Genomic DNA, 288,358 nt, shown 5'->3' on the forward strand with positions numbered 1-288,358 from the left:
ATAGAGGTACCTGTCAAAGGGTCTCCAGTTTCCTGTAGGTGTCTCAGGAAGGAAGCCGCCCTTCCAATGATGATTACCACGCCTGCAGGTGTAATTCAGAATGCCTGCACCAGATTCCAAAGAAGCCCCAGCGAGGGTGCACTGAGTCAGCACAGAGGCAGGCGCAGTGTCCCTCAGCTGTAGGGGGCAGGCAGGCAGGGTCAGCTACCAACCTCCAACCTCGGTATGGGGGGCAGGCTCAGCGATGGCGTAGGACCTCGGTCTGAATTCAATTTTTTAAATTTGTTGAGACTTATTTAGTGGCCTAACATATGTTCTATCCTTGAGAAAGTTTCATGTGTTGATGAAACAATGGGTATTTGCAACTTGGATAAAATGTTCTGTTAAATTTCCGTTGGGTGCGTTTTGTCTATATACTTTAACTCCAATGTTTCTTTGTTTCTTTTTGCCTGTGTAATCTATCTATTGACGACAGTGAAGTGTTAAAGTTCCCAAATATTATTGTAATACAAAAGTTTGTTTCTCCTTTCAGATCTAATAATGCTTATTTTAAATAATTGTGTGCTCCATCATAGGATGCGTATATATTGACAGTTTTTTCTTTGTTGGATTATTTTATCATTATATATTGACTCCTTGTCTCTTTTTACAGCTTGAGACTTCAAGTCTATTTTATCTGATACAAATATAGCTACTCTTGCTCCCTTCTGGTTTCTGTTGCATGGTATAACTTTTTCTGTCCCTTCACTTTCAGTTTCTATGTGTCTTTTCTGGTAAAGTTACTTTCTTATAGATAGCATATCATTGGGTCTTCTTTTATCCACCAAACTAGTCTGTATCTTTTAACTGGATAATTTAATCCCTTTGTATTCAATGTGGCTATGGATAAGTAAAGACATACTCTTGGAGCCAGCGCACGGCGAACTCTGGCCTGCTCACAGGTTGCTTCAGAGACCGGGACAGGGCAGCCAGGGACTTCCCCAAGCAGCCCGGCTCCCTCTGGCGGGAAGTGCCTTTCTAGGCTAGCTTCTCAGAGCAGACCACTCAGTGAGAGCCTTTCTACACAGAGCCAGCCACAAGTCCCCAAGCCAGCAGAGAATTCCGACCTGCAAGCAGCCTCTGGGACCAGGGCAGGGCAGCCAGAGACCTCTCCAGGTGGTCCTGCCCCCCTCCGGCTGCAGGCTTTTTCCACGGGGCCATCCAAGATGGCGAACTAGAGGGTGACTGCATTTCCAGTTGCTCCAGAACCCAGGATTCAAGAAGGGGAGGCATTGAGAGACTCGGACTAAAATAGAACCACGGGGTGAGTCTCTGCCACCTGGTGAAGGTCGGCCCGGGCATCCGGCCCGGATTCAGGCGGCTTATTAGAGTAGGCAGGGCAGATAGAGTCTCCCTCAGGCAGCCCTGAGCACTCCGGGAGTGAGCTCATCCCACACGGCCAGCTTCTCAGAGCAGGCCCCCCAGTGAGAGCCTTTCCACACAGAGCCTGCTCCAAGCCCTGGAACCAGTAGTGGACTAGGGACAGATTTCTTCGGAAGCACTGCATTATCAAGTTCCTCCAAGACTTCAGGCTACTGAAGGCTGGGAGGTGATACACTGGAAATCTAATGGGTTCTAAGTCGAGTTCTACAAGATCTTTAAAGAAGAGCTCATTCAATTAGGGCGATCCAAGATGGTGGACTAGAGGGTGACTGAATCTCCAGTCACTCCAGAACCCAAGATTCAAGAAGGGGAGGCATTGAGAGACTCAGACTAAAATAGAGCCACAGGGTGAGTCTCCCCCACCGGTTGAAACTCGGCATGGGCGACAGGCCTGGATTGGGGCGGCTTATCAGAGTAGGGCAGGGCAGCTAGAGTCGCCCCCAGATAGCCCTGTTCACTCCGGCGGTGCGCTCCTCCCACATGGCCAGCTTCTCGGAGCAGACCACCCAGTGAGAGCCTTTCTGCAAAGAACCAGCTCCAAGCCCTGGAACCAGTAGGGAGCTAGGGGCAGCTTTCTTCGGAAGCACTGCATTATCAAGTTCCTCCAAGACATCAGGCTACTGAAAGCTGGGAGGTGATATACTGGAAATCTACAGGGACACAATAAGCCAATAGAGGAAATCTGCAATATCTCAGAGTCCCACTGACATCTGACCAATATGAGAAAACAAGGGAAGAAAATGTCCCAAACAAACCTAGATACTATATCAATAAAATCCAATGACAGCACAGCAGAAAAAATGACAGAAAGGGAGTTCAGAATGTACATAATTAAAACAATCAGGGAAGGAAATGAGGAGATGAAAGAGCAAATGCAGGCATTGAAGGAGGAGATGAAAGAGCAAATGCAGGCATTAAATGATCGCACCAATCAACAGTTGAAAGAGCAAATATGGGAAGCAAGAGATCACTTCAATAAAGAGTAAGAGATACTGAAAAAAAAAAAACAAACAGAAATCCTTGAAATGAAGGAAACAATAAACCAAGTTAAAAACTCCATAGAAATCTCACAAAAGAGGTGAAAGACCTCTACAATGTGAACTATACAACACTAAAGAAAGAAATTAAAGAACACCTTAGAAGATGGAAAGATCTTCCATGTTCTTGGATAGGAAGAATTAATATTGTCAAAATGGCCATACTACCTAAAGTGCTATACAAATTCAATGCAATTCCAATTAAAATCCCAATGACGTACCTTACAGAAATAGAGCAAGCAATTATGAAATTCATCTGGAAGAATAAGAAACCCAGAATAGCTAAAGCAATCCTTAGCAGGAAGAGTGAAACAGGGGGTATTGCAATACCAGATTTTCAACTCTACTACAAAGCAATAGTAACAAAAATGGCATGGTATTGCTACCAAAATAGAAAGGTAGACCAATGGTACAGAATAGAGGACACGGACACAAACCCAAATAAATACAATTTTCTCATACTAGACAAAGGGGCCAAAAATATGCAATGGAGAAAAGATAGCCTCTTCAACACATGGTGCTGGGAGAATTGGAAATCCATATGCAACAGAATGAAACTAAACCCATATCTCTCACCATGCACGAAACTAAACTCAAAATGGATTAAGGACCTCGGAATCAGACCAGAGACCCTGCATCTTATAGAAGAAAAAGTAGGTCCAAATCTTCACCTTATTGATCTAGGATTGGACTTCCTTAACAGGACTTCCATAGCACAAGAAATAAAAGCTAGAATCAACCACTGGGATAGATTCAAACTAAAAAGCTTTCTCTCAGCAAAGGAAACTATCAGCAATGCAAAGAAATAGCCTACAGAGTGGGAGAATATCTTTGCCAATCATACTTCAGATAGAGCACTAATCTCCAGAATCTATAAAGAACTCAAAAAACTCTACTCCAAGAATTCAAATAATCCAGTCAACAAATGGGCTAAGGAAATGAATAGACACTTCACAGAAGAAGATCTACAAGCAATCAACAAACATATGGAAAAATGTTCAACATCTCTAGTAATAAGAGAAATGCAAATCAAAACCACCCTAAGATTCCATCTCACCCCAATGAGAATGGCAATTATCAAGAATACGAGCAACAACAGGTGTTGGCGAGGATGTGGGGAGAAAGGTACACTAATACATTGCAGGTAGGGCTGCAAATTAGTGCAGCCACTCTGGAAAGCAGTGTGGAGATTCCTTAGAAAACTTGGAATGGACCCTCCATTTGACCCAGCTATCCCACTCCTTGGCCTATACCCAAAGGACTTAAAATCAGCATACTACAGAGATACAGCCACATCAATGTTCATAGCTGCTCAATTCACAATAGCCAGACTGTGGAACCAACCTAGATGCCCTTCAATTGATGAGTGGGTAAAGAAACTGTGGTATATATATACAGTGGAATATTACTCAGCCATAAAGAATGATAAAATTATGGCATTTGCAGGCAAATGGATGAAATTGGAGAATATCATGCTAAGTGAGATAAGCCAATCTCAAAAAGCCAAAGGACGAATGATATCGCTAATAAGTGGAGGATGACACATAATGGGGGGGAGGGAAGGGTTAGTGTTAGGGTTAGAGTTAGGGTTAGGGAGGGGGGCAAGTATGGAGAAAGGAAGTACTGTATAGAAGGAAAAGAGGGGTGGGAGGGGTGGGGGAAAGGGAAAAAATAACAGAATGAATCAAACAACATTACTCTATGTAAATTTATGATTACACAAATGGTATGCCTCTACGCCATGTACAAACAGAGAAACAGCATGTATCCCATTTGTTTACAATAAAAAAAAAAGGTGAAAAAAAAAAACTCCATAGAAAGCATAACCAATAGGATAGAACACCTGGAAGACAGAACCTCAGACATTGAAGAAAAAATATTTAATCTTGAAAACAAAGTTGACCAAACAGAGAAGATGGTAAGAAATCATGAACAGAATCTACAAGAATTATGGGATATCATGAAAAGGCCAAATTTAAGAATTATTGGGATTGAGGAAGGTTTAGAGAAACAAACCAAAGGAATGAACAATTTATTCAATGAAATAATGTCAGAAAATTTCCCACATCTGAAGAATGAAATGGAAAACCAAGTACAAGAGGCTTATAGGACTCCAAATACACAAAATTACAACAGACCCACACCAAGGCACATTATTATGAAAATACCTAACATACAAAATAAAGACAGAATTTTAATGGCCGTGAGAGAAAAGAATCAAATTACATTCAGGGGGAAACCAATAAGAATATCAGTAGATTTTTCAATCCAGACCCTAAAAGCTAGAAGGGCCCGGAACAACATTTACCAAGCCCTGAAAGAAAACGGATGCCAACTAAGAATCTTATACCCAGCAAAACTTACTTTCAGATTTGACGATGAAATAAGATCCTTTCATGATAAACAAAAGCTAAAGGAATTTACAAAAAGAAAGTTGGCATTACAGAACATTCTGAGCAGAATATTCCATGAGGAAGAGATGAAAAACAACGATGCAAATCAGCAACGGGAGGAAATAGTCAAAAGGAATAGCTAAATAAAGGAGAAACCAAATCATGTCAAAAAACAAAAATGAGTCAAATGACTGGGAATACAAATCATATCACAATAATAACCCTGAATGTTAATGGCCTGAACTCATCAATCAAAAGACATAGACTGGCAGATTGGATTAAAAAGAATAATCCAACAATATGCTGCCTGCAAGAGATTCATCTCATAGAAAGAGATACCCATAGACTAAAGGTGAAAGGATGGGAAAATACATACCATGCACACGGACACAGCAAAAAAGCTGGAGTATCCATCCTCATTTCAGATAACGTGGACTTCAAGCCAAAACTAGTCAGAAGGGATAAAGAAGGACATTACATACTGCTTAAGGGAAGCATAAATCAGCAAGACATAACAATCATAAATATCTATGCCCTGAACATTGGCTCATCCATGTACATCAAACAAATCCTTCTCAATTCCAGAAATCAAATAGACCACAACACAATAATACTAGGCGATTTTAACACACCTCTCTCACTGCTAGATAGATCGTCCTAACAAAAATTGAATAAAGAAACCATAGGTCTCAATAACACAATCAACAATTTAGACTTAACCAACTTACATAGAATATACCATCCAACAAAGAACGAATACACTTTCTTCTCAGCAGCCCATGGATCCTTCTCTAAAATAGACCATGTTTTATGCCACAAAGCTACTGTTAGCAAATACAAGAAGATAGAGATACTACCTTGTACTCTATGAGATCATAATGGATTGAAATTAGAAATAAATGACAAAATAAAAAACAGAAGCTTCTCCAATACTTGGAGATTAAATAATACACTATTATATGATGAATGGATAACAGAAGACATCAGGAGGGAAATTTAAAAACTCTTAGAAGTAAACGAGAACAAAGACACATCATATCAAAACCTCTGGGACACTATGAAAGCAGTACTTAGAGGAAGATTTATTTCATGGGGCGCATTCAACAAAAGTAGAAATCAACAAATAAACGACTTAACACTAAAGCTCAAAGCCCTAGAAAAAGAAGAGCAGACCAACACCAAAAGTAGTAGAAGACAGAAAATAGTTAAAATCAGAGCCGAAATCAACGAAATTGAAACAAAAGAATTAATCAGAAAATTAACAAAATAAATAGTTGGTTCTTTGAAAAAATAAACAAAATTGATAAACCCTTAGCCACTCTAACAAAGAGAAAGAGGGAGAAAACTCAAATTACTAAAATTCGGAATGAACAAGGAAATATCACAACAGACACGAGTGAAATACAAAACATAATTAGAAGCTACTTTGAAAATCTATACTCCAACAAAACAGAAAACCTCGAAGACATCAACAAGTTCTAGAGACATATGAATTACCTAAACTGAACGAGGAGGACATACACAACTTAAATAAATCAATTTCAAGCAATGAAATAGAAGAGGTCATCAAAAGCCTACCAACAAAGAGAAGTCCGGGACCAGATGGGTTCTCAGCCAAGTTCTACAAAACCTTTAAAGAAGAACTCATTCCAATACTCCTCAAAGTATTCCATGAAATAGAAGAGGAGGGAACCCTCCCAAACTCATTCTATGAAGCCAAAATCACCCTGATACCTAAACCAGACAGAGACACATCAAGGAAAGAAAATTTCAGACCAATATCCTTAATGAACATTGACGCAAAAATTCTCAACAAAATTTTAGCAAATCCCATACAAAAATATATTAAAAAGATAGTGCACCACAATCAAGTGGGTTTTATCCCAGGGATGCAAGCTTGGTTCAACATCTGGAAATTAATAAATGTCATTCACCATATCAACAGACTAAAAGTTAAGAACCACATGATTATTTCAATAGATGCAGAAAAAACATTAGATAAAATGCAGCATCCCTTCATGCTCACAACATTAGAGAAAATTGGGGTAGTGGGAACATTCCTTAACATTGTAAAGGCCATCTACACTAAGCCCATGGCCAATATCATTCTAAATAGTGAAAATCTGAAAGCATTCCCCCTAAAAACTGGAACAAAGCAGGGATGCCCTCTTTCACCACTTCTATTCAACATCGTCCTTGAAACTCTAGCCAGAGCAATTAGACAAACCAAAGAAATTAAAAGGATACGAATTGGAAAAGAAGAACTCAAACTATCCCTGTTCGCTGATGACATGATTATATATTTAGAGGAACCTGGAAATTCCACCAGAAAACTTTTAGAACTCATAAGTGAATTCAGTAAAGTAGCAGGTTACAAGATCAATGCTCATAAATGCAACGCATTTTTATACATAAGTGATGAATCTTCAGAAAGAGAAATTATGAAAACTACCCCATTCACAACAGCATCAAAAAAAATAAAATACTTGAGAATCAATCTCACAAAAGAGGTGAAAGACCTCTACAATGAGAACTACAGAACACTAAAGAAAGAAATTAAAGAAAACCTTAGAAGATGGAAGGATCTCCCATGTTCTTGGATAGGCAGAATTAATATTGTCAAAATGGCCATACTACCTAAAGTGCTATACAAATTCAATGCAATTCCAATTAAAATTCCAGTGATGTACCTTACAGAAATAGAGCAAGCAATTATGAAATTCATCTGGAAGAATAAGAAACCCAGAATAGCTAAAGCAATCCTTAGCAGGAAGAGTGAAACAGGGGGTATCGCAATACCAGATCTTCAACTCTACTACAAAGCAATAGTAACAAAAACGGCATGGTATTGGTACCAAAATAGAAAGGTAGATCAATGGTACAGAATAGAGGACATGGACACAAACCCAAATAAATACAATTTTCTCATACTAGACAAAGGGGCCAAAAATATGCAATGGAGAAAAGACGCCTCTTCAACAAATGGTGGTGGGAAAACTGGAAAACCATATGCAACAGAATGAAATTAAACCCCTATCTCTCACCCTGCACAAAACTCAACTCAAAATGGATCAAGGACCTCGGAATCAGATCAGAGACCCTGCATCTTATAGAAGAAAAAGTAGGTCCAAATCTTCACCTTGTTGATCTAGGATCGGACTTCCTTAACAGGACTCCCATAGCACAAGAAATAAAAGCAAGAATCAACCACTGGGATAGATTCAAACTAAAAAGCTTTCTCTCAGCAAAGGAAACTATCAGTAATGTGAAGAGAGAGCCTACAGAGTGGGAGAATATCTTTGCCACTCATACTTCAGATAGAGCGCTAATTTCCAGAATCTATAAAGAACTCAAAAAACTCTACACCAAAAATACAAATAATCCAATCAACAAATGGGCTAAGGAAATGAACAGACACTTCACAGAAGAAGATGTACAAGCAATCAACAGATATATGAAAAAATGTTCAACATCTCTAGTAATAAGAGAAATGCAAATCAAAACTACCCTAAGATTTCATTTCATCCCAATTAGAATGGCAATTATGAAGAACACAAGCAACAATAGGTGTTGGCGAGGATGTGGGGAAAAAGGTACACTCATACATTGCTGGTGGGTTTGCAAATTAGTGCAGCCACTCTGGAAAGCAGTATGGAGATTCCTCAGAAAGCTTGGAATGGAAGCACCATTTGACCAGCTATCCCACTCCTTGACCTATACCCAAAGGACTTAAAATCAGCATACTACAGAGATACAGCCACATCAATGTTCATAGTTGCTCAATTCACCATAGCCAGATTATGGAACCAACCTAGATGCCCTTCAGTTGATGAATGGATAAGAAACTGTGGCATAGATATATACAATGGAATATTATTCTGCCATGAAGAATGATAAAATTATGGCCTTTGCAGGCAAATGGATGAAATTGGAGGATATCATGCTAAGTGAGATAAGCCAATCTCAAAAAACTAAAGGACGAATGATCTCACTGATAAGCCAATGAGGACATATAATGGGGGGTAGGAGGGGTTAGCGTTAGGGTTTGGGTTAGGTTTAGGGTTAGGGATAAGGAGGGTGGTAAGAATGGAGGAAGGACGGACTGTATAGACAGAAAAGAGGGGTGGGAGGGGTGGAGGGAAGGGAAAAAAATAACAGAATAAATCAAACAACATTGCCCTATGTAAATTTATGATTTTTAATAAAAAAAAGAAAAAAAAGACATACTCTTGTCATTTTGTCAATTTTTTTCTGACTGTTTTATATAAATTTATCCCTTCCTTTCTCTCTTGCTCATCTTTGTGAGTTTGGTGGCTTTCAGTATTGTTAGGGTTTAACTATCTTCTCTTTCCTTTTGTACCCATAGTTTGTTTTGCACTTTCACATGTTCTTACTATGACATGCTTCTAGTGCAGAACTTCTATTATTATTGTGCTTCTAGTGCAGACTTCCTTGAACCTCTCTTGCAAGGCCAGTCTGATGTTGATGAATTCTCTCAGTTTTTCTTATCTTGGAAGATTTTATTTCATATTCATTTCTGACGAATTATTTTGCTGCATATAATTTTTTAAATTATGAGCACTGTTTTACACTTTACTTTATTTATTTTTCTTATGTGGCACTGAGGATCAAACCCAGCATCTCACACTTACTAGACAAGCACTCTACCACTGAGCTACAACTCCAGCCTTTACTGGGTATAATTCTTTTTTTTTTTTTTTTGGGGGGGGGGGGAGTGCTGGGGATCGAACCCTGGGCCTTATGCTTGTATACAAGGCAAGCACTCTACCGACTGAGCTATCTCCTCAGTCCCTGGGAATATTTCTTAATTGGAATTTTTTTATTCTAGACTTCAAATACATCATCACATTTTATCCTGGCCTGTAAGGTTTCTGCTGAGAAATCTTCTGTTAGTCTAATGGGAATTCCCTTATAATATGTGACTTGACACATATATCTTGCTGTTTTTAAAATTCTCTCTGTCTTGCTTCTGCAAGTTTGGCTATATGCATCAGAGAAGATATCTTTTGATCAAATCTATTGAGAATTCTTTGAGTTTCCTACATCTTATTGTCATATCTTTCCCAATATTTGAAAAGTTTTTAACAATTATTTCACTGAATATGTTTTCTGTGCATTTCCCCTCATCTTCTGCTTCCAAAGCAATATAATACAAACACTTGTTTTCTTATTGATGACCCATAACTATCAAAGCCTTTCTTTGTTTGCATTTATTTATTTAGTTAGTTAGTTAGTTAGTTATGGCATGACTAGATTATTTCAAAAGGCCTATGTTCAAGAACAGAAATTCTGGCAGAGGATCAAAGATGGAAAAGCAGAGAAAGATTTCAATTTCCAGTTGCTCCATTGATCAGAAAGGAAACAGCAAGAACGTTGCTTCTCAGTGAGGTGGGGTGACTGAGGGAATTCACTGAAATTCAAGGTTGGGCAGTAAGAAATTCAGAGAAGCCCCTTAATTCAGGCGTTTTGAACAGAAGATAAGAAAGAGTTTATTGGAGGTAGGCCAGTGGTAGCAGAGGCACCATGTCACAGCAGAGGGGAGAGATAATACAAACAGAAAGAGAGACAAATACAGTGGACAAACCTGGCACAGGAATACCAGTGTAACAGAAAAAGAGTCTGAACTTCGATAGGTAAAGGGCTACATAGCAATTTGGTTTGAAAAGTGTTTCGTGTTTCTAAATTTTAAGTGGAGAGCTAAAGCAGAGAGTCATTTTGAGGAAGTCACGATGGAACTTGCTGCTATGGGAACCTGTAAGATAACAAAAAATATTGCAACCCCCCCTCCCGAAGCCTGCACCTGTTGTGCAGTCTAAGGTACACATGATAGAACATGGCTCAAAAAGGCACAGAGAAGATTATACTCAAGGGGGTTCAGGGCAAAAATAGATGGCAGTACTACTTACTTTCCCTTCAAGTCTGATGAATCCTGTGAATAGTTGAAGAGGGTCAGGAAACCAAGCAGGGAGTTATGATTACATTCAAGGACTGGACATTAGAAAGCCATATTTGTGAGAAGTGGAGGACGACCTGCCATGCCACCTGCACTCAGCAGCTAGTTATCCCACCATAGGAATAAAATTCCTGGGATGTCCCAGAAATCCAGCTGTCTAGCAGACATAAGGATCTGCCAAGCCCCAAGGGTGTGTTGATCTAATTTCTAAAGTAGATACTACTTAATAAAGTTTCAAAGTTTTGATCAGAGCTAGACCTCAGCTGCCAGAACTTCTAATTCAGAACTTGGCATCAGCCCTACCCTGAGAATGCACAGATCTAGTATCTGAGCAAAACACAAATAGATGATATATCACATTCCATTCTGCTTTCTAATGGTGATCAGAGAAGCTGAAAGTCATTTCAATCAACTTTGGTTCTAGGTGATTCCAACCAGCAGCTTGGTGAGCAACACAAAAGGGGGAAGAATTTAATAGCTACCTATCCTTGTGTGCGCTCTCTCTCTCTCTCTCTCTCTCTCTCTCTCTCTCTCAGGAGTACACAGTTTAAGAAAATATGGAAAGAAGGGCAACATGGCATAGACAGTGAATATACATCCTTGTCCACAGTTCCAACCATCTGGGTGGAGACAATTCTTTCATTTAGAAATTTTTTGTTTGGTTTTCTTATTGTATTTGGGGACTGGTTCATTTATATACATACATATACATATTTGTTTTTTCTTTATCCTTTTGTTATTATGCTTTGTTTTGTTTTTTGAGGGTTAGTGGATTTTTGTCCTGTTCTATTTCTCTTGTTATTCTTTATCTCCTTTCTTTCTCTTTTAACCTTTAATATTCTAAACATTCTTTTGTTTTCCTACTCCACTTTCTTTGTTTCTATTTAATGAACTGTATTTCTATCATCTTTTAGAAGTATAGTTTATATAATTTCTGCCCCACCTTTCATGTTATTGAGATTATTTGTACTGAAGATGATGTATATGTCACCTTGTGTTTAATGCTATATCTAGTTCATGGTTGTTTGTTGTTGCTGTTGTTAATTGATGACCACAGTTTTCCTGGTTACTTGTAATTAGTGTTGTAGATGTCACAATAGACACCTGGCATTTACTTTAATGCTGCATATCATTTGCTGCTATTGTTGCTGTTGTTTATCTCCCTCTTTACTGTGAGGTTCTGGGATCCCAGTGTAACACTATAAGTTCACAGGGTAGATAACCTTCTACTGAATTATACACCCAACCCCACTAGGAGACAGTGCACTTTGCTCCACACACCAATGAGCCCCATTTGATCTTCCGCCACATATTAACAACAAGAATAATGGAAGCAAAATCTCAAACCAACAATGAGATTCCAATAGAAAAGACAAGTGGGGACCTAGGATTCTGCTCAGGGCCATCTCTTATAGCAACAACAAATAACACAAAGACTGTAGACACCACACCTATAAAGGTTCTCAACCTAGATAGTTTCTATATCTTTACAGAACATACAGAGTTTCAAGTCTAGAAGATCAATCACAGAGTGTATTTCATATACCTTGTTATATACAACACAAATGTCTGACCTGTTAGAATGAACTCACTCTTGTGAGATCTACGGAGAAAGTGGGATCCTCAGTCTTCAACGAAATACACAGTTGAGCAGTATACCCTAAACATTACCAAAAAATTACCAGGAAAACTATTCTCCAAAACCCAATTGGAAATATAGTCAACAATTCAGAATAACCTGATATCCTGGAAATCTTTACCAAGAGAATGCTGCACCCTAAAAGAACCCTCGCATAAAAGTGGAGAGAAATTTATCCCCAAAGATACACAAATCTCAACAAAAGAATATAAGAAATACGATAAAACAAGGTAACATTATACCCCCAATGTACACAATTCATCAACTGATTCCAAAAAAATCAAAGTGGGTGAACTACCAGATAAAGGTTTCAAAAGAATGATCATAGAAAAGATTTATGAATTCCAATAGAACATAGAAAAATAATAGAATGAATTAAGGAAGGTGGTAAAGGCTATGAATGATAAATTCAATGAAGTAATAGAGATATTGAAAAAGAACCAAACAGATTTTTTTTTCTTTTTTTTTTTTCTTTTTTTTTTAATAGTGTTAGGGATCAACCCCAGCATCTCACACTCTACCACTGACCTACATTCCCAGCCACAAACAAATTTTGGGAATGAAAGACACAATAAATCAAATGAAAAATTTAGTTGAAATTCTCTCCAACAAAGTAGATCAAGCAAAGACCAAAATCCAGCATTGGAAGACCAAGCTTCTGGCCATGAATATTCAGATAGTGTTAAAGAAAAGAAAACAAGTAACCATGAATTATCTGATTATACAAGAATTTGGGGTCATTAAGAGAACAAAATTAAGATTCCTTGGAATTGAAGAGGGATCTGAGATGGAAGCTAATGGTATGGATAAACTTCTCATGGAAATAATTACAGAAATATTTTCAAACCTTGAGAAAGAGATAGACATCTAGATATAAAAAGTATTCAGAAACCCAAATAAAAGAGATTTTATAAGAGGCTCCCCATGAGGGCTCGAGATGTGACTCAGTGTTGGAGTTCTTGCCTGGCATGTTTGAGGCCCTGGGTTCAGTCCCCAGCACTGCAAAAAAGAAAAAGAAAATAAAGAAAGATGCTCCATGATACATTTTGGTTAAAATGCCTAACATACTGAACAGTGATAGAATTCTAAAAGTCTTAAGAGAAAAACAGCACATTACATTTAGAGGTAATCTCATCAGAATTACTTAAGATTCCATAGCACAAACTCTAACACAGAGCTTAATAACTGCTGACCAAGATGGCTATATCCAGCAAAGTTATCCTTTAGAATCTAAGAGAAAACAAAAAACCTTACAAGATAAGCTGAAAATTCCTGCCTACTAAGCTGGCACTACAGAAAATACTTGAAATAACATACAGAGGAACTCATAAACAAACTCCATGCCTCCTGAATGGAAAGTAGCTAAGCAAATCAGAAATAGGACCATATAGAACATTAGAAATAAAGCAAAATAATGGGAATTAATAAACATCTTTCTACAATAACACTGAATGTAAATGGTCTTTCTTCTCCAATTAAAACATTACTAGCAGTAGAGATTTTGAAAAGAAGATCCACCTATATGTTGTTTTGAAAGACTCATTATACCGGCAAAGACAGCCATAGGCCTAAAACAGAAGGATGAGAACTTATATTCCATGGTGTATTAGTTAGGATTCACCACTATGTTCAAAATGCCTGAAGAGAATAACTTAGAGAAGGAAAAATTTATTTTGAGCTCCTGGTTTCAGAGGTTTAGCCCCTAGTCAGCCAACACCATCACTTTGGGCCCAAGGTGAGACAAAACATCATAGCAAAAGGGCATAGTGAAGGAAAGTTGCTCACCTTATGGTAGTCAGAAAGCAAAGAGAGAAACAGAGAGAGAGAGAGAGAGGAGCCAGGGGGATAAGAAATAATCTTCAAAGGCATACCCCAAGTAACCTGCCTCCTCCAGGCACACCCTACCTTTCTATAGATACCCCAGTACAGTAGTCCTTTCAAATTACTAATCTATCAAATAGACTAATCAACCAATTAGGTCTCTTAATCTAATAATTTCTCATCCTGCATTAACACAGGATATTTTGTGGGATGTCTTATATCCAAATCATATCACATGTAAATGGAGCCCCAAAACTAACAGGAGTAGCTATTCTCATATTCAATAAAGCAGATGTGAAGTTAAAATTTATCAGAAGAGTAAATGACATTCATTTCATATTTATAAAGGGAGCAATTCAACAAGAACACCTAACAAGAGTAAATATTTATGCCCCAAACACTGCTGCACCTCATCACATAAAACAAACACTACACAACTTAAAAACTCAGATAGACCCCAGTACAAGAAAACTAGGTGATTTCAATATCCCTCTCTTACCAATAGATCCAAACACATCCAAACACAAGGAAGACTCTTGAGATCTAAAACAAATTAGAAATCAAATGAATAGCAGATGTCTATGGACTATTTTATCCAACAACAACTGGATATGCTTTCTTCACAGCTGCTCCTGGAATCTTCTTCAAAATAGAAGATGTCTTAGGTCACAAAACAAGTCTAAACAAATTTTAAAAAATTGATGTAACTCCTTATACTTTATCAGATCATAATAGAGTGAAATTAGATATAAATAACTAGAAAAACCACAGAAACAATATAAACACATGGAGCTAGAATAATACACTTGCAAACAATAAATGGGTCATAGAAAAAAATCAGAGAAGAAATATAAAAATTCTTAGAGTCAAATGAGAATAGAGTTACAGCATCTCAATCTGTGATACCATTAAGATGATTATAAGAGAAAACTTTACAGCTATCAATGCTTTCATTAAAAAACCAGAAAGATCCCAAATAAATAATCTACTGATGTATCTCAAAGCTCTAGAGAAACAAAAATAAACCAATTCCAAAATCAGTAGAAGGAAAGAAATAATATTGGAGCCAAAATTAATGACAGAATTAAAAAATACAAAGTATCAATGCAATGAAGAGTTAATTTTTTGAAAAGATAATTAAGGTTGATGAATCCTTTAGCCAAACTAACCAAGAGAAAGAAAGAAAACTCAAATTAAGAAAATTAGACATGACAAAGGAGATATCACCACAAACCACAGAAATTCAAAAGTTCATTAGCAAATATTTTGAAAATTTATTCTCCAGTACATTGGAAAATCTGGAAGAAATGGATACATTCCTAAACACACATGACACGGCAAAACTGAACCAACATGATAAAGGAAACATAAACAGGCCAATAACAAACAAGATCCTGTTTCAAAATAAAAAATAAAAAGGACCAACTATGTCCTAATAATAGAAGGGAAACCAGCAAAGTAGAGCAAGTGAATCATGGCAGAAAGGTGAGAAGGAAAAGTGACAAGCACTGGGGAATGAGATTGATCCCATTATATTATGTTCATGTAAAAATATGACATAATGAATCCTCCTATGTATAATTATAATGCATCAATTTAAAACTATAAAAAGAAAGCTGGCTGGGGATGAAGCTTAGTGGTAAAATGCTCCTGGAACCAATCCCTGTTATCATCAAAACAAAACAAAAAGAAATCCTTGAGAAAATATTACCAAATCATAATTCAAAAACACATTCAAATTTCATGCATCATAACCAAGTTGGGTTCATTCCAGAGATGCAAGAGTGGTTCCACATAATCAAATCAATAAATGTAATTTGCCCCATAAACAGAATTAAGGACAAGAATTAATAAGCATCTCAATAGACACAGAGAAAGACTTAGACAAAATTCAGCACCCATTCATATAAAACACTGAAACTTATCTCAACAATTTAAAGGTTCTGTATGACAAACTCACAGTTATCATCATAGTGAATGGGGAAAACAATGAAAGCATTTCCTAAAAGAATGTCTGCTCTCACCAATCCTATTACTTGAAATTTTATTGGGAGCAATTAAGCAAGGCAAGGAAATAAAAGGGATACAAATAGAAAATGAAGAAATTCAATTATCACTATTTGCTGATGATATGATCCTATGCTTAGAAGATACCAAAAACTCCACAAGACTTCTAGAACTAATGAATTAATTCAGTAAAGTAACAGGATAACAAAATCAACATAAAAATCCTCAGCTTACCTATACACCAATAATTACTCTGCTAAAAAAGAAAAAGAAACCAGTGAAACAATTCCATACACACTCACACACACACACACACACACACACACACACACACACACACACACAGCTTAGAAATAAATCTAACTAAGGAGGTAAAAGAACTCTACAATGAAAATTAGAGAACACTGTCAAAATAAACTGAAGAAGACACTAGTAGGTGTCTCTTGTTCATGAATAGGCAGAATTAATATTGTTAAAATGGTCATACTACCAAAAGTGATCTACAGATTCAGTGCAATCCCCATCAAAACACCAATGATATTATTCACACAATTAGAAAAAAACAGCCCTAAAAATTCACATGGATGAGTAAAAGATCCAGAATAACCAAAGCAACTCAGAACAGTAAGAGCAATGCTGCAGGTATCATAGCACCCAATTTTAAATTATAATATACACAGTAACGAATACAGCATGGTACTTGCAAAATAAATAAATAAATAAATAAATAAATAAATAAATACCAGACACAAAGATCAATGGAATAGAATAGAAGAGACAAACCCACAATCATCTGCTTCTTAACAAAGTATCAAAAACATGTTAGAGAAAAAATAGACTTTTTAACAAATGGTGCTAGGAAAACTGGGTATCCATATGTAGAAGAATGAGATGAGACTGGATTTCTATCACCTTGCATATAAGTCAACTCAAAGTGGATCAAATATCAAATACATAGAAATTAAATCAGAAACTTTGCAAGTGCTAGACTTCAAGTCAGCAATCCAACACACAGGTGCAGACAATGGCTTCCTCAAAAGGACCCCTAAAGCTCAGGAAATAATACCAAGAATTAATAAATGAGATGGCATCAAATTAAAAATCCTCTCTACAGCCAAGGAAATGACTTAGAGCATGAAGTAAGAGCCTACAGATTGGGGGAAAAAATCTGTCAGCTACTCTTTTGACAGATGATTAATATCCAGAATATATAAAGACCTCAAGTAACTTACCACCAAAAACCAAATAGCCCCATCAATAAATGGACAAATGAACTAAAGGACTTTTCAAAAAAGAAATACAAATGGCCAAAAATATTCAACAGCTTTTAGAAATCAGGGAAATGCAAATCAAACCACACTGAGATTTTATCTCATTTTGGTTAGAATAGCAGTCATCAAGAATATTTATACACTGTTAGTAGGATTGTAAATTAGTACGACCATGATGGAAATCAATATGGAAGTTCCTCAAAAAAAAAAAAAAAACAGAAATGGAAGCACCATGTGACCCAGGTATATCATTCCTTGCTATTTATCCAAAAGAATTAAAATCAGCACAATAGAGCAATATATGCATACCCATTTTTATAGCAGTACAATTCACAAAAGCCAAATTGTGGAACCAGCCTAGGTGCCCAGGAACAGATGAATAGATAAAGAAGTTGTGGGTATATATATACAATGGATTTTTATTTGGCCATAAAGAAGAATGAAATTATGTCTACATGCAGGAAAGGGATGGAATTGAATAGAATTATGTCAAGCAAAATAAGCCAGTCTCAGAAATATCAAGGGTCATATTTTCTCTCACATGTGGAAGCTATGGGAAGAAAAGGTGAGGGTATCTCATAAAATTAGAAAGGACATCAATAAAATAGAGGTAGTGGACCACCAGGAATGAGAAGAGTAAAAAAGGAAGTACAGGGGAATGAAATTGACCAAATTGTGTTATATGCATGTATGAATATGTCACAATGAATCCCACTAATGTGTATAATTATAATGCACAATAACAATTAATTTAAAAAACAAAGACATGGTCCCTAGTGGGTCATCCTTTCCCACCATGATCCGACCTTCACTTGTCAGAGGCATCACAGCAGATCAGTAAATCATACCAGGGCCTTCAGACGAGCAGTAAGGCGACTGTCACATAAGGTTTAGGAAGGCTTTTTAACACCTGGTGGTGAGGTCTTACAACAGTGACTACTAATTAAACTCCTGAAGACTATTTTTTTCAGACCATTCTAGACCAGATAACCCAAAAAGAAAAAAAGTCCTCAAATATCTTTATTATGTGAAACCTCTGAAGAACACTTCATTCTGGTTTTGTTTTGTTTTGCAATTGTAAGTAACTGATCTATTGTAAAGAACATTGTGTATCACTTCTTTACTGTTAGAACACTTGGAGACCAATTTTTGATCTATCCTTATAGCTAGGGTTTAGCTTTATACAAATACACATTTTAACCTCGTTATTCTTATAATCTTATTTTTGATTTTTCTTCTTCTGTTTTCCATATCTATTTTGTTCCTTCCTTTGTTGAATTTAATGCTTTATATATAACAATAAAGGAAAAGAGTGGAAGGAAGGAGGAAGGAAATTAGGGAGAGATACAAAGAGGAAAGGAAGGAAGGAAGGATAGAAAAAGAAAAGGAAAGAGGGAGGAAAATAAGGAAAGGGGAAACAGAAGAGGTGGATAGAGGGAGGGAGGGGTTGGGGGAAGGAAGTAGGAAGACCTGGTAAGTTCAAACACATACATTTCAAGATGGCAAAAGAAGTCATTTCAGCTGCTATCAGGTGAAAGATTCCTTGAAAGAGAAAAGTTGTGACATAATAGAAAAAGTCCTAGACCTTGTGTCAGAAGGCCTAAGTTCTTTCCTAGTCTTGCTGTTATATTAGTTGGAGTTCTCTAGAGAAAGAGAATAATCCTGTTATATTAGTTGGAGTTCTCCAGAGAAAGAGAATCCATGCGATATACGAAGAGATCCATTTTAAGGTATTGGCTCCTGTGATTAATGAAGTGGAGTCCCACAGTCTGCAAGCTTCCAGGAAAAGGTAAGTAGTATAATTTGAAGGATGAGAGCTGAAGGTGAAGATTCCAGTCTGTGTCTGAAGTCTTGAGAAACAGGAGTACCAAGAGTAGGAGAAAATCACTTTCTCAACATTTTTGTTCTATTCAGCACCTCAGTGGATTGGACTCTCCCACAAAAGGGAGGACCACCTGCTTTAAGCAGTTCACCAACTCAAATGCTAATCTCTTCCAGAAATACTCTCACAGATTCACCTTAAATACATTTAACAATTTACTGGACATTCCATAACCCAGCTGATTCATAAACTTAACCATCACACTTGAACTAATTCCTTCATCTTTCTGGGCTTCAATTTCCTCATAGGGAAATAAGGATATTGGACAAGGTGGTCAGTAAGGTCTCCTCCAGTTTGAATGTTACATGGTTCTTAGCAGATAAAGGAGGAAGGGGGAAGAGGAACTTGGCAAACCAGCTACCCTCAAATGCTGTGGCACCCTTGATCTCATTATTCCACTTCATGCGCTCTGAACATGGTGTCCCACAGGAGCAAGATTTCTCCCTGCCAACTCAACTTCCTCAGACTATGTGGAGAACTTTTGTACTTATCTTCAGAGCTTTGGAGAAGGGAACTGCTGTTGAGTCTAACAATGTATGAGGTATCATGCACGTGAGGGTACTTACCAACTGAGTTTTCAAATTAGAGTTTGAATCAGGATATGGAGGAAGAAAACCTGGATTACTGAAGATAAAAGAGTAGGCTAGAGATTAGATGAATATGACAGATGCCATGCAATTTAAAGAGAGACTTAAAGTGACACTGAAAGAAAAGGTTTCCAAAGCATTTGAGGAGATAAGTAAATCAATGACATAAAGGATTTAGTTTGCAGTATTACTCGGAAAAAAAATGAAAAAACATGACCTTTATTCATTTTTCACTATATCAAAATGGACATTTAGGAGATTTGCTTCCCCTTTCCTAGTAACTGTTTCCCACTGATCGCTTTAGAGAAATTTGGGGAATTCCTTTATTGTCTGTGGACCCTGTCAATCACAGAGCAGCCTTCTCTCTCTCTCTCTCTCTCCCCTGCTCCCCAACCATCAGGATGAAGTGGGTGTTTGACCCAAACTGGGGCAATTTTAGTACCCCAATCCCTGGGTGAGTTATTGTTTTATGGATGGACATACAACACAAGAGAGATAATTTTCCATTTTTTTAAACCAGATTCGTTGGATTTTCCATTTTCAAGACTTTTCTTTAGAGAAGCACAAGATGACCTGACCTTTCTGATCTGTACATGATGGACAGTTCCTTTTAGTTCAGACAGACAGCCATTTACTTGGTATTGATTTCTAAATCACCTGTGTAGGTCTCTGAAGTATTACAATCTAAATTAATGATTCCTCCATTTTCAAGTCAGGATAAAGGCATTCCAACATGTCTCTCAGGAATCACTCAGCGTTTCCTAGACTTGGTAAAATTTTGGCAACAGGAGAGAGGTAAGGTGTAATTCTTTTCTAGAGAAAAAAATGAAGGTCAAAGAATTTTCTGTGAGACACAGGAGAAGAGTAGTGTTGTAAAAGCAGATGAACTTCTTTATAATACTGATCAAACTAGGCATAGACCCAGTTGCTCAAAAGGTTGAGGAAGGAGGATCCTTTGAGCCCAAGAGTTTGAGGCCAGCCTGGACAACACAGCAAGTATGAAATGACAAATGTAATTATATTACATAAATTTCCCTAGAATTATTATTTTTTTTTAAATGTTTAGTCTGAGGAGAAAATGTGACCTCATTTCTTAAATGAAACTTCACCATCTGTATTTATAGTTTTCCATAGCTGCTAAGTTTAGGAGCTTCATGGTTCTCCTTTGGATAATCGCCCCTTCACAAACTGCAAAGGTTCAGAAGGCAGAATGCATGAAGATCAAAAGTCTTTTTATGCTATTAGAAAACTGGTCTTAAACTGAATGAACAGATGATTCTTCATTATTTTTCCCATTAATGCTACCACTTCATTCCTTTATTCATACCCAATTCATGCATACATTTATATCAGACTCAAGTAAAGTACTAAAGACTATCTTGAAGACCCATAATCCAGTGGGACAAATGAACACTGTCTTGGTTTTATGCTGCTGTAACCGAATACCACAGACTGGGTAATTTATAAAGAACAGATTTATTTCTTACATTTCTGGAGGCTGGCAAGTTCAACTTAAGTGGGGAGAAGAGAAAGAAGCCAAACTCATCCTCTTACAGGAACATCCCTCCATATTCAACCCACCCCTCCATAATGGCATTACTCCATGCATGCAGGCAGAGCCCGCATGACCTAATGACCTCTTAAAGTTTCTGCTTCTCAATATTGTTACATTAGGGATAAAGTTTTCAACACATAAAATTGAGGGACACATTCAAAACATAGCAGTTAATCCAGTTATTAAAATAGTGAGGCAAGGGCTTTGAAAGGTGGAATCTGGAGGTAACTGGAGGGTTGAGAAGGGGTGCACAACAGACTTGAATTTTTGGTAAGGCAAGTTGCAGAGTTGAGATTTGATGGACCATTGGGGCCTCTAATGCTGATATCCCTTGACAGGAGGTACATGGAAAAAAATGAGATTTTTGGCTTCAGACTTTATTCTGGTAGCTCCCCTTTCCGATAGCATTTTTAAAGATATTTACGAAAACACTAGCTTACTATTTTTCAGAGTTATATTTAGTGCTTTATACTCACTGTCTTTTTAAATCTTCAAAATAGCTCTGTGGTCTAGGTTCTGTTAGCATTCCCAGTTTACGTATAAGGAGCAGGAAGAGGATTCGATACTTCCCCATGCTTACAGATTTAGTAAAGGGAGGATTTGAGTCAGGGAACACAGTCTGCTTCAAGAAATGATGCTCTTAAGCAATGTGCAGTTCTGTTTCCTTCTCTGAAAATGAGTATTAAGTGGAATCCAGGCTAAATGATTAGCATAGGACCTGGGCACATGGTTAATATGACCTTTCTCTCAGTTCTGTAGAATGGAAAAAGGCATACAGCATAATCCAGGCCAGACACCTCTGTCTAGAAATGAGGAATTACTGAGGCCTGAAGAGGTTAAGTGGCTTTTGTGAGGGGATTTGTTCCAGGAGTTTGATCATTTAGAAAGATGCAAAGTCTTACACTGGAGATTGCTGATGCTGGTGACTCAGAGACATTTCAACCTAAAATTTTCAGCAAGAGAACAATAAGGCAAGCTTTGGCTTTTGCTCTGGAGAGCAACTGCTACCATGTCAATCTCCATGACCTTGTAGGCTATTTGGGGTAATCAGACCCATTAGCTCCACAAATATGATGTTCCTGAAAAAACAAATAAAGCATAAATCCCACTGTTTTGTTGTCAAGCTGTATAACATTATTAAAGAAAATATTTTCAAGAAAACAAAAAGAGATGGGAAAGGATACTTCTCATAAAGTCATTGGGCATCTTCCACTGATCAGCTGGTAATTCAGATGAAACTCTTCTTTCTCTGGGCCTCAATGTTCTGATCTATAAAAATAATAACAGCACTTACCTCATAGTGTGGTAATAGCAATTAAATAAGCTATTATTTATGAATTGCTTAGATTATCACCAGAAACACACTAAGCTTAAGTTGGGTATTTTTTTTTTTTTCCTAATACCAATTCTGATGTAGAGTAGGTAACAGTTGAACTGAGACTTAAAGGAATTCTATCTGAAGGACAGGTGGGAAAGTGAACTTCTAATTAGCAAAAAAACGGCACCTGTAAAGACAAGAAAGCATACTAAGAGCAATAACAGTCTTCTATTGAATAAAGACAATGTGCCAGACCCCTTACCATGTGCTCCATAATGATGTTTCCATGTAAACAATGGTGGTCCCATAAGGTTACAATGGAGCTTATGTTAGTCAGTTTTCCATCACTATAACAAATAACTGAGATAATCAATTTATGCTGAGAGATGGTTTATTTTGGCTCATGGGTTTCTTTTGAAGGTTATAGCTCATGATTGATCAGCCCCATTGCTTTGGGCCTGTAGTAAGGCAACTGGAGCACCAGGTAGAGTAAAAGTTGTTCACCTCATCACAGGAAAGTAAGACAGAGTCAGGAAGGGGACAGCATTCCAAATTCCCCTATAAGGGTAGTGCCCCAATGACTTGAAGACCTTCCACTAGGTGCTACCTCTTAAGGGTTCCACCACCTCCCAATATTACCTCTCTTGGAACCAAACTTTCTTTGGGTATAATCAAGATGTAAACTATAGCATAACTGCAAAATTTATATCACTTAGTGACATTCTAATCATTCTAACATTATAACAATGCATTACTCACGTGTTTGTGTTAATACTGGTGTAAACAAACCAACTACACTGCCCATCATTTAAAAGTAGAGCACACACAATTAAGTACAGTACATGATACTTGATAATGAGAGTAGACAATGATGTTACTGGTTTATGTATTTACTATATTTTTATTGCTACTTGAGCGAATGCTACTTCTATTTATAATGAAAGTGTACTGTCTATCAGTATGCAATGTTAGGCCTACAGCAGCCTCAAACACCTTCCCTTCATTATGTATCTCAATTGCATAATTCTCTTTTGGGCTTGATTTAGTCTCATGTTGTTTTGTTCATCATGGCCTTAGGAGCAATAACCTGTATCTGTTACAGTTTGGGTATGAGGTGCTGTAATCAGTATCTTGCTTTTGGCTTTTACAGCAGCTTATGGATAAGAGTCTGCCTTGAGTCTCAGAAGAGGCGTCGGACTTGAGCAATGCTAGAACTGTTAAGAATATGGGATTCTTACAGATGAACTAAATATATTTTGCATTGTGAGATGGACATGAGCTTTTGGAGGCCAGGGATAGAACATTATGATTGGATATGAGGGTCCCCCCAAATCTGTTAATGCAAGAATATTCAGAGGCGAAATGATTAGATTGTGAGAGCCATAATCTAATCAATCCATCCTAGTTTGAATGGACTGATTGGATGGTAATTGTGGGCAGACGGGGCATTGCTGTCACTGGGGAGCATGCGCTGGAAGAGTTCTTCCCTTCAGCCTCTCCCCCACCTTCTGCTTCTTGACCCCACTATGAGCTGAGCAGTTTCCCTTTGCTGGGTCCTTTCTCTATGATGTGCTGCCTCATCTTGGGCCCAAAACAATGGAGTTAGCACTATATAAACTGAGACCTCTGAAACTATGATCCCCAAATAAACTTTTCCTCTAAGTTGTTCTTGACAGGTTTTTGGTCCCAGCAATGAAAGAGCTAAACATAAAACATATAAAACATACATAGTCTAGGTGCATAGTAGACTATGGTTTTTATAAGTACTACTTTATGAGAGTCGCATTTCCTTTTCACTTGCCTACATCTACTATCAGCATGGTTGCACCAAAAAGATACATGAAGAAAGTATGACTTAGATCACTGCATTTTTCACAGAGTAAATACAGGTCTTCTGAATTATTACGCAAGGAAAAGTGGATTCACTGACTTAAATATTGTTTTTTGGTTTAGAAATCTCAAAAACTTTGGAAATAAGAGTTATGCAACCCTTTGGGGATTGTGGCAGTTCAGGTCAGAGCTTCCAGGTGGAAACTAAGTAGGTGTCTGAATTCTAGTCTCATAAAAATGAGGGATGAAGTGTTCTTTGTGTACCTGGATCAGTAGTGCGGTACATACTCTTGGTACTTAAGGCTGACTCTGTATTAGTTATATTGGCCAAGGACTGTTAAATTGAGATCAGGATTTTCCAAACTGATTCATGGACCTAAGGATTCTGAGCTTGTTGCAGAAGGTCCCTAAATCTATGTGCTTGTCAAATACTGAAAGAGTAACATGCATCAGAAATATATGCAATGGTATTTTCTACATGTAAGAAAGTGGTGCTATAATAATGAAACTATGAAAGTGCCACCTATTACTAAATTCACAGTGGCTGTTTAACCATATGGTGTTATGAGGTGGAAATCAGCTTTTGGAGTCAACAGATTAGGATTAAAAATATACACTGTTGAGTTAGTAAACTGGAAAACATCCCTAAAATTTTCAACCTCCTTTCCTCTAAAATAGAAATAATAGGGCTTATCTTGTGGAGGTGTTATAAGAACAAAATGAAACAATGCATGTAAAGTCTTAACATAATACTTGACCTATAGCAGATTCTTAATAAATGATACCTATTATTATTTCTGTCAACATGTGTTTTCTTTACCAACAGCTAGTATCATGTCAGAATCTATCTGGAACATTTTCTCATTCATCTTTGGGATGAAGTTCTTATTAGCAGATGCTTTCCATTTACTTAAGATATCAGTACTCTGTCATGTATGTTGTAAATATCTTATTCTATAGAAAATTTTTGTAGCCTCTAATAAGCCCACTTCATAACTGTTTCAGAGTTAGAATCAGATGAAGAAATTACTTTAGGGTAAAAGAGACACACTCTCTATCCCCATGTAAGTTAATAAAGAAAAGCTCATTAAAAAGATCCCCTTAGTCAATGTTCCCTGGGAGGAAAAGGAGAGGAAGAAGAAAAAAGGTGGACAATGTTAATTGGTTTAATCCTGTTCAACGGTCTGAAGTTAAGAAAATGGTCTCTTTTGATCATTATGTTAAGCAAAATAAGTCAAACTCAGGTTAAAGGGTCCTATATTCTCTCTTATGAGGAAGCTGTTGAGGAAAAGGGAAAAGAAAGATTGGGGCAGATCTCATGAAAAGCAAAGGGAGATCAGTAGAAGAAAGAGTTCAAGGGGAGAGAGATGGGGAGGGAGGGGGCAAGTGCTGGGGAACAGTATTAGCCAAATTATATTGTTATATTGTATGCATGTATGAATATGTAACAACTCCCATCAATGTGTACAACTATAATGCACCAGTAAAAACTGTGGAGATGAGAAAAGAAAGAAAAGGGTCTCTTTGGGGCTTAAAATGGACACTTACTTTCTTGATTGAAGAGAGGAGGAGGAAAGTCAACTATGGTAGTTAAGAAAAAAAGTCCAAAGTATCTGGGTTAAAATTCTAACTTTCCAATTAGAGAGTTGAGAGTTTGGGGGGCAGGCTGCTTAATATTGGTGGGCTTCAGCTTTTTGCCTACAATTTGAAATGATAATAGACTATAATGTGAGCAGGTGTCATACATGAGGAAGGCTGCTGGGGAACCATGATTAGTGAAGTGGGGTGAATAGTGGTCCCAGCCCCCAAGGAAAATCATATCCACCTGGAACTTCAGAATGTGACCTTATTTGTAATAAGGGTCTTTGCAAATATTACTAAAGTAAGTATTGAGGTGAGACAATTAGGGCAGGCCTATATCCAGTGAGAATGAAATTATACGAGATAGGGAAAGGGACACAAATAAGGTAGTATGAAGATAGAGACAGACTGAAATGACCTGTCTATAAGCCAAGGAATGTCAGGGTTGACAGAAATCAAAGAAGCCAGGAGAAAGGAATGGCAAGATTTTTTTGTGTGTTTTTTTTCTTTCTCAGAGCCTCCAGAAAGAACCAACCCTGCTGGCACCTTGATCTGAGAATTCTAGCTTCCAGAATGATAAGATAATAAAATTTTAATCATTTTTGACTGCCAAGTTTTTGTGTGAAAGTTGTTAGAATCAAAATGGAGTCACTTGTGTCAAATCCTAACAAGAATAAATAAGTAAAGCAGTGAAGTCACAAAGGAAGGGATCTCATGTCTGATTACAAGAAGTAGCACAGATTTGCTGGACCAATCTTGCCCCAAGAACACAGCAACCTTACACAAAAAATAAGTCTGTGAGAACATCTGCCCAGCAACAGCCTGCCCAACCTTGGACTAACGCCACCCTAATTATTGATCCTTGTAACCAAAGGTAGTGGTTTCAAAACACTTTATGCAATCCTCCTCACTTTACTCCTAAAAACCTTTGTCTTTAAAAACCTTTGCCTTCTGAATACACCCATAGTTTACTATGGCATGCATAGCATGCCTGCCCTACTCATTCTGGAACGAACTATTATTTTTAGAGAAGCTCTCTCTGTTATTATTTAGGGTGATGGTGGTAATTTGTCATGGCAGTTCTGAGAAACGAATAAATCAGTGGCCATTACCTCTGTGCTTAAGGAAATTTATAATCTCCTATAGGGGAGAAGATGAGCTAGGTTGAGACCCTTAAGGACTGAGCTAAGGTCTATCAGAGTCATGAAAACAAAAACTTCAAGTGTGTAGGAGGAAACAGAAAAGGCCTCAAATGTGGGGTAGTATAGAAGTTCTCCAAAAGTGGACTGAATTTAACAGGCAGAAATGGAAGTTAGGTTGGGAGGGAAGAGTACTCCAAGCAAAGGGTACTACTGAAGGAAAGCACTCAATGGGGCAAAGCTGAACATGTTCAGAGATGTCAAGTGGTTCACCCTGGTTGGAGTTTGACTGTGAAAAGATGTCTAGAAAAGCAAGTTAGAGTAGGAAGGCCCCAGAAACAATGTGTGTATATTTCAACATATTTACATGCTAGAGATATCCTGAGCTGGTATCAAGATCATCTGGTCAAATATTGCTATTTTATATGTAGAAAAGGAAATTAAATCTACTTTCCCTAAGGCCTCATAGCTAGATCTGTAATAGGGTCAGGACTAAAATTTGGATCATTTGTTTAGCAGTCATCTCTGCAGTAAATCTTTCTGTTTTATAAAATGCTCCTTCTCCTCTGGCCTACGTTTAAATTGTTTTAAAACTAAATATAAATTAACTGTTACTTTTCGGGCTCCAGTTATTTATATTCAATATTAGCTACCTATCTGGTTATGACTTACAAACACACACAATAAATCTTTTCATAAAAATTCTTAGTGGTGTTGCTGGGCTCTCTCCCAACATTCCCTTCTATCTCTCCTAATCTTAGAGTATGTCTTGTAATTTAAAATCAGCCTAGAAAAATTACCATTTTAAAGTACTTTATAATATTACATTTCATGTTATTCTTTTCACTATAAAAAAATTAAATAGAAAAATAACCCACTATCTTATTGCTAAGGTAATTCCTGTTGACTTTTTAAAAATAAAATAAAGTTCATGGTAAGAAAATTCAAATATTGCAGAAATGCAAATGGTGTGAACGGTTAGTTAGAAATTCCCCTTAATTTGCTCTTTCCTCAAATATATATGTCACCAAAAGACCCTTTTGTCTTTTCAGGAAAAAAAAAAAATACGTATGATGTAGAGTTTTTCTTAATGTAGCACCACATGCAATGCCTTGCACCTTGCTTTTTAATTTTCCTTAAACGTATTTCAGGAAGCCCTTTCAATGTTGCAACTTAAAGCGTCATTTTTTAAAATGATTTCATAATATGCCACGATCAAGGTCTACCACCATTTCTTTAGCCAGTTCTCTATTATTTCCAGTGTTTTGATATTACAAACAGTGCAATGTTTTGTGTCTATTACTGTATCTAGAATGTTCTGTGACTATATCTGTAAATTTTTAGCAGTGAAATTACTGAAAATTATCATACTGTTCCTCATTTTAACACCCTTTAATCTGACACCCCCCACCCCACCCCACACAGCACCCATTGCAATTAGAATAAAATCCAAATACTTATCTCGGTTTACTTGGGGCTAAGTCCTGATCCCTGCCAACTTGCCAACCTAATTTTCCACCAATTACTCCTTGATAATCACCCTAACCTTTGTCCTCAATGCTGCAAACTCATTCTTTACCTCAGGCCTTTGTATTTGTTTTTTCTTTGTAATGCACTTCACGAGGTAGCTGGCTCTGTGTCAATGAGGTCTCAACTCAAAGTCACTGTCTCATAAGGCCTGGTTGATATGAACATTCTTAGAGCTTCATGGTATACTAATTTCAATGTTAGCATTTTACTCTTTAAGAATTGTTCTTTCTTCCCTTCTGGAATGTGAGCCTCAGGTCAGCAAGAGCCCTATCTGTCTTATTCTTCACTACGTTGCAAGAGTTCAGATAAGTATATCCTCGAGTAATATCTCGTAAATTAATGGTGTGGATTAAAATTGTCATATAGCTGTCAAACTGCTTTGCAGATAAAGCACCAGTTTTCACCATCACTGACCATGCCTGTTGTGAAAAATCTCTTAGTTCTATCAAGCATTTATCATTTTTTACAATTGTCCTTTGAAAGGTCAAGAAAGGGACTTACCTCCCATTTTGGAGGAATTTTTCTTTTTTACATAGGTAAGACCAATGTAGATAATTTAAACATATTCCTAAGTCCATCTTTGGAAAATAAGTAGGCAATAAGAGACATTATTTGAATAAGGACCATAGTAAACAAATGTGAATTTCTCAAATTACATTGAAATTTGTATGACAACTAGTAAGAATAATGAATTTAAAAACTGAATCCTTCTTACAGACAAAAGGATGACTCTCCCTGCAACATACAATAAGACCTTTTCTAGTCTTGATTCCTTTTTCATTTCCTTACTTTCTTTCATTTATTTAATTAATCATCGATTCACTTCACAAATATTTATTGACTGCTTGAAGGCCCAGGCACTATACTAAATATCTTTCATCTGAACACACCCACCTTTGAGCCCAATTTTGCCAAGTGTCTGGTATGGTTCTTAACTTCCAAGTCACTCTGGCTTATACTGCAAAGTCTCTAGAAGGACAACCCCAACCAGAGATAAAGTCTGTACATGGAATCTTTAGGTGTGTCAACATACATATTAATTCGCTAATCATCAAGTCCAGCTCTTTTATTTGTGTAACATTATATCGAATTTTTTTAAGCCTTTCTTTTTCTTTAATTTCTTCTACGTTCCTCTTATAGAGATATTTATCTCAGTCCCCACTTTTCAGAGATTAGGAGCACCTAAGTTTGAATGAAATACCCACTCTTCAGACTACTTAGTAGGTGGGGTAAATGGACACTAGAGAAAAGAAATTGTGTTCCTGGTCCTAATGTGTACCTAATGTTAAATGCATGGGTTGCTGATTATTACTAATTTTTGTTTACTATTACATCCAAATATTAGATTATTAGACACTTTTGTGTCTCATATTTCATTTTCCCCAACATTTGTAGGGAAATGAGTGAAGGGCCCAATGAAGCAGAAAATATTACTCCCTCTAGGAAAAAAAGGGGGTGTGTATGTGGAAGTTGAGGTTACAATGAGGTTGCTGTGATGCTGGGGATTCAGCAGTGGTCAACATTACATTCGCCCCTCTCCTCAAGCATTATTCTTCTGTTCTACGTACATGTACAATAAATAAAGCAAAATTAGTCATGCATACAAATAAAGTTTTTGCATTGGACCAGTTGGTCCAGTTCTGTATGCTAAGTTCCTTTCCTTCTTTGCCTCCTTTCGTTAATTATCCCTCTCCCGGTACCCAAACCGTCCACCTATTCCCCTCTGCTCTTCCTTCTACTTCCGGCTCCTGGTCTCCCTTGACTTTCCACGGTCCTCATCCTCAGCATCCCCTGTCTGCACGCGACTGAAGAGCTCTGCGGGCCAGCCGGCCCCTGGAAAACGTGAGTCAAAGCCAGAGCTCCCGGGTGGGGGTCGGGGTGGTTCTGGAGGATCCTGCGGGGTTGAGGAGGTGGACCTGTGTTCCCTTCACGTGCGATTTGAGAGCAGCCTGCAGTTCTCTTTCAGGAAAGAGCTGGCAGTTTTTACTATTTCCCAATTGTTTACTCGCCAAGCTCGTGGGTCCACGCGCCTCGGGGCTGAGCTCCGCACGCCGAAACTTCATTTAGAGGGAGGGCAAAAAGGCCCACGAGGTTGGGACGGGGTGTGTGGATAACCTCCAGGGCACTTCCTCCCTTTCCGCGCCCTTCCCCCACTCCTCCAACCACCTTCGCGTAAACAAAACTGTCCCCTGGGCGGGGAGAGGTCTCGCTCTTTCGCGCCCTCCCTTGCAAGGGGTTAATTTTCCGATCGCATGAGGGGGAGGAGATTTCCCCGTAGACGAGTAAAAAGCGTGATGGACAAACGTGCGGGCACTAAGACCGCAAGGCATTCATTTCCTCCTACGGTGGATGCGGACGCCGGGAGGAGGAGAGCCCCAGAGCGAGGACCCGGGAGCCGTGGCACAGGCAATGCTCAACCCTGGATGTAGCTGTGAGAGGCTGGGAGAGAGATCGACTGCCGGAGACTGAGCTGCCGGGGAAGACCTAGGGGGGTGGGTGGGGGAAGCAGACAGGAGAGCACTCGAAATCAAGCGCTTTACAGATTATTTTATTTTGTGTAGAGAACACGTAGCGACTCCGAAGATCAGCCCCAATGAACATGTCAGTGTTGACTTTACAAGAATATGAATTCGAAAAGCAGTTCAACGAGAATGAAGCGATCCAATGGATGCAGGAAAACTGGTAGGTGATGCTTTCGCGTGATACTGTTCCCGGGAGCCCTGTGCGTCTCCCTGGAGTATATTAATGTCGGTATTTCCCTGTCTGGGCGTGAATGGAGCGGAGAATCGCGGGTAGCAGCTAGCCGAACGCGGAGTTCCCAGGTCTAGGAGACACTGGGGCTGCATGAAGCGCCGGGTCGGTGGGTGCCCTGTGTGAGCCGCTACTAAACAGGCATCTTTATATAGATTATATAACATAGAACATATATGTGTGCCAGGAGTGATGTCTGCGCGACAAGGAAGGCGAGAGAGATGCCACAGTCCGGATTCCCCACCTGTGCTACCTCCTGGTTTTTATCGAGATTTGGGGATTTTTTTTTTTTTTTTTTTGGCTGGGCCTTTCGCAACCGAAGTGTGCAGGGCAATGGAGGGAGGACCCTGTCGCTGGCTCTCTTTAACCCTCTCCCGCCTGCCGCCCTCGGCTCTGGTCCTTGCTTTCTCCCCATCCCTCGTGTCCTTCCTTTCTCCTTGCAGCTTTCCTACTTCACTGCCCTCCTCTGTCTGCTGCTCTTCAGCCGGATGCCTCCTTTCTAGGACCCCTTTCCCCACGCGGATCTCTTTCCGGTTTCATAAAGAGACCGGGGGTGGAGGGGCGGAGAGGAGGGGACAATGAAAACTGTAATAAAAATGAATGAACCCGAACGAGTGGAGCCACGCCATTATTAAGTTTCTGTTTTACGGAAACGCCTTTTGGACACACTCACTTCTAATTCAGCGCGAAGCTGCTGGTTGGAGTTCTGGCACACAGATTAGAAACCACTCGGTCTGAAGGGTCCTTGGGAGCTCTTACCCAGAAAAACTTCTAATCGGAGAAAACATCTTCCCTGTTTACTGTGTTCCCTCCCCGAGTCCTTTTGAAAAGCCCCGTGTAGGAGGCGATCCTGTGTCACCTTGCAATATTTAACAGTGGAGGTTGTACTCAGCAGCTCGCTTCTCCTCTTATTCTGAGCTGTGGCAGACTTTCCCCTCCTTCCCCTAATCCCGGGTCTGGCTATCTGTAAAGCAAGCAAAATGTTTCCCATAGCTGGGCAGTGGCCAGCCGCCACTGGAGCCTAATAGCGGAGGGTCGTAGCCTAGGGGCTCCCGGGCGCAGGGAGATTCCGCCGCCGCGAGCGCGCGTGCTCAGCGCCCTCGCGACTTGCCTTCTCTCCGCTCATCAATGAGAAACTGGAGACGCTGGCGCGCTCCGGGCAGGGGCGGGCTGGTGCAGTAGGAGGGGGTGCCGCGGGCGGGTGCCTGGGGCAAGGGGTTTAACTTATTTTTCCCAGCTCCCTGGAGTCGCGAATATGCGTCTGGAGGCACGGCTGCCCGTCTCGTCTCTCATCGCCGGGCAGGCTTGCACCCTTAGCTTCCAGCCGGTCGGCCCAGAGTCCCCAGGCCATTTGCGGCCGCATCCGGGCGGAGCCTTCCTCCTGCCGGCGCGCGCCTGCAGGGCCGGTCCTGCCCGGGGGCGGGCGCCGCGCGCTCACTCCAGCTGCAGCGGGCTGCGGCGTGGCTGGTGGGTGCCCTGGGCCGAAGGCCCGAGGGCTGCGTCCGGCCAGACCCATATTTTACTAAGGGAGCGCGAGCTGCTGAGAAGGACGGGAAGTGCAGCAGGCACGGGGTGCTGGGCTAGGTGCCTTCCCGGGTCGCGAAGGCAGAGATACCCAGGGCTGGGTCCCAAGGTGGTTGTATACCGCGAGTCCGGATGTCGTGGGGAATTAGACGTTAGGGGACCTAGGCATTTCGGGAAGACAAGCCCCCTCGGGCCCCGCCACCTGGGTGCTTCCCTAGATGCACTTCCTCCTCCCGCGTAGAGGGTGGCGCTGAAGGCTGGGAGGGGGCGGTGACCCATGCCGGCGGACGCCTGGAGCACGCTACTGGCCTGCTTAGGGCTTAGGTCTTCTCTGCAGCCGTTTGTCATATCTTCTCTTGCTGCACTACTTGTGCCTATCTTCCTCCTCCAGTAGCCCCGTGTGCTCTGCTTTTTCAAATGTTTGCTGTGTCCATGACTTGCTGCCTGCGGGTTGGACCTTCCTTTCTGTAGTTTGCTTCCCCTTACTTTACCGGTTGATTCCATTCATTGACTGTTGGTCCTTCCTTACACCACCGCGGTCGATACTGCCTCGTATTTGTTTGTTGCATTTTCTCTAAGGCCGCTTCTTATTCCTGTTCCAGGGCCATTTCCCGCCTCTTCTCTCCATTCGCTCAAATAAGTACTCACAGGACTGAAAATGGCAAAAATGCGCCAATCTCTTCGCCTGTTAAGCTCTAACCACTGTTTCATCCTAGCACTTTATCTGTCTTCTGGCAGTATTTTTTCCTGACATTTATATACCTGGATATTTACGTACACGCCTGGGCCCTCTACCAGGCTATCAGCTCTTAAGGTCACAATCCTTGCTTATTCTATTCTTGATTCTTCAAAGCACCTAACAGATGCTTGGGAAGACACTTATCCGGTGATTTAAATTAAAATATACCCAAGATTTAACATGCTTGGCCTCCCCTTGCATTTTCAATTCATGTTATAGTAAGTTTGTGATTTTTCCCTTCCTGCAGCCTTGTTCTTTGTTAACTTTATGTTCTGGGATTGCCTATTACAGTTACACCTTCCTTGTAAGTCTTCTTGACACTAATTGTCTTGCTTTTTTCTTTTACCCCAGTGCATTTCTTCCAGTATCCTGGTGATCCAATTTTAGAACCATCCCTACCCTCCAAAACCTAAACAGCCAAAAAGTCTTCAAACAGGTGTAAAAGAAAAATAAGATTTTTTAAAAAAAATTTCCTTTGTTAATAGAAGGGCTTAGATCCTCTTGGGTAGGAGGGAATTTTAGGAAACTACAGTCTTACCTTTTCAGACCCATTCCCTTAAAATGGTTTAAAATAACTTCTGCAAGAAAGACACTATGAAGAGAAGCTTCTACCCTGTCTTTTGAGAATTTATTTGTAATTGTCTTTAAAAATCTCTTAGACATAGCCTCAAACAAAACTTGCTAATTTAGGAAATGATATTGTTTCTCTCATAAATGAGCGACACAAGCTTTTGAAGAATTGTGAGAAGGGCCAGGAATGGTGCTTTGCCAGTAGGCTGGCTGGGTTAACTAGCATCATTTAAGAGGATCTAGAGTAAGAATTTGTTAAACACACCCTGTAATTCGTACCTGCTAACTTAGCAAACATTCAGGGAATGGGGCCCCTTTTTTGGAGTGATGTTTGTATATACTCTTTAAGGGTTGAACTGAGGCAAGTTTATCAGATTTGTTACTGCTTTAATGTTTAAAGTGATACTCATGACCTAGACAGGAAATAAATACTGTAGGTTTTTAAAAATTTTGTATCAGATAGTTTCATATATACTAGATATAGCAAAAAATGGGAAGTAATAAGTATATTCCCTGGAGAATCATCCTGAGCCACATCCTAAAACTACATGTCCTGTTAAAAATATCTTGAGTAATATTATCTGGTGAGAGTTTCTTACATGAGGTAGAGGAAATTGCCTGCTTTTAGCTCCAAGTAGTGTTTTTGAGTTCCAGTTTTACACTGAAAAGCCCTTGTGATTTTACAGCATTGAAAATAGAGGCATGTTGTTCTTTTATGAGATGTCTGGCCTTTACCTGTTATTCTCACTAATAGCTGACTTAATTTGTAAGTGCTGCTAGCAAGGGAAAAGATTGGTAAGGCGACATAAAATTCATTGAGTGAGAAGGAAAACCGGGCTCTGGTTTCTCCTCTTTCAGCAGCCTGCCAGGTTTGTGCTAACAACAGTGGATGCTAGTTGCTCCGGTTGTAATTGTCTAGCCAATGATGATTATCTTCTGATGTCGGCTGACACAGCGTTCACCAATAGGAAAGCAGGAGGCCTGTGCTGACTGCTGTAACATTATGTATGTGAGGTGACGTCATCAAAGGGCTTGCCTAGAACCTCATGAAACCCTCCCCCCTCTCCTGGCATCCTTCACACATCCAGCCTTTCAGTGCTTTGTACTTTTTTCTGACTTTCTCTCCTCTCTCTAACCGCGGTGATGGTCATAAGGAATTTATTGTTTTTATATTCTGTTATAAAGTTATGAGATAGAAATTTCTAGAATTAAATTTTGTCCAGCAGAGGAAACCTTTTTATTCGCAAATTTGATTTTACTCAAGGAAAAAAATGGAAAGAACTCAGAAGGAGTTGTTCATCTGTATATTCTTTCTTATATATGAGGTTTAGAAAGTAACAGAATGTACAATTTCAGGATTCAAGAACTATAAACAGCATAATAAACCTATATTAGTATTTTACCCAGAAGAGAGCAACATAAGGTTGTTGGAACTTTTCAAATGAAGTACTAGGTCGTTATTTTTCCTGTAATGAGAATTGCTTTGAATTGCTCCATGAAATTTACTTGTGATGTGCTGCATGCATCTTCCAGAAAGATGGCTGGAAAATAGTGCAGTCTGTTGCCACAGAACAGAGTAGATCAGAGTTTCATTTAGTCGTTATTAGCATTAAAGCAAACTTGGCTTGGGTCAACTGTCTAGGAAAATACTGTGTGCATGTTATGCTTGTTATATTGTTGCCACTTATTTTGGAGACGCACAGCTCATAATGTTTAAAATTGAAAAGTCCTAAGTGTGAGGAACTCTGTGTCATCCAGTAAACTTTAGAAATCTCTAGGATATAGGTGTCATATGTGCTAGGTTAAGAGCAAGAAGCCAGAAAATATATAGAAAGGAAAACGTGATCTATGTTAAGAGCCTCAAAAATAATAAAAAGTTATGTGGGAACTTTGATCTGAGCTTTCATGTATCTTTCAAGAAATGATGTAGCTGGCCTGGTGGCACATGCCTGTAATCCCAGCGGCTCAGGAGGCTGAGGTAGGAGGATTGAAAATTTGACCAACCTCAACAACTTAGCAAGGCCTTGTCTCAAAATTTAAAAAATTAAAAAACGGGCTGGGGATGTGGCTCAGTGGTTTAGCGCCCCTGGGTTCAAGCCTCAGTATAGAAAAAAAGAAAAGAAAAGATCCATATTCATGCAATCCTTGGTTCTGATTTCCAAGGATAGAAGCCACCTTAACTTAGATTGTTTTTGTAATTATATTATCCATCTATGTGCTTGCATTAGTTACTATATGGTGATAAAAATTTTTACTAAAGACCTCTTGTTAAATTGGCAATTTTATGTCTCTGGAAGATTGCTTTATTTTGATGCTTCCAAAACAGTTAAACTACATTAGGATCTAATTCTAAAATTGGGCACTGTATATCCAAGGGTTGCTTTGCATACCTTCTTGAAAAGGAGAGTCTTTCAACTCAGACAGTGGAAAAGCTATGAACAAGGTGGAGACTTAGCAATACTTAGGAAGGCATAGAATAGCCATCTAAGTTGCTAGCCAAGAAAGTAAAATTGAGTATAGCACTATAATGGTAATTCAAAAGAATTCATCTTTGCATCAGTGATCTGGAATATTTTAGGTCCAGGTCTTTTCTGAAATTAATTATCCAAAAATTTGCTTGATGATTTGCTTTATTTTTCTCATATAAGTACAGGTGAGCTGTGCTGCCTTTAATTAACAGGAACCAAACATCAGTCCACAAAATTTGCCTCGGCTTTATCTTTATTAGTCCCTACTTCAAATTCACCTGCTCCTAGTTGCTTTTAATTTATCTTTGTTAGGTGAGCTCAGGCATTTACTTGTAAAAGTTACCTATACCACATACATCATTCCTGTTGTTAACCCTGAGAAATCTGAATGAAAACATAGCTTGGCTTTATTGTAATGTTAAGGCTCACAATTTAATTTCTTTTCTATATCTTTGTATACAGGCAGGCACAAAAGTGTAATATTGAAGTAGGTATTCAGAGAACTTTTTTGGGGGGAAGAGGGTACTGGGGATTGAACCCAGGGGTACTTAACCACTGAGCCACATCCCCATCCCACTGTCATGATTCATTTCTTATTGATCATTCATGATTTTTAGTTTTACACTTCTTTATTCCTGGTATATTGAAATAATAGGGACTTTTAGAAAAATCTTTTATTTAGTCATTTACTCATTTTTGTACTTTATGAAATTTAACTTTCAGCCTATACTTTGCACAAAAAAGTGCACAAGTGGAAGAGGCTTACACTTATCTCTGCTGAGATAAACTAGAAAAAATACTACCAATGTGCTCACTTTAACAGCACATAGACTGAAATTGGAACGCTACAGAGAAGATCAGCATGGTCCCAAGGATGACACACAGATTTGTGAAGCATTCCATATTTTTAAAAAAGATGCTAAGAAATTAGATATGTGGATTGGAGGAAGTTTTTACTGGATAATCATTCATGGTTTTCTAATACAAAAGTGTAAAAGAATAAAAATTCTGTTACCTTCAGGGTTTCATATTTTAGTTTTTTTTCTTTCTAAAACTTTTCTTGAAGCATTTGTAATTGTGATATCATAGGGAGAATATTGATACAATGTATTTTGTATATGAGGTTTGTGATTACTTATTTTAAGCGAAACAAAATTCCATTTTCATAAAGATAAATTTCAGATATTTTAGCTAAATCTTTACTTTTATTAATACCTATCCTTGTAGCAATTTTTTCAGAAATAATCTTTTGAATTTTGAAGCTGACTTTCTGAATTGGCTACTTGTTTATTCTTATGGAGCATATAGAGGATCATTCTTTGAAGATTGACAAGATTGGTAAAATACGTATTTATTATTGTTCTCTGTTAGGAGAGTCCAGACACTCACCTAGATGATGAACATATATACACAGATGTGCAGAAGCATATATTATAGTGACTTGAAAATAATGAAAGAAGCGCCTATGCAAGATCATTTCTTCTCCACTTCTTGCTTCCATAAAACATCTTGCTGAGCTGAACATGCTTTTCTAAAATTTGTTGCAAAATATGTTCTGTTGTGTCATTTAAAAAAAAACTAGTTAAATAATTTATTTTAATTGGTTTTCAAGCTACAGAAATTGAATGTTTAGCACTTTAGGTTCACATCAATTATTGTTGAATGAAAAGAACTTCAGTATGATTAATAATTGCTGAAAGCCTCAAGTTTTCCTGTCTTTGGGCTCAGTTGCTTAGCTCCGTCCATACACACAGTCACGTTAAATAAAATGTAAAAGGTTTCAGCCTGCTAAGCCTACCCTAACTGGGGTAATTCACTTTTACAGGTGAAGTGAGTTCAGTGAAATTGAACGCTTCAAAGCTAAGAATTTCATGATTCTGTTTTTGGAGGCGTAATGCAATAAATAAATAAATAAGTCTGATGAAAAGATTTGCTCCTGAAACTTTAAGTATTTGAGATTTCTATCAAAGTCTTTGGGTGCCCTTAGCATTTAAGGACTGGACTAGCAATGTTCATCATTAAAAGAAGGTAAAAGGTATTTTACAAGAAAAACATGCCCTAAATATCATCATCTGCAGTTTCCTTTTAACTTTATGACTTTTTAGTGTAGACTTTAAAGATCTTTGAACTTAAGGTAGATTTTCTTCATTCTGAAGCATTAGTACTAGTAGTTGATACATACTTCGTGATTGCAAGCATTCTTTTAAAAAGGTCTCAGTATGTTAAGTCCCCACAGCCACCCTTCTATGTATTATCTTTTACATCGCAGACAATTGTCTGGGCTCTGTCTGGGATATGCCTGGAGGGAAAGAAAAGGAGAAATGGGTTCCAGGCCTAAGGCTTGGATGGGGGCGGGAATCACACAGGCCCAAATCATTCCCTCATTTGAATACTAATAAATATTCAATCAGTAAAACAATGCACTTGAAAACTTGGCAGCATGGAAGCATTCCTGTGGTTTAAGTCCAGACAAGTATATCTTGTCTTATAATTTTCAGTAAGTGGATCCTGAATACTTAAGGCCTGGAATAGCTGAAGAAAGCCTGTATTAGCTTTACTGGGTATCACAAGTAGTAAACTGTGTAAATACTTTAATCATTAAGAATTACTGCTTTCTGAATATCACTTGTTTAGTATCTGTCAACACTTTTATAATTACAGAAAGTCATGACACCTTTAATGATGTTCCTACCCCAAAACATTCAGTGTGATTGAAAACAAACCAGGGCACACAGATTTGGAATATTTCTCACAAAGCTTTAGCCTGTGGAATGCTATCTGCCTGCTTCTCTGTGATATTCACCTCACATACTCAGCATGGTTCTAGACTCTGGGAGTCTGTGTATCCATCTGGCACTGCCAGTAGCCAGGCTTACCTCGGGGCAGGCTTTAGTAGTTTCTGTTAACAGCCACCCCCTGTTGACAGAAAAAATATGTGTAGGCTGGGAATCTCCCTCTTCTTGCAGGTCAGCTCTTACAATGTGAAGACTGAAAGTTTTTTTTTGTTTTTTGTTTTTTTAAAGTGCTAGGGATGGAACTCAGCTACATGCCAGCCCTCTTTTCCTGATTCTAAAGTGAAGAATCATTACTACAAGAAAAAAAAAATAAGGGTGTTCAAAAATATAAAGATGTAGGAAAGAAAATTCTTTGCATTCTTACCCAGAGCAAGCACTGCTATTTTGCCATGTCTCCTTCTTTTCAGGGTTTTTATATATTTAGATCATTTGCTATATAACAACATACGTGCTGGAGATGGCTGTGGGCACTTGACATTACCTCCTATCTCATTATACTTTTCTATGTTGCTTTTTTTCTCTTTTCACAGTAAATATTTTTGTATCATTAAAACCATAAACCTCAATGGCTACTTAATGTTTTATTATTTGGACTTCCCCAACCTCAATGCTGAACATGTTAAGTTTCTCCTATTTTTTTTTTATTAGATACAATCCCCTGAAGAACATCTTGTATATTAGTATTTCCATCTTTTTGAAAAATACGAATGATAACATCTGGGAGAATACTCTTTTAAAACATATCTATAGCTAGGTTGACATCTAATTGAAGCAATTCCTTGCTCTGTCAAGGAAGGACAGTATTCATACCCTTCTGCACGTTGAAGAAGAACATATTTTTAAAATCTTTGGTAAGTTGGTAAGAAAAATGTGAATTTCATTGTTTTAATTTTTTTTTTTATTTCTAGGAAGATTCAGAAATTCTCTTTGTCTTTCATGTGCTTTTATAACTTATTGTACTGGTCCTTTCCTACTTGGATATTTGCTTACACTTGTAATATATTAAGGATGCTAGCCTTTTGTCTAGCATGTCTGGTGGAAATCCCTTGTTCTCCAAGATGATTTCTGTGGTCTTTATTGTGCCTACTTTCCATAGTTGAGGGCAGATCTAGCAACTTGTTTAGTGTATGGCACAGAAATGTATTTTTCATCAAATTAATAGAAAGAGCTGTTCCCTGTGTGTGTGTGTGTGTGTCTCTCTCTTTTTAAATAACCTATAGGTTAATAGCCTCAGGAGGAAGTGAGGGAGAAGCAACATCCTCTGTCCATTGGCTTCATCCTACACAGTGTGGCTACAGGGAGATTATCACTTTTCTAGTTTTGGACTAATTTTTTTTATCAGTTGCTTTAGTTTTTCAGGTTTTTATGGGTGTGGCAATGGGTATTCCTTGTGGGACGGTAGTGAAGTGGTTAAGCTCATGGACTGTGGAGCCAGAGTGGCTGGATCACATCTTTGTTGTGCCATGTAGGAGCTGAGTGATCTTTGGCAGCTTAATTAGACTCTCTGCTTTAGGTCTCCTCTCTAAATTGGAACTGATTATAGTACTGCTATTAGGGATGATGAAGGTAATGATAATGAAGTCAGCCAGTCTGCCTTAGCAAGTTGTGAGGATTAAATAAAATACTGTATGTTAACCCTTTAGAACAGTGCCCTGCACATATTTTTATTTCACCATTATCATCTGCACCAGATACTATAGGATCAAGACAGAAGTGGGAGATTAGATGGAATCATAAGTAAATTCCTGAGGTGATCCAAAATGGCTGTGCATCAATCTGCAAATACATGATAAAGAGCACCTCATGGAAAGCCACTATCAAAGTGGGCCCCAAGAGAAAAAAAGAAGTGTGACACCAACTCTGCCTTGAAGAAATCTACAAACTACTTTGAAAGTTCTCTGCAAGAGAAAACATTGTTAAAATAAATGTGGCTTAAGAAAAAGTGTAGGACTGGTTTTATTAAATACATTTGAAACCTTTTCAGACGCTATGCTTTCTCTCAAAGCCACATAACAAACAGTATGAAGTACAGGCAGTTCTAGTGACAGACATGGACTAATTTATTTTCTGTATAACACACAAGATCGTCTCAACTAATAATTTATTAAATAAAAGTGTGCCATCTTTGTATGTGTTACATACTGAAGATAAAAATCACTGTCAGTTGGTAAATGATAGTGGCTAAATTTTTGGGACTATGAGTTTGCAAGTTTATGCTTCAAGTGAGTCCTTGGTCATTGTTTAATAATTCTTAGGTTTCAGTGACAAAGGTCTGGCTGTGTGTTTCTCAGAAAAGTAAAATAAGAGATCATCACACTTTAGTTTTCTCAGAGACAGAGATGGGGGAGGAGGAAGCTTTTTCCATCTGTGCATTCATTTCCCTGCTAACCGTTGGTCCATGCCTGGAGTTGGCATTATAGTGGACAGCTTGCACTCTTTGTTTTGGGAACACTTACTATTAGAGTTTTTTTAGATTGTTTTTTTTTTTTTTTTTCCCTTTTTGGTACTGGGGATTGAATCCAGGGATGGTTAAGCACTGAGCCACATTCCCAGCCCTTTTAATTTTTTTATTTTGAGACAGGGCCTTGCTAAGTTGCTGAGGGACTTGGTAAGTTGCTGAGGCTGGCTTTCAACTTTCAAACCTCCTTCTTCAGCCTGCTGAACTGCTAGGATTACAGATGTGCACCACCACACCTGGCCACATCTGGAGTTTTATAATCAGTCTCCGGGCTAGTAATTCTTAGGTCATAAGTGGGCTGAACCACTGGGCCCCTGTCAACTGCAGTGACTCCTGTTTCGGATGTCCTGTTGCACACACTTAGGATTTGTAATTTCAACACCCAGTGAAGCAATGCTCAAATTCTGATTTGGTCTTCCAGGTTCAAAGGACTTCTTTGAGAATCCCCTTGCAGCCCATTCTACTTGGGGTGCCTCTGATTGCTTGAAGATTCTTTTCCCCACTGACCTGAAGGTCATATCTCTCCATTAAGGATTCTTTTCCATATTGACTGGAAGGTTATCCGTCCTCCCTGAACCCTAGTTCTGAATCTAACTGCATTTTCTTCCCACTTTCCCATTTATATACAAGAAAATGTCCCTTATGGGCTCTCTAGGCCTTCTTTTTAAAGCCATTCCCCAAATGTCAGTTGTGGTCCACTGGTAATCCACATTGATACTTCTAGAAAATAAAAAAAATTAGGCTTTTTTGGTTCAAATGATGAAGTGTTATGTAGTAGGAAACCATTAAGAGATTTATTAAAGCTTACTAAAATTTGTCATTTGTGCATTCAAAGGAACAGGTCTGTTAGAGATTTGCTCAGGGATGGGGTGGGGTTCTAATTGAGTATACTCCCACACAGCGCTCTGGAACATTCCAAAACTCCTATATATGACAATATGAAAATTTTAAGGATACTGTTACCAGTATTCCACCAGAGTTGTCTTGAGTTGTGCTTTGTTTTCAGTTTACTGTTCTTGCATTCATACTTAAAAAAAAAAGTCTTTGAACCTGTATTTTGGGACTGCTGATACTACGTCTGATTGTAGGACTTTGGTACCTGGTTCTTTTCTAGTTTCCTGTAATTATTGAAATTCTTTTTCTACTGATAAGGGAAATGAAGGGTAAAAAAAAAGTGTGAGAAAAATGCTGTTTGTGATCCGTAAGCAGGCATTTGGGCCAGATTCTCTGCAGTTTGTTTCCCCAGAATATGCATGTCCAGGCAGCATCCCAGAGATTCAGATTTAGCAGGTCTGTGGAGGGGCCAAGACAGGTGGAGAAGCCCTGCTCTACTCTGGTTCTGTCCCACATTCTTTGGGGCTGTCTCTCAAAACCACTGGTCTCTGTTTCCTCAGCTGCCCTGCTCTGTTATGTCCTACGCAGAGAGAGGACATAATTCATCTCCCAAGCTCCCTCCTCTCCCTTCTCAAATCCGCCGCCACCCAGTCCCCTGTGGTCTGTTACTCGGTTACATTTCCGTCTGTTCATTCTGCCAGCCGTGGGCCACCTTCTGGCCCCCACAGCTCCCTTGTGCCTCCTCTCTCACTGCCCTGACTCCTCCCCTTCTTCCGTTTGCTGCATTATCTAAGTCAGTCACAGATCTCGTCCTGTCACTCCAGCGGTGGAAAACCTTCAGTGGTTTACCATTATCTGTAGGACAAATCCAAGCTATTTCAAAGGTTTGAGAGGCCATTCAATATCTGGCTCCAGATTACCTTTCTAGTGTTACCTGTTGAAGCAGTCTCTATCCTACACCTATTTATTCAGATTTGAATTCCAAAGCCTTTTTCCTTCCCACCCATTTGAAATCCTTCCTTGTGGTTTGCTGTGCTTGGTTCATAAACAGATTACTGTTTTCTCTTCTAGTGTTGAAATCAGTACCTACCACAGAATTCAGCATACAGTTGCAGTCAGTGTGTGTTGAGTAAGTGAATACACCTACTGGCTTTTCATTCACTTTCAAGTGTATCTGATTGTATGATCCTGTACATATTTATATTTTCTTAAGTGAATCATGGGAGACTGTCCAGTGCTTTAAAAATACTTATTTTATTCTCTTCATGTAGACTTACCTTTTAGAGGACAAGGTATCAGTTTAGTGTGACTGATTCTTAGTGAACTCTTGCTAATACTGGAATCGAGTAGTACTTTTTTACTTACTCAAGTCATCTACTCCATCAGAAAGAAGTGACATTAAAAAATAGAGATTTCTTTGAAGTGGGGTAAAGGAGGATGGAATTGCATGCATAGGAAAAAAGAAACTGGAAGAAAATAATGCCAAAATGGCAAAAAATAGTTGTGCAAAGGTGGCAAAATGCTGGTTATTTTTTTCTCCTTCTGTTGCTCCTGTGTTCTGTGATCTATTTATGTTACATTCTGGGACTGTGCGAGTGGGGTGTGATGTGGGTGTTGTCCTATTTTCATTAGCTGTTTTGTGCTTATGCTTATTATAATCTAAGAGGTTTCAGTTTACAATTATCTAGTGTCAGGTAACAAAATGTATTGTAAAAACAAATGCATTTTTGAATTACCATTAAAATGAGCAGTACAGTTCAATGTAAAGGCAGCCTTTGAGAACACTGAACTGTACATTCTTACTCCAACTGAATACACTTTCTCAGATTAACATAGAAATGAGCCATTCTGTTGATGTTACATTAAACTTCTTTCTCCAAATAATAAATTATACTATGTGATTTTTTTTTTTTTTTTTTTTTTTTTTTTTTTAAGTAGGAAAGGGCATATTCTTTAAGGGAGAGTGATAAAAAACATTAACATTGCTATTTTTATATATGGGCTCAGGAATGTGTCTAATGGGGCAAAGGTTCTCTAGGGACAATAGTCATCTCATCTAATAGAGATAAAAGATTAAACATAAACCTGTCCCTAGAGAGATAAAATGAATCGGATAATTGGCTCAGGGACCTGATGGCACCTGGAAACAGACACTGAACACATACCTGGAATATATCATCAGCAGATCTATCTAGCACTGCAGAATGCAGTGTCAGATTTGGGGGACCTAGTAGGATCTCCTTACATTCTGAAATGCAGGATGTAAGGGGCCAGTCTGCCCTCTCCAAAGGCCAGTCTCTGTGGATTGAGAGAGCCTGGTGTGTCTGGTCTGGTCAGAAGTCCCAGGAGTCTAGATGGGTACAATGGCAGGGCTTTTCACAGGATTCCTTTGAGGAGCAGATCTGGTCAGTCCTGGGCCTGGACTCTTCCAGACTTTTCTCAGAGAAATGAGAGAGATGGAAGACTGTCAGTGAGTATACAGAAAATAGGGTTATGGTTTTGTTTTACATTTTATGACGCTGTAGTTGACCAAGGTAGCCAGACCCTCAGAAGTTAGACTGCATCTCCAATTTGCCCTTCCATACTAGTCTCTTCCTGTCCACTGTCCATGTCAGAAAGCAGGGCACGGGTGAAGGGGAAGGGAGGTTAAAGGAGAAAGTTCCAAATCCTATGAGATACAATATTTACAAAAATCTCTAAATGATTCAATGATGACCTTTTTGTTCAGTTTCTGTCTCAATTTAGACAAAATTCCATTGTTCAATTATAGACATCTTAATGATTTCTGGATGCAAGAACACAAACTATATTAGAGAATAATAAAATGCTATTTTATTATAGATTTATTTTTTATTTAGAGAAAATTAATGCTACAGAAAATTAGTCAGTGTAAATAATATTCTAATAAGTTCCATGCTAGTTGAATTAGTATAATTAATGTTTTAGGTATATTAGACTTGATGTTTCTTGAAGAGCACTAAAATACTATTTCCTTATAAGATAATTTTTCTTAAAGTAAATTTAATCATTTAATGTACTAAATATTTATGACTTCCTTCTATACTTTGAGAAAAAAATGCACATTTCTCTTTTCACAGGTTTTTTTTTTTTAAGGGAAATATTTTCTTATTATAGAAATTTATTTTTAAAAGTTTCTGAATTCAACTACCCCAAAATAAAGCATAATGTATTTATACATAGTTTCATAGTTTATGGCCACTTGTCTATATCTGACATGGAAATTACAATTTACTAAACTAACTGTTGTGATTAGAGCAATTACTGTGAATATATAAATGCAGTTCCTTCTAATAGAAAGAAGAAGAAAGGTTATATGGACTTATTCTTTTAAAATATGGCAAATGTTCATCCTAACCTTTAGTTTTGCTGTTACAGTAAAAAGAGATCAATGCATTGGCCTTAGATTTGATGTAATTTCATACGGAGAATTCAGGCAAGCCCAAGAATTATTATTTTCTTTTTTAATTTGTATCACCTGGATGAAATAACACACAAACTGTGGAAAACTATACCAATCAAACTAAAAGAAAAGACTCTACCATGTTTTTGAGAATTATTTACTGTGTGTTATGGTTTGGATATGACATGTCCCCTGAAGAGCTCATGTATTAGTTAATACAAGAATGTCAGAGGTGAGATGATTAGATTAGGAGAGCTGTAACCTCATCAGTGGATTAATCGATCTGATGGATGAATAGTTTTGAAAGGACTGTTCAGTAGTAACTGCAGGCAGGTGGGGAGTGGCTGGAGCAAGTAGGTCATTGGGGGCATGTCCTCGGGGGTTATTTTTGGTCTCTCGTTTGGTGCTCTTTCTGTCTCTGCCTCTTGGCTGTCACAAGCCGGGCAGCTTTTCTCCACCACAAGCTTCAGCCATGATGTTCTTCCTCACCTCAGGAAGTAGAATATACTGACCATTGACTGAACCTGTAAAATTGAGCCCCCAATAGACTTTTTCTCCTCCAAGTTGTTCTTGTTAGGCATTTTGGTCACAGTAATGAAAAGCAGACACACCATGGATAAAGAATAAAAACTCAGCCTCAGAGGTCTATGAGTTCATCATCTGACTTCACGTTTCATTGGGAATATTTCTTTCCCAGAAGGCATTTGTTGTCTGCAGGCTTCCCTTAGCCCCACCCGACCTCCAGTAGTGCTAGAGTGACGAGGACAAAGATTCTGAAGCTGGGGAAGTTTGTCCTACCTACTAATAAAACATGGGTGCAACTTGATACCTCCTAAAGGATTGAATTTTACTCAGTGGGAAGAATATAGGTTTTGTTATGCTTATGGTTTATTATATCTGAGCTTGCTGTAATAGGTCTGAACTGTTTTCCTTAGGTAGTTACAACATAACAGCTCCATATGTCTCGTTGATATGCAATATCTAGGCATGTGGAATGTTAGTAGTTCTCTAAAGTATCCTATAAAATATGTTTTCATTGATTTTAGGTCAGACTGTCAATAGTTTGCCAGTTGTCTTCAATTGTTAGCTTAAATTGACGGTGTTTTGTTTTGTTATTCATTTGAAAATGAAAAGTATTACTCCTGTTTTCTTGTGAGTCCAGCTGAGTTTAGTGATTTAATATTTTTTACCTGATTTTCTGGAAAAATATTTACATATTGTTTTGGTTCATTAATTAGATTATGTGCATCTGGAGTACTGGAATTATGGAGATAAACAATCTTTTTTAAAAAAAGATTTTACTTAATGTAGAGTAGCAGGATTCATTTTGATAAAGCAATATGTCTACTGTCTCAGAAATGTTTTTTAAAAGGAATAAATTTCTATCAGTTATAGTTTTCGCTTTCTATGAATAGGCATGGAACAAGAACTTTAATATACTGTAGAAAATTTAGGAGAAAAAAATTAAGCAAAAAGAAGAAAATAAATATTACTCCCGGAGATAACATGTTGGTACAAATCTTTTTGTTTTGTTTGTTTCAGTACTAGGTATTGAGCCCGGGGTACTTAACCACTGCGCCACATTTGCAGCCCTTTTTATATTTTATTTTGAGACAGTTTCTTGATAAGTTGTAGGCCTCGATAAATTGCTGAGGTTGGTCTCAAAGTTGCAATCCTCCTGCCTCAGCCTCCCATGTAGCTGGGATTATAGGCATGTGTCATCAAGCCTGTTTTTTTTTTTTTTTTTTTTCTTTTTTTGGTACTGGGGATTGAACTCAGGGGCACTTGACCACTGAGCCACATCTCCAGCCCTATTTTGTATTTTATTTAGAGACAGGATCTCACTGAGTTGCTTAGTGCCTTGCTTTTGGTGCAAATTGTTTTTAAAACCTTTTTTTTAAGTGGATTTTTTTATAATAACTTTATTTTATTAAATTTTATATGTGGTGCTGAAGGTCGAATCCAGTGCCTTATACCTGCTAGGCAAGTACTGCACCACTGAGCCACAACTCCAGCTCCTTAAAACCTTTCTACTTACTTTTATGTTTCTGTGTTTTTCACAGATACTATCAGTGTTCACACTATGCTTTTCTGTAGACTTTTTTTCTTAAAATAGAGAGTTTCTTTTTCCATGTTAAATACTTTGTGTACCAAATGGTAAACAGTGGAATTACATAAATTTAATGCTCTAGCTGACACATGAAAAGCTTGAGGAATGTTTATTATTCTTGTATATCAGCATATTATTATCTAACATTCTTTGATAATGTTATCATCTAACATTCTTAGAATAATTTTTCTTAAGACAAAAGAAAATTAGTAGCTTTAAAAAATACAAGAACACATTAAAGTGGTTTTAATTTTGACCAGTGGACTACGAAGATGAAATAAATTTCAGATTATTCCTTTTATGGATTATGTCCTATTTTGGTAATAGTCATCAGTTTGCTGTGTAGAATCTACTTGCTAATCAAGGGACTCTGTCGAGACACTTTGACTTGCAAGTAATGGAACTTACTTAACTGAGGCTTAAACATAAAGACATATAATTATTTTACATCAGTCTGGTTGGAAGCTCTGTGGTTATTCAGTGGTTTCACAATGTTGTCAAAGATCTCGGTTCTTTCGTAGTTTCTGTTCTGCTGTCCTTAGTCCTTTTTCCTTCATGGTCACACGATGGCTGTCATACCATCAACCCTCCTGCACCAGTTTCCCAAATAGTCAGAAGGAGCAGTGTCAAAGGAAAGTTTTTTTAGTTCATTTGCTTATCAAGGAGGAGCCTCCAGCCCAACTTGTACTTAGTAAATTTATGTAAGGAGTTGCCCTTATTGTTGGCATAACTTAATCTCTGGCCAGGCCTCACTTTAGCCCATTCAGTGGCAAAGATGATTGGGATTTCTTTGTGCACCCTTAGGCTGTACACTGACAGAGACTGAGTGCCTTGAGATGATTACACCAGTCTTGCTTTGGCCTTCAGGGCAGACACATGGCCTTCCGTGCAGTATTGGGTAAAGTCTTTCTGTTGGTGGAGGAAGGGAACCAGCTGGCTGTGAAGTGCACCTCCACCATGCTAGCATAGAAACTTATAGACTTGAGAAGAAAGGTTTAAGACTGATGTAGTCAAATTCATCTTGGTCAGATAATAAAGTAGATTTATTAATGATGATTTATTCCTGGTTATGTTAAGTGTAAATTATTTTTAAAATTACTTTTTAATCTCTAAAGATAGAGCTCTGTGTGCTACCTTACTAATAATGGAAGTGGAAGAATAATGCCCAAGCAACATACAAATAAGTGATTAAGAAAGAATTGTCTTACATATGTCATGGCACGAGATCCTTAAAACTTGACCCAACACTGACAAAGCATCTGGACCACTGATACCAGAATGTCTTTCCACCGTACTTATATCAGAAAGTCTCTCTTCACCCTTAGTTATTCTGTTTCTTAGGACAGATCTTACATAGCCTTCCAAAGCAGGGTGCTGTTAGAGTATTTGCTCCTAATGTCTGTGCTGATTCATGTAATGCAGGACATTGACATCACACAGAGGGCCATGGATTATAGACTGTGTGTGACCCCAGGAGCAGGCTTCTTGGCTTGTAATCTTTGTTTATCCATTTACTAGGTCTGTGATGTCAGGGAGGTTACATGTCTTCTCTGAACCTTAGTTTCCTCATCTATAAAATGAGAATATAATTGACTCAATAGAGTCATTGCATTGACTAAATGAATTAATATATGTACAGCATTCACTTACTGTAATAAGGTTTAGTTATATCATCAACATTGACATTAAAGGGGTCAATATGTAAAGTTTTACACAATATCTTCATGCTGTCTCATGGTTTTTTACTGCAGTGCATTGAAGTAGAAATTTTAATCCTAAATTATGGGTGAACACATGACACTTTAATATACTTTTATATCCTGACTGTGAATGAGCCTGAGGTTCAGTTTGTCTTTTTCTAAATTTCATTTTATTTATCTTTTTGGGGCTGAGGATGGAACCCAGGGCCTTGCACACTCTGGGCAAGTGCTCTACTGCTGAGTTATATCCTCAGCCCCTCTGTTTGCCTTTTTAATTTCTAATTATGAATTTTATTTACAGTGTAAATGACAATTTAATACTTGTGATATTTATACATTCTTAGATTATATGGTCCATTAAATCACACTGAAGAAGAAATGATTGGTTAACATATGACAAGTCTCCTAGGAGTTCATTGTACCTAAGGAGAATAATTGTTGATTGGCTGCATTAAATTCTTGGGTTGGATTTAGATGCATAGATATTCCAGCTTGAGGTAAGAGTAAAACCATAGGTGAGGATCATGGTATCATTTGTGACAGTTTCCTGGGCTTTAAATTTATCCCATATCTGTGCATTTTACATCTTTCCTCTTGCACTTAAGACCTGAAGGTCTGATGGGTGTAGTGTAGGAAAAGCAGACTCATTTTGGTGAATGTGCGTTGATGCTCTGGGAGTGTTAAACTCAGTGCATCAGGAAGAAACTAAGGCCAACAGAAAACTTCGTAAGTATAATCTGATTTATTAGGGCCACAGGCAAAAAGAGATACCATCTACATTGTTTTTTCTTTTAATTCATGTTCAAAAGTAATACTTTTTTTTAATGAAAATACATATATATGCACACACACACACACACACAGACTAAACGGCTTTACATCCTGATATTTTAAATCTTTGAAAATTTACATTGAAGGCAATGCTGTTTTACATGATTTTTTCCCAAAGTCTCTAGCAAAAGGATTAACCAGTTAATCAAAACTTTTTTTTTTTTTTTTTTTAATAGTTCAGGAAGTTCTTTTGGCAAAGTACAGATAGGGTTGAGTGACATGGACTATTTAATAACAGGGCAAATTATATTACTGATGACCTCCTGTGTGGATCTAGAAATCAGATGAAGAATCCAATGTCATCAGATCTAATAAAGTTTTATATGAGTGTCTAGAGTCTTTTGAAATGTATTAGCTATGGATTTTCTAGGATAAGAAAAACGGATGTTTGTGGGTGTCATTAGGGGCATCAAGAGGACTTGGAAGAGTTATTGCTGTCCTGGAACAATCTGACCTGCTGGGACCATGTTGGTCGGCTTCCTGTAACTGCCTATTCCTGTGCTGTGCCAGCGGAGTGCCCATGTCTGTGTTGATTCTCACGCTTCACTAAGTCACACCCAGCAATCTGCTCTACCTAGGTGGAGAAGCAGGTCAAAGGTGCTATTTGAATATAAAGATATGCAGATAAAGTCAGTGGGTGAAATAGCATACCATTACGGTGATAAGCAGTATGTAAGACCTTTCTTGCACAAACCTATATCACTCAACGTTGGGTGTGTTGGAAAGTGTCACTTGACACACACACATGTGAGAAGTCACTGTGGCTTTAAATCTTACTTTTCCTTTTGTACTTAGAATTTGAAGAAAAAGCAGGTTTGAGAGACTTGGGGAATGTTGTTGGTTTTATTTTCCCCAAACTATACAGCATAAGACTCAGATGAAAACTCCCTATATTCCAGGAGACTTAAGTCTCTTGCCTCCCTAGAACAAAACAAACAAACAAAACCTGCATACATTTTAAGTACTTGAGGCTAATACAAGTATTTATTTTTGCCAGCATTTATTTTTAACTAAGCATGCTCTGATGACATTTCTCAAGAGGAAAGGTAGCCTCTCCACTAGCAACCAGTATCCAGTATGGATTCTGTTCCAGAATGCTCCTCCTTGCCAGGGTCCAATTCATGTGTCTGGAATGGATTAGCACTTCTCACCCACGTATGCACCTCGCCAGATACAGGTGATTCTCATTACTGCAGTCGTGATGTTCTGTAAGTTGCTGGGAACACTAAATTAGCACATACTGAACCATTGCTCCCAAGGGATACTCAGGGTTGGTTTCCTGACGTTTCTGGTCTCATTATGGACAATGGGTCGTTATACAGTCTTATTGTATGTGTTCTGTGAAAGAGGTCTTATTTAATGTTTATTATTGATTGATTAACATTGAACTCCTAGTCTACAGGGTTGTAACTCATTCACAAGTGAAGCTGATTTAACACGTGCATGTCTCTGTAAGGTGTATCACGGTTTTCTTGAGTTTAGCACACGGCACAACTTTTTAGCACTAGAAGCCATTTTAAATAGCAGAAATACCAACAGAAAATAGAGAAATGCAAAACTCTTGGGACTAAGGAGACGATAAAAAAGGACACTTGTTTATAGTGTGAGATCCAAAACAAGGCAAAGCATCGTCTTGTTTGACCCCAGCTGGGAATGTGCAGTCATGGATAACCCAAATTTGTAATGGCAGCGTTCCCCTGAAATCTTTCCCACAGGACACTGAGAAGGCAGCTTTCTTGTCATACTGAGAACTTGTCTTTTCAAATTTAAATCACAAAGCATGGCTTTAAAATTGGAGATTAAAAATTTTATTCAAAGAATTAGGTTAAAGTGTTATTGTTTCTGCACACACACACACACACACATGCACACACAGCACATCCTTTGCCATCGTTTTGTAAATGTGGAAGGAGATTGGAGTATGTTTGCTGGAAATTATGAGTAATGTTTACCTAGAGGCTTCTATTGGACATTGACTAAGGTTGTTAACTAATTATGAAGAATTTACCATGTGCCTACTAAGGGCCTTATGAACATTAATTCAATCCCCCATTTTAGGAAGTTGGCTTTGTGATTGGGCATGTCCTGCAGATTAGAAATCTCAGGCACAGAGAGGTAAAGTAACATGTAAAATGTCATACAACTGGTAATCAGCAGGCAGGCCAGGTCCACACATTTTGCTGTGCTCCCTTTCCTGCTTTGACCTGTGACCTTGTCATCTGTTGGGAAATTACAGGGAACCATTTTCCAAAACAATATTCTGAAAGAGTAGAGTGGGATGCTGGCACAGGGTTCAGTTTGTTAAAGAAGGCTCAGGTCAATGAGAATGTGACTAGTGGGTTTTTTTGTTTGTTTGTTTTTTTAGTTGTAAAAATACCACAATACCTTCATTTTATTTATTTTTATGTGAAGCTCAGGATCGAACCCAGTGCCTCACGCATGCTAGGCAAACGCTTTACCACACAGCCCCTGTCACAGCCCCTACCTGGAGGTTTTGGGGAAAGTTCTGATTGTATCTATTGAATTAGAGTCTTATTCTATTAATTTAGCAAGATAACACACATACAAACTAAAAAATACAATTAGGAAATGCTGATTCACTCTTGAAGAGTTTTAATTTTTTTTTGAATAGTCTCTTTTATATTCACTTAAATCCTGTTTCTATTCATAAAGTGATATGAAGGCAAAATTCTGCTTAAACTGTAATCTTAACTAATAAACACTCCCTAAGCAGACCTCCCAACTGCAATTAAGCACTAAATCTGAAATTTCATACTAATAATAAAAGAATGAACTTCTTTAAATGGCAGGAATACTTGTCTACCCCTAAAGTCCTCAGAAAGTTTTATAGTCATTAGAACAGTCTTAAACACGGAGGTAGGCATTCAGTTCTTTTCTCTCTGAAAAAAATAAGAGAACTCTACATATTTTTAAAATGACATATGTGAGCTATTTGTCTGCTCTTGACAAAGATCAATTGTAGTCAGGAATATGCTGATGGAAATTTCCCCTTTCTGCTCCCCCCTGCCAAAAAACAAAAAAATCCTTTAGTAGACCCTTATGTAACCATTGTGGTTTTATTATAGAAGAATTTTTTTGACAGAAAACGAACACCATATAATACTAGGGGAAAAAATCTACCTGCCAAACAGCAAGTATTCTACGAGATCAGTTTGTAAAACATACAAATACATGTGCATGTGAATGCAAACAAGTTTTTTTTTTTTTAAGTAATTTTATCCTGTGCACTGAAATTCTAATTGTGTAACCTTTGAAGATAGAATTAATTTTTTACTCCAGGGAACTAAAGCATGTCTTGAAACACCTAATACTCTTTCTCTTGGAGAGGATTCAGGTACTTTGGACTTCAGCAGCAGTATGTGTTCAGGCCGTGCCATCTGTTCTTAGGTCAGGTCAGCAGGTGACCACTGAGTGATCAGAGTGAACCTGCCATCAGGTGGGAGACAAGCGAGAAGACAGAAGTAGAAGGCAATGTCCTTCCATGGGCAGTCAGACCCTCTGTAAATATTTTAACTTATTTGAATTACAATCCATTCAGAAAGGCAAATGTATAAAATACAGTGCGTTAACTTTTTATCATGGTGACAAAATATCTGAAAAAAACAATGTAAAGGAAGAAAGATTTTGGCTCATGGTTTTAGAGGTTTCAGTCTGTGGTCATCTGGCTCCATTGTTCTGGGCCTGAGGTGAGGCAGAATAACATGGCCAGAGGGCATGGTGGAGGACAGCTGCTCAGGTCATGGACTAGGAAGCAGAAAGAGAGAGGAGAGACAAAAGGGAGAAGGGCCTGAGGGCAAGATATACTCTTGCGGGGGTGGGGGATGGTTCTGAGGGATTCCTAGACAGGGGTCCTCAACTCAGGGCAAGTAGAATCCTTGGCAAATGTGGCAGGAAAGATTTTCAGCATGTGCCAGATCCTTAACCTCAGTGGTCTACATTGTATGATCAGTAGATAATACTAGAAAGTCCCCTAAGTTATAGGTTTCTTAAAATGTATCTCTCTTGCCTAATCTATTTATTAACAGACTTATTAACTGTGCATAAAACAATTATCGTAGTGAGTGAATTTTTAGTAACTCCAAGAATTAGAGATTTGCCAGAAATTTGGAGGTGACCAGACCTGAGAGAGACGGGTTTGGGGAGTGACAGGTCTGGAAGTGTATGTGGAACCTTATAAGCTTTTTTCTATCGTCTTCCTTTTTGTTTCCTTTCTATTTTATTTCTCCTATTCTGCCTCATACCTCTCCAGGGAATGCCCCCAGTGACAGGTTTCCTTCAGCTAAGTTGGACAGGTAGTGACATTTTCTGCTATCTTCCAATAATGCCATCAAATTATGAATCCATCAGATTAATCCAATGATGAAATAATAGCCATTATGATCCAGTAGATTTTCCAGAGCCTCACCTCTGAACATGACTGTTTTGGGGGACCTTGTCTTCCAATATGTAAGCCTTTAGGGGACATTCCAGATCTAAACCATAATAAGTAGGAGTATTTACAATACTGTAAACACTCGATTGCTGGAATACAGGAGTCATAGTATCTCAGAAAGGAAAACCACTGTGTGTTGAGCTTTTTAGAAAGTCTATCAACTGGCAGAGACCTTGAGCTTAGAGTTGGATTACCAAAAAGGGATTGGGGAGATGACTCTCAAGGCAGCACCAATAGATGACTGCTATGTCCTCCGGTATACTCATATCCATGAGGGCTAACCACACTGAGATGAAGAGGCAGCATCGTTCAGTTGCTCTCTGGCAGCCAATGCAAAAGTAGAAACAAGAACTTAAGAGTTCTTGTTATCTGAAAGGAAAAGCAATGCCCAATTATTGTTCAAGAGAGTCAGACGCTGCTTCTGGTAGTAAATTAAGGACAAACCAAGGTCCTACACCAAAAACTTCCAGCAGCCTTTGGGGAAAGTCAGACATATAATTAATGTCAAAAAACACTACAGTCCAGGGTCTTAAATTGATGTGGCCTGAGCAAACTTCCAGTGATCTCACTTGATAGCAAGCTCGGACTTACAGTGCCTGGGAAGATAGATAATGCTGACAGTATGTTCCCTGAAGATGAGCTCTCAGCTGGGCTTGTGTCGATAAGCTGTCACAGGAGTGCTGGAGTTCTGTCACCAACAGAGGAGGAGGCCAGGTGTGCTGAAAACAGGATCATGAGTAAATGATTTATTAGGAATGATTTACTAGTAAATGATTTATTCATAAATGATTTATTAGGAAGTGTTAACTGGTGGTCTTGCTTGAGAAGACTAACTATCCCTCCTTCCCAACTTCCAAGAACCTTCCCCAGTGGGCCAAAGGGTGCAGGCAAAGGGTATAGGATTGTCCTTGGGACTTATTCTTCTGGACCCTCTTCAGGATATGGGCAAACATTTGGTCATTCAAAGCAGGTGTTAACCTGATGATTTCCACATAATGTTCTTTCATAAATCCTCCTGATAATCCCAACAGGAATGCATTGTCATTGTTATCATTTTGCTGAGGAGACTAAGCTTCAAAGCAGTGATTAGTTTACTCCTGCCTCCCAGGAAGTGTGTGATTGGTTTGACATTGGGCTGGAGACCAGATGCCAGGCTTCGCGCTGGCCACAACAGAACCACATGTGTCATGGAGAACACAGCTAAAGTGCAGCCTGTTCTCACCTCTGTGAACTGGGCAGGCCTTCTCATTCCTGCCCACTCTGTTTCTTACAGCACCAGCAAAATGCAGGATATTTGATGATAAACATTAGTAGCCAAGAGGAGAATCAGCCAGATCGACTTTTATATGGGGTGCCGGTGGGGAATCAAGTTGGGTGCGTGAGCTCAGGAGCCAGTCTGAGGAATTGGAATGGGTCTGGTAAACAGGAAGGAACCTTGTGGACATGGTGGTGGAAATGACTTCCTCTTCCATCAGCCCAAATAATATTTAGGATGACCCATACAAAATTGTCATTGTATACTTAACAATCACAATAATTAATAATTAATGACTTAACATTGGCCTATGAAATGGCGTTATGGTATTGTTTCACTAGAATGGGCTCCCTGGTACTGTTTTCATCATATTCCACCTCTGCTTTTATGTGAAGGATAATGGAGAGGACTGCCTTCCTGAGTTGACTACTGCTTGTGGACGTCAAACAATCTGTTTTGCTTGTCCAGCTAATCAGAAGCAATTCTCTTTTTGCAGAATAAAGGTCAAACAACCAGCCTTGCAAGCTTATGTGTTTGCCACAATTTGGGTGACCATTATAAAAATTAAACACACAAAAAGGCCACAAAAGCATTGCATTTAAGAAACTCTTCCATCAGAAAGGAGCTGCTTACTGTCTGCCTGCCTGCCTGCTTGCCATTCATTCTGCTGGCTTTCCTTCTGCAAACCTTCATGGTTTCTGATGGCAGATTTGTGGAGTTTGAGTTATGTGATAGTGGTCACTTGGTTCCTTGTTCATAATTCTCTTGCTATGCATGTTCTTTTCTGTTTCTGAAATGACCATGGCCCCCTCTTCCTTTACCCTGATCTTTTTTTTTTTTTTTGGGGGTGGGGCGGGTATTTGGGATTGAACCCAAGAGTGATTAACCACTAAGCCACATCCCCAGTCCTTTTTATTTTTTGAGATAAAGTCTCACTAAGTTGCTTATAGCTTCACTAAATTACTGAGGCTGGCTTTGAATTTGTGATCCTCTTGCCTCAGCCTCCTGAGCTGCTGGGATTAAGGTGTATGCCTCCACTCCTGGCTTCCTTACCCTGATCTTGTCATCAGAGAAACAGAGGATTAAATTAGAGTCTGGGACCTTTGGCTTCAGACTCACAGTTCTACCTTTGCACCTAATAGCTTGGTGAACTTGAGCATGTTCATTAACCTCCCTGGCTCTCCGTTTCTAAGGGTGAAATTGGAGTTAAGATGTGTCATTGACTTACAAAGTGTCTAGCACTTTATAAGCCCTTCATAAATGGTAGCTTTTCCTAGTATGAATGTTGGCAACCAATTTAGTATTGCCTTGCTTTCAGCATAGCAATAATTCTAACTCAACAATAATTCTTTTTAATCTTATTAAGAATTCGGAAGTACCACGTCACAACTGTGCCTAAAAAGTTTTCATTGCTGCTGAATTGCCTATCATAGTGACTCGTATTTCCCAGCTTGATATGGAAGATTCTCAGTGGTATAACCTTAACTCACCATTCTGATCTTAAATAATTAGTTCTTCCTTTTCTCTGTGGACAGCTTATGACTCTGGCAGGTTGAACTACTAGATTGTTACCTGGAATATCTGTCCCTTTTCCCTATCTTTGAAATTTACTCATGAGCCCAACTCAATGCTACCACCTTCATGAAACCTTTTGAGACTTTCTACGTGGCTTTGATCTTTCCCTTTGACCTCTTCAATTTATTCTTTATGTTTGACCCTGGTAAATTTTTTTTTTTCATAATAAAGGCAATTGTGACTAGCATTTTAGCATTTTATAGATCATGACTTTTTGTATTGATAAGACTTGGCTGTCTTCCAACCTGGCTGCAGTATGTAGTTAGTATTTGCAGAATTTACTTTACTCAATTTGACAAATGTTTACTGAGGTCTCAGTATTTACCAAACACTATGCTAGGCACAAGACCCTCTTCTCATAGACCAAATATACCACTGGGATAGAGACATTAAACAAGGAAACAAGTACATAAACAAAATAATGTTAGCTATTGCTCTGCTATATAATGAAAATAAATTAGCAAGGGGGTTAGAAAAGGTCTGTAAAGGATTGGACTCTGAGATGATAGCGGATAGGAAGACAAGACCAACCCACCCTAGGAACATCTGGGAGAAAAAGGATCCAGAGAAGACACATCAAATGCAAAACCCTCATTAAGTGAAATACAGCTCTGTACCAGAGTAGTAGACTTCTGCTTTTTTTTTTTGTTTCTGAACACCTTTCAGATATTGATTGAACGTTTGAGTCATATCTGATGGCCTGGCATTCATATATTCTCATTGTGGTTCTATGCTATTTTCACCTGGATGATTTGTTTGTGTTCATTCACAGGGAGCCAGTTTTTTCTTGTATGTCTTGAATACAGGACATTTAGTTTGAATTCCAGTTCCTTTGCTTATTGGTGATTGTAAGTAGGTTTCTCATCCTGAATGATAATCCCAGTAACTGCTTTGTGATATTATAAGAAACAAAGTATATCAAGTGCCCGCTGGGCATGTAGCAGAGGTTCAGTAAACTGTAGAATTTATTATACTGTGCCCTGTATTTGGGTTCCTGTTGTAGTTTTGATTTTAAGTGTCCCTCGGAGGTCCACGTGGTAAAGGGTTGGTCCCCAGCTTTGTGCTATTGAGAAGCAGTGGAAACATGAAGAGAAGGTCTCCATATCATTGGGGGAGTACCCTTGGAGGGGATTGTAGGATGCTGCTCCCTTCTTCTTTCCCTTTGTTTTCCATCAAGGAAGTGAGCAGTTTTTTCCTACCACATGCTCCCACCTTGATGTGCTACCAAAACAATAGTGCCAATCAATCTTGGACTGAAATCTCTAAAACTGTGACCCCAAAATGTTGTACTTTGGATATGAGGTGTCCTCTGAAAAGCTCATGTGTTAGACAATGAAGAAACGTTCACAGGTGAAACGATTAGATTATGAGAGCTGTTAATGTTTTCACTGGATTAATTCATTTGACAGATTTTTTTTTTCTTTTGGGTGGGTGGTACTGGAGATTGACATTCCCATCCCCAGGCTTTTTGATTTTTTTTTTTTTTGGAATGGAGTCTTGCTGAAGCTGGCCTTGAATTTGTGATTCTCCTGCCTCAGCCTTCATCTTGCCCTGCTCAGGGGATGAGTAATTTGAATGGATTATTGGGTGGAGACTGTAGGCAGGTGGGGCTTGCCTGGAGGAAGTAGGTCACTGGGAGCCTGCCCTTAGGAAATTATATCTTGTCTCACTCACTTTCTCTCACTCTCTCCTTCTCTGCTGCCATGAGGTGATCAGCTCTCCACCAGCCCTTCCACCTATATATTCTGCCTCAACTTGGGCCAGAGCAGTGGAGCCAGATGACCATAGACTGAACCTCTGAAGCCATGAGCCCAAAATAAACTTCTCCTTTAAGTTGTTCTTGGGAGGTATTTTGATCACAGCGATGGGAAGCTGACTAATACACAAAAGTAACCATTTCTCTTTAGAAGTTGATTATCTTAATTACTTGTTATAGTGTCAGAAAGCTAATACCCTAAAATATGTTGGTAATGATGTATTACAAATCTAGCTTCTCAGATTGGATTTCTATTTGATTGCACTATCTTCTCTTTGTTTATTTAATCTTAACAAAGTTGGGGAGTTTTCATCTTAACAAAGCAGATTCTCCCCAGGTAGAAAGTGGCAAGTCTTCAATGAAGGAGCTGGCCGCTCCCCATCCTCTCTCCAGAATCCCAATCTCAGCCCTCTCCAGGGTGCTGCTTTGATGAGGCAAGTATACTGATAGAAATTATAATGTGTTAAACGAACTGGAGAAACTGCCAGTAGATGTTTTCTTACCTAAACTATAACTCAATTGGTCTTCAGTACAGACAGAGGCCTTTCAGGATCTCCTGTTATATTTGCAACAGGAAAATGGCAACTTCAGTTTCTAGGAGAAAAAAATATCTACATTCATCCCAAATGTATATATTTGGCAAAATGGTTCGGAGCACTTCCTTGAAATAGTCACATGAAAGTTTTTCTGAGTGCGATTAAAATTAAGAGAGAATTTTGGTATTTGGTTGTCTATTGCCTCTACGATTCTTTTGTGAACAGTCTCTCAAAAACCATTTGTTTGGTATTCTATCATAAGCATCCTTTTAGTTCATTATTGATTGATTGATTATTTATTTATTTTTGTGGTACTGGGGATTGGACCCAGGGCCACTCCACCGCTGAGCTCCATTGCAGCCCTTTTTATTTTTTGTTTTGAGAGAGGGTCTTGTTAAGTTGCCAGGGATGGCTTTAAACTTGGTGATCCTTCTGCCTCAGTTTCCCGAGTAACTGGAATTATAGGCATGCCACCATACCTGGCTCATTTTTTTCATTTCTTAAAATGGTGTAAAATTTTTAAATGTATGCAAAAGCATGCATTGACAAGTATGTTGAATGGTCTCCCGAACCATACTGTTCCTTTCCTCGTGGATAACAGGTATACCTTTCCAGAGATAATACAATTATAAACACTGTCAACTCCTTATTCCTGATAGTTGTTTGACAAAGTCACCAACACTGAATTCTCAAATACAAAAACTTTGCACTTAGGGGTCATTGAGAGGTTTCTGAGAACCTCTGGTCATACCATTTTTGACATTTGATGAATATATAATTTTTTTTAATGTGTGTTTCTGTTTAAAGACACCTTACTTAATGTAAGGTGTCTTATTAACATTGAACTCACAGCCAACAGCACCATAACTCATGCCTGTGAGGCATGTCATAACCTTCTCGTGCTTAGGAATGCAGATGGCACTTCAGGGCTAAGCTTCAGGCCATTCTTTGGCCAACAAAAAGCACAAAAAATGGGAAAGACCTGGCATTAAGTAAGACCATGTAAAGGACACTGGTTTACAGTGAGAACAAGTGTTGTTTACAGTATTGCAACAAGAGGCAGAGTGTCGCCTTGTTCTGCCTCAGCTGGGAACACGTTCGTCGGGTGACTCCAGTATTTTTGAGACTTTATACATGATTAAGAATGACCATGAGTATTGAATTGAGGGTAACAGATTTTAGTGAGTAGGAGAATTTGCAAATACAGACTCAGTAAATAATAGTGAGGATCCGTTGTGTGTAGTATATTTTTCCTTGTTTAAGAACAAATGGATCTAGGTGCTGTAGCACACGTCTGTAATTCCTACACCTCCGGAGGCTGAGGCAGGAGGATTGTGAGTTCAAAGCCGGCCTCAGAAACTTAGCAAGTTTCCAAGCAACTCAGCAAGACACTGTGTCTAAGTAAAATCAAAAAGGGTTAGGGCTGTGGCTCTGTGGTTAAGCACCCATGGGTTCAGTTCCTGGTACCAAAAAAAAAAAATTTATATATATATATATATAATATATATCTGTATATATATGTGTATATATATAGTAGAAGGTGATGCATAATATTTTGTTTTGATATCTTTAATACATCTTAAGAGATATACAGACTCATAAACTTATTCATTTCAGTAAAGAAGAAGCTTCTGATTTACATTTTGTTCTTTAAAAAACTGCATATTCCGGGCTGGGGTTGTGGCTCAGTGGTAGAGTGCTTGCCTAGCATGCGTGAGGCACTGGGTTCAATTCCAAGCACCACATACAAATAAATTTCAAAAATAAAATAAAGGTCCACCAACAACTAAAAAAATAAAAAAAAAACCCTGCATATTCCATTAGATGGACATTTACCTTGTTTCCAGTCTTGTGTTATTGCAGATAATATATATGTGTATATCTATCTGCATGTAGATGACATTGCATTGGAAATGTTAATAGATGCTGCCCTCCATAATGGCTATATTTATACGTTCTCTACCACCATTACAAGAAGGGATAACATTCTTTCCCAATCTACCACCATTACAAGAAGGGATAGCATTCTTTCCCATAGCAACCATTTCTAGTTGTACTGGATAGGAACTTGAATTCTCTGTTCATTGATATTGATCTACCCTGTTGAAAGAACCAATAAGCACAAGAAGTCACTGAACAGAAAAGCAGCAGTTAAAACCTCAAAGGAGTTTGTGAGATATTGGGTGTCCTTCCCTCTCTTAACCTGTTTCCTAACCCTTATCTTCACAGTTGAACGTGCTTCACATGAAGGTTTTGTCATTTCACTTTCTAATTAAGCTTTCTAGAAAATGGGATGCTTCAAAAATCAGTGTACATTGTAACAACATATGGGCAACAGGCATGTTTTTGGTATTTAAGTGTTGAAGTAGCCTAGAGAGAATAACTTGAAAAATTTCAGGTATCTCGGAGCTTTATTTCTGTGAAGTTTATGTTAGTAGAAGCTTATAAAGTGGCACAGCTATACAAATTGTTTGATGTCATTTTTAATCCTGGACTTTATGAAACTTACATTTTAGTAGCAAGAGGTTGACCATCAACAGGCAAAACATATAGCCTATATATTTGTAGTTTACCGTTTGTCTAATGGTGATTTATACTAAAGAGAAGTAAGACCCAGAAAGGTGGGGAGGGCAATTGAAAGGTATGGTTTTGCAGGACTGTTAGGGAAGATAATATATTTGAATAAAAAGTATAAGACAGTAATGGTCAGATATGTCGGTTTTGAAATTGGAGGCTGAGGAAAGGGCCAGTGAGAACCCCCATCTGGAAGAAGCATATTTGACAAGGGGAGCAGGTATCAGGAGTGAGAGGACAAGTAGAAGAATGGCAAAGATAAAGTGTTGAGCTAGTTCATTTAGCACATGGAAATATTTTTAAATTTGGTCAATGTCAGTGTATTGAGGGGATGGGACAATGGGCAGTCATGCATTGTTGGTGGGACTGTCAATGGCTGCAGTCTTCTTGGGAAACTTAACAGCAATATCTGTTAAACTGCTTCCCTCTTTACATATTTGTACAGAAGGATGTGGATGTAAGAATGTTCTTTGCAGTATAGTTTGCAATAGTAAATAGTCAAAGGCAATTTAAATGCCTCCCTGGAGACAACTGGTATAATAAACTGTGTCACATTCAAACCACGGAATACTATGTAACTATTTTTAAAAAGGAGATCAAGTTCTAGGTGCTCTTATGGAAGGATCCCGGAGATACATTGTTAAAGTGAGATAAGTCAAGGTGCTTTGTGTGTGTATGTGTGAGTGATACACCCTATATATTGACTTTTTGAGTGGTGCATTATAATTATACATAATAATGGGATGCATTATGTCATACTTGTACTTACATACATAATTTGATCAGTCTCATTCCCCAGTACTTTCCCTTTCCCTCCCTGCTTCCTTCCTTGGATCTGCTTACTGCTCTACTGATCTCTCTTTTATTGTTATTATAATTAGTTTGTTATAATAATATGTATGTACACGGATTGATGGTATATTCCTACATGGACATAGCATAAGTTGGTAGACTCATTCCCCAGCATTTCCCCATGTCTTCCCTTCCTCCCAAACCAAAACTTATTCCATTATTTGGCAATCATGAATTACATTGCTGTAAACATTGGTATCACTATGGTATGCTGATTTTAGAACCTTTGGATAAATATCAAGGAGCACGATAACTGGATCATGTGGTAGTTCTGTTACTAGTCTTTTGAGGAATCTCCAAACTGCTTTTCAAAGGGGATTGTACTAATTTTCAATCCATCAACAATGTATAAATATACCTTTTTCCACTATATTCTTGCCAGCAATTATTATTTGTATTCTTTTTTTTTTTTTTTTTTTTTTTTTTTGCAGTGCTGGGGATTGAACCCAGGGCCTTGTGCTTGCAAGGCAGGCAGTCTACCTACTGAGCTATATCCCCAGCCCTATTATTTGTATTCTTGATGATTGTTTTCAAAGACATTAAATTTTACTTAAGTGTTTTCCTTTAGGTGCCACAGCCCCTAATGTTAAAAGAGGTGTTAAAAATCCATAAAAAAGATAAATAATTATAAATAATTCAATGATACAGGCATGAATAAAAAATTAACAGCAAAGGGAATGTTTTTTAGCCATTTTTTCCATAGTCATATGTGAAAAGATGTTTAAATATTCTCATAACTGAAGAAATAGAAGAAAATAGCAGTGAGATACCACTTTCATCTTTTAGATTTTAAGACAGAATTTTTTGAGCAATCTCAGTTATTTGAAGGAAATATGCTATTGGTAGAAGTGTGAATTTCTGTACTTTTTGAAGTCTTTAAGGCAATTTTGCATTCTCTGTTTATTGTTAAGAATGCCAAAATCTCATGTGTTAATGTGGAAAGACTTCAAAAATTCATCGTTATAAGTAAAAGACATCAAAACTCACAGTAGTATTTAAAATAACATTTTTAAAAAGCATATGCACTTATCAGTATACACAAATATATGTAAAAATATGAGACATAGAATTAGAAGTTAGGAAAGACTGAGCTTTTATTTTATACTCCCCTATATAACTTGGTTTTTTAAAAAATATATATGCATGTTTTTATAATAAAAATGAAAAACTCACTGATTTAAATTGAAAAACAATTGTTTCTCTACTTCACTTAAGTAACCAGATTATTCTTATTGCTCTCACATATATCATTCACCGACAATCCCCTGCTATTAAAAGTTCCATGACAGATTTTATATTTTGTTCCCATGGATATGCCCTGGTAACTAGGCATGTGGCATGCATTCCATAAAAGTTTGTTGACTAGATGCATAAAGGAAAAAGTCTTTTTTTTAAAAAATGTCCAATTTCCAATACTACTACCATGCTGTCAGGTACATAAGTAGTGTTTCAGTTTTCCAAGCTAAAGAGAGGAAATACTGTGCAAATCACAAATTAAGCTTACAAGTGATTAGTGATTAAAGTAAAACAGCTGTGCCGAGTGAGTTCAGTGTTCAAATTGAATGAAGCTAGCATTTTATGAGTCATGACTATTTGTTTAGCTTAGTAGATTATCCAACTTCCTGGCTGCTTGTTGGAGAACGGTGGTTACATTTTTCCTGGTTCTTGACTGATTACTACACCCTGTGATACAGAAAAATGTTAATGAGTATGGAGTTTTTTCCCCCGTGAGAGCTGTGTTCCTGGCTTAGTCAACCAAACACGGTTGGAAGAAATGTGTAGGCTGATCCATAAATGACCCCCACCCCCCAAAAAATCTTCTACATAGCCCTGTATACCTATTTCATAGGAGAGGGATGAATATGAAAGATGGACCACTTTCATAATATAAAATGGAATAGAGATGGATAGTATGATTGAATTTTTGTTAATAATATATATGTCCAATGCACTGAATTATAAATGAAGGCAAGATGATAACAATAGTTTTCTTAAACTGTATGTTAAAACATAACTAATTGGATAAGCAGTAGTTTTCAGTGCATTATACCCATGAACTTGTTTACCTTTATGTTTAAACAGTAACTGAATATCTAATTGCCATTTAAATGTACTTGGTTAATCTTTCCTAATCCTAGAAAAGGATTTGTGATGCCAAATATTAAGTGCTTATCTCTAGTCTGTTCTTACCTTCATGAATATGTACTTCCTATTTTCTTTCCTTTAAAAATGTACTTAGTATAATGAAACAAAGTATCATTCAGCCTATTTCAGAATATAATGCCCTTAGGGCAGGTGCTTCTTTATCCTCCATTGCAAATAACTACCATTCCTTGAGGTGGTGGTGCTTAGTAAATGTACATTAAATTGCTGCCCGTTTTTTCTTAAGGAAAGATAAATTTCTTAAAAAAAAAAAAAATTCACAGAGTATCTGTCACTTCTTTCCCCACCCCTCCAAAAACTGTGTAATATTATTTGGCATCTGGTCTGCTCAAAGTAGGATATATGTTTTTGCTTCACTTTGCGTACAGTAAATTAATTTCCCTTTTATGCTTCAGATTCTACTACTTTAGCAATAAGTTGCAGAGGGAACAAGTGAACTCTGTGGCTACTTGAGCCTGTAGGGGTGATAGGATATTTGAGCTTTGTTCTCAGCTCTGCTTCTTCAAGACCTTGGTGAAGGACACCAAAGGTCAACAAGAAGCCTTGCCTAGGTAGCCTCTTGCTCTGGAACCATCCTCTGCTCCAGATCTGTCAAGCATGATGAATTTGAATGATGATACTCATATCAATGGTTACAAATCAATTTTGGGGCCAAGGGAGGGAAAAAAAGACAAAAAACTTTACCAGTCTTGCTATGGCTTCTTTTAGTCACAAATGCCCAGCCATGAGCTACCAGTTGAAAGATTCTTTCTTTATTTTTATACACTTATTTTTATTTTAGGAATAATTTTGTGCTTTCAGTGTGGGTGCTTTTTAGATTTCATGATATATTTTGTTGCAAGGCAGACCCTGATTGATCATGTTTATTTTGCTAACCGAGGAAGTAGAAAACAAACTGCTTAAAGAAACTAATTCAAACCTCCTGTCTCTTCTTTCCTGAAAGAATGAAAAAAAAAAAAAAAAAAAAAAAAAAGCATGCTGTTTTTTGCATATGGAACTTTTTATCTCTGTTGGAGTACATTGTTAACATCTTAGATGGAGGCCAGTCAAGGGTGGAAATGTCTTGGGAAAGCCCTTACCTTTCACTGTCCACTGCAGCAATCCTTCAGGGAGAATCACATCCAAATTGTAGGTCACTTGTTACCTAGTCCTCTTCCCCACATCCCCCCATTCCAAAAAATATTTAACTTCCAGAATAGTTAGACTTTACCAACCCTGGTTCAGTAACAACTACCAGCTCCTTCCATGTTTAGGATGGCTGTCCTGGAATCTTTTCCAGTACCTTCTGTCTTTTGTCTTCCTTTCTGTTTTTTCCCTTGTCTCTTGAATAGAAAGACAAACAGGCATATTTGGAGGTTTGTCCACCAAGGCACTATTCCTAGGAGAATGTTAGTACCATGTCGTCTTCTTTTTTTTAATTGTGGTCATTATTTGGGATAGAGGTTCTTAGTAGGAGTTGAACTTCTCACCTGTAATTCCCTGGGAATTACAGTGTCAGGCCCTTGGCATCTCTGGAAGTGGGGATCCTGGGAGATGTGATGAGAACTGGTGATTTAAGGAGATGTTAGAAATTCGAGTCTATTTGTCTGCCTAGCCTCTCAAGTGATCCTGATTATTTTAAATGTGCCTGGAATATGTAGCTACTCTATTATATTATATGGAACTACCTATATATATGAATCAGATAACTTGTGTCTTTCTTACTACCTGGAAAGAATAGAATCGTGTCAGAGTTAAAAGAAGTTTCCAATGAAGTTCAGTAACATAGTTAAATCCTGATATTTGTGGTATAGATTTTAAACTTCGATTTTGTAAAATAAACAATTTGCAATAGAATATATTTAAGAATTTTTATAATATTTAAGAATTATTTTGTTATTTTTGTTGTGAACAATGCACACAAATAAACTGATCAAATGTAAGAGCACTTTAAAGCCACTGTCATTGTGATTTCATTCAAAACATCCATAGTTTATAATTTGAAAATTTGTAAGAAGCAAAAGTTTTTATTTGTGTAAACATGGTTAAATGTATTTCAAAATTATGTTTTTATAGAAGTTTAAATAGACATTACCAGTTATGCCCTAAATTTGCTAAAAACATTTGTTGGGGTTAAGTATGTATTAAAATCTTGAACATATGCTTAAGATATGTCACTCCTTTAATTCTTATAATGCCCCAAGGAATGTATGATGTTGATTTTACAGATGAGGAAACAGAGGCTTAGTCATAGAATTAATAGTTGTCAAAGGGGTAAGATTTGAACTTGGATCTGTCTTTCTGGAAAGCTCTGGTCCTTTCTACTTCTGCCACATTTCTGTTTGGCTTTACAGCATCCAGCCCAGCATTTCTTCTCCAAGTTACTCACAAGCCAGAGGGAATCCATGCTTCGGGTGACACAGTGGAGTCTTGTTCTCTATCTTGGTCATGGCATCACTGCTTCTCTTTCATGTAGTACTGTCATCTTCTCACCCCAGCGGAGATAAATGGTATAAAAGAGAAGATGGCCGCTACTAAGAAATTCAGACAGTTTGAGTTTAGTGACAGAGATAACAAAAAATAACTCCTCTGGGCACGGTGGTGCACACATGTAATCCCAGCTACTTGGTAGGCTGAGGTAGGAGGATCCAGGTTTGAGGCTAGCCTGGGCAACTTAGTGAAACATTGTCTCAGAATAAAACAATTAATAAAAAGACTGAGAATGTAGCTCAGTGGTAGAGTGCCCTGGGTTCAATTCCCAAGGGGTCAGGGGGAGATCTTTTGGAGGGATTTAAGTCACATGTTAAACTTTATGTTAAGAAATAATATCAATGACAAAAAGCTTTTCAAATGTCTTAAATTTTCAAAGTAAAAGAAAAATTGCTGTTTAATAGGCAAAGCTGTGCCTTGGTATAAAATCCAGGCTAAAAGAACTACTTCTGTTTCCTTGCAAATGAGGTAAAGAATGCTGCTAGGTCAGTGGGGACAGCTAAGCCTTGTAAAGCTGCTTACGTTTGCATTAAGAAATTACAAAGTAAGAAACAGCCCATTATTCCATCTCTAGAGTTATTTCAGGAATGGCACTGGAAAGTTCAGTGGATCTAACTTTAAACAAAGATCAGTTAGCTTTGTTTAAATATGTAAAACCACTGCTAAAATTTTAAAATTATCCTGGTTCACTTCCTTATTTGTATTGGACCATAAAGTTTAAAATTTTTAATTTTTAGGATGCCAGGTAGCAAACTATTTTAAGAGTGGGATATACAGGGAGGATAAAATGTGTCAACAGTTAACGAATATTTTATTTTTGGGGGGGTGATACTGGGGATTGAACCCACTGGTACTCTATATTGAACTATATCCCCAGCCTTTTTATTTTGAGACATAATGTTATGGTTTGGGTATAAAGCGTTCCCAAAGACTCATGTATTGAAGGTTTGGTCCTCAGTGCACCAATGTTCAGAAGTGGAACTTTTAGGAAATGATAAGATCATGAGACCTCTGTCTTTATCGGTGAATTAATGTATTGGATGGGTTAATAGTTTGAATGGTTTATTGGGAGCTGATGGAAACTTAGGCAGTGGGGGTCATTGGGGGCATGCTGTGGAAGTGTATTTCCTGTCCCTGGCCCCTTCCACACGTGCTTTCCCTCTCTGCTTCTGGGCTGCCTTGAGTTGTGCAACTTTCCTTCACCACACCCTTCCACCTTGATGTTCTCTCTCACCTCAGGCCCCAAACAGTGGAATTCAGCTGACCATGAACTGAGACCTCTGAAACTGTGCACCAAAATAAACCTTTCCTTCTTTAAGTTGTACATGTCAGATATTTTGGTCACATCAATGAAAAGCTGATCAACACACAAAGTCTTTCCAAGTTGCTGAGGCTGACCTCAAACTTGGCTATCCTACTGCTTCAGCCTCCTAAGCAGATGGGATTGCAGGTGCATGCCACCACATTCAGCTCAGTTAATACATCTTAAAGGAACATTATTTTCTTTACATGGCACTTTTTAAAAAGCTATTTTAAAAATATTTTTTAGTTGTCAGTGGATCTTTCTTAAAAATTTTATTTATTTAGTTACGTGTGGAGCTGAGGATTGAACCCAGGGCCTCACTCATGCCAGGCATGCACTCCACCACTGAGCCACAACCCCAGTCCTGCATGGCACTTTTCACCTGACTATTCTTGTGGATTTTTTTTTTTTTATCAGTAAATGAATTTCTCATGGTCTGGCAATTTTTAAGCTGTTCCTTTCTCAATTAAATTTTACCCCATAGTCTATAACTATTAAATTATGTACCATTAAAGTTTAAAGCATTGAAAAGAGATAGGTAGGTGGTAAACACTGTCATTGTATTAAGATAAATAGGTTTGCATGCCACAGTATTGTACACTTGTACACTCCCCAGCAGCTGGGGAGGCCGAGGCAGGAGGATTGCAAGTTCAAAACCAGCCTCAACTACTTAGCGAGGCCTTAGGCAACTTAGTGACACCCTGTCTCTAAATAAAATATAAACAGGGCTGCGGATATGGCTCAGTGGTTTAGCACCCCCGGTTCAATCCCCAGTACCAAAATTAATAAAAATATAAATGGGTTAGCAAGAGATTAAGTCATTTGTAAGGCCTCCAAAGCAACCCTAGCCACCTGCTTTCTACAGAATGGAATACTTTCCACAAATTTACTGTACTTATTACATTATTGTTATTATTATTATTAAATTGAAAAACCTTTCCCATGATACCAGGAAATTTCCCTTCTCTGCATCCTAACTGTAATTGCCTCTTCCTGTCAGTGTTCTGGCTGCCTCCCTACCAGCTCACACTGGCCCTGCTGCCTGCTCTTGATATTGAACCATGGGTTTCTTCCAAAGACACATCAAAGCAAAGTTGTCCCTCAACTACTGCGTCATTCCTGCTGTCTGGGAGACCAGCGTCCTTATTCATGGAGGCATCTCAGAGGTTTGACCTCCTCATTTTGAGAGGAAAAATAGATTGTCTTTGGTAATTTAAAGCACCAAATTTTGAAAGAATCAAATGGTTCATTTTGAAATAAGGTTTCTAGGACAAGTGCAGTAAGGTGCTTTACCTGCATTTTCACTAAATGTTCTGTTTTACTGCCTAAGAGAATTCTCTACTCTTCTCTCTTTTTTTGAGACAAGAGATCCTTAACCAGAGTCAGAGAGGTGACACATGGATAGGTAAAGGTTTTTATCACCATAACAATGTGACAGTAGCAGCGGTCAGTATATGGACAGGAAGATACTTCATGAAAATTCCTATGACAGATTTTTCCCCCCACCCTAAACAATTGTCTCCCTGATGGTGTGTGTATTCAGTTAATTCTCTGCGAGGTAAGGGCCCAAATAGGGACTTGGATGACATACACTGTGACCTCTTAATGGGTGCTAAGGAAACATTTCATATGGAGTAATCCAGCCAGTAATAAGCTTCAAAATTCTGGCGGGGGGGGGGGGCGGCATGTGGGATGCCAAGAGCCAAATCAATGGGAATCAGCTACTTACAACTGAATCATGAATATTCATCTTACTAACAACTTGTATTAGATAAAAACTCCCTTTTATGTCTAGAGTCGCACCCAGTGTAGAACTTAAAAATGCTAATATTTTCAGGTAACAACTTCTTATTGTTGATTGGTAGGACTTGTAATAAGATTAGCATTCATCAATTGATTGCAAAATATATCCTCCATGATCTGTTATCTACACTAAATTTCACAATGGACTTAGGTAGAAAGGAGCTCTTATGATCTCCTTTTACAGATGAGGAAACTGGGAAAGCAAGAAAGTAAGTCATTTGCCAAAAAAATTGTTCAGTTAGGAAGTAGCCAAGGTGGGTATTAAATGTAGGAGCTCTCATTGCAAAGTACATCCTCTTATTTGTGACACTAGATTGCCTTCTAGATGTCCTGTGCCCAACAGTGCAGTCTCTAATCGTGTGAAATACTAATGTTGTTATTGCTCAAATTAATTAGAAACATTTTGGTAAATAACCACATGTTTGACACACCTATGCACCTGTCCCCTTGCCCACACCCAAATACTGATCTTACTGGAGACTCATTAATGTAACAGTGGTATTAGAAGACCTTAGACTCTAGTCAATGTGGAGTTTATGCAATTCAGAAGTGTAGGCTCTTTGGTTAAGAATTTTAGTTAAAGTTTTATTTTAAAGCAATATTTTTATTTTTGAAATACTAATATCACCAAGTAATAAAATGGAAGCATGGAAATGAAAGTCATACAATACAAGAGGATCTAAAGTCATTTAAATAATGACAAGAATAACGTTCTAAATAGTGTTCACTCTCAGTTTAAAAAATACAAAATTGAAAGATTTTTGAAAATATCTGACTTAACATTCCTTAATTGTTAAAAGACTATTGTTTTGAAAATTGGCTATTGGTAGACATAATGAATTTGGATTTCCCTTTTGCAATACAAAATCGTATTCACATACAATTCTATGTAAATTACCAAAATTTTTGAGTATTTAGTGTGTTGGGAACCATCTCAAACAAATCTAGAAGCAAAGAATCAAAACTTAAAAAGAGTTTAATTCTTGCTGCCTGTCTGTCCAAGTTTAGCAGTTCAGGCAAGTACAATGTCGTATGAACTTGAATATAACAGATTTTTGGGGGGAGATTTATTTCTTAGATTGTCAGGGTGGTTTTGAAATGTATGAAGTATAATGCAAAAATGAAGGAACACTTTCCATTTATATTTCTGTTTTTTGGCCACACATAAGTGTGCACTCTGGCTTCATGATGTGCTCATTTTAAAGAAAAATTTAAAAAAACTTAAGAAATGTGATTAAAAAGGCATTTGTGCTCACTAAAGTCTATAGGATTTGGTCTTTGAAAAAGAATAAATTCTTTCACTTATTTTTTGGGGGCTGCTTACAACATATGTTTTCCTGTGTAGTCTTATTCTAAGTGGAAATTTTTCTCTGTAGGCAGTAAATATCAGTGTTAAGAAGAATCAACAGGAAAATAGCAGCTACTTCAAAATATTTTAAGAAATCTAGCAAACAGTTTTGATATACTTACTAAACGATTTGTTCTTCATTATATCTTCAGAACTCAACATTTTTAGGAGCAAGTTATTATCTCCACAGAAGAAAATAGACTAATCCCTCCAAGGTCAAAGGGCCGGAAAGTAGCCAGACAGATTTCAAGGGCATGTCTGTTTTCTTCCTAAAACCGCATTCTGTCTTTTTTTGTGTCTCATTCTGGTAGATTTTTTTCTTTCTTTCCTTTTTTTTTTTAGTGCTGTACATTGAACCTAGGGCCGGTACATGCTGAACATGGGCTCTACCCCTAAACTACACTTCCAGCCCTTTGCACTGATTTATAATCACCTTTACATGGATAGATAAACTGGTACACTTCTTTTCTGGAATCCCATCTGACACTCTTAACTAGGGTAAACTGCTCATTTTGGGACTGGTTGGGGTGAAGTACCTCCTCATCAAGTTTCCTCAGTGGGCTCTGCTGTCCTGCATCCCTTCTGCCTCCATATCCTGTATGTTTGAGTTTCTCACCTCGAGGAGTGATTGGGAAAGTGAGGCTGGGAAAACATTCTTGCCTTGGCCCCAGGAGTCTGGCTGTGCTGGTTGTCCTTCTGAATTCCTGTGGTCCAGTTAGCTAGGGACTGGGGATCTTTTTTCGTCCTTGCTGGTTCAAATCCCCTTAAACAGGCTGCCTTTCTGGCTTTCCCTGTGCTTCCTTCCGCCTGGTCTGCTCCCCACATCAGAACATTCCTGCCCGCCTGGAACACCTGTGTCCCTCCTCTAGCTGGCCTGGATGCACTTGCATTGCATCATGCTGAACTCTAGCCTTTTTGGGTTCTGACCACTTTTGAGAGCTTATACTGAAGGTCAGAGTGCAGATCAGGCCAAAAGGAAAGAGGTGACTGCTTAATGACAAGAGGAAAGGTTTCAATAGGCCAAGGATTGTGGCATCTAAAATTAAATCTTTTGAAGTGCTGGAATTTCCATCTTTAACAATGCATTTCTTGGCAGACATCCTCTTTGTAGTGATTACAGTTGTTCCAATTGGAATTAGTTCAGTTCTTCAAAGCAAGGAAAGTCTGTTTAAAGAGTTAGTTATAAGTTATATTTTTATTGGAGGTGGTCACTCCTATATAGCACCCACTGTAGGTGCTATATAGTGACTGTAGGAGACAGTCACTGCGGCCATCCCAGTTTATTATGTATCAGATCCTATCTCCTGGTTAGATACCAGTGGTATAAAGTTGGAAAAAAGGAGTGTCACACTTGACCACTGATAAAGGACCTTGTGAGTCTTCTGTAGTGATGGGCTCTCAGCTCACTAATGGCTATTCATGTTTTGTTAGGGAAAATTATGTTTATATGAAATGTTTATATTCATCATCAAAAAATTGGGACTGGAGCTAAGCAAATAGGATTTTGATGCCAGTATAGTATTATATAAGCACACTGTAAGCATCAGGCCAAGTTTATTGATTTATAGAGGAAGATCCTTTTCCGGTCTCTAAAATATTCATGACTACTCTCTGTGTCTCTCTATTTCTTATAGAAGTAGCTACATAAGGATTATTGACTGCAGTGGAATAAAAAATGCAAGGAACTACCTAATTTTGTGGGCTGTTACACTAAATAATAGAAATAGAAACTGACAGGCACGACTATTGCTAGTGTCTAATGGGAAACGGAGAATGCTCCTGTGTGACGAATTCAGTATTTTGACATTGAAATTGTTGTGTCGATCCCTTGGCTTTTATTTTTCTCAAGACCACCCCTCTTGTGTTATGAAAGTGAGTTGTTTTATGTTCCTGTTGTTAGTGTTTTCTTGATGGAAAATTAATTCTCTGCTGTAATAATTGCCCAAATTTTGGTGTGCATCTAAATTTCAAGGCTATCCTGAGCACTTCAGTGAGATCCTTTGTCAAAATAAAAATAAAGAGGACTGGGGATGTAGCTCAGTGGTAGAGTGCCCCCCAGTTCAATCCCCAGTGCCAGGGAGCAGAGAGAGTGAAAGAAATAACAGGGGAGCCTAATTTGTGGGAAAGTCTCACTTCTGTTTATTTGAGCTGACAGTGAGGAGATGGGCCATTGACATCTTGCAATGTCAAAGAGGTGTTTTTTGTTTTTTGTTTTTTTCCACGATAGGTTCTTGTCAGATCCTGGAATCAAGAGTTTGATATTCCTCACAAAGTTATAAGAAATTTGACATCAATAGATCCTATATTCCAGCCCACAGTTCCTACACGGTAGAGAGATAGTCTATTAGTTTTTAAATGTTAGATGTAAGGAATTAAGAAATGTGGCAAAGAGATGGATCCTGAATGGTAAGGGGAATTGGAAGGGAATGTGTGCAGGGGATATTCAATCAGTCCAAATAATGGTTTTAGAAGACTTAGAGTTGGTATAATTAATGGTGTTTTCAAAAGATAAAACCACAATTAAAAGATGAATTATATTAAAGGATTGGGTTATTGTAGAACTGATGATAACTGGGAAAAAAGGGCAACATAGCCAGCAAAGCTGCCAGCCAAGGGATATGAGAAGGAATTAATTAGGAATCAGTAATTAAGTTGTTTAGCTTCTCATTATGAGCAAAGAAGTGTCATGATGTACCTAAAGGAGGAAGAATCAATTTGATTTTCACAAGAGCAAGAGTTCATTCTTACTGTTGGAGGTTTGAACTTCCTAGTTGTTACAAATTTATCTGTGTTGACAAAAATTCCTTAGGTAGACTGAATGAATAGACTGATTACATCAAATGGCAGTGACTGCAGATCAGACAGGCACGCGTGGGAATGTAAGCAGGGTTTGTAAATTCTGTTTAGAATGGGAGCAGGAATAACCCTGTTAATTCTGTTGAATAGGCCCCACAAATTTCCTATAACCTTGAAGCATTAACTGAAAGTTACTGAAGGATAGGATGTCCAGGATTAAGTTCCTTGGACTGTGAATAGCACAGAAACAGAGGACATTTGGCAGAGCTGCAGGGGAAGGTGGGCTTGGCAGTCAGACACAAGACCTATGTCTCTCAGGGTAGTCAAGTTCCAGTTCTTGAGAGAAATGGGAGACCAAGCACATACTGCCAAATTGGCAGGACAGTTATTTTCTCAGTGAGAGTTACCAGCAGACTTTTACAAGTTATCTGCATAACAGATGACTTTATGAAAATAATTTTAAGGAAAAATATGTACTTTGTTTTTTACATCGAGTAGAAATTAGAAATGCAGTTAATACTCTTAAAACATAAAAATCAAAACTTTTTTTTTTTTTTTTGAAGTTCAATACAGGCTAAGCATGGGCCTGGGAAATCGTAAGAAGTGGATAACATTCAGTGACTTGTGCTGTAAGTTCCAGCACCAACACCCACCACATATATACCACATTAGTCACATAAGTTCCAAGCTCATCTTTTGATCTGGAAAATTAAAACATAGCATCTGTGTTATTTACAAAATGATAAAGTTGAAAGCACTTGAGAAGTGATAAATTTAAAAAATACAATATGCATGCAAAAAATTTGCTGATCTAAAATCTATAATTCAGACTGTTTGCATACAACTTCATATTTTTCTCCCTGGGGATGACTCTGCAGTTATGAGATTGAGTGCCTGGGAGTGAGCTGCTTACTGTAGGTGTGTGTAACCAGCTCTGTTGCACCATTTCCTGACTTGTTGAGAAGTGCATTCCCTGCTTGCTGGAGCAGAAATACTAACTCTATGAGGATGTGATAACTTTTTTTGTGAAGAAAAATTTAAAAAAAAAACAAACCAAAACCTGTGAGTATTAAATTGGTAATATCCTTTGAGGGGAATTCAATCAGGAAATATCCCTCTGATATCAAAAACTATTAGAATAGCTGCTTCTTCTAGAATCAGTAATTTTATTATATCTGAATGAAAAAGGAAACATCCCACCAATAAGGAAATTGGATAGGACGCTAAGCGCTTCTCTAATCTTATCAGTTTCCTTTTTGGTTGTCAGACTTCCAGCTCCACTGGGCTGTTCAGCACTAAGGGCATTGGCATTTGATAAGAGCTCCCAAGAGACCAGTAGTGCCACCAATAGTAAGAGGATGCACAGGATGGGTGACAATTGTGGCTCATGAAGGCACTTTCCCAGACTACTACAGTTGCTACTGCTGCTATTTGAGTCACACACAAAAAACTGAGCACTTGAGGCAGGTAGGGCTTGTTGCTGCTTGAGCAATGAGCAACAATCAGAAAAACAGGACTGACTGGCTTATGGAAAGCTGAAAAATGATGGTACTGAAGCAGGGCTAAGCTATCTCTGGGGGAGTCATTCTGTTTCAAGGGTATATTCCCACACTAGCTGAATTTCTCATATTTTAAAATTTTGTCCAAAATTCCTAAGCACCACAAGGTTCTTTTTTATTGATCAGGACCACTATTATGTAGTATCAAATACTTCTGCTTCGGGTACAGGGGTCCTCAAGGTTAAGGACCGCCCCACCCCAGGCAGCATTTATCAGTCATCTGTGTTGCTGCCTTGGGTTTTCTACTCCCAGGGTCCCTGGGGTCCTTGACACCCCTTTTCTGAGTGTGACCCAGTGAACTGCTGTTTCTGTTGTTCCTTCAGGTCCCTGTGGGTGTCTTCAGATGTTCAGGGGCTGAATATTTGAGTTATCTGGGCTGCTTTTTAGTACCAATGTCCCAAGCCTAATTCCAGACTCCTTAGATTTTATAGGAGGTAGTGGTCAAATATTGTATAGTCACATGTTGCATAAGGATAGGGACATGCTGAGAACTTCATAGTCAGGCAAAGTCGTTGTGCCAACGTTAGAAAATACTTAAACACACACCTAGATGGCTCAGGTCAGTCACTTCATGTGACCTCTTCAGGCAATCCAAAGATGTGGTAAAGGAGAAGTTTGAGCCTGCTGCTGTCATAACACACACACTGTTTATAGTAAACTGGTTTTTTCTTCTAAGTAAAGGAATACATTTTAAAATAATGATAAACAGTATAGAATAGAGAATACATAAACCAATACTGTCATTAGGTAGTTACTGTATATAATTGTATGTGTTATACTTTTCTATGACTGGCAACACAGTAGGTCCGTTTACCCCAGCATCACCACAACATGTGAGTAATGTGTGGCTCTATGACATTACCATAGTGTCTATACTGGGTCATTGGGTGATAGTAGTTTAGCAGCTGAGATGTAGCTACATGGTGTACGACTGTGTTTTACAAACTCCAGGTGATTCTCATGCGCTCCCAGGGCTGCAGACCTTGAAGCTTTGAAGATTAAAAGTGAGACCTATTAGTCATTTATGCCTTTGGGGGTATCAATTCTTATGGACTATGTTTTCCAAAATGACTGAGGAATTTTATTAGTAGTGGTGGGCATGAGAAAATAAATATTTTAACAGTCTGTAAGTTGGAGATAAACAGATTTTACTTCAGATAAATTATTTGTTCAGACTAAATTATAAGCTTTTCAACTAGGCCACAGAACTCTTGGAGAAAGAGAGCTTGAGGCTTTGCCTTCTTCCCAGAGCCAGGGGAGGAATATCATTGTATATTTTTAAGTTGTTAAATGCCCCTTTACATTTTGCCTATTTTGATCATAATACAAGAGGCTGTCTAAGAAGCATTAGAGTACTAGCTAGTTATTTGGAAGATGCTAGTATGGCCACTAGTATTTTATGGTGCCCAAGAGGTCACCTTTGTGACCTCTGTGCCTCAGAGTCAATGGGTAATAAAAGGACATGAAAAATATTACTCAAATTTTAAGTACTTCTTGAGGACTTCAGTACGTTGGTATATTTTGTTGTTGTTGTTTTTGTTCATTGGTACCAGAATTGAATCTTTGAATCCAGGGATACTTTACCACTAAGACACATCCCCAGTCCTTTTTTATTTTCCTTAAGTTGCTGAGGCTGACCTTGAACTTGGAGCAATCCACCTACCTCAGTCCCCTTAGAGGCTAGGATTCTAAGCATGTACCACCATGCCGAGCAATATATTCATTTTTTTAAAAATTGCCCTTGGATGCAGTTAATAAGTAGTGATTTAAGACACTTGGGCAACAAGGATAAGCTTAATGTCACTCAGACTACTAAAACTTTTGAGTATTGTTCATAACTTTAAGAATTCATAAAAAAAAAATCTCTTAGGTGCAGTTAAGGAGTACTTAGCTTAGAATTGAAGGCAGAAAGCCACTCAAATAATTAAAAAGAACTAGAGCCTCAGAGTCAATGTTCTTTTTTATCATTTTCTTTCAAAGCAAGAGGTAGAGACTGGTACTTCAGTGCACAAAACTTACTAAGTGAGAAGCAGGAAGCAGCCCATCATTGCAGCTGCAGAAATAAAAACAGTGAGTGCAGGCTTCCCCTGGCTTTGTCTTCTTATGGAAAGAAAAGAAAAAAGCTTTCCTACCTTTCCTTGAAACAGAAGGTCTAGTTTGGGGCTTATTGAAAGGTACTGGCCTTGCCTGTCTCCCTAGTGATAAGGGAAATAAAGGACTGAGGAGCCAGCAGCAGCCTAAGAAGCACATGAGTCAGCTGCTCATTCACCCAGTGAATGAAATGAGCAAGTGAGTCAGCCTCAGCTAACTGCAGCCAGGAGTGAGGGAAGTGGCAGATCACCGCCCGCTGACAGGAGTGGTCTGATATGCCAAGCCAAGGGCCTGCTTAATGAAGGAGCTTAGAGAGTAGTGCAGGGGCAGGTTGGGGAAGGTTTTCTGCCAGGGAAGGGAAGGCATGGGATAAGGCAAAGCCCCATCAGACATGCAGGGATTACAGAACGATGGATAGCCACGTGGGAAAATTGGAGATTCTTTGCTAGGAAGAGTCAGTAATGGTAGTGATTATTACAGGAAGCTGCTGAGTGGAAGGGGAAACTGGACTTGGGAAAGGGGGCTGGGGATAGGTTAAGGTCCTGGAAAAAATCTTAGACAAACAAAGCTCACTTCTGCTTAAAAACCTAAGTCTAAATATTTCTCTGGATTAGGAAGAGTAGTGTCTCCTAAACAGCCATTCTCTTCCAAAAAAAGACAGAGTGGACAATTTAGACAGAGGAGGGACAATGTCCAAGTCCAACAGAGCAAGGGGAAAATTTTTGATGTTCATGGTTATTCTCTAAAAAGATATTTGTAAGTCTAAAAAAGGAATCACCTTTAATAGACATTAACTACTATGGAAATAAAATAGATTTAAGCAAGGGAGGGAGTATTGCTGTGGTCACCAGGAGTATGTATCTGTATGGGTCTACCTGTCTCCAAAATAAAATATTGACAAACCACAGCCCCAAGTGAATAGAATGCATCCAGTTCTCCCTCAAATAAAAATGTATTGGGCTTCATTCCAGAGAACATTCTTGGATTTGATTTTCTTTCTTTTTCTTTTTGACTCCCTAAATTTAAAAAGCCTCAATAATTCTTAAGCCAGACTTATAGAAAATTTTAAAAAAGGGTTTCTTCATCTTCTTGGTTGTTTTCCTAATTTATGAAATACATGAAAATGTAAGTCACTCACAATCTGACCTTTTTTCTTCAAATTTAAAAGTGAAAGTTACCAACCCTGAGAAACTTTTAATATCCTCTTTAAAGTATTTTTTCCTATTACAGTAGAGATATGTATCTCTCTATATCCATTAGTATATCTGTGTCAGTAGCTATAATTATATATAATAATTTAATTTAAGGCAGATCTTTATTTAAAAGACAGACAGGGCTGGGGTTGTGGCTCAGTGGTGAAGTGCTTGCCTGACATGTAGGAGGCACTGGATTTGATTCTTGGCACTGCATATAAATAAATTTTAAAAAGGTCCAATTTTAAAAAAAGATATACTCACATTTTAGTTTTATATATATAATCTGTAATAGTCTTGGAATTACAACACAGTTATTCAGGTCATGGCTGGTGGGACACATAGGTAGAGAACAGGAGTCTGACGCTTGGGACTCCGTTTAACTGCCTACCATCCCCCCTGACAGGTCTCCCCCACACAGTAACCATTTCTCATCTCTTCCTGTATTCTAGACTCTAGTGTTCAGGTTTTCCAGGATTCCTTCTCCCTGGAATGTTCTTCCTCCCACCCTTCTCAGGATAGCTCTTTCTAACTTTTTTTGCGATGTCAATTTATTTGCTATCTCTTTAGCAAGACAGTTCTTATCTTCCAATTAAAAGAGTAACACATCATCCCCTGCAAACTTTGTCTCTCCCAGCACTCTGTTTAATTTTCCTTCAAAACAAATCTAAGTAGATTACTTTAGTTTGCTGCATGGTCTCTCTCTCCCCCCTATTCAATAGATCAAGCTCAGTGAGGCTTCTGTTGGCACTCATCTTGTTCAGCACTATGTATCCAACACCCAGCATAGGGCCTTGCAGAGAAGAACTCAGTAGTGTTAGTGGAGTAATGAAGTATATAGAACTTCATTAGCACAGATCCACAAACATATCACTAGTTTGCTTTACAGTCAATGAGAGCAGAAGAGGTTGCTGCTTGAGTAGTCTTTCATAGACATGTGTTACCAAATTAATTACACATGACTCTTTAGTGAAGTAAAATCAGTGATAAATGATAGAACATCTTGTATTGCTGAAATGGGTCTCTGCTCTTTAGAAACTTAAGCAATAAGGGGGAAGAATTGCTTGGTGCATTTCTTTAATGACTTGAGAAGAAGCTATGGGGTAGGAGAAAGAACTGAACTCTCTTTGAACTGAGACCTACATTTATTAGCCACTTATTAGTATGTCTTTGCATGTCTTGGTTTTCGTATCTGTAAAAGGCAGTAAGCTGTCTCATAAGAATGGTGTAGGTGGTGTAGGAGATACAGTTAAGCCTTGCTGTGATCTTAGAAATGAGCTTACTCAGTCTCAAGATTTTGAAATTCATGAAAATGGGAGCCCAGGAAATTAGGCGACTGGGAATTCTGGGCACCCACAAGGCCATGGATCATTGTATTATTTCCAAAAATTTGTTGCCTTAGAGTGGTTTGTCAGGGAATTTATGTAATGTTAGTAGAAGTGTTTCGTGACTTGGAAAGGGCCATACAGATCTGTGGTTGTTATTATTATTATTGCTGCATTGAAAAAAATCCATAGATTCTATTAATAAATAAATCTATTAATACTAATTATTGACTTTTTAAAAAACTTTTTAATTTGAATAGACTTAATGGAAGCATAAACTTAACTGACCTGGAGATAATAAGATCTCTAGGAAGAGTTCATAAAATCTGTTTGAGGCTAGCATGGGCAACTTAGTGAGACCCTGTCTTAAAATAAAAAATATCAAAAGGTCTGGGGAAGTAGCTCAGTAGTAAAGCATTCCTAGGTTCAATACCCAGCACCAAAACAAACAAAAAACCCTGGGGGTGATGCTGATGCTTCAACAGGTAGAGGGTGAGTTTGTTCCATCTCTTTTTGATTTTTGACCTTTGGTGTTCAACTTTGCCCCAGAGAAAGTTAGTCAGAATGGTGAACTTCTTAAGAGGAAGCAGCCATAAAGGGAAAGATTACTAAACAAAACCAGAGAACAATCAGGTTTCTGTTCAACCAAGGTAGAGGTGTCCAGACTCAGAGTCAGAGTATCACTGATTAAAATGGTAGGGCATGTTGTATTGCTAGAATGATCAATGCTCTTCAGATACTTAAGCGATAATGGGAAAGAATTATTCCAGGCATTTCTGTAATGGATTGAGCAGAAGCTGTGGAATAGAAATAGAAAGGGACCAGTAGAAAGGCTGAAAGGAACTAAAATTTATACATTGGAACTCAAAGTCTAGTTTAAAGTTCTTTCAGTTTCTAGTATTCTAAGGAAAGCAAAGGAATTAGTATTGTTATATTTCTATTTTAAATTTTTTCTTTGTTCTAGTTATACAGGACAGTAGAATGCATTTATGCATTTTGATAAATCATACATACATAAATGGAGTATAATTTCTCATTTTTCTGATTGTACATATTGTAGGATCACATAGGTCATGCAGTCATGTGTACATGAGGTAATAATGTCTATTTCACTTTACTATTCTTCCTACCCCCTTTCCCCTTCCCCTCCCTTTACTCCCCTCTACCTAATTTAAAGTAACTCTATTCTTCCCTAGTACCTCCCACTTTATTGTGAATTAGCATCCACATATCAGAGAAAACATTTGGTTTTTGGTTTTTGGGGTTTGGTTTATTTTGCTTAGCATGATATTCTTTACCAACAACTGCCATAATTTCATTCTTCTTTAAAGCTGAGTAATATTCCATTTTGTGTATGTGTGTGTGTGTCACATTTTCTCTATCCTTTCATCTGTTGAAGGACACCTAGGTTGGTTCCATAGTTTGGCTGTTGTGAGTGGAGCTGCTGTTAACATTGATGTGGCTGTGTCACTGTAGTATGCTGACTTTAAGTCTTTTGGGTATAAACAGGAGTGGGACAGCTGGGTCAAATGATGGTTCCATTCCAGGTTTTCTGAGAAATCTCCATACTGCTTTCCAGAGGGGCTGCACCAATTTGCAGTCCCACCAGCAATGAATGAATGTACCTTTTTCCCCACATCCTCGCCAACATTTATTGTTGCTTGTATTCTTGATAATTGCCATTCTGATTGGAGTGACATAAAATCTTAGAGTGGTTTTAATTTGCATTTCTCTAATTGCTAGAGATATTGAACACTTTTTCATATATTCATTGATTGATGGTGTATCTTCTGTGAAGTGTCTGTCTGTTCAGTTCCTTTACCCATTTCTTGATTGGGTTATTTGTATTTTTGGTGTTGTTTTTCGAGTTCCTTATGTATCCTGGAGATTAATGCTTTATCTGAGGTGCATGTGGTAAAGATTTTCTCCCAATCTGTAGGCTCTCTCTTCACATTATTGTTTCCTTTGCTGAGAAGGAGCTTTTTATTTTTAATCCATCCCATTTATTGATTCTTGACTTAACTTCTTGTGCTTTAGGGTTCTTGTTAAGGAAGTTGGCAAAGACATCCACAGACTGAAGGTGAAAGGATGGGAAAAAAACATATCACTCATGGATTACATGAACAAGCAGGAGTTTCCATCCTCATATCAGATAAAGTAGACTTCAAGCCAAAGTTAATCAGAAGGGACAAAAAAGGACATTTCCTTCTACTGAAGGGAATTATACAGCAGCAAGACATAATCATTGTAAATATCTATGCCCCGAAACAGTGGAACATCTACGTACATCAAAGAAACCCTTTTCAATTTCAAGAATTAAATAGACCACAACACAATAATACTACGTGACTTTAACACACATTTCTCACCACTGGATAGATCTTTCAAACAAAAACTAAACAAAGAAACTATAGAACTCAATAATATAATCAATGTTTACAATAAAAATAAATTTAAAAATAATACAATCAATAATTTAGACTTAATAGACATATATAGAGTATTTCATCCATCAATGAGCGAATACACTTTTCTCTCAGCAGCACATGGACCATTCTCTAAAACAGACCATATCTTAACGCCACAAAGCAGCTTTTAGTAAATAAATAAAAATGAAGATGATACCCTGCATTCTATCAGATCATAATTGACTAAATTAGAAATCAATGATAAAATAAAAAAATAGAAACTACTCTAACACATGGAGACTAAATAATACACTATTGAATGATGAATGGAAAGGAGAAGAAATCAAGGATGAAATAAAAAAATACTTAGAGGTAAATGAGAACACCTATACAATATACCAAAATCTCTGGGACACTATGAAGGCAGTGCTGAAAGTTTATTGCCTTGAGCTCATTTATTAAATGAATAAAAAGTCAACAAATAAATGACCTAACATTACATCTCAAAGCCCTAGAAACAGAAGAACAAATCAACACCAAAAACAGTAGAGGATAGGAAATAATTAAAATCAGAGCTGAAATCAATGACATTGAAACCAAAGAAACAATTGAAAAAATTGACAAAACAAAAAGTTGGTTCTTTGGAAAAAAAAAAAAAATCAATAAAATTGATAAACCCCTAGCCACACTAACCAAGAGAAATCTTTGAGAAAACCCAAATTACTTAAATATGTGATGAAAAAGGACATATCACAACAGACACAACTGAAATACAGAAGATAATGGAAACTATTTTGAATATTTATACTCCAATAAGATAGAAAATATTGAAGCCATTGACAGATTTCTAGAGACATGTGACCTACCTAAATTGTTCTATTATACACCAGACCATAAAACTTCCACAAGTGCCGGTTGCCCTGTCAAGCTTTGATGCGAGGTGATTAGTACCATGGTGCCCTTGGCCTAATCAAGAGAAGGAAAGGCAATAGCTCTGCATTCATGTAAGCTTCACAGCTCTTTAGTAGACAATCCCAGAAGACACCTGGATACTTTTGTGATGAGGTTTTCTTTTCAGGACCCTATTTCATACATAACCACCTTTCTCGCCCTGCTCCACTTCTCTGTACTGTCTGTTGGTTACAGATACACATGGTGTGGTTGTCAGCTGCTTTTTTTGTTGTTGTTGTTGTTGTTGTTGTTAATTTAGTGTCATGCTGCAGTTTCACAAAGCAATTAACATTTGAGGATCTGAAACGTGAAGGTGTTCTTGAAACTCAACCAAAGCATTGGCTGACCTTGAATGGGCTATTAAGAGGACATTGTCCAATGTGGTCTTTTGGTGCAGCTGGTATAATTAGCAGTAGCTGGCAGATCCCATAAAATGAGTTATTCTGGTCAAATAAAGACAACTGGTGGGAAGACTACATCTCCAGTCTTTAACTCAGTTTATAATGAAGTGCTGATTTTTGCTAATTTAGGTGATTGTATCTGAAAGTCAGTTGAATATATAATCAGTTCTTGGTTTGGATAGAGGAAAAATTTTCTTTATTGCTATTTATGCATTTCTAAAGTTTTAAGTAAGGTATTCAATATAGAGTGAACATTTTTGTTAAAAGTTCTACACTTGTGGGAATTCTGCACAGAACTCTCAGCATGGTCTTAAACATTTCATGATTTATTGAACTTAAATATGAAACTCAAATATTTTATTTATGTGCCTATTCCAAATTTAGGGTGATTCCCAACTCCTGAGAAAAATCAGAGACATTCATGATAGGGCAAAAAGTGAAATAGGAATCTGAGAAAACAAGGAATCAAGAAAACAGACTAAAATAACACCTAAAATCAAATATCTAGTATTCTAAGAAATGCCATAACAGAGAAACAAGAATGCATAGAACTACATTTTCCAAAGAGGTATGTCCCAGTGTGGCATATGTTGCACGCCTATGATTTCAGTGGTTTTGAATCACAAGTTCATAGCTAACCTCAGCAACTTACCAAGGCCCTAAGCAACTTAGGGAGACCCTGCCTCAAAATAAAACATAAAAAGGGCTGGGGATGTGGCTCAGTAGTTAAGTGCTGCTAGGTTCAATCCCTGGTTTAAAAATAATAATAATAAAAGTATTTCAGTTTATGTGTGGGCAATCTTCATGATTAATGTTTTAAGGATTCCATTGTAGAGGTCTTTCAAATTAACTCAGACTTAATAATTAAGGTCCCAACCACATATCCAAGTTTATTTACTTTTTAAAAAATTCAGTACCGGAGACTGATCCCAGGGCCTCATGCATGCTAGGTAAGTACTTTACCACTGAACTACATCCCCAGCCTATATATCTGAGTGGAAAAAAAATTCATTTTTCTACTGAACTCACACAGGTTTGACATCTAGTTGAAGCTTTTCTTGAGATGTTAAAGGTGGAGGTCAACTTTATAAAACTGACATTGAGTTAGGATTGATCTTTTCTCTTCCTGTTTTTTGTGTTTTGACCATTTGTTCATCTTTAGTGTTTTCTCTGTATACCAAGTTGTCAGACCAGTGTGGGGACTAAGAGGACAATTGTAATTGTTGCTCCAGGTAGCCTTGACTGAGGTTGATGGCAAGAAAAGGAGAAAGCAGGGAGAAAGGGAAGAAGCAGGGCCATTTTCATTTCTTCAGTTCCTTGGCTTCTTTCCCTGAGGCCTTCACCTACGCTTGATCTGATCCAATTTTTAATGTTTGGTGCCTGCTTCTCCCCTAGGCCACCCACCTGCTACCCCAGAACTGTCATTATTGAGCTTCATTTCATATATTTCTGACCCATCTCAGAACTGTCTGTTCAGTGATCATTTCTGTCCTCCAAATTGCTGCACATGGCTTTGAGATCATTTAGAGGCTGGTTTGAATTCAGAACTCTACTACTTACTAGTTGAGCAAACTTGGGCAAGTTACTTAACCCTGGGTACACTTCACTTCCTCATCTGTAAGTGGGGATGGTGCGCACACCTAGTGGAGTTGGTGTGAAGAGTGAAGGAGAAATTGGCATGGAGCTCTTGGCATAGTGCCTCAGAAGTCCCTGAATTCTGGCACTAGTTTAAGAAATCTCCATGGTTAGGCATCTCAGATTATTTTAATGATTTTATGTTAGCCTTAAGATGATTATCTCATCTTCAACTAGTTGTACATTGTTATGGTTTAGATGTGAGTTGACCCCCAAAAGTTCACATGTGAGACAATGCAAGAAGGTCCATAGGAGAAATGATGGGGTTGTGAGAGTCTTAACCCAATCAGTAAATGAATCCCTGATGGGATTATTTGAAGTGATAGGGTGTGGCTAGAGGAGAATGGAATTGGGGCGTGGCTATGGGGTGTATATTTTGTATCTGGAGAGTGGAGTCTCTCTCTGCTTCCTGATGATGTAAGCTGCTTCCCTCTGCCACACTCCTCCGCCATGATGTTCTGCCTCACCTTAAGCCCCAAGGAGTGAACTAAGTCCTCTGAAACTATGAACCCTCAAATAAACCTTTCCTCCTCTATAATTGTGCTGGTCAGATCCTTTTAGTCACCATAGTGAAAAAGTTGACTAAAACATACATGCACGTAATAAAGGAATATCTTTGGTACTGTTTTCCAGGTCCATTCGTGATATAAATAAAAGAAAGACCTCATCTTCTTAGCCTGGAATGTAAGCCCTTTACTATTCTATTCCAAACTTCTCTTCTGCCCTCCCCAACCCCCATCATCCCTTTCAAATACTGAACTGGTATAATATTGATTCTCTGGCTAAACATTCTCTAGCCCAGGTTTTTTATTTTTTATTCTGGAAGTTTATATTTCCAAGCCTTTCCTTTTCCAACCCTGCCATGATTCTTGTCCTCGCAGAGGACTTGTTTTCTGACATCCTGGAAATAATCCCACCATCAGCTGATTTAGCATGATTTTTAAAAATGTTTTTATTATGACTGATCCTGTTCTTCCATGTGTCCTAGTTACTGCTGAGAGTGGAAAAGTGCTAAATGCTTTTTCCTCCCAACTGTGTTTAAAGTGGTGCTTGGCAACCGATTGAACTCAGTGTTGGGATATTGGAGGAAAGATGATGTCTTGTGGATCAGAAGCAGATATTGGTTATGATGTCAAATAGATTGTCTTAGCACGTCAAAGGCTGGTGTTTAGTTACTTTACTCGGTATAGGAGAGGCCTTCTCTGACCACCATGCCTGATGAATTTACTGTTCCTGGTCTGCTTGCACTGCTTTATTTTTGTACACAAAATTTGACACTATAACACTATCTTACATCCTCAGGGTTTTGGGTTTATTTCTGTCTCCCACTGGAATGCAGGCTTCATGAACTCAAAGACTTCATCCTTTGAACCCTTGTAAGCCTTTACAAAACCTCCAAAAAATACTCGTTGAATAAATAAATGGGTAAAGGAAATAATCACAGAATGTACAGTATTAAAGTGGTATGAATGTTATTCTGTTTTTCTAACAGTATCTAAATCAGCTGTCTAATCATTGTCATGTTGGTTGTTTTGAGGTTATATTTTGAATAATTTTAAGAAATAGACATTTAATCACTTCTTAGCTTGGTGAATAGGAGATGAGCTGTTTTTATAAATTATATTCAGAGCCTGAAACATGTTGGTTTAATTTGGTGACTCTGATTTTTTTCTTTACTATCTTAATTTTCTTCTTTTGACACTAAAGTAGAATGTATTGGGAAATAATTGAAACAGGGAGCTCCTGAACTTCCTCATGCTGAGAATAAAAACTACCCACTGGCCCAGCAGGACACCATGGACTTGTTCTGTGGTAGCACTGCCTAGCTAAATGTACATGTGTGCATCACCTGCCTTACGTCTCCCCAGTTTTTTCTAATTGCATAAAAGTCATTTTTACTTTTTTACATCATTTGCTTATTTCTTGTGCAGGCAGGCTGCGGAATCTGGCCAGCTGGGATCTAGGCAGCTTCTCTGACTTCACCGTGGGGAACATAATGTCTTCCCGTGCTTCCTAAGCAGACCCCGGAGTTAAGTCAAGGTTTAATCAGGATCAGAGAGCCCCGAGGCCAGGCCTTTGCTTTCTTTCCCCCTACCTTCTTAGTTTCCTAGGGTCCCCAAAGCCTCAGCCTCGTGAAGTTTGTCATCCCATCTCTTTCCCTGTTTGCCCAAGTGTGGCACCCCCAGTGCTTTATATGCAAATCCAATTCTCAGGGCTGGTCTGGTTGAAATACAAGGTTAAATAAGCCCCAGTTCACCTACTTGACACCATGCAACATAAGGAAATGCAAAATGATTTTGCTATGCTGTCAAAAGAGAATGAGGCTGGCCTAGAGTTTTATCTGCACAGTACCTGGTACCCTTGGGGGCTTTTTAAATATTGGTTGAAGAAATGAGTGAGCCATGCCTAGACTGATGAAGCCTATGGGTCACAATGGATCTCTTTTCTTACCAGTACTGACTCCTTTGCTCTGTGACACTTGACCCCTCTCATTTCCTTGACCTTTTCCCATGACATGCTTTGGTTTTCTTCTTACCCCTGGGCTGTATCTTCTTCCTCTTCTCCCCTTCTTTCTTTTCCACTTTCCCCATAAACGGTGTGCTCTTCCTTCCCTGCTGCCTCCCATCAGGCTGTACCTGGACTTCAGAGTACTCTCCGTGAATGCCCTCATTCATGTTCATGACTTCACCTCCACCCAGACATGGATGGCTTCCAAGTAGATATCTTTAGCCCTGATATTTGTAAGCCCCACACCCTACAGATGTCTTTCCATTTCAATGAGTAAGTTCTGAGTCCTACAGTCTCTATTAGTAAATACCAAAATGGCCTTTCTTCTTTATTGCCCACCCACCAAACTAACGCCGTCTACCGAGTCACTCAAACCAGAAGCCCAAGAATCATCACTTCCCTCTCTTTTGCATCTCTTCCTCACATTAAATCTTCTGCTGTGGTCTCTCTGTGCTACCTCCTCTTGATTTCATTTCAGTTAAGAGAGGAAATGGTGACTATGATGGATTTCCGTCTTTGCAAGCCATTCGTCTGTCTGCTTCCATCACTATCGTCATCCTCTCTCCAGGAGAGCTGCAGTTACCTGGCCTCTGTCTACAATCAGGTGACATTCACATCTTCCATCTCTCCTCCTGGTTGTTGCTGCATAGCAGGATTTCTAAAAATTTTATATAATGTTGCTCCTCCTCCCTCATTTAAAATGCTTAGTACCTTCAGGATGAAGTTCAAACTGGCCCCATTCAGGCATAAAGTGAGAAAACCTCATCTTAATCCTTTAACCTCATTTGCAACTCCTGTAGCCCATGTCCTGGTATTCAAACTCTGCCACGCCCCACTGAGTGCCTGTGCTCACTTTTCTTCCAGCCTGAAGCACCTCTTTTCCCCTTCTCTAGCTGTTCTACTCTTCTATTGGACATTTTTGAAGATTTAGGTTGCATTATCCATTTTTGTTTACTTGCCTATCTTAGTAGACTATAAGCAATTTGAAATTTGTATTCCCAGCATTTAGAACAGTACAGATCAATGTTTCTTCAAGGGGGGCCTCCAGGTCTTCCTGTAGACGTCAAAGTCATTTGGCTGTTCTAAATATTCATACTTTCCAAGGCCTCTCTACCCCAAAAGAACCTACAGAATCAGAAGGTCTGTGTTTAAAGAAAACTAAACTACCAGGTATAATTCTTATGAGTAAACATAAACATTAACATTTAGATAGTAAGTATTTTAGAATAAACAAGTAAATCAACTGGAGCCCTGGGTCGTATATTTTTCTAATCACATACGCTGCATTCATTTAGATTTGTTGTTGATAATTCTAAAAATACTCACCATGGTTATAAAAGAGGCATTTTGGTTTTCTAGAGAAAAGATTGCCCATCTGTCCCAAAGTGAATTAGGCTTTTAGAAATCCCGTGCTTAATTTTGATCAATAGTTTAGATTGGAAAAACATCCACACAACTCTAGATTTTAAGCAACTTCTAGTTCTGACAACTCCTCTGCCACTGAGCATTTTGTCTCACCTCCTTGGAACTCACCTTCTCTCCATGCAAATTAGAATCACAGTGCAAAGCAAGGAGTAGCTTGCAGGGATTGGGACATTGTTGTGGCCGATACTTATAAATACTTCATTATTTTCAATTCAATGTCAAAAGTGTAGACCCTACGCATAAATAAGCATTAGTAAATTAGGAGTTTTTTTTTTTTTTTTTTTTTTTTTTTCTTAATAAGTGATTCTGTTTTTTTGTTCATTTGGTCGGTTGGTTTTGTTCTTTTTTATGGTGTTGGAAATCAAACCCAGAGAGTTGTACATGCTAGACAAGTCCTCCAGCACTGAGCTACGTTCCCAGCCCTCTGTTATGTGTAAACAACACACACACACAAATGAGCTTCTATGTGGGAGTGGAAGTTAGAGCTCTACTGATTTTTATACCTTGTTGAATGTACATACTATCTCCTTGAACAGAAATATGTACTTACCTATATTTATATGCATGTACTCATGCACAGATATAAATTTGCTGTCTTTGATATCCTGTAATGATTGAGAGTCATGTGCATTAAACTCCTATGAAAATCCTGGAGTCTGCCAGACAGGCTGTGCCTCTGAATAAGTGCTTATAGAGATTGCAGCCTTTAGCCACATGATCCATTTTGCTTAAAGTGAACTATCCAGTCCCTGGCTAGAAGGGTGATGCTTAGTTGAATTGTATACTGTTTATTACTGTTACTTTAATTTGCCTACAATTATTTGTAGAACATTTTGTCCTTCTATTTTTATGGGAAGTTACTTTTCATTTGGCCATTGTGTTGATTCTGCTTTAGTAGAACCAACACAGTCATTTGTAATACTTGACCAATCATGCTTAACTGAATGAGAACCATTATGGCCAAAATACTCAGGAAGTGTGTGGCGGTTTTCGTTTTTCTGCTGTCTTCCAAAGATCAGGCAACTCAATGTCATTAAGGACGGAGGCTGAACAAATGTCACTGTACACAATATTTTGAAGGTAATGGCTCTCATCCATCCCATTAAATCACCGTGGAATTCTACATGCTGCCAGTAGTACTAGAGTATGTCATATTCAAAGAAGTTTCAATAGAGTATCAATTGAGATAGTAAATTATGTAAAAAACAACAAGTAGAACCTTAATTACGTGGGAATTTTCTTATTCATACAACAGAAGCCCAAAGAACACAATCTAGAGCTGCTGAAGGAGTTCAATGATGGCTTCAGGAAAAAGGCTTATTTCTTCATTTACTTCTTTATTCTCATGAGCTGCCTCATGACTACAAGATGGCAACTGCTCGGCATCAGATCTGTGACTAGGAGGAAAAGAGAAGGCAAAGGACTAAGACTGCAAAGGAGCATATTAGCCAATTCCATAATGTTTTTAAAAGTTGTTTTAAAGATTTTGGAGACTTTGAAAGTGCCCACTGAGCATTTCTAGTCCCACCTGGTCACTTCTACTTATACAGTATTTGCTGTAACTCCATCCTATGACTCTTCCCAGACCAGTTTCTAGAAAGGAGCAAGGGAAAAGGTGTTGGATGAGGGTTCAGTCATACCACCATAAACAAGGGAACCAGCCTGGGGAGATGTGGGCTCAATCTGAGGACGTCTCATGGGTCACAGCATCTGCCCTGGTGTTGTGGCATCTCTTGAGAGATTCAGGGGCTTTTTAGGGTTTGACTCTAGGGAATACCCTGTCTTTTTAGATGGCAAGAAGAGACAGCCATCCTGCATGGATGTGCTTCACTTGAGAAAATACATAATGCAATAATAATATTTGATCTTCTCAAGTAATCCTTAATTTTCTCTTAAGTAGGAAAGTTCCCCCAATGTTTTCAAAAACACAATTTAATTAAAAACAAGCTTTATCTGGAGTAACTGTTGTATAAAGCAAGATAGCCTTGTATTGTTGAAAAGTTTCTTTTACCTTTGAGGCTTGAATATTTGTCTGGGTAACCAGTCACACACTTAACTCATGAGTTGATCCTTTCCTGGCTCTTCCAAAACATGTTCCAGGTGAGCTGAGATCTTTCCTTTACAAGTTCTGTCTTATTGGTTGGAAAAATAGATAGCTGGGGTTTTTTGTTTTGTTTTTAAGTTTTGAAACTGATGTTATTGCACAGCGATAATTGACGCACAATGGGCGGAGCATAAGTTAATATCCAAGAACATGACAAGCACCAAAATAAATGAAGAAATAGAGAACTTTGCCACATGTCCTAACCTTACAGATAGTGTGGAGTGAAATCATTTTCAGAAGACAACTGACAAGCCTGGTAACACACACACATGTAGCACATTTGACCAGCTACTCTGAAGCAACTCCCCAGTCGGGCGTGTGCAGACTCCCACGCTGTGCAGGACACCTGCCTTCCCCGCAGCTCCAGGCCCTGCTATTATCTCAGGCCTGTGCCACTCCCATAACACTGACTCAAGCCCCTGCTTTCATTCCACACCCCCCTCCCGTGAGTGATATCGCAGATCCAAGCCTGTAGACTTTGTTCATTTAAAACCTTCCATGGTTTCTCATGGCTCTTCTACTTAAGACTTAATAGGGCCTGTCAGAGGCCTAGGAGCTTGTTTCCCCTCACCTCTGGGATCTCCATCTCATTACTCCCTGCTCCCTCTTTTGAATGCAAGTCAAGCCCTTTACATTTCTTGTAGTCATTGGAATGGGCTTTCTCTCCCATGCCTCTGGGTCTTTGCCTGTTCTGTTCCTTCTCACTTTCTTTGCCAGACTTATCCTCATCCTATCTGAATATTTCTCTAGAAGGCTTCATCTGACCAAATAAGACTGGATTGTAATGCCCTCATTATCCACTCCTCCACTTCTCCATTTATTTATCTACCCCTCCTCCGCAAGACTTTGAAGTTTCCATGGGCAGGGAATGTGTCTATTTTGATAGTTGTTCCCAATGCCCAGCACATAGTTAGCCCTCAAATATTTGTTGAATAAGCTGTATGGAAAAAATGAATGAATCAGAAGTCTTATTACTCTCAGCCCAGGTCCACTACTCTAAGAAATAGTAATTCAGCAAAATTTTGTACCAAAGGCTTTGTAAAATTGTATTAGTTCAGAGTAAATAAACATCATTGATCTCTGTCGTGTAGACTAAACTATCATTCTCAAAGCACTCCCTAGAGAACTACATCTTTGCTTAATGAAGAAATGTAAATGTGTTATTTGTGGGTTTCTGTTTCTGTTTAAAAAATTCTCTCATAAAGGAGAAGATTCAGGGACTGGGTAACACCCAGGCTTACCTTTGTGTGGGTATGGTTTTATGACAATGGCTGTCCTGCTCTGACAAATGACAGGCGTCTATCTTGCTCTAACAGGGTGCCACCTTGCCTTGCTTTGGGTATTTTCTCCTTTAATGGTCTTTGTTCATTTTAATACTCTGATTTTTTATTTTGTAAATATATTAGCTAGAAGTGTTTAATTGGATTATAGTCTATAACTGGTTTGGAATTGTGCTATAATTGAGTGATCTTTAAGCTAGGAGAGCAAAGATTGTAGGACTGGGAATAGTGGTAGCTAAAGATATGAAGCTAACTAATCATGATCTTGAAGTAATGGTTCAAGCTTACATCCCCAAATCTCCTAAAGCCTATATATCAGTGCAAATTTTTAAGTTACTCTTCATTCTTCACGAGCATCCCAGGAGGTTCTGAAGCAAGCGGTGGTGACAGTGCTTAGTTAGAAGATGTGAGCATGCGTGTAGATGCTGGAGGACCAGCACTCAAACCTTCTTAACTCGTCAGCATCAGAGGGCAAGTTAGCAGTTAGCATCTGATTTCTCACAACCCTCGAGCGACAGAGGCCTTCTGCTCTTCACCTAAGGGCCAAAAATTGAGTTACTAGTTCTCCATTGCAGTAGTCCCCACTTTCCCTAGTTTCAGTGACTTGTGGTTTCAGCGATGGTTTGAAAACTTGGTGGAAAATTCCAGAAACAAACAATTTAAAAGTTTTAAATCTCGTTCCCTTCTTCTGAGTAGTGTGATGAACCCCGCCACCAACACCTGCCCAAAGGGACGAACACGTCCCTTTCTCCATCATGCACTCATGTGCCACCTGCTCGTCAGTCACTTCATGACTGGTTGTCTGTCTTAGTGTCTCAGTGCTTTTGTTTGATTAACCCTTATGTACATAATAGTGGTCCAAAGTTCCAGAGTGATGATGGCAATTTTATTTCAGTATATTGTTTGTAATTGTTCTATTTTATTATTAGTTATTGTTAATCTCATACTGTGTCTAATTTATAAACTATAAATTACACTTTTTCAAATGTATATATATATAAAGTTTGGTGCTACCTGCCATTTTAGGCACCAGTGGGGGTCTTGGATCTCACCCCTCATGAATAAGGGGGGCTACTACTCTCTTTTATTGTCTCTCCACTCAGGCCAGGATCTGATGTTTTTTAAGATCACTGGGGACAAATTCATTTGACTGGGTCTCTAATTCTGACTTAACATCTCCCCCTTCATTCTGTCATTAATTAAACATATCGTTAATTTTTATTATAAAATTTGTTAAAAAATTTAATCATAAAATCTTGGTCTTTCATTTGCCAGGAGGCCCCCTTGCATTCTGTAAGGATAGGAAGATATTCTTGTAACATGCAGGGAGGTATAAAAAGACCTTTTTTTTTTTTTAAAGAAAAAGTAAGTCATTGGGTTTTGAAAGAAACAACTATATCTTATTTTTTAAATGTTTGTCTTCTCGATGGCTTCCTAAAATTTTGATCAGGTTATAAAGTATGTAGTGTTATTATTCAGTTAAGAGTTAAAAACTTTATTTCAATTCCCTTAAGTCCTAGACTCATAGATTTAATTTTTAAAAATGGAAGTAGGTAGTTGCTGGAGTCTATAATTTTTTTTAAAGAATCCTTTCTTTTTTTAGATGAAAAGTCATGTTTTATTCATTTTCATTTGCCTTTTTTGTTTCCAAAATTCTGATTTCTGCAGTACCATTAGGCTTTGCTTCTTAACATGTACATTCAGAAAAATGTACATTAAAAAGTCACTTGTGTTCCTTTACTCCCCTGTTGACTCATGAAGGAAATTAAAAACCTATTTCTTTGCCCTTGTCAGGAATCATTATACTTTCTTGCAACTTGGATCTAAAAACAGATTGCCAGTGAAGCAGAATTAATGTGCTTGTAGAAAATCGAACTCTGACTAATTGAGAACTATCCCTGGCAATTTCTTGCACCATCCTTTGCTTTTATATGGTCAGGTTTAGGTTTGCAAAAGAAAATCCCGAAGGAACAGTGTTCACACTCTTTATGAAGAATGATTAAACAGACTCATCTCTAGTGTCAAGCTACTTAAAATGGTACCTTCTGGTTGTCTGTCAACAGACTGACTAACTTAATTCAAAAGAGGTAGTGTAAGAAGCTCAAGAGTTCTTAAATTTCTTGGTAACCCAGATTTATAATTATCACCTACAAAAGATTTTGGTGACTTTCCCAAAGACAAAATGCATAGAATCCCCAGTAATTTTAACTTAGAAGAAAGCTCATGCCCAGGTTACCTCTCTCTTCCTTACACCTCATCCCCATCCACCCCACTCCCCTGCCACTGTGACTCATTCCATCACTTCTTTCAAGTCTTTGCTCAAATTCACCTTCTCAATGTGCCACCCTATTTAAACTCATGATCCATTCCTCACTTTCTCTCTTTTCCATAGTATTTATTTATGATCTTCTAATATTTGATTATTTGTTTATTTTTATACTTGTTGTCCATTTTCAGGCTCATACCTCCATGATGACTTGCTTTTTTTTTTTTTTTTGCTCACTAATTACAGAACCTAAAGCAGTGCTTGGTATGCAGTAGGTGGTCAGTTAGTACTGCTGAATGAATAATTCAAGTCATTTCAAGATTCAAACCCCTAGAGTAATAAAAAACTATGAAGGAATCCTACCATTCATTTGTCTTTTGAAAATAAAATTTGCATGTTGGGGAGTAGAGAAAGACTGTGACATTGAAAAAGAATATAGAAAATTATTTTTCTGTGTGTTCATGTTGAATGTATAACTTTTCTTCCATGGAGCAGGTTTGGAGACTAGACAAAAAACAGGTTTTCTGTGAATATGTTCTCATTAATTTTAGTGAAGACAGGACAGAAATGATTAGATTTAGTCAATTTGCCCAAGATAATTCATTGATTTATGGAAAAAAGAATCAAGATATTTTGGTGTCAATTATATTTAAACCTCTGCTTTCATTTCACTATTAGACAGTATGGATAAGAAGTCTTAGCTATGAAGCTTATGAACAGTCAAGATGCCTTTGCCCATAGTCTTACCCATAACAAATGTTGACAGTGAATTTTCTGTATGGATACACTACAGAATGGACATAGCCCAAGAGTTTCTAACAAGGGAATAGTCTTACTGGCAGTGGTAGAAATTAACTTATTGGTGTTCTCAGGCTGCTCTTAGAAATTAATTTAAAACTCTGTTGTAGCTCTTGTACACACAGAACCACAAGAAGATCTCTGCTCCTTGTCTGTCGGGGTGGGTACAAGAGTTGACTCTGCTGAATCACTTGGTTTAGTTCATGCTCGATTCTCTAAACAACCAAAGGAAGTCAAATGAGGATATCACTGGAAACAGGGACCTTGGGAAACCCTCACATAGTTTCCACCCCTTTGGACTTGTGGCCTAGACTCCCTTGGAAGCTCCTTTTTCCATGTAAAGGTCTATAGAAGGTCATGGGCGAAGGGCACAAGTTGAAAACTGATTACCTAAGATTATCAGTTCTTGTCAGCCAAAAGTTGAAAGTGTACTTCAGGTCGCATAGCTGGTGGGTATTTGCTCAGGATCAGTCAGGTTTGTCCTATGGCCATGAGTGTGGAAATGAGGGCAGATTCTTGACCAGTAGCTCCTTTTGGAATATCTGATGATCATGCCTTGTCTGTATTTTTCAGTTTGATACCCTTTGGACATCACCTGATATCAAAGCAGTGATGCAGTTTTGCAAATCTGAGTTAATCTTAACCATAACCTTGTGACAAGGTTTGCTTTTCACCTATTGCTTCTAAGGTAGAGCGGTGACCTCTTCTCACAGTGCAAGTTACCATTATTGTCACCCCTGTGGCTACATCTCAGTTCATTCTTACTAACTCAGAAACTGATCTGCAATAAACATTTTTGATTGTAAAGCTATTGCAAGTTGTGAAAAGAACAGGCAGAATACAACATCAGTGTTGTGCTTGCAAATAGCGTTCATAATTACTAGCAGGCCATGGGTCTTTTAACCGTGGCATCAGTCAGTCAAGTGGATAAATTTAATTCCTTTTTTTACTGCTACCTAGTAATTAAATGACTATAAAAGGGAACTTTTTCCTCCCACCAGAAATAGGTCAGGAAAAAAAAGAGCTATCCACCCATAACATTGTTTTTTCATTTTATTTTGGAAATATCTCACATAGAAAGTTTATGCAGAGCAATTTTTTATTGTTACTGTTCCCCAACATACTGCTATACAGTTCAGAAGTGACCTGTGCATGTTATCTCAGAATCTGTGACCTATATCCTGAATTGAGAATTGTTATAAGAGTAAGGTTTTCAGATTATTGTTGCACATTATTATTTTTCTCCATTTTCAAGTGGAGATATCAAAATAGCTTGCTTCAGGAAAACTCTTGCTTGTTTGGGTTGTGTTGTTTTGCATGTTAATTGCTGTTTAAACTAATGCACTCAAAAAAGGCCAACATCAAATTCATAAGTAGAATTGTTATCACGTGTAGCTTTACAACTCCTGAGTTATCATCATGATGCATCTAGCTTCATTTTGCATATGATTCTAATTTTATAATTTTTAAATACTAAGCAGTGGCAGTCACTACCATGAGGACTTATGATGTGTCAGATGCTATCAGGTTCAGTATTTTGATGATTTGCTAAAAACCTGGGAAGTAGGTGTCTTTTTAGTGAGGAAACTGAGACTGTCAAAATGTAATTTAACCAAGATTGCATAGCTAATATACAGCAACCAGGATTAAAACCCAGGTCTTTGCGTCAATAGATCTGATTGGTGGGTGGCTGCCAGAGTAAAAGTACCTGAAATAAAATTTGCATAATTTTATGTTATTGATGCAACCATAATCAAAATGTTTGATATATTGGTCAGCATTTTGTACTTCTAAAATAAAATATTAAAAAAATTTAAGATTATCATATGAAAATTTTTATTTTTGTTTGTTAAACTAGTAAAACAATTTTTTAAAGTTCATAAAAGTAAATCAGAGAAAAAAAGCACATATAATCCTACCACCTAATAATAAATTTGGGGATGGGATGGTTGGGATTTTTTCCTCTAATTTGTAGTCATGTCGTGTCATCCTCTTGTCTCACACTACATACCCAGTTATAAAAACCATATACATTTACAGTACTGGAATGCCACACTTTATCCCTGACTCTTAGACCAACTTTTCACTTTGTGCATCAGTGATTATCTTACTGATAAACTGAATGTAGGGCAGTTTGCTTTGGATGGGTTCCTTCAAGTGCAGTTGCAAGATCGAAAGATAGGGATGTTTTATGTTTCTTGATTAATACTGCCACATTATTTTTCAAAGAGACCCATCATTTTACATTTCCCTTGTGAAAATATAAGACTGCCTGCTTCCCTGTGTCTCACTCAAATGGGGCATTATTACTGCTTTCTCCTTTGCCTATTGCTACACACCAACTATTATCTTTCTGTGCTCTCGTACTGATCCTGATCAAAGCAAATGTGCTTTATTTCAAACTGAAATATTATGAGACTTATGCATTATTTTGATTTCCAATTACACTTGACCCTTTGCAGAATCTGTCTGGAATTTTCTCCGTGGATGGCAAAAAATGGGGGATATAACTGTCAGGACTAAAGGGATGCTGTCACAGCACCAGGCTCACCTGATGCCTATCTAGTCTGCCTTTGGCTTACTTTATGCAACCAGTTACTTTGAGAAAGTAATACTTGGTCTCTGGAGAGCAAAAAGTAAAGACGTTGTACGGCACTTTTCCAATGTTACTGAACATCACCTGAGAGTGTGCCACTCCGGGAGCAGCTAACTGACTAAAATATACTCATTTTACCAAAGAGGCTTCAAAAAAAATAACATTAGAGTTGAATTTAGAGTCATTTGTAGGATTCTTTTTTTTTTCTTTTTTCCTCTTCATTTGTAGGATTCTTTCAGCTCTTAAAGGAAAAAAAAAAAGCTACAATAATTTTTCTTTTTTTTTTTTACTGTGTAGATTTAGAGTCAAGTAACCTTGAAGCATAGGTTCATAGATGACTTCAGCATCAGTTATTTTAGTCTCCCAGTAAAATTTTTTTCTTTTTCCATACTATGTCCACAACAGAAGAGTTTCAAAATATTCAGTATGTCATCATTCATTCCTGTATTGGGGACAAGTAAGGCCAACACTGTGACATAAGGTCCTGAGCATAAACAGTTGAGTAAGACACAGATATAACCCTTCAGAACTTTGAGAGGGAGATAAATATGGATAAGTGCCATAAGAGGTGTATAAAATTAAATAGAAAGCACAGTGGTGAGAAGGGAGGGGTCATCAACTTGACCTAGAAGCAGTCAGGGAACTTCTTCACAGAGATCAACAAAAATGACAGGGTCAGGCAGGAAGGGCAGTCAGAGTACGTAGGAATGAATAGTACGTGCAAAGGAAAATGGGACAGAGTGGCCTTGTGTCCTGGGAGAATGACAGTAGCATAGGGTGTCCCAGGGGAGGTCATGATGCAATTCCAGAAGAGTAGCCCTGGGAGAAATTATTTGAATCATGAAAAATATTTTGGACATCTTAGAGACAATGTCAAATCTATAAAAATCCTATCATCTTTAGAGCTATAGTTCACCTTAGAACATTGATATTTAAATAAGCAAAACAATTGGCTAACTATGAAGATTATGTATTATATACATAAATATAAGATCGTCTCCTCATATGACTTTCATGTTTATATTTCCTCACATGTAGTCTTGAATGTTTGTGTCCTCAAATTTTTTTCTGTATTAGATTTTAGGATCCTAAGAACCAGGAACATTCTGTTGTCCTTTTGGACACCTAAAACTATAAAATAAGTCATCTTAAGTAGGAAGACACAGACAGAACAAATGTATAATCTACCAAACATCTTACACTATGTCCTACCGTACAAAAATATAGGCAAACATCAGAGGAGAGAGCAATCAGCTGCAAGCATGCCGTGACTTTGGGGGAAATATTCTCTGAAATCTTCAACCTCGTAAAGCAGGGGCACTATTTCTTGGTTTTCCTTTTTTACAGTTTTTCCTTCCTATAGTGAAAAGTCAATATCCATACGAATGTGACTTAAAGAATGAAACACTCTTGGAGCAAAAGTGGTTCCAAGTCTAAGTGGTTTACGCTTTCAAATGTCAGAAATTGTGATGAGGTATGATAGGGAACTAGAAAAAGTGATGAGAAAAACCATGACCGAAAGGACCAATAGAGAGCTATACAATCCTAGGAAAGAATATACATACAATGTAGTGGTTGAGCATATAGGTTCTGATATCCTGCTACTCAGTTTTTTTTTTTGTTTTTTGTTTTTTTTGTAACTAGATTGGGCCCTCAGGGGCACTTAACCACTGAGCCATCTCCCCAGCCAACTCCCATCGCTACCCCCACATTTTTTAATTTTAATTTTGAGACTGGGTCTCCCTAAGTTGTTTAGGGCCTCACTATATTGTCCAAGCTAGCTTTGAACTCATGATCCTTCTACCTCAGCCTCCTGAACCACTGGGATTATAGGCGTGAGCCAACTCCACCACTGCCTCTTAAAAACTCTAGGTTATCTACAAAGTTACCTAACCCTTTTTCTTAACTATTTGGTTTTTGTTTGGTTGGTTTTTGCAAAATGGGTACAATGATTTTATTTGATTTTATTTTTTGGTACCAGAGATTGAAATCAGGGGCACTTAACCACTGAGTCACATCCCCAGCCCTTTTTTGTGTTTTATTTAGAGACAGAGTCTCATTGAGTTGCTTAGGGCCTTGCTAAATTGCTGAGGCTGGCTTTGAACTCAGGATCCTCCTGCCTCAGCATCCTGAGCCCCTGGGATTACAGGGGTGCACCACCACACCCAGCCGCGATGATTTTTTTTTAAGTATAAATGAGATATCCTATGTAGCAAGTGGTTGGAACGCTTAGAACCATGCCTGGAATATAGCAATTGCTCAGTTTTAAAAGTTACTACTTTGAGCAAATTGAAACATTCTATTTTAATGGCCTGGAGCAATGCCCAGTGAGCATTCTAAGTCAGACCTCCACTTTTTGTCCTAATGAAGCACAAAGTTCCCCTATGAGAACCTGTAAATGTTCGATAAATACTGACCCTATGAGAACCTGTGGATGTTCCATAAATACTTTTTAGCTGTTCTTAAAGAACTTAGGCATCTAGAATCCTCAAATTGTTTAAAAAATGCTTTAGACTTGAGGAAGTAGCTTAAGTCAACACTGGTCAAATCCTTTCTTTGTATCCCCTTTTTCCCCCTTGTGGTAAGAAACCTTTCTCTGTAAGCATAGCTAGGTAAAAAATATTGCTACTCTCACATCTCAGTCCTTAGTGAATCTGTCTTGACACATAAGCAGGATAGAGAAGACACTAATGCAAACTAAGACTCTGGGTTTACTATAAGAGCGATTGCTATCTTGCCACAGCTCCTGCATACCAGCAAGAGTAATCTAAAGGACACACTCCCTCATGGTGCACATTCCTAAGGGGAATGCATTGGGAATGTGAGAAGACACATTAACTTTCCAACTAAGGAATGATGAATCAAATATGCACTCCTTGTCCTTAAGCATTATTCCTTTCTTCTGAAACTGACTGAAAATTCCACAGACATTGTGATTTTGAGAATCTGACCTTGAATCCACACTTGATAAATCTCAACCATACCTTAGTCACATCCCAGCAATCACCTGACATGGAAATGAAGTGCTTTTGCTTCACAACTTAGTAGTAAAAACAAACTTTTAAAGATAAAACAAAGCCCCCCCACACACACCGCCACCTTTCACTTTCTGGAGAAATGAGAACTGTGCTCTTCATTTCCTGATGTTCTGAGAGATCTTGAGATTTCCCATTCAGAATTTCCCCCCAAGAGGTATTTCTATCATTTTTCTTGACTTTGAACCTGTCAATAAAGGGTGCGAGAGGGGAGAGTAAAGCAAAAGTCTTCATGTAAAATGATGTAAATAGATGGAAAGATAAAAGTCTTCTGAACCATAAAGATAAAAAGCTCCTAAACCGGCTGGGACACTGCCTGGCAGGTTTTGCTCTGATTCTCTCTGTAGAAGCTGATGACAGGCACAAACAGAGCAGCTTCCTGTTGGACTTGTTTAGCTCTATGTGTCACCGGCAAAGAAGAACTAGTGCCTCCCAACATGGCAGGAATGAGGGAAGCAAAGGCCTGCAAGGAGCTCATCAACGACGGGGAATTTGTTTCGAGATTTAGAAAAGAATGCAATCAAACTGCTGATTACTCATAGCATACTTGATCATGCAACAGCACTCATTTTCTTTATCATTCCAATACTTACCAAAAATAGAGCCGTTCACACTCTTTCTTTTAAAAAGTTTGTCATAAAAAACCTTTTTTGTTATAATATTATCATACTTTGAATCTGAGATCATCTCCCTGTTCACTGTAGTGGTATTCAGTTGCCAAGACATTGGTTCAACCTAAGAGCCAGTAAATGGATGGACAAAACTATGGTGTACTTATATAGTGGAATATTATTTCAGACTTTAAAAGGATGGAGATTCCGCCATTCACAACAGCACAATGAAGCTGGAAGACATTATGCTAAGTGAGTAAACCAGGCACAGGAAAATGCTCATATGAGCAATCTAAAAATGTTGACTACTGAGAAACAGGGAGTAGAATGGTAATAACATTGCTCCATCCTGGGTTGAGATTGACTCATGGGGTTATCTTGTTCTATAGGACTGGTTAATAAAGAGGTGACTGAAATAATTGGAATTCTACTTCAAAAACAATTTGAACTCTGTGGGTGTGTTGGGGGGGAGCGTGTCTTGGCAATGACTGTGGAGTCTGGTTCTGTTCTTTTTAGATTGTCCCATTCTCTCTTGTCCAGAATATGTTTCAAAATGCAGTTCCAGATGACCTTAATGGTAAGAGAGGCATTGCAGCAGACCTACATTTGTAAGAATTGAATCCACCAGCCTTTATGGGGCAGTTAGTCTATGGTTCCGTGCTAGGCAGAAGTAAAACTAAGTTTCCAATAGGGAAGGGAGTAATATCTGGACCCATTTTGGTTGTTTTCTCTTGTTTTCAGTTTTACATTGAATTTCTGAGTGGAAAGGAGAAGCTTGCTTTGTTTCCTCTGTGCTTAGAATTAGCTCAAAGCAAATCTGCCTGAGGGAATCTGAGACCTGGGTGATAACATCCCAATTGGTGAACATATTTTTTAAGTTGTTTCACATTTCAATGCACATGCTCTTGAATTTTCTTTTTTTCTTAATTACTTTCTCTGTTTTTCTTTAGCTCAGGGTTTCTCAACCTTGACACTATTGACAATTATGCTGAATAATTTTTTGTTGTGGAAGGCTGTCGTGTGTCACCCCCATGGCCTCTGCACACTAGGTGCCATCAGCTAACTCACTTGCAGCTGTGAAGACCAAAAATGTCTCCAGACATTTTCAAATATCTTAAATAATCACCCCTGGTGAGAACTACTGGTGCAGGTGACAAGAGAAGAGGGCCATAGATTGAGCTCTGGAGTTCTGTCAAAATTTACTGAACAGAATTTTCTTTTTTCTTAATTTAAAAGAGAAATTTTATTTGTTCTTTTTAGAAATACATGACAGTAGAGTGTATTTTAGCATACATACATGGAGTATAACTTATTCTAATTAGGAGCTAATGCTTTTGGTTGTACAGAGTTTCACTGGTCTAGTAGAAATTCTAAACTTTGGTGCCTAGTTCATTGTAAGGTATATGATGTCATGTCACTGATGAGCATTCGGGTGCTGATACTTGAATTATATTTATGAGTCACTTTAAGATAATCTCCATAATGGTATGACTATCAACTCCTTGCCATCTAAAATGCTTACTAGAATAAAAGGGAAGATACTTGCTCTGGGTCTCTCAAACCAGGAACAGACATGAAAGGTTAGCATCTTAGGAAACTCCTCTGCATTGCAGAAGAAAAAATGACTTTAGATCTTAAATTCAAGTTAATCCAGGTGGTTAACTGAAGAGTAGTTCCCCCCAAATGTTCACATCTTAATCCTAGGGACTTGTGAATATGTTACTTTATATAACAGAAGAGACTTCACAGATGTGATTAAGAGATTTGAGAATGGGGTATATTCTGGAATTGGTGGGCCAAGTCTAATCTCCTGAGTTCTTAAAATTTGAGACTCATTCTAGGCAGTGGACCTGGATTATCTTGTGGAGCCGTTGTAATCACAGAGTCCTTAGAAGGGTGGGGTGACCACACAAAACAGATCGGAGCAGAGAATTTTGAAGATGGAGATGGGCCATGAGCCAGGGATTGCCAAGTGGCCTCCAGCTGCTAGAAAAGGCCAGGAGTGAATTCTGCCCAAAACCTACAGAAGGAATGCAGCTCTGGTAACACTGATTTTAGCCTCACAGACTTCTTTGACTTCTGAACTCCAGAAATGTAGGGAAATAAATTTGCATAATTCTAAGTCATTCATTTCCTGGAATTTGTTACAGCAACCCTAGGAAACTGATACGGTTCAGTTATGTCACTGAAGGAGCATTCAGATTTTTAAGGAACAACGTGAACACCAAAGTCAGAATTTTGCCATATTCTTACTTTCAAGAGCAAAACGAAGCAGTTCTTTTATGGGTAATTAGGTGATACTCTCATGGATGAAAATGAAGTCATTTTCTCTGTGTTACTAATGATGTGTTTCTTCTTGTCACTTTCAGTTTTAACTCAAGCTTAATTTCTTACGTAAAATTTGGTTTTGCTGACAAAAATACCAGTCTGAGCTACATACCATGAGATAATTGTCCTCTCCTCAGAGCAGTTTTCTCTCTGATCCAGAAATAGCATTCAGGGTATATTTTTTTCATGGTTTCCCCAGTTTTCTTTCGAATTTTATATTGAGGGACAGGTTAGCAATGAGTTTATTTAGTCATATAATAAAGAACATGAAAACATGTCATTTTTTCCCCCTTGACTTTGTTTTTTAGCTTCTTTATTGTTGTCTGTGAGGCACAAAGTAAAGAGGAAAACTATATAAATATTAGGTCATAAGGTCTGGGGATATAGCTCAGTTGGTAGAGTGCTTGCCTTGTAAGCACAAGGCCCTGGGTTCAATCCCCAGCATCACAAAAAAAAATTAGGTCATAGTAAACTGCAACAGAAATGGATCATTGTTCAAATTAAATGCTCAGTCCTTGAGTATAAAGAACTCAGAGACTTGGATATGTTTACATTTGTTTATATAGGTGTCTGGCCTGCTTTTATTTTTCTTGATTTTGATTTAAATCTAGGAAATTTTTGTGTTGCAAAGGGACTTAATCTTATAAACTTGAAATCCAGGTTGTCTTCCATTGTGAATAATCATATCCTTTTTATAGTGTTCACTTCTGGTTCTGGTGCCCAGCTTGCAGATAAATCCATATCTATCTATAAAACATTCCAGGCTCCTTCAGCATGAAAACAAGCAGGTTTTTATATTTGGCTCTTAAAGTGGGACCTGTCTGTGTGAAGGACTGTTGTTAATCCACAGGGGAGGACGAGTGGCATCAGAATTTGGATCTTTTTTGAAGAAGCCTAGATTCACTGTGTGACCATGAACTAATGAATGCCAAATTTCATCTACGAATGAGATTTCTACATTCAACAGAAACTGGTTGGTTATTAGCCAGACATTTTTATAACAAGGAATTCTTAAGTTGAGAAGTTTGGAATACAATATCTTTAAGGTTCATTCCCAGTCCTGTGGTTTTGTATTTCTGTGGTCAGTGGGCCACCAGAGTGGATGAGAAAAATTTTTTGAAAAAAGCTTGCAACTTTGACTTTGACACAAGCCCATAATTATAATTCGTACAACTGCAGGCCCAAGAAAATTTCAAATTCGGGAAAATAAAACACGATTGCCTCAATAATATTATGTAACAGATTTTAAGACCCTAAGAGCTAAAGTTTAGCCTGGTGATAAGAGGGTTGCTCAACTGGTCATATTTAAAAGGCATTTCAAAATTATAGTATACTTTCTGTATTATCATCATTATAATTCTGTTTTAAAATGATCATAACAGGTGAGCATTGCCTCATTGGAAATATAGATGATAACTCTCCATTTCTTAGAACAGAGGCCATTTCTTTAAGTCAGTTAGTGAATGGAATTGAACTGCTGCTGGAACCACTTTCTGGATTTAATTTCTGCAGTGCTACTAGTCATATTCAGAACTTACTGTTTTAAATAGTCACTAGTGTTTAATGTTTTATTGTACCTTGTATCTACATTTGACGTATTGTATCAGAGTTATTAGGAAATTCTAACCTGAAGTTACAAGCCACACCTGAGAATCAAGATGAGAATATTGAGGGCAATATTCTCCAACAAGACAGAAACCATGTTTTTCTCTGTACAGAGCTCATAGTTAGTTTATTTTCAGATGGGCAATTTATCTTATTGAGACGACTTACATTTTTTGCCAAATTTTTATTCTGGAGTGGTAGCAAACTTCATTCTTTCTAAGGCAATAAGAAACTGTCAGCTTTATGCAAGAAAAGAATGGACTGTAATTCTTTCTTTGATTTAGTAACCTCTGCAGTCTTTGGTTTTAACTGGAATTGATTCTTCCTGCTTGGTTTTATCACACCATATCTACTAAAACAGAGAAGAAATGTTCTTGCACCTCTCTAAGATGCAGCACGTTAGGGATGAATTTCTTTATGTGACAAGGCAATTTGGGACACTGACCCAGTCATCATCTGGCAGAATGCCATGCCTAGCCTAGCAGTTTGCTGGGCTAGTCTCAGAAAAGGAGAATGTTCATTGTTCCCATCTGATAATTTTTGTGAAGGGTAGCAGTTCATCGAAGAACTCCTTCAGCTCACACCCGCCTCCTCCGGTAGCTCCCAGAGTGGCAATTGCTGGTGACGTGAGCTCTGGGGAACAGGTCAGGCTGCATTTGACTCAGAGATCTGGAATGCAACTTCTGCCACATCTGCCCTCTAGAATAGAAATAATGCACACCAAGTTTCTCTGTGGACATGTGTTGTTTTAATTCTCCTCCGCAGCTCACTCAAAGGCCTTCATTGCTTTCCATGACTTAAACCAGCAATTCTCCATCTGTTCTTCTGAGGACACTAGCAGTAAATCTTCCCCACTCTCATCCCAGGGACGTGATAGTGTACACATAAGTTAATCTGGTCTTATTTATTGAAGAGGAAGAAAGAGAAGGAGAACATTTGTTTCAGTGCTATACTGTAATTATTACCTCTAATAAATTACTGTCTGTGTACCTCACAACTTCCTGCAACACTGGGGTGGAGATACAGTCCTAACTCTGCTGCATTAGCGTGTATCTCCAAACAGATTTTCTACCACACCCAACTGAAAGCTTCTGGTGTGATACCTCCCAGTTTAGCTCATTCCTAATTCCACTACTTAATCCTATTTGCTTCTGTCTATCCATCCATAGTCCTGCTCCAAGCCCACCTTTCCACAGAGCATTTTTCTCATAAAAACATTACCTTTTTCCTCAGAAATGTTATAAAATATTACTGTTCATAACACACAGGTGCCATTGACTCTACCTCTACAACATGTTGTCATGTAAATGTTTCTGTCTTTCTAGCTATTTTAACAGAGGCAGAATTTTCAGGTCAGTTAGTGTAAATGCATATTATAAAAGTTCACTACATTTTGAATGGATGGATGCGTGGTTGGATGATTGGATGTCAACCTTTTGCATCAGTAACTGAAAAACAGATATTTAAGGAAACAAAGGGATCCTGTCAATTTCAGTATTACAGATGGCATTTTTAATATGTGAGTTTTGGTTTTTTTATATTTTTGGATAGCATTTTCTCCCTCAATATCCTATTTTTAGTTGTAACAAGCAAACAGAACTCACCAAGATTTTTTAAAAGGTAGCAGGGTTTAAAAAAAAAAAAAAAAAAAAGATGTTTTCATTGACGTAGACAAGCCATTTTCTTCACAAGGTTTGTTTCTGAGAGGAATATACTTTAATGGAAAGGGATAGGTAGCCAGGTTTGTGAACCAGTGTTACTGAATGTTAACTCTGCTTTAAGAGTGGCCTAACTGAAGGATAGAAAAATGGAATTATAAAAGAATGATAAAAAAAAGATAAGAAGAAACTGTGGTCTCTTAATAGCATCTGAGAGAGAAGTGAGAAAGAGGTGTTTACAACTCAAAGAAGCTCGAAAATCACATTTTTAGGTTCCTGGTTCAAACATAAAAGATTAGAACAACATCCTTTTCTTTAGTTATGGTTTGTCTTGCAATTTTAAGGCCACTATTAATTTGTATTAATTTGGACATATTTCTATAATTATTCACAAAATTATTCTTTGTCAGAATTTCTGGGCATATTGGTTAATTTCTAGGTATAATTAACTTGTGAATAAAACCTGCTGAAATATTCTCATTATCCTTATTATTTTAAAATACTTGTTTTGACATCTCAGGAAATTCTCAAGAATATGACAGAATCCAGCCTTGGCTGGAACTCCTAAGAGTATAGCCTCAGGATCCCTTTCAACAAAACCTTCTTTTATATTTTTATCACATTAAAACCATTATAAACATGTCATGTTGGCAAAACTCATGTATTTCCTTCAGTTTTGGGTCCCCAGCTTATTTGTGCCCTTAGAATCATTTTCAGAACCATGAATCACTTTCTGACTTGAATCAACAACTGAACTAGAGGAGAGTTGGCCCCAACCAGTTAGTACTCTATCTCAGCTTCAGACTCTTTGATTTAGAACATGAAATTTTCTGCACCCTAGTTAACTATTAGCCCAAGCAGGAGATACTTCCAGGTCTCCTTTGCTTTTCTTCCTGGTGGCTTGCTGCTCACTTTTACAACTCCTTGCACCTGGCACATGTATGGTAGCCTTATAAACAAGGCCCTTGAGACACAACATGAAAGAGTCAGGAAGGAATCCAAGGTGTTCATTAGCAATTACCCTATGTTGAAATACTACCCTACATAAAAGTTTCTTCATTGGCAAATGGACTTGCTGGATTCTTGAAGGAGTTCAAGATAGCTGTCAGAGATCTCGATGTTGAGTGCCAAGGACATTCAAGCTAAGTACTGGCTTCAGGGGAAATCACACAAGTTGGAAAAAGAAAGCATTTGAATTTATACATGATCTTTCAGAAGTGTCCCTGGTTGGCAGTAAATACAACCGTGATCACACTTGGTAAGAATTTTAAAAAGCACCTCTAGGAATGTTTTGGAACATTTATCTCTAAAGATAAAACCACTATTTGTTTTTAGTCATCGTGGACTAATTCCTAGTATTATTCATGTTTATCATTATTGACAACATGGAGGGAGAAGAAGTTAACCCAACAATATCAAAACGCATTAGTATTTCATTTGCGTTATCTTTATTTGGTTACCTAGTAACCAACTTCAGAATCACTAACCTGAAAAGTACTCATTAAGTATCTTATAGTTATAGGTTGTGCCATATGATATACATTTAAAATATATTAAGCAAGACAAGTCCGTGCCATCTAAAAGTTACTGATTATTTGGTAATGAAGTATTTTATTGTCACCATTGTTCCCAAATATGGATGCCTGCCAGAATAGCAAGTATTATTGGATTACCATGGAAGTGTTAGGGAAATAATCTGTCCACATTAAACCCTAAGTAGGCTAACAGCAAGTCATTATTCATCTTGACTATAATTGAACTTTACCAGAGAGATGCCAGAAAAAAAAGCAATTTTAATTGACTTAAATTGCCTAGTTTGCTGAAGAAAGTCTTACCTTCGAAGCAAAATGGAAAAATAATATATTCTGCCATAAATGATGTTTTGATTACTCGCTTGAAGTAAGAGTTAATATTTCCTTAGATGATTTCCTCTTTTTGTAAAAGCCTAAGTTTAATTCTAAACTAACCCAAGGCATTACTTGGATTTCACCCCAGTGGAAGATTTACATAGTGTACAGTAGCAGCTTATTTTAATAATAACTCTTCAACAAATATATTTCCCATTATTGACTGCCTGGGACCCAGATATAGTCTATACAGTTAATTTCTGTTCACCTGCTTAATCACAATCATGACAATTTGGGGCACTCTTGACCTTTGTACAGGATGCACCTATGTGACCATGAGCACCAGATGTCATGGGGTACCCTTTCTCTCTTTTGTAGAATGAGGAGCTTGGACTCTGTTTCTAAAATCTCTTGTTATTCTCAAATTCTGTGTTGCTGTTTGGCCGCCCTAGATGTTGAGTTGATGACTTTTCAAGAGAGTTTTTAAAACATGTAGAAAAGGGAATGGGACTTATGGAGAATTTAACTGTGCATTAGGACTAATTCTCTTTCTGAAGTGAGGAAATCAGAGAAAAATTAGAGTGTGGATTTTTGTTCTCGTCTTGGTTCTTGGGGCACATTTCCCCCTCATCAGCTAGGACGATAGGAGAATATAAAGGCATTCACTTAACTTTATTGGTATGTAATTGCTAGTATTACAATGAGTATGTACAACCATGACTCAAATCTGAATTATTTGAGTCATTTATTCAAAATTGAATGAGTCAGGGAAATAATGATAACTAATTCTAAGGAAATGTTTTCAGTGTACTCAAGGAGTTGAAGAGAGTTTGGATAAAAAGGTTCCAGGGCCAGAAAATATGACGCCTGGAACATGAAGATGGGGGATTCTTCATCTTTTCACTGTTGAACCACATTTACTCAGTTGCACCGTGATCATGTAATTCAGCAGAAGGGCTGAAAGAATACTTATGTACTTACCAGATAACACACCAAGTACGCCCCATTTTCTCCTGAAGGTTTACCACAGGAGAGTAGGGAAATCTGGGGTTACTTGCTCTCTAAGCCTATTTCTTTATAAAATGAAGATAAGACCTTCCCTACATGGCGAGGTGATTACGAGGATTAAGTGACAAAGCTTTTTAGCACGTCTACCTGTACGAATTAATAAGTCAGAACCTTGCTATTACAGTTATTTATTACCTTTATAATTTAGGAAAAGGAATTAGACTTTTATTTTTAGTGAGTCTTTGTTTATGTATGAGCTTTAAATGTGTGTATTATTTTTACATACATATTGCACTTTATGAATGTAATAGAAACAGTGATTCTAACTCTTAAGTGATTTAATGCTCTTCTCTTGCAAGTTTCAGAAGAGAAATAGAGTGATATATATACATTTAATGTCAAAATTATTTTCTTCCTGAAATATTCAGTTGTTAAAGTTTCCATAAAATTGTCTTACCTTTCCATTTCTTGTTGAAGTAAAGAAATAGTCTGTTTCTTTCTAGAGCAAGAAAATGTATCATATTGTTTTTCTGAATGTTTCATTGTTCACTTTTTGTTAATGTATTACTGGGCAAGTACAACTTTTAATGTCCACCAACTATTCATTCATTTGGTGTTTGCTGAGCTCCTACAGATGCAAAATTGCCCTCCCCATCAGAAAATTTGATAGCACAGGACCATATTCATTCATCAGGTATTTATTAAGCACCTACTGTGTGCCACATCTTGTGTGTCCAAGGGTTTGTCTGCCTCTGTGGACGTGATTTGTTCAGTGTTTATTTATGGGTTGATTCCTGGAATCATTGCTTTATTTCATGGTGTTTACCAAGTAGGTCACTTGCATATATTTAAGTAGAAATGTTGCTTGTTTAATAATAAGATGCCTTATGAGTCAGCACTATATGCCAGCAGTTAGGGAAATAGCATATGAAGCATTTTACAAATTATACTCTTTAGGTTAACACATTTTGCTTTTGGTATTGAGTCTAGAGTTTCATTTTTCAATGCTTTTCCTGTTGATCTAATTGAATAGGGAATACCCATTTAAAGAGAAACACCACTGCCTCAAGAAGTATGTTCAAATGTTTAATTATTTACAAGGCCTCTATTGCTTTCTGTCAAATCATACTTCTATAGAAGATAGTTGATTTTTTTTTCTTGGCATTATTAGTACTGTTGTTCACTTTTACTTAGAAAAACTACAGAAATAAATCAGCAGGCTTAGAGGGATCTGGAGAATTCTACTTTATCTTGCTTATATATTTCCAACTAACAGTCTCATCAAAAGTCTGTGGGTCAAAACAGCAATTCCAACATGAACATGTGCTCTATTAGATGCTTCGGATAATTAATTACTTATGCAGATATTTTCTTCCACAATGAATCATCCTTTAAAAAAATTTCATGGAATATTTTAACTGTTAGTGTGTGTATATATGTACCACACATGTGAGAAGAGAAAGAATAATCAATCCCATGCTTTATCCTCTTTTCTCAATCTTTATACATTTTTATAGTTTTGTTGGTTTCTTGGGGTACTTTAAACCAAATCTAAGACATGTGATTATATTGACAAATGTTTCAGTGTTATCAATAACTGATAAGTACTTTAAAAATTATGCCTAATATTTGATTTTATTGCAAACAATGGTTTAAAAAGTTCTACATATTATATTTGTTTGTTATGTCTCTCAAATTGCTTTTAATCTAGAACAGCCTCATTTTTATTCTGTACTAGAAATTGACAAAATATATTCAATTATCCTACAGAATGTTGCACAATTTAGATTTAGCCCTTATTATATAAACAGGTACTTAGATCAGAGATTTGGCTAAATTCAAGTTAAAATTTTGAGGCAAGTGTATTATAGATGGTTCTGTGTTCTTTCAGTTGTGTTGTGTATCTGACCATTATGCATTTATTAATGATATATTAGAACTTAATACCTGCCTTCTTTGATGAAGAGGGTTTCAAGAATCCATGTTGGGGTAGCATAAGTCATGTAACTTGGATTTTAGTATTTCAAATGATCAATAATTTTGAAATCAACAGTGATTACTCCAAGGTTATTTTTAATACCATTATTCTAATAGGAAAAAGCAGTTTTAAATGACTTTCTTGTCCCAACATACAGCTCTAGTTATCAAATATTTTCAATAAAAACAATTCTTTTAAAAATTAATCTAAACTGGCTCAACAAACTCTAAAGTATAAAGCTAATTATTTCATTGAAAAGGTTGCTTTTTATCCGTCAATGCTGTTAGTTGAAACTTTTAATCTCAGAGTTGACCAGAAAAGAAAATATCACCATTTTGACAAAATACTTACTACCTTGGTCAATCTCTTGAATGGCAGTTGGTCCAGGGAAGTCCAGCAGAACACCAGGTCTCCAAGTAGACTGAGGTCCTTTTTTAGGGAAGGGGGAACCTCCCTAAGAATACATTCTTAGATCTTACCTGGGAGAGAAACTGGTACAAAAACCGGTGTTTCCTGAGGGATAAAAATAAATTGCTTAAGACTTTTGTTCATGAGGTCTTGCTTATTTGTTTGTTTATAGGAAGAAATCTTTCCTGTTTTCTGCTCTGTATGCTGCCTTTATATTTGGTGGTCGGCACCTAATGAACAAACGGGCGAAGTTTGAACTGAGGAAGCCATTAGTGCTCTGGTCTCTGACCCTTGCAGTCTTCAGGTAGGATTTTTTTTTTTTTTTTTTTTGGGGGGGGGAGTCTAATAACATCCACCCATGTCATCAGACTTGCTGAAAGAAAGCAATAATTGAGCATTTCATTTCATATTTGATATTTTTTAGTGTTGAATGTATTGTGGACACAAAGCCATGTTCAGAGAGAAAGCTTTCATTGCAACCACATTTGCCATAATATACTCCATCTCTTACTTTGAGAGTTCTCAGGCCATCTCCTTCCCTGTCCAAAATGATCATGCAGTAGTACAGTTCATCTGTTATGACTCGAAACAGTGAATCGATTCCATTACTTTCGTTGCTTAAATATAAATGAAGGGCCAAATGGAAAGCCACACAAGTAAAAGTGTGGAAGTCTATTGGAGAGCAGGTTTCAACTCTCATGGATGTATTGGTACTATACTAGTCCTTGATCAAAAGATGGCACTCAGCCAGGTGTGGTGGCCAAGCCTGTAATCCCAGTGATTGGGAAGGCTGAGGCAGGAGATTGTGAGTTCAAATCCAACCTCAGCAACTTAGTGAGTTCCTGAGCAACTCAGCGAGACCCTGTCTCTGAATAAAATATAAAAAGTGCTGGGGATGTGGCTCATTGGCACTCAGACATACTGCCAGACACTCTTATCTGTCTGGGTCAGCATCATTACACTATTGAGTTTCTTGCTCTGCGTCCCCAAAAGCACCGTCCACCCTCATTCCCTGAATTGACTCACAAGCGAATGTTTTGTGAAGCCAGTTCTTACTTTGCATCTGGCAGAACTCACCATAAGAGACTGTTAGGAAAAGGGCTGTTCTCTCCAGGGGCTTCTGTCAGCCAACATGCAGACACATTGCTCTGGAAGCTTGAAGGAGCATTTCCAATCTTGAAATATTTGGTGATGTAGGCCATCACAAGACTAATTAGCACACAGCTGGTGTCCGAGCAGGTGCCAGAATTTACCTACAGCTCTAACAAAAGCACCTATTGTATTTGTGATTTGCTTATCAAAACCAGCAAGTTTTATGATTAAGCTTGGGAGGGGTTGAGTGAGGGACTGAGCAAATGTAGGTACACTGCAAAAAACAAAACTATCCATTTTAATATTTATGAGTATTCGTTTGTATCTTTTCGTATTGTATATTGACATTACAAGCAAAAATAAATGGTATCATTAAAAGCCTCATTAGTCTCTTGAAGCTTATTAAATATGATTAAGCAGGAAGAGTGTTTTTCCATGAAACTCGTAGCATCTGTACATTACCATTAGGTTGGATCCCTGTATCTAAAACCCTCATTTGCTCACTGTTGCCAAGCTTACTTTTTATTCCATAAGGCCTGAGGTTTGATGGACTCATGACTTGGATCAATCACTAAAGACTTCTTCCATTTATTTGTTTATTTGTTTGTTTTGGGGTTTTTTTGTTTGTTTGTTTGTTTGTTTTTGGGGGGGGTACCAGGGATTTAACTCAGGGGCATTCTACCACTGAGCCACATCCCAGCCCTATTTTGTATTTTATTTAGAGACAGGGTCTCACTGAGTTGCTTCGCACCTTGCTTTTGCTAAGGCTGGCTTTGACCTCAGCCTCCCAAGCTGCTGGGATTCCAGGAGTGCACCATAGTGCCTGGCAGACGCCTTCCATTTCAATCTGTATAAATTTATAATTTTCTATGATATAAAGCAGCATTTTCTTTCTTTCTCTTTTTTTTTTTTTTTTTTGGTAACAGGGATTGAACCCAGGGATGCTTAATCACTGAGCCACATTCCCAGCTCTTTTTTTTTTTTTTTTTTTTTAGTTTTTTTAGTTTTTACTTTGAGACAAGGTCTCACTAAATTGCTCAGGGCCTTGCTAAATTGCTGAGACTGGCTTTGAACTCACAATCCTCCTGCTTCAGCCTCCCAAGCTGCTGGGATTATAGGCATGCAACACTTGCCCAGCTTCATGTTTATTTATATTCAAGAAAAATTATTTCTATTCTAATGAGGCTTTTCAACATGCTAACAGTTTTTCAATATTCCCTAAGCCTTTATCATTTGGTATTTTAAACATTAACTCATATAAAAGAAAAAAGAATACGGTAGCTCCCAGGCACTGGTGACCCAGTTTAAAAGATTATTGGTGCTTGGCTAATCTTGTTTTATCCGCATACCTAACTTCCTCCTTATCCCCAAATAATTTGGAAATAATGTAGACTGAAGTGATTCTAACTGAAATGATACCATGGCTAAAAGATGAGTGTTCTTTTTAAAACATGATATCATTAGGAGCTGTGGCTCAGTGGTGGAGCACTTGCCTAGCTCGTGCAAGGCACTGGGTTCAATCCTTAGCACTGCGTACAAAAATAAGCAAACAAAATAAAGGCATGCTGTCCATCGGCAACTGTAAATAAAAAATACCATTAACTCAGCTAAATTAATAATAATTCTGTTGTGTTACATGTCCAGATTCTTTCCTCTGTCTCAAATGGTTTCCTTTTTACAGTTTATTTTTTAAAATCTGGATCAAAATAAGATCTGTAGTTTCCATTGGTTCATTGGTTCACCATGGAGGTTTCTTCCCTCTGCACCCCCGCCCCCGCCTCTACCCACCCCTCCCCACACCCCGTTTCCCTTCTTATAATCCCTCCTTTGACAACCAGATCATTTACCCCATAGAGTTCCTTCCTGGACTAGATTTTTGCTTGATTGTGTTCTTCTGTACCTTGTGTTTTCTACAAGTTGGTAGTTAGATCCAGAAGTATAATTTTACTCTGGTTTAATATTTGACAAGACTTTTTCTAAGAAGAAACTTTATTACCTGAAGTGTATACTTTTAATTATCTTGAAGTACAAATAGTTATAGCAAAGGCAAGATAAATGCTTGATTCTTTGCCTATATATCAGTGTTTTCAAGATCGAGTCCTGCATGTGATCAACAAGGGTTGTTTTTTTAAATATTATGAACTCGTCGATTTATATATTTTTTATGTGTTAGTGGTTTTGAGACATATTCGACTTTGATGTTTGGATCCATTGCTGTTTCTTTCTTTTCTTTTTTTCTGGTGTTATGGGGGTGGGTACCAGAGATCGAATCCAGGGGTGCTTAACCACTGAGCCACATTCCCTGCCCTTTTAATTTTTTTATTTTGAGACAGAGCCTCTCTCAGTTGCTGAGGCTGGTCTTGAACTTGCAATACCCCTGGCTTAGCTTCCTAAGCCGCTGGAAGTGCAGGTGTGTGCCACCACGCCAAGCTCATTGTTGTTTGTTGTGAGTGGATGGCTTAATTGTTTTCCCATATGACATGTTGCAGGCCAGGCATGTTGTGTAGTCCTTGTCCAGATATGGATCATCCATTTCTCCAAAGAGCCCTAACTCTTTGGAGTGGGGAGATATTTAGAAACCATTTTCTGCGTACTAGAGGTAGTTGTTTCCAGGCCTTTTCAGAAGCCAGAAATGGAAATTTATGTATTTATTTTTTAAAAAATAATATTCAGCATGGGTACTGATACTTCTATTCCAGATTTAGGACTAGAGAGATTTTTGCTTGACTAAATTTTTAATTTTTCCTTCCTTTCATGCCAAAAAACCCAAGTTCCTAGTGTTGGCCAGTAATTACTCATTTCCTTTATCCTACAAGGCATCTGCAACAGTCATTAACAATACATCATCTTTCTAAGCCTGACGAGATCTCATTTCCTCTCCTCTTTCCTTTCTGTTACCCTATATATGCAGTAACATAACTTCAAAACAAATTGTAGCTACAAGATAAAGAAAACTCTTTCCCTCCTTAGCATATGCGTGTATTGCAAGTGTGCATGCAAGCAACATACACACATACTATGCATTTTTTTCACTCCCCAGGCATATATGCTATCCCCTATCTTTGAAGGCAACTCAAGTAAAAAATGATACTTCATCTGGGACTTTACGTCAGAAGTTTCAGTGCCAACCCAGAGTAGCTCTGGTATCAACTCAACATAAAAGTGCCACATTTCCTTAGCACTAGGGGCATCCACCCAGGATAAGGATGTGTTCCATGACATAGGCCACTTTGTCCTCTCTTTGTTCTTCAGATGTCAAAACTGGATCTTTGGCCCAGACTGGATCCAAATCACAATGAAGTGACACTAATTGAATCACTTGACTTCTTTTGAAAAATCAAGACTAATAATAAGAAATGGTAGAGCTAAGGTAGAGCTTATAAACTAGGATCTGTATATCCTGCTCTGCTCTGGATAGCCTCAGTTTTACGCCCTGGGTCCCAATGTAATTATTCATATTTCCCTGTTCACTCCCCAAAAGTCACACTTTAAATGATAAAATGGCATTCTATTTATAACCCACTGAGAAATTTTGTTGACGCAATTAAAAAAAAAAAAAAGAATACCAAGTCTTCTGCCAATTTCTTGCTAACTGATCTTTATTTTTAGTGTTGACCTCTTGTCTGAAAATTGTTCTCCTGTCTACAACATTTCCAAATATTGGAAATCACTCATCACTCAGATTTAAAGCATGCAAACCAGATGCTTTTTTGATATCCTTTTGTTTACAAAACTTATGACCTCTTAATGAACATCTTTTAAGTCATTCCTAATGTACAAGTCACCTTTCCAACCAATCACCAAGCTGTACGACATCTTCTTCAGTATTTAACATCACTGCCGACACTTCTCCCTCTCCAGGCTTTCCAGTCATGGACTCCATCACTTCCCCTCTTGGGTATTCCAACCACTAATCAATTGCTGCCCCATCCAAGGTACTCCACATACCACATCATTTCCCTATTGAAACACTAGCTGAGACTCCTTTGTCATTAGGTCAAAAACCTCACTCTAGCCATAAAAACTTACCATCTTTTTTTAAATCCACTTTTCACCCTTCCCTATGCAGTTGTTTCCATCCAAACCAATATGGTATGTCTGGTCATTGCCCAAAAAAACTTTGCCGATTCCTTATTTCACTTCTTTTTTTTAAATTTATTTATTTATTTTTTTTATTGTAAACAAATGGGATACATGTTGTTTCTCTGTTTGTACATGGCGCAAAGGCATACCATTTGTGTAATCATAAATTTACATAGAGTAATGTTGTTTGATTCATTCTGTTATTTTTTCCCTTCCCCCCACCCCTCCCACCCCTCTTTACCCTCTATACGGTACTTCCTTCCTCCATACTTGCCCCCCTCCCTAACCCTAACTCTAACCCTAACACTAACCCTTCCCTCCCCCCCATTATGTGTCATCCTCCACTTATTAGTGATATCATTTGTCCTTTGGCTTTTTGAGATTGGCTTATCTCACTTAGCATGATATTCTCCAATTTCATCCATTTGCCTGCAAATGCCATAATTTTATCATTCTTTATGACTGAGTAATATTCCATTGTATATATATACCACAGTTTCTTTATCCACTCATCAATTGAAGGGCATCTAGGTTGGTTCCACAGTCTGGCTATTGTGAATTGAGCAGCTATGAACATTGACGTGGCTGTATCTCTGTAGTATGCTGATTTTAAGTCCTTTGGGTATAGGCCAAGGACTGGGAGGGCTGGGTCAAATGGAGGGTCCATTCCAAGTTTTCTAAGGAATCTCCACACTACTTTCCAGTGTGGCTGCACTAATTTGCAGACCCACCAGCAATGTATGAGTGTACCTTTCTCCCCACATCCTCGCCAACATCTGTTGTTGCTCGTATTCTTGATAATCGCCATTCTAATTGGGATGAGATGGAATCTTAGGGTGGTTTTGATTTGCATTTCTCTTACTACTAGAGATGTTGAACATTTTTCCATATGTTTGTTGATTGCTTGTAGATCTTCTTCTGTGAAGTGTCTATTCATTTCCTTAGCCCATTTGTCGACTGGATTATTTGAATTCTTGGAGTAGAGTTTTTTGAGTTCTTTATAGATTCTGGAGATTAGTGCTCTATCTGAAGTATGATTGGCAAAGATATTCTCCCACTCTGTAGGCTCTTTCTTCGCATTGCTGATAGTTTCCTTTGCTGAGAGAAAGCTTTTTAGTTTGAATCTATCCCAGTGGTTGATTCTAGCTTTTATTTCTTGTGCTATGGGAGTCCTGTTAAGGAAGTCTGATCCTAGACCAACAAGGTAAAGATTTGGACCTACTTTTTCTTCTATAAGATGCAGGGTCTCTGGTCTGATTCCAAGGTCCTTAATCCATTTTGAGTTTAGTTTCGTGCATGGTGAGAGATATGGGTTTAGTTTCATTCTGTTGCATATGGATTTCCAATTCTCCCAGCACCATTTGTTGAAGAGGCTATCTTTTCTCCATTGCATATTTTTGGCACCTTTGTCTAGTATGAGAAAATTGTATTTATTTGGGTTTGTGCCCGTGTCCTCTATTCTGTACCATTGATCTACCTTTCTATTTTGGTACCAATACCATGCCGTTTTTGTTACTATTGCTTTGTAGTAGAGTTGAAGATCTGGTATTGCAATACCCCCTGTTTCACTCTTCCTGCTAAGGATTGCTTTAGCTATTCTGGGTTTCTTATTCTTCCAGATGAATTTCATAATTGCTTGCTCTATTTCTGTAAGGTACGTCATTGGGATTTTAATTGGAATTGCATTGAATTTGTATAGCACTTTAGGTAGTATGGCCATTTTGACAATATTAATTCTTCCTATCCATGAACATGGGAGATCTTTCCATCTTCTAAGGTGTTCTTTAATTTCTTTCTTTAGTGTTGTATAGTTCTCATTGTAGAGTTCTTTCACCTCTTTTGTGAGATTGATTCCCAAGTATTTTATTTTTTTCGAGGCCATTGTGAATGGGGTAGTTTTCCTAATTTCTCTTTCTGAAGATTCATCACTTATGTATAAAAATGCGTTGGAATTATGGGCATTGATCTTGTAACCTGCTACTTTACTGAATTCACTTATGAGTTCTAAGAGTTTTCTTGTGGAATTTCCAGGTTCCTCTAAATATATAATCATGTCATCAGCGAACAGGGATAGTTTGAGTTCTTCTTTTCCAATTCGTATCCCTTTAATCTCTTTGGTTTGTCTAATTGCTCTGACCAGAGTCTCAAGAACGATGTTGAATAGAAGTGGTGAAAGAGGGGATCCCTGCCTTGTTCCAGTTTTTAGGGGGAATGCTTTCAGTTTTTCACCATTTAGAATGATAGCCGTGGGCTTAGCATAAATGGCCTTTACAATGTTAAGGAATGTTCCCACTATCCCTATTTTTTCTAGTGTTTTGAGCATGAAGGGGTGCTGTATTTTATCAAATGCTTTTTCTGCATCTATTGAAATAATCATGTGATTCTTGACTTTAAGTCTATTAATATGGTGAGTTACGTTTATTGATTTCCTGATGTTGAACCAACCTTGCATCCCTGGGATGAAACCCACTTGATCATGGTGCACTATCTTTTTAATATGTTTTTGTATGTGATTTGCTAAAATTTTGTTGAGAATTTTTGTGTCGATGTTCATTAAGGATATTGGTCTGAAATTTTCTTTCCTCAATGAGTCTCTGTCTGGTTTAGGTATCAGTGTGATATTGGCTTCATAGAATGAGTTTGGGAGGGTTCCCTCCTCTTCTATTTTATGGAATACTTTGAGAAGTATTGGAATGAGCTCTTCTTTAAAGGTTTTGTAGAACTCGGCTGAGAACCCATCTGGTCCCGGACTTTTCTTTGTTGGTAGGCTTTTGATGACTTCTTCTATTTCAGTACTTGAAATTGGTCTATTTAAATTGTGTATGTCCTCCTCGTTCAGTTTAGGCAATTCATATGTCTCTAGAAACCTGTTGATGTCTTCGAAATTTTCTATTTTGTTGGAGTATAGATTTTCAAAATAGCTTCTATTTATGTTTTGTATTTCAATCCTGTCTGTTGTGATATTTCCTTGTTCATTCCGAATTTTAGTGATTTGGGTTTTCTCTCGTCTTCTGTTTGTTAGTGTGGCTAAAGGTTTATCAATTTTGTTTATTTTTTCGAAGAACCAACTATTTATTTTGTCAATTTTTTGTATTGTTTCTTTTGGTTCAATTTCATTGATTTCAGCTCTGAGTTTAACTATTTCCTGTCTTCTACTACTTTTGGTGCTGTTCTGTTTTTCTTTTCCTTGGGCTTTGAGCTGTAGTGTTAGGTCATTTATTTGTTGAGTTTTACTTCTTTTATTAAATGCGCTCCATGAAATAAATTTCCCTCTAAGTACTGCTTTCATAGTGTCCCATAGATTTTGATATGATGTTTCTTTGTTCTCATTTACCTCTAAGAATTTTTTAATTTCCTTCCTCATATCTTCTGTTATCCATTCATCATATAATAGCATATTGTTTAATCTCCAGATGTTGGAATAGTTTCTGTGTTTTACTCTTTCATTTATTTCTAACTTCAATCCATTATGATCTGATAGAATACATGGTAGTGTCACTGTCTTCTTGTATTTGCTAACATTAGCTTTGTGGCATAATATATGGTCTATTTTAGAGAAGGATCCATGTGCTGCTGAGAAGAAAGTGTATTCGCTCTTGGTTGGATGGTATATTCTATAAATGTCCGTTAAGTCTAAATTATTGATTGTGTTATTGAGATCTATGGTTTCTTTGTTCAATTTTTGTCTGGAAGATCTGTCCAGTAGTGAGAGAGGCGTGTTAAAATCACCTAGGATTATTGTGTTATGCTCTATTTGGTTTCTGAAATTGAGAAGGATTTGTTTGACATACATGGATGAGCCACTGTTTGGGGCATAGATGTTTATGATTGTTATATCTTGCTGATTTATGCTTCCCTTAAGCAGTATGAAATGACCTTCTTTATCCCTTCTGACTAACTTTGGCTTGAAGTCTACATTATCGGAAATGAGGATGGATACTCCAGCTTTTTTGCTGAGTCCATGTGCATGGTATGTTTTTCCCCATCCTTTCACCTTTAGTCTATGGGTATCTTTTTCTATGAGGTGAGTCTCTTGCAGGCAACATATTGTTGGATCTTTCTTTTTAATCCAATCTGCCAGTCTATGTCTTTTGATTGATGAATTCAGGCCATTAACATTCAGGGTTATTTTAGAGATATGATTTGGTTTCCCGGTCATTTGATTCATTTTTTAAATTTTATTTATTTATTTGTTTGACACAACTTGTTTCCTCCTTTATTTGACAATTCCTTTAGGATAATTCCTCCCTTTGCTGATTTGCTTCTTTGTTTTTCATCTCTTCCTCATGGAATATTTTGCTGAGAATGTTCTGTAATGCTGGCTTTCTTTTTGTAAATTCTTTTAGCTTTTGTTTATCATGGAAGGATTTTATTTCATCGTCAAATTTGAAGGTCAGTTTTGCTGGGTATAAGATTCTTGGTTGGCATCCATTTTCTTTCAGGGCTTGAAAAATGTTGTTCCAGGCCCTTCTAGCTTTTAGGGTCTGGATTGAAAAATCTGCTGATATCCGTATTGGTTTCCCCCTGAATGTAATTTGGTTCTTTTCTCTCACAGCCTTTAAAATTCTGTCTTTATTTTGTATGTTAGGTATTTTCATTATAATGTGCCTTGGTGTGGGTCTGTTGTAATTTTGTGTATTTGGAGTCCTATAAGCCTCTTGAACTTGATTTTCCATTTCATTCTTCAGATTTGGGAAATTTTCTGATATTATTTCATTGAATAAATTGTTCATTCCTTTGGCTTGTTTCTCTAGGCCTTCCTCAATCCCAATAATTCTTAAATTTGGCCTTTTCATGATATCCCATAGTTCTTGTAGATTCTGTTCATGATTTCTTACCATCTTCTCTGTTTGTTCAACTTTGTTTTCAAGGTTAAATATTTTGTCTTCAATGTCTGAGGTTCTGTCTTCCAGGTGTTCTACCCTATTGGATATGCTTTCTATGGAGTTCTTAATTTGGTTTATTGTTTCCTTCATGTCAAGGATTTCTGTTTGGTTTTTTTTCAATATCTCTAACTCTTTATTGAAATGATCTTTTGCTTCCTGTATTTGCTCTTTTAATTGTCAATTGGTGTGATCATTCAATGCCTGCATTTGCTCTTTCATCTCATCATTCAGTGCATGCATTTGCTCTTTCATCTCATCGTTTGCTTCTCTGATCATTTTAATTATGTACATTCTGAACTCCTTTTCTGTCATTTCTTCTGCCATGCTGTCATTGGGTTTTATTGATGTAACATCTAGATTTGTTTGCAGCATTTTCTTTCCTTGTTTTCTCATATTGTTCAGGTATCAGTGGACCGCTGAGATATTGCAGATTTCCTCTATTGACTTACAATTTCCCTGAAGATTTCTATATACATATCCCCCCTTAGCCTTCAGTAGGCTGAAGTCTTGGAGGAAGTTGATAATGCAGTGCTCCACAAGGAAGCTGTCTCTCTAGGAGTGGTGGCCTTTAGGTGGGGTATAATCCCTGCTAGTGGGCAGAGGTGCCTCCACTTGTTGACCAATGGTCATCCAAAGGGGACCTAGGCTGCGGGCTGAGGCAAGGCCTGTTTGGGCCTGAGTCTCTGGTTTTACCATCCTTGTGGGGAAACCTACCCGGCAGTAAAGACTCACCCGGTGGGGAGGTCTCGCTGGTCAGTTCCCTCCTAGAGGTTCCCCTCAATTTACAGCTACCGCCTGGGCTTGGCTGCCTTCCTCTGCAAAGTTCCCAGGGGCCCGGCCCTACCTCCTGGGCCTGGGAGCCTCACCCTTCGCAGATGAATCTCCTTAGGCTGCCCCTCCTCAGAGAGTCTGCCCGCAGTCCTGGAACCTTCGCTCCGCCCCTAAGCCTGTCTCTGTGCGGCTCTTCCACCCAGAAGCCTCCTAGATCCTGGGACCCTGCTCTGCACCTAATCGCCTGGCTATGCAGCCCCTCCTCTGAGCAGCCACCTGGGGCCCCGTACAATCGCTCTGAGTCCCAGAGACCCGCCACACGCCTCTTCCTCCAGACAGCCGCCCAGTATTCCGGTGCAGGCACTAGGAGTCCAAGAAACTCACTGCATGCCTCCTCCTCCCACCAACCACCCGTAGCCCTGGGCAATCAATCACTCCGAGTCGAAGTGACCCTCCCCGTTCCTCCTCCTCCTCCAGATAACCCCCCGGGTGTTCAAGAGCGGTCGCTCTGAGTGGCTCTGAATCCACGTGACCCGCTGCACGGGTCCTCTGGGCAACCGCCCGGAGCTCTGGTGCGGCCACTCAAGACCGAGCGACCCACCACGCTTCCCCTCCAGGCAGCCCCCCTGTGTTCAGGAGCTGTCACTTTAAGTCCAAACAACTCACCACTCGCCTTCTCCTCTGAGCAGCCGCCTGGAGCGCTAATGCAGTCACTGCGAGTCCACAGGACCTGCCGCACTCTTCCTCCTCCTCCTCCTACTCCTCTGGGCAGGCCCCGGTGTTCAGAAGTGGTCTGAGTCCAAACAGCTCACCACGCAGCCCCTCCTCTGGCAACCGCCTGTAGCTCTGGTGTAGTCACTCTGAATCCAAGCGGCCGCGCTCCTCTTCCTCCTCCTCGTCCTCAGGGCAGGCCCCGGTGTTCAGAAGCAGTCGTTCTGAGTCCAAACAGCTCGCCGCGGAGCTTCTCCTCTGGCAACCGCCTGTAGCTCTGGTGCAGTCACTCCGAATCCAAGTGGCCACGCTCCTCCTCCTCCTCCTCAGGGCAGGCCCCGGTGTCCTGAGTCCACACAGCTCTCCTCGCCACTCCTCCCCTGGGCAGCCGCCGGAGCCCCAGTGGTTGCTCCAAGTCCCAGCACTGTGCTGAGTGGCCTCCTCTCCGATGCTCCCAGTTGTCCAAGTTCACTTCTCCAGCGGGGGGAGGGGCGTCTCGCCGGCAGCTCTACTTCACAAAGTTCCCTGCGTTCCGGTACTACCGTCCCATCTGGGAGGCCTCCCCAACGGGAGAGAGTCACCCGGCTGCTTTGAGTTGGTCCCAAGTGTCTCAATATCTCCTCTTTTGAATCCTGAGTCCTGGAGCAACATGGTATGCAGCCACCCTCTAGGCCGCCATCTTGAAAACCTCTATTTCACTTCTTCTCTTTTTCCATACTTCCCTGCTTTATTATCAGAGTGTTAGCCATCACTTAGAATTTCTTCTCTGTAAAGCCTTCTCTGATCATTTCAGTCCATACCTCAGCTTCCATGGAACTGGCCGCTCCCTGACCATGAAGCGAACTTAGACTGCCTTACTGTCATACCTCCCAGGAGACTGTGAGTTCCCTGAGGCAGGAATTTGCTGATGGGTTCTGCACACAGTTCTTGGATTTGGGAATACAAGTCTCACACTCTCACACTCATCAGTTAACTGTCCAGTCACATGTAGTTGACAGTTTCAGTCATTTCACTTTTTCGCTCCTTACATATTTCGTCTTAGTGACCTCAGCCATACCCCACTCCAGTTTTCATTTGTCACTGTCAGGCTTTATCTGTGAACATAAAGACAGGCTTCAAGAAAGCAGGACTTAATGTCTTAGAAGTTCAGGAGGCTCCCAAAGGCCTAGAAGACCCTAGACAGTCTGGCCTTTATTACCACAGACCTCTCCTCTCCTCCCCTGTGTTAGTCCCACTGTCCTTCCCACCATTCCTTAAACATGCCAAGGAGGCTTCTTCTCAGGGCCCTAGTGTTTGTTCTTCCTTCACCTGGACCACCCTTTGCCCAGGTATTCTAATGACTGTTCCCCCTTCCCCTTAGATCCTCACTCAAATTCGACCTTGGTGAGGCCTTCCCTGACCTTCCTACCTACCTTACAATGTTCCCATCCACCCTTCTTGTGGCCCTTTCCTGACTTATTTGTCCTCTAGTACTTACCACCTTCCAGCCCACTCTGTCACTTTGTTCCTTATTGGGCTCCTCCCCGCTGGACTCCAAACCCCATGAGGACAAGGGATTTTTATGTCTGATTCTCTACTGTGGCTCTAGAACCCAAGTAGACATTTAGTAAATATTTCTTTTTAAAAAATTAATATAGGTAAATAAAGAGAAGAGACTTACTAACAATTATTTACATTTTCTTTCTAAAGGGGGAAATAGGGAAAAATTTTCTGCCTTCAAATTCAGGAACTGACTACCTGGAATTTCAAATATTTCCAAGAAAGCAATAATCAAATCAGTTGAGTAAATATATGATATTTTGTTTTTGTTTTTAAATAAATATGTTTTTAAATAAAAGGAGGGAGAATTCTAAGCCGCTGTGAAAGAGACTTACTATTGAGAAGTCAGGAGAATGTCACCCTACTTTCCAGATGGCAAAATGGGTGCTGCCCAGTGTGGGCACACTGGCTTCTCCTTATTTTAGCTGAGGTTCTTGCTGACAGACACTGACCTGCAGGTCACTCTGCTGCTCCAGACGTGCTCCTGTCAGCATCGGTATGTTGCACTCAAACATGACAAAGAACTGTGAGGTTGTATGTGCACAAAGATGGTTTCTTGTGATGGCATTTCGTGCTCCCAGGAGTTACAGTCAACTTGACAACTTTTCCTTATTTACCACTGAAAAAGATATCCAATAGTTTGTTTGTTTTTTTAGTTAAAAAATTTCCAGTTATAAAAGTGAAGATTCTCTGTATGAAAACAACAACCAAAAAAAAAAAAAAAAAAAAACACACAAACACACACAAAGCATTTAATCTCATTATCCACAGATATTTACTGTTAAAGTTTTAGAGTATGTCTTTCCAGTAATCTAATGTTAAACTTGAGGTTCTTTACCATAATATTATTTCTCTGTAATGCAGTTAATACATTTGAGTTTGGACAAAGATATGACTTCCGTAATCATCTTTGTATTACAGGTGCTAAACCAACTTGAAACTGCTGACATGTAAGATGCTTTAGATCATTTCCCAAGATTTAGTATTTAAATAGCCAAATACTGTAGATCTTCTAAAGCTTGTTTGAATAATACCATGAGCATTCTAAAAGCATCTGGATGGTGATTTAGGACGCACATATAACACAGCATTTGTTAAGGATTGTTTTGAATTAAGATTGAGTAAAGATTACAGTGTTGATAAACTTTCGGTGTTACCTTACGGATCCTTAAAGGATCCTCCATGTTTGGAGTGGTGTGGTGTGTGTGTGTGTAACAAGATTTTGGATCCTTAAGAAATTCATTAGACCAAAGGAATGAACTTTTTGTGAAATTGCCTAATTGATAATCTGGAATATATCAAATGATGCTGATGTCCATTATTAAGCTAAAGTAAACACAGTTGTAGATTGGCTAAAGAAAACATTCAAGTGAATAATATGGAAGAGTACTAGAAGTTTCTATCCCAGAGATTCCCATTAAAGAGCAGAAAATGACTGACCCAATGAGAGGAGAGCTTTCCTTGCCCTGAGAGTCCACATGTCCTCAAGGTGTGGACGTGAGTGGAGCACTATAGAAAAGAAATGGGTCAGGCTTGACATAGAAACATTGTCCACCCACGTTATGTTTATCTGCTTCTGTTTTGTCAACAAAATCCTTCCTTCTAACTGTAATACCTTCCCCATGTGAAACAACTCTTACAGGCCTCTTCTAACCCCAGCTATGAAAATATTGGCAACTCTTTCCTGAAAGCTTTCAATGTTTATTCTCTATAGTTCAAACAAAAGCTCCGAATAGTAATTGCTGATCTATTCTTGATGATGCTGTGGTATAATCAGGTGGCCTAGATTTTGCATATGACATAGCTTGAGTGTCTACCTTGTATCCAACAATTCTTTTAGCCGGTAATACCAGTAGATGAATTTCTTTAATTGGTAGCTAGCTTTTCTTGAAAGTAATTTCCTATCATTTGTTCCAAAAAAAGAAAAAGAAAAAGAAAAAGAAAAAGAAAAAGAAAAAGAAAAAATATTACAAACAAGAATTGATGCAGGCTGTTTGATCCTTAGTAATTGTCACAACCAGATTGTTCCTGCTGGGGGCTGTAATACCCAGACAATCCTCACTATGTTCATTGTTATCAGAAATAGCTTTTAGAATTTTCAGAGTCCTGGGTCTTAGAATCAAATTATGTACTTAAAAATGATTGATTGGAGCATAAGACTTCATTACTTATGCACTGCTGTTGCTAACAATGTAATAAAGCAATGATTTTCTTTTATTATTTTCATTTCATTTCTAATGCACAGTGGTGAAGTGGCTTATGTGATTTTTGTTTGTTTATTTCCTTTTGTTTTTGTTGTTTCGGGGTTAGGGTTTTGGTGTTTGGTTTTGTTCTGAGATGTGGGCATCGTCAACTTAACAGTGGATTTGTAGGGTGACTGAAGTAGCTGGGAAAGCATATTCAGTAGTTCCAATTATTTGTATTTAGTCCAGAGCTAAAGGAGAAATTTTTAAGGCAGCTCAGTAGAATTGTTGATAATGGGAAGACATTAGGAATCATTAGATATTCAGCATTCTCTTAGGCAAGAGGCAGAGATTTGAGTTCTGAAAGGATTTAGCTTTAAATTAGGCTCTAGCTTGAATCGACAAACTGCAAGACAAGACTACAGAACTCAAGAGAGAAGAACTGGGAAGAAAATCTCATTTCTGTCTTTAAAAGTATAGTTGAAACTTTAGAACTTTTTATATCTTGACTGGGACAGCATGGCTCAGGAAATTTCACCTTAACTTCTTAAACTGTTTTTTGCCAACTTACATATTTTTGCTGAGACCAACCCATTTTTCATCACACCTAGGAGTGAAGGAATCACACTTGAGTGTTCTCTGATCTGCTGATTGGCACTTCTCAGATATATATGTAATTTTTATTCTCCTTAAAGACATACATCCTTAAGTTCATAGGACAAAACTGGGTTACAGTTTGAAGTTACTGAAAGTCAAGACAAATGCATGTTTTTCTGCTTGGTATATCTCATACTTAAATTGGCTATGTCTGTTTCCTTCCATCTTTGCCTAACCTGTGAATGAATATTTTACTGGTCCTCTTTCTAGCCTCCCTTTGTAGTACATTCAATATTTCTTCCTTGACTTTGACACACACATGGTGAGATTGCAAGTAATATTGAATCTGAAGTTAGATCTAATGCATGAAAGTCAATTTTTCTTTAGCGTTTCCAGAGAGACTACTTCCTGTGGCCCTTTGTGGAGGAATTCTGTCACTCTCCCTCTGCAGCTCCAACTCCAGCATTAGGTGTGGTTCTCAATAATGTCACAATTCCATATATGACTGAAGGGTAACACATCTTACAAGCAGTATGTGTTATCCTAATGGTGTTAGGCACAGATTGTAGCTGAGTTATGATTGACAAAAGTACAAATAGAAGATTCTCCTATTTCTTTTTTTTTTCCCTTCTCTTTCTACTGTGAAGTTTTCCATGTAGCTGATAAATGGTAAACAATTAATGATAAATCTTGCTGCTCAAAAGGGGCCCAGAAAGAAAATGTCACCCTGTTCCATACACGCTCTAAACCCCCACCTCAACACACAAGATATGGCAGTGTTATGTGAAATCAGGGTGTCAAAAGTTTGAAAGAATGTTTGTCTTTGAACACATAATGCTGACACAAACAATAGGTATTATCCATTGGGTGCCTGGCACTATATTAAGCTCTTTTTATATATATATGTCTTATTTAACTTTCAAGACTGCCTTTAAGGTATGTACTTTATTCTCATTTTACAAATGAAAACTTCTGCTCGGAGAGGTTGGGGAAACTTCTTCACAGTAAAATCCAGACAATAAATCCTACAACCTGTTCTATCATACAAAGACAGTAGCTTCAACACAGTTATCTACTGCAGAACCATGTGCCCTCTGAATACCCAAGTACTTCTCTTCCTCCAACATCACCATGGCTGTGCTCAACATGCAGCCTGGAGGACTTGGAATAGGAGCATTATTACCTCTGTGACATTTCATGACTTGCTGTCTTCATATGACAGTGAAACTTTTAGAATGGTGAGCTGCTTAGACAAGAAAAAAGTTCAACTACTTTTTTTACAAGAAAAAAAGTTCAACTGGTTCAACTACTCAAAGGTTCTCATTGGGCATGGATCTTGTGTAATCCACGATGTAGCAGCTAGTCTTCTGATTTTTTGCTTGCATCTCCATAAAAGACCTGGGATCTCTTAGAAGTAATTTCATATAGGAAATCTAGAAGGTTGGCATTGACCTACATTTCTGAAACTGCGTGGAAAGCAGTTTAAGGCTTATAAGTAGTCTGTATAGTTATTTTGGGCTCAGTGAGTATTTTTATACACTAGTGCCTCCATACTTTTTCACAAAGAGAAGGCTGAACTTCTATTTCACTGTTAATGTTGCTTGTTTAAGCATGTTATGCTAAATAAAACATATGATCATTACCCAATCTATTTATCAAAGTAAAATTTGCTGGATGTGGTAATTCAAATAATAAAGACATGAGCAGATCTTCTTTCTAGAAGAAAAGGAAATCTATTGTAAAAGTTTTTACTTAAACTGTAGTATCTATGTTAAAACACTGATATATCCAAGTAATTCCTCATGTTTCACTTGCTGTTGCTATACCCAGTGCTCTGATAAAATTAGCATTATTCTTGTTGATTCCCATAAAGTAGCAAGCTGTAATACCCTAATGAACACCCTTTGCTTGGCTTTAGTAAAAGCAAAGTCTTCACACCATTCCACTGGAAACTTTGAGTGAAAATGCTAGAAGGCCCTCAAAATTTCCAACCTGCTGATCATCATCTCCCCGGCCTGGCCATCCATTATCTCTTGTTTCTTTGAACAGGAAAACCCTGTGAGATAGTCTATAAATCCTAAATAGGTTTATAATTTACAACTCTCAAAAATTTAATAAAATTATATATTTGTTACCTTTCAACCAAAAGACAGACATCTGAAAAAAGAAAGCACAACCAAATTGATCTAATTATTAAGAATAAAATAAACAATCTTTTATAAAGCACAGCTACCAGAAGTCCCTTTGATTAGAAGTGTTTTATACTGAACACCAACCAGAAAATAAGAGCTGGTTTTTTTTCAAAAAAATTATCTCCTCCTTCATCCAACCAGAAGCCTTAAATTATTGTTTCTTTGTTTAAAAATGTAAATGTGGTTCAAGTACCTCTATGAACAAGGTAAGGTGAAGCCTCTCTGCTGTGACATTAATGACAGGTGCACATGAAGAAACTCATTCAAGTATTTTTGCAGAATGGGAAGTGGAGTCAGAGACAGCTGGGCCTGGAAACCTTCCAGAAGGCTTTTATTGTTTTCCATATTGAATCAGTTCCAAAAGTGAGAATAATTACCTTTCAGAGCTGCCAGGTTTTCAGCCCATTCAGATGACTGGTGGTGTAGTCAGGAGGAAAAATAAAAACCCCAAGTCAAGGTGCAAGAATAGTGACTGAATTTAATCCTTATTTATAAAGGAGTCATGTCCTCAGAAACAGTCTGTGTCTTGGACTAAGGGGATGCAAAGGAGAGGAATATCTGCTCAAAATCAGTCTGGTCCAAACTACAGAACAGAAAAGAAAAGAAAATCAGACCCATCTACTGTCAGGCTACGGTAGTCACACAAGAGCTGAGGATCTCTGTCAGGCTACCCTGTGACTTTTAGGTAATTCTTCAAGACCACTGGAATAGGGACAGGAAGAAGCCTCATGAATGAGAAATGTTTGCTGTTCTGAAAACTTTTCATCTTCCAAATAATTTTAAGAATACCTGGATTCAAAGCAACCAGTCCCCTCAATTGAGAATAGAGAAGTAGAAATTTTTCTCTAAATTTCAAAACCTAAAAACCAGTGTAAATGATATATGCCAGATTCCTTACCTCTAGTATCTTTCTTATTCATCCTTATGATACATCTACAAAGAAAAAATGGTTATAGGATTTTCACATCTTCATATTTGGATATGTCTCTTCAATATTTCAAAATAATCAAATATTTCAGAATTTTCATAATTCAACATAAATTTCCCCATAGGAATAAATGTTCAGTAAGAATGTGTGTTCAGAACCTATGTCTATAGCCTTGTAATTTTGTGTTTTAAAAACATAACTTTAAGCACAAGAAATAAACACAAACTAAGAGTGACTTTTTGTCATGTCTAACTTGGTTTCTTCACTCGAAAGTGCTTGGTGTTGACAATTGTTTTTCTCTTCTGCCACCAGCACTACAATTTAATGAGTACTTGGATAGCATTGTTGTAATGCACCAACAGTGATCATCAAGCTAACAGCACAACACTTGCCCAAATCACACTGAGAACTTATGAGGCACCTAAACAACAGAATGGTTCAGAAGATAATGGCCAAAATTGATGGGTGTTTCTGTTTCCCAGTACCGTGTTGCTGTCATGTGGCAATATAGTATATGAAGTTCAGACCTATTAAGACACTAGCTTTGGAATGATGTGATTCTTGAATATAGTTTAGATGTAAGGGATTCATATTTCCTCAGATGTTACATATAAGGACTGTCCTTATTGTATATAGGGATATTTCAAAATGTCATGATGCAATTTCATGGAATATGCAACCATGTCCCTATTTTGAGTATGAAAGTGATAGTGCTTAGAGTGAAAAGGACCATACATAGCTTGTGACAGGATCAGGACTAGTTAGGCTGGCTGGAAGGTTCATGATCTTTGCTCAGTGCCATGCTGCTTTACACCGCTGGAATGCCCACTGTTAAAGGGGGCTAAATCAGAAAGACTTTGTGAATGCCTTTCATTAGACAGGAATATGATTTTTTTTTTTTTCCTTTTGCTTGTTTTGTTTTGAACCTGGAAGGGAAGGAAAACCTGGTTGTGGGTTTGTCAAATTGTGACCTATGAGCCATTTGCATTAAACATCTGGAGTATTTATTCACTTGGAGCCTCTGGTGGTGGAATTTGGATTTATGCATTTATAACAACCTCAGTTGTTTACTGTAATTAAAAGTGTTGTATAACTTTAGGGGCCTGCATGACCCTTTCTTCTCACCTGAGTCCAAAGGCCTTACACAGCTAAGGCTGTTGGGAGACGTCAGGGCATGAGAAGTCCATGCATGGTGTGCTGCTGTGGAGAGCAATCAGACTGTGACACTCTGGTCCACTTGGCATACGTGCTTCTTACTCATGTATTTCTTCTTATGCTTCTGACCTTTCTACAGACATTTGTCCAGCACCGTGGACTATTAACTGGATGCTTGCACCTGCGATAACATCAGTGTTCTGGTAACCTTTCACTTGAGGAAGTTGCTGTATCAGTCAGCTTCCTGGTCGGCCTCATGCCATCTCCACAGAACCCTGAGAGGGAAGGCAGCCCCAGCACAGCATCTCAATCCTCTCACAACTTCCTATAAAGGAAATGTCTCCGTGATTCTGGCTTCTCCCACCCAGATCCCTCCAAACACACGCACATGTGATTTGCCAGATCTCTTGAGTCCCTGCTTCCTATCCATGTGCGTTGTCTTTCTTAGGTGGCCCATCTTACTTCAGACTCAATATGATCTGAAATTCTAAAAATGTTTTTGCCAAGCCTACCAACTCCCTACTATAACTTAATTAATCAATATAAAATAAGTTAATAATTAAGCCCTTTCCTCTTTATCTCAGTACGAGGCATCATTAACCACCCCGTTGCTCAAGCCCATAACCTTTATTATACTTTTCTTCCTAGCTGTTTCACACCACCCATAACAGTGGTGCAGTGGCGGTCAGTGACACTGCTGGAATGCAGCACAAATGTGTTCTGCTTCTTTTATGTCCATTGTTACCATGTACCAGCTACCAACATCTGTAGATATCAGAGATGCGGTACTCTTCCAAATGTTCTCTTTGATTGACTTCTTATATCAAAGCAAGAATAAATGTTCTTTACTAATATTTGTAATGACATGCTAATTATTGGTATTATATTCATTATTATATCTGATATTATAGTCCATTCTCCATATGGCAGCCAGTGTTATCACTAAAACTATAAATCATGTCATGTCACTCTCCTACTTAATCCCCCCCCCAATATATGTATGGTGCAGTTAGGATAAAATGAATTTATTATTTTGGCTGTTAATGTTACTATTTGGGGACTCTGTAAGATCCTCAAAGGCCCTTCAAGCTCTGTTCCATGTTATATCTCATCATGGCTCTGGCACAGCTAGCCTCCCTGGCATGCTATGTCAAGCATACCCAGCTGTGTGCTTTGAAGTCTCTCTCTCTTTTACTTTCTTCTCTACCTTGTGGTAGGATTGGCTTCTTTTCATTTGTCAATTATCAAGTCACGGGTCACTTCTTCTGAGATGCCTTCTCTCGTCTCAGCAGACCTCCCTGCCCCCCATCCCTGGTCACTGTCACTTCACCCAGCTTTATTATCAACCTGAAACTATTAAGCTATTTGTATGTATTTGACAGTGTTCCCCATTAAAATATAGGTTTGGTAAAAACCGATTTCTTAGTTTCTTTCCTTAACCTTTGTGTTATGGTTTGGATGTGAGGTAGCCCCAAAAACCCACATGTGAGACAGTGCAAGATTGGGTTATGACCTTAATCTAATCAGTGAATTAATTCCTGATGGGATTAACTGAGTGGTAACTGGAGGCAGGTGAGGTGTGGCTGGAAGAAGTGGTTCATGGGGGTGTGGCTATGGAGTATATTTTGTATCTGGGGAGTAGAGTCTCTCCCTCTGCTTTCTGATCATGGCATGAGTTGCTTCCCTCCACCACACTCTCCTGCCACCATGTTCTGCCTCACTTCGAGCCAGAAGGAATAGAGCCAGCCTTCTGTGGACTAAGACTGAAACACTGAGTCTGCAAATAAACTTTTCCTCCTTTACAATTGTTCTGGTAGGTCTTTTAATCACAGCAGTGAAAAAGCTGATTAAAAAACACCTTGATATTAAATAGAACCTACTATGGGGTAGACCTAGGAAAAGTTTCTCTAAGAGAATAAACCCAGATAGAAACAATCTAATCGAATCAAAGCTTTCTAGAAGAATATCTGTGCCCTTTGATTTTGCTCATAATTAGGTACTAGAGGCCCGTCTCAGATGTCAGGTGAGATCAATCAGTCCTGATAGGTACGTGTATCAGTACCTGACGTGGTTCCTTAATCTGAGATTTCTATGAAGATTCAAAGGGTTTTGGGTCATGACTGAATCCATATTCTATGGTGAAAACTTGATGCAGCTTTTCATGTAGTTATATACAGAGAAGGGTTCTGGTCTCATGCTCTTCTGCTCTTGAACTTCATAGAATTTTCTTCCAAGACATTTACAGTCTTTTTATTAGCACTCATCCCAGTTCTTTGTTTTTATTCATAAACAGATTCAGTTTATAGATCAGTGCTGAGTCATTATCTGACGATTTCTTCGAAGATGTCCAGCAGGGTGCAGGCTGTGCCTGTGTGGTCCTGGTGCTACGTTTTTCTCATCTGCTTGCTGTGTGTTTCCATCTCTGAGGTCTAATGCTTCTGTGCAGCCCCACTGTGCCTGACGAAGTTTCCATCAAGTTGTTTCTGGCTTTTCATCTCTTCATTGTCAGAACCTTTGATTTACTTCAGAGTCATTATAGTGTTTTTATCAAAGGTACATATCTCCTCCATTTGGCCTCTCTGATTTGTATTTTTTACTTTTATTTTTTTGCCCACTCATATTTTAAAGTCATCTGCTTGACTGGCATTGTGGAAGTGATTCCTCAGAGTATTGGAGTTTAGGCTTGGCGCTATCTAAAGCCCTCTTCCAATGTTCTTTATTTTGATGGTGGGGGAAAAAAAAGATGTAACATAAAATTTACCATCTCAGTCAAGTTTACATGTGTGTTCAGTAGTGTTAAGTATATTCACATTGTTGTACAAGTATGGAACTTCTTCATCTTAAACTTTGTGACCATTAAAATACAACTCCTCATTTCCTTTTGCCCCCAGCCACTGAAATCCATCTACTTTTTGTATCTATGAACTTTATTTTAGATAACCCATAGGCTGAATCATAGAGCATTTTCTTTTTGTGACTATTTCACTGAATATAATATCCTCAGGGTTTATCCATATTGTAGCATGTATCCAATTTTTCTTCCCCCTTAAGGCTAAATAATATTCCATTGTATGACACATCACATTTTGTTTATTCATTCATTTACCAATGGACATGTGAGTTGCTTCCCTCTTGGCTGTTGTGAATATTGCTACAAGTACATACACATATAGATAATTCTTCAAGAGCCTGTTTTCAGTTCTACCCAGAGGTAGAATTGTGAATCATATGATGATTCTAGTTTAAATGTTTTAAGTTTTTATTTTAATGAAAGCATACAAACTGCCATACTCTTTTCCATAGATGTTGCACCATTTTATAGTCCAACAGGGCATAAAAGTTCCATTTTCTCCACATCCTAGCCAACACTGTTTAGTGTCCCTCTTATTCGCATCACCCTGATGATGAGGGAGCATCATTTCATATGCTTATCAATCATTTATTTATCATGCCTGGACAAATATGTATTCAAGTTCATTATTCATTCTGTAATTGAGTTATCTGTTCGCTATATTGAGTTGTAGGCATTCTTTATATGGTCTAGCTACTACCCTTGATCAGATAGATGATTTGCAAATTTTTTCCCATTTTGTACTTGGCCCTCCCTCTCTGTGGACTGTGTCCTTTGATACATGTAACTCCTAGATACAAAGTTTTAAATGACATAAGAGACCCAGGTCTCCTACTGGGTCAGCTCCAACTCCATTTGCAGGAGACAAAAGCACAGGGCTCTGTTTGACCTAGGGATCCAGGCCAGTCATGGGAGGAGAGCAACCATAGAGCTTACCCCCTCACTTCCTTCAGGTTTCTGCTCAGACATCACCGTATTATTGAATTCTCTATCTATCTAAACATAAATATATTAATTATAGAACTAAACATCATGCTGCACCCCACTCAACACTCCCTCTCTTCCTTATCATCATGGGGCCTACTGTTTATTTCCTGACATACTATCTTTCTCTCTCAAACTCCTAGAAATGTGATTCCCATCTGTTAACTGCTGCCTCCCAAGGACCTAATATCTTATCTACATTCTTTCTAAACTTCCCCAGGTTCCCAAACTACAAGTCTTTCCTTTTTCATGCAAAATAGTGTCTGGCATGCATAGAGCGTTCAGAAAGTATTGATTGAATTAATGAATAATTCATGATTTTTGTCTGAAATTATTTAGAACTTAGACTGTAGTTTTAAAGATTGAAATGTTACCTAATCCCCAGGAAGAATAAGGGAGTTTCTGTCAGTCCTTCTTCCAGTTGAATTTGTCTAATTTTAACATCTAGTTGAGAAATAATAGGAATTTTCTGCAGAGATCAAGAAGGATCTGTATTTTGTAACCTGAAGTTTGGAAGGGTTGTGGGATTTTGAGAAAAGAATGGAGCAAGGAAGGGAACAGGCCAGAAAGTGAGCTACGCAAACCAACTGTCTGCCAGTGGTGCATTAGGCTTTATCTTTTCTTTTTCCCTCTCAAACATCAATGGAAACTTGCTTCTCTGGAAGAGGAGGAGCCCCCAAGCATCAAGCCCGTCCTTTTTACTAGGTGTCTGGGAAGTCAAGGGCAGAGGTAGAGGGAATTCCCTTTTCTCTCTATGCTTATGTTCAATAATAAAGGTTAAGACATTCTCCCATAAGAAAATTTACAAAAGCCTTGAAGTTCAGCTGTGTATGGAAATCTGGGGAACAAGAAAAGGCAAGATCCCCAAACTTTTGGAAACCTTTGTGTTACCTAACCTTACTGATAGTCATCAATGTCATAGCCCACAAGTGCCCGTTGAGTCTGTTCCTCAGTGCCTAAGAGCCCTGGGTAATACTGAAGGCACAACTCACTGAAAACTTTTTCCCTCAAAGACATTTAAGATAATTTGTGAAAGCACGCTCAATGTCTTTTTAACCTTAAGAGTTAAAACTAAATGACTTTGTGCAAAGAAAGACAGTTCTGGGGCAGAGTGGTAGAATGCTTGGCCAGGGCTGCCATCCAAAGTGCACCAACCATCAGCTACAGATGTGGTTTCTTACTAAGAAATGAGGTAGAAAGAGATCACCTTGAAAGTTTCCAGGATTGTGGCATTAAAAGCTTACAGATTGACCTTAAAAAATAAAAGGCATGAGAAGGAAAGAAAAGCACAGAAATAGCTAAATTACATGGGAAAGTCTAAGTATGTTCCTAACTCTTAAAAATGAATAGACCAGAGTAGATTTTTCTATACATTTATCATTTTCAAAAAGATTTTGTGATTAAATTCAGGCCATGAGTTCTTACTGTATTTTGTTTTTTGTTTTGGTTTTTGTTCATTTTGGTACCAGGGATTAAACTCAAGGCACTTGATCACTGAGCCACATCCCCAGCCCTATTTTGTATTTTATTTAGAGACAGGGTCTCACTGAGTTGCTTAGTGCCTTGTTTTTGCTGAGCCTGGCTTTGAACTCACAATCCTCCTACTCAGCCTCCTGAATCTGTGATCATGGATATACTCCACTGTACCTGGCTTATTTCGTTTTTTGTTTTTTTTTTTTTTTTTCTTTTAAGAAGGTTTTTTTTTTAATAACGTAGTATAAGGCCCACTCAAGCACCTCACAGGGATGACACTATGTGTCTCTGGGGATGTTCAGGAGACGAGGCCACTTCAGCACACCTGCTACTTTCATGAATCTTAGCACACAGCTGACCCTTGTAAGAGTAGCTGAAACTCCCTTTGTGAAAGAAACCCCTGGTAATTGGTTCCAATTGAATCCAGGTATAAGAAAGGGGGAAGGATTCCCCACACCCTGAGTACCATCTCTGAATAGAAACCTTCAGTCAGTCTGTCATCTGACCCCATGAATATATTGGGTCCATGCCACCAGCCTGCTCCTGCTGTCCATCTTGTGGAGTGCTGCTGGAATAAATTGCTTGGGCAATAGACTATGCCTGAGACTCATCTTTTTTCAAGAATCAACAAAAGATGTAGTTTAGAAAGGAATATCATTTTCCTGCCAACTCTTTTCAGAGAGATATTTGTCTGGTTTCTTAAACTAAACTCTGTGCTACCAGGTTCTGGAGTGTTCCTTGGATGACATGCATCCTTCTCAAAAGGCACTGGGTCCTGATTAATTTTCTGAGAGAGTATAGTGGAAAAAACTGTGGAGGGATAGCTAGGAGCAAAGGGCTAAGCAGCCACAGGAAGAAACCTCACCTCATGATCCTGAGGATGAAGTTTTTCCTGTCAGAAAAGAAGGTAATTTGTCCCCATTATAGAGATATTTTATGATCAGACCCCAAGAGTGGTCTGTGTTTAAAGAGAAAGGGGGAAAGTCACCATTCATGCTTCCAAATGAAGTAAGGTACAGAATATGCACACATGTACCCCCAAAAAATAACTAAATGTGAAAGAATAGAGCAAAACCAAACTCTTTTCAAAAAAGAGGAGTAAGACTTAGCACAGACCCTATCACCAATTGGGCATTTATCCTTAATAAATATCTGTAGGTAACTATCCATTAAATTGACCTTCTTTGATGTGCCATATGATAGTATTTCAATTACTGTGAACAACAATGAAATTTTCAGAAAAAATAATGCACATGCTGCTTTCAAAGGTGGTGAAGATCGAATGGGTCTTCAGATGGTAAGGAGGAAACTGTATCTCTGAAAAAGCAGAAATGTAATAACGCATTTTTCCACCCTTTCTTTTAGTCATAACTTAAAGCTCGCAGAATGTTAGAGCTGGGTTTGTAAAGGACATTTTCAGTCCCCTCATCTTAAGGGTGTGGCAAACTGAGGATCAGAAGGACATTTCCTTCCTTCCTTCCTTCCTTCCTTCCTTCCTTCCTTCCTTCCTTCCTCCCTCCCTCCCTCCCTCCCTCCCTTCCTTTCATCTTTCCCTATTGTCTTTTGCTTGGTTCATTAGATTAGGTTAAGGGAAAGACTATACAAATAATGTTATATGTCATGATTCAAGTATTCTCCCAATAAAATTGTCATCAGTCATCCCTCAGGGGGGAAAAATGTTTGATTTCTTCATGCAGTTTTGAAACCTAGTTAAGCCTGTGCGATGGAAAGCCATTTACCTTGGCACTAGAATTGTTACTGTCCTCATAATCTGGTGTTGGTCCAAGAGTGATGAAGAGTTTCCCCAAAGGAACCAGGTTTTCTGTAGAAACAAGACAACTAACCACGTTTGTGATCCTAGTGAATTATTTGGCTTTGACATTAATTTTTACTGTGTCCACATTTATTTTCAGGTTCTTTTTTTCACAGAACTTCCATTTCAGTTTTTTACTTAGAGTCACGAATGGTTTAGTACTTTATATATTTGTTCTCGTTATAAAATCCAGAAGCTAGCACATGATCCTTTTCATATGAAGTTGAAAGTCAGAATTCCTCAGGCATGGGCAGCCTCCTCGGGAAAGCATTAGATAGTATCTTGGTAGAGGTTGAGTGGAGAAGATAAGATGAAGGAAGAAAGCACACCCACTGGAAGACATTAACTTTGCAAAACTTAGCAGAACTCGAAGGCTTCAAATTCAGGGAGGGTTTTCATCTAGGATGGCAATGATACTTAGGTAGGCAGATGTCTTCACTGGGTACCTGAGGAACTTCTTCCTCCACAAGTTCATGGTGGGGGCCTCAGGGCAGTGGGCAGGAAGGCAGCTCTTGCAGGGTGAGGTCTCCAAGAGGTTTATAACCTATAATGAGGACCCATCAGTGCTCCCAAAGCCAAGGTTGGGCCCAGATGGTATGAGATAGGTTCTGGGCTTTGCAATTGTCTCAGTGCTTTGAGGTGATTGTCATGTCCAGCCAGGCTGAGAACCATGCCCCTAGATGATAGCCTGCTGAGAAGCTTTCAAGGAATAGCTCTCAGGTCAAGGCAAGCACTCAGTTGTAGACAGAGAATTCTGCTGCATAGAAACTGTGAATCCTTGGGCCAGTTCCCCACCCTCGCTTCGCCTATTTCTTCATCTATAAAACAGAGATAAAGGTGCACCATGAAGTTGTGGCAAGAAACAAATTCAATCATCTTTTAACTCAATGATGTTTAAATGTGAAAACGCCACAATCATCTGGAACACCGAGATGTCAAATACTCGCCAGCCAGAATTGAAGCTGGCAGTCTCAGGAGAGTGTGAGAGTAAAGTAGGCAGTACTCCTCCTACTTCTGGACTTGATGGGGCCAAAGCAGTCAGTGATGTTAAGGAGAGGAAATTCCACTTGTTTTATAAAACAGTGTACAATCTTAATCAGGATCTCAAACCAACACATTATCAATTCTATAGCCAGTATGCCATTTCTTCTTCTAATGGTCTTCTATCATGGTAGCAATTGGCCTCCTTAGTCTGTCCACGCCTCCTCACTCCCCACTCTACCAGGGAGGTGTTTATCACGTTGGTCTTTCAAACTTGGCTCCAGTGTTTCTTTGACTTGCCAGGAACCTGGAGCATATGGGTTATTTCCAAGTTGTACACTCCAGACACAAGGACCGTGCTCAGCAGTGTCTGACCTGTCAGATTGCTGAAAAGCCACGGAGTGGTTATCTAAGTAATACTTAAACCATTAAGGCTTTTTTATCTTATTGAAAAACATGGTTAGGTTTATAGGTTGTTATGGTTAGATATGAGATGTCCTTTAAAAAGCTTATGTGTTAATGAGGAATGCTCAGAGGTGAAATGATTAGATTACAAGAGCTCTAACTTCATCAGTGGATCAATCCACTGAAGGATTAATAATTTGAATGGATTACTGGTGGTAACTGTAGGCAGGTGGGGTATGGTTAGAAGAAGTAGGTCATTGGGGGCTTGTCCTGGGGGTTTATATCTTGTTATGTCCCTGGCTTCTTGCATGTGCACATTTTCTCTGTTTTATTAACTGAGCAGCTTTCCTCGGTCATGCCCTTTCTCTGTGATGTTCTTCCTCACCTCAGGCCCAGAGCAGTGGAGTCAGTGGACCATGAACTGAACCTCTGAAACCATGGGTCCCAAATGAGCTTTTCCTCCTCGTAAGCTGTTCTTGTCAGGTATTTTGATGGCAGCAATGCAAAGCTGACTTACAGGAATAACACTGATAAAGTGGATCAAAGTCAACCCATCTTCTCAAACCTTTAATCATTTTGTTTAAGATGGAAGTTTTCTGATTTATCAGGGGGATTGATGGTGAGTGGAGACAGCTGTCGAGAGTGTGCCCACCTGCCTTCCGCTCATCTGTCAGGAGAACTGACACAAAGATAGCTTCTCTGTGCTTCAAGATTTTCCTCACTTCCTGCTTCTTCCAAGAAGCCTTCAGTACCAGGAAACACTCACTGCAACGTGTAGCATCTGATTAGTCTGGGAGCTCATGAACTTCATCATACACTAGATGACAGTCATTTTTAGGTGTCATTACAAAAAATGCAGTGGTAGCTACTTCATGACTCAGAGCTTACATGTTATTTCTCCAAAAAAGCCTTTTCTATACTTACCCAATTCCAAATAGGTTGAACTTTTATACCACTTTATTTTCTTATCATCCATCTCAGTTTTTAGTTATTTATTTCCATTCTTTTTCATGTTTGCTGACTGTCTTAATTCCCTTCTAACAAGACCTCTAACAAGAGAAGAGTTTATGTTTAAGTGACATTCAGGCTTTTAAGGTATCATTTTTTCATGACTGAAAAAAGAGAATCTCTGGGGCTGGGGAGATAGCTCAGTTGGTAGAGTGCTTGCCTGGCATGCACAGGGCCCTGGGTTCAATCCCCAGCACCAAAAAAAAAAAAAGAATCTGAAGGACGTAGTTTGATATCAACTATCAACAATATATGAGCATCATTATAAATATTAGAAGTAAAAATTTAAAATTTGTATTCTAATAGCTTCTGGAACAAAGTAATGCATTGATATGGTACAACAGTACCTTCTAGTAATCAATGCCAAAAGCTTGAAGTGGTTTCCCCCATAAATATTTTTATTATGATTACAGTACATATATACATAACTCTTTATGGAATGTACACAAGTTGAGTTATATCATCTGGGCTGTACGCTCCATATATTTTTCACTTAATCATATGCCTTGGCATGTTTTATGTCCGCATTCCATCTACCTGGAATATCTTATAGCTCTGTTGTGTTTATTATTATTCATTTGACTATTCTCATGTCAATGAACATTTAGACCATGTTCTATTATGTTTAGATTAGGTTTTGATATTATAATACACACTTAGGATACTTTTGCAAGTTTTTCAAAAAGGTTATATTCCACCAATGAGATTCCTAGATCTAAATATGTACATATATTTTCAGTTATGATCTATGCGTAATATGCCATTTTAGCTTCATGTTTCTTGACCTACAAGATATTTGGGTGATTTTAAGTTTTCTGATTAAAGAACTAAAGCAAGATAAGTAAGTCAAACCTAGAAGAAATATTACTCAGTAGTAAAAGGTAAATGAAATTATATACTCTATATAATTAGTGGAGGGGTAAAGGAAGTAAATTATCAGAAAAACTATTACATATATCCCATTTAACTGTTAAATTTTGAGGTTAAAAAATTCATACTTTGATGGCTTATTATGTTATTATCGAAAAATGCGTTTTTAGCAAAGCCTAAACATTAAACCAAACTAAAGCAGACATTTTCTACTGAGGATGCTGTCATCAGAGGTGAAAAGGGTTTAGAATTTGTGTTGCATGTTGTCAGTAGAGATACTACAATTGACGTAGAGATACTACAATTCTGTATCGAAGGCACTGTGGCACTGTAACATCTCCTAAGTCTAAAGTCTTTACATTGAATATTAGGTTTATTAATTTGTTTTGACCTGTTCTGGGATCATTGAATAGGCTCTGAAAACTTTTGAGTCTAAGACCAATGGCAGTTCAAATTTTGTCATCAGAAACATCAGTGGCCTCTCCTAGTCCTAATTTATAAAGAATTGCTACCATTGGATCAGCAATTGCCACGTTTTGACAGTCAACAAAGAGCTCACACTCTTTTTTTTTTTTTTTTTTTTTTCTGATTGTAAGATATAAGTTGTAATACAATATTTTCATTGCCCAATCCTGGAAGTAACTCTACCTTTGACAAAGTTAATAGGGTGGAAGGATGGGGGTGGTTGGCACTTCAGAATAAAAGGTTCTTAGGAACCGTGTTTGGATCCCAAAATATCCCACATTTTAGGTCAAGGACCAATAAGGAATTGATATAAAAGTGGTTTTATCAACTGTTGGTGGAAATATTTTAAAGTATTGATGATTTGTACCTAAGCCTTTTTCTTCTTAGAGCAGAATTCCGGAATTCTTAGAGTTATTATTGACATATTCCATTCTGGCTTCCAAACAGAAGTAAAATTGGGAGGCTACAATAAAGAATTATTTAGTCTTTTCTCAAGTAGATAAATAACAAAACCTTATAATCGAGCTTGAGTTTAAGGAAGATTAGTGATATTTCTTACACTTCTTTAAAAAGGACCTCAATATTACAACTGTAAAAGAAAATAACTAATACAATCTGAAGATGAGAACTTACTTTTAACCTTTTGTTGCACATTTCCCAACATATTTATGTGTATACCAAAGAAGAATTTCAGTTACATGCACATACACACTCTAAAATTGTTCCTGTTGTTTTATTTTAGTTGTTTTCATTTTTATTTACACACATGCACATACACACATTTTTCTTGTCTCCTGCAATAGGCTGTAGAGATTCTCTGCTCTGCCAGTGAGTACGATGATATCTGATACCTAATCAGTGTTGATTAGGTAGGTATAATTTCAACAAATGATTCAGTGTTTTCCCTACCAGTCCTAATACCAGTTTGTTATCTAAGGACTGCTGGATTAGTGTTATATCTCAGTTTCACACTAAAAAGTTCCCTAGTAAAGCCTTGTACCTAGTACCATTGTGATTGTTTATTCAGTGTATCAGTTGTGACCCGGCACCTATTTAAATAGGTTTTTTTTTTTTTTTTTTTAAATTTTGCTAATCTAATACTTGTTAATTTAAAATAAACAATGCAGAAAATAAATTCCCTCCCCAACATGGATCTCTCCCTCCCCAGGTAGGTATCCCAGTGGGTTTGCCTGGTACCCACACATGGCACATGACTGATGAGGAAACTGGGCTTCTTCTGCATGAGGAGTAAGTCCAGAGCAGTGGCTCCTCAGAGAATTGGGGCTGTGATCTCCCCTTATCTCCTTGTGGCATGGGGCCTAATGTTGCTGAAAGGGACCAGAGACATCTACTGCTCCCCTCCCCGAGCCCTCTGCTACTCCTTTATTGTTATCCAAACTAGACTTTGACAAGAGAAATAATGTCTTCAAAAATTTGAATCCATAAGTGTGAATTTGACCTGAAAGCTAAGAAAAGGCATGTGTTACAGTAGTCATCTGCCCTTGTTAAGCCCAGTGGCCTAAGGTTCAGCTTGTCTAAAACTCTAGGTTTAGATTGATCTTTGTTACCCCAACAGCCTCTCCTTTGAGACACACTATAGAAAATGTTCATTTCATATTCTACTGCAAACTTACTAGCTGTAACTTACATTGTGCAAAATTGGTGAATGATGTGCTTTTGTGGAGATGGGAGCTATGATCAAGATAGGAGACCTGGGGCAGAGCCAGCCAAGTGTGGAACCACCTGCACACCCCTGAGCCGAAGGGCTCTCTGACCTGTGCTCTTGCAGGTTCCTGATGTACACTGTGTGGGGACCATGCTGCATGGGCCTCAGATAGCTTCCCAGAGGGGCTGGGGAGAAAGCTGCTCCTCTGGTGTCTCAGGGCTCAGACCCTGAACTCAGACCATGAGTGTGAATGGAAAGTTTCTTTGTAAAAAAGACCAGTGATACGTCTGTCAATGTGTGGAAGGCAACTGCCAGGCCAGGCGGGAAGTAGGAAACCAAGTAGATGTGAGTGCACCACATGTAGCATTGACCCCATCAGGAGTAAACCAGCACTGTTGGGGGTGGGAGGAATGGTGTGTGTGTGTGTGTGTGTGAGAGAGAGAGAGAGAGAGAATTCTCATAGCAATAGGGACAATACGGACAGTCATGGGGCAAATCAAATTCTCTAAATCCGTTTTCTTGACTTTGAGTTAGCAATAATAAGCTTTACCCTCTTTTTGTCCCCCATTTTTTTTGACTGATGCATTATAGTCGTACACAATGGTGGGATCTGTTGTTACATGTTCATACATGCACACAATATAGCAATATAATTTGATCAATATCATTCCCCAGTATTTCCCCTTTGCCTTCCTACCTCCCACCCCCGGTCCCTTTCCTTTACCGATCTCCTTTTGGTTTTCATGAGATCCTCCTCCCCATCTTTCTCTTCCTTTTTCCTTTCTAACTTCTATATATGAGGGAAAACATATGATCTTGACCTTCTAAGTCTTAGCCTTACCCTCTTAACCTGACAAAATGAGATGAGTGAGGTAAAGGCAATATTTAACATTGAAGGATGGATAAAAGTGCAATAATAACAACAGATAGTAATGGAGAGTAAGAATAATAATAAGAGTAAAAACTTTCATTGAGCACCTATATATCAAAGGCTTGACACTAAATACTTTTCTTATGTTGCATTATGAAATTCATAAAACTAATTTTCAAGTTAGACATTGTTTTCCTCATTTCAGATGGAAAAAAAAAAGACTTAACTTGCCCAGTCATGAATCCATAAATTAACAAGCTGTGATTGGAGCTTAGTGTGCACAAAGGCTTGGCTTTATGATTCTGATCAGTAGTGATTTAGTGTGGTTGAGAACTTTAGTGTATCCCCCAGATGTAGTCAGAAAGAGAGTGGAGGTTGATTAGCAATGTCCACCTTGACTATAAGGAAGAACTGGGTGGTGGGACCGTCACAGAACTAAGCTGCATATTTTCCCATTGTGTCACACTGTCTTTCAAGGTAATATAACTTAAGGAGAAAGGTGTCTCCTCACCTTAAAGTATATTTTGGTGATGTGTCACACAGTGTGATGCTGTTATAAAAGCCACCTGGTTTCAAAGTCTGCCGTGGCTGAGATGTGCCAGGGGCAGAGCTAGTGGCTTCCCACAAATAACAATCATCCCATTGGCCAAGCAGCTCCCCCCTGCTCCCCAGCAGTAGCATTGTCACATCACAACAATGCGCCTTTGCCCACAGACACATGGGCCCAATGGCTGGCACTGACGGTTTCCCTGAAAAGTGCCACTGTCCTCTGTTCTGAGTCAACCTTATTGTTCAGAGCTTTGGGAATGAGGCTTATGTCCAGATATGGGACAATAATATGTGCTATACCCTTGTTGTCAGCATTGTTGTGGGTCACCATGATATGAAAGCCTCCAGTGCTACAATGCTCTGAAGTGACTTCCCTGTACCTTAACCTCAAATTTGTGAATGCCTATTTGACCCTCATTCAAATACCACTTCCTCTAAATCTTCCGTGAGCACCATCATCAGCCAGAGTTAGCTATCTAAAACCCTGGCAATAAATATTTATTTTGGTTAAATATTTAACCAAAAGGATAATTTATGTTAATACTCTAGGTATTAGGAATAAACTACAATGACTTTGAGACCAGGAAGATGAAGGAAAGTATTCCAGACATACTTCTTTGGCTCTTCTCCAATAACTTGCAAAACATGCAGACTAGCAGGAAATACAATGGGGGAATGGTTCTGGCTGTGTGGTTTATGAGTATGGGGGGCTGGAATTAGTGGGGAAGCGGGTGTTCATAATATTTGCTTGATGGCTAGGCATGGTGGTGCATACCTGTAATCCCAGCAGTTCGGAAGGCTGAGGCAGGATGATCACCAGTTCCAAGCCAGCCTCAGCAACTTAACAAGACCCCAAGCAACTTAGAGAGACCCTGTTTCAAAATAAAACATAAAAAGGGATGGGGATGTGACTCAGTAGTTAAGCACCCCTGGCACACCCCCCAAAATTATATATATTATGTGTGTATGTATATGCATATATATATGTCTTTGTGCCTGATGATTCAGAAAAATCATGGATCTTGGGCTAATGAGCAAAGATCAATACATTTATTTCCTTGCTTTTGGCTTGCCTAAAAATCATTGACATCTCCTCTACTGGTATATGAAAAGCAGATAACTGATGCAGTAAATAGTTCAGCAGTATCTATGATTAGATGCATTTTAAAGCCACAGAGGGGATTTCTACATAAATTGTTAATGTTCAAAAGAGTACTGAAGGGCTGGGGCGATAGCTCAGTTGGTAGAGTGCTTGCCTCTCAAGCACAAGGCCCTGAGTTCGATCCCCAGCACCGCAAAAAAAAAAAAAAAGTGTACTGAGAATCAGATGTTGCATGTCTGTGTCATGTCCACCAGGATGTGTGGACTGCAAGTAGTAGAAAGCAAAACTTCAAACAGTTTAAAGAAGGTAAGATTTTTATCTCAAAAGTGGTGCACGCCTGTAATCCCAGCAACTCAGGAAGCTGAAACAGGAGGATCACAAGTTCAAAGTCAGCCTCAGCAACTTAGTGAGGCCCTAAGCCACTCAGTGAGATCCTGTCTGTTAATGATATATGCAAAAGGACTGAGGATGTGGCTCAGTGGTTACGCGCCCCTGGGTTCAATCCCTGGTACCAAAAAAATTAAAAATTTAAAAAAATATGTCTTTAAGTGAGCAGTCTTGAAATAGGGTCGCTCTAAGACTGGTTAGTTCACCAGCTCTCTCACACCTTGAGTTCTACTGCCTTTTGAGTGGCTTAAGCCTCAGGATAGTTCTCTCAGTGTTGCAAGATGGCTGCTGCAGTTATGGGCAATATACTTCAAGGAAAGAAAACGTTCCCAACCCCCAGCAGCCCTTTCTCATCACATGGGCTAGAATTGGCTCACATGTCCACTCTGAAAATCACTGGTAAAGAAAATGGGATCATTAAAACTGACTTAGATACTTGGGATTAAATTAGAGATAAGGTAATTTTCCTTGGGAAATGAGAATTTGGAAGAACCTGAGCCGAAGTTAGAATTCTTTGAATTGGGGGAGGAGGAAGGTTCTCGCTCTTGAATAGGCAGCCAGCAGTATCTGCTTTCCATGCTCAGTGGAAATGCCACGTCCATGTTTCCATATTACCTTTCATGGCAGCAAATCAAAGTGTCCAAGTGAAATGCTTTAGTTTGGTGATGATGGAAACTTTTCATATTAAAGTTTATCCATAATCTAATAAGATAAAGACAAAACAATTTAGATGAGAGCAAAAATCTCCATTATCCAACTTTATCAATGGAGTCCCAACTCCTTGTCCCCAAGTTAGGACACTTTGTTGACTAAAGTCATTCCATAGATTAGTCAGCTTTCTATCATTGTATTAATATCTGAGAGAAATCAACTAATAAGGAGAAAAGACTTGTTTTGGCCCAAAATTTCAAAGGTTTCGGTCCATGGTCCCTTAACCCCATTGCTTTGGACCAGTGATGGAACAGTTCATGTCATGGCAGATGTGCAGGCTGAAGGGCTTTGTTCACTTGATGGCAGCTAGAAGGCAAAACATGGGAAAAGGGGGCCAGGGTCCCATATCCCTGTTAAGGGCATACCCCCAATGACCTAACTTCCTCCCTCCAGATCCCAGCTTCTAAAGGTTCCACTGCCTCCCAGCAGTGCCACAGTTTGGTGACCAAGCTGTCAACCCATGACCTTTGGGGAACATTCAGGATCCAAACTACTGCTTTCCACTAGAAGACATTGCTTAAGAAAATGAGAAGGAGCCAGACTTGGAGTGAACCCGAGAAAAGCGCCCCAGCCACAGGAAAAAGCATTTCAAAGATCCTGTGGCAGAAAACAGAAAGTGCTGGAAGGGTTGACTCATAATGAGCAAGAAGAGAATGGCAGAGGTGAGGGTGGAGATGGGTATAGGAAGTCCTTCAGAGCCTCTTAAGTCCTGGTATGGAAGCAGGGGTTTCCTCCTTAAGTGTATAGGGAAGCCACTGAAGGATTAAACAAGATTGACAACTGTAAAATGACAATATAATCTTTTGTGTTGAAAAGAATAACATCATTTAAGGTAGACTTTATGCCTTTAGAGAAGCTACTTCCCAATTTAGTGAGGCAGCCACTTAATTCCACAAGCATTCATTCATCTCCCAACTGATTCCTAGAAGGGAGTGCTGCTTTCTGGGGTAGCAGTAGGATAAGCAGGCACAGCTTCCTCCGGAGCTGGCTGGCTCTCCTTTGAGCACTGGGTGTACTGGTTCTGGGGAGCTCAGGTGAATCCTCATTTGTGCCTGGGGCGGGCTTCCTGGAGGAAGTGGAGCTGAGACTTGAAGGAAGCTCCTTCCAACTTTCATGAGAAAGAAGCTCAGAGAGTGGTTTAAAGAAGCCAGTCTAGACATAGAGGAAGAGTTGGCTTAAAGAGATTAACAGATTTTTAGGAAGGAGAGTCATTGGAACTTGAAGAATGGAAACAGGACAGAACTGAATAATTCAGATTTTGTAGCGACCCCCTCCTGCTCCCCCAAGGAATAGTTCACAAACTGAAACCCACAGGTCACCAACATTCCTTATGAGACCCTGCTCTGAACCTATCCCCTTTTCTGTTACGTCACTGAACAGTGATGAAGGGTGGTATCCTGTGCATGGTCTTCAGAATAAAGCCCTGAGAATTGTGTAGATCTGGTTTAGAGAACATTTAAAGATGCTTCTAGGTAAATGCAAATCATGGTTCTTCTATGCCTTTTTCCTGCCAGTAGCCAACCAGTCTCCTAGGGATGGTTAACGTCAGAGGTGAAGTTGTTTTCCTGACTCTTGTTTCTTTTCTCTTTTCGTTATGAAGTATATTCGGTGCTCTTCGAACTGGTGCTTACATGGTGTACATTTTGATGACCAAAGGCCTGAAGCAGTCAGTTTGTGACCAGAGCTTTTACAATGGACCCGTCAGCAAATTCTGGGCTTATGCATTTGTGCTAAGCAAAGCACCCGAACTAGGTGAGTGTCTTCCGTCCTTCCATTTCCTCCCCCATCTTTGTAGCTACATGTCCATGTATTCAAAAAAAAAAAAAAAAAAAAAAAGAACAAAGAAACAAACAGCTTGAAAGTCTTGTTTTGTTGGTTGCAGGGAAGTTATAATGAATGAATTTGAGGTTTTGGCTGATCTGTACTTTCTCTTTGTTTTCTCCAGTCTTTTAAATAATTGTACCTCAAGTATATTAACAGCAAAATGGTTTATGTAGAACATGAAGATTTCCAAGCACTCTAAAAATATACTTCCGGGGGCTTATAAAATATACACAGTCCCCTCTCTAAGGTCCATTAACAGTTGAGCTAATATTAGAGTCAGAGGAAAAAAGAGCAGCTCAGCTATTTCCAAGCCCCTTATCTAAGCACACTTTATCTCTCGAGTTAGGATTCAGATTAGGAAATTAAGCTTTTCATTTGGGTGTCCTCCTCTTCTCATTAACAAGTGGTAATTGTCGGTTGCTAGTGCTGTTTAATTTTAATCATCAGTGATACTGGCCCCAGAGAAAGGAGAAGTAGTTTCCCTTCTAGAAATTAATAGAAAATACAGGCTATATTTTTACATTTCTAGGGTTTTTAACCTTCAAATCTTTAATGGTCTTAAAGGGAAGGGTGGTGCTTTTTGGCAGAAACACTGAAAGATGAAGGGGTGAGGATCTGACAAGGACACACTTCTCCAGGATATGAGATTGTTGCCTGAGAAAGGAACCTGCTGGTGACAATAAGCTCTGAGTTTGTTTGTTTGTTTGTTTGTTTTTTCCCAACCTGCAATTAAGAATTGAATGTAATAGTTCAGATATTCTAATTCTGGCATTAAAAACTGCATTTAATTGGAAAGATATTTATTGTTTCCTCTCCTATTTCCCTTACAAAAGGGGGTTAGAAGCATTTTCATTGCAAGACTCCTACAGTGTCAGGAACCAGCAGGCTTTTGTAAGGTGCCTCTGCCTCACACCCCCGTGTCCGCCCAGGATATGAATTCTCTCTAATGTTTGGGTCAGCATTTGCCACTGTGTGCTAAAAACTTGCTGTCTGCAAGTAGCTGGCAGTTGGTTTGACAATTCCAGGTCAGGATAAGCAGCAGCAGGAAACTTTTACTAAAACCTTTTCTAAGAGGAACAGCAGTGCAAAGACAGGTCCTCCACATGGTCCCAGATAACTAGAAAACTGTGGTGTGCATCTGTACACAGAACCTATGAAAAGAGAGTCTTAGAGAAAAATGCATTAAGTGGATTCATTTATTTAATAAGTTTATACTAAGCACCTCCCGTGCACCAGGCATTTAACAGGGGCTAGACTAAAATGGGTACTTTGTCTAAAAAGAATTTTACCATCTGATTTTTATGGATCAGGCCCCAGGAAGCTATTTTTCATACTTGTATTGAGACCACTAGGTACAAAATCTTAGGCCAGAGAAATGGTTTTCAAACATGAATCTACAGATAATGCCTAGAATCAACTTTTAGGATTTTTTAGATTGTGAGAATATCTTAATTTTGTGTTTTCATTTATGGATAAAATAAAACATTGTGTTGTCAGATATATTTCTTTCATAGTGATTCTTTTTTTATTTAGGTTCATAAGATTTCTGAATCAGAGCACTTATTTTCAAACTGGGGTTGGTCTGAGACTGGAAGCAGGTATTCTTTACACTTGGAGCATGACTTTTTTATTTTTTTTTTCCTTTAAAATAAATTTCTCCATGATTACAGTTTGAGAATTATTCAAGTTGAGAAATATCATATTCCCCTGACTTTTCCTTTATGCTTTATAATAAGTATCCTTATAAATAAGGATAAATAAATAAAAACTACCCCCATCATTAAATCAGAAGTGGTATCTTATTACTAACCTTTAACCCATTTTGTGCCATCATTCCAGATATGGAACACCCAGAAAAAATTAAATTGAGCAACAAATTTTAACCTTTTTTAGTATAACTCTGTCATCGAAATATTCACAGAATTGGAAACTTGGAACTTAATGGGTTAAGTTGCAGATTGCAAAGAAGCAACCTCAGTCTTTTGTTCTAGAAAAGCCTTTTTCCTGCAAGGATTCCTTGTCTCTTGTTCTATCCAATGGTACTTGAGGAGCTTGAGAATAAAAGTAGTCCCTTCTGCTTTTTGAAGGAATGCTTTATTGAAGAGCCACCTCAGTCTGTTTATATTGGTTAGTTTCCTTTGAACACATGATTAGACCTCTGCTCTGTGTCCTCCTGACTCTATTCCAGATTGAAGTCAAAGTTCTAGAACAGTGAATGGAGTTGGAGTTCCTGGAGAGAGCTCTTAGTGCAGCATTCAGATGGCCATGCTCTGTGTTACATTTATCCTGACGATGCTAATTCATCACCCCATCTGAGTTTGGTGTAGACCCAAATGTTCCACTCCCCTCTACCCCATAGCAGCCTTCCTCTTGAGCCCAGATGGAGGCAGACGGAAGTCCATGGCTTGACAGGCTTGGAGTAGTGTGCCACTGGCATGCAACACCTTCCCTGGAGAAGCTCGTTCACCAGTCATTTGTGGTAATAGTTTGTAGATTACCCAATAAGCCAGCCCTTTACAGTTAAAATATGGGACTCAAGTGTTGACATTGGGAAATAGTAATCTTCACATAGTCTCTTTAATGAAGCTAAGTAACAACCTATAATCTTAGGACACTTGCAGATTTTTATAGTGATATTTTCATGTTCTGAGGACCTTTTTCAGTTTAAAAATATGAAATATTATCTTTCAAGTATTCTAGAGCTTGTTTGACATTGGCCTTGCGGAGGTGAACCGCTGAGTCAAAACAGTTCTAAAAATCACCGCCAGTGCTACAGGACAGTCAGCCACTGGCCCTTATTGAGTGCACGTTTGCCTGGGAGACTTTTTATGCACTATGGGGTTTGAATTCCTTCCCAGTTTTTTGCAATTAGGAAACTTCTTTGCTATGATTTGATTAAGAAAGATTTATCCTTTTGGATTTTATTTATTTAATAACATTGCTTATTTTTTTAGTCCCAATTTCTACCTTTCAGTATTCTAGGATTCTGGCCTCCTGTATGAATATTGGAAGGAAAGGAAAGACGAGTTCTCCCAATACAATGATGAAACTGTTTCTTCCCCAAAACCGCATGCCTGTAGTTCGCACTAAACTTCTTTATAATTGCAGTAAAATGTACATAATATTCACATTGTTGTACAACCATCACATTATCCATCTCCAATGCTTTTGCATCTCCCCATTTAACACTGACTGCCCCTTTCTCCTTTCACTAATTTTTTAGTAATAGCAAGGACTCTGTTCAGCAGAAAATAGTAAGCTTGTTTCAATGAATTTAGAGGGTTACACTCTACTAGAACAAGTGAGAGGAAGAGAGCACCACCCGGCTTTGTATGCCAAATCTTTAGCACCTACTGTTTGAATTATATTAGAACCTGCTGAGATTTGCTTTTGTTAAAACTTGGAAACATCTGCTCTGAGTCTAGGCCCTTGCTCAGTTGAGCTTGTCATTGTTTTTGAAACTCTGACTCAGCAGCACTCCAGCTAACTCTGCGAAGAGAAACTCAGCCATCTGTGACAAGCCACATGCAGGGTATGGTCTCGGATTCCCTTGGTGGCTGTGTATATTCTAGGGGTTTCTAAATGATAAAGGACTTCTCCATAGATTCATATAGATCTGCACTTAGCAGGTGCACAGGCAGAATGTATAGTTCAGAAGGGACATTTAGGTACAAAAAACATCAGGCTATGCCTGCAGGTAATCTCTTGACTGAAAATAGCTGGACCAAAGTTTAGAGAGATCATGATTAAGAGGACATAAACCAGGAGGTAGCTAAAATAGGTGACATGACTGAAACCTTAAAGAGTCCAAAGTCTCATTGCTTTTACTTGACCAGAATGCATTCCATAATGCCAACTGGACATGTGGCTAAGAAAGATCGGTGGTTGGCCAACATCAAATATACAGTCCCTAGGACAGTTTACATTTCTGGGTCCCTCTGTAGCTCTGGCAAGCATGTAAATGCCACAATTTGGCATGCCTCTAGCTCATGACAAATTAAATATTACATTATGTGGTTTCTCTGGAGGAAATATATTTTGTACCTGCCAGAGTACTTGGTTGATACATCTAAGTGGCAGTGTCAATGACCTTGAAAAGTCTGGGTTGGCCCTGTTGGAACCCCCCGCCCCACCAGTTTTCCTTCACATAAGTGAAACTGTGGTTCTGTGTGTCTGTGATCTTGGGAAGTAACCCTGATTTGGCCTTGGAATTATGCTGCTGAGCCATCATTGAGAGATAGTCATCTTTATTACTCCATTTATCATCCTGCACATTTGTTCTGGAAGAAATTCTTAAGTGAATTCAAATTCATTTTGTCTTCAAGATTTCATGACATCCTTGACTCCAATCCCCTCTTCCAAAGTACCTAGAAACACCTAGTGTATCTCAGACCAAGCCTGGGACAACCCCAACCCCACCCCTAGTCAGGAAGAACAAAGCCTCAACCCTAGAATTGCAGTTTCCAGTTTGCATTCTGCATTAGTTCATTCTTTGGTCATAAAGAATTAGGATGAAATACATGTTATTTTATGGCATATACTTTTATTACAGTGTGTTTAGGGATCATGTTGGATGTATATTTTAGTTAATGCTAAGAGACTTGGGGAAAAACACCTCAATATGAATGACCAAAATTTATTTTTAACATACAGTTCCTTGGACTTCTGCCTTCTTTCCACTGTGAAGAAAGGTCGGCTGGAATTATTGTGTCTATGTTGTAGTCTACAGAGGGAAGAGAGACACAGAGCAATAATTACACAGAAGTAGTGAGTCTTCAACAGGCATGCCAGAATAGCACAGTTTAACACTAGGAAGTGGACCCCAGGTCTCCTGACACCAGTTTCAGCCCTTAAATATACACGATAGTGACCATCACCATCTGTCATTATCAGTCGCCTGACATTTATAGACATAATAAAAATCAGGCATCTCATGAGAGAAGAGGATTTCAGTGGAAATTTTAAACAGGTTCAGAAATGTAGCAATTGAAGACTTAGCTTTTCTTTTCTAAACAAATAAAAGTAATAACAAATAATAATTCAGTAGAGAAATACACTAATAGCCCCTGATGCGTGGAATGGGATACCACCTGTATTCCAAACAGAACCTTAAAAGTCTTCCCACGCCCACTGTTATTTGACCTTGCCTAATGCCAAGCATTCTAGGCCATCGTAAAGTATGTGAAGAATAAGTATGAGTCCCCATTGTGCTTAATGACATTGCAGACTAAGAGTAAGGACCTTCTAAACCTTGTTATACAAAGAGAAGTCATTCTGGGTTCACCAGAGACCCTTAAGGAAACTGGTTTTCCCCATGTCTGATAACAACAGAGATGGGAAAGAAACATTTACCTGCATGCAGCTGCTTCTATCTCGCATACCAGTGTCTCATCCCTTTTTATCTTACTTGTTAATGGAATTGGGTGAATTGTTACTGGGCTTGCCTTTCATCCATTTTCACATAAATGTTCTACATTTTCTATTTTTCAGAATCATGGAAAGAGAAACACTTCAGATAGAGAGCATCTACCCACCTGAGCATAATTCTAGCATAATTTCTTACCTCAGAAACAGTGGTCTGTTTCTTTATAGTGACATTACAAGGAAAATTTTTGATGGATCCTGGAGAGCTTTTTTCATAGTTAATTCCATAAAATGAACTCTTATTTTCAGTTATTCCTCACTTGATTCATTGGTGTCAAATATTCCCTTTTCCTCAATAGCACCTGTGTACAGAGGATGACTTCCACTGCCCTTTTCTTCCATCTTTGCCTTTTATTTAAATTTTGCTTTTCTTACATATTGCAAGGGTTGCACATTATACAGAGAGCTCACAAAGATAGGTGTTTAAGGAGTACCCTTTGTCATGAATCAAAGAAAAAGTATGGTTTTACAACTCTGGAGAGTCCAAAGAATATATTGCTGGGCACTTGCATTGCATTCTCTTGATTGGCAACTCACCAGTACCCTTCAGGTCATATGTCCTAAGATGTGTGGTTCACTTGAGAATCAGGCAGCTGATAATGTCCATTCTAGATAAAAATGAGTAGGACTTCGTGTAAAATGCCTTGAAAGTTAGCATTTGTTGCTTTCTTGCTGTGTACGAAGAGGGTATGTTGACTATCTTGTTTAATTCTTAGATCATTCCAAGCTGCAGTTACTACTTATCCTAATTTATAGATGAGGACACTAGAAATAATGAAAATAAGTAACTTGCCCAAGGTCAGAGAGCTAGCAAATACCACTTCATGGTTACAACCCAGTCCATCTAATTCTTCAGTCCTAGCTCAAGATGTCTACCCTCTTACAAAACTCTGGCTTATCATTATGTGTAGTCAGGGGCTCATGTATGTTTTCCCTTCTTTATCTTCCAGGAGACACAATATTCATCATTCTGAGGAAGCAGAAGTTGATCTTCCTGCACTGGTACCACCACATCACTGTGCTCCTGTACTCTTGGTACTCCTACAAAGACATGATTGCCGGGGGTGGTTGGTTCATGACTATGAACTATGGCGTGCACGCCGTGATGTACTCTTACTATGCCTTGCGGGCTGCGGGTTTCCGAGTCTCCCGGAAGTTTGCCATGTTCATCACCTTGTCCCAGATCACTCAGATGCTGATGGGCTGTGTCATTAACTACCTGGTCTTCTACTGGATGCAGCAAGACCAGTGTCACTCTCACTTTCAGAACATCTTCTGGTCCTCACTCATGTACCTCAGCTACCTTGTGCTCTTCTGCCATTTCTTCTTTGAGGCCTACATTGGCAAAGTGAAGAAAACAATGAAGGCTGAATAGTGTTGGAACTGAGGAGGAAGCCATAGCTCAGGGTCATCAAGAAAAATAACAGACAAAAGAAAATGGCACAAGGAATCACATATGGTGCAGCTAAAACATACGAGCAGACACAAAACCCGAGGCAGCTTAGGGATAATTAGGTTGACTTAACCCAGTAAGTTTATGATCCTTTTTGGGTGAGGACTCACTGAGTGCACCTCCATCTCAAAGCATTGCTGCTGGAAGACCCCAATCCCTCTTATCTGTCAACTCTAGGACAAATGAGAACAACAGTGAGCCAGAGGCAGAGAGACTAATAGAAAGCAAGCAAAGGTTATTAACACTAAATGAGAAAAAAAAAAAAAAAAGTATTTACTAAGTGTTATCTTTCTCTAAGGATGAAAAGAATTTTACTTTAAAAACTGTGCGAGCACATACACACACACACAATTCTTATCTTTCTTGACATGAAACTGGAGCCAATAGAAAAGATGAAAATGGAAGAGACACAGGGTTTATATCTAGGACAATAAAGCTTTTGCAGAAATTCAAGCCTTTTTAAGAAAGGTTAGCTGATGTAGCCCCCATGAAGAAAGATGGATGTCTTAATCATTTTCTAGTTCAACTCAAAAAAAAAAAAAAATAGATTTGATATTTTTCCCTTCACTGCCTAGCCTCAGGCTAGTGAGTTTGCCAAAAACAAACAGGGCACAGTACTTTTCCAAGGTTCTTTCTGGGAGAATGGAAGTAATGCAACCCAGGTCCCAAAGGGGCAGAAATACCAGAGTATTTCTAATAGTCGAATTATAATTTCTACTCTTAGATGAGATGTGAAGCATTTGTTCAGTTGCCCCAGACTTTTGAACAAAACAGTGAATGCAGACTCAAAAAATAAAAAATAAACACTCAACCAGATGGCTTGAAAGTGGATACTGTAACTATGTGGAAAGGCTGAGCCCCATATCAGTGGAGCTGGAAAAGGAGAAAAGACATAAGCTAAAGACCCATTCAGTAGCCAGGCAGTAGGATACCCCTCCCTGTTTGACTCTACACATGCTCCTCACTTTCCCAATGAAGCCCTCTGGGACAGTCCATGTTTTCTACATTTTTGTGAATTTACAAAGAAATCTGCAGGGTCTCTGCATGATTCGGGGTGAGCACTGTGTTTCCGCCTGGTCCCCAAGTCATGCAGAGGTGTTCTAAGTGCCCTCTGCTGGCCAAATGGAGATAATTAGCAAACACACCATGACAAGTTTGGCTGGAAATAGTTGATAGCAAAAGGCCCCCCCTAGAAGAATCCTTTAAATTTTAAATGATCAAGCAACTCATCGTATGTTTGGCCAAATCAGAAGACATTCTTCCTGCTTCAAGTCAGCTTCAGAAATTTTTTAAAAGGGACTTTTGCTCTGGAACTCAGAAAATCAATTTATTAAGAGCCATATTCTTTTAAGAAAAAAAGAGCTAGATAATGTTATCTGTAATATTTCAGTCCTCTACAAGCCAAATAAATGTGTCAATGTTCCTAGTATTTCAAAGAAGCAATTATGTAAAGTTGTTCAATGTGATATAATAGTATTTTAATTGGTTCAGTAGCTTAATGATTAGGCAAACTAGATGAAAAGATTAGGGGCTTCTACACTACATAGATTTCACATACATAACCACATATATTCACACAAATGTGGGGTACACTGAACTTCAAAGCCCAAATGAGTAGTAACACATTTTCTGACTAGCAGAAACTGTTGTTTATCTTTCTTGCTTTATTTGAGAGTGTACAGTAAAAGGGATTTTTCAAATTATTTTTATATTATTTTAGCTTTAATTGTGCTGTCATTCATGAAACAGAGCGGCTCTGCTTTTCTGTCAGAGATGGCAAGGGCTTTTTCAGCAACTTGTTTATGTGTGGAATTTAAAAAGAATAAAGTTTTATTCCATTCTGTGTGAATGGCTTGAACAGTAAACACAGAGTCCATAACAAACCAAGTCATGACTGAAAGACTGGGTGAGGGGGCTGTGCAGGGGAGAGAAGCTGTTATGTCCATGTTAAATTATTGTGAACAGTCTGTGGTGTCCTGATGTTGGTTCATAGATGAGACATGATTGATGGAAGGATGTATTGTTATTAGGGCAGAAATTGACATGAGCTGAAAAGACAGGTCCTGCTACAACAATTATGATAGATTCTTAGGATGCAGATATTCTTTTGAGCTTGGCAAAGACATGATACTGTGCAATAAGCCTTTTTTCCCTCTCTTAGAACAGAAAGTGAGTAGAATATTTAAGACAAGATAAAAGGCCACATATCAATTAAATTTGGTTGAAGGACTGGTCAGAGGCTCATCTGGTAGGTTTAATTTAATTATTTAATTCAGTGATTTATCATAGATTCTTTAACACAGGTTAGAATAAGGAAATGAGCATAAACCTTAAAAAAGACTCTAAATGATGCTTCCAAAGCACGTTCGTCTTGATATTAGGTTCATGCTTCTGTTCACTTGTAAAATAACTTAAAATTTTTGTTTACAGGTTGAATGTCTAATAAATAGTTTTTAAACTAGCTAAATATATCTAAAGCATTTCCAGTGTTTATCATGGGAGGAAAAAAGCCACACACTTTTTTTAAAAAACAAAATTCTGGTATTATAGGTTCAGCGCACTGTTTTTAATATATCTCATCTTAGCTGCTTTAATTTTATCAATATATGAGGCTGGATCACTGGCCCATGACAAATCTGAAACCTACCAGAGAATTGACTGCCACATAGATAATCCTGCTGTCAGTTAACATTCCAGGAAAATGGGCAGGCAATTTTATAGCTGCCCCACTGTGCTATATTAGAATATCTTTCTATTAAAGAGTTTCCACTGCATTCCAATCCCAGTATGGTGAAATTACCATTCCTGGATTAAATAAAAACAAATCCTTGAAATCATATATGTATGTATGAAATAATTATATATATACATATATATGTATGTGTATGTATATATATAGTTTCACACATTAGGTCTGAACATCAACCCAAATGCATGAGTTTGCAATAAAATTCTAGTGAGAAATGCTCCACTCATTCAGCAGGGTTTTTTTTTTCTGAACCTTCTAGTATTGCTTATGAGAAAAGAACAACTATTATTATTTATTTATTGTATTTATATCCAGTGCTAGGCCAAAGTACCAAGTTTAAATCATGGATTAAGGTTATCACAGGTAATTTATTCTCACTTTTCTAATCACACTGCACTACAATAACTAGTGGGGGAGGGGGATACTTACCTATGTATCAGTTGAGCAGATGAGCGGGTTGGTTACATCCCTTTGCATCACTTCTCCAGCTGTCTATTCCTACATAGAGACTGGCTAGTCCAGTCACTAACTTCTTGACTCCAGTCCAAAATTTTATTTGAGTGGGTAGAATTGAATGGAAAAAGCAGTTGGAACCTGGGAGAACACTTTTAGCCAAGAGACCCATAGAGAAATTTTTTTAAATCTGATGTAGTATCTTTAGGATAAGATAAAGCCTGTTACTTCAGAGTAACAAAGCAGCTCTGGAGTCAGTTACAGAAGTCTGGCTATATTCCTAAATAGCTGAATTACCTGGGTGAGAGAGCATGTGCGGATCATCTTTTCCTTGGTCTGACAGAACCAGCTCTGCTCACAGGCTATGTGTCACAGGGTGAGCCAACAATGGCACACTGAGGGCTTCTTTTCCGGTTTGGATAATGATTCTTTGGCAGAGTTGTTGGGCTGGCCAATGTTTATTCTAGGGAACTGCTAGGAGAATGGAGAAAACCAAATAGACTTTGCCTCCCAGACTTCAGAATGTGGTCCATGTCCATATCTCTTAGACACTTATTTTCCAGAAAAAAGTTTCTATCCTGAAAAGTATTACTGTGTGAGAATTCCATGATGAAAGCCCAGAATTTTTCAGCAGTAAAATGTATCTTTTCACAATCTTTGTTTTTCAATAATAAATATTTTGCTATCAACTTGGGATGATGGTAGAGCCTATGTTCATGGTATGAGTCATTATCTCCCATAGCTCTTTAAAGTTGTTCCTCTGCCCAGTTCTTTGTGCCATCAAGAAGGAATTTCACTAAGACCAGACCACAGCATTTAACCTGTCAAATGTGTACATTAAAATCATAAAAGTGATGCCCTATCTTGTTCTGACAATCAGTATGAAGTGATAGGTAGCAGTGTGCCAATGAGCCAGCCGCCTCTATATACTGTACCTGACAGTGATACAAAACAGGTGACAGTACAATTACAGCATTTTCTTGAATGCTGGTTGTGACAGGCTATTATAAACATCTGTGAGCCAAATGGCAGAATCTATAGCACCCACACACTGCATCAAAGACTATCATAAGCCTGTTGAATCATCAAGTGACTTTCCTCATCCTCAGATAATTTGAAAATTCAGTATTCATAGAAGGGGGGACAGGATCCTCAAACTTCCCCTCTCCTGCATTCCACTTCTTAAAGTGACAAGTCGTTCTTGCAGCCCATGTGGACAGCAGGAGTACATCCATGAGTGGGTTTGGAGAGGTCTCAGTAATGGCACTTTGATTTTAGGTCAGGCAGCAACAATCTCATGATCAGATAGATGTCCCTGGAAGTCCATACCCACAACTGCATTGTAGGAAACTCCTGATGTAACTGTTTAAAGAAACTGTTTCCATAAATCAGTCAAGCCACCTTTGCAACCAGCTAAGACACAACTGAAAGGTCCTGTCTTGTGCTGATACATAAGATCTGTTATTACCCCAATGTTTGGTGGAACATGTGACTTTTTCTCCCAGTGGAAAACAATCAAGGTTACAGAGGCAGTCCGACAGTGCTTTCTGGTCATGTTCATTTCAGACAAGTCTGCTGGTCTGGAGATGTTCAGGCAGGAGGTTGCTTGCTACTACCTTGAAAACCACCTGAAAATTCAGCTTCTTAGGGGCCTCAGGGCCTGTGTTCAGAGACAAATTCACCCATCAAAGCCTCACAGAGCAAATCACAGCAATGTTAAAATTGTTATTTTCAAGTGCTTATTTCACTACATTAAAAGAAATATTTTTTTTGGTGTATTAAGATTAAAAATAAAATCATAACTTTTGATTTAAAATCAAACTATGTTTCTGGTTTCTTTTATCAGTTGTTTTGGGCAGTTTAAAGGATACATCCAGAGCACTACAGATTTGTCAAAATTCTCAAATCATTTCCCCACTCAACACCCATGTGTTCATAAGAGATAAGTGACTAAATCTCCCTCTGGGTTCCCTGACTGCCCCGCAATGATGAAGTACTCAAATACACTGACTAAAGACCCACAATGTGTTTAGCTCTTCACTTAAGCCTCTTATGGGTGTGACATTTTACGAATTACATGTCTTCCACATCTGTTAGCTCCACGGAGCAGTCTTAGGAGGGCAGACAATCTAAAACAGATCCAGAGTTACAGATAGAGAAAAAGATCTCTTTAGATCCAGAGTGGCAGAGGTAGAAGGAACGAGATTTGAACAGAATCTCCTTAGCTTCAATTTCATTGCCATTGTTTAATCTTTTTGAAAAGTAGACTATATAAATGAATAAAAATTCCAATTTTCTGCACTGAACCCTGCCACGCCATTGGGCAAAGTAATTCAGCACAAAATATATTGGGGAAAAAATTTAGCAAGCACACATCTTAGCACTGGCTCAAGATGTAAGAAAACCATGCACCTGCTACTAGGGGCAATCCAGGTCATCCATTCCCTGACCCTGAAATAATGGGGCCTCCAAATTCCAGTGTTTGGTACATTGTATTGCACACTATATTAGTTAGTTTCTGTTGCTGTGACCAAAATACCTGACAAGAACAATTTAAGGGAAGAAAAGTTTATTTTGGCTCCCGGTTTCAGAGGTTCTTTCTGTGGTCAACCGACTTCATTTGCTCCAGGTCCAAGGTGAGGCAGGGCATCATGGCAGAAGGGTATAGGGGAGGAGCCCTCCCCCATTCATGGCAGCCAGGAAGCAGAGAGGAAGGGGGCACAGGAAAGACGCACACTTCCAGGACCATCCCCAGTGACCTAACCTCCTCCAGCCACACCCCACCTGCCCACAGTTACCACCCAATCAGTCCATTCAAACGTGGATGGACCAATTAGGCTGCAGCTCTCACCATCCATTCATTTCACCTCGGAACCTTCCTGCACTAACAGGAGCTTTTGGAGGATCCCTATATTCCAACCATAACACATACTTAGGAGGTTCAATGGTTTATATCATTCTTCGTGGCTATTTTTAGAACATCCACACAATGTACAACACATCCATTATCTCATTTATACTTAAAACCCAAGCACCTGATGCAATGAGTATTTTCCACAGCCAAATGGTACCCCTTTTCATATCATCTCTAAATATAATGTTAAGACGAAACTTACGATTTTTTTTTCTTAACTCAGTAAAATGGAGAGGGGAGTCCATACGGCACCCAAAATATTTTTGCTAACTTCAAAAGAAGGGGGAGGGTCACAAACCGCAGGGAGTTTTCTGATTTGAGAGAAATCCCAGAAACCTAATACAAATGACTGCCATCACAAAACCTCTGGTACCTGTCTCAAGAAACAGAAGTTTCAGAAATGAACAAAGTATTAGTTCTTCATCTAGCATTTAGTTCTTCATCTAGCTAGCAAAAGTATTGTTCCTATGCATCTCTAAGAACAAGAAGTATATAGCAAGTTTCCTGTGAAAGATAACATCAGAATGTCAGTATTTCAGTAACATGATCATTCAGCCATGTACCTAAAATCTGCCATCTCAAAAACAAATACCCCAGATGACCAAGTTGTAAACACAAAAGATTTATTTTGGCTCAGTTTTGGAGGTTCTTGTCCATGATTAATTGCCCCCATTGTTTTGGGCCTGTGGGTTTTTTGTTTTTAGAATGAGAAAAACGAATTGGGTTGTCTTAAACCAATCGGCACAGTCTCCCTAAGACCAAATTGGGAGGCCCAGATAAGCACAGAGCTTCCACAGTGTGCTTCCACATTGTGTTTGTGTGTGTGTGTGTGTGTGTGTGTGTGTGTGTGTGTGTGTCCCAACCACACAAAACTGGACACAAGACAGAATTAATGCTAATGCCCTCCTAGTGCCTTCCTAGTCCATATGTCCTCTAACATCACTAAGCAAAGAACTCCAGGCAAGGCAGGAATGCAGTGGGTCAGAAAAAGTTTGAATCCTTCCAATTTAAAAGAAACTGTTATCTAATGAATCAGTCTAATTTTATGCCTTGCTAGAGTTTGGATTTTAAATGCACCAGAAAGGCCCATTGTGATAAATGTTTGGTTCCCAGATTGGCACTATTGGAAAGTCATGGAAACTTGGAGAAGTAGAAACTGATAGGAATAATCTGGCACTTATATCCTTAGGTCATTGGATATGAAGGGGATTGGGGAACCTGGCCCCTTTCTATTTTGATTCATGGATATAAGTTGAATGGTTTTGCTTTACCACAAGCTCCTACCATCTCACCACAGGCCCAAAGCAAAGGAGCCAACTTGAACATGGACAGGAACCTCCAAAACTGAGCCAAAATAAATCTTTTGTCTTTACAAATTGATCAGACTCGAGATGGTAGATAGACAGAATCCTAACAACTGGAGAGCAACTGTGTTTCAAGGTGGGTGACTGTGTGAGAATGCTAAAGTTCACATGGATGCTAAAGTTCAGTGATTGACAGACTGAGACTTGGAGAAACCCAGAAACTTTGGACAGTGGAACTAGATTTTGGAAGTGGTGTTCCACACTGATCTCAGGACAGCATGGCAGGGAGAATGGGCAGAGGTGAAAGGCAGAGTCCCAGTGAGCACCACTAGCACAAGTTACACCTGGTAGAAGCACAGTCTAAAGGGACAATAGATCAGGGCTCTTCATGGTACGCTGGCTCTGGAAAAGTTCCTACACTTCCCAGCATATTCTCTGGATGTTCTAACACAGAGCTATCTTGAAAAGATACACTCCTATCTGAGCGTATGCTCTGGAAGTCAAAGGCCCCTGGATTTTCCTGTCTCTGGGCCCCTACAATATATAACCAACCTGACTTACCAGGGGGCTACATTAAGTCAGTTTGAATCCAGGACAGAGCCTCTAACACAAACCCACTAAGAATTCTGTGTGGTGGGAAACTGGACTGCCATATGAAATGAAATGGGGGACACTTCCCTTTAAAACTGGCAGTTTGGAAAGCCACCTACAAAGGTCTGGGAACTGAGATGTCACACAAGAGCTAAGTCTTGGAACACCAAGTTGCAAGTGGTGGACTATGACCACCTGCTCCCCAGTACAGATAGGGGAGACTGCATAGCAACTCCCTGTCTCTGAGTAAAGCACTGGATAGAAGCTGTGCCAGACAATCACTGTGGTGGTGACATGCTGCAGTGTCAGAGTCTTCCCAGCTGTTGGCATGTGCAGGCCAAATAACTCAAGTAACTCTGAGCCTGGGGAGTTGATTTCCACCCTAGCTCAGGCCACAAACTACTCTGGTCACCATGTGAAAACCACAGGGGAACCCCAGGTTTTGCTCTCTCTCTCTCTAAGGGATGCATAGCCTAGGAAGACAGAAAGAAGGCCCCATCAGTGCAGGGTGGGTGCCAACATCCACTCTGGCCAGCACAATTGAACACCTTGGCAAAGAACATATTTTTATTTCTTTTTAATGCTTTCTGTTGTTGCTACTATTTTGTATTTGTATATTTTCTCTTTCTTCTCCTCTTTCTCCTCCTCCTCTTCTTCCTCCTCCTTGCACTTTTAATATTTAACGTTTTTCTGTTTTTCCTTTTTCCATTTTTTCACTTTTTATCTTTCTCCTGCTTTCTTTACTTCTTTTCTCTTTTAAACTTTTTAATGTCCCTTCCTTGTTTTTTTCCATTTACAACTTTGTTCCTTTTTTACTTTTTACTTTTTGATTTTTACAATTTTTTTTTTTAACTCTGTAGGTTATTCTATACTATTTTTGCCCCCTTTAGGTTGTAACTTAGGTTTCTTATTGTTTTAATCTGGTTTGTGTTGTTGTTGTTGTTTGTTTTTTTGTGGTGCTAAGAATCTAGCCTGGCACTTCAAGCACATTGGGTGAGTGCTCCGCCATTGAGCAACACTTTCAGCCCAGCTCAGAGAAATCTCACCCTATTCCAGCCACAACCGAGCCCCATTTGAACCTTGGTGGATTCTTCAAACTAAATAGAGGACATAAAAGCCCCCAGACATCCACTGGACCAAATAGGTACTGTGGTGGGAGGGCAGAAATCCTGCTTCTGGGCATTCACTCCCATAGCAAAAGCAAAGAGAAATAAAACAACAGATGTATTGTCACATCTACAAGAAACTTCAGCATAGGTTGTTTCCATAACACATCAGGCCCCACAGTGCTGATAAGATTGGAGTAGCAAACACAGAGGGCTTACTACTGTGCTTTCTACACCCCACCTGCCTGAACCACCAAAGGGATCCCACTCTTGATAGACCTATAGATAAAGTGGATCCCTAAGGCTCAGGCTCAGTACACTAATTATAGCCAAAGAAGCCACAGAGAAACTGCAACTGGAATGAAACTCAACACCATACAATAAACTGGTATCCTGGGACCATCAAGAGAGGGCTATTTACTAAGAGGCCCTCACATAAAATTGGAAGAGATATTTATCCCAACCAATGCACAAATTAGAAATGTGAAAAAACAAAGAAACACAACATTTCCTCAATTTCATAACTCACAAGTAACTGATTCCAAAGATCCATAAGTGAATGAAATGCTAGACAAAAAAAAAAAAAAATTCAAAGACCAATTTTAAAAGCTTATTTAGAGTTCCAAGAACCAAACAGAAATCTTGAAAGTGAGAAGTCAAATAAGTCAGATTAAAAACTCAGTTGAAAGGCTTACCAATAATCAAGATTGACTAAAAGAAAGAATAGCAGGGCTTGAAGACAAGGTTGAAGAATATCACATTCGGACTGTAATAAAGAAAAACAAGAAGAATGAATATAAAATACACCCGATGACTGGACTACTACTAAAAGACACAAACACACATATGTTAAGAAAAGAGAAGAGCAATAGACCAAATGCATAGAAAACCTATTCAGTGAAATAATAGTAGAAAATTTCCCAGTTTTTTGTAAAGACATGGACATGCAGGTACAGGATACATTTAGAACCCTAAATAGAAACAACAGAGAACTTCTCCATGATGCTTTATAGTTGAACTGTCAAAAGTACAAAACAAAGAAAATATCACAAGCTGCAGGAGAAATGTGCCAAATCACATTTAAAGGCAAATTCTATAGAATAATAGCATATTCCTCAGCAGCAATTCTAAAGACCAGGAGGACATGGAATGATGTATTTCAAGTCATGAAATAAAATAACTGTCAGCCTAGATTACTACACACAGCAAAGGTATCCTTCAAAGCTCAAGAAGAAATAAACACCTTCTGTGATATGCAAAAAACTAAGAAAATTCAAGATCACTGAACAGCACTACAGAGGATACTTTGGGGAATCCTACCCTCAGAGGAGGAAGAAAGATAAACACAATCATGGGAGAACAGGAAAGAATAACTCTCACTAGAAGAGGAGATAAGAAAATGAGAATTAGGAAAGAAATAAAATATATTAACACCTAAGATCATTAAATCTCTAAGCCAAGTGAGAGGAAAAAGAAATGAACTTGGAACATTCAGAACAAACAGAAGAAAACAACAAAATGACAGGACCAAGTACATATCTTTCAATAATAACCCTTAATGTAAATGTTCTTATTTTTCCAACTAAAAGATGCAAACTGGCTGAATGGATTAAAAAGCAAGACCCAACAGTATGCTGCCTGCAAGAAACTTATCTCACTAGCAAAGACACACAGACCGAAAGTGAAAGGATAGAAAATGATAGTCCAAGGAAATGGAATCCAAAAGCAAGCAGGAATATTCATATTTGACAAAACAGACTTTAAACCAAAATCAGAAGAGACAAAGAAAGTCACTACATGTTTATCGATGAAATAATTCAAGAAGATATAATGTTTATAAATATATTTAGACACCAAATGTTGCAACACCCAATTTCAGTAAAACAAACACTACTGGACATAAAAGAAGAGCGAGGCCCCAAACCAATGATACCATGTGACTTCAATACCCCATTCTCATCAATAGCGGAAACAAAAGTCAACAAAGAAATATCAGAGTTGAATTACACTGTAGATCAGTTGGACTTAGCAGACAACCACAGAATATTGCACTCAACAGCCACAGACTATACATTCTTTTCATGAAAGCACGGAACTTTTTCCAAAATAGATCATAAATATTGGGTCATAAAGCAAGTCTTAACAAATTTTTAAAATACTAAATTATTTCTCACATTTTATAGATCATAATGGTATAAAACTAAAAATCAATAGCAAGAGAAACTACAGAAATTATACAAACTCATGAAGATTGAACAATACACTTTTGAACAAACAGTGGATCGCTGAAGAATCAAATGATAATGAAAACAACATACCAAAATCTGTGGAATATAATGAAAGCAGTACTAAGAGGGAAGTATATAGCTATAAGTACCTATGTTAAAAACACAGAGAGATCGCAAATAAATAACCTAATAATGCATCTCAAGGTCTTAAAAAACCCTGAACAAACTGAACCCAAAATTAGTAGAAGGAAAGCAATAATAAAGATAAGGGAAGAAACAAATGAAATAGAAACTAAAAGAAAAATAAAATAATGCAATGGAACAATGAAACAAAGATTCAGTTCCTTGAAAAAAAAAAAAAACAAAACAAAATTAGAAACCCTTAGCTAAACTAAGCAAAAGAGAAAGAAAAAGACCCAACTAAATAAAATTAAAGATAAAAAAGAATATTGCAATGAATTCTATTGAAATTCATGTGATTATTAGGAAATATTTGAAAAACCATTTACCAATAAACTGGAAAATCTAGAAGAAATGGACAAATTTCTAGACATATATGACCTAGCAAAACTACACTAAGAAGACATTTAAAGACCTAAACTGATCAATAACAAGCAATGAGAGTAAAGCAATAAGAAAAAGTCTCCCAACAAAGAAAAGCCCAGGAACAGATAGATTCATGCTGAATTGTGCTAAACTTTTAATGAAGAACTAATACCAATGCTCCTTATACTATTCCATAAAATAGAGAGCTAGAAGCCCTTCCGAACTCATTCTACAAAGCCAGTATTAATCTATTACAAAACCTGACAAAGACACCCAAAAAAGAAAACTGTAGACCAATATCCTTGATGAATATAGATGCAAAAATCTTCACTAAAATTTTTGCACAACAAATTCAACAGTAATTAAAAAGATCATAGTTGAATACTTCAACCAGAACCTCAGTAGCTCAGGAATCAAAAGCAAGAATTTACAAATGGGCTCACATCAAATTAAAAAGATTCCATATAACAAAGAAAACCAACAGAGTGAAGAGAGAGTCTACAGAATGGGAAAAAATCTCTGCCAGCTATTCATCTGGCAGAGGATTAATATCCAGAATATATAAAGAACTCAAATATCTTACCAATTAAAAAATGGGTAAATGATCTGAACAGACACATCTCAAAAGAAAAAGTACAAATGGTCAATAAATATTTGAAAAAAAAATCCTCAATATCCTCAACCGTCAAGGAAATGTAAATCAAAACTACACTGTGATTCCATCTAACCCTAGTCGGAATGACTATTTCTAAAAAACCAAAAAATAACAAACACTGGCAAAGACATGGAGGAAAAAGGGACACTTACACACTGTGGGTGGGAATGCACATTAGTACAGCCACTATGGGAAATAGTATAGTGATTCATCAAAAAACTAAAAAGAGAACTATCATGTGATCCAGCTAATACCAGCCCTGGGTACTTATGTAAAGGAAATGAAGTCAGCATACAAAAGAGGTATATGCATACCCATGTTTATAGTGACCGTGTTAACATAGTCAAGATATGGAATCAGCCTGGGTGCTCATTAGCAGATGAATGAATGAATAAAGAAATTGGATCTGTATGCCCAATGGACTTCTACTCAGCCATAAGAAAGGATAAAATCATATCCTTTGCAGGAATTTGAACAGAACTGAGGACATCATATTAAGTGAAATGAGCCAGACACAGAAAGACAAATATTGCATGTTTTCTCTCATATGTAGTAACTGAAAAAAACAGAAAAAAGAAAAAGAAAAATGATGACCTTAAAATATAGTTGGGACTATTAAGGAAGGGGAAGAGGATTGGGGAGAGAGAGAAGGGAGAGCAAAGGAGGGTAGAAGAGGGAGGTGGGCATAATCAAAGCACAAAATGTGCATGTATAAAAATGTCACAGTGAAGCCCATTAATTTGTACAATTAATTCAGGCTAATAATTATAATAAAATAATAATTTAAATTTAAAATGAGAAAAAAATGAATAGAAAACCTAATTCTAGAGATGGAACTGACTGTGATACAGCAACAATGAAAATTTCAGCTTAAATTCAAATCATTTGTACTGGCATTCCCTCCAGCTGATAAAATTTCAGAATCTTTTAATAAATTTAAGCTACACTTGCTATGAAGTTATTGAATGGTTCAAAATAATCATGCACACAGTAGGATAAAACACTCATGCAACAGTATTACTTTTTGAGCACCAGAAATGTTTTCACCAAATTTGCTGTCTGTAGATGAAGCTTCTGCAGGGGTTTTCCACATACCCAAAGCTGGCACAGAAGATGGGAACATTTAGTAGGGCAGGCTCATGTCACTGTACATCAAATCACAGAAGCATTTCAAATACAGCAGTGCCACACAGAAAACAGATGTGAACATATTCTTCAAGGAAAAAAGGAGCTATCTATTTTGCAAGATTTCAAAATATATCTAATGATTGTGAAAAATCTGACAGTTTTAAGAAAATACCTCCAAGCAATTACCCATAATCTATTTCTGCAATACCTGTTCTATATCGTTTTCTTTTGTGATTTTTTCTTTAAATCTTTAAATTAAAAAATCCTGTTCAGATTATTAGCATGATTTTTTTTAAATAATTTGCTGTTATGTATTTCATCCTGGCATAATTTCCAATATTGGAGGTTATAAATTATGTAAAGACTTTCTACAGAATTTTAGTCTGTTTTGCTGTTTTTGGCAAATTTGACTCCGCAATAGTGTATCATCATATCATTGATTTTGTGTGTAAGCATTCTGCATGGATGTAAAAATAGTGAAACTTCTTCAGTAAATGAAGGGATGTCCCTTTCGTACATCAACATGTCCTTTTGTACCTTTGTGAGAGAGAAAATTTCTCCAGCTCTTTGGGTTACTGCACTTTAGAGTGGTGCTCCATTGTGGTTTTTTATTTATCTCATCAAAAGATTTAGGTTGTCCATCAAAGTAGATCACATAACTGCAGTAATACAGCTGGGCACACACAATTAATTACCAACCACAGGGACATGAGTTTACACATTTCACTTTTTGACCTTTTTCTTTATAAAACTATTAAACTAAACTGTTCACTATTTAAACTAGTGCAACAGTTGTTAGTATACCTGAGTGCTTATGCTTGCAAAAATATATTTGTTATCATTGACTAGTTTGGGGGTAACATATCCTATGAAGTATTCTGTCATGTTTTTATGTTTCTCAAATTTCTTTTTTAAATGTAAAAAAAAAAAGGAAAAGAAGTAAAAAATCCTTTTGTATGTTTTACTTTTCATTGTTTTTCATCTAATCATTAAAGGAAGGCACCTTGGGACTTGGCCTTATTTACTTGTGCATTACAGAGGATGCATTTATATAGAAAAGATCCTACACACATATTTACTTGTGCATTACAGAGGATGCATTTATGTAGAAAAGATCCTACACACACTATGGAAACACCATAGTAGCTACGGGTTAAACACATGTGACAGCCCCCTTCCTGACACACTTCTGTCCTCTCCCTACTGGATTCTGTAATCTTTGGTATTTTCAGCCCCCCAGGGTGAAAACCCTGCACTACACTCTGGGGTTTCACACACAGCTTCCTTTTCTATTGACTACACTAATTCCTTTCATACTAGAGAGAAAATCTGTCCCCCTGGGTGTTTCTCTGCTATGTTTTATTTATGAAAACTCCAGTAGATGTTTCTTAGCCAATGTCTATGAAGAGAAGGAAAACAGTGTTCACTCTTTCTGCATCCTCCACTGCTCATAGTTATACATGAGTCACCGTAACATACCAGAGCATTTTTGCAAAACAAACACTTAATCTCTGAATTAAAATCAGTTCTAGTTTCAACTGAGTTTTAGAATAATAAAACCAATGAAACATAAATAAACCCACTGAAATTCCAAATGACTTAGGCAGCCATGCCGACTCATTTGTTCATTTACATGCAACCCAAATTTCCCTAGGATCCACCACAACATAGAGGCAATTTTTTTGCTGGTTTGTAGCTCCAACAGATACATGATATCTGACCTCCTGCCAATCCCTTGTATCTAATTCTAAAAATTGCCAGGAGGGAGGGCAAGCTGTCTCATAGTCTCCATTAGAAATTTCTGTTAGTGGTCACCCCCCAGGTGACACATCCCCACCAGGCCTGGCTGTTGTTCTCTCCACTAGACCCCGAAATCCCTCCTTCTACAGGGGCAGGTTCAGAAGTTTCCAGAAGACACCCCCTGCCTCTTGGACAGGCACATCTACCTTTGCTCTGCAGTTGCAAGATACTTCTTCCTCCTTGGTTACACGATCTGTAAGAGAAAGCTGCCTACCCCACTCTTTACTCAGGAACCAGACATGCATCTGAAGTGCCAGGGGATCCCTCCTCTGCATTGGTAAAAAACATTCACTGGGTTGAGCTCCTAGGGCCTAGTTTCTTCTTTCACGTGGATTAGTGTCCTCCCTGGAGTGTCCTTGGCCCTCTGGTAAATTGTCCCTGGTGGCCAACTTGCCCAGACATTATCTGAGATGAACAGAGGGGAGTTTCTTTCTAGAAGCCCCAGTTGTCCTGCAAACTCCCCATTATTCCCCATTATCTACCCTATCATAGGAGCAGACATCTCCAAGACTCACTTAAATTCATTGCAGCCTGCCTGCTACATGTGTCAAGAAGTAACAGAGTGCAAATACATTAAATCAATACGAGTTCATGCTTTTTCAGCGAAAAATGACTTTTTGAATTAAAAGCGAAATCTGCAGGAAGTCACAGTAATTACTTAGATGGTCTGTATTTACTCCCGACTCATGGGCTTCACATGGGCCCATTTCCTGTGCAGGTGAGGGTGCCCCTGATGTTTTTCACAGAACCGTGCTTTTCTACTTCATGGGACTTATTACTGCAGTAAATAAATAATTGGTTATTTGTATACCATCTAACTAATGTCTGCCTTCTCCCGCGGATTACAAAATACACAGGACAGGAATCAACTTTGCATGTTCTTCCCCAAAACTCCAGGGTGTGAGAGAGAGATAAATACTTATGAAAGAATAAATGTAATGTGTGCCATCATAGCTCTCCCTCTCCTCCTTCTCATCTGTGTAGTGTGTGTGTACACACACGTGAATCCTGGTGCTTTCTTCACAGGGTCCTTTTGAACAGGCAATACTGTTTTGAGCCATTACATTATGAGTGTTTCCTTGTTCTACTGGAAATTTTACAATTTCCTGTAGTACAATGGCTGTGATTAAAAAAGTTCTTATTTAAGTCTTCAGAACATAGACTCTGGAGTTCAACTGCTGTCTTTTTTGAAGCTAGTGCCTCATTTTCCTCATTTGTGTGAAGGAGATAATAAAGATACCTATTGTGTACAATTTTTGTAAGGAATAAACTAGATAGTACTTGTGAATCCCTTAGCATAGTCCTCAGCACTTGGTACATAGAAATTGCTCAATAAATATTAACTATTACTACTACTGTTATTCCTCCTTTCTAGGTGGTCTACACATGAGCCTCCATTTATTCTTCATCATCTTTTCTAGACATTTATCTATAGAACTTCTCACTTTATTCTTTGTTTTTAACACAAACTATAAACAAAACATCTTTTCCATATTGTTCAAGAATAAGATGCAGGTGAAATTAAGTAAGCAACAACAACTGAAAACCCCATTATTTCAATCAAAGCAAGGGAAAGTTCAGTCTGGCATATTTGTTGTAGGTTGTCTTTGTTTGCTGCTTTTGGTATTTATTCATAATGGATTAGCCAAGAACTTAAGGAAAAACTCTGCCCCCTGAGTGTCTACTACCTGTGCTCAGAAAGTATTCTAACCTGTCCTTAGAGATCATTTTTTAATTATTATTAATATTATTTTATTTATAACATGAATATAGTGAAAAAATAATAATTCTTAAGAAAATAGAGGTGAATTTCTGCATCTTATAGCTTAAATATCAGTATTTCTGCATAACATAATTTGAGATAGCCAAGGCTGTCAATATAAATATCTGAGTTGAAAATGGAATGTCCTCCCTGTGTCACTCATGGCTCCGATGGGCAAGTCTGTTAAGAACATGTATGTCTCATGATGAGAGTTTCTACAAAAAAGGTGATTCTAGAAATATAGCCAACTCCTAAATGTTAATTATATTCAAAATGCCCTATAACTCAAAGTTCTCATGTTAAATTCTAAGCTAACTACAGCACTTTTCATTCAAAATTAGTGAATGCATATTACTGGAAGTAACATTACATGTAGACTGTTCACAGGTCTTAAAACCCAAAAATGATCCTTTAATTTAAAAATGTCTGTAAGGATCTCATGGGAAGAAAACTACAAGAATTGTCATAAGCTATACCTGGATTGAGGAAGCATATTGACTTGTTTTTACATTCAGACAAGATTAACTGTATTTGAAGTTTCTTGGTTCTGCATTTTGCTTTAACTGAGGGAATCGTGTGAACCTCATTTCATTTAGGCATAATGCTTCCGAAAAGGGCTCTGAGGTCTAGGATTCTAGTGGACTTCACTCTTCTGTATTAATTTGCAATTACATTGCAATGACTGTATTTTAACTATAACAGCATCTTTCTCACAAAATTGCTGTTCTAGGCAATGGATTTCATCCAGAGTCCAGTTCTGGAAGACTATAGTGTTCAGGACAAGTAAAATATTATGGTCTGTTTACCCCTCCTTTTTCTTTCATTACATAGAGGTTGGTTACTGAGAAAAACCCATATTACATCCTAAAAGCTATTTTAGTATTTAGTGAAATGTCTCATATTTTGATATACATGTGAATTTTAAAAAGCATTTGAAGTTTTTGCTATTTTAAACTGCTCCTGAAAGTTGAATTCATATGTAACTTTATTTTTCCCAACTACTGATTAATTTGTATTATGAAAAGTTTAAAACATGCATAAAAGTAGAGAGAGTAGTATAATGAGCCCTTGTATTTCCAGTACCTAGATTTAACACTAACATCTTGCCATATATGTTTACAAACAAATTTCAGGTATTATGACACTTCACTCTTAAATATTACCAAAAGCATTGCTAAAAATGAAGAATTTTCTTTTCTTAAATAATTGTAACACTGATATTATGAAGTATCAAAATTGACAATAATTTCTATTGAATATCCTCCCAATTTTTTTAATTTGCATGATCACCTCTAAAACCTATCTTTTACAGAGTGATCCCCTACTTTTTTTCTATGCTAGAGGTTTATTAAAGAAACAGAGTCAATGGTCCTATGATAAGTCCCATATTCTGGATTTTCCTGTTTGTTAGTTCATGCTATCATTTATCTAATTCCTCTGTCCCTATATTGCCTATAAATGAGAATTTAGATTCTTTGTTCCATTTTGTTTGTGGTTCTGGGGATAAAATCCAGGGGTGCTCTAACACTGAGCTACATTCTCAGGCATTTTTATTTTTTAGACAGGGTCTTATTAAATTGTTGAAGCTGGCTTCGAACATGCAATCCTCCTGCCTCAGCCTCCTGAGTCACTAGGATAACAGGCATGTGCCCCTATGCCCTACTGAGAATTTGGATCTTAAAACTTCATGAGATTTAGGCACAATATTTTCCCAGGAGACACACGGTGTCCCTATCCTGTGCCACTCTCAGACAGGCTAGGACCCATCAGCTGGTGCAGGCAATAATGCTCCCATTATAAGGTTGACTCCCTCCTCATACTGTGGCTGAGTAACTTGACACCTTTCAAGTATCAGTGCCTGTAAGCCTTTTTTCCTAATTTCTTGGCATCTGTTTTGAAATAGTTGCCTCATCACTGATTTCGTTGGGGTGGGAGATGAAAAACAACAGAATGAGTCTGCCTTTTATTCCACACGTACTAACTAAAATTCTTTTCCTAAAAAAAAAAGAATTCTTCATCAACTAAAGCAATCTGGGCATCCTGAAATACCATTTTCATGGGCAGGATAGACAAATCCATAGTCTTTGGCTTAAATAATCAATTTTCAGAGTATTAATTTGATACCTCAGCCACCTCTAATGTAACAAGCGAATCTTGAGGGTTTTTTCTTTCCTTCTCTCTTTTTTTTTTCATTATGTATGAACTTACAGGTTTTTCTATAATCAATATATAATTGTAGTCCATAGTTTATTTATATATTATTTTCTATAATCAGTATATCCTCTGGGAGCAGCCAAAGAATCTTTGGATTCTCCCATCTCTGGGCTGTGGAGCCCTCTAGCAAGGCCCCCACATTCTCAGTAGTCTGGAACAGTGTCCTTTCTTTTTGGCACAACAGAATGTCCCAGGGGTACCTCATATTTTCCAGACCCAGACCCAGAATCCACCATTTCTCCAAGGAATCATAGTTTTTTGTTTTTGTTTAAAGTGGGGAAGATAATCATTCTTTAACTCTAAAATACTTGTGTTTCAACATGCATCTGATTTAAACTACACTGTGAAGTTAGAAAATCTACATCTGTGCAGCTTGCTAAAGACATTTCAATTAATGTAATTACCAGGCACACATAAGTAAGATTATCAAAGAGCTTTGGGCATTTCCTCATTGGTTCTGCAATATTCCCACTAAGTTCCTACAAGACTGTTTTATCCCCATATAACAAGGTGAGCTGAATAGAAAAGCAGAAATTTAATTGGACAGAATATTAGATGCATGTAAACCTTTAGGCACCTATCATGCTCTCTCACTATTACAAAAGCTACACGAGGCTTCAAAGTAATTGTATGAAGCAGTCCACAAAGTATTCCACAAGTGATAATAAAAGTAATTTAATTAACTTGCAGTTAAATAATTAGAAATGTCCTGATCATAATTTTAATATTTTATTTCCCATAAAAATAAGTATGGATTGACCTATGATGTAATACCTTGACAAGGGCAAAAATTCACTTATTTATTCAGTTAATAAATATTTATGTGCCTGGAAATCTGAGACATGAATATGTAGTTCTTATAGCTGTGAGATTTTTAAATTAATTTATAAAATAGGAAACTTTGTGGGAGAGACATAAATCAATCATAATTGAGTTATTTTCACATTGTCAAAGGAAGGACACAGTATCATGATAGATTCAAAAGACCTAGACATATGAAGAAAAAATTGGCCCAATTTCCCCAGATATCAAATCCCCTGAGGCCCTTAGCTCTTTGCAATTGGTTTTTACTGCGGTTTGGGTTAGATTTTCAAGCTATAAATCTGCTTTATTCTCTGTCCAGTTGCCAGTCTGTCCCTGTCACCCTTCCACCAGCCCCTACCACCTCATTGTCTGACATCTTTTGTAGCACAGTAAACTTGTGTTCTCCCCCAGGGGACTCTCCATGACTGAAGGACCCAAGACACTTCCAGAAGGGACATTTTTCCATCTGATTTTGCCTCTTTGTCAGTAAACACCTTGTCACCAGAGCTGTTGCTTTTCAAGTGTTCCCTGATCACTTGCTTCTTCAATTTAAAGGGTGCAGTGTGGAAAGAGCTCTGTCCAGCAAACACATTCTAGGCTCCCTATAAACCCCTCACTGGCCTTCAGTGAGCCTCATTTTCCCTGCTACCATATGATATTGGAGGATCATGATGACCCCAACCGTTTTTCCCAACTAAAGTTGCATATGTCTATCCAGAATCCTCCCATAAATCCACACTGGCCAGAAAGGCAGAATCAAAGTCAGATCCAGGCTACTTTCTTCATTTGAATCACCATATTTTAATTCTTTTTACTTGGTACAAACTCAAATAAAATTAAGTAGAGAAATTTACAAAAGTTTAGTGAGGAAAGACATTGAGAACTCAGAAACTACCACACCAGCTTGACTTTTTCAGAGTAGATGCAGTGTGAAACAGAATTAACTGAATTAATCAGTTACCTTTTTCAGGATTCTGCCTTCCTTCAAAGTAACTTGAGCAATATAAGCCTACAAGTTCTTTCTCCTGGTTTTGGTTTCTTCCCTCAGAAATTGTAGCAAAATGACTAAGAGCATGTGCTTTGGAATCCAGCTATTAAGTTCTGAATCTTGCTTTATCATTAATCAGGTATGTGACTATGGGCAAGTCACTTCACCTCTGTTTGCCTCAATTTTCTGATCTGTCAGACATAAATGAGAATAGCACCTTGGTCATAAATAAATGAAATTCTTAGCCAGCATCTGGTATATGCTTAGTCTTCAACGAATAGCAGGTAGAAGGCATCACACCACACCATTAGTCCTGACTGAAAAAGAGAAAATTTGATTTGTTTCCACACATCACCATCACCTTTCATCACTCACCTCCAGAAACTCAGGAGTCACTATATTTTTTTACTGATCGTACAGCACCTGGAGGGACAGTTAGACTTTCAAGGCAGTCTAAAAGAGAAATCATAACTTTCAAATATTTCTCAAACACTTACTTCGAGTTAATACCTATCCAGTTGCAAATCAATCAAACCCATACTGGATCATTACTGCTCTCCTGAGAAATGCTCGAAAATACTGTCTCCTGGCAAAAGGAGAAAGCCACCTCTTCTGCATTTTTTTCCCAAAAGGTCATCTACTTGTGGTCTTAGAAATGTACATGAGAGCTGAAATGTGTCAGTCCTGCCCTTTTAACACAGTACCGCAGCCCACTACCCCTAGACCTCAGACCTCTGTAGCTTTCACTTCTACTATTCATAACCAGTGGCTTGAATGAAGATCAACTACTTCCTGTCCCATAAGCACGGTAATGATCATAACACTTTCATAAGAAACTTTATAAATGGATCTCACTAAATGCAGAATTTCTCCAAATTCCTTCACGTATGCTGAATGTGGGAAAAAAACTAGAGTTACCTTCAGAAAGCACTTTCTTCCCCCTCTGTCTGAGGACAGAGAAGTCTGAAACTATGAAAACATGCCTGAGGCTTATTTGCTTGTAAATTATAATTAGATTCACATTTATAGTTCAATAGAACACCCTGGAAGTTTCCCAGAAACTTTCAGAAAAATAATTTCTCAGGTGCTTACATGAAATGATTGAGGAAAATGGATTTTTCTACACCAATCATTAATTAATTCTGGTCCATACATTAAAGCATGTATTTTTTTGTGTGTATATAATATGATACTGTATCCTTAACTATTTGTAAGCAGGACACAGTGGATTAATTCATTTATTTGGAAACCCTTGCCCAGATTACTGCTGACAAAAAAAAGAAAAAACTAAATAAAAATAAAAGGTGTTTGTACCTTAAAGACCAACAGATGTACTCAAGAGAGCAGTGTGTGGGGGTATGTGTAAGGGGCCTTTTGGAGACTGAGAGGAGAACATTGGTACAATAAGCCTTTTTATGAAAACTCTACTTAATAAATTTGCTTGCATTCACCTGCAAATTATCAGGCTTTTCCACTTAGACACAGCTTAATTGTAAGGAAAACCTAACCTTCTCCCACCTCTTGGGAACCAGGGATTGAACCCAGGGTTGCTTAACCACTGAGCCACATCCCAGCCCTTTTTATGTTTTATTTTGAGACAGCATCTCACTAAGTTGCTGAGGGCCTTGCTAAATTGCTGAGGCTGACTTTTAACTTGTGAGCCTCCTGCCTCAGCCTTCAAAGCAGCCACCCACCCAGCAAGCATAACTTTTTGTAGAAGAAAAAACAGCATCAGTTTCACAACCACCTTTAAAAAGAAATTTTCATCAGACACAGTGGTGCATGCCTGTGATCCCAGCTTCTCAGGAGGCTGACACATGAGGATTGCAAGTTTAAAGCTAGCCTTAATAACTTAGCAAGACCCCATCTCAAAATAAAAAATAAGGACTGGGGTGTGGCTCAGTGTTCATTGGTTCAATATCTGGCACGAAAAAAAAAAAAAAAAAAAGAAGAAGAAAGAAAAAAAGAAATTTTCTCCAGTTGCAAACATACACATACTCTTTGATAATATTAGCAATCAGACAATAATAATGATGACTGTAGTGGATGCTGTTGGAACCCCACTATCTTTATTCCCAGAGCATCTGTCCCCCAGCTGCTGTGTGCATTGGCTAATAATAGCTCAATAGAGAACTGCACACTCTTTGAGAGTGTGTGTGATAAGGGGGCAGGTGGGAGCAAACAATGCAAGCCACAGTCAATTATTGATTGATATTGGTATCAGAGACAGGCCTCCTTACCCAGGTGACACCAATTCTGTAGTACAATTCCTTATCCTGATTCATTAGGGGAAGCGAGTCTCTAGGGCAACCACACCCTTGTTTAGATTTTTTCCCTCACCCTGCCCCTGCTTCTCTCATCCCTCTTCTCCAGAAATGTCTGTCCCAACAATAACTTGAACAAACCAACAAAAAACTCACATCAGGTTCTGTTTCCAGGGAATCCAACCTGAGGGTTGATATTGATATGGTATATGGTCCTAGGAAGCAATGCTGAGGATGGGAACTCTGGTTGGATCACTCACCCAGTAGATACAAGGGAGTGTACCCTCCCATGGGGGATGAAGTACTATGAGCACCTGGCCTGCTGACTCCTGGGATCTTCACCTGTAGTGATGGGAACGTGATACAGGAGGAAAGATGCATCCAGACAAATGTTTGGAAGGTATGGGGGAAATAGAAACTACAAGGGCTGGGGAACTGGTTTACTAAAGAGAAGAAATAACGGAGAGATCCCTGATCAACCATGTAAAGCAAAGAAGAAAACTGTAATTTGTGCAGTAAGTCTCATCTCTCACGGCTTGGAGGTTAACGGTAGGAAAGGCAGAACTTAAGAGAAGTGGGTTTCCAAGATCAGTCCCCCAGGTCAACAAAGGGCCTTGATGGGGAAGAAGTGAGAGCCAAGAATAGGGGCGGGAATATCTGGGTGGAAACTTAAGAACTCTGATGCCCCCAGATTCCCTTGAATACACTCCCCGCTCTGCTCTGGGTGGAGGCCATTCCATGTTGGAGGATGAGCCTTGCACACCTCCCTGCTGAATGCCCTTACTTGAAGAAGCTGCAGAACTGTGCTTGCTTGCCCTTAGCATCACCAGCCCCATATCCCCTCTTGCCACCAGACCCTCAATTAGGGTCAAATCCCAGTCCAATCAACAGAGGAAGTGCAGGGTATGCTAAGGATAGAGCAGGCTATCTTCCCCAGGAGCCACAGGACCTGTCTAACATGATGAACAGGAGCCAGTGTGAAGACTGGGAGCAGATCAGGACAGAAGAGAACCACAGGACGTGACATGCTCCAGAAAGCCTTAGTTCAGGATTCTCATTGCTATTTTCTGTTATTTTTAGATATTTGTCACTTAATTCTTGGGTTTTTAAACTGCTTGTTCAACCTGATTTTTTTACATACATAGATAATTTGAATTTGAATGCTTTTATGCAGATCCCAACCCACTCTGTTATATATGGTGACTTTCCATATTTGTATCACCCCTGGCCCTGAAAGATCTGTTAGCTGTCCTGCTCCTCTTTCTGCCATTTGCTTTGAAATATCAATTTTTAAAAACTGTATTGTATTTTGAAGCTTATGAAATGATTCCCTATCTTTTCTCTTTAATATTTCCATTCACATACCCATTTAAAGTGGGCTGTTTGTCTTTTTGCATATAACTTTGAACTTTAATTTCTTATTTATTCATTCTTATCCAAACTTCATATTCTTCAGATTGCTTTCCAAACTTTTTTTATATTAGTTACTGTTTATGTGTGAATGTAGCAATCAGGTATTTGTCACACAGTTATATAAAATAGCATGAGAGACAATAAACATGGAATTTTCCATGATATATTTTAAAAGCAAAAGATAATTTTCTACTAATATTTTGTGTATTATTAGTGATTTATTGTGTACTATTTTATTTACCAGTCACCTTGCTTAAACGCAAGATCCTTGCTAATTTCAAGATCCTCAGAATGACTCTATGAAGCAGTTAATATTGTCTGTTTTGCAGATGAGAATTTTTTTTTTTTAAAAAGGTCAAACAACATAGTCAATGTCATGCATCTGGTGACTGACAAGGCTGGATATGAACTATTGACCTGAATCCACAGCTCATGCTTTTAGCTACCATGAAGTTCTAATATTCCAGTTATTGCCTTATAAATATTGGCTTATTCTAAAATAGACTCTTAAATTTTACAGTTAAAGCCTTGCAATTTTAATGAAATATGGAAAGACAACTACTTCACAACATGTGCACAGATTTTGATTGCTATTTTCCAAAACATGAATTGAAGAGAATGGGGGACATGCTTCTAAAACAATATAATGGAACAAAGAAAATACCCACTCCCTTTCTTTTAAGTTCTCTGCCCTTGTTTACCTATTTATTAATTTTTTTTAACTAAATAATTTCCTCCACCTTTTTTTTCATGGTGATTAAAATTACAAAATAAAATGAAATTAATCTCATGTGTATCTGAAACTACCAAAGTGCCAACCATAAAAATTTCTCATCAAATCTGTCAGTGTTTTGGCACTAAGAAATTTTAGTTTAGAATCTCAGGTGAGATTCTTAGCCTCCTCCCCAGGGTCAAGAATCTCACCTGACCCAGACCCACCCCACATCTCCAGCTGCATTCAGAGCATCCTCATTCCTCCACGAAAAATTCTTTAGTTCTTCCAAGGAGCCAGCTGCTCTTCACCTCACGGCCTTCACACTTTCTACTGCTTCCTTCCTCCTGACTTAACTCCTCCTTCAAGTTTCAGCTTCAAAGTCAGGTCTTCAAGAAAGCCGTCTTGTAATTCCAGACCTCAGGAGGCTGAGATAGGAGGATTGCAGTTTTGAAGCCAGCCTCAGCAACTTAGTAAGAACCTGTCTCAAAATAAAAATTAAAAGGACTAGGGGTGTTGCTCAGTGGTTACACCCCCCTAGGTTCAATCCCCAGGGCCGAAAAAAAAAAAAAAGCCCATCCTGACTCATGTGGAGAGGGGTGGGTTCCAACATCTCACACTATAACTTGGCTCTGTCATTATCATCACCAATTGTGGGCGCATTTGTCTCCCCAAATGGAAGGACAGGAAGCCTTGGGAAGGCAGCCTCATTTTGTATTCAGCACTTCATAGAGTCTCTGCAACATAAAGGGCATCTCAATATTTTTTTAATGAAATAAGCCAATTCCAAAAATACAAAATGTTCTCTCTCTCTCTCTGATATGTAGATGTTAACCCACAATGGGGTGTGGAGAATAGAAGTTCAGTGGATTAGACAAAGGGGAATGAAGGGAAGGAAGGGAGATAGAAATAGGAAAGACTGTGGAATGAATTGGACACAACTTTCCTATGTATACATATGAATGCACCAACCACAGTGAATCTCCATCATGTATATCCACAAGACTGGGATCCTAATTTGAATAAGATATCTTCCATGCTTGGATAAATATACCCAAACAGATTCTACTGTCAGGTATAACTGAAAAGAACCAATAAAAATTTTTAAAAATATTCTGAATGAGTGAATGAGTTGAATATAAAAATTAATGGATAAGTCAAGTGAAGAGAAAATAAACCACAGCCAGAGATTTTTGGTTTTACTGACTCTTAGCCACATACACACAGCCCTACCCTCCCTCGCTCCACCTTCGCGGTTAGGTTTCCATCATTTACACCAGTGTGGAGCTGGAGTGATTGCAACCATGGAAGTGCATGCAGGTTCTCCCTTAGCCATGCAAAAGCAGGCAGCTTTAGCCCTCAGCGATTAACCCCTGTGCCACCTCTCAAGCACTCTCCATTCATCATTCAATAACATGCACAATCCTTTGACCCTAAACTTTCTCATTATCTGTAATTACTCTTTGAGGCACATGAGATGCTAACAAGAATAAGTGCAATTATCCAGCTTTGCAATGGGAAGCCATATTTATTGATACTGTGATTAGAAGTCACTAAATATAGATGTGGTAATCTTAGGCTTAGTTCCAGTACAACCAGATGATTGAAAGGCACCTTTTCCAGATGGCTGGGCCAATTGAAATCACACGATTACATCATGCTTATAGGAGTCTTAGTCCCAGGGTAAAAGGTAGGATTATTATTGGAGTTGTTATCAAAGATTGACACCTGCAGGCAGTTTCTAAAAATCTCAGTGGCAACAATTGAGAAAGGCAGACTGAAAGAGAAGGAAAGGAAAGCAGCCTGTTTTTATCTCCATTTGCAGTGCCAGGGCAGCATCTACAAGACTGTAGTAGTACAGTCTGTAGTGCTAGCTAGTAGTACAAGACTGTAGTGCTAGCCCACTCCCCCAAGCCACTCTGTTCCAGCTCACTCAGACCATGAAATTCAGATGACCCCAATAATCAATAAGCTTCTTCCTTAACAACCACGACTCTTTCACAATAAACTGATTGGTATCATTTCTCTCCAAACCTGTCTCCTACTCTGTTTGACTATTTCATAAACCTGGTTCTGCCAGAGTCTCTGTGTAATGGAGACTAACCACCTACAGAAGTTTCAGAGAACATTTACACAAACACAGAAAAACCCCTGTAACTTAACTCAAAGAAATTATCTTTAAAAAAAATGTTCTTATCAGGATTCTCAGTTACAAATGACAGAAACTAAACTCAAACTGGTTTAGGCAAAAAAGGTAATATTTGAGTAATATTTAGCCAGAAAGGTCAGATCAATACAGCAGGAGCCAGTGAGCAAATGATATCAGTAGACATCTTTCTCTTTCTGCCTCTCTTACTGTCTTCAGCTCTGTATTTTCCTCTGTGGGAATCAGTCTCAGGCAGTCTCCCCAGAGAATGCAAAATGGCTCCCAGTAGCAGCACCATTATGTCTTATCAGCTTAGCAACTCCAGCAGAAAGAAAGGGAGGTAGTCTTTCTTAATAGCTTCAGCAGAATTCCCATGATTGAGTATGATTATTCTAACTGAGATCAAGTGTTCATCTTTGGGCCAATATGAATGGGATGGGAAATGCTGATCGGTCAGACCTAGATCGCATGGCCAAGAAATAGGATCAGCCTCACACTGAGACCTGAGAAGGGCTGTTGATGTCCAAAGGAAAAGCAAATTGCTACATTAGAAGAAAGGGAAGTGAGATCTGCCCATTCCAGAAGCCACAAGTCCTTCTGCTTTTTGGAGGTATTGATTTCCATGTCTAATTCCTTGGTTGGATATGTTGGCACTGCTCAGTTACCCCATAACAATAAAAGTGGTAGCTCATCCCTAAATTCAGTGCTGACCACTGTGCCCTGTTGATGTGTTTTTACCCATGCTCCTCATGACTTAGGAGATGGATACTGTCATTACCCACATTTTGAAGATGAGAAAACCAAAGTATAGAGTGTAATTTGCCAAGGCCACTGACTAGTAAGTGGTGGAGCCAAGAATCAAGCCCAGCAGGCTGATTCCAAAATATGTACAGATTTCCACCTTGCTAGTCTGCCTTCATGAAATCACATTGTTTTCATTTTATACAACACTGCTTGAAGCCTGGTCTCAAGAGTGGGGGCGATAACTGAAATATTTTTCTCCTTGGGCTTGCATATGTTAAATGCGTAGGAGGCCATTGTGTTGGATTAGATTCCTACACTGGCCCAACAGACTAAACTAATACAGTTTAATCACAATGGCGCAGCTTTAGTTAACTGCGAGAGGTCCTGTAACCAATTAATCATGTAAGCTGTAACCAGTTAAGCTGTCTCGACACTTCAATTCTGCTTCCTATAAATGTTATCAGATCATGTTTCTCAGAAGTTATTCTGGCTCTGAAGGTTGTCTGAGTCACAAATCCTTTTTATTTTGTTTTGCTTTGTTTTCCTGAAGTCAAATACACACTCTACTTGACAGTGTTGGTCTAAGGAATTTTCCCTTTTAACACATAGCATTCTAATCTCAGATCAATGACTCTAGTGAGTGATGACAGTAAGAATTTTAAAATATTTGCACAGTAATTTTTTTCATTTGATCAAAAACCAAAACTGTCCTCATGGAAATAGAGGAAGTTTGAGAAGTTGCCTCCTCTGTAAAACATTTCTCAAACGTCACATATTTACAGACCACTTCTACAAATATTGTGACATCCATAAGTCACCTCTATTATTTACCTGGCATTTTAATTTAACTATCTTAAATTGACTAATTTTTTACTTGGCCTTGCAATCATAGACTTGCTAGTCTAATGTTATTTTTTCTAAATGATATTAAAAATAAAACACCTAGGATATGCAAATTAGCCATAATGAAAAATTCACATCAACAGAATATAAAAAATTAAAGACTGTGCAGGACAACTGAATCTCTCTGCATTATTGGTGGGGATATAAAATGATATAGCTATTTTAGAAATAATTCTGTATTTTTCTCATGAAATTAAAAAATACAAGTATCCTAAGTATCCTACAGATGGGCAAAGAAGAAGTCAAATTATCTCTGTTTGCTGATGACATGATCTGGAAGACCCAAAGAATTCCACCAGAAGACTATCAGAGAAAAAAATCAGGAATATCACCTCTTTTAAAACAACATCATGGGAAAACACATCCTGAGAATAATATAATCAAGAAAGTGAAAGATCACTAAAATGAAAACTATGAAACACTGAATAAAGAAATTAAAGAAGACCTCAGAAGACAGAAAGACTTCCCATGTTCTTAGATAGGTGGAATTAATATTGTCAAAATGGCCATACTACCAAAAGCAATATACAGATTCAATGCAATCCACATTAAAATACCAGTGATATTCTTCACATAACTAGTCCTTAAAATCATTTAGCAGAATAAGAAATCCAGAATAGCCAAAGCAATTCTGAACAAAAAATGTGATGTACAATACCTGATCTCAAATCATGTTACAGAGTTATAGTAACAAAAACAGCATGATATTGGCATCAAAATAGACATGACAAATGGAATAGGAGACCCAAAGACAAACATTTACTTACAGCCATCTCATACTTGACAAAGGTGCCAAAAATATGTTGGAGACCCATTTATGCATGATGTGTCAAAATGCATTCTGCTGTCATGTATAACTAATTAGAACCATAGAACAATTAGAACAATTATATATATAATATATATATATAATATATATATATAATATATATTGGAGAAAAGACAACCTTTTTAACAAACAGTGCTGGGAAAGCTGGATACCTACATGTTAAAAAATGAAATTAGATCCCTGTCTCTCGCCCTGCACAAAATTCAAATCAAAATGTATCAAAGGCTTGGAATTAGACCAGAAAACTTGAAACTGCTAGAAAAACACAGAAGGTCAACACTCTATCGTAGGCACCAACTTCCTCAATAAGACTCCTAAAGTTCAAGAAATAAAACCAACAATCAATATGTGAGATGCTATCAAATTTAAAAGTTTATGCACAGCAAAGGAAATGATTAAGAGTGTGAAGACAAAGCCTACAGAATCTTTATCAACTACTCCTCTGTCAGGGGAATAATATATAAAGAACTCAAAAACTCAATGCCAAGAAGAAAAAAAAAACAAAAACAAAACCAAAACAAAATAAACAAAAAACTCAAATGACCCAATCAATAAATGGGCTAAAGAACTAAGGAAATTTCTCAAAAGAAAAAAAACAAATGGCCAACAAAATGTTCAACATCTCTAGCAATCAGGAAAATGCAAATCAAAACTATACTAAGATTTCATCTCACTCTGTCAGAATGGCAATTATCAAGAACACAATAATAGGGGCTGGGGTTGTGGCTCTGTGGTGGATCACTTGCCTAGCATGTGTGAGGCACTGGGTTTGATTCTCAGCACCACATATAAATAAATAAAATTAAGGTCCATTGACAACTAAAAAAAAATTTTTTTTAAAGAACACAATAATAAATGCTGGCAAGGATGTAGGGGGAAAGTTACACTCTTACATTGTTGATGGGACTGCAAAATAGTATAACCACTCTAGAAGGCAGTATGGAGATTTCTCAAAACACTAGGAATGGAACCACCCTATGACCCAGTTAGCCCACTCCCTGGTATTTATCCAAAAGAACTAAATCAACATACTATAGCAACAGACACCTCAAACTCTATTGCAACACAATTCACAGTAGCCAAACTATGAAATCAGCTCAGGTGCCTGGCAATATGAATGGATCAATAAAATACACACACATACACACACACACACACACACACACACACACACACACACACACACATACACACACCAACCACAATGGAGTTTTAGTCAGCTATATAGAAGAATGAAATAATGGCATTTGCCAGTAAATGGATGGAAATGGAGAATATCATGCTAAGTGAAATAAGCCAGACTGAGAAACTTAAGGATGTAATGTTTTCTCTCATATGTGGAAGCTAGAGTGAAATAACTGAAAGATTATGCAGGAGATCCCTCCATGCAGGAGATACCATACATATATAGGAAAGATCAGTGAAATCAAAAGAGAGGGAGGGAGAGAGGAAGGGAAAGGGGAGGAAATACGGAATGAATTTAACAAAATCAAGATATACATACATACATATCTCCCAAAGGGAATTGCACCTTTATGTATATGTAGAAAGTACAAATCAAAAATAAGGAAGATCAATAGAGGTAGGAGAATGGGGGAGAGAAGAGGGCAGGAAAGGGTGGGATGGTGATTGAAATCAAGTTCTTTGCATGTATGATTTCACCAAAATGAACCCAACTAATATATATAATTTTAATGCTCTAATGAAAAAATACTATATGTAGATTTTTTAGCTAAAAATGGACACCTATCCTACGACCCCTACAATTTCAATTCTACCTAAAGAATGAAAATATATTTACACAAAAAGACTTGTCTGAAAATGTTCACAGCAGCTCTATTAATGACAGTTTAAAACTAGAAACATACCAGAGAATGAAACAAACTATGACATATTTACATAATGGAATATTATTTAGCAATAAAAAGGAATGCCTTCTGGTGTGTAGAACAACAGGAATGAAGAAAGAAATTAGATTGGGTGAAAAAAGACACAACAAGGTATAGGTATCCATTTTGTCAAAATCAGTAAATTTTACTCTGAAATAAAAATTATAAACAAATATTAAGCTCTTCATTAACGATCTGAATGCTGAAGTATTTTGGAGGAATATTACTGTCATTTGCAATTTACCATGAAATGCATTAAAACTAAATCAGATTGACAGCTTGATCAAGGGACAGATAGAAGATATGACATAATAAAATGTTAAAGGTAGAATCTAAATGGTTTTATGGGTGTTCACCATAAAATTCTTTCCACTTGGCTGTAATTTAAAAATTTTTGTAATAAAACATTGGGTGAAAAATAAACACTTAACCTTTAAAATGAACTGTTCATATGGGCACCACTTAAAAGCTCCACCTACCACCCGTAGTAGTACATACTCACAGCCTGCAGACATGGCTGTAGCAGACACTTGCTTCCCTTGATGTCTAGAGTTGCAAAACAACATCATCCCAGCTCTATGTAAGCTCATAAAGCTGGATGAAAAAATTATACTTGAAGTTCCTATCCATCTCTCAGCTTTTCATGTCAAAAATTATATACTTCCTCCAATTTGTCTCAATTCCAAGCTTTTCTGAAACAAACAACTGACTAGAATTTGTAAATGAGCTCTATTCTTCATCACGAAGGTCATTCTTTAGGAAAAAAGAAGGATTTGGCTTCTAGTGTCTTGGTCACTGCACAAATATGTCTCCAATTTAAGGGTACGGTGGAAAAAAGAAGCTGACAATTGCAGAACTTTGTAAATTTCTCAAGTGCTGCCACTTAAACCATTCCAAAGACACTAAGTCCAGTAGAAAAGGTCCAGTTGTTTGCAGTTACCATATATTTAAATCTAGTGACAACTCAAATCAATAGTGATTTGGATCAAAATATTTTTTTTCTGACAAATTAATGACTGCTAGTCACAAGATTTAAGCAGTCCTTAATGAGAACAAATTGAGAAATCTAGGAACAACAGAGCAAGCAATATAAAACAAATTAGAATAGGAGATTTGGAGAACAAACTGAATAAACAAAATGAAAAAAAAATTAGCAACAGCAATTACTATCTTGACCAAGGGGGTGGGAAAAAAGCCCTGAAGACAAATATTCAGCAGTCTGGAAAAGTTTGAATAGCTATTTATGATAGATTAAATCTGAAAGAAAAGAAAAATGGCATATGAGTTTTCTATCTGCTATGCTATCCAAAAATTCAGCACCTATAAAATGTAGAAATCATTCTAATTGGGCAAATATAATGCCTATTTAATGGAACTCTAATTCAAATGCAAGCTTCCATTCTACAAGCTATATCATTAAAATTAATAAATTGCTGTTTAAAACAAAATCCTGCAATGTTGTTTGCATATCTGGTACTATGTCTAAGCTAAAAGGAGTAGAAATCAGATCTTTGGTTGTTTTTTGTTTTCTGGTTTTTGTTTGTTTTGTTGTTGCTTTCTTATAACATCTACATCAGAGTTCTATTTATTAACTACCCTGGTGGGATCTACTTTCAACAGACAAGAGATAACATTTGAATTTTTTTTTAAGGAGAGTAGGGCAAAAAGAAAAATTATCAAGCAAATATTAAGACTAGAGAAAATTTTTAAGCCTTCATAACTACACCTTAAGGGAATAGGCCTAACCCCTGTGGTTATACCAAACAAAGACAAATCACAGATAGCTTAAGAAAGAAGAAGAAAAGTGCAGAGAAGCTCCTGCCAAGAAAACCAGAGTGAGTAAGCATGTATTTTATCTTGATATCTACCATTTGGCAAAAATGGAAAATCCTTGTTGAACAGTGGGATGAATAGACGCACCACAAACATGGTGAGAGTCATGCATAATGCAGAATACAGACGCTAACAGACTCACACAAGGACACTTCCATTTATTTTTCATGGGCCTTGGAAATTGATCTCTAAAGTGGTCCCATGTGAATGTCTCCTTGGCCCAGCAAATCTCTGAGAGCACTTTGATTTTCTTTGCATCCAGAATGAATCTATCCATTGTGGCTATACCTCTTAATTGACAAAATGAAGAGAAGAAAAATAAGCCAAGTTTCTGATTAAATGAATGTGCCAGAACTCTGAATTATGGAAGCCCTCTTGCAAACCCCAAATGGATCATATGATTTTTCTCGGACTAGTTTAAAAAAAGAAAAAATGAAAGTGAATGCACAATGGGACCAAGCCCAAAAATCCAGGACTGAAATGAATTGCAACAGGATTTCTTCCTAAGCTCTCCAAGCAGAATCACTTTACCTTCCCCAGACACATGCCAGAGAACTTTCTCATTATCCTGTATCATTCATCCCTGTCATGTCCTCTGCATTGCACTCCCCTGCAAGTACTTCAATTCTTAGAAACTACCTGTGTACTTGGAATTACATAACTTTGGAGCCAACTGGAGTCAGGAAGGGAGAATATCTAGGTCAGTGAGTAAAGTAAAATGTTGCCCTTGCTCTAAATAAAATGAGGAAGTCAATATCCTACATGGCTGGCAGGAGTGGCGGGGGTGGTGGAAGGTGGAGGTTTTAGTTCTGAACATTTCCAATGTCTCCTCGTGTGAAGTGCACAACTTGGAAATCACTCCCACTGACTACACACAGGGCCATACTGGCCCACCAGAAGTTCTTGAAAAGAGATATTTGACCATTATAGTTGCAAATTTCATTTAAGTGAAGATTGGCTAGCCCTGAGTTTAGGATCTGGCACAGAGATTAAAAAAAAAAAAAAAGCAATATGAATACTTCTTCTTTAGAACAGTTGAGAGCAAGCCTTTCCTTTATTCCAAAATCTCATTGGAATGACAGAAAAACAACATTTAAGATGAGTATGTGGGATGGTACTGTGGCAATGCCGGTGATCCCAGCAAGCCTGTGCTCTCCTGAGGCAGGAGGATAGCAAGTTCCAGGTCATCCTCAGCAACTTTGCAAGAACTTGTCTCAAAATTAATAAATTAAAAGGACTAAGGATGTAGGCCAGTGGCAAAGTGCTCCTGGATTCAATCTCCAGCACTAAAAATAAATAAAAACAAAATATGAAAATCTGGTTTAAGAGGATAATTCATACTGTTTTCTGGAATATTTTAATTTGACAGGCACAGGCAGGGCTCACACAAACATCAGAAACAGGTTTAACTTCACAGGGTAAACAGGGGTCAAAGGAAATCAGAACCATGCCAATTATATTTTGGCATTTCCTATCAGAAAAATTACACAAATGCAAGATCCACAAAATTTAGTTTTATGAGCCATTTACAAAAAAGTAATCAGGGAGTTTTAGTGACTCCTGCTGTAGGGATATTTTATATTTTCAACTACTCGATCTACCCACAGCTCTTGCCAAAAGGGCCCATCAAGGTGCCCATGTTTACATCGTTTATCTTTGTTCCTCTGCCAATGACTAATTGGACCAGGAAAACCACCTGATCCAGGGTGAGCAAATCCAACAGCTGGACCCAGAGAATAAAATTGCCTTTTTCCAGGAAGTTGGAATTGGGAAACTGGGAAACTGAATCAGCTGTAGCCTGATTCATTTACTCTTCAGTGTGACCTGTGGACAGGCAGCATCCATGTTGACTGGGAACTTGTTAAAAATGTTGACTCCCCCTGCAGACCTACTGAGTCATGATTTGAATTTTAACAGAATCCCCCCAGGTAACTTCGTGGATGTTAAAGATGGAGAGACACTAAGCAGGATTTGAATGGGGTTGTATGGAGTTTGCAGAAGGTTGGTTTCATGGCACAATGGAACACGGACAAACAAAAGGTATTAAAAAAATCATAAATTTCATGCAAAGGCACTTTGCCAAGAAAAGAAGAGCAGGACAGACCTGCAGAGAGGTGCAGAGACAAGAGGCCTGGGGTGAAGGAATGAGGGAGCAGCCCCAACTTCCTAGGCTCCTCCCCATCCCCTTAGGGCTCAGAGATATTTCATTTAACATCGGATTGATGTCTGGTAAACTGTGGTAATGTTACAATCAACATCCTTAGGGCAGTTAACTCCAGTGGGGCGTTAATGCTAATCCCTAATTATTTCGATATATAGAGCCTTCTGTGTCATATAATTTCTACCAAAACTTGAAGGAGAAGAAGAAGGGGAAGCAGTTCAGTGTAAAAGAAGAAATAAACTGCTTGGTACTCCCAGGATTTGGGCCATAGCTGGAGTCCAGTACTCAGTTTGGGCAACTTGCTTTAGAAAGGATGCTGCTATATTGGAACCAGGCCTCCAAAGGAGCACTGGCCTAATTTGACACTATATTTACAAAGTCTGAAAACATAATGGAGGAATGGGCAACAGAAGGAGTAATAGTTGACATTCAGAAGAGAAAACTTTCTGGAGACATGTCTTGAAATAAGGGCATGCTATTTAAAATATTTAAAGAATTGGTCTCCTTGAAGTCAGAGTTAGCCCAATGGACGGCTATGATAGCTCACCATAGGAAGAAATTCCTCCCAATTCCAACAGCATCATGGTTGTCCTGTGATGTACCAAGTCCCTTGTTCCTACAAGGGTTAAATCACAAACTGAAGCCAGAGGACTCTCTTCAGAGAGGTGGAAGAGGAAACTCTATCCAGCATTACTAGGTGGCCTTTGGTATATGTCATCTCTCAGATTCTCCAATTGCAGGGCCAGGATCATAAAGGCTCTTCTCTCTTGTATGGTGCAATCCCTGAGGTCCAGATTTTTCATTCCTCTTATTATCTGAATACTTTGCTGAGTTTTACAACAGTGTTCGAACAAGAAGATGGTAACAATTATGTAGGAATCAAAGTCATTTGGAATCCAAGAAACAAATTGAAAGAAAACTATGATTTTTGAAATGATAAAGGAGCAAAGCTGGTTCTGAGAGTTATAATATGGTAGAGAACTGAAAAGTTGTTAGAGTCAGAGAACTTTAAAGCCAGATTGTGAAAGCTTCTGCTTCCTGCCATTTGTTATCTTGATTTTTCTATTTTAATTCCTTAAAAGTTATCCTTATCCATTATCTCATGAATACAAGAAGTACAGACAGTTTCATTATAATTTCCAGCTCAGGAAAAACATATGCACTGCTGTATGAACCTGCTTAATAATTTAGCAAACACAAAATAGCCCGCACACAGATTTGAAAAGCAGCATTTAAAACTGAAAGCGGAAACCCCGAACAATAGATTGTTGAAGGTCAGCTTAAACTAACAGAAGAAGAAAATCAGAAGATCAGAGCAAAACAAAGTAACAGAATCTGAATGCTCCTTTGCATCATAATTATGCACATCATTTTCTGTCATCCCCAACCAAATAATTTCCTATGAAATTCCAAATGCCAATTTTTAAATTTTTCTATATTCTCTCTTGAGCTGACACAGTCCTTCTTTCCTCAGATCTTCAATTATCTCATTCTTTTTTATCCCTCTATTTGTCAAAAGTATTCAAGGGGTGCGGCAAGTAGCATTTTCTGCCCTCCTTTCGGCTCTTCTAATGGTGGGGGGAAATTCCCAGCTCAGAAGCATGTTAATCCAGCATGTGCTCCGTGGCTTCAGGGATCCAGAGTTCAGCAAACCCAGCCCCAGTGAATGTAAGGAATGTGAATAATTCTGCTTTGGAATCCATGAAATGCCCAGTAGAATACGAGGACAATTTCTTTTGTGTTCTTTCTGCTCTTCTGTTTAAATGTATCATACAAAAGAAGGAAAAATAAATGTAGATGGACACTCCACAGAGAAATAATAACACCCACATGCCCACCACTAAGACTCAGAACACGACCAACCTCCAAAGTGCTGCAGTACCCATCACAGAACTTCTCTCCTAGCCCCAAAGACAACTACCCTGCTGAATGTTTTGCCAATGATTCACTTGCTTTGCATTGTAATTTTTACCACTCAAACCTGCATCCATATACAACATATTAATTTTTACTACCTATGAGCTTTATATAAATGAATTTGGTTTGTAAAACTTGCTTCTTTCTTATTTTTTCTGATTAGCCAAGATTAAACACTGTTTTTCAAATTAATCCATTTTCATGTGCATAACTCTTAACTGCTATGCAATATTCCATATTAAAAGCACATATTAAAAATTCATTTTACCATTGAAGACTTTGTGTGGTTTCCATTTTTTTTCTTTTGATATCACAAACTCTAATTTGTGCCTTGAGATATGCATGTGTACAAGTTTCTCCAGGGTATCTATCTCAGATTAGAATTAGTAGCTTGTAGGATCTGAACACGTTAATCTGTGGCGGATAATGCCAGAGTGCATCAATTAACACTCCCACCATCCTGTAGGAAGATGGAGGGTCCACTTTCTTGCTGAAACTTGGGCTCATCTGACTTTAAAATGGCTTGCCAATGGTTGGATGTGAAATGGTGTTTCCTTGTTTCACTTTGCATTGTCCTGGTTACTGTGATTGATCATCTTTTCCTGTGGCACTTGTGTTCCCTCTTTTTTTTTTTTTTCTCCTTTACATTTTTTCATTTTTATTGGTGCATCAGAGTTGTACACATGTAGCAATGTAATTTGGACCAATATCATTCCCCAGCACTTCCCTGTGTTCCCTCTTAGGACCATTTTTCTATTTTTTCTAATTGACTATTGGAAGTGTTTACTAATTATAGTTTTACAAGCTCCTTGTCAGTTATATCTATTGAAAATTTCTTTTCAAAGTTTAAGACTTATACTTTTTACCCTCTTTATGGTTCACTTTTAGGTATAGAAGCTCTTAATTTTAACAATAACTTATGTTTTCCTTTTCTGGGTCTAATGAACTATTACTAATAGTCCATTTTTATGGACTAATTGCCCACTCAGTCATCTTTTGAGTCTTTATTTCATCTGTGTGAGTCTTTATTTCATTTATCTACTTGACTGTCCTGCAACAGTGCCACATTTCTTAATTATCATTGCATTATAATAATTTCTGATGTCTGATGAATTGAGTTCTCCTATTTAATTCTTCTTTACCAGTAACTTCCAATTTTTCACCCAGGGTCTATATCCATTTACATTTGCCTAAATACTGACCCTTTCAATTGTTCATTTTTTTCATAATTCTATTTGGTATCATTTTACTTCTGCCTGAAAACTTCCATTCAAAATATGTATCGGTGCAGGTGGTTTAGTGTCTTTTTTTTCTCTAAAGTTTTGGTTTTGCCTTCACTTTTGAACAATTTTGATGAATGTAGAATTCTAGGTCTTTAAATATCTTAAACATATTCTATTTCCCTGTAACTTTCATCATTTCTATTGATTGGTCATCTGTTTTATTGTTCATTTGAAAGTAATGTTTCTTATTTCTTACTGCTTTTAAATTTACCCTAATTTCTTTGTTTTGTTTGTATTTGTTCTGTTTGGTTTTACAGTATTTCTTTAATCTTGCTTATTCTTCATTTTAATTTATTATTTTCCATTTTAGAGTTTTCATACATTCTCTTCAAATATTACTTTACCTCCATTCTTTCTCTTCTCTCAGTTATTGTTTTGTCTTTCTGTATGTTTGTTTGTTTTTTTCTGAAGAACTAGAGATTGAACACAGGGGCCCACTACCACTGAGCAACATCCCCGGTTCATTTTTTAAAATGTGATACAGGGTGTTGCTAAATTGCTGAGGTTGGCCTCAAACTTCTGAACCTCTTGCCTTAGCCTCCCAAGTGCCTGGATTCAGTTTATAACTTTTGCAGATTCAAATTTTTCCTGAAATTGTTTTTCTTACCCTGTGTATTCTCCAATATGTAAACCTAAGTTATTTTAAGACCCATGTCTGATAAATTAAATAATTGGATTGCCCAAAAATCTGCTTATTTATTTAACTTGGTTTTCCATTTTCTTGTTGTTGTTTTCCTTCCCTTTTGGTTTTTAGCTAATTGTTTTATTCCTCTCACTTATCTACTATTATTATTATTATTTTTACTGAGGGCAATGTTGTGCACAAAAAATTTAAAGAAATAATCAGAGATTCTGAAAGTCATTATGTTCCTCCAGAGAGAGTTCACTCTTGCTGGCAGCAAAATTAAAGATGGGGTCAATCACCTTAACTCCATTTTGGAATAAGCCAATTTGAATTTATATCTCTGTGGGGATGGAATTGCTTCAGTTAGCTTTTTATTCTTAGAATGTAGCTCTTGAAAAGTCTTACATGAAAATTTTGATTAGTTATAAGGGCCACTCTTCTGCAGATGCTAAATTCTGAATTTTGTTTTCTAGTCCCATAAGACAATTATAAGCTTTGTTCCATTTTTACAGTTCTTTGCATATCCTTTCAACCTGTTTACACATTAGCAAATGCTTAAAGAGGAAAAGTGACACTGTCGGATTCACCTCTGCAGTTTTCATTCTGTCTCTCCAAGAGCTTAGCTCCTCAAATCTTCATTGCCTTAGTAATTACCTAATGCATTTGAATGGACTACTGTTTGCATTTTATCCAGTTTTTCTTTTTATATATTCTTTCTTCTTCTTCACAGCATTCATTTTATTTTCCTAACAGTTTTTCTAGTTATCCTTAGCAGGGGGTTCCCGATAAATCTAAATTTACATGATCAGATCTTTCCATATGCATTTCAGAAGGAGTTTTTCACATTTGATGAAAAAAAAGTGATGTTTTTATTAGTATTATTGAGTCTGTATCTTTGAGGAGAAGTGACAACTTTATAATATTAAAACTCTATCCATGAACATGGTATATCTTCTTTTAGGTCATCTTTAAAGTTTTTTCATTTTTAATTTTCTCTGTAATGGACTTGGACACCTAATAGGTTTATTCATGGTTACTTCACATTTATATTACTATCATAACCAATATATTTTAACTACATTTTCTAGTTAGTATTATTGAAGTCTGTTGAATTTATGTTACAACTGGTAATTTAACTATAGATTATTTTGCATTTTCTGTGGGCACCTATATCATCTGAAAATAATCAGAATGTAATTTCCTTATTTTCGTCTTTACATATTTTAAACATCTAATCTTACTGTCTTAGTAACATAAGACTATTTGGTTACATTTACCTGTTTTATCAGTCAGGATTCAAACAAGGAAGCAAATAATTGGATATTATGTAATAGGTTATTTATTGTAAAAATCAAACCTTACAAAAGGATCTAGGAAAGTAAGGTCCATAAGGGATTTGGAATATCAGAGTATAATGACTGATCAGGAATCATGATACAACAGAACATATGGACAAGTTGGAGTTGGAAGGGAGAGCTATGAAGTCAGGCACTTCCGGTTTCCCAAGTGGGACTATGTAGAGAATTTGAGATAAGTCTATGGAATGTTGATGCATCTGTGTCTAGTGGTGAGCCTGGGATCACTGGGGTGCATTGGGGTCAACAGAAAGGATAAAGAGATAAATACCAAGCAAGGAACAATGAGGAAAATCTGCAGCCTGACAGCAATCTCCATGAGAAAAAGCGAGCTTCATGGCAACTGTGCCTCTTTCACGGCATCTAAACACAATGATCAACTATATCACAAAAATACACAGAAATGAACTTCTGGGAAACAGTTACAACTTACCTACTTGACACACGAGGCTAATAATGTATAAAGCCTGGTGTTTCCCTTGTTTGCTAGCCTATAGTCTCTAGTTATAGAAACCTGTCAAGTTCTCAGTCAGAGTGTGTTCTCTTCAAGCAGGCCTAGAGCTGAGAGTGCAGATGAAACAATGCAGAGAGGGGTTTCTCATGTAAGACTTAAAAGAAGAAAGAAAAAGAAAAAGAAACATAGGAAAACCTTGCCTGTCACAGCTGCTTAAACTGACTATTTTTATTTCTCCCAGCCTTATGTGTGTTTATTTAAGAATTTATTACAATCACATTTTCAAATGTATAATAATCATTTATTGGCATGGAAAGGGCATTAGTTGGAAATCGAAGTTAGTAGGTAGAACCAGAACCATATGGATTCAAAAGAACACAGTGTCCTAAGTTCTTATTTGGGGCTCCAAAAGAGGGCAGAATGTTCATTTCTTATGTAGTAGGTGACATTTAGTCAAATGGAATCTCAATCAGATATTATGTACAATGAACCATCAGAGTTAGGAAATGAAAATATTCCATCTAGAAAAATGCAAATCAAATATTTTAGGTAAAAAATATTCATTTTAAAACTTAGGTTATAAATAAAGGAGAACATTTCTAGTAGAACATGAAGATACAAGAAAGGAAGACAAGACATCTCTTCAGGGTGACTTACCAACTAAAGTGCACAAAGTACATTTTTTTTTTCTTTAAACTGATCAGGTTGGGAGTAGGACAGCCTGGCAGAAAACTTAAAATGGTCCCAGTTTCTAAAGTATCAAGCTGAAGGTAAACAGGGATTTTCTGATTCAAAGATAACGGAATGTTATCTGTTATTGTGGTTTTGTGTCATTTCTTTGGTTATCACCAAAATCCTGAATGAACTACAAAAAGATAATCCAAACCCTTAAGCCTTCAAAAATGCTAACTTTTGGAGAAAAAAACAAAAGAAGAACAGTCAAACTTTGGGGAAATTGTAATTCTTTTTCTGAGGTCAATTTACTCATCAGAAATAAAAAATATGTCTCCTGATCCTCTAGGTTATCAATTAAAGCAAAACTAAATACTGACAAAATACAAATTAGCTGGGAAGGATATGATACTGAATAGTTAACTAATATCCATAAACCTCAAGTCATCCTCCCAATCACCAAATCTTTACTAAAATTTCTATGAATATCTACTTGAAAACATGGGTTTCAATTCATTTTTATTCTGATTTCTACTATAACCAAAGTCTGAGGTGTTGAGGAGAAGTGAAAGACAAAGATAAGCAAAGGGACTAGTTAATGCATAAATTAGATAATCCAAAGCCCCAAACAATCCAAAATTATTGCATCAGGCAGGTTGTGTTATTTACAGTAACAATGTCTTTGCTGCAAGGAAAATACTTAATTAGAATACCATGTGAAACTTTATGAAGTCAGAATTATAGATTTCTAATTTTAAAAAAATAATAAGTTTGGCAAATAAGGTTGGCAAATCACTTTGGTTCAACTCTATCCCCCGTCCCCCAACTATAAATAGCTACTTAATCAGGAGTACAGTAAAATGTTGATGTTTTATGGTGATTTTATTTAAATAATTAGAAGAAATTGATTGCCATCCATAATGAAAATGAAAATAAATCAGGCAATTTGCTTATAAATGCATATGTGAAAAACGAGTCTGTGCAAACACACAAAGGGAGAATTTAACATTTTCATTGAAAAAAAATGCTGTGACAATAATGACTGAGAATTACTGATGTCTTTGAGGAAATAATTTAAAAATTAAATGTTTTCATTCAAATATTTTAAAATATAAAAATAAGTGATCTCATCCTGAAAATCAGGTTGTAAATTATTATAATTTTCATTAATTTATCACAATTCATTCTGCAAAATTACTAGCATGGACCACACCAATGGTTAATAAATTCCTACAATGTATCTAAGTGGTAATTTATAATATTCCAGTCATTTCATGAGATTGAGTTAAGAATACTATCCAGATCAAAGAAATTATTTTGTAACTGACCAAACCTACTTTATCCCCAGATTTATTCTGAGGGTGCAGGGGAGAAAAAAAAATCTATCTGTACTGACTATTGAAGACATCATAGTTCATAAAGCACAATTGTCCCAATTCTCCTGGATCACTCTTCTTTAAAAATCTGCAATGTGATTGCTAGGAGGAAAACAACTATACATCTGTCTCTAGAACCCTGATTCGGTGAGTAACCACTGAGATTGTGGAACCAAAATCTTTAGTATTCTACTTCTTGAAAGAAAATATACTATCACATGGTTTGCTCTTGCCCTCCCTTTTAACTCCAGTTGTCACTGAGTTGGTTCCATTTGGCATGGTGGATCTTTGTGGCTATATGGTGTTAGATGACTGGAGAAGAGTCCCAACTCCATAGAAGGGTAGAGGAAAGCTTCACTCCATTACCTGGAGACTAGATTTCTTATCACTGGATGGTGGGATTCAGCAGCCTTGCTCTGTGCCTATTCCATACATGTGGGGTTCCTGTCTCCATGAAGTTGGCTGTACTGATCCTATATAAAAAAAATAAACAAATAAAAAGAAGAAATTTAGTATTCACATCATTCACAATGTCCAACAAAAGAGACACTTAACGATTGGGGTTTGAGAATTGGCCTGAAATATGAAACATAAAAGGAACACATTCTCAAACTATTGTGGACTCAGTTTCAAAAAATTAAAACTGTTTTGGTTGGTTGAGATAATCCAAAGAGCTATGCTACCTGATACTGCTCTTTGACTTTCTCTATGTACTTCCTATCTCCCCAACCAGACCATAAATTACTTTGGAACAAACTCAAGTTTTCAGTGCACTTGTATCCCTTTCTCCCAGCATGGTCTTCTGCCCATAGCAAGGTACTCTACACTTAACTTGCACCAGTTGACACTGGCTAGGTCGATGAAAATGGCTCTGTGAATCTACTACAAATACTATATTTTCATGAGGTTTCCAAGAACAGAGAAGGGACTGGCTCAGAGCCAAAAGTGACCATATTTATGTTCTTCCCTACTTTTCCTCCCACCAATTTCTAAGTACATTTTCACCCCAGGCATTTATGAGATAGCTGGACATGATCAGGGATATGTTACTCATACCGGGAGAAAGTTAGATGAGTGGCCCATAAAAAGGGTTAAATTGTTTATAACAGAGAACAAAAAAAGGTAGACCTTCTAAACTGTCTACACAGTTGACTATACAGCTAACTATAATGAGTCTTTATTTTTTTTCTGAATGTAACCACATTCCTGTCATAACATTGTGCTGCTGACTGATTTGCAAAAGTATATAGTATGTATCTCTAAAGTAGATTAACTTCATAAGAAAGAATTATGTGCTTTTAGGTGCTTTAAAAAAGTTGTATGTAACTACGAGATATCCTGTTACTTTCTAGTAGTGCTATGAATAACAAAACCAAGCAACTTTTCAAAATGCTGAATTTTTAAAATTATCCAAGCAATAGTAACTGTATAAAAATTCTTTTATTGTGGTATTTATGGTTTTTACAGTCAATTCTTAAGTGTATCTTAGCAATAAGTTTTTACTGAATTTAGTATTTTGAGTTACCTGGAAGTATGTGTACAAGAGGGGTTTTAGAGTTAGTTTTCCAGAATAAGAAGCCTATGTTCTCTCTCTCTTTTTTTTTTTTTTTTTTTTTTTTTTTTTTTGCAGTGCTGGCGATCGAACCCAGGATCTTGTGCATGCAAGGCAAGCACTCTACCAACTGAGCTATCTCCTCAGCCCAGCCTATGTTCTCTCTATAAGGAAATCTGAAAAGGAGGTTATGATAATAAGCATGAAGGGCAAATATCAGAAAATATAAGTAAAGTTGATATTTTATTGGCTCCTTTCATTAGCAGAGGAACTGTTTTTGTTGTCTCAAAGATTCTCTAAGCTTTTACAAAGGCTTATGACACAAAAGCATGTTCAATAATGTCCTCTGTGCTGTGAAAAAAAATGATGCTATCAAAGACACAAGCCCAAGAGGTTTATCATAATGCACCTCCTGTCAAAGGATATTTAACTCCATTTCTACCTGAAGCATACTGAGTTCCAGAACAGTCTGAAAACCTGGGTCTCTCTGTGGCCTGACTGGGCTTCACAGCCAGTCAGGGATCTGGCCGAGATCTAGCCCCTGATAAGACTTGAATACTCTGAAATCCCCAGATCAACTTATATCCTTGGGAACCCTTCCCACCAGAACATGGAACACATTTTCTTGGAGCCATTTACAATTTCACTGAATCTGTACCTATAGCTACCAATACAGATTCCAAACCCAGGAATGACCTTAAAACCCTAATGCAAAATAAGAAATCACTCACTGTGCACTTGCTCAAAGTGACCTAGCAGACTGCTATGTGACTAGAGTTTTCAGTGAACGTGGTAATCTAAGACAAAAATACAGTCCAGATTTATTTCTCTAAAGCTCTATGGTGTTTAAATACAGCCCAGATGTTCATATAACTTATATAATTTTACTACTCTTTTTCTGGTTAGATAAGACTTTTCACTGGAAAACACTCATGATCCAGGTAAAGAAAGATAACCATTCACCAGACTCCAGGGATGACAACTGGCCAACATCTGCTGCCTGGCCATCCTTGCCAACCATAGGCTGAATCCCATTCCTGAAGTCTTGATGTTCCTTTATGACCACAAACTACAGAAAAGAAAAGGGAAAGAGAGGATATGGTTATAATCCACAAATCATCTCAGCATATATTAATCAAAGTCTATGGCTTTATCGTGTTCATCCTACATAAGGTAAAAGTTGGAAGAAAGATTGTCAAATTAACCTCTCTCTCTCTGGCTCATGAAAGATTCCATTTTTAATTAGAAACTTCATGCTACTTGCTATTAAAGCACTGGACAATACCAATATCTGTCCTGAAGATTCTATTCTAATTCTGGAATACCAGCTTTTGGGCCATGGATCCCTGGGGGCTGCCATTTTACTATAAATAGTCCAAGAATCCATAAGTATTCCAAGCATTGCTCTTTGACCAAATAATATCACATGTATGTTTGTGCTACAACTTTCCATATACACACAAATTCACTTAAATATGCTACCAAGTTCTGAATAACTTGGTGTCACAAATAGGTACTAATAACTCATAGTACAGCTACTATTTTGCAGGGATCCATCAAATATTTTCTCATGGTTGAACAGACTGGAAAACAAAATTCTAAAAGGGAGGCCCAGAAAACAACTTTTCTCTTAGTCAACAAAAATCATTACTTTTGTCATTACTTGGATTGTCTAACGTTGATTGGGCACTTGGAATGCAGATGGAGCAGAGTTCACTGGCTTGCCCTTGAACTAGATAGATTAGATATTAAAATAGATCAATGATAAAAGGAAACAAAAAAAAAAAAGAAAGAAAGAAGTGACAAATACTCTAGGATAAAGGACACAGATGAGTGAAGTTCTTCTTTGTCAATCAGTAATCCAGTGGAGGGACTGCCCAAGGTTCTGACTGACCATGCTCCAATAGTTCAGAAATAGGCCTTCCAAAGGAAGGAACCCAGAACCCAGAAACAAAAGAGTAGGAATTTAAAAATAAAAAAATATATAGAAATGGATGATGAGTGGAGTCAATTAGAAAGAAGGGAGGGGAATGTTGGTAACAAAAGGATGAATCTCATGAACATGTTTTCGTTTTCTTATTTTCCACAACACTAATCACCCTTTGTCTTTTCCTTATTAATTGTCTTTCTGCAGCAACACATTGCAAAATCAATATGGGACTACTGTCTAAGGGCACGGGCCCATTATTTCTGGCTCAAGTCAAAATCCACGCCTCTACACTGTAAATATTCCAAACATTTGCCTCTCTGCTGGAAGAACACAGGTCCCAAAATTCTGGGCTGAGATGGGGAAGGCATCTGTTGGAACCAGATTTGTTTCTTCTGCCTCTCCTTCCAGTTTGGGTGCTCAGCTCTTTCCCACTCCCTCTGATATCTGCAGCAGCAGTTGGTGTGGATGACACTTATGACAGCTGGGGAGGACAGAGCTCAGCAACCCAGGCTCTTCCTCATAGCAAGCACTGAGCCAACAAGAAAGTGACAAGTGTTTTTTATCTTTTAAATTTTTTTTTTTTTTTTTAATTTTAAAAACACACAGAGCTGGGAATTTTGCTCAGAACTTGCCTAGCACACGTGAAGCCCTGGGTTCAATTCCAAGCACAGACGCACAAAATTATTAATAATAATAATAATAATAATAATAATAATAAAAAGATTGTACTTCTTCTTTCTCCTGACTTAAATTAGATGAATTAAACCTGCCATCCAAACCTGAATGAAATACCACACAGACTGCAAAACAATATGAGTACTTCCAAAGTCCACAGTCAGGAGGGTTCCAAGAACTGAGCACATTCTACAGGTAAGTCCTCCCAGAATCACATGCTATGGCTTAAGGGATCTTAGAGACCATCTAATCTGACTCACTTATACTGAAGAGGAAGCAAGATCCATAGAGCTTAAAGAACTTGCTGAAGATCGGCTAGGTAGTAAGGCTAGATCTCACATTTCTTTTTTCTGTACTCAATTTCTACCAAAAAACAAGTAAACACTGAATGCCTATAACAGTAGGAATGTATGATCACTTAGTAAAGAGCTCAGTTACAAGAAAGCTATCCTCTGGAGATGCATGGTGAGATGGTGTTAGGGGAGTGGAGAAATGTGGAGAGAACTCAAACATTGCCTTTCCCCCTGCATAACTTTTTCCTAACACTTCTTCCCTAAGGTTTCAATCCTCCATGGGCCTGGGAAATATTCCAGTCTTTTCTGCAGCATACCAGAGATACACCAACAAAGCACACTCTTATCAGTTCTCTGACGGGTTTCTGGAAATGGAAATTCCCAATGTCAAGGGAGCTTAGCTTATCGCAAGTCTTCCCTCTAGTGGTCTGAAATCAATCCTGAAGTGGATGACCTACAAAGTATCTTGAAATTCTGGATTCACTATGCTTTTTGGTAAACATTCAGGGTTGACAAATAAAATACAAAACAACAAATTGACAGACTCAAATCTGCCTTTGAATTAACCTTGAACTTTCATCATAAGTATGAATTTAAGCATCGTGCATTTTTGTTAAATCTGGAAACTCTTTTGCTACTGAAGTGTAGTGACTCAAAATGTGTGTGAGGAAGAACTAATAAGAATACCAGGAGCATAATCTTGAAATTTTAAGATATCCCTCTGAAAGGGATCACCTAAAATTTGGGGAAATTTTCACATAACCTAAAAATTTAAGTCATAGGAAAAAGATACATGATAGGAAAAAAAAAATTCCCTACAGTTCTTATGACATTAAATTAGGGTGGTATTTTAACTCATCAGATTCCCTTAATATAGGACACAGTTCCTCCACCCTCCCACCCCTGGACCCTCCCCCAGCTGATGTGCTATTGGCTAACACAGACACCAGCTGGAAGTTATAACAGATTACACTTGCTCTGAACTCAGTAAAGAATGAGAAAAGTGAACTGGGATGTATATCAAGCCACGTCCTAGCTTCTTCTATTTTGGTCACATTACCCAAGGTTGAGGGCAAGAAGACATCCCAGCCTCTCCTTCAGCAGGCTTGCCAAGGCTCACATCTCTGCTCGATTCTTCATAAGGATTCTTTGGATTTTTCAATAGCAGCTTCTGAGTCCTGAGATAAAGCCAAAATTTGAGACAATCTCAAAAGAAAACATGAATCACTGATGACCAGGGACAACTATCTTGTCAGAATAGATCTATCAATAGTGCACATGTGGTCAAGCATATAGCTGAAGATCTGTAGCCAGTAAGCAGGCATACTTACCAGCACTGTTAAGTAAACAACCATAGATCTGTTCCCAATGAATTTTACAACTCTGGATGGATTTCAGTGAAAAGAAAAAGGAAGGGCTTCAAAAAGCCTTCTTTTTGAAGTAACAATCCTTATCACTTTTGATTTTAGGAATATGGGCATCTAGGTCTAAGGACATTCTTCCTTATAAGTCAAGTATCTGGTAATTTTTCTGCTGTGCTGGTTTTAGAATTCCAAGACAATGGGCTGGGAAAGTAGATCACTGGTAGAGCACTTGCATGGTATACCTGAGACCCTGGGTTTAATCCCCAGCAACACACACACACAAACACACACACACACACACACACACACACACACACACACACACACCTTCCAAGTCAAACAAATCCAGCAATTTGTCTTTAGTTTTCAATTCAGATCTCTGGATGATGTCAGTATAACTTAAGACATAACAACATCATAATATATAAAATGGAGAAAAATAATTATGGCACACATGAATTTAAGTTTCTTTTTTCCATTTTTTTCTACACTATTTGTTAAGCATCTACCTTTGTTTTAGCATTCTGTCCAATGGAATGACCTACAGATCATTAAATATTCTTTCCTAAAACATCCAAGTTTAAATACCAGGTTAAAAAGTGCAATGTATTTTAGATTAGACAGAGGGAAGTGACGGGAAGGGATGGGGTATAGGAGTAGGAAGGATAATAGAATGAATCAGACATTATTACCCTATGTACATACATGATTACATGACCTGTGTAACTCTACATCATGTATAACCAAACGAATGAGAAGTTATACTCCATTTATGTATGATGTGTCAAAATGCATTCTATTGTCATATATAACTAATTAGAACAAATTTTAAAAAGTACAATGTTACTAGGTGGACCACTGAATTAAAATTTCAAGTTTGTGCCTGAGAATCTTATCTCTTGGGAATTGGTATAAAAGGTCTTAGAGTATCTGACTCTGACTGGGAAGATTATCATTCACAGAAAATCACAGTAATAGTTAGCATTTATCAAACTCAATATGCCAGTCCTACACTAAACTCTTTAATTTGATCTCATAATAACCCTTGAGATAAATACTATTTTTGTCCCTATTTTATAACAAAGGAAATAAACAAATACAAATGTTAGGAAACATGTCTGATTTCCTATTTAAGCACTAAATGGGACTTGAACCTGTGCAATGTGATTCCAAAACCCGTGCTCTTAACCACTACATTAGGATATAGCAGGATCTCAAGAAAAAGCATCTTGGCTCTTATGTTGAGTTTTCCAAAATAAAAAGACATAACTGGTTGTGTAACACAAGTAAATGTGGTTGGATTTTTGTCTTAAAATAGTGGCAGGTATTTGTACATTCCCAGAGAAGCGGAACCTATGAATTAAGTGGGTCTTAGGTTCTTAGCCATAAAATGATATGATTGAACTAGATAATCCTATAAAGTCTTCTGACCTACTGATTTTGTACAGCACAAACTATCACACTACACAAAATGCTTTTCAATATGGTAGCAGAAGATGATGTCCTACTATGTGTGTGTGTGTGTGTGTGTGTGTGTGTGTGTGTGTATTTTTAGTTTTATTATTTTTGTGGTACCGGGGATTGAATCCAGGGTCTTACACACACTAGCAAGTGCTATACCATGGAGCTTACACCCTCAGTTCTTTTTTAAAATTTTATTTTGAGATATGATCTCACAAAATTGCCCAGGCTGGCCTTGAAATTGAGATCCTCTTGCCTCAGTCTCCCAAGTAGTTGGGATTAACAGGCACGCACCACCATGCCCAGCAATGTTATTTTTTTTTAATTTTTATTTTACAGACTACATTTTGATTCACTGTACACATATGGGGTACAACTTTTCATTTCTATGGTTGTACCCAATGTAGATTCACACCATTCATGTAATCATACATGTACATAGGGTAATAATGTCTGTCTCAGTCTACTATCTTTCCTTCTCCCACCCCCTCCCACCCCATTTTCCTCTACACCATCCAAATTTCTCCATTCTTCTCTTGCCCCCCCCACCACCCACCCCAGTTAAGTATCATCATCCACTTATTAGAGAAAACATTCGACCTTTGGTTTTTTGGGATTGGCTTATTTCATTTAGCATGATATTCTCCAACTCCATCCATTCACCAGCAAATGCCATAATTTTATTCTTCTTTATGGCTGAGTAATATTCCATTGTGTATATGTACCACAGTTTCTTTATCCATTCATCAGTTGAAGGGCATCTAGGTTGGTTCCACAATCTAGCTATTATGAATTGAGTAGCTATGAACATTGTTGTGGCTGTATCACAAGGAAATGCAAAATGAACAGGGTGATGCCTATTTATACCTTTACTCTACTGAAGTATTACTTTTAAAAAATTAAAAGTGTGTTATTATTCTACAGTTTTTAACTGTTAACTTTAAATGAATGAAAGTACAAAATTCAAGGATCAGAAACTTCCTTCCAAAATTAGAGGAGATACTAATTTTCTTTAATAAAAGGCCATATTTTGTGTGAAATTAACTCAATGAAAGGCAGCCATGAAAAATTATAGTTACATCGGCTGGGAGCAGGGGAAGGAAGAGCATGTGCTGCTAAAAGAAGAAACTGGAAGGCAAAAATGAACACTGCCTGGGGATGCGACTAGGTGTGAAAGCATTTGCCTAACATGTGTCAGGCCCTGGGTGTGATCCATAGCACCACAAAAATGAAAAAACAGCCACCTGAACTATATATGGACAAAGACTGGAATGGAACAAGAAAAATAATGCACTGATGTCTTCTGGCGGTAAAATCCTGGACTTTTAAAAAATGGTTACTCCCCCTTTTAAATGAAGTACAGGTATAGATGAAGAACATCCTGAAGAGGTAGTTGTTCCCCTGGGAGGACTTAGAAAGACGTTCAAAGGTGCCAAAAGGAGAAAGGGTCACCTGTAGTAGTGAGCCCCCCACAGCCCCAGGAGCAGCAGCAGGACCAGCACCACCACACAGACAGCCACCACGGTGATGTTCCGCTGCTGCCCGTGGCCAGCGTGGCGCAGTTCCCACCATCTCAGGTCTCGGTGCTGACATCGTTCCCCGACGAAGCCAACGACACAACTATGACAACACAAAAACAGAAATCATCAGAGACCCTGGTCAAAGGCATTCGACATCTTCAGACTCAATATCCAGCCATCTCTCAACCTCTGCATTTCCAGACTGATCTCTGTAGAGGCACATGGAAAATCCATCAGGGGTCAGCTGAAAGCACTATGGTTTATAAGTTAATGCCACACAGACTGCCCCTTTTAGTCTGCTTGCCCTGGGATTGACAGGAAATTATTTGCATACTGCCTCTATAAGGTATTGCAGAACATTGATTAAAGATCAATTTCTCTTTCCTGAGGAGCCACCTTTTAAAACCAACACAAAGCAATTCAGCCCTAAGAGCCAAGGGAGTTTGGGAAACAAATGTTTGGCTAGATTTCAATGAAAATAGGTCAAAGGAAAGATGAATTTGAAGCAAATTCCCTTGAAAGCAGGCTAAAAGGAAGAACACAAGTAGCCCCTGAACAGGAAGCACAACCTAAGGTGGGAAAGAAATTTTTTTCATTTTTTGTAAGTCACCACTGGATCACTGACACAAGAGAAAAGTTACAATGATGACACAAAAATTTACTCATTTTCTTAAAGAGTAAATACCTAATGGAGGGAAAAAAGGGACATTCACCCAAAAGAGCCCTACTATCTCATTAATAAAATTGTAACTAGAATTATCAGTGATCAATGTACAGTCAAACCTTCAAAGTAAATGAAACAATGCTGCCATCTAGTGAGAATGCTCATTTCCAGAAATGATTGGGATCTCAGGTAAACAACTGTTGTTATACTATTTGTAATAGGAGAATTAACTTTTAAAACATCCTATTACAAATTCCTCAAAGAACTGAAGGGATGAATACACAGATAACTTATATCAGCTCTTATGATGGGAAGCAGCAGCCTGGAAAAAAAAAAAAAAACAAAACACTGGATTAGCTCCAGAAGATCTGGATTCCATTCCTAGTTCTACCCCTAGCTTATTACAGGAACTTGGCAAGTCACTTTGAGAAGAAGAAGGGAAAACAACAGGCATTTGTTAAGCCTCTTGTGTGTCTGACATCATTGCTAGGCACTTCTACACATTTCCTTTTAGATGGCATCCCATTTTACAGATGCAGAAACTAAAGCTCAAATAATTAAGTAATCTGTACATGGCCACACAGAGAATGAATGGAAGGTTTAAGTCAAGTGACTCTCCAATGTCAAAGCCTATGTTCCATTACACCATGCTACTTAAAAAAAGGTTTTAAGTTTTCATTGTAAAGGCATAAAAAAAACCATTAGGTGATTCTAGGCTTTCCTGGGTCTATTTTAATTCTAGCCATCTTTGGTTGTAACTATTTACTATCAATGCCTATCAGCCACTTTTAAACTTTTCGATGTTAATGAACCATACCTCTGAGCCTCTCAGAGACTTGAGGGTCTTAAGGATGTTCATTACATGGCCAATAGCCCTGAAGAACTAAGACAGGTGAAATAGCAGAGTCTTTCTGTTTGACAAGGCCCAGAATAGTCCCCAGTTTATGAGGGAGGAGGAAACAAACCACTAATCCTTTAAACTCTTAATTGGTTCTTGTGCTAATCAACACAAGATTCTCTGGCCAATTAAGTTTGAATTTCTATGGTCAAATAATTTCAAGACATTCTAGATTAAATAAAGGTAAACAAGACTTGCTAATGTGTTGTGGTGTTCCACGAATCAAGAATTGAAGGTTGGAATCTGAAATGTTTCTCAAATAGATTTGGCCATACAATCCTGTTTTCAAGAAACATTTCACATACTGGTATGGGGGATGTTCATCTAAAGAAGACCTGCAGCAGGTGTTCGGTCAAAGTCAAACCAGAATGAAGGAGGACTTTCTCTGAGCTCAAGAGATTTGGGCCTCCTGAGACTCTCAAAGCCAGGAAGGCTCTGAGGAACTTGCATGGGTGCAGACACCTCCAGGGCTCACCTTCTCTGCATCACCCAGCACAGCTGGGGTTCCAGGTCTCTGAGGGGAACTTCCACTGCTTCCATGAAAAGAAGGAAGAGCTGGCCCCTTAGAAACCCTATAATAGAAACCTGCTCTGTGGCAAAAGATGCAGTGTTTCCAATAAAGCTAGACTGGCAAGCACTCCCTAGAGTTTTGTTATGGAATTAATAAAATATTAGGTGAGGCCAGCAGGGCAAAAGGAGGGAAGGGTTAAATATTTGATTAAATCACATTTTTACTAAATGTGCAGTTCAAAAGCAAATTTATGGTCCAGATTATTGTGTATATTGGTGATATTTTTTAATATTGCTTTTGATTAAAGATCCTTAAATGTGAGTGTTATCTAATTTGTCATTTTGTACAAACTGTAGCTTAAAACATTATTAGAGAAATATGATATTTTCATCATAATTTAATGATAGGAAGAAAAGCATTGTGCTGAAGGGTTCATCAATCATTTAATGAATTGACAGTATCTGATCCAAATGAAAATACTACACTAAATGCGATACAGCACACTTTTTTATCACTGTAATTATTTTTAAGACCTGATGTACCATGAAAGAAAACTTATAAGACCTAATGAACTAGGATATTTGTTTCTGTAATTTCATTATTTGAGGGGATAAGAAATCAAGAACAGGTAAAAATTGTTTGTTTCTTAATATTAAAGAACATTAATTTCAAGTATAATACTGTAAGTTATTGAGCTATCTTAGGTTTAAAACTACAGGAGTAAATATAAAAATGAAAGCAGAATTCCATTAGAATTGAGTCATTTTAAGTAATAGTCATGAACATTTTTCACGATTTTTGCCATGTTGACAAGATTCGTAATGTAAGGTCACACACTTAGTCACAGAATACAACTTCCTCCTTGAATAATTTAGACTATGTTTCTGTGTATTACTATTGATAAAAATCATAAATGTCTTTTATACTTGTAATATCTGTGCATGAGGATCAGAATATCTTATCACTCCTTCCTCAGACTCAGAGAAAATTATCAATGAGTCAGGAGTCTAAACACAGTAGATCTATTTATTTTTCTCTAGAAGTTCCCTCATATTGCCTGGAAAACATGAAATTAACTATAAGTAAGATTTGGTATAGAACTAGCTATTGTGAGCTTGGGTTTTAGTAAAGGCTCCACAAGAAGGTGTTCTGATTGAGCCCTGTGGGAGTGCTTCGTTGTTCTAGATCTAATTGTTTTCAGGGCAAGAGTCTGTCCTCTGTGAAACACGCATGGGCAAAAAGGGAGGACAGCGCTTACAGCCCTCAACAACTGTAACTAAATGATAAAAATGTAAAAATCGACCACTAGGGAGTGAAGAAAAATTTACTGTAGTTTTCAAAAGCAAAGGTTAGAAGTACAATGTGAACATGTACAATATTTTATTAAATCTAAAAACATTGTGGATGCTCTCCATTTATTTGACTGAGAATTAATCAAAGTTTTAAGAAATTCTTCACAAACCTATGTTTTTCAAGTAGAATGAGAAATTTAATTCCCAGACTATACCACCAATTATTTAAGTAAAAGGAAAACTACCAATTCCTTTCCTTTATATTTACTACTGTGACTGGGGGGAAGTGGTGATATAAATGCAAGGAAGGTGCCTTGAGGTGTGCACATGCACACACACAATCTATCTACGCATATTTCCCCAAGGAAAAATCTAATTATGAAAAAACTCCTTCATATAAATTCTACAAATTAGTTAAACATTATGGACTATGATTGCACCTTGGTGCTGTTACAAAGCGCTGGACTTACTTGCATGCATAGCTGTCTACTGCTTCGACATACATACATACTCCACCATGGAGGCAATACCCATCATGTGACTCAGGACAACCTGGGTAACTATTTTTGACCAAATGGTGGCCCTCTTCCCCAAGGGTGGGAGGTGGGGTAGAGTCTGGAAGAATCAGAGAAATCACTTTTATTTTTTGTGATTAAGGTTTTTCAAGTATCAACATCAGGAATTAGTTTCTGTGAACAATTTGTGATACAGTGCTTTTCAGTGACAGTAGAACTGTCAGGAGCAACAAGAGTTTCTCTTTCCCAAGTGGACCTTATGCCACTCACTATGAAACCAGTCCTGTTTCTTACTTGGAGGCAGGTAAGAGAATGACCAATCCTAAATCCCCAAATGAATTAAGTCACTGATCTCATATAAGAGCAAGTCTGTCATCCAGAAGCACACACTAACCAGAAACACAAACTGATCATGTGAAACAATAGCTAGCTTTAAGGTCTCAAAGAACAGCTGGTGTCTCTGTATGGCTTTAAAACTACCACACCAATATATAGTCCATTACCCCCCAAATGCTGGGAGTCTCAAAATTTTCTCCCATACGCTTTCTTCTAAAAGTGATTAAACTTTCAGGGGAACCCTCAGAGGCAAGACTGTAGCAACTTTGGCAGGAAGGAAATGTTACTATAGCAAAGGAATGCCAAAGTGGTAAAGTCTTTTTTATTGAATGGTTCACTACTCCTTAACCCATTAAATTCCTAGTTTTCAATTCTGCAAATGTTTCAATAAAATTGATATAGATGCTTTGAAATAGGTTGGAAATTATAATCTAGAGCTTGTATGTATTATATCAATTAATATTATAATTATATTCTTAATACTTTAACATAATTAATTATATATTATATACTATATTTAAGTTTTTGTAGGTGTTTCACGTCTGGGATGATGGGACAAAATGGATTAAAAGAAAAACCTCAGGATGTGTAGCTAACTATATAAAGAGCAGGTTTTCAATACCTTTAAGAAGAGCAAATTATCTGAGAAAAATAACACACTGAAAAACAGAGCCCAGGCAAGTGCAAAAATTTCTTTTCTTCTTTTTCTTTTCTTTTTTTTTTTTTTTTTATTTGTGGTACTGGGGATCGAACTCAGGGCCTTGTGCTTGCAAGGCAAGCGCTCTACCAGCTGAGCTACCTCCCCAGCCCCAAAAATTTCTTTTCTGATGATATTTTCTGTTTGCAGAGCTAAGAGACAAGCAGCTAGCAGTGACAGGAAGGACCCATCCTGGTTTCCAGGATCTAGGATGCTGATGTTAAGAAGATACTACTGGTATGGGGAGAAGGTTCAGGAAGCAAAAGTCAACTTTAATGAATGTTTAAAAAGAAAGTGAAGAGAGTTGGAATGCTAATTCTAGATCAAGAAATGATGACTTTTTAAAGTAGCACTTTAAAATCCTACAAAGTGATTATTTTCCCTATTCTCCCATCATTGCACCACTTCACTGAAATGCTGCCAGTGGCTCTCTCACTACAGCTGTGCTGTCCAACAAGGCAGCCATTGCAAATTAGGATTATTGAACTCCTGCAATACATCTGGCCTACACCAAAATGTGCCCTAAGTATAAAATACATGCCAAATTTGGAAGACTTCATACTAAAATTGAAAAGAATGTAAAATATCTCATTTTTATACTGATTTCATCTTAAAATGTTACTATTTGGACATATTAGAAAAAAATAAAATATAAAAATCCAGGCATACTTACAACCTGCCTTTCCCTGCAAAGTTTTTCCAGGAGCCCCAGGAATCAACATTACCAATCAGGAGATTAGTCACATAGTTAAAGAGAACCACCTGTGTACTCACCTATATTGAACTTCGAGTAATAAAAAAGGATTTATTCCAGATGCTATTAAATTAAGAAGGCCTGGACAATTTCAAATTCTCAAGCCCAGTATCAACATAAACAGTAAAGCCAGCTCTCCAGCCCGGTCGAACTGAATGATTTCTAGAATCTCTAATGCAAATATACTGCGGTACAGAATTTCCCTGAACCAAGTCATTCCCCTTCCATCTAGACCACCCACTAACAACCTACCAGGGCAAGAAAGTCCAGGTTCAGACACGCGGCCAGCACACATGCAGGTATAGCCTCCCTCTGTATTTGTACAGTTGGCATTCTCTCCACAGCTATGAACCCCCAGGTGGCATTCATCAATATCTGTCAGAAAAGTAGGAATGGGGAAGAACAGAGTGCAGAGGAAGGAAAGAGGGTTATGCAACTGGAAAGTCCAACATTTTAGAAGGTGAGTATATTCAACTTCCATTATGCTGCATGTTTTTGGAGCCCTATACATTTTTAAGGGTACCATTATGAATGTTGGGGACAAAGATGAACTGAATCCTTGGCTGCATACCCATTCCGGTGCTCTAGGCTCCTGACAGAGGGCTGGAAGGATTTTCCTCCTGCTTGGAAGGAAAGGAGACTTTCCCAAATGGAGACTGATAAACTACCTCCAAGCAAACATTTAGAAGTTAAGATCCCAAAATTCATATTTGATTTTTGTAAACAGACATCCAGACATTAACATAAATGTTATACTAAATATAACGTGTTTGTTTTAACATAAATATGAAAGCACCCTTTTCTCTCAACTACCCACCCCTGAACACACATACTTTTCTTTCTCAACTGCCACCACCCTAACATCCAGGTCTCTTTTTACTCTTAGTTTTACATTGCTACAACAGCCTCACTATATTTCTGCATCCCATGTCTCTTACAGGCCACTCTCAACAGCAGTGCCAGATTATCCTTCCTAGACCACAATAGTGATAAACCCATCACTGTGCCTCATCATTGAAATGCTGCCAGTGGCTCTCTGTTCCTACAACTGTGTTAATATAAAAGCCATTGCCACACAGAAGTATTGAGGTCCTAAAATGCACCTGGTCCACATACGTCTCCTGATTTAGAAGACACAGTACCAAAATAAAACATAAAAATCCATTTTTATGTTGATCACATATTAAGACATCAATATTTTAAATGAATTAGAATAAATGGTTAAAATGAATTCCAACTCTTTATTTTTTTCATGTGGTTACTACAAAAGTTAGTATGAAATTTGGCCCAGAGAAAATGCCAGTGACTGGTCCTTGGATTCTAACCTTGCACAAATGTAGCCCAATCCATCTGTTAGGGACTGAATGGTGTCTCCCCATAAATTCATATGTTGAAGCTTTAACTCCCAATGTACTGTATGTGGAGATAGGGTCTATAAAGAAGGAGGGAATTAAGGTTAAATGACATCAGAAGGGTGGGACCCTAATCCAATAGGACAGGTATCCTTAAAAGAAGGGAAAGAAGCATCAGAGCTGTCTTTCTTTCTGCACACCACAAAGGAAAACCTGATTGAGAACACAGCAAGAAGGTGGCCACATGCAAGCAGGAAAGATCCTTCACCAGAACCAACCAGCCAGCTTGTTCATCTGGGAATTTCAACCTTTGAAACTGAGAAAACAAATTTTTGTTGTAGCTGGGCACAGCGGCACACACCTGTAATCCCAGCAACTGGGGAGGCTGAGGTAGGAGGATCGTAAGTTCAAAGCCAGCCTTAGCGAAAGTGAAGCCTAAGCAACTCAGTGAGACCCTGACTAAATAAAATACAAAATAGTATTGGGGAAGTGACTCAATGGTCAAGTGCTCCCGAGTTCAATCCTTGGTAACCCCCACCCCACAAAAAAGAAATTCTGTTGTATCAGCTACACAGTCTATGATACTTTGTTATGGCAACACCACCTCATCCACCCACAAACCCATTATCTACTCCCCAATAAGACATATGATTTGTTTGTGCCTGAATATTCCCTGCCCCTTCACATTTTTGTTTAACTGATATTTACTCATTCCCCACAGTCCTTCTAAAATGATACTTCATCCATGAAAGAGTTCCCAGTACCTCAACTGTGAACTAGTATTTCTCCCAGTTCTAAACTTCTGTGGTTTTTATATCTCTTATGATGTGCAACACTCTTTACCACCTATCACAGCTATGTTTCTTGTAGATCATATTCTCCTTGAAAGAAAAGACTGGCTTCCTCATCCTGGCATTCCTCACAGTTCCTAGTTCTGTGCCTTTGTACCTAATAAGAACCAATACATTATTTACCACATATGTCACTGTCCTGAATGGTTCAAATTGACTCTTGTTTTCTAACTGGCTTCCTATGAAAGGTCAATGAACTATCAGCATGAGAGTGAGCTTTTCCAAAAAGCAAAAATAAAGATGTACCCTTGGCCATGAAACACAACTATTTCCAGTGCTAAGAATAATACTTTCATATAGCTTATGTGTCCAGCATGGCTGGAAGCAATATATCTACATATCTACATATAGGCTGAGAGAGAGAGAGAAGACAAGGACAGAGAAAGAACAGGAACAAGCCAAAGCTTTCATGGGGCCTGAAGACTCCATGCCAACCAGGCAGGTCAGGCCATGACATCCCATAGCACATTCTAGATGTGGGTTAGTAACAGAGTGAGAATCAAGAGTCAAATGAGTTTAAACACTTGAGTAAGGATACCTTCTTTTCAAAGAAAATTAAATATGAGGTCTGTTTGTCTAAATTATCTATGAGCCTGCTTAATTAGAATGGTGACATTTTCCTGACTGACAGCCAAATATGTGCTTAAAAGAGCATTTTCAAATGTCTGTGGACTCCACAGAACTAATCTGATAAAGGTTTGGTTTAAAACATCCAGATCCAGAAAATGGATAGCTATGATTGATATTTCTTTTTTAACAACATGTAGATGAACGCATGATTGTTTGAATTTCTTATCAGGGAATCTGGCATGAAAATATTTTTTATGTTTTTAGAAGAAGAGAAAGAAAACATTGGAAGAAAAATTTTAAAACCCTATGAAACCTCAGATAACCATTGCAGCAGGCACAGGTCCCTTTAGACAGGTCTCCACTTGTTCAAGATGCTATGCCACTGACACCTGGAAAGGTGGAAGACATCCACTAAGTGAACTCCCAACCTGACAGGCCTCACCCAGACCTTGACAGAGGATGGAGATTACAAAAGAGATTTCAATCATTCTTATGTCTATCTAAATGTCAGTGGCTTGAGTCCCCTGTCTATTAAACAAGAAACACCCAATGAGCCCTTTTAGGGAACCACACCTCCTTTTCTTTGCAGTAATTTCCAACAATTCTGCATCACATCTGCAGTTCACCACATTCCAGATGCCAAATTCACTGACAAAGAAATGTCCAACTCCCCCATGATGGCTCAAGGCATGGAGTGCTGATGAGACACTGATGTCACTCAAACCCCAGAGAAAGAACTGAAAAGCAGAGAGGTAAGTAGCCTCCCAGTGTCAGGAGCTTGATGCTGACTAGTGCAGCTATAGCACAAGGGTACTAAAGTGACTATTTAACAAGGACTGAAATAAGTCAGAACAGGTCATATGACTCCTAGTCTTGATGTGTGTCACCCCAATTACATCCTGTCTCTTCTTAGCCCACCACACCCATAAAGTCTTGTGATTCTCCAAGGCTTGCCTCCACCCTGCTGCACCAACTGCTTTCTTACCAAGACAGTGAATTCCATTTCCTTGGTAACCTTGGGAGCACCCACAGACATAGCTGCCTTCTGTATTGATGCACTTGGAGGAGGTAGGAGGACAAACTGTGATACCCATCTCACATTCATCTACATCTGTGGGCAAAATTGTGCACTAGTTAAATATTTAGGCAATCCTGGTATAAATGGTAAGAGTAGGAGAGAAAAAACATACTCACATTTTATCATTCAGCTGTTAACAGATAGACCATTTGCAAATATAATGCAAAGCCTGAACTTGTGAATTAATTTCTCCAGAGTTCCCACCTGTCCAAATAGCTAAGTATGTATAAGTAAACCACTTCATGCCACAATTTCAGAACATAAGGACTGATGTTTTTTTCAGTAACCACTAACATAATTTTGATGCTATTGACATAAAATATTAACCTATCCGTGACAATCTATCTGATTAAAATTTAGGCTAAACTTCTGTGAGGAGAAAAAAGTTCTGTTTTCATTGGAACTGGTGAATTTGTAAATTTGACTTGAATTAGATCCATGCTTCTGAAGCTAATTATAAATTCTTCCTCTCAATGTCAACTGCATTTACTATACAATTTTAACATAAACTCATTATGTTAGCAATTATATGTAAGTATATTTATATGTTCCATATTTTCTATGTATGACATTCATATTTTTAGATTAACATTGAATTACTATTTAAACCTGTGATTACATAACTCCTTCTGAAGATTTTGAGTCATTAAGAGCAAAAAGAATGTTTCTAGTTTACAAATTTTAAGTATGTGTATTTAGCCTTTGCTCTTACCAGAACATAGTTTTCCATCCCAGACAAACCCTTCCAAACACTGACAGGTGGCATTCTCTCCCTCTGAAACACACTGGGCATGCCTGCCACATCCCATGGGGGAACAGTCATCTTGATCTGCAAACAGCAAGAAACCCAGGCAATTATTTCCAGACCTTAGAGGAAAAAAATGGACTTTAATGTTCTGGATTCTTCAGAACATTCCAACACTTTCTTCCCTAAGTTCTGGAACAGGCTAACCTCCAAATAGAAACAGTCTGTTGACCTATAATCTATATCTACAGTACAGTATCCATAAGCCATATGTTTCTGTTAACATACTCTCAACAAAATTTAGTCTAAAAGAATTATTTGGTGTTCAAAGAGTCTTGTGGGAACTTGTTTATATTTTTTAAAAGAATTTGCGAGTTCAAACTATAAAATTGCTAGAAATAAAAAGACTCAAATTTCAAAAGGTTTATTATTTAAAAATTCTCAACCACTGTGACATATAAAGGTATTCAATCTATCATCTCCCTTAAAGATACACAGTAGATCTGTTCATCAACACAGTAAAGAGATTAAATCATAGAAAGATTTATTGTCAATTTACTAATATCATGTCTTGCATATAATAAAATATGTATGTCACAGGTTGTGTTTATTATCAAGATTTATGCAGTGACTTGCAAACCTCCAGGCACTTTTATGAAGTTATGAGCCATACAAGTTAAATGCTGTAAATGGATCATTTCGTTTCATATTCCATTGACGTGTAAATGCCCCCAGGGGACAGTTACATACTGAGCCATAAACACAAGTAAGTTTTTCTTTGTTTTTTTGCTTTACCTGCTTATGTATATAATCATTCTCCAAATGCTACCCACCATCCCCTTGTTTGGAGCTGGAGGATCTGACATGCTACAGTAGGACATAAACTATCATCTGCTTATTCCCTGGTAAGTTTGCTCATCTGAGTACAAAAGAGATAAAAGAAGCTCCTCCTGTCCCTAATTCAAAGTTAAATGATCTGTGCAGGATTTGGGTACTATGTGATTGCAGGCACTGGGTAATTCCATTTGATTTTCTTAGGTACTTGAGCTAAAAGATTTCTCTTATGGGAACACATGCTTTCATGCTTGCTTAGTCATCTCTGGTCACTCATGACTCTTAGGATGGGTAAGTTCAGGTTAAATGAATTAACCATTTGATTCAGCAGATATGTGGAAGACTAGTTCCCAAATCATAAGGCTGCTCAGAGCACAGAGTGTACAGTATTCAATTATCCAAGACATTTAAAATCTCTTCAGAATTATCCTAAATTAGAATATGATTCAGGGTTTATTTGGTAACTTGCAAACCTCAAGTCAGTTTTGCATAATGAAAAGAAATGGATATGCAGCTGTAGAAGAGAGAAACTAGGGTCAAAATTCTTTCTGTTGAAAACTAGTTCTGGACAGAATGCCTACATTCACCTTCTGCTCTAAAATATAGGTGGTGGTTTCAGATAGGTCTTTTTATTGTAAGGACCAGAATAAAAAGTGATTTTTAAAACCAAAATCCTCTGAGAATTTAAAAATATTATACATAGTTAAACAAAGATGGCAAACATGGAGGCTATCATAACAACCTGACAAAGAATTAGCTTTATCAGGGCTTAGGGCATAGCTCAGTGGTAGAGCAAGGTCTTGGATTTGAGTCCTAGCACAACCAAAAAAAAAAAAAGTCTATCTTCATTACAGTAGAGGAGAATCTGGGGCCTGTTAGTAAAAATAAAATTCATTCAAAAATACCTACTATGACCCAGATATTAATGAATGTCAAATATATAGTGATAAAAAATTTAGACAGACTAAGTATGGAAGGAGCATTACAAGTTTGAGGACAGCCTCAGCAACTTAGGGAGACCTTATCTCAAAATAAATAGGAAGGGCTGGGGATGTAGCTCAGTGGTAGTGTCCTGGGATTCAATCCCCCGTACCATTGTTTAAAATAAAAAAAAAAAAAAAAGAAATACAAACAAGGACTCTGCTCTCTTGCATAATTATTGAAGCATAAATATGATCAAGAACTATACTATGCTCTAAGAGCTATAACAGGCAACCCACACCTGTTCAAGGACCAGGAAGGCTTTCTGAGCAAGAGAATATTAATACCAAGACAATGTAGGTAGGACTTAGAGGATTTAAAAACAGCGCTCTGGGCCCAGAAAACAAGGCCAGTGTAACTGAAGAGGTCCTAGAATACCAAGAACAAAGGGCTGGTGACTGAGGGCAGCTGAACAGGGCTTGATGGGCCTAGATTTTGTTCCTGGATTCTCAGGCTTGAATACAAGGCCCAACACCTGGAGTTTTCAAAAAGAAATTTTTTCAGTTATAAATAGATACTTTGTTGACATGAAATGTCACTGTAAAACATAAATAAGACCTTTAGCTTAACCTAGATGGAACTAAAACTTCACAGACTAGGACAAAACAGAACACAATCCAGGTATGGAAAGATTAGGTCTTTTTTACCAAAATAATCAATTTGTTTGTTCTGCACTAGGTAGAGTATAGTCTCCAGGTATGGAGCCAAATACAGATTATATATTTGTGCACAGATCTTTTGTCTCTTAGTCACTCCCCCATTCCCACCATATGCCTAATCTACTGTCATTTATCTTTGTGTCCCTCAAACATAAATCTTTCAAATTATGTTCTATGAACTTCTCTCTAGAAGACTTCTCTCTAGAAGTCATCCCTAGTGACTTTGAAAAGGTTATCTCTCCTGCTAATATTAATTGATATGGTTTTATTCTATTATATTGCTTATCTCTATGTCAGACTGTGACCCTGCAAACTAGGAACTTTATTTATATTTGGTATAGTGTATGCACAATAAATTGTTAAATAAATAATATTCCTAATGTGACAAAGTTTTATAGTAATTCTTATTTTGGCATGAATTAACAATTTGGTCAAGTCACTAATTAATATAACTAATTAATATAACTGATCTCAGTTTTGCATCTTTAAAAAGATGAATTGTAATAAGAATCAAAGTAGATAATATATTTAAAGTATATGGCAAATGCCAAAGCTCCATACAAATTTTAGTTATTATTATTACTAAAAGTATTATCTCTTTATATTTCATCAAAAACCACACCAATAAGGTATGGGGCATGAGGTCCTCAGAGCCCTTTATATCTATGAAGTAGTTTCCAGACCAAAGAAGTCAGGGAAGTCCTTCCTTAAATGTCCTAATGTAGAGTTTTCAAACTTTTATTTTAAGGCATAGATATTTAAGGCACAAATTATTTGGCATTTTGATGATAAATATGTAAAATAGAAATAATTCTAACATTTTCTGTTTATGTACTTTCCTTAGCAATTGAAGCAACCAACTTATGATTGCTCATCAATTGCTATAACTTCATGCTAGTGGAAGAACAGCTAGATAGACCAAATACCAACAATACTAGGTATGGATAAGGCCACAATTAAATCTATTCTGTTCCAATTTTCACCTTTGTTTCCAAGTTATATTTCCCCAAAAAACATTCAGTGCAAAAACTCTCAAAATGTTCAGTTCATGTCCAGTCTAATGTAGAGCTGGAGAGGTCATTCAGAGGAGGACTTGAGTCCAAAGTTTGACTTCATTAGTCTTGTGTAGATTTAGCCAATGTTAAGCAAGAGATAAGTCAGAGTTTCTCATTGATAGAATGGAAATGTCATTATAATAGAACCCATTATTCATACCTGACACCATGATTTCAACCACTAGTGTGTGCTGAGATTCTGTGATGTTATCTTCCGAAGCTCTAGTCCTAGAGAAGGCATCCAGTGGTGTTACCTGATTACTCAGATCAGCTTCACCACCTGTTGAAGGCCAACAGATACAATTTATTTAGTTTTTCTCTTTGAGGGAATGTTTTCTTTAATTTACTATCATGGCTGTTCCTTGTTTACAAGTTCAGACTCATTCTTATTTTTTATTTTTATTTTTTTGTACTGGGGATTAAACTCAGGGGCACTCAACCACTGAGCCCCAGCCCTAGCCCTTTTTTGTACTCTATTTAGAGACAGGGTCTCACTGAGTTGCTTAGGGCCTTGCCAAGTTGCTGAGGCTGACTTTGAACTCACAATCCTCCTGCCAGACTCATTATTAAAGTAAGAGCATTCAGTAGGAAATGTTTAGGTTTGGTGGCTTAGAAAACCTCACCCACTATCCCACCCTCCCAGTTTCCTTCAGTGCCTTTGGTGGTTTGGTGTGGGCAGGGAGCCAGTGGAGAAGACAGACAGGACTCTTTTAGGTATTGGCTAAAAACAAGAGTAAAACAACAAAATTCTTATAAATATAATCAGTGTACAACTAAAGACCAACATAACTAAGGGCAAATTAGAGAGATGATCTCCCTGACTCGACTTCCATAGTCACTCCTTTCTCCTTTAGCCTGCTTTCATGTTTATATTAACCTGATTTTAAAATGTGAAAGGGCATAAAAAAGTCAAAATTGAATACGGTCATGGGATCCACATATCCACCCCCTACCCAAAGGGCAGAAATGGATTCTCTAAGATAGCAGTTCTCCACAGGCCACTGGGGTCCCACTGCTTGGAATCCATAAAGTCAAAACTGTTTTTATAATAATTCTAGGATGTCGTTTGCCTCTTTTCACTGTGTTCATTCTGGTGCTGATATGGCAAAAACCTAAATTAAGGCAATGACATCAAACTCCATCAGAAGTATTCTTCACTAACATGCCCTTTAAAAATTCCTGCTAGTCAGAGGGCTGATGGAGAAGGATTGCAAGTTCGAGACCAACCTCAGAAATTTACTAAGATTCTATCTCAAAAAATAAAAAGGGTTGGAGATGTAACTCAGTGGCAAAGTACACCTGGGTTCAACATTGGCATCACACACACACACACACACACACACACACAATAAAGCTTCACAAGAAGCTCATGATGAAGCAATCAGAATTGTTAATTTTTAAAACTCTTGACCATTGACTACATAACCTTTTAATATTCTGTGTAATAAAATGGGAAATACACATAAAATGCTTCCAGTGCCTAACGAAGTTACTGCTATTACCTAGAGGCAAAGCTCATAAACAGCTTTTTAGTTGTGAGCTTAAATTGTCCTCTTTTCTTCATTGAACATGATATTTGTTTTTACTATTTCAGTTGTTGATGGACCTTTATTTTATTTATTTTTATATATATATATATTTATTTATTTTATTTATTTATTCTCAGTGGTACTGAGAATCAAACCCAGTGCCTCCCACATGCTAGTAAGCACTCTATCACTAAGTTACAACCCCAGCCCTGAACATGGCATTTTTATTGAAGATGACTGACAAGCAAACTGTGCTATTAAGACCTGGTTATCTGGCAAGCATTTTCTCAAAAATGAATGAAGTGAACCTGTCACTTCAAAGAAAACAACTGGCAGTACTTGTTGCCAATGTCAGATTGCACATTCCAGCTAAGCTTCAAGAAACTACTGCCCTGTTTAGTTCTGGAGCAGTATTAAAAGAACAATATCCATTGATGTGGCTGTGTCACTGTAGTATGCTTATTTTGAGTCTCTTGGGTATAAACCCAGGAGTGGGATAACTGAGTCAAATGGTGGTTCCATTCCAAGTTTTCTGAGGAATCTCCACACTGCTTTCCATAATGGTTGCCCCATTTTGCAGTCCCACAAGCAATGTTTGACAACATTTATTGTTGCTTGTATTCTTGATAATTGTCACTTAGAGTAGTTTTGATTTGCATTTCTCTAATTGCTAGAGATGTTGAACATTTTTACATATATTTGTTAATCAGTTGTATATCTTCTGTGAAGTGCCTGTTTAGTTCCTTAGCCCATTTATTGATGGGGTTATTTGTTTATTTGGTGTTAAGTTTTTTGAGTTCTTTATATATCCAATATCCAAAAAGGCATTTCCGAAGGCTATTGAAAAACACTACTTTTCTCCACTACATGCCTCTGTGAGGCCAGCTGTTCTTCACAGTCTTCAACCAAAACAACACAGTAGATTTAACTTAGCTATGAGAATCCACCTGTCTTCTATCAAGTGAGACTTCAAAGATATAAATGTAAAATGATGCCAATCTTTTCACTATAAAATTTTGCTCTGGAAAGTATGTTTATTTAATTGTTGTTATAAAAAAGTACTATATAAGAGATTTATTGCTATAATTTTAATAAAGATGTAAAAATTGTTTTCACTTTTAATATCACAAATATTAAAAGATATAATTCATATAAACAAAAAACTATTTGGGATTCTCAATATTTTTAAGTGTGTAAAGGGATTCTGAGACTAAGAGGTATGAAACTGTTGTCTTAAGGCAACAAAATAAGAAAAAATTCTGAAAATCCAAAATATTTAGCTCTGGTCCATGGATAGATAAATTTATTTATTTATCGTCAATCTGTCACTAAGTTATATTTATACTGTGCCTTCCAGATACATATGAATTCTCTAAAAATTAATATAATTTAAATTATCTTTGGTATATTTTTGGTAGAAAGATATAAAGAGATTACTCCAATATGCCTAGATTGGGCATCACTGAAGGGAGTCAGGTAAGTTACATACCATAATAGGTTTACTCTTCCTTCTTCTTTCTCAAAATCATATTTAGTTTGTAAAAAAGTGGGTCACTGGGGCATGGTGGTACACACCGATAACCTCAGCAGCTCAGGAGGCTGAGACAGGAAAATCTCAAGTTTGAGACCAGCCTTGGAAACTTAGTAAGATCCTGTCTCAAATTTTTTTAAAAAATGAAAAGATCTGGGGATATAGCTCAGTGGTTCAATTCCCAGTCCACCAAAAGATACATAACAAAATAAACAAACAAACAACAACAAAAAAAAAACAGTAGGTGTTAAGCCTTCTCAGGGCAGATTTCCCACACTTTTTAAATATTTTGAAGTTACTTTTTATAAAGGACTTTGCTTTTCCAAATGAAGATCTGTCATGTGATAAGGAGATTGTATATTACTACCTCTAAAATTGAGAACATAAAACTTCTAAACACAACGTCTCTAAACATTTTTGTGAGATGATAAAAATGCTGTAGACCAGTCCCAAAATGGCTGTAGTTCAGCTCCCTCATTGAGGTTTCTGGCAGGCTGTTTTCAGTGTACAGTCAACGTCATAAACACGTAGGGACTCAAGGTCATAAATATTTGTGAGCATGTGCCCACTGATATAAACTGTTGGCAGTATGCCTTCTTTGTCTGGTCTGCATATTAAAAAAAAGGCCTGTGAAAATGGTTTGGGGGTCAAATGGAACTGACTGGGGGCTCAAGATGGAGCTGGGGGCTGACTGGGGGATACTGCCACCTCTGAATAAAGCATGTCTACTAGCCCGACTGCGCCTTGTATCTTCTTCCACCTGCTAAATCCTGAATTTGTTTCCCAGATTCTGAATCTGAGCCTCTGCCCAACAAATGCTGGCTTTTATTTCCCAACCTGTGCCCACTCCACTATAAATAGGGAAGTTGTGGGGTGGGGAGGGGAGGGCATTTGGAGCTTAAGATTTTCACAGTGAAAAGATTTTTAAATTGAATTTAGTTGTAATAAGGAACCCAAAACTCACCAGTGGTGGTTGGACCCAAACACACTCTTAGCATTCCTAAAAATGGGAGTTTTAGTAATACAAAATATTAAAAATCAGCAAAAGCAGCAGACGGATGTACAGCTATATTCCTGAGCTCAGGTAACAAAATTTAACTACGTAATCTACTATATTACCTGCCAATATCTGATGACCCTTCAGAGCCAGACATCTTTTCCCATCTGGGGATTTCTTGTAACCTTCACGACAAGAGCACTGAGCAGTTCCAAACCTCTCTTGGCAAATATGTTCACAGCCCCCATTCCGATGTAAGCAGGGATCTGCACCTAGTGGAGAAGAGGTGAATTCACAGATGAGTTTGTAAAGGATGTTACTGATGCAAATCACAGTCCACCTCTTTTAGGGAGAGCACCTCAATGTATCAATGGAGAGGGAATGTCAAGAGCTGTTTCAGAAGTTCCCAAAAGGAGCCACTGCTTCTAAGGTAAGCTCAGAATGCTATGACCTTGTGAGTATTTATTGAGTACAGCTAGTACTTTTGTTCAAAAAGTTTTTTAGTCAGATGTGATTCTTATTTCCTGACTCATAATCTAGTCACACTGACAAAAGACAATTCAGAAAGAACTACAGTAGGAAGCTAGATGCCTCTTGCATTTGCTTACTCCTGGCCAACACTCACTCACTGGCATGTCAGGGGTGGGGAAAAATCCAAGTGTCAATGGAACCTTCCACTGCAAGCATCTAAAATGCCTGTCCTTGGTGCTTTTCACCTTAGGGTCTTTGAAATTAGCAAGTAAAAACTCTTTGGGAAAAGATGAGGTTGGTGAGATAAAGCTCAAATTACCAACACTACCAAATTAGGGATAAAGTTTAAATTACCAAACTCCAAACTGTCTTAATTAAAATGAAGTCCAAATCTTAGAAAATCTTATTATTTATGCAGATTAGTGAAAAATGCAAAGTCCCCTCCATCCCCACTATTGGCTATCAATTAGAATAGTTACAGATCGCAGCCAAGGAAAGACTGCATAACATCTCCAGTGTACCTGGTTTTGCCAATGGATGAACCACAACCAGTGAGGAGGGCTTCAGCATGCTGCCTCGGAGACATACCCTATTTTTGCCAGTCCTCTTGTTCACCCTTATTATCGATGGCATAGCCCAATCCGAGAACCACACGTGATCCTCAAACACAGCTATAGCAAATGGGTGACCTGGAAGCAAATCAAAATCCATCAAATACACCTTCATGATCTTTTCAATGAATATTTACAAGAGGACAAATCTTGAAATCTACCTGATTCTTACATTAAATCAGTTCTTTACTATAGTTGCTCAGCAAGGAGAACCCCCATGGTAAGGGAACCTCATCTTAGAATGGGAGCCTGGTGGTATGAGGTTCTAAAAAAAACCATTATCACCCAGATTAGGAGAGTATGAGAAAGGGGGCCGATTGTCTTAAAGGAGCCTAGAAGAAAAGAGGCCAAGGCAGGAATGTTTGGTACTGAGCACAGCTGACACTATTTACAAACTTAAGTTATTTTGCTGCTCTTTGCCTTAGGTTCTGAGTCTTTTGAATGCCTTTAATATGCAGTAGTGCAAACTCACAGGTTGTTGTAAGAATTTTTAAAATTTTGAGGTAACTGAGTGTTTCTTCAAATTCCCATTTCCACCAACATACCTCCCTGAGTTGGTCCCACTACCTTCTTTCCTCTTTCTCTTCTTACCTAATATTAGTCAGTGGCTGTGTTCCTGATTATCATCCTTCCTGCCTTCTCTAGGGCCTTGTTCCATCAACAATTACCCCCACCTCCTACATAGTCACTCTTTACCGCACTAGCTTCTTTCCTTCAGTCTACCCATATCCTCTCTGACTTAATTTCTTCACTTACCTGACCCCTCTGTTTTGTTTTGTTTTTTTTTTTTTTCTCTTTCCTTCCTTCCCTAAAGGAAGTTTTTTGAAAACTGCTGCCTCCATTTTCATGGCTCCTATTGACTCTCGTGGACTACCTCAAGCCCTCCTCGAGCAAACCCCCTCCCCATACCATTGAAACTGCTTTCACAAGGGATCCAAATACAAGAAAAGTGCTGGAATGTTTTCGCAAACAATCTTAAGCAATTAAACACTGAAGTTAAAAAGACCCAAGTTTGGAAGCTTTAATCATATCTATTCATGCCTATTCTCCTGGGCCAATCTTTTTGTGAATGAGCAATAGATTTGCTAGATGAGAATAATTGTCTCCCTCTATTAGTAGCACATTCAAATGATTTGTCTGGGAACAGCGAGTCCAATCATCATTGTTGGCCAAGATGTTTAAGATTCACTTCAGTTTCTAGCCCTTTGTCCCAAATTACCATAAATACAGCAAAGAAATTTTGTTTCATAGCTATAGTTTTTTTTTTTGTTTGTTTTTGTTTGTTTTTGTTATTTACACCAGGGATTGAACCCAGAGCACTTAGAATCCTGCCAAAATGCTGACGCTGACTTTGAATTTGTGATCTTCCTGCCTCAGTCTCTCAAGCTGCTGGGATTACAGGTGTGTGCCACCACGCCAGATGCTATAGTTCTTTTTATTGTGGCAAAAATGACTTACACAAAATTTACCATCTTAACCATTTCTAAGTGTACAGTTCAGCTGTGTTAAGTACATCAACATATTGCTGTGGAAACAATCTTCACAACTTTTTCATCTTGTAAAGGTGGAACTTTACACAGATTAAACAACTCTTCATTTCCTTCTCCTTACTAACCCCTGGCAAATACTTTTCCACTTTCTGTTTGTATGAATTCAACTACCCTAAATACCTCAAATAAGTGGAACTGTATACAGTATTTCTCTTTGGGGGACTGGCCCATTTCACTTAGCATGATGTCCTTAAGGCATGTCCGTCCATGTTGACACACATATTAGTGTTTCAACAAATACCCCATAGCAGAGAAAATTCCCCTTATCTTTTTATCAAAGATCCATAATTAATTGATTTTTAAAATTTAGAATGAATTCATTCAATCTTTATGTTAAAAATTCTGAACTGACTGTTGAGAAGCCACCACATAAATACCAGTAGATGGCATTGTAATGATGGAAACAGTTATTTAGATAATCTAATATAAAATTATTTGATAATTGCCTTCAATAGAAAATTGCATTAGTCATAGATCACAATAGTAATTCAAATTACTCACAAAATATCTGCTGCTTTTTGATCTAGAATATGATGTTTTTACATTCTAATCAGGAAATTTCAAGTCCCTTTCTACTCTCTATGTCAAAGCTATGGTTTTATATTTACTTGGGGAATATTTTAAAAATATGTATATCTCCCCAACCAGATTCCATGACTTCACAGAAATCCTATTTGTTTTACTCACCCCTGAATCTCCACCTTCTATGACAATTTAATAAATATCTGTTAAGTACATGGGTGAGTAAAACTTAAAATTGTAAACAAGTTTATCATTTACTATGAGGTATGTATTTATTTTCTTTTAAATCTTAGAAATATATAAAATTAAAAAAACATTTTAATTTGTTCTAATTAGTTATACATGATAGTAGAATGTATTTATGCATTTTGATAAATCATTCATAGAGTATAATGTCTCATTTTTGTCATTGTACATATTGTAGGAAATTTAAATCATAATTATCTTACCCTATGTCATGTATAACAGAGATCTAAAACTTGATTGCCTCTAAAACTAAAGAAAATGAGCAAAATAAATTTTTATACAGATTTTTAGTTTGTTAGTTTCCTAAGTGAGAGAGACCATGTTTTTCATCTTTCCAGTTTCTAAATCTCCAAAACATCTTTAATACTTTCCTGTCTCTCATCCTCTATATCCTACCTATTATCAGATCCTCTCAGTTTTTTATCCACAATGATTTTAATACGCTAATCCTCCTTTCCAATTTTAAATGACAATGTTCTAGCTCAGGCCTTCATTAACTGTTGCCTGGACAACTACTATAGCCTCCTGGTTTTTTTTCCTCTAAATTCCAGTCCAACCCCTTACACTTATCTAAGTGGACATCCTTGAGATGCCAATCTTGTCTACGTCTCCTGCTCAAGAACATTCAAAGATTCCCTAGTAAGTTCAGAATTAAGTTCAGTTGCCATATCCCAGCATTTATAACATATAAAGCCCAATTTTTGCCTTTTGTCACCATCTATTTACTACATGACCCAGTTTAAAAACTGTCTTTGAAAATTCCCTGAATCAAAATGAATCTTACACTGCTTATGTAGTTTCGTAGACATTTATACTTCTGTTTTAAAGGCTACAGTGTTTTAAAGATATTTATGACAATACATGATACCCCATACAAAATGTGAAAATACAACAGTGGACAAAACTATATTCATTAATATTTGCACATTATCAATTTATATTCATCAATGCCTGAAAATGATATTATCACTGCTGTGAAATGAAATTTTCTAAAACACAAGAAAGGATAATAGATGAATGAAGTTTTTATTCCCAAGCAAGTTCAGAGAAACGGAATAAATATTATCATACTGATTTTGAGAAATCTTGAAAAAGAGAAATGACCACACAACACTACTTTTTACCCAACATTCCAATGTTAAAGTGATCGTCATAGCTCATAATTACCTAGAGAAGTCTCTCTATTCCTTTCTCACTATGTGGTTAAGTGTGTGTGTGTGTGTGTGTGTGTGTGTGTGTGTGTGTGTAAACATGCTTTCTACTGAACATTCAATCAAGATGAAGAAATCATCCATTCAAAGCCTCACCTACATCATTCTGGGCAAGTCTTTGGCGTTTGGAACCATCCAGACCGGACATTTCAATCACAGACTGCTTGGCATCGCACCAGTACAATGTGTCCATTAAGTAGTCAATGGTGATTCCACTGGGCTCTACCAGATCAGAGCTGACTATCACCAGCCGACCAGAGCCTTGAAGGGAAGAACTTTCAATTCGTGGATTAATACCCATATCAGTCCAGAACAATCTCCTTTAATCAAGAAAGCATACAATAAATAAAATCTGCTTGAAAAGATTCTTCTACTTTCTTATCAATAAAAATGACTTTAGAATATACTAGAGTGGTATACTGAGGAATGCAGAGAGAATATAACATGGCATGTTGAACAAATAATTTTCAGAAGCAAAACAATTATCTGGTCTATGTAAAGCATCTTGGACAAGAAATACTGAATTACAGATCAGATCATTATATTAAAAAAGGAATTAGTTTAAAAATTATCACCAATTCAAAGTGTGCTTGAATAAATACTTTGAAATTACTGTAAATACAATGACTCTTGCTAGCCTGTTTTCTGTTATGCAATTATAAAACTATAACATAAAGGGAAGAGCATATTTATCTGCTTTCTAGTTTTACAACGCACTGTTTACTCAGCTAATTTTAAGTTCCATAATCAGGTGCTGGACGCCACTTTTTTTAGTCAATATGGTTCAATATCTACTTATTGGACTGTTTAGAGTTCATTACATTCTCACTGCTTTAATTTGGCTGACTCCAAATCAAGTATCAATTCCTACCAGTATATTATCTCCCATGGACCACTGTAAAATTTCCATCATAAATAAAACTAGGTTGGTTTTTGTCTTTGCTTTTTAATAACTAGGAAGGAATTCTTTACTCTCCTTAATTCTCTAATACCCAAGCCAAAATGTGATACTAATTCATAAAAAAGCATAAAATCTTTTAAACTTTCATAATTTATATTTACTCTCCTCTAAATCTAGGAATGGCCTATCATGTGAAATCATCTTATTGCTATTCTAAATAGAATTCATAAGTCACACAATCCAAATTCTTTTCTGCTCAACAAATAACCATGTAGATTTTTAAAGAAAGTAAACTAATGAACTGAAGTCTAATTGGTTAACAAAGTACAGCCCACTTTTCAAGAAGAAATTGAATTTGCTTAAAATAAAAGGGCATGTCAACAAAATTACTACATTAGAACAGAAGATCAAAAGACAGGAGATCAAAAAAAATGAGGACTACCTGCTAGCCACATCATTTCTGAAGATTTATAAATCTCATGGATTTCCTTGGCTTCTAATTCTACTGACCACCTGAAGTCTTAAGACAGATTCTGGACCCTGGCATAACAAACATGAAATGTCATGTGACCTGTGCAGAAAGGTGCATTATTTTCTCAAATACCTACTTAGCCACTGGATGAACAGCAATTCCTCGGGGCTGAGATATGTTCTCCTTAAGGATTATTTGACGATGTTTTCCATTTAAATCACTCCCTTCAATGAAAGATTTCCTAAAATGTACATAATACAAAAGGGTTTGTTTTCAACTTGACTTTTCAAACAAAAGTTCCCTGCTCCTGATGTGCAAAGATAGGTGTCCTAAACTACATTTCTTCCTCTCTCTTTCTCTCTCTCTCTCTCTCTCTCACACACACACACACAAACACAAACTTAGCACCAAGAAGCTCACAAATTCTATTGTTTTAAAACATATTCTTAATTAATATCCCAATATTTATACAAGGGAATTAAAATACACAGTGACAGGATAAGTATAAGGGCATTTTCCAAGACAAGAGCACACCCAGTTTCCAGGGTATGAGTTGTTCATCAAGAATCCCAAGATTAGATTTCATCTTACGGTAGTTTCTGTTGTCCCCAGAAAATGAGTAAACACATTTACCTTCTTGGCTCTTTTTTACAAGACAAATGACTTTAAGAATAAGAATTCCTTAATACTAAATAATAGCATTGCCAGTGAAATTACCAATTAGTTCCCTTCCTAGGTGTAAGATGTTAATTTGAATATGCCTTTTCCTAGGCTAGTAAAGACTATAACCATCCCTCTTTGGTTCCCATTTGGCAAAGAGTTACTATGTAATCCAATATCACAGGATTAGAATCTCAGTTATTTAAATACAATTTCTAACTAATGTCAAGGTTTTCAAACTATAAACCTCTCATTTGCAGACAAATTAAAGGTTGTCTTTTAGCAGCTGCCTTTAGAGGGGTGAGGGCTTAAGAAGGACTAGTTATTACTGAAGTCAACAAAGTAGGGACTTTGAGGTCTGATTCTCCAGGATATGGAGGTTTCTATCTCCTGAAGGCATTACCTCTGCAATAGGAACCATTGTGCTATTAATCAAACACTGTTAAAATTAGAGGTGCCTTGCAAATATGGGGAAAGATCAGAAGACCTTGCATCCTTAGAAGACCTTAGAGTGGTTGACATCTGTTATCCTGATCAACGTTTACTCTTAGAAGAACAACTATGTATGAGCTCTATTATTATGCATAGCTGATATTTAAAATATCTATTAAGGAGTTAAACAAGGAGGATGCTGTTATTATGATTTATAATTTTTATAACTGATGTCAATTTGTTACATAACTCTGGGTGAAGCACATTTTAAATCAATTCTGATTGGAGGAGGCAGTACATCTCTGATTATTTTGTGATGCTGGGAATTGAACCATGGGCTGAGCACATGTTAAACACAAGCTCTACCACTGAACTATACTCTGAGCCCATCTCTTTGATTATTAACAGGATAAGCTTTGGAGATGGTCATCCTTGAATCCCAATTTCATATATACTACTTATGTGCTGCTTGACCTTGGGAAAGTTATTTTACCTCTTTGACTATTGATTTCATTAACTTTTAAATTGGAGGTGAGAAAACTTACCTCTTTGAGATTTAATAGTATCATAGATATAAGGCTTTTAGTCTGGTATCTAGTACACTGCAGTTATTCAATAAATAAACACACAAATAATAAAGTAATAAAGGTGTGGTTAAGTTAACAAATGAAAAGTGAATGAGTAAAAAATAAACTCACCCTGAAAACAGAAGGGCCATTTTATCCATGACTTCACACCACACCATACATGTGGTTGTTTTTTAGAACTGGTTTCCCATCAGTTATACAGACCAAATGAGATTATCTAGGACATAGGAAACCTACACTCAAGCATATAAACCCATTCCCTGGGACTTTCCCAGCTTGGAACTGCTGTGTTCACAGAGGTGAAACATAGCTACAGAGGTGCCAGATGTCCAGAAAGGCTACCATTTCACTTCATGGCATTCAGTTAGTTTGACAAAATATCTTAGAACACACAGCATCCTTCATATTATCCTGTGAGGGACTCTGGTTTAAGGTTTATCTGCCACCATAAGGGATGCAACCCTTCTTATTGACTCATCTCCTACCCCACCCTGTTCTGTTCCCAGGCTCACACAGAGGAGCACCGAGAGTTGGGTACCTAGAGAACAGAAATACCCCAACTTCACTCTGGTTCTATGGTTACCCACCGAAAGGAAAGCAGACCATCCCTCTGATCCGCTGAACATTCCTCAAAACTCCATAAGTCCCACTTCATAGTGACTCAACAGGAGCCAGCAAGTAAATTCTAATCCATATTTGTCACTTGAATGCTAGGTACCTTGGAATAATTCAGACTTTCTGAGCTTTTTCACCTGTATAATGAAGGCGCGTGGACTAGCTGATTTCCGAAACCCCTTCCAGCAATTCCTTGGGGAGTATACACCCTTCACTAGGCAATAATTTATGCATGGCCTTGACATTTTTTGCACTGATACTTAATCCAGTATTTGATTAATGTTTTGTTGGGGAAATATGACTTACCTCCCCAAATAAACTAAAAGCTGACTGCAAAGACCAAGCACATCCCATTCTTCTTTGTACTCTCCCACGTTACCTAAGAGAGCACCTCAATCACAGCAGTTACTCAAAGAATGCTTTCTAACTGTGTTCAGACAGGCCTTGGGATTCTCACACACACTCAGATCTGTAAAAGCACTGATTGCTGCTTTCTTGGTCTTTGAAATCCTCCCATGGATACAGATTCAATCTTGAAGGGAGGAGTGTCTTACTTGATGGTGGGGAGGGGCAGGAAAGTAGACACAATAGAGCCTGTTTCCTCCACTGGTTGGGTGCCAAGCACCCAGCAGTATGTTTCGGTGTTCAAAATGAAGGATAAAGCAAGTGGTATTATCTGTTTTATTGTTTCCATCCCCTGTGGCTTCAAAGTGAAGCAGGAAACATACCCTCTGTCTGTCCAGTAGAATCTACGGCCAATCCAGTCCACGGCAAGACCTTCTGGCACATCTATTCCTTCCTCAATAAGCCTTTCCCTCTGGGAACCATCCACATTAGCTCTCTCTATCCATTTCAGAGCTGTATGGGCATAATATATCTACAAAACAGAATACAGGTGTTTCTGATTAGTCTTTAAAAAATGAACATGGAACATATACAAAAAGGATGAGTAAATCTTCAGATCACTGATTATAATTGTTAAGATTAACAATTAGATACATCAGCAACTAAACCCCAATTATGCTGCTTCAAGACATGTATAACCAAAAGCAAGTTACTTAGTGTCTCAGTCTTAGTTTTCTTATTGGTAGAATAGGGATAATAATATCAGCCTTGTTAGGTTACATGATATGTATACATAAATCCTTGCGCCTGGCATATAGTTCTACTGTTTATTTATTAATATTTGATCATTTGATTATTGCTCAATGGCATAGCCTTGCACTGGAACACCAGTAGCTTCTACAGTCTGAAAGGGAGCAATGATTTGCAATTTATTGAGGACTACTAGCCAAGCTGTAACTTCTATTGTTCAGTCCACAGCACTGTACTTCAGGGCAACTCAAGAGACATGGGCTCCTATCTCAGTTTCCTAATTTAATTGCTGGACTGCTTTGGTCAAGTCACTTAACCTCAGTTTTCCAGACTACAAAAATGAGGAAGTTAGATATTTCCTAAGTTTCCTTTCATCTCTAATCTTATATAATTTCATTTTAATGTATCTGTCTTATCCAATTTTACAGACTCAAAGTTCTTTTTCAATCTAGTATGCAGGTTGTAAAACATAAGAATTTCAACAGAGTATTAAAAATGCTAGCTGGGCGCGGCCACGCATGCCTGTAATTCCAGCAGCTCAGGAGGTTGAGGAAGGAGGATTGTGAGTTCAAAGCCGGCTTCAGCAACTTAGCAAGGCCCTAAGCTATTCAGCGAGATCCTGTCTCTAATGAAATACAAAAAGGGGCTGAGGATGTGGCTCAGTGGTTAAGTGCCCCTGGGTTCAATTCCCAGTAGCCCCCCCAAAAAAAGCTACAAGTCAGTTGACAATTTAATGGAATTTGTGGAATTTTAACTGTGAGCATATATGTTTACCTAAACCTATAATTGATGAAATATTCACAAATAATAATGGGCTATTATTTAATGAGTTGCCATTTCGTGAATGGGCTACAAACTTAATGAGTTGTGTTTTGTAAAGACAAATATGGATACTTCTCATGAAAAACTCTCTACTAGGACTGTACTTCTCAAACTCAAATTTGCATATGAATCACCTGGAAATCTTGTTAAAATGCAGATTCTGATTCAATGGACCAGGAGTGAAGACTACCAGTCTTGTAGTTGTATTTTCAGGTGATGTTGATGCTAGTGGGCCAAACACCAGAGTTTGAGTAGCAAGAAAATAAGACTATTAATCAGAGAAGTAAAAAACAACCACCTGACTTAAAGTTCATTTCTTATTTAGCTAGTTATAAAAATGTTGACTGTGTAGGAAAAAACAATTTTGGTAGTAAATGATTTTTTAATTGATTTTTTTCTATTAATAATTTTTTTCTATTCAATGTTACCATTCTATGGAGCCCTATGGATTCAGTTCAGGGGAAAGAATTATTTGCTAGTGTTTAATTACGCAAAATTTATTTGAAAAAATAGTTATATTTGGCTATCGATCCATACCTATTAAATCCAGAATCAATTTGCTTCACTGTCTCTTTCAGTCACTTACCATATGGCTTCAAATCAAGAAGAAACAAAAGTACAGAGTTTAAAATTCTATAAATTAATGTGCCATCTTTTAATAACTAAATAACTTTGGAAGGAGATCAATAACTATGTAATTTATCATTATGGACGATTAATGTCCAAAAGACACTGTAACATCCTTTCAAGCACATTGACCGAGCACAAACACAACTAAGAAATAAAAGAGGAACTGGTCAGCCTTGATAATATAAAAATTCCAAGTTACATTTTAAAAAACTTTATGTAAAATAGTTTATTATGTAAATAATATTGCAAGTTAGACTGCCATTCCCACAACAGTCATAAAATTGTTTCCCGATTTTCACAGTTCAAAGATCATTTAATTCCCTCTCTCAATGATATATATTAAATGCAAATTACTAACCCATACTTTGTATGGCCCAACCTTAACCTCCTATTCTTCCCACTACTAGCAAATAATCAAAAACCTATTTATGGAGCTCCTTCTGCATGAACTTGTGCTAGTCTCCCATCCTCATCTCCAAAGAGGAAACAAACCTGATTAATATTGCACAATCATCCCTAATAAAATCACTAAATTCCAGCAAGGACCCTGTGCAGGGATATGACAGCAAGAAAGTCTTAAAATTTCTCAAATGATGTTCCACTGTCTATGTGTAACTCATTCTAGGTCTAATCATTCTGAGTTTAGCAGAAGATTTTCAAGTAGCCCAGGTTATCTGTTAGGATAAAATCCTCTGTTTTGTCTTTATAGCACACTCACATCTGTTCAGGCAACAAAACCATACCTTATTTTCCACAGGGTCATGATCTAGTGCCAAAACTGCCCCCATCTGCTTGCTGAGCAGGGTTCCGTAATCTGTTCCATCAAAGTGCATATGTCGAATATCTTGAGAATTGGCAAACAGCAAAAATGGTTGTGGTCCTGTTAACCAAATTTTCAGTGTCTGTGTTTAAAGCATTCCTTGGAACACAAAAGGCACTCTGACTCTTCCCTTTCATTGTACCCTCTAATTTCTACAGTGCTAGTTTTCTTAATTTCCCACCAGTGTGATATAGGCAAAGACAGGCAAAAAGACATTCTGTTCCATGAGGTAACACATTGCCAGAATTTCATCACTGGATTCTTTTTCTCTAGGTGTCACTTTAAAAATGCAAATTACTTTTAAGAAAGCCACACTAAATTACCAAAAGCATAATTAAATGATATAAATCTTAGGGCTGTAATCTCCTTGATTCACACATATTGAATTCATGTTGTAATAAATAACCTTCCCTGGCCTACGCTCTTCTGAAAGGGAGGTGTAATTGAGTTTATAATAAGACCCCCTGATTATTCTCAGTACTCCGATTATACTATATTACTGAGGCCTTGAAAAGTTAGGAGTATTGTAGTCTAAGGCAAGCTATATAGAATCATCATTATGTTATTCAGATTCTCAGCATAATTAACCTTCAGGAGAGATGAAATCCATTTGGCATAAATCTAAGATTTCCAAGGCTGTTGAAGGACACAAGAGATGAATATCAGAAGATGAAAAAATAGCAGAAGCATACAATTTGATATTAAATTTTATATTAAATTTTGACATGAAAAGAACAGAATTTGTCAAAGTATTATAATTATTACATTCACTAGAGAGATGAAAATCAAATCAATCAATCAACAAATATTTATTGAATACCTCTTAACTATAAAATATTTTAAGACTATTCTGGTTATAACTTTTTTATCTACTAAAAATACCACATATGACATTTGTAAATCATTTTTGCTGGATGCCAGTTAAATCAGAAATATTCTTCAAAAACATGATTATTTTTTATGTTATAATTACTTAATTATTCATACTCATAAGATTCATTTTTCATTTCCAAAAATAAAAAATCAGACCTTCTATCAAGAAACCCAAAGCAATTCAACTTCCCATCTTTCCAAATGAAATATTTTCATGTTATCTTTTGCAGGAACACATTTCCAGACAACCCCAGCACTAACCTGAAGCTGCACAGCTTTTTTGGTCTGGCTGTAGATCATACCCAGGAAAGCAGCCACATTCCCAGGATACTGGGCTGAGAGGAATGCAGAGCTGGCTACATCCACCATTATCAGGTGACGAACAGCCTACAAAAAAACGGTTGCTTTGTAATGATGTCATGTCATTCAACATATAACAATTCCCATAGAAGTATTGGGATGTACTAACTATATGTTGATTTTGAAAACCACCTCCACAATCATTCAGACTGCTACAATCAAGTTTATTTTCAGAACATCATAAATACCAGCCTTCACTAAACTCAACATCTTGAATGTTAATCCCTCACATTCCAATGGCCCTCATCCTTTGTTGCACCACTGAGTTCACGAACAAGCAGGCTGACAGCTGACTACAGAACACAATAATTTTTAGCTGGTGTGGAGGCTGATCTAACTCTTGCTGATGAGTAATGCTTTTTTCCTCTCTTGACTTCCTTTCAGTCTCTTGACTTCTTTTTCATTTTCTAGGTTTTTAAAGATCTTAATTGGCTTTACTTTTAATTCTAAAATTGGGCAACACTTCATCCCATAAAATAAGCATTCTCTTCTATTTTTTTTATTTAAAAAATCATAAAGCTATATGTGACTTCCCTGCTAATCTTGGGTTATATTCAGACTTCTATATGCTTAAATCTCTTTGAACACAAAAGTAGAGAAGTTACTTATTAGATACAATCAACAGGCTAAGAGCACTCTGCTGCTGTCATCTCATTCAGTCCAGAAGGCAGGTGTCAGTACTGCTACCAATGAGAAAGCAAAGACTAAAAGAGGTCAAGTAACTAGTCCAAAACACACTGCAGTAACTGGTAAGCTATTTAAGGTCTAACTTCAAAGGCCCTTATCAAAACCACTACACGATGCATCTTTTTAAAAAAAGAAATTTAAATCTATGTTAATCTGTTACAAATATCTTTCAGTGTATAATATTGGAAAATCTACTCTCCTTTGGCAATAAGATCAATTTTTAGGTGTCACTTAGAAAATGTTTATTTTCAAACCAATGAAAGACAATAAACTCACCACTACATGTTTTTCCATCTGTCTCAAGCACTGAGCCTTCAGGACAGAAACACAGGGGACCATCTGATGTCAGAACACATCCATGACTGCATTTAGATGCATTGCTTGGACAGAAAACCAATGCTAATTAATGAAGAACAAAGTTAAAATTAGTGTTAAATCAGAGTTGAGAAAGGTTATTACAATCTGTTGCTAACAAAAAGCACTCTCCTGAAAAAAAGAAGTTAAAGAAAGAACAAACATTTATGAAATGCCATGGTAATGGAGATATAAAGAAAAAATTTCGAATCTGAAAGAGTTCTGATTTTGGAAAATGTCTCCAGTTTCCTCTGAATTTCTGTTATCTCAAATAAGATTTTTAAAGATTTTTAATCATCAAAATTCCAAGAGTTTTGGTACCTGAGGAAGTGATTCTTAAGTTCATCTGGAAAACAAATTTCATGTATTTAAAAAAAAAAAAAAAGAGGACATTTTGTGAGTGTGGTTAGGTGTAGGAAGAGAAATGAGAGGCTCTTAACAAATATTAAAATGTATGATAAATTATCATAAATGCATGACAATGTGCAATCATTAAAATAGTGGAGAATGGATGCAGAAATAGAAGATAATACAATGGGATAGGAAGCTCAGATTAGAAAAGATTAAAGGTATGCATAAGAGTGTACTGTGTAGGATGCTATTTTAAAATTAGTGAGCATGTGAAAGATCATCCAATAATGGTATAGAAATAACTGAATGATGATTCATGGGAGAAAGTTAACTCTCTACCCTATACCAAACATCAAAATAAATTCCAAGTAAGTCAAAGAGAAAATTGTATTTGTAATATTAAACTTCTAGAAGTTTTGAGAATCAAGTGAGATTATATTTGCCATGCTTGGTATACAGTGGGCCCTATGAGGCATTTACATCCTGTACTTCAGTGTATTTACCAATGGGCAAACCATGTGATATTAGGAGAGGGGCAGATTTCATAGACAAGCACAAAGATGTGGGGTAATTTCCAAAAAATTCATTATCATTCATTCATTTCAATGTGCCTGCTTTCATAAGCATAGATGATATCTAGATTGACCTCTACCATCTTTGAAGCCAGGAGTAGATAATAAAAATGAGTTTAAACTCTCATTTGTACTTAGCCATACTAGTAGATTCAATAAGAAATCTATCATAAGGAAGGTGAATATGTAATCTTAAATTTGCACTGGGAACATCCATATACATTTAGAACACATTTTTTTCTTTTTTATTCCTTTTAAATTTTGTTTTAATTAGTTATACATGACTATAAAATGTACTACATCATACATAAATGGAGTATGATTTCTAATTTTTCTGGTTGTACATGATGTAGAATCATCATTTAGTCATATATGTACAAAGGGTAATAATGTCTTTTCTACCCCCATACCCCCTCCCTTCCCTTCACTCCTCTCTACCTAATCTAAAGTAACTCCCTAGGTACCTCCCCACATCCCCCCACCCCCACCACCCTTTTTGTAACTTAGCGTCCACATATCAGAATTCGGCATTTTATTTTTTGGGATTGGCTTATTTGGCTTAGTATGATATTCTCCAGCTCCATCTACTTACCAGCAAATGCCATAATTTCATTCTTTTTTGAGGTTGAGTAATATTCCATTCTGTGTGTGTGTGTGTATATATATATATATATATATATATACATATATATATATGTGGTATATATATATATATATATACCACATTTCTTTACCCATTCATCTCTTGAAGGGCACCTAGGTTGGTTACATATTTTAGCTATTATGAGTTGAGCTGCTATAAACATTGATGTGTCTGTGTCACTGTAATATACTGATTTTAAGTCCTTTGGGTATAAACCAGTGGATATCTGGGGCAAAATGTGGTTCCATTCCAAGTTTTCTGAGGACTTTCCATACCTGCTTTCCATAGTGGTTGCACCAATTTGCATTCCCACCAGCAATGTATGAGTGTACCTTTTTCTCCACATTCTCGCCAACATTTATTGTTGCTTGTATTCTTGATAATTGTCATTCTGACTGGACTGAGATAAAATCTTAGTTTTGATTTGCATTTCTCTAATTGCTAGAGATGTTGAACACTTTTTCATATATTTGTTGGTTGATTGTATTTCTTCCTCTGTGAAGGGTCTGTTCAGTTCCTTAACTCATTTATTGATTTGGTTATTTGGTGTTTTTTGAGTTCTTTATATATCCTGGAGATTAATGCTCTATCTGAGGTGCCTGTGGTAAAGATTTTTCACCCCATTCGGCAGGCTCTCTTTATATTATTGATTGTTTCCTTTGCTGTGAAGAAGCTTTTAAGTTTGAATCCACCCCATTTATTGATTCTTGGTATTACTTCTTGCGCTTTAGGAGTCTTGTTAAGGAAATCAGATCCTAGGCTGACATGGTGAAGATTTGGGTCTACCTTTTCTTCTGTTAGGTGCAGGGTCTTTGTTTTAATGCCTAAGTCTTTCATTCACTTTGAGTTTTGTGCAGGCTGAGAGACAGAGGTTTAATGTCATTTTGTTACATGCAGATTTCCAATTTTCCCAGCACTATTGGTTGAATGTACTATCTTTTTTTTGGGGGGGGGGAGGTGCTGGGGATCAAACCCAGGGTTTCGAACCTGGGGATGGAAACTTGTGCTCACAAGGCAAGCACTCTACCAACTGAGCTATCTCCCCAGCCCCCTGAATATACTATCTTTTCTCCAGTGAATGTTTTCAGTGCCCTTGTCTGGTATGAGATAACTGTATTATGTGGGTTTTTTCCTGTGTCTTCTATTCTGTACTGTTGTTCTATTTTTCTGTTTCTGTGCCAATACCATGCCATTTTTGTTACTATTTCTGTACTGTTGTTCTAGGTTTCTCTTTCTGTGCCAATACCATGCCATTTTTGTTACTATGGCTCTGTAGTATAGTTTAAGGTCTGGTATTATGATGTCTCCTGTTTCCCTCTTCTTGCTAAGAATTGCCATGGCTGTTCTAGGCCTCTTATTTTTCCAAATGAATTTCATAAAAGCTTTTTCTAGTTCTATGAAGAATGTCATTGGGATTTCAATAGGAATTGCATTAAATGTATAGAGTTTTTGGTAGTATGGCCATTTTGACCATATTAATTTTGCCTATCCAGGAGCATGGGAGGTCTTTCCATCTTCTAAGGTCTTCTTCAATTTCTTTCTTTAGTGATATGTAGTTTTAATTGTAGAGGCTTTTCACCTCTTTTGTTAGACTGAGTCCCATTTTTTTTTTTTTTGAGGTTATTGTGAATGGGGTAGTTTTCCTAATTTCTCTTTCAGTAGATTCATCACTGATGTATAGAAATGTATTTGATTTATGGGTGTTGATTTTGTATCCTGCTACTTTGCAGAATTCATTTATTAGTTCTAGAAGTTTTCTGGTGAATTTTTTTGATCTTCTAAATATAGAATCATATCATTGGCAAATAGTGTTAGTTTGAGTTCTTCTTTTCCTATTCATATCCCTTTAATTTCTTTCTCCTGTCTTATTGCTCTGGCTAGAGTTTCAAGAATGAGGTTGAATAGAAGTGGTAAAAGAGGGCATCCTTGTCTTTTTCTTTTTAATATGTGTATTCCCAGCACTGATGCCCCCAAAGACCTAGAAACAATGACTTACTCGGGTGCAGATTATGCTCTCTAAATGCATAATTTCTCATTAAAAGGAAGTAATGCTCCTTAGGAAATTGTTGATTCTAGGACTAGAATAGGAAATGTATGTATATTTGAGCCTGGAAAACATTTCTTACTATTTTGATAACAAGGGAAGTAACAAAGATTATTTGGATCAGGAACTGTTTAAAGAGGCTTCCACTAACAAAGAGGAAGTAATTTGCTCATCAGTAAGGGTAACAACTATAATAAGTTTAAAATCTGAGTTCATAATAATTTTTAATAAGAAAAAATAATGGTCACTTTTTACAAAGTGTCAAGAAAACAACACTCTACATACAGGTAAAGAAAGAAAAAATCCATTATTTCTGTCAACTCTACTGTCAGAATTTTATCTTAGGTAAGCGATGAGAGAAAATTCTCTTCATAAAGGCAGTTCAATTAAGAATTTAAGGGGGTTTCAAGATGGCGGACTAGAGGGTGGCTGCATTTCATGCTGCTCCAGGACTCAGGATTAAAAAGAGGAGATATTGAGAGACTTGGGACCAACTCAAAGCCACCAGATGAGTCTCTCCCGTTGGGGAGGCGTCCCGGATGGGGCGGTAGTCCCGGAATGCAGGGAACTTTGTGAAGTAGAGTTGCCCAACGAGACACCCCTCCCCTGGCTGGAACAAAGAACACGGACAACTGGGAGCATCATAGAGGAGGCCGCTCAGCACAGTGCTTGGACTCGGAACAACCACTGGGGCTCTGGGTGGCTGCCCAGAGGAGGAGCTGGCAGCGAGCTGTTTGGACTTAGAGCGACTGCTCCTGAACACCCAGGGGGCTGCCTGGAGGAGGAAGAGGAGGAGCGCGGCAGGTTACTTGGACTCAGAGTGACTGCCCAGGGCTACGGGCAGTTGGTGGAGGAGGAGGCACGCAGTGAGTTGCTTGGACTCCTAGCGACCGCACCAGAACACCTGGCAGCTGCCCAGAGGAAGAGGCGTGCGGCAGGTCGCTGGGACTCGGAGCGACTATATGGGGCTCCAGGTGGCTGCTCAGAGGAGGGGCCTCATAGCCAGGCAATTAGGTGCAGAGCAGGGTCCCAGGACCTAGGAGGCTTCTTGGTGGAAGAGCCGCACAGAGACAAGCTGAGAGGTGGAGCAAAGGTTCCAGGACCGCGGGCATATTCTCTGAGGAGAGGCAGCCTAAGGAGACTCGTCTGTGAAGGGTGAGGCTCCCAGGCCCAGGAGGTAGGTCCGGGCCCCAGGGAACGTTGCAAGGAAGGCAGCCCAGCACAGCCCAGGTGGTACTTGTGGATTGAGGGGAACCTCTAGGAGGGGAAGTGACCAGCGAGACCTCCCCACCAGGTGAATCTTACCAGCCGAGTGAGGTTTTCCCACAAGGACGGTAAAATCAGAGACACAGGCCAAATAGGCATTCCCTCAGCCTGCATCCTAGTTCCCCTTTGGATGACCATTGGTCAGCAAGTGGAGGCACCTCTGCCCACTAGCAGGGAATATACCCCACCTGAAGGCCACCACTCCTAGAGAGGCAGCTTCCTTGTGGAGCACCGCATTACCAACTTCCTCCAAGACTTCAGGCTACTGAAGGCTAAGGGGGGATATACCAGGAATCTTCAGGGACATTATAAGTCAATAGAGGAAATCTGCAATATCTTAGCGGTCCACTGATACCTGAAAAGTATGAGAAAACAAGAGAAGAAAATGCCCCAAAAATCTAGATGTTACATCAATAAAATCCAATGACAGCATGGCAGAAGAAATGACAGAAAGGGAGTTCAGAATGTACATAATTAAAATGATCAGGGAAGCAAACGATGAGATAAAAGAGCAAATGCAGGCATTGAATGATGAGATGAAAGAACGAATGCAGGCATTGAATGATTGCACTAATCGACAGTTAAAAGAACAAATACAGGAAGCAAAAGATCATTTCAATAAAGAGTTAGAGATAATGAAAAAAAAAACAAACAGAAATCCTTGACATGAAGGAAACAATAAACCAAATTAAGAACTCCATAGAAAGCATAACCAATAGGATAGAACACCTGGAAGACAGAAACTCAGATATTGAAGACAAAATATTTAACTTTGAAAACAAAGTTGAACAAACAGAGAAGATGGTAAGAAATCATGAACAGAATCTCCAAGAACTATGGGATATCATGAAAAGGCCAAATTTAAGAATTACTGGGACTGAGGAAGGCTTAGAGAAACAAACCAAAGGAATGAACAATCTATTCAATAAAATAATATCAGAAAATTTCCCAAATCTGAAGGATGAAATGGAAAATCAAGTTAAAGAGGATTATAGGACTCCAAATACACAAAATTACAACAGACCCACACCAAGGCACATTATAATGAAAATACCTAACATACAAAATAAAGACAGAATCTTAAAGGCTGTGAAAGAAAAGAACCAAATTACATTCAGGGGGAAACCAATACGGATATCAGCAGATTTTTCAATCCAGGCCTGGAATAACATTTTTCAAGCCCTGAAGGAAAATGGATGCCAACCAAGAATCGTATACCCAGCAAAACTTACCTTCAAATTTGACGATGAAATAAAATCCTTCCATATTAAACAAAAGCTAAAAGAATTTACAAAAAGAAAGCCAGCATTACAGAATATTCTCAGCAAAATATTCCATGAGGAAGAGATGAAAAATAAAGAAGCAAATCAGCAAAGGAAGGAATTATCCTAAAGGAATTGTCAAATAAAGGAGGAACCAAGTCGTGTCAAAAAAATAAATAAATAAATAAAATTTAAAAAATGAACCAAATGAATGGGAATACAAATCATATCTCAATAATAACCCTGAATGTTAATGGCCTGAATTCATCAATCAAAAGACACAGACTGGCAGATTGGATTAAAAAGAATGATCCAACAATATGTTGCCTGCAACTGACTCACCTCGTAGAAAAAGATACCCATGGACTAAAGGTGAAAGGATGGGGAAAAACATACCATGCACATGGACTCAGCAAAAAAGCTGGAGTATCCATCCTCATTTCAGATAATGTGGACTTCAAGCCAAAGTTAGTCAGAAGGGATAAAGAAGGACATTTCATATTGCTTAAGGGAAGCATAAATCAGCAAGATATAACAATCATAAACTTCTATGCCCCAAACAGTGGCTCATCCATGTATGTCAAACAAATCCTTCTCAATTTCAGAAACCAAATAGAACATAACACAATAATACTAGGTGATTTTAACATGCCTCTCTCACCACTGGACAGATCTTCCAAACAGAAATTGAACAAAGAAACCATAGATCTCAATAACACAATCAATAATTTAGACTTAATGGATATTTATAGAATATACCGTCAAACCAAGAGCGAATACACTTTCTTCTCAGCACCACATGGATCCTTCTCTAAAATAGACCATATATTATGCCACAAAGCTAATGTTAGCAAATACAAGAAGATAGAGACACTACCTTGTATTCTATCAGATCATAATGGATTAAAGTTAGAAATAAATGAAAGAGTAAAAAACAAAAACTACTCCAACACCTGGAGATTAAACAATATGCTATTATATGATGAATGGATAACAGAAAATATTAGGAAGGAAATTAAAAAATTCTTACAGGTGAATGAGAACAAAGAAACATCATATCAAAATCTTTGGGACACTATGAAAGCAGTACTTAGAGGAAAATTTATTTCATGGAGTGCATTCAATAAAAGAAGTAAAATTCAACAAATAAATAACCTAACACTACAGCTCAAAGCCCTAGAAAAAGAACAGACCAAACCAAAAGTAGTAGAAGACAGAAAATAGTTAAACTCAGAGCTGAAATCAACAAAATTGAAACAAAAGAAACAATACAAAAAATTGACAAAATAAAGAGTTGGTTCTTTGAAAAAATAAACAAAATTGATAAACCCTTAGCCAGACAAACAAAGAGAAGATGAGAGAAAACCCAAATCACTAAAAGTCGGAATGAACAAGGTAATATCACAACAGACACAACTGAAATACAAAACATAATTAGAAGCTATTTTGAAAATCTATACTCCAACAAAATAGAAAATTTAGAAGACATCAACAGGTTTCTAGAGACTTATGAATTGCCTAAACTGAACGAGGAAGACATACGCAATTTAAATAGACCAATTTCAAGTACTGAAATAGAAGAAGTCATCAAAAGCCTACCAACAAAGAAAAGTCCGGGACCAGATGGGTTCTCAGCTGAGTTCTATAAAACCTTTAAAGAAGAGCTCATTCCAATACTTCTCAAAGTATTCCATAAAATAGAAGAAGAGGGAAACCTCCAAAACTCATTCTATGAAGCCAATATCACCCTGATACCTAAACCAGACAGAGACACATCGAGGAAAGAAAATTTCAGACCAATATCCTTAATGAACATTAATGCAAAAATTCTCAGCAAAATTTTAGCAAATCGCATACAAAAATATATTAAAAAGATAGTGCACCATGATCAAGTGGGTTTCATCCCAGGGATGCAAGGTTGGTTCAACATCAGGAAATCAATAAATGTCATTCACCATATCAATAGACTAAAAGTCAAGAATCACATGATTATTTCAATACATGCAGAAAAAGCATTTGATAAAATATAGCACCCTTCATGCTCAAAACACTAGAAAAAATAGGGATAGTGGGAACATTCCTTAACATTGTTAAGGCCATCTATGCTAAGCCCATGGCTAATGTCATTCTAAATGGTGAAAAACTGAAAGCATTCCCCCTAAAAACTGGAACAAGGCAGGGATGCCCTCTTTCACCACTTCTATTCAATATCGTCCTTGAAAGTCTAGCCAGAGCAATTAGACAGACCAAAGAAATTAAAGGCATATGAATAGGAAAAGAAGAACTCAAACTATCCCTATTTGCTGATGATGTGATTATATACTTAGAGGAACCAGGAAATTCCACCAGAAAACTTTTAGAACTCATAAGTGAATTTAGTAAAGTAGCGGGATATAAGATCAATGAAAATAAATCTAATGCATTTTTATACATAAGTGATGAATCTTTGGAAAGAATAATCAGGAAAACTACTCCATTCACAATAGCCTTGAAAAAAATAAAATACTTGGGAATCAATCTCACAAAAGAGATGAAAGACCTCTACAATGAGAACTACAGAACACTAAAGAAAGAAATTAAAGAAAACCTTAGAAGATGGAAAGATCTCCCATGTTCTCGGACAGGAAGAATTAATATTGTCAAAATGGCCATACTACCAAAAGTGCTATACAGATTCAATGCAATTCCAATTAAAATCCCAATGACATACCTTACAGAAATAGAGCAAGCAATTATGAAATTCATCTGGAAGAATAAGAAACCCAGAATAGCTAAAGCAATCCTTAGCAGAAAGAGTGAAGCAGGGGGTATCGCAATACCAGATCTTCAACTCTACTACGAAGCAATAGAAACAAAAACGGCATGGTACTGGTACCAAAATAGAAAGGTAGATCAATGGTACAGAATAGAGGACACGGACACAAACCCAAATAAATACAATTTTCTCATATTAGACAAAGGGGCCAAGAATATGCAATGGAGAAAAGATAGCCTCTTCAACAAATGGTGCTGGGAGAATTGGAAATCCATATGCAACAGAATGAAACTAAATCCATATCTCTCACCATGCACGAAACTAAACTCGAAATGGATCAAGGACCTCGGAATCAGACCAGAGAATTATAGAAGAAAAAGTAGGTCCAGATCTTTAGGACCAGAATTCCTCAACAGGACTCCCATAGCACAAGAAATAAAAGCAAGAATCAATAACTGGGATAGATTTAAACTAAAAAGCTTTCTCTCAGCAAAGGAAACTATCAGCAATGCGAAGAAAGTGCCTACGGAGTGGGAGAAAATCTTTGCCAATCATACTTCAGGTAGAGCACTAATCTCCAGAATCTATAAAGAACTCAAAAAACTCTACACCAAGAATGCAGATAATCCAATCGATAAATGGGCTAAGGAAATGAATAGACATTTCACAGAAGACCTACAAGCAATCAACAAACATATGGAAAAATGTTCAACATCTCTAGTAATAAGAGAAATGCAAATCAAAACCACCCTATGATTCCATCTCACCCCAATTAGAATGGCGATTATCAAGAATACAAGCAACAACAGATGTTGGCAAGGATGTGGGGAGAAAGGTACACTCATACATTGCTGGTGGGGCTGCAAATTAGTGCAGCCACTCTGGAAAGCAGTGTGGAGATCCCTTAGAAAACTTGGAATGGAACCACCATTTGACCCAGCTAGCCCACTCCTTGGCCTATACCCAAAGGACTTAAAATCAGCATACTATAGAGATACAGCCATATCAATGTTCATAGCTGCTGAATTCACAATAGCCAGATTGTGGAACCAACCTAGATGTCCTTCAATTGATGAATGGATAAAGAAATTGTGGTTTATATATATATATATATATATATATATATATATATATATATACACAATGGAATATTACTCTGCCATGAAGAATGATAAAATTATGGCATTTGCAGCAAATGGATGAAATTGGAGAATATCATGCTAAGTGAGATAAGCCAATCTCAAAAAACCAAAGGACAAATGATATCACTAATAAGTGGATGATGACACATAATGGGGGGTGGGAGGTGTTAATGTTAGAGTTAGGGTTAGGGAGGGGGGCAAGAATGGAGGAAGGAAGGACTGTATAGAGGGAAAAGAGGGGTGGGAGGGGTGGGGGAAGGGAAAAAATAAAAGAATGATTCAAACAACATTATCCTATTTAAATTTATGATTACACAAATGGTATGCCTTTATGCCATGTACAGAGAAACAACATGTATCCCATTTGTTTACAATTAAAAAAAAGAATTTAAAAGAAATAATGAAAGAATATTACCATCTGAAACTTTTGATCAAACAATGAATCTGGGAAATGATTGTTTAAGGACTCCTGAGGAACTCAGTAATGGATGAATGAATGAACACAGTGACCAATCTGAGCATGACAAAAAGGAATGTGTCTCTTTTTAAATTTTTTTTATTTGTTCTTTTTAGTAATATATGACAATAAAATGTATTTTTACATATTATACACAAATGAAGTATAATTTCCCATTTTTGTGGTTGTATACTAAAGCAGACCAGAGACCCCCATCCAGAAGACACTTACCATAATTAAGCAGAAACCCCCAATATATTTGTGGCATATAAGTTCCTCTTCTTATCAGAGAGGTTTTTGCACAAGACATCAGTTATGAGCAAAAATGTGCAGAGAGCATTGTGATTTGTAGCTTCTTCTTTTTTTTTTAAATAAATGCCAGGTTTGTATTTAAAAAAAAAACTTGTGAAATCCCTATCTGTCTAGAGGGTGGAACAAAACTTGCTTGTCATATGAATCTCATAGCCAACCCCCACCCCACTGGTATAAAGTTCAAAAAATTTCTATACTCACTGTTCAGAGGAAGAATTGTTAGGCATAAGCCACCTCTGAACCCTGCAATCAATAAACCTGCTTCCTAAGAATTTCTCAGGTGTACAACCTCTTCTGCCCCACTTCATTTATATGATGTGGAGTTACACTAGTTGTGTATTCATATATAAGAACATAGGAAAGTTATGTCCAATTCATTCTACTGGTTTTCTTCTTCCTATCCCCCTCCCTTCCCTTCACTTCCCTTTGTCTCATCTAGTGAATTTCTATCCCCCCAACCCACACACACTTATTGTGTTAGTATCTGCATATCAGAAAACATTCAGCCTTTTAAGAAATGTGTCTCTAGTGCAAGCACAAAAAAAAAAAAAAATGCCAAAGCTGAATCTGATCAAACCTGTAGATTTAACTATAAGTTTACAGAAAAGATAGGGAAATTACAGAGGTGTGAATAGCAAAATCCAAAAAATGAGAAATTTTACAGGAAAAAAAAAAAAAAGTCAGTTAAGTCAACAAATACCTGCAAGGGGAAAAAGAAAAATCTATAGAATAAAGAGATGAATCAAGTGAATGACTAAACTAATACAAAACTTTTGGAGGAGAAATGTAAAAACTGACTAGGTATTTGATGTTATTAAGGAATCATTAATTTTTAAGACATGATAATGGTATTGTGGTTATACTTAATAATGAATATTAATAATAGGGAACTACAGTTAACTTTTTAGATATAATAGTAATATATGTTGACTAAGTTTTTTACTTGCCTACCTTTTAGAGGTATAAAATGAAATATAAAGTAGCACAGATAAAGAAACAGAGCCAAAATGGGTGTGTGTGTGTGTGTGTGTGTGTGTGTGTGTGTGTGTCTGTGTGTATCCTAACCCTGGGGGCTTCTATTTAAAATGCCTATAGTAAAATCTAGTTATCCATGTTTTAAAAAGCAAAACAAAATAAAACTCCAAGATAATTCTGATGCACACTGCTAAGTGAAGACTATCAACCCAGATCATAGTTCACTCAAAAATATTATTGAAAACGAAGAAAAATAATGCAATAAATAATTGTTGCTGTGACTTACGATGGCATCGTTTTCCATCAGAAAGCAGAACAAATCCTTCAGGGCATGTGCAGTAATAGGATCCAGGAATATTCTTACACCCAAGGGTACAGCCATGATTCCAAAAGGAACATTCATTGACATCTGCACAATGTCAAAAGCAAATCACAATCAAATGGTTATTTCTGAAAATAAACTGTGAAGTTTATAATTAGTTAGCACAAAGTAGGGTGGTATATGCTGTAACTGACCATGGGAAGGCTGTTTTTCCAAGTCTCAGAAAGGGAAAAAGTCAGTCCAATGATCATGAAAGGCATTTCTATTGAGTTATAGTTTATACAATACTTTCACAGATTTTTCAGACTAGAATTATCTCTTGACAAATATAGCAATATATGTCTTACAAGGATATAGCATGCCATTTAAGTTAGAAACTGTTGGAAGTTCTTAACCAGTTTGGACAATTCCTGTTCTGCTTTTTACCTTTTTCAAGACTGAGTGGAACCCCTCCCCTAAAAGTTGGCACACTCCCTAGCAGCTTTGCTCCAACTAAAGTGCCAGCCTTCCAGCTCACTGCTTCCACATCAAACTTTTCCCCATGGGTGCCACGTAAGCAGGGGACTATAACTAGGTGCTAGATTTACCCCCAACTAATGACACCTAATGCTACAGTCATTGGGTTCTTTTCATCACTATACCACTGCGCCTTCCGGGAGAAGACTGCAGTATGTCTCCAGGGTTCATTAAGTTGGGCCTGGAATCTGGAAACGGGAGGCGGCCTAGAGAACCAGCCTGAGCCACAGTTCCCATTGTTCCAGATTAGCTCTTCAAGGAATAGGATGTGACAGTCACATATACTCTTGAGACTCCGATGGTAGCTATGGAATAACTCTCTTACAAAGTGTCTATCCTGAAATTTTGCACAAAGTCAAACGCAAAGAGATGAATAGTCGCTCAGGGAATCCCACCGCTCCTCTTTAAAATAAAAACCCTGAGCGGCCTCTGTATTGATGTAGGAACACAAGATATTGTTAATAAAGAGAACTCGAAGTATTATAAAGACTTTTAAAACAGAAGAAAAAATAAATAAAAGCGCTCTTATGGGGTAAGGCTTGAAGTCAGTTGCCCGGTAAGGCTCTCAGCGTCTCTGAAGGCAATCCCCGGCATCCGCCGCTCCCTTTACCTTCGCAGGACTTCCGGTCTCGGCTGAGCGCGTAGCCCTCCGCACATGCGCACAAGCGGGACTTGGGGTCAGGCCCGCATGCGCTGCTGCTGCAGTTTGCTTTCCTCAGTTCACAAAGTTTCTGTTCTGGAACAGAAGATGGTTTATTAGGAACCAGTGGGGGTGTTTTGACAGACGACAATGCTCGATCCCTGCACAGTTCTTCAGCGGTCTCCTCTTCCTGCTGTCGTCAGCAGGGGTGTCGCCTTTTGCCCTGGTGGCGCTGCTCTAGCACTAGCCTGGATTCACCTGCGTTCTGAAATCCTTATTTCTCTAATTGTTGTACAGTAGCTTTCGGGACAGTGCGTCCTAACTAGCTGGAGATGTCATTCCTTAGGTTGCTGATAGTACAGTTTATCCACTTTTTCATTCTAACAAAAAACAGGTAAACAAAATTCTGAGAATGAAATACATGTTCAAGAAATAAAAACGCTTCAAACTTAAGAAAATCTTCTACGGGTGGGAGGGGTGGGGGGGAGGGAAAAAATAACAATGACTCAAACAACATTACCCTATGTAAATGTATGATTACACAAATGGTATGTCTTTACTCCATGTATAAACAGAGAAACAACATGTATCCCATTTGTTTACAATAAAAATAAATTTAAAAAAAAGAAAATTTTTCCTGAGTGTGATATGTCAGATATAGATGATATTTCACTTTTTATGATTATTACTTTAAAAATGTCTTTCAGACAATATATACTATTGCCATGTCTTTTCCCCAAATTTGAGTTTATTGCCACCACAACCCATATACTATGAACTATGCCAAGTAAATTGTAATTTGTTCAATGAAATGGGTGCTTGGGTTGAATTGGCTACAATTGGGTTCAGTTAGGTATGTTTGGGTGCTTAGGTTATAGCTATAGTTATCTATGGTTGGGTTAACTATATTGAACGAACTTGGTACATGACCAACTTAGTACGTTTGTTTTTCAGAGCCAAAGTCAAGGGCTAACCTAGTAACATGTATATACTGTTTCAAGAGATTTACAAGATTTTTACCTCTTTTGCTCCTTGTTTTTTGTTTGTTCGTTCTGTTTTGTTTTGTGGATTTGAATGACAGGATCTTTGAAAAATGCTATGGGAAATACAGATAAGCAAGTATGAGGACAGATGTCCAGAATGCAGGTAGACATGGAACAGTGGTCTGGCAGAAGGTAAAAGCCAAGGAAGAGCACTGGGGCCTGGAGCCTGAAGTCTGGCATGGCTAAGATTTGCTAGAGCCTGTGTAGATTGAGAAGAGCACTGGCCTCAGCCAGGGACTGCTGAGAACCCCAGCACTATTGTGAAAAACACAGGAAACAAACCAGCAAAGCACCTGAGCAAAGTAGTCAGAGCTGGAGTCCTTCTCCAAGTGCATTTGTTCTCTGATCTCTTTTTCTCTACTTCTAGAGATGTCCCTCAACCTGACTTGATCTATTTCCTTCTATTTCAAGTCACTGTTACAAGATAAAATTTCTGCAGATTTGGTTAAATGACAAATAATTGGCTTTTTATTTTCAATCCATGAATCAAACAGTATTTCATCTAAAAAGAGGGAGGTGCTACACTTGACATGACAGAATGGTCTGTTTTTATAAAGAAGTTTGAGCAGAAACAAGGAAAAGGCCTAATACAAAAAGTGGATTGGTTAACATCAGGTTATTTCAGGTTCCTTCCTGGTAAAGGTTAAAACAGGGTGGACTTCCTTATCATACTGGGGATAAATGACTGGTTTGGGGATTTGTCCATCTCCTGTCTCCTGATTTCTCAGAAGGTCAGATAAGCAACTTGGTTTTGGTTTGGGAATCTGGAACTTTAGTATGAATGACTCCATTATGGTTAGGTCTGCTGGAGCCTCATTCAGGAGCTCTATCCAAGTCAGTGGCCTCCAATAAATTTTACCACTAAGCACTTTCTTGAACAATAGCTGCAGGATTCAATAGAAACATATTTTCATCTCATTGAGAATATCCTAAGTATACATCATCAGCCAGAGAACATGTTCCCCTCTAGGAATTCTGATTTGGTATAAAAGGAGAGCCTCAAGAATCTGCATTTTTATAGATTCTGTAGTATCTGATGCTGGGAGTCTTCATGACTGAGAAACAATGGTCTAATGTTCTGTTGAGACATTCCACCTTGAGCCTAGTTACAAGTAACTGCATTTAGTGAGTCTGTGTTCTTTCCTTAGTTATTTTTAACTTTTTTTTCCATTTTCTTGACAGAAATAAATGCAAAATTAATCTTGCCAACTCTCAATACAACTGCAGTATTTCCTACTAGATCTGTTAAGCTCTACCTTAAATAGCATTTTGGAAAAAAATTTTTCCTTAACTATGTTTTTTATGCCAATTATGCAGGTATAGTTACATTTTTCATGTTTCTGCATGTACACTTGAGTTATAAAATTTTAATTGAGCAAAATTAAAAATAAAAATAAAATGGCTCAAATTTTAACTGAATGACACAAATCAGAAATTTGTAAATTTATTGAAGACAAAAATACATCCTCTTTACATTTTTTTAAAGAAGTAATATTTTTAACGTTGATTTTTTTTAACTTTACAAGTGAACCAACAAAACTCCATAGAAGTCTGTATTAGTCTTTTAATAATCAAAACACTACACTTTCTTAATATAACAAAAACTTGACAGATTATCATTCCTGTAATTGTACCTTATAAAAATCTTTCAAACCCTGGCACAATAAATGGTTATAGGAAAAAATTTCAGGAAAATCAAGTTTTGTCTTGTTCTGTCTTTTATAGCCAATTGCTTTATCTCCTTGACCTGTTTCCTAATCCATGAAAGTGTTGAATTAGATCTCCCTCCCTCTTTCTCTCTCTCTCTCTCTCTCTTTCTCTCTCCTTTTGTTTTAAGTGCTGTGGTTCCAAACAATTAAATGTTTGTGGTGAATTTCTCTAAATTTACACCTCTTAAGATTCTCAAACCTTAATTACTACTTACAGCATGATAAAAGGGATCAAACTAATGAACAAAATGACCAATGTCTAGGGTATAGAAAATGACTGAGAATATCTTCTAGACCCTTTTTTTTTTTTTTTTTTTTTTAGTTTCTGTACTTTTCTACTATCTCTCACACCAAGTCCATGTATATTCTGATCATCATCATCACCATCATCACCATCACAATTAGGTGTATGTATTCTTTTTCTATTAACAGGTAAGGCATGTACTCTACTCACATCTATAGTCTCAGTAACATCTAGCATGGTGCCTTTCACAATATAGGTACATAGCAAACATCTGGAATACATGCACAAAGTCCTGTGATCATGTCACCTGCTCCCTCACTTCTTCAATTTTTTCCCCCTAGATTTCCAGTCAAGTCAAACAGATGAGCAGATTATGCCAGCTTAAAACTCTGTCCACTCTACCATGCTGCTGATGGTTTGAATGATACTTATTAATCATCATTCTCCTCTGCATGGTTGTGTTGATGATGTGACCTGAATTCAGACACTAAATACTTTAAAAGATCATTTTAGGAAATGGCCAAACACAGAGGATTGAGTGTTATATTTCAGTTTAATCTTCTTAATCTTCTGTTGTTCTTTAGCTTCAAAATAGGCCAAAGCTAGCACTCAGAATGTTGCTGCTGACCTCAGATAACACCCTTTCTCAGAGTCCGGGCTTAATTACCTTTGAGATCAATTAAAGTTCCTAATCGTGGAGTTTAATGTCCACACCAACTGTACCTTCAATCACTGCCTGACAAACATGCAGGCACTCCTGAGCTTTCCTGCAGCCCAGTAAGTTACAGATTTTACCCTGGTCTAGTTCTGAAGTAGTGCACATGGGATTCCTGAGCCTGCTTCTTCCATCCCATCACATAGAATCACGTGCCTCAAATTCTGTGTAAGACTCACCATGTTACAAAGCTGTTCTAGTCTCTTCCATTCAAACCCACTCACTAATCATTCTTGTAACTCAATATTTAGCATCCCCAATATTTAGCACATAACAATAAAATTTTGAATAACACTTTATAAAACATCTGTATTTTCACATATAATTTTCAGAACAAGTCCTCCAGCTATGCTGAACATATATTGTTTTCCATTTTATGGATTTGGAAATAGTGCCTTGTTAAGGAGCACATAGGTAATAAAGGGTAGAACTGGGACTCAACCCCAAGCCTTCTGATTGCAGGCTCTTCCTCTTTACCATGTATGTATGGAGTGTATGTATGTGCATGTGTGTATAAGTATATATTCATGTGTATATACAGACATAAAATATAACTGGGTTTTGTGGAATTTCTGAAAAACCTATGATTATATTTTTGTTTCATTTGTTTATTGTCTTTCTCATCAGTGAGTTCTCAATGAATGATGACCTCAACTTCCTCAAAAAACTTCCCAAAGTATACAGTATAGAAGTATTTTCTTCCCTGTTAAGAGATACATAAGGGAGCCTGGGGTTGTGGCTCAGTGGTAGAGCACTTAACTAGCATGTGTAAGGCACTGGGTTCAATCCTTTGCACTGTATATAAATAAATAAAAATAAAGGTCCATCAACAACTAAAAATTTTTTTTAAAGAGATATACAAGGAAGAAAATACAAGAGTGGCCATTCTATGCTACTGGAATTCATAATTACAGTTGGAAAAAAAAAACTACCCAGAATTTAATGGTATTTTTACTTATCTGAACCCTTTTAAGAATCAGAAAATAAACAAACCAATAACCTCTAGGAAGTTGAAAGGTAAATACTTTTTATTCTTAGAGGCACCCCTCAGGCCCACTCAGTCTCTTGGTACCGTATACCCAACCAGCTCGTAGCATAAAGGCATGAAGGTGGAAAACACAGGTGTGTGAGCCTGCACTCCCATTGTGCCCAGCCCACCTCACCTGAATGCGGGATGGTGCAATGGCTACAGGATTCCATGGGCTCTCTTGCTGAGAGACTCAGCCCAGCCTCAACCTTGCATTCCAGACACCAGTGTCAATGACTGGGATTCATGAGGGGAACCTATTGTTCACCTCTCCCACACAGACTAGAAGACTAAGATCAGGTTCCTCCTAGAGAAAGATGGTATAATTTGACTAACAGGAGGACAATAACGACAATGAATAGAAACACGCCCACTACTTGTTTAAATTCATGAGTTTATAAAGATGCTTATGAAAAAAGGTCACCTTTGGAGGATTGGCAAACTAACCTTTTATTCTGAAAATGGGTAAATTAAGGAATGGGACCAAGCTTTGAATTTTCGTTTCCTGTAAAAGCTCCTCCTCAGGGGAATTATATATTTGATGTGGAAAGTTTCTTCTTTATATAAGAATTTCAGATAATAAATGCATAAAGCAATGATAGAATTAGAAAAAATGGCTCTGGGCCATTTCATAATTAGCTTCTAAAGCCATTATGAAAAAGGCTGATGGAAAATTTTATAGTTGATGGACCAGGCTGGCCACCATGAACTGCTGATTAATCTTGAACCTCATAAAAAAAATGAGAACCAGCCCCTATATGCCTCCTATGGTGGTACAATAGGAAGCTTAAGTTCAAAAAGCATCCTTGCAGAAATTCTGACTCTGATAAGGCTTCCAGAACTAAACTATCAGTTTGTGGGAAATACAGAAGGTAGAGAAACATGTCAAATGATACCACCATGGAGATTTAATCTGCAAAATTCAGAAAGGGGAAAAATTAACAGGACCAAGGATCTGATTTCTTAAACAAATAAGAAAAAGCCTCCAATTAGAAACTAAACTGGAGGTTTCAAGATGGCGGCCTAGAGGGTGGCTGCATTTCATGTTGCTCCAGGACTCAGGATTCAAAAGAGGAGATATTAAGACACTTGGGACCAACTCAAAGCAGCCGGGTGACTCTCACCCATTGGGAAGGCATCCCGGATGGGACGGTGGTCCCGGAATGCAGGGAACTTTGTGAAGTAGAGCTGCCGGCGAGACGCCCCTCCCCCCGCTGGAGCAGTGAACTCGGAAAACTGGGAGCCCCGTAAAGGAGGCCGCTGGGCACAGCGCTGGGACTCAGAGCAACCACTGGGGCTCCGGCGGCTGCCCAGGGGAGGAGTGGCGAGGAGAGCTGTGTGGACTCAGGACACCGGGGCCTGCCCTGAGGAGGAGGAGGAGGAGGAGCGTGGCTGCTTGGATTCGGAGTGACTGCACCAGAGCTACAGGCGGTTGCCAGAGGAGAAGCTCCGCGGCAAGCTGTTTGGACTCAGAATGACTGCTTCTGAACCCCGGGGCCTGCCCTAAGGAGGAGGAAGAGGAGCATGGCCACTTGGATTCAGAGTGACTACACCAGAGCTACAGGCAGTTGCCAGAGAAGGGGCTGCGGGGCGAGCTGTTTGGACTCAGACCACTTCTGAACCCCGGGGCCTGCCCGGAGGACTAGGAGGAGGAGGAGGAGGAGGAGGAGGAGGAGCGCGGCGGGTCGTTTGGACTCCCAGTGTCTGCATTAGCGCTCCAGGCGGCTGCTCAGAGGAGAAGGCGAGTGGTGAGTTGTTTGGACTTAAAGTGACAGCTCCTGAACACAGGGGGGCTGCCTGGAGGAGAAGCGTGGTGGGTCGCTTGGTCTTGAGCGGCCGCACCAGAGCTCCGGGCGGTTGCCCAGAGGACCCGTGCAGCGGGTCATGTGGATTCAGAGCCAGTCAGAGCGACCGCTCCTGAACCCCCGGGGTGTTATCTGGAGAAGGAGGAGGAACAGGGAGGGTCACTTCGACTCAGAGTAATTGATTGCCCAGGGCTACGGGTGGTTGGTGGGAGGTGGAGGCACACAGTGAGTTTCTTAGACTCCTACTGACCGCACCGGAATACTGGGCGGCTGTCTGGAGGAAGAGGCGTGTGGCGGGTCTCTGGGTCTCAGAGCGATTGTACGGGGCCCCAGGTGGCTGCTCAGAGGAGGGGCCGCATAGCCAGGCGATAAGGTGCAGAGCAGGGTCCCAGGATCTAGGAGGCTTCTTGGTGGAAGAGCCGCACAGAGACAGGCTTAGGGCGGAGCGAAGGTTCCAGGCCTGCGGGCAGATTCTCTGAGGAGGGGAAGCCTAAGGAGATTTATCTGCGAAGGGTGAGGCTCCCAGTCCCAGGAGGTAGGGCCAGGCCCCTGGGAACTTTGCAGAGGAAGGCAGCCCAGCCCAGGCGGTAGTTGTAAATTGAGGGGAACCTCTAGGAGGGAACTGACCAGCGAGACCTCCCCACCGGGTGAGTCTTCCCTGCCGGGTGAGGTTTCCCCACAAGGATGGTAAAACCAGAGACTCAGGCCCAAACAGGCCTTGCCTCAGCCCGCAGCCTAGGTCCCCTTTGGATGACCATTGGTCAACAAGTAGAGGCACCTCTGCCCACTAGCAGGGATTATACCCCACCTGAAGGCCACCACTCCTAGAGAGGCAGCTTCCTTGTGGAGCACTGCATTATCAACTTCCTCCAAGACTTCAGCCTACTGAAGGCTAAGAGGGGATATATATAGAAATCTTCAGGGACATTGTAAGTAAATAGAGGAAATCTGCAATATCTCAGCGGTCCACTGATACCTGAACAATATGAGAAAACAAGGAAAGAAAATGCTGCAAACAAATCTAGATGTTACATCAATAAAACCCAATGACAGCATGGCAGAAGAAATGACAGAAAAGGAGTTCAGAATGTACATAATTAAAATGATCAGAGAAGCAAACGATGAGATGAAAGAGCAAATGCAGGCATTGAATGATCACATCAATCGACAATTAAAAGAGCAAATACAGGAAGCAAAAGATCATTTCAATAAAGAGTTAGAGATATTGAAAAAAAACCAAACAGAAATCCTTGACATGAAGGAAACAATAAACCAAATTAAGAACTCCATAGAAAGCATATCCAGTAGGATAGAACACCTGGAAGACAGAACATCAGACATTGAAGATAAAATATTTAACCTTGAAAACAAAGTTGAACAAACAGAGAAGATGGTAAGAAATCATGAACAGAATCTACAAGAACTATGGGATATCATGAAAAGGCCAAATTTAAGAATTATTGGGATTGAGGAAGGCCTAGAGAAACAAGCCAAAGGAATGAACAATTTATTCAATGAAATAATATCAGAAAACTTCCCAAATCTGAAGAATGAAATGGAAAATCAAGTTCAAGAGGCTTATAGGACTCCAAATACACAAAATTACAACAGACCCACACCAAGGCACATTATAATGAAAATACCTAACATACAAAATAAAGACAGAATTGTAAAGGCCGCAGAGAGAGAAATCAAATTACATTCAGGGGGAAACCAATACGGATATCAGCAGATTTTTCAATCCAGACCCTAAAAGCTAGAAGGGCCTGGAACAACATTTTTCAAGCCCTGAAAGAAAATGGATGCCAACCAAGAATCTTATACCCAGCAAAACTTACCTTAAAATTTGACGATGAAATAAAATCCTTCCATGATAAACAAAAGCTAAAAGAACTTACAAAAAGAAAGCCAGCATTACAGAACATTCTCAGCAAAATATTCCATGAGGAAGAGATGAAAAACAAAGAAGCAAATCAGCAAAGGGAGGAATTATCCTAAAGGAATTGTCAAATAAAGGAGGAAACAAGTTGTGTCAAACAAATAAATAAAAAATAAACCAAATGACCGGGAAACCAAATCATATCTCTATAATAACCCTGAATGTTAATGGCCTGAATTCATCAATCAAAAGACATAGACTGGCAGATTGGATTAAAAAGAAAGATCCAACAATACGTTGCCTGCAAGAGACTCACCTCATAGAAAAAGATACCCATAGACTAAAGGTGAAAGGATGGGGAAAAGCATACCATGCACATGGACTCAGCAAAAAAGCTGGAATATCCATCCTCATTTCAGATAATGTGGACTTCAAGCCAAAGTTAGTCAGAAGGGATAAAGAAGGTCATTTCATACTGCTTAAGGGAAGCATAAATCAGCAAGATATAACAATCATAAACATCTATGCCCCAAACAGTGGCTCATCCATGTATGTCAAACAAATCCTTCTCAATTTCAGAAACCAAATAGACCATAACACAATAATACTAGGTGATTTTAACATGCCTCTCTCACCACTGGACAGATCTTCCAGACAAAAATTGAACAAAGAAACCATAGATCTCAATAACACAATCAATAATTTAGACTTAACAGACATTTATAGAATATACCATCCAACCAAGAGCAAATACACTTTCTTCTCAGCAGCACATGGATCCTTCTCTAAAATAGACCATATGTTATGCCACAAAGCTAATGTTAGCAAATACAAGAAGATAGAGACACTACCATGTATTCTATCAGATCATAATGGATTGAAGTTAGAAATAAATGAAAGAGTAAAACTCAGAAACTATTCCAACATCTGGAGATTAAACAATATGCTATTATATGATGAATGGATAACAGAAGATATTAGGAAGGAAATTAAAAAATTCTTAGAGGTAAATGAGAACAAAGAAACATCATATCAAAATCTCTGGGACACTATGAAAGCAGTACTTAGAGGGAAATTTATTTCATGGAGCGCATTTAATAAAAGAAGTAAAACTCAACAAATAAACGACCTAACACTACAGCTCAAAGCCCTAGAAAAAGAAGAACAGAACAGCACCAAAAGTAGTAGAAGACAGGAAATAGTTAAACTCAGAGCTGAAATCAATGAAATTGAAACAAAAGAAACAATACAAAAAATTGACAAAATAAATAGTTGGTTCTTCGAAAAAATAAACAAAATTGATAAACCTTTAGCCACACTAACAAAGAGAAGACGAGAGAAAACCCAAATCACTAAAATTCGGAATGAACAAGGAAATATCACAACAGACAGGATGGAAATACAAAACATAATTAGAAGCTATTTTGAAAATCTATACTCCAACAAAATAGAAAATTTCGAAGACATCAACAGGTTTCTAGAGACATATGAATTGCCTAAACTGAACGAGGAGGACATAAACAATTTAAATAGACCAATTTCAAGTACTGAAATAGAAGAAGTCATCAAAAGCCTACCAACAAAGAAAAGTCCGGGACCAGATGGGTTCTCAGCCGAGTTCTACAAAACCTTTAAAGAAGAGCTCATTCCAATACTTCTCAAAGTATTCCATAAAAGAGAAGAGGAGGGAACCTTCCAAAACTCATTCTATGAAGCCAATATCACACTGATACCTAAACCAGACAGAGACTCATCAAGGAAAGAAAATTTCAGACCAATATCCTTAATGAACATTGACGCAAAAATTCTCAACAAAATTTTAGCAAATCGCATCCAAAAAATATATTAAAAAGATAGTGCACCATGATCAAGTGGGTTTCATCCCAGGGATGCAAGGTTGGTTCAACATCAGGAAATCAATAAATGTAATTCACCATATTAATAGACTTAAAGTCAAGAATCACATGATTATTTCAATAGATGCAGAAAAAGCATTTGATAAAATACAGCACCCCTTCATGCTCAAAACACTAGAAAAAATAGGGATAGTGGGAACATTCCTTAACATTGTAAAGGCCATTTATGCTAAGCCCATGGCTAATATCATTCTAAATGGTGAAAAACTGAAAGCATTCCCCCTAAAAACTGGAACAAGGCAGGGATGCCCTCTTTCACCACTTCTATTCAACATCGTTCTTGAGACTCTGGCCAGAGCAATTAGACAAACCAAAGAAATTAAAGGGATACAAATTGGAAAAGAAGAACTCAAACTATCCCTGTTCGTTGATGACATGATTATATATTTAGAGGAACCTGGAAATTCCACCAGAAAACTCTTAGAACTCATAAGTGAATTCAGTAAAGTAGCAGGTTACAAGATCAATGCCCATAAATCCAACGCATTTTTGTACATAAGTGATGAATCTTCAGAAAGGAGAAATTAGGAAAAATACCCCATTCACAATAGCTTCGAAAAAATAAAATACTTGGGAATCAATCTCACAAAAGAGGTGAAAGACCTCTACAATGAGAACTATACAACACTAAAGAAAGAAATTAAAGAACACCTTAGAAGATGGAAAGATCTTCCATGTTCTTGGATAGGAAGAATTAATATTGTCAAAATGGCCATACTACCTAAAGTGCTATACAAATTCAATGCAATTCCAATTAAAATCCCAATGACATACCTTACAGAAATAGAGCAAGCAATTATGAAATTCATCTGGAAGAATAAGAAACCCAGAATAGCTAAAGCAATCCTTAGCAGGAAGAGTGAAACAGGGGGTATTGCAATACCAGATCTTCAACTCTACTACAAAGCAATAGTAACAAAAATGGCATGGTATTGCTACCAAAATAGAAAGGTAGATCAATGGTACAGAATAGAGGACACGGACACAAACCCAAATAAATACAATTTTCTCATACTAGACAAAGGTGCCAAAAATATGCAATGGAGAAAAGATAGCCTCTTCAACAAATGGTGCTGGGAGAATTGGAAATCCATATGCAACAGAATGAAACTAAACCCATATCTCTCACCATGCATGAAACTAAACTCAAAATGGATTAAGGACCTCAGAATCAGACCAGAGACCCTGCATCTTATAGAAGAAAAAGTAGGTCCAAATCTTCACCTTGTTGGTCTAGGATCAGACTTCCTTAACAGGACTCCCATAGCACAAGAAATAAAAGTTAGAATCAACCACTGGGATAGATTCAAACTAAAAAGCTTTCTCTCAGCAAAGGAAACTATCAGCAATGCGAAGAAAGAGCCTACAGAGTGGGAGAATATCTTTGCCAATCATACTTCAGATAGAGCACTAATCTCCAGAATCTATAAAGAAGTCAAAAACTCTACTCCAAGAATTCAAATAATCCAGTCGACAAATGGGCTAAGGAAATGAATAGACACTTCACAGAAGAAGATCTACAAGCAATCAACAAACATATGGAAAAATGTTCAACATCTCTAGTAATAAGAGAAATGCAAATCAAAACCACCCTAAGATTTCATCTCACCCCAATTAGAATGGCGATTACCAAGAATACGAGCAACAACAGGTGTTGGCGAGGATGTGGGGAGAAAGGAACACTCATACATTGCTGGTGGGGCTGCAAATTAGTGCAGCCACTCTGGAAAGCAGTGTGGAGATTCCTTAGAAAACTTGGAATGGACCCTCCATTTGACCCAGCTATCCCACTCCTTGGCCTATACCCAAAGGACTTAAAATCAGCATACTACAGAGATACAGCCACATCAATGTTCATAGCTGCTCAATTCACAATAGCCAGACTGTGGAACCAACCTAGATGCCCTTCAATTGATGAGTGGATAAAGAAACTGTGGTATATATATATACAATGGAATATTACTCAGCCATCAAGAATGATAAAATTATGGCATTTGCAGGCAAATGGATGAAATTGGAGAATATCATGCTAAGTGAGATAAGCCAATCTCAAAAAGCCAAAGGACGAATGATATCGCTAATAAGTGGAGGATGACACATAATGGGGGGGAGGGAAGGGTTAGTGTTAGGGTTAGAGTTAAGGTTAGGGAGGGGGGCAAGTATGGAGGAAGGAAGTACTGTATAGAGGGAAAAGAGGGGTGGGAGGGGTGGGGGGAAGGGAAAAAATTACAGAATGAATCAAACAACATTACTCTATGTAAATTTATGATTACACAAATGGTATGCCTTTATGCCATGTACAAACAGAGAAACAACATGTATCCCATTTGTTTACAATAAAAAAAAGTCATAATTAAAAAAAAAAAAAAAAAGAAACTAAACTGAAGCCCCACAGACAGGAATATGGGAATCAGCATGATGTGAGGGCTGACAGCAAGGAAGGAGACATCAAAATGATAGAAAGCAACTCCAAGCATTTAAAAGGCATTTCAAGCAACAGCCATTTGGTGTCAGGGTGAACCTGTGCTGTCAACCCAGCTTTGCCCAAACCAGTGCTGAACTTGCCCTAGTGGCATGTATCCTTGAAAATGTAACTCTAGTCACTAAAGAAAATGTCAGTAATTATACATGATGTGAGGAAAATAATGCCATCTGTATATTACAAAGATTCCTATTTAAAAAATAACAGCTTCGTGTATTTAAACTGATTATTTAAAAACACCCATCTTTCTTCAGTGATTCATTTCCAGGAGTTTGTAAATAACCCATGTTTCACAGTAGACTCCAGGAGTATGAATTGGAATGAATCAGAGTCACACCTGGGTGGTTTTAGCTACACATCTTCCAGAAGCAGGTATGTTTCCAGATGGAAGCAATCATCCTTCGTGAACTCACAGAATTAAAAACATTCAACAATATTTTTTGCATGAAATGACTTCAAGTCTTTTACACGGTGTTGATAATAGATGCCTAGTTCTCAAAGAATATACTTTTGAAACTCCCTTATAATCTTAAAACTGAAATCTACATTTAAAGAATCCAGAAAGAAAAATAAATTGGACCTTCTACAAAATAATATCTGTGAATGGTAAACAAATTACAAAGTCTCTAGAAGATGAGCTTAAAATTTTGCCGTTTGTACAAAGTAGTTCCCACACTGACTTGAGAGTCATGTAAAAGTCTAGGTGTTGGAGAAATCAGAAGGGCTGGCTAAGTTTAATCATGCCTAACAAATGTAATCATGCCCACAAAATGTGAGATCAATTCTGTAGTTTTGAGTGGCTGGGGAGGGTGCGGGGAGGGAGGGATGGGGAGAGAGAGAGAGAGAGAGAGAGAGAGAGAGAGAGAGAGAGAGAGAGAGATTTGAATTTCTGAAATTAACAGAAAAACAAGAAAGAAATAAGGTTTTGGCTCTAAGGTCTGTGCAAACTGAAATATTTAACCAACAGGAGGCCACAGGTGGACAATATGCCAAATTACAGGTTTTCCCCAAACAAGGCAAATCTAAGCTATGAAATGATTGCTATAGTGAGTTCAGTTGTGAGGCAGCATGTGACTTTGAATGAGCTACTGTGATGAGGTAAGAGGACAAAGAGCAAACTGCTCTCCTGGGCCTAGGCTTAGGGCCTGCCAGTCACTAAGAGATCCCACCTTTACTCATGGTTCCTCAGATAGCTAGTGTGCCTCATTTATCCACCCTCAGACAGTATCAGGGGCGTCATTAAGAGTCAGGGTGCTCTCTCTTAACTTATCCATACCACTGGGCACAGATGCTTAAGTAGCCCCACAAATGGAAGTACCCCTAAAGCCATTAACATTCCTAAACCCTAGCCGACCCCTGCAAGCACTTGATAAAACTAGCTTCTTTCTTTTGTTCCAGGGAACCAACCTGATGCTTTCTTGTTGGAGCCGTGTCTCCTTTCCCAAGTGGAAGCCCAATAAAGACTTTGCCTATATATTCATAATCCTGTGACTCATTTTTATTTCTACCTTTGAATCAAAATTCCCAGTGTCCAGCTTCAATGACATCTCTGAACTTCAGATTTTTTAAACTATAAAATGGTGGTAATCACACCAAATTCAAAACATTGTTCTGAAGCTCAGATGAGACCATACTAGGCAAACCAAGAATGGAAAATTCTGTAGAAACCCAGTAATTATGGCTATTTCTCTTAGGAGGGCAATATTCTTAGTTATTACATAATTGTAAAACTGGTTCCTTATAATTTAGCGATAAGAGTGCCAAAGGATGTTTTTCAGCTCTTGTTTATTAAAGACCCCTAGGCATTTGGGAGTTTGATGGAGAGGTATATTCCCTGTCCATGAAGGAGAAAAACAATTATGGTAAAGCACACTAAGTGCCATGGGATAAGGGAAATTGTCCAAGAATATATTTTCCAAGAATACATTCTCTGAGAACTCAGAGGTACACCAGCCAACTTGGGCAAGCAGTGGGTGGGGGAAAGTGTTCCTCCAGGAAGTCATGTCAGGAGTGTTTCTTAGAAGATGAGAAGAGAGCCAACGAAGAGAGGGAGAGTGTTGCAGGTCTGGAGGAGAGAGGAGAGGAGAGAGGAGAGAGGAGGGCCTCTCCAGGGAGAGGTGATCAAATCTTTGAGGCTGGTTGCTATAGAGAATGTAACACAAGCAATGGTGTGAGATGAAATTGAGAATAAGCAGAGAGGGTTTCATGAGCCAACTGAAGAGACTGCACCTGAGTTATTGACAATTGGGAGCTGTACAGAGTTTTAACCAAAGGACATGATTAGGTTCTCATTTTTATGGCATATGTTCTGCAGCATAGAAAATGGAAGCAGGATATCAGAAGAATCGTGGAGAGGGAGAACTGTAGAGAGAGGCACAGTGGCTAGGTTATTGGAGGATAATTGGTAGAATTTGGGGATTGCTTTCATGGGATAGGGGTCAGAAGGAAGGAGGAATGGGCAACTCCTGGATTTCTGCCATGGGAGATGGGGTGAATAAGGATGCTTCTTACTGATCTTGGGACACTGCAGGGAGAAGAACTAGGAAGGGGGAAAGGAAAATTGGTAAGTCCGTTATTTCTTTTGAGTTTAAGGCATTTGCAAGAAATCCAAGTACAAATGTCCAGAAAGTCGATAAGTATCAGAGCCTTGATAAGGATATTTTTCCTAACTTAAACTCATGCATTTGATGTACCCACTGCAGGATCCTGAACTTGGAGGGTGTAGAAAGCAAGCAGGTATGAATAAGAAAAAAAAAAGCAGGACAACTCTTCAGGAGATGGTCAGATGATCCACAAAACAGCATGGTGGCAAAACTAGCTCCGCCACTTTGACTTGGGGTTCATCTATCAGCAGCATGAAACTTCTGGTAAATTAGCCAAGTCACATCTACAAACTAAGGACAAATCAGTCGTCCTTGAGAAGTTCTGGGACTACACTTTGGTAAACTGCACCTTTACCTTGGTTGGACAGTCTTCATGGGGCTGCCCCTTTTCACATATTATGAATAAACCTCAAATGTTTTAAATCAGTTTTCCCTGTAGCTTTGCTGCAGATCTTTGCAGTTTAACACTCATTATGGATCAGAATCTGTTTTTGTTTTGTTTTATTTTTAAATTTAGTCTAGAGTTCAAAAAAGAGGTCTGGTCTAGAAATAATAGATTGAAGAGTCACTTGGACTGCTGCATAGAAAGTAAAACAGGAAAGTGCCACAGCCCGAATTGGCCTTGGGAAGTAACACTGCACTTAACCATATGAATGAGTCAGAGAAATCCCACTTGAGAAAAAGCAACCTGTGTAAACAACTTATTGAACTCAGCATCTCTAAATCATTTGATCTTCAAAGATGTTTCCTTCCTAATAACCCCAATAAATCCCACAGAACTAGAGTTTTGTAGAACATGCTTTGATAAACAATACTTTAGGCCTTTTACGAAGAGAAATAAGTTTACCGAAACTCTTATTTGTGCAAGTACTTATCTTTTATAGTAAAAACTAAAAAAAAAAAAAAAAACAGATTATAGGACTTTTCTCAGTAACCTCCTTGTTAGCAGTAGCTTCACAAGTAAATATCTTGTAAGCCCAAGTGCTATTGTCTGCCTCTCTAGAGCAGCTGCCATTGTAGGCTGGATATCCAGGAGGTATGTTTTTATATTTGAAGGGTAACCTGATGAAAGTTCTATACCATCTCCCTAGGGGGAAGAATGACATATTTCATCTAACACATAAAATCAAGAAATTCACAGACTTTAAATCCCAGGTTAAAGAATTCCTGCTTTCTAAAGCACTGAAACAATTTAAACCTATTTAATCATGACCAAAGTGGCAAGTCAAAAGTTCTTTGCATTTGGAGTATGTTATTGTTTAAATGTGAGGCCGCAAAAACTCAAGTGTAAGACAATGCAAGAAAGTTTAGAGGTGAAATAACTGGGTTATGACAGAATTCAGAATCGGTGTGCTAATCCACCTGAATGGATTTACTGGGTGGTAAATGTAGGCACGTAGGGTGTGGCTGGAAGAAATAGGTCATTAGGGGCATGTCCTTTGGGGTGTATATTTTGTCTGAGGTGAGGGAAGAGTCTCTCTTCCTGATTGTCATGTCCTGAGCTGCTTTCCTCTGACACCCTGCCTTGATGTTCTGCCTCATCTTGGGCTCAGCGCAATGGAGCAGGCCATCTATGGACTGAGGCCTCTGAAACCATTAGCACCAAATAAACTTTTCCTCCTCTAAAGTTGTTCTTGTTGGGTCTTTTTGTCATGGCAACAAAAAAGCTGACTAAAACAGTAGATGTGAAGTTCATCCTTGGGTCTATAACTGAAGTCAATCTCCAAGTGCCAGCTGAGTTGTAGATTCCAGGTTTATCTTTGGCTCTGCAGCTAACAGTGGCTGCCAGTCAAGTTCTGTTATTGGTCACTTCAGGAGGCTGCTCTTTAGTGAATCATTATGGGATTTCTTCTGAAATTCTTGCTTTCAATGAGTATATATTTGAATTCCCTATTGAAGGGACTGAAGAAAAGCGAATGACTCTGAAGAAAGAATGTGTTAATGGTAAGATAAAACATAAACTAAGAGATTGATGATCAGGAATGTTTTGTTTTGTTTTGTTTTGTTTTTTCAAAATTCATCATCATCTGTGTGATCCTGGAAAAGTCTCACCATTTCTTTATTTTCCCAACCATGAAATGAATGCGATTATTCCTATCCTTACTGTCTCTCAATGTTGCTTGATGAATCAATAAAATAATGAGCATGGAAACACTTGGAAACGTCAAGCCTATACATAAATGTGAGAGAAGATGGTGATGATGACAGACATCTGTAATATTATGAACAAGACTAATAACTACTAGTTCAAAGTAGTTGTTGTTATGATTTCATGGTGTGTCATCACCTCGCACACAATGAGCTTTATTTGAAGTCAGCTTGATTCAAATCTCCCATGGGAAGCATCTGGCAGTACATCTCATTCACTACCTCTGCATGTGGACCGTATTCACCTTCCTAAAGTGATGCAACCTGGTTGTTGCAATTTAATGCAGTGCTACAACTCATAGTTGAATTATTGCCCACAAATTGTGTTTTGTAAATTCAAGTAAATCCATTTTTTTATTGTAAACAAATGGGATACATGTTGTTTCTCTGTTTGTAAATCCATTTTTTAAAATAACTTGTATGGAATTTATATTATCCACTGCAGTTTCTTATTACCTGCATTAAAAGTATAGTCATTACAGATGTTAAATGATAGTTTCTAGGTGAGTTTTTAAATAAACCAGATAAAAAAGCATTGTCATTGTTAGTTAACTGCCTGAGGATATAAGAAATAACAAGGTCAATTCTCTTTGACCCAACCTCCTTTCCATACTTTCTTGCTTGTTCTGTTCAGTCTCTTAGATCTCTTTAGGAGCCATGTCTAGGGTAGGTGTGAACACATTTATATACTAACTATGGCAGGGACCTTGTGGTCCCTAACATTTCTATACTATCACCAAACCCTAATGGCCTCCAATAGGAAGCAAGCAGAGGAAACAAACAGTTCCACCTCTCTTTCAGTACCTCAGAGGGCTATCTGGGAATAGAATTAAGTAATTTTAAAAGCTTCTTGAAATAAAACTTTTTCATAAAAGTGAGATATTAATGTGATATCATCTGTGTGGCAATATAAGCCATATTGAGCAACCTAACAATTATAAAAAAATTTATAACTCAATGATTTTTTTAAAAAATTAGATGCTAAAGAATTCAAACAGATAAAACTGTACTTGGAAGCAGAAATTTGGGACTGTGACTAGGTTTAGTCATTCATTCATTCACATGACTACATTTATTTTCCAAAATTTATTTATTTATGAATCACCACTATACTTATGGTGGTGGGGGAAAAAAAAAAGAAAACAGATATGATAGGTTTATAAGTACCTGTATGTCATTTATAAAAAGTGGGAAAGAATCAAAAAGAAAGCAAATTGATGTATAATTATACCTTCCAGTGAGTTCAATGAAGGTTATGCTGAGGCGAAAAGGCTACTGTGATAGGCTGACCAGAGTATATAACACTAAGTTCAGAAATGAAGAGAAGCTAGGCCCAAAGAAGAAAAGGGTGACTGCAAAGCCTAACTCGCCAAGGAAGCTTGGCATGTCTGAGGACCCATAGAACGACTCTGTGTAGACCCTGTGGATGAAGAGAGCCCCAGAACAGGTTGGCTAAATATTGACAGGTTTGACAGGTTTACTAAAATGATGGTTTTCAATATGAATGCAAAGAAAGCTTTGAAGGATTTTAAGCAGAGGAGTGAATAGATCAGCCCTGTTACTTAAAGGCAAGAGGGGGAAACAGAAAGATCAGTTGAGCAGCCACTATAAGAGGTCATGCGCCAAGGCTGGTTGTTTGGACTATGGTGGTAGCATTAGAGGAGAAAAGCGGACCATTGAGATGTATTTAGGAAGTAGAATGAAATATAGTTGGTGGCAGATTGGAAATTGGGGGTGTGGCAGTGAGAGTAACCAAGGAGACCAGAATGTGCCACCCAAAAATGAAGGATTTTTGAGGTACAGACAATTAAGAAGAATCAGAGGCAGGACAACTCTCTCCCTTCCCTTCGTTTGCTTAAAGCAGGACATAGATTTACAAAGACAAAAGGTATCATGGCTTCCTGTCCTCCCAGAGGGAGCATAGGTTGACCACTGAAGACAACTGTAGACTTGGCCTAGAAATGGGAGAAGAATCTATATTAATAAGCTTGACTAACTTGCCTTTATCTGCCATTTATTTGCCTTCTCCCATGTTGCCCCCAAAGAACTCAAAGTCCTTTTCCTTTTTCTTGTCACTTTTCTAAAAATCTACTGTTTGTTGTTGAAGATGCCATATTAACTAGAATTCAATGATACCAGATTCTCCCTTGTATACCTGTTAATGGATTCCTATTTTTTTTTTGTCTTATTAATCTCTCTGTTACAGGAGTTTGTTCCAACTAAGAACTTAAAAGGATTGAATAATATGTTTTCTTCCCCTACAACCCTTTGTGTATGGCTTGAATAAGTAAACAGGTAGTGACTTTGTGCCTGGCACTGTTTGAGGCAAAGTTGACTTACCAGAGTCCCGAACACTGTTTTCTGCCCTGGGCTGTACAAGTGGATGCACTACTTTAAGTTCACTAGCTGGTACTGATGATGGATTGAAGTGAAGTCTAACCATATCCTTCCCAGTGTGTTTGTTGGCTATCCAAATTGTCTTCTTTTTCAAGGTTGAATAGAAGATACGGTCACCAAAAAGAGATATTGCAAACAAATTGTGCCTAAAAAACAACAAGAGGGGAAAAGCATAAAGAGTGGTAGAATAGTTGTTCTTTGGATTATTAAAATTTCATCTCATTTCCATTTTTTGTCAGAATTTTAATCATCCACAGTTTCTTATTTTACATTTAGGTTTAGGAAAGTATATTACACTTAAATTTTATAAATTTTAATTTTAATTTTAATTAGTCATTATAATCTGAACTAATAGAAAATAATTTCTAGTTCCTGATCCCTTCTGGATCTGTGATGAAAATGGAGAAGGAAACTGGAACAGGATGCAAGTGAATTTCCGGTTCAGTCATCTTCCCGTTTGGTGAACTTCTGCCTCTTTCAGTTCCTGGAGGGTCTTTCTGGCATCACAGCAAGTCAAATGAAAGATGAGGCTTCACAAAATGTATGACATAATAATTCCAAAAAGATAAACTACGAGCAACATGTGGGAACTTATTATAGAGTATGCCAGATATTCTGTTATTATTTTTATTTGTATTTATTTACTTAATCTTCACAATGGCCCCAAGAAACAAGAACTAGTATTATCCCCGTATTATAGAAAACTGCAGATTAGAAAAGTTATATAACTTACTCATCCAAAGTCACTCATCTAATAATCGATAAATCTGTTTCAGACTCCAAAAAATTCATGTGCTAAACACTACCACATCTATTTAGCTGACAAAAGAAAAATTAATTTTTCACACAAACTTCTAATGATAATTGTTTTATTTTAAACCACAAGCAATACCTACTGTGTGGGAGGTTTCATCAGATGGACAGACCCTCCATCATAATCACAGGAATAAATATGAGAATTGGTTCCTGCTCTGTTGTCCTGAATCCAAAAGAGGCGTTTATCAAGCACATCCAGTGACACAGCCGTTATTTTCTCTGGTGTCTCTAACAGAGTCTTCACTTTCACACCACTGAGATCTGCTCTGTGAAGGCTGCTTGCCACCTCTGAAGACCAAAATATAAACCTGAGGGCAAACACATTACATAGTCCAATAATTGAATGGATAGTCACCAAAATGGTGGATTCTTTCAGTGCAGTGTTTCAGCAGCCCCTCGTTTCTGCACAGGACAAGTTTGACTATTTTGAATCAAAATTCAATTCAATAAGTACATGTTAACTATTAAGGAAATTCTATGTGATTCAAGTTAGAAGAGTTATGCTTCTATAGCAGAAAATCATGGTAGTTAACAGTGTGTGTAAAAGGAACCTGGCAAGTTCAAATGCAGCAGGTCACTGTCCTGTTGAAAATGGTGTTTGTGTACTACAAAAGAGGACATTGGTCTCCCAAAGGCCCCTTTGACTTCAAACTGTTATGGCTCTAGGAATTTTTATTAGATTTGAAATGTATTTCAATATCTGAAAATAGCAAAATTTACCTTTCTACTGGATCAACTGCTATATTTGCAGGATATTTTAAGGTGCTTAAAAGAACATGGGAATTGTTTCCTTTCAAATCTGTTACTGTAATGATTCCTTCCTGTTGATGTGACCAAATAATTTCTTCATTTATCCAATTTATTGCCATTCCAGAAACATTTTTCTCTATATTGCACACTTTCTGTAAAATCAAATTTCACAACTGTTATCAATATTTCCCCATTCACAGAAAAACTGATTTTATTGCTATGTATAAAATTCTACTCTTTTAAGTACTTTTCATTCCCCAAATTCTTTAAATGATAAAATAGTCACATATAAGGTGACTTTGTTTTGATGTAGCAATATTACCCACCTCCATGTGAGTATCTCTAGGCATAGTATTTATATCATAGCTTTGAAACTGAGAATTAGTTTATGCACTATTGAAATTAGGCAATCAACCAAAATGTAAATAATTTAAACTATTTTAACTATTTTAATATTTAACTATTTTCATGCAGAGTTTATTCAGTTCTACTTATTAATGAAATGTTCAGATCCTCACCTAAACTTAATTCTAAGCTTTTCCAAACTCTAGCAAGTTTCCCTTAGAGTTTGAGCACAGAGCTATGAAAAGGGAGATGTTCTTGTTAGTGCTCCCATTTTATTCTGGTCCCTCCTCCTCCATCCCTTCCTTTCTAGAGATCTTGGTGTCTCACACCTTGACCAGGTAGCAGGATTTGTTCTTATATGCCCTGAGCTGTCCCCTGCTCCTTAATGATAGAAACAACCAAACTGAAACCTTTCTTATATCCTGATTCCAGTCTTAGGCAGGTCAACAGCTAACTAATTGGTATTCTTGGGGCTGAAGGTGCAAAGTGGGTAGAAGCCCTGATTTGTACCACTGCAGATTCTAATGGTGTAATGCTCCTCAGTTGCTGAGTTCCAGCTACCTAGCATGTGATGTTATTAAACAGAGTTGGGCAGAGATGGCAGGGTCTCAAAGTCTGAGCTATTCTCATCTCTAACAAAGCAATCCAACCAATCCATTTTAACAATTGCTAATGTGTTCATATACTAGCTCTCCCAGGTAAATTGTTGGCATTTTCACAGTTGTCCTCTATAAAAAATGTTTTAACCCCAAAAACACAAAGTTGGAACTTTAGGGATCAAGGCAATCCTTTTCTGATGACTTGATATAAATTCACAACTGTTTATGCCTTCTCTTGTCCTATAAGAGAAAGCCCTCCAGATTCTTAGACTCAAGATTTTGAAACTATTCTACCAGAATGGCTGGAGAATAATGAGTAGCCATACTTGTTAAAAGTGAGATTAGCAAGTATTAGAGATGTGATAAAAACAGATTAACACCTAATTGAAGCTTTTAGGAATAATTAGAGAGAGAAAAGTTTGGTTAAAAAAGAAAAAGACAGAGAGTACTTTGTTATGGGAATAAATGCTTAAAGTCTTTCTAATCATGTGCTTTTTGCACTCCATCTGCAAGTATTGAGAGAACTCGCCTCCTGGGACTCATTTAAGGGTTCTACCAGTTTAAAAGAAAGATTAAGGATCTTTTGTATGTACTTCAGGTAATATACTTTTATCTGTCATCTAATTCAGTTTCTTTTTTCAGAATGCAAACACCTTGAGAATAAAGACGAAAAATATTGTCCTCCTAAATTTTAGGTGGTCCCCCCATCCCACCTTATATAATAGATTTTATGCAGTTAAAATAGGGTTGCTCAACCTCAGCACTATTAGCATTTGGGACTGAATAAGTCTTATTATACCCTTAGTATTATAGGGTATTCAGCAGCATCCCTGGCTTCTGCCCACCAGATGCCAGTATCCCTTCCCCCTTCTCTCTCAACCAGAGAAACATCCCCCAAAATGTTTCCAGACATTGCTGAATATCCCTTGAAGGGCAAAATCCTCCACCCAGCTGAGCATCACTGAAGTAGAAAATAATAATGCAAATAATCTATTCTAATCATAACTGACCTATAAACTTAGATATTGTCAAAATTACATTCATGTCCTTGCATTCTCCTTGAGGAGCTTCTGTGAGCTTATTCATAATATAGTACCACAGATGCAGATTAAGTGTCTACATTTGACAGCCACATATTTGAACCATAATGTACTTTTATTTATCTGTACATTAAGAATTCAACATATCATATTTGCTGTATCTAAATCCCTTTGAATACCATGGGCAATGGTACTTTACCTCTTGTCTTGAACCATTCAGAAAAACTCTTTGCAAAAGTTGTCTTTCTAAATCCACCCAATAGATTCTTTCATTCTTGTAATGAAAATCCATGATCACCGAAATACCAGTATCTACCGCCAGTTGCTCATGGTTTGTGCCTTCTGGATCAATTCTGAAGATACTGTTTCCATGGGAGAAAATTAAGTAGGGTGCAGGACCTGAGTGGGAAGAAGGAAACCAAACCGTACGTTTTCAGTGGTATTTTATCTGCCCTAGGCAAAATACTTCCTCATGACAACCAACACAAGCAAAATTATTACTTAATTCCTGGTTTTATATTTTAAACAAATAAAAACTATTATATAGAGAATAAAGAGTTCCTGTAGATATTCACAATTAATCTCATAAGTCATCTTTTCTATAAATAAATTATAAAAATAAGCATTGCTAAATTATGAAATATGAACTACTTATATTTTTTGCTTTTATTTGTAAAATGCCTTTTTATGTTCAAAAAGAAATCATGTACTGTATCATATTGTGGAAAGGATCTATATGAATATTAATTTTAATTGTGTCCTTTGAAAGTAAAATTTTGAATATTTTGGAAATGGGCCCCTTTCCTCTAACCTAATCTGAGAACTTGGAATCATTAGACATAGAAGATGGTTAAAAAAAAAAAATAGAGGAAAATCTTAAATGGGAACAAGAAAAATTGAAAAGTTGTCCTTCACAAGTTCAGAAATATTTTCACTGATTGGCATTGTCATATAAAATACAGGATGTTCAATTGAATTATAAATTGAATTATAATTGTTTGTATAGACCAAACATCCCTAATATGAAATTTAAACCAAAACTTTTTGAGTGCCCACATAATGCCAAGTGGACAATTTCATGCCTGACCCCACATGATAGATAGAGGTCAAAATGCAGGCACGCTAAAAATATTGTGTAAAATTATCTTCAGGCTTTGTGTATGAGGCCTATATGAAACATACATGAATTTTGTGCTTAGACTTGGGTCCCATCCCTAAGATATCTCAGTACATGCATGATAATATTCAGAAATCCAAAATAATCTGAAACCTGAAACATTTCCGTGATTTCAGATAAGTGACACTTTACTAGTACGTTGTGTGGGACTTTGCCCACAATAAAAATTATTCTCTATTTACCTGAAATTCTCATTTAACTGAGCACCTTGTATTTTTCTTTGCTAAATCTGAATAGAACTTCCTGGATTCCTCTGTTTCTGCAGGGTCTTGCTTTGTATCCTAACCCTATATGTGGTGTCCTGTTCTAGGTAAGGTCCACCTATCTGCTCTGTTCCCCAGTTCACATCTTCTTGGACATTGGTCCCTTCTTAGAGATTTCAGCCCTCATTACTGGCTGACCTCAAACAGAACTTGCCTTTGATTCTCCAAGATGACTCCAGGGGATGGCTTCAACCTCTGAAGCCAAGCTGATTTCTTGGTCTCTCATAACTGAAGGGGAGAAGGCTGGCCACTCTGCTCTTAGAAACAATGGAACAACTGAGGTGAGTGGGGATTGAAGGAGAATGCTAATATATTCTTGCCTCCCTGCTGGGCTTTCTCCATTCTGTTTGAATATTAAAGCTTAATACCTTAATGGGTCTTAATAAATGTATTTTTTGTTCTAAGGATTAAACAAAATTATGGATTAACAACCTTTTACACAGGGATCATGTTCTAAAGTCAGAAAGCATTAACTCTACTTTAGAGGATACATCAGAATAGAGATATGAAAAGTGGGGAGAACTCTAAGATCATAAGAATGTGAAACTGGTGTCACTATACATGTCTAAGAGAAAGAGCTTGAATCCCTCTTCCCATTTCTTTGCATTAGGCCCCTTGACAGATGGATAAGATTTGTTGCCACTGCAGTTGTGGGAGCACAGAGTTATGTTAGGAGAAATAGAAAGGGTATGGGATGGGGAGCCAGGAGGACTGGCTTCCATTCCTGGCTGACAAGTTTCTCTGAACATCTCACAAGATCTCCCCTGTCTGTATCACAGGATTATTGGAGATAGAAAATGAAATTATTGATATGAAAACATTTGATTAATCATGGAGTACTACATATTTGCTTTGGGTTTCCACACCCAAATATTCATGACATAGTTTTGTTCCATTGTTTCGATTTGAACCCAGAAACTGGTTCTAATTCAGCAATGAATCATGAAGAAAAGAAAGACAGTAGAAGCAGGCTGCCCGAATGCACAGCTACAAATGTGTGGGCCACAGATGACTGCAGGCCTATAGATCTATTGCCAAGAGTTCTCTTTGATACGTGTATCATGCCTTCTCTGTAAACTGAATTAACGTGTCCAACACATATTGTTAATTTTCTAATGCATTGGTACATTGGTGAGATTGATAAAATATTTATTTAAAAGTTTTACTACATGGGTAGTTTCTATGGAAAAAGTACTCTGATCATTTTAGTGCTCCCTGTCCCAGAACATACAACAATCTTTTGTACATAATAGGTACCCAAAAATCTTTGACTAAAGCCACAAATTAATGAAGAAATAATTGTGTCATGTTTATTTGTCTGAGTTTTTACCAATAGGAAAAAAGCCAAAGAGACTGGCAGATATATCAAATTCATAAAAGCAGAATCTATTCTATGGCAGATATTTTAGTAACAGAGGCAATAATAACAACAAACTTTTACATCATGATCTCACTTATCCACCTTACACCGCCATGAACTAGACAGGTCAGATGTTAAAGTCAATAAATCAAAGAGAAATCTGAATACTTAAATCGGAAGAATCCTTAGATTCGTAAGACACGAATCATAGCATTAATTTTGTCACTTTTCAAACTCAAACACAGAATAATTATAAAAACACTAAGTATTATTAGCCAATATATTTTATCCTCAGATTTTGCTCATCCAGAGATCAATCAGAGCATCCAGAGTTTGGTATCTTAGAACTGGAGCCTCAAAACATTACCTATTTCAAAATTTCCCAAAATTGTAGGTTAAAAGACTCACACTGTGTGTGTGTGTGTGTGTGTGTTTCATCAATGCGTGTGAGTGTATGTGTGAATATGTGTGCATGTATGTGTTTCAGAATTCTTCCCACAAGATCCTAATTCTTTCAGCAGGACTAGAAATCTGTTTTTTAAATAGACTCCGCAGGCAATTCTCAGGTCTTGGTGAATTTGGAAAACATGAACCTAGTTAAGAAGGGGAAATGTAATGGTGCTTTCCAAAGCCCTGCCCCTAGTTGGTGATGGAGCTAGAACTGGAAACCAACGCTGCCTTCCAATCTGACGGCCTCCATCTTCCCCACTGAGGTCCAGGCTGTTGTGGGTCAAGACCTCTCATCTTCATTTCACTTGCGTAGCTGATTCTAATTCCATTTCCTTCAAAAAAGTTTCATTCCACTGTCAGCCTCATCATGTAAACCAGGGCCTGGACTGAATATTTGTGACAGGAAATATAATATGATTTAAAATAAAATGAAATACTTAAAGAATTAGGGGCAGTAGAATGTCATTATTCCATACAGTCAGTGATAATGCTAAATAAATCAGTGTTTTTTTTCAAACCTGTCAAGGACTCTATCAACACCAGTGTATGGTGCCACACGTGGATTTGAATGTCAGTAGAGTGTGCGTGTTTGAACAGCAAAAGCTTTCCCACGACAAAACCTACAGCGTTTATTTTGGGTGCAGTTCAGTAAGAAGGAAATACACGGAAAATCAAACATCATTTCTAAGGAACACAAACCCAAAGACAGCAAACAGGTCACAGCAAATCAATTGGAACCTCTGACTTCTCAGCCTGAGGATTAGCAGGGGATCTTCATGAATAAGAGATAAAGGAGTCCAGAATGTTTGAAGCATATTGAAGACTTTCATCAGTGACTACAGAAACTGAGGCCTCCGTGGCACAGAAGGCCAGTGACAGAAAGCAGGCTTTGATTGAAGTAGGCAGCAGAAACAGAACATTTTAGAACAAGCAACTCTTTATCTTGCATGACAGAGGTTGGAGTCTGGGGAACTGGCCCACACAGGTGAGTAAGAAGAGCAATTGATCGCCTTCTGGCGGGCCCTGGGGGCAAAGGCTCACGGGAGCTATGGTAGAAGCATATGAACAAGAAATTCAAGTTTTCTCTTAGGTCCCACACTGCCACCTCCCTCACTACCACAAGCTTCTTCCCTAAATCTGGAAATAGACTGAAGGCTCACAGGACAAAGAAGGTGAAAAGGAAACTTAGCAATGTCCAGATTCAATGACACCATGAGAGAAGAATGTAGTTCTAAACTGATGGACCAGCTGTAAGAAAGCCTGCCACCTCCTCCCACGGCTGGCTCCCACCTCTCCAGGAAGCCCCTGAGAGCAGCCATTTATTTCCATTCCCCAGGGAGCTAATTTGAACACTATCTTAGGTTTTATGTTATGAAAAAACAGAAAGTTTTTTTTCACAATGAAAGACCATCTCATCTCCTTTTTTTTTTTTTTTTTAATGATGGTCCTTAAAGGGACACAAATTTACTTTCTTAGACAACCACAGCTTTCCTCTCAGTTTATTCATAAATATCAATACTCAAGGCAGGTGAGAAAGAAATCAAATGACTCAAATAACACCCAGAGTGGCCAGAAGATTTGCATGTAAGTCTTAATTCTATAAAGAACACTAGGGCCTGATTTTGATTTTGCTTCCTGAAAAACATGAATGGGGATTGCCACCCTAGACCTTGAGCGGTGGTAGACATGTATCTTCCAGGGCAAAATGCAGCCCCTGCCCTCCCCACAGCTTTGTTCTCCTTTGATCTACAGAGGCATGCACCCAAGTTCTCAGCACAGGAATCAAACCTAGCAAGTTCTGCAAACTTGAACTTGGATTTTTCCCCCTCAGTAGGGCCTTTCAGAGCCTTTACCATGCTGTTACACATTTTAATACTCCAAGAAAGTGTGTGTGTGGCAGTCAGTGGTGGGGGGGTCAATAGCATTGGAATCACAGCCTCGGTCTGTGTGTTATCTCTGGGGTAACACATTGAATATTATTTCATTTAACTGGGTAACATTAGGAGGTAAGGGCTCTCATCTCCAATTACAACAGAAGAAACTAAAGTTCAGAGCAGTGAACTTGATTTATGGTCATAGGGTCAATAAGTATCTGCAAGAAGTTATTAAGCTGTGACTTTCTCATCATAGATCCTGGCTTCTAAGCATCAGGTTCAACTGCTTACCCCAAACTGGATGCACCAGGAACTCTTGGTACTTAGAGTGTTTTAGTCTGATTTTGTTGGGGGAACACACCATAGGAAATGCTATTCTAGTATAGTCACTATCAGGCTGAATTTTCTCCCGCTATGTTCTAGAAACTAATTGTGAGGTAGGACACTTCCAGTAGATTCCTGTAATCATATCACCTGAATAACTTTATATCTAATTCTGTAATGTATTGCATTCCATATATAATGAATTCTCTGCACTCCTTGGCTAAACTCTTTTCTCCATCTTCCAAGATAGCAGTGTAACATTTTCAAATCTTTCTCTATTCGCATCGCCTGGGACTTCCTCCTTTGTCATTCTTGCCTCCCTCTGTAACCACCCTGGATTATCATCCCAGCTCAAGATCACATCTGCAACAGTGTTTTTGTTGTGTAAGGTAACAGTCACAGATTCCAGGAATCAAGATGTACACAATAGACAATATTTGGGGGCCATATTTGGCCTCCAATAGCTAATGATTACTAAACAAATATTATGAGGTCATTGTTTTGAACTGAACTCCTTTATTAGACCCCCAAAGACCAGACTAAACTGCTCCAATATGATGTCAATCATTCTAAGTGCCATATAATCAAACAGCTTTAAAGAAGCAGATAGATTCCCAGTTCTTCCTCTGAAGTAGGAGATTCCATTCTCCCTGAGTAAGTAGAAGTCCCTTAGGCTTAATCCTTAGAAAAAAGTAACCTCATCCATCTGGGTTTTTTTTTTTTTTTTTTTTTTCCTTCCTCTTGCTGTAATTCTTATTCCTACCTTACACAACCTGCTATTTTGAAAAATGGAGGCTGCTCTAATTAATGAATCTCAAATAGAAGCCAAATAGAACTACAACGAATTTTTTTATAATTTTTCTTCTGACACAATGTTGAACATCTTTTCCTGGACTTATTTACCATCTTTATATCCTTTTTGTTGAAGTGTGTAAGTCCTTTTTTTTTATTTTTTAAGTGGTTTGTTTTGTTATTGTTGCATTTGAAATTTGAACAAAAATAAATTTTGGACATATATCTTTTGTCAGGTATATAATCATGAATGCTTTTTCCAACATAAGTTTGGCTTTTATCCTGTCACTGCCTTTGATAGAACAACCTTTTTGATTTTGATGTATAATTATCAACTTTTTCTTTTATGAATTCTGCCTTGTTATCATATCTCAGAACTTTTTTTTTGTACTGGGTATTGAACCCAGGGGTCTCTATCATTGAGCTACATCCTCAGTTCTTTTTATTTTTTATTTTGAGACAGGATCTCACTAAATTGCCCAAGCTGGTCTCAAACTTTCAACCTTCTGCCTCAGTCTCCCGTGTTGATGGGATTACAAGTGTGCACCACTGCGCCCGGCTCAGAACTCTACTTAACCCCAGGACACAAAGATATTTCTTCTTTAAGTTGTATAGTTTTACATCTTATATTTAGATCTGTGATGCCTTTTGAGCCAATCTTTGGGTGAGGTCCACAGTTCTGGTTGAGGTCCATTATTTCATTTGTAGATGTCTAGGCATATAAACATCTGGATGTCTAACTGGTTCAACACTATGTGATGAAGATGATCCCTTTCCCACCAGATTGCTTTTGCACCTTTGTCAAAGATCAAACAGGCATATTTTTATAAGTCCACTTCTGGACTTTCTATTCTGGTCCATTAATAAATGTGTCTATCTCTCTACCTCTGGGCTAATACT

The 288,358-nt window shown here is 37.9% G+C and overlaps 2 protein-coding genes across 6 annotated transcripts in view; one reads left to right on the forward strand and one right to left on the reverse strand.

The window, feature by feature from the left end:
• The first annotated feature begins 30,677 nt into the window (after positions 1–30,677).
• Positions 30,678–160,413, forward strand: ELOVL6 (ELOVL fatty acid elongase 6). Of its 4 annotated transcripts, none has more exons than XM_079153944.1 (5): positions 30,678–30,828; positions 31,548–31,668; positions 115,261–115,392; positions 152,962–153,113; positions 159,560–160,413. In XM_079153944.1, the coding sequence occupies exons 2-5, from the start codon at positions 31,580–31,582 to the stop codon at positions 159,982–159,984; spliced, it is 798 nt and encodes a 265-aa protein (XP_079010070.1). In that variant the 5' UTR covers positions 30,678–30,828; positions 31,548–31,579; the 3' UTR covers positions 159,985–160,413. The 4 variants fall into 4 exon arrangements, with proteins under 4 accessions (XP_079010070.1, XP_079010072.1, XP_079010071.1 ...); XM_079153945.1 differs by lacking the exon at positions 30,678–30,828 and adding an exon at positions 31,109–31,417; XM_079153943.1 differs by lacking the exon at positions 30,678–30,828 and adding an exon at positions 31,110–31,392.
• Positions 160,414–203,571: 43,158 nt separating this feature from the next.
• The window catches only part of EGF (epidermal growth factor), a 103,040-nt gene continuing 18,253 nt past the window's right edge, over positions 203,572–288,358 (reverse strand). The window contains exons 2-24 of one of the 2 annotated variants that reach the window (XM_079153563.1): positions 281,418–281,617; positions 279,205–279,386; positions 278,565–278,792; positions 277,612–277,814; positions 257,671–257,796; positions 256,509–256,631; positions 244,366–244,488; positions 243,304–243,429; positions 242,093–242,229; positions 239,531–239,679; positions 236,645–236,749; positions 235,232–235,455; positions 231,517–231,684; positions 230,647–230,796; positions 226,628–226,747; positions 222,906–223,022; positions 222,101–222,226; positions 218,595–218,717; positions 216,511–216,655; positions 212,608–212,775; positions 209,391–209,508; positions 206,389–206,501; positions 203,572–204,353 (exon numbers count right to left, since the gene is read on the reverse strand). In XM_079153563.1, coding sequence (XP_079009689.1) covers positions 204,266–204,353; positions 206,389–206,501; positions 209,391–209,508; positions 212,608–212,775; positions 216,511–216,655; positions 218,595–218,717; positions 222,101–222,226; positions 222,906–223,022; positions 226,628–226,747; positions 230,647–230,796; positions 231,517–231,684; positions 235,232–235,455; positions 236,645–236,749; positions 239,531–239,679; positions 242,093–242,229; positions 243,304–243,429; positions 244,366–244,488; positions 256,509–256,631; positions 257,671–257,796; positions 277,612–277,814; positions 278,565–278,792; positions 279,205–279,386; positions 281,418–281,617 — 3,362 coding nt within the window. In that variant the 3' untranslated portion in view covers positions 203,572–204,265. The remainder of the gene's footprint in view (positions 204,354–206,388; positions 206,502–209,390; positions 209,509–212,607; positions 212,776–216,510; positions 216,656–218,594; positions 218,718–222,100; positions 222,227–222,905; positions 223,023–226,627; positions 226,748–230,646; positions 230,797–231,516; positions 231,685–235,231; positions 235,456–236,644; positions 236,750–239,530; positions 239,680–242,092; positions 242,230–243,303; positions 243,430–244,365; positions 244,489–256,508; positions 256,632–257,670; positions 257,797–277,611; positions 277,815–278,564; positions 278,793–279,204; positions 279,387–281,417; positions 281,618–288,358) is intronic. The other variant, XM_079153564.1, reaches the window with a different exon arrangement.

The sequence above is a fragment of the Sciurus vulgaris genome (assembly GCF_902686455.1).
Source record: "Sciurus vulgaris genome assembly, chromosome: 9".
NCBI classification, from domain to species: domain Eukaryota; kingdom Metazoa; phylum Chordata; class Mammalia; order Rodentia; family Sciuridae; genus Sciurus; species Sciurus vulgaris.

Excerpts from the sequence above, each read along its gene's own strand:
- ELOVL6 (XM_079153944.1), top strand. The coding sequence starts at position 31,580 with ATGAACATGTCAGTGTTGACTTTACAAGAATATGAATTCGAAAAGCAG. Across the intron at positions 31,669-115,260 it reads CAATGGATGCAGGAAAACTG|GAAGAAATCTTTCCTGTTTT; the intron begins GTAGGTGATGCT and ends GTTTGTTTATAG. Across the intron at positions 153,114-159,559 it reads AAGCAAAGCACCCGAACTAG|GAGACACAATATTCATCATT; the intron begins GTGAGTGTCTTC and ends TTTATCTTCCAG.